Raw genomic sequence first — 286,351 nt, 5'->3', positions numbered from 1 at the left:
TGTATAGGCTGGTTACAAGTTGAAAAGGGAGAAAGGGCAAGCTGGGGAGCCTGATGGCCCAATAGGGTGATCTACACCCAGTAATACGGCAGAGGGTCTGCTGCCCCTGGAACTCATGCTATAGGTCTAGTCAGCCTAGGCAAGAATATGCCACTGATTGTAAGGGGTTAGTCAGTTGAATGACATTTAAAAAAAAATAAAGAAAAATAGTTTTCATTTTTAAAACGGTTCTTGTTTTGCATAATATAATGTTTTCAGCAGCAGCATAATAGCCATTTGTATGTTCTCCGGCTCTACTACCTTAAACGGTTCTACCAAACACCCTGGCAACTCTGCCTGTTGCTGAACAACGACTTGATCCTCATCACCCAGCAAGACATCCTTATTAATGCAAGTCTATGGAGGAACAGAATTCATTAGCATCACATGAAGAATTGGCTCAGTGTGGTGATTGAGCAGGGAAAGGCACCTAAAATATCACAACTAAAAGCGATAGGAGCCTTCAGCTCTGCAGATAAAGGAAAGCAGGTCTCTGTGCAGGAGGTCTGGGGTGCGTATTTAGCATGAAAATATCACTGGATTGCTTTTTTATAGGAAGAGCGCTTAGCATGCTACAGACGTGGCATTTTACATTTAGATTTTTTTCCCTCTATGTAACACACCTACATCTTACCAACCAACTATATTGTAATGTACATATTAAGAGGATGATGTTGGAAATTGTATATATTTATCAATATATATATATTTTTAGGGTTTTTTTAACAGTATTTTTTATTCTTTCTGGTGAGTGTACATATCCTTAAAATTCTATCTTCAACAGTTGTATCTTATGTAAATAAATTCTGGTTGAAATTCAGAAAATAAGAGAGCTTGAAATACGGAATTTCAAGAGTAGTTTGTGACCCTACTTACAAAAGCAATGAAGACATGGATGAAAAGCAATGAACTCCCAACTACCATGGATCCTGCTTTTCTTAGCTCCATTCCTATCAGAATGTTCCTACTACAATTCTATAACTCGACAAGCAGTCTTATACAGTGAAGGAAAATAAATATTTGATGCCCTGCTGATTTTTTATGTTTGCCCACTGACAAAGACATGATCAGTCTATAATTTTAATGGTAGGTTTATTTGAGACAGAATAACAACAAAAAATCCAGAATAACGCATTTCGAATAAATTATAAATTGATTTGCATTTTATTCAGTGAAATAAGTATTTGACCCCTTTGCAAAATATGACTTAGTACCTGTGGAAAAACCCTTTTTGGCAATCAGACGTTTCTTGTAGTTGGCCTCTCAGGAGGGATTTTGTCCCACTCCTCTTTGCAGATCCTCTCCATGTCATTAAGATTTTGAGGCTGATGTTTGGCAACTTGAACATTCAGTTCCCTCCACAGATTTTCTATGGGATTAAGGTCTGGAGACTGGCTTGGCCACTCCTTTGTTGCCTTGGCCATGTGTTTTGGGTCATTGTCATGCTAGAATACCCATCCATGACCCATTTGCAATGCCCTGGCTGAGGGAAGGAGGTTCTCACCCATGGTACATGTCCTCATCCATCGTCCCTTTGATGCGGTGAAGTTGTCCTGTCCCCTTAGCTGAAAAACACCCCCAAAGAATAATGTTTCCACCTCCATGTTTGACCATGGGGACGGTGTTCTTGGGGTCATAGGCAGCATTCCTCCTCCGAACACGGTGAGTGGAGTTGATGCCAAATAGCTTGATTTTGGTCTCATCTCACCACAACACTTTTACCCAGTTCTCCTCTGAACCATTCAGATGTTCATTGGCAAACTTAAGACAGGTTTGTACATGTGCTTTCTTCAGCAGGGGGGCCTTGCGGGTGCTGCAGGATTTCAGCCCTTCCCGGCGTTGTTACCAGTCGTTTTCTTGGTGACTATGGCCCAGGTGCTTTGAGATCATTGACAAGATCCTCCCATGTAGTTTTGGGCATGATTCCTCACCGTTCTCAAGATCATTGAAGCTCCACAAGGTGAGATCTTGTATGGAGCCCCAGACTGAGGGAGATTGAGTTATTTTGTGTTTCTTACATTTGCGCATAATTGTACCGATTGTTGTCACCAAGCTGCTTGGTGATGGCCTTGTAGCCCATTCTAGCCATGTGTATGTCTACAATCGTGTCCCTGATATCCTTGGACAGCTTTGGTCCTGGCCACGGTGGAGAGTTTGGAATCTGAATGATTGCTTCTGAGGACAGGTGTCTTTTACACAGGTAACAGGCTGAGATTAGGAGCACTCCCTTTGAGAGTGCTCCTGATTTCAGCTCCTTACCTGTATAAAAGACACCTGGGAGCCAGACATGTTGATGATTGATAGGAGATCAAATACTTATTTCACTAAGTAAAATACAAATCAATGTATAACTTATTTGAAATGCGTTATTCTTGATTTTTTTGCATCATATCTCTTAAACATGGTGCTCTCAATCTCTTTCTTTTTCTATCTTTTCATAGCTACATTGATAATATAAAATGGTTTTAACTACGTATTTATATATTTGGGAAATAAATAATAGTCATTTAATGTTATAAATGTAGAAATAAAAAAATATATATTTTTATTATTTATATATCCGCATTAGGCTTCACCAGGGCCAGTAATCCTCTTCAGATTTTTAAGGTTACCCTTTTTGGTCCAGTTGTCTTTGGTTCTTTATTTTTCTTCCACTCGCTCAAGGAGATCTGTACTAGGCTTAATCTACTGTAGGTCATCATTCATTAGCAAAGGGCATAAAACTCCCAACAGAAAAAGGGAGAATTTCAATGTCTTCAGGTCACTTGAAACTTAACAGTATTCATTACAAGCATGAGTCACATTACTCACAATTATTAATAATATAATAATGCAAGAATGTTTTTCATAAATTACAAGTTGCAGAATAAAGATTCTATGTTTTTCTGTTAAATGCTTGTCCTTTATACTCACACAAGACGCAAACGATATCATTTAAGTGACAAGATTCAGATGGCCATTCGACCAGGGAAAGAAATGCGCCGGTTGCTACAAAAATTGCCAGGTTCAACTGGCTGGAAATGTAAAAAACATTCAACTTCTCTGAGAGATATATACATACTTGTAGCAGGAGCTGCCTTTCTATAAAACATTTTTTACCCCCACGTTTGTACAATGGAGGAGACTAAAGAGCACAGTTCATTACTGACTTGAGAGTAATTATTTCTGAGGACTTAAAGGTAAGCAGGCAATGAAATAAAATGTCAGAAAAAGCAAGCAGGGTGCTGGGTTATAAAGCTGGAGGCATTAGTAGCAAAAAAGAGAGAGAACAGCTTCCCGTTAGAAGTGGCAGAGGATAATACAGCAAGGGGATTTAAATATGCATTGGATAGGCATGAAGCTATCCCATATCTAAGACAAGATCAAGAACTGATTAAGATCTAAGTCTTCACAGCAGCAAAATGGGCAGACTAGATGAGCCGAATAGTTCTTATCTGCTGTCTTAGTCTATGTTTCTATGGATCTGCAAAGCTCTGAAGCCATGAGAATATGGTAGCCACAGTGAACCCAATTCCTTCTCAAAGAAGAACACCGCCTCACCAGCTGGAAGAAGAATCTACAATTTATATAGTATATACCTCTGCAGGCGCGTGTAAATTTCTGACATCTATGTAGCGAATGTATGGAGTGGCCTGTGTACTACTTTACTTATACAATATGTACAAACAATGAAAAAAAATGCTAAAATGCTGATTGTTGCCACTATATAAATGATAATAAAAAAAAAACAGCAACTGAGCAGTTTTACCAAGAAAAAAATAAATCCAATCAATAAGCAAGAGGGTTTACCATTATCCAGTCTATCCATGGTACGAACAAATAAGGAAGCTCTGAACCTGTTAAGTTAATCTACAACCCAGCAATAATACTGGGACACAGTAAAGCTTGGTGCCTTGTGGAAAAACATGTAGTAAATTCTCAGTTGTGTGCTTTGAAAAAGACCCCATGCACTTCATCATCAACATTTTAATAGTCATACACAAAAAAAGGCTTTAATACAGGAAAAATAATGTAATAACCAGAAATCTTTACAAAGTAAATACGAAGGAGTAACCCCCAAACGTGTGATCACTGAAAAGCAGCCATATTACTAAATCCACTTCTTCATTCGTCATTTCTATGCGCACGCACATACGCAGTACATGGCTGTGTGATATCAACTGTTGTTAAAGGCCTGGTAGCCCTCCTTCAGAAGATCTCGCCAAGCCTTAAGGAAACGTGCATTTTCGGAGCATTTAGTTGCTAGCTCTTCCACTTGGGATGAAATTACTGAAGTAGTCTCCAGAAGCTTGGTAAGTGAAAAGGCAGCCTAAACAAACGCAGAAAAGAAAGACTTAAAAGCAGTTTTATATATACCTTCTACTATTTCCATTAAAAAATTGCATTTTAGCTGAACGCTATTTCCAGAGGGCCTCCATAGGCAGGAGGGAACCCTAAATAAAGCGGAAGAAACCTGTTGCCTGACGCTTTGCCTTTCTACGCAGCTTCATTGAGGGGGGCTTTATTCTAACATCTGCTGATGGGGTAAAAATAGGAATGTGCTGAGGAGAATAGGGAAATACTAGCTTCATTTACTAGCCCACCACCACCTATAGGTACCCTATACAATTAATTTAAATGACATCTCATGTAAGCCCATGCAAACAGATATAAGGAAGTACGGTATATGATGGATTGACTGTAACAGTAGTCATACATTGTAAGCAGCAACCTAAACTGTTAAGTTCACTTTATTTGATATATAGCCCAGACTTTTGTGCACAATTAACTCTTTCCTCCCCTGTCACCAATACTATTTGCCAGATAAGCTCTCCCCGGGGTGGCACAGTTAGGAAGTGGAAAGCACATCACTTAGTGTATACTACCAGGCGTTTAAACACACTATTATATTTTGCCTCATTTAATCAAAAGGAATGCGTTGGTCATTTTAGGTTTGTATTTTAGATATAAAGCAATATCGGCAGATATCAGGGTCCCCCCTCATTCAAACACAGATACATGAAACCCTGGGAGCGGACAATATCCTTGTACATATAAGACAGTAAAGTACATAAGCTTCAATCCCCGGTGTCACCAAGGAAACAGCAGATATACTGCTTTTCCCTATTGGCCCCTTCTCACATCTTCGATCTGTAGCTCCAACTCCTCCCTCAGTTCCTGGGGGTCCGTTTCCTCTGTCCGGGGAGCTGCAGCCATGTCAGCCTCGTACGCTGTGAAAGACACAGATCGAAAAAGGCGCGGAATGGGTGGAGCCAAAATAACTTTATTAATAAATCCACAATATGAACATCGAACGGAACGTAAAAGAGATGGAAGGGATTTTTTTACTAGGTTTGACAGCTACTAGCCAATTGTCCGTGTTTCCACGTTTAGTTTGTTCCTGCTCCCAAGTTCTATATACTATGTCTAACGTGCTTCTCAGTGCTGAAAAAGTCACAACAGCAAATTGTCACTGGGAATGATGGTTTGAATGTTAAAAAGCAGCATGTGATGGGTGAGCATCATATACATGGTGTGCCCCCTCCATCATTGCAGTGTATGAGATTATATGGAGTGTAAACATGTGAAGACCATTGCATGGCATGCGTGTCCTCAGTTGACCTTATCGTAGCCGCCTCCAGGCCCCTGGAATTCAGACTGATCCGGCGTGTGTATGTTTGGCGGAGATGGTGTGTGCATAACATTGTCCTAAAATTAATACATATCACCCTCTGCAGTCAATAGGCTGCAAGTACAGCAGATGTTCTTTTTGGTTTAAATTTAGGGTAATGGCCGTATTCGGTTTGTTGTAGGTGTTCACAACATAAAAGCGATTAACCCCTGTGAACCGAAGCTGAAAGTTTACATCGGTATACATTAAGGTCCGACCCAGGGGAGCTTCTCATGCTTCCATAGCCTGGCAGTCAGATTTCGTCAACGTCTCCTCACCCACTGTATAATATACTCATACCTGGGAACTCTCTGGGTTTGGCCCGGAGACCCCGGGAGAAGCATCTGGAAGACTCCAGGTCATGAGAGCGGCGTTGTGACACACTCCATTCCCACTTAAACGTTGTTGTGTTCCGCAACGAAAGCCCACTGACATCAGCCAGACCACCTGTATCCAGCAAAGGGGCTACAGGTAATGGGAGCCATAAAGTTCCTAGGTATATTTATATTATACATGGCAAGCTTGATGCTTCAGGCAGGAGAAAACCACCAGTGTTGGCTAACACATGGGGCCCCTGGGCAACTGCTGGAATTTTCTGGTGGTGGTTTCCAGCTGCATTGAATAAGGGTTTAGGCTTCACCACTGTAAATGAGGAGTGTGTTGGTGTTTTGATGTGTATTAATGTGTGTCTGTGTTAGTGTCTGGGTATATGTGTGTGTTGGTGTTAGTGTCTTTGTGAGTTTCTGTGTGTTCGTTAGTGCGAGTGCCTGTGGGTGTGTTAGTGTGAATGAGTATGTGTTAGTGTCAGGGTGTGTGTTAGTGTCTGGGTACATGTTTATGTTAGTGTGCGCAAGTGTCTAAGTGTGTGTTAGTGTCTAGGTATGTGTTAGATTGTGTGTGCATGTTAGTGTGAGTGTTAGGCTATGTGTTAGTGTGAGTGTCGGTGTGAGTGTATAGAGGAGATTCCAATAAATGACTTCTGCCACCTTGTATTAGACACCAGTGTCATTGTAGGGGCATTTAAGCTCATCCTTTGCATGTTTTACATTTTCTGCAGCTGAACCTTGTCATCCTAAATCATGAAATACACTATTATGAATCATGAAATCATGAAATTACACTATTATAGCTGCGCTTACAATCTGACGTAAGTTATATATATATTTATATATATGTTTAAAATAAATAATTGCTCTTATATCCATGCACACAAGTTGGTCTGTTACTGTGAGTGTCTGTGTTGAGGTGTGTTTGTCAACAGTCAACCATTTTTTTTCTCCTTCTCGTCTTTCTGCGTCCTCTTTTCGTTCTTGTCTCTCCATCTCCACTTATCTGTCCTTTCTTTTATGTGCCTTGTTTCTCTTGTTTCTCTCCTTTTCTTTCTATTGTATCTCCCTTTCTTGTCTTACTTGTCTTCCATTTTTTTTAAAAGCCACAAACTGAGGAGCAACCCTTCAAAGACTGCCCAGAAATTGGCAACTATAGTGGCATCAGAGGTTAAAAATTACCTCTTATGTTATTTTGTGGCCCCCTGAGTGCCCCTCTCAGATTCACTGGTTGGAACTTGACAGTAAAATGTTACATAAAAAATATAATAAAAAGACAATGATCTAATCATCTTATAATAATTAGTATTACCAAATTGTTATTTAAATATGCAAACTATTTTCTTCTTCTCGTTGAATAAACTCATCTCTAACTCTCATCTAAAGTCTCATTGCACCAACACCTTGTGTTAAATAATAGATGCGGTTTCTGTAAATTCTGCAGTACCGAAGCGGTGACAGGTGGTGGCGCTGTGAGATACAGAACGCTATTTCTATGGGCGTTGCTTTAATGCGTTGTTAGGTGATTACATATGCTCGAGAGGAGACGCCCCAACAATGTTTTTCGATAGACTATCTTGCTTGCGTCTACATCTCTATGGTTATAGTTCTTCTTTCCATTCTAGGCAGACATTCAATAGTCACAAGACTACTTTTCCCATGTGGCTCCGCGCGTAGTCCCGGCGCATGCGCCTTGTGAATTGTAGAAGGTTATGTACGTCTGGGTAGTTGTGCGCAGCACTGAGATTAGTGTGAAGTGACAGGCATCTGTCTTGTAGAGGGACTGACCTCCGGTCTGTGCTCGCCATGCTACCTCTCTGCAAGTATACAGTGCAAGGTAAGTGCACTTTTTACAGCTGCTGTGGGTTCGACCTTTTGTATAATAGCAGCTGCGAAGATGTACCTATGTAATCTATGCATCCTTTTGCCATTGCTGTATTAAGGGTGTGTTATGCATTTGGTCTCCTTTGTGGATCATTTGTATGTAAAGATTTCTGTCTGTTATATAAGTGCATGATAAATATGGGATGTGTCCTTTGCTGGCAGTTACATGTATGTAGTAGCAGTAAGCATGTCACTGCCCCTGCTGGCCACATGTACAATCTAGGGTAAAGGTCATGCTTTAAAACATGTCTATCTGTGTTTGTGTAAGTAGATTTATTATCAGCTATGGTCCCAACATACTCTGCTTTGCATTTCACAGGCAATAAAGTAATCTTCCTCCTCTCTGTAACTTATTGATTTGTCTTTGGGCGTCACTGTATCTCTGTTGTGCTTATGTGCAACATTTTTCTTATAATATTATTAATAAATATCATTTTAAACAAACCGATACATTTAGGTAGAGAGGGCCCTGCTCTGAAGCTTACAATATAGAGCAGTTATTATTTTCTTCTATTTACCGTATATAGCGCCAACAATTTACGCAGCACTCCTTACAATACATATATTCAACAGGTATGACAAGATGAGAATTGACAGATTAAGACAAACTGGTAAATTAAGTACTACGACAGGTAAATAGGCTTAGGTAGAAGGTAAGGGAATTGCTTTGTAGCCCTGCAGATATATAATGAGCCCAAAAGTTTGACTTTCGTGGACATGGAACCATCTTATCAATTAGATGAAAATACATTACATTACATCTACAAGGCGACTGGACCGATATGTGTTGGTAAATTATTCAATTTTGTAGTGAAGAAGCGATATGGACACATTATTATATTTGAAATAAGCACTAATAATCTTTACTGACATAGTTTGTACTTTTAATGTAATTTGTTTCTTACATACAACTTTTGTTTTCCTATACATCAGCACATCACAGTTTGCATTATTTGACTCGGCTAAAGAAAGGCCTACCGACATTCTGTGTCAAGAGATGGTCTTCTTCCACCGTGCCTCGAATTACCACTCATTACTCCATCCACCCCCGCGACCAGGACAAAAGATGGGAAGGTAACCAGTGCTCACCACTGTTTCTCTAAGTGCAAATAAGTTTGGCGGAGAGACGTTAAAGGGACGCTCCAGCTAAGTGGTGCCTTTAAATGGTTGTGTGGTCCACAAGCAGGACTCTGCAAAATCGTTTCGCCCTTCCTCAGCTCCTTGGCTTGCAGGAGATGGCTTGGCAGAACACATGTCCTGCTGCCTGCACCCGTCTAGAATAGCCTGCAAAAGCACAGTATACTAGTATATATATTATTTTTATTTGTTAAGTGCTGACAAATTATGCACCACTGTACAATTTAAATGGGGAAGTTAAAACATACAATATATATATAGTACATTAGTGATGGTCTAACTATGTGACCACATCTCATCACCAGCTGATGGATGCATGAATCAGGTAGATAAATTAGGCAAGTTAATTTATTTTGGCATCAGGAAAGAACATGGGTCTGAAGTCCTAATTCAAATGAGAATGTCATGTCCAGTAATACTTGCATGATATGTTGCAGTGCTCCCTAGTAGTCCCGTAGTTTTAATTTTCTTCATCCTAAAGTACAAGAAAAGGGTTTTTCTGTCCTTTCTTTCTTTCGTAAATGTTGGTAACATGCATAAATTACTGTATAGCCTAATGCTCTGTTGTCCAACTTTTTTTTTGTGGTGTGTCCATGAAGAAGTGAGCATGGAAAGGTTTGCAGAGGAAGCTGATGTAGTGGTTGTAGGTGGAGGCCCTGCAGGCCTCTCTGCGGCTATTCGACTTAAGCAGCTCGCAGCTGAGAGCAACAAAGAGATTCGAGTGTGCCTGGTGGAAAAAGCGGCGCAGCTTGGGGGCCACATTCTGTCAGGAGCCTGCCTGGAACCCAGAGCCTTACACGAACTTTTCCCAGACTGGAAGGAGCGAGGGGTACGTATATGCTCTCACAATCCCAGTTCGTTTTAGGTATACTTTACTTTGTCATCAAAATATGGTGACTCCTCGTTCCTTTCCCAGAAATAATTATTTAAAGGTGAATGCCCACCAGGTTTTTTTTACTACCATTATGAGATCAAAAATACGTTTGAAAAAGCTTGCACTGTTTTTTTCTTTTCTAGATTTTGCAAAATGTTTAAAGCAGCTGCATATTAACCATTTGTATGTATTCTAGCCCAATCTACTAGACAAAGTAGCTCAAGAAGTGAAATATTTTTTCCCCATACATTTTCATGTGATACAAAAGAAGGTACCAATGTCATTAAAGAAAAAAGTATAAACGACAGCTCTGCTAAGGTTTATTTGCTTAACCCCTTAAGGACCAATGATGTACCTGGAACATCATGTCATTAAATAAGTTTAGAAATGTAATTGGCTGGCTTCATGGATGTCCTAAATGGGACATGGAGGACAGGATTACCAGCAAAATGCTACTTGTACTTATTGCCCTATAACTTGAAGAAGAAAAAACATAAAAACATTGGTTATATCTAAATTTAGGACAAATAGATTCTATTTAGCATTTTTTTTTAATTGGCTTTTGTAGATGAGTAAAACATTTTTTTTTTACATGAGAAACGGTGCTTTTTTTCAATTTCTCGGCATACTTAATCATTTATTGTGTAGGAAATAAGATATGATAAAAAAAAAATGGTAACTGAAGAAAGTCCCCTTTGTTCTGAACAAAAAAACAATATGTAACTTGGGTGGGTATACTAAACGTGAATGAAGAAAATGACAGCTAAACACGAGAACGGCAAAAATGTTAAATCAACCCACAGGGTACAAGAAAACAGCCTGATCCTTAATGGGTTAATATAATAGAGAGTGCGTTTAATGTTCTGGCAAAAAACACTACATTTCATCATCAGAGAAGTATTGTGTCTAATGGCACACGTGCACCAACAAGCAAATAACACAAGGACATCCCCTGTGTCACGTGGAGCTGACAGTTACACAACATTTATAAAAGCTTCCCACTACCTCGTTGTATCAGATCAGGTGACTGCGCTCCAGCAAACCCATTGCTTTTTGAGTCCTTATTCATTCTGAGGTTTACTTTGGGGTCCTTTCACATTTTTTTTTTTTACCAAGACACTTATTTGCAGGAAGAGCTAAACTATAATCTACCGCTTTGTGTAAATCATCGCTCAGCCATTCTAATTGAGTTCAGGCCAGACCACCAAACATCCAGTTCTCATTGTGCGTCACAGCCACTTACCTCTTTCTGGGGCGCAAGTGGCAGCAGATTAATAATAAGTCTAATTTAATTAATGGGCCTGGACAATTCTTTTTCTCAGTAATATGCTTTGAACTTTAGTATGTCTGTGAAATATATCAACAGACTTGAAGGTTGGGAGTATTAACAGGAAGCACACAGGGTTAATTTAACTGTAATAATTGAATAATCTGACCATGTTTTCCATTTCCTTCTTTGAGGACCACTATGCATATTTCAGTAAATTATACTTTTAATTATGTATTGGAAGAACTTTTTTTTTGTTTGTTTAATTTTATAAAATAGAATCAGATTGATTAAGGAGAACGGTTAATGGTAGCAACTTTCAAACTGCAGACGTAAAGAAACGATGACTTCTGCCAATTTTCTCGTAGGCAGCATTTTATTCACCTTGTGTAGAGATTTTGTATGTGAATCCTTCATTTCTAATCCTTCCTATTGATATTGGACATATTTAGCACTTAATGTGTTTTTTTTTATATTAGTTATTTGTTAAAAATGCTGGTGTGGGTATACATTAATAATACATTTATTTTTATATTTATTTTTATTTCAGGCACCTCTCCATACCCCTGTTACTGGAGACAGATTTGGAATATTAACCAAAAAATACAGAATACCTGTGCCTATTCTTCCAGGTATGACATCATTGTACGATGATGTTCATGTCTACGCAGTGAGTTTGGGTTATAGAGAAAGTAAAGCTTCATTAAGCAACTCACTGGCAGTTATTTCCTAAACTTCTGTTAGGAACAGAACCCTGCTAATTTCTTGCAAGTAATTTACATATACTGTGATTTATTTATTTATTTTTTATTTTAACACTTTTATGTAAGCCAGTCCTGGCAAATGTCTCCTGCAAGACTTGCAGAGCTGGTCCTACATAATGCATAGGTTTATTCACAAAATACTGGTATACTGGATGTCCTCGACAGAAGGGAAACTAAAATGTTATCAGTTTGGGAAAACTTCAAGAATATAAACTACGTTCGTAAGTGCTATATAAACATGAGAAACGTGGTGTTTTGGCTGAAGGCAGCTTGAAAGTGACAGTTGCTTACAGCGGCGCTCCATGTACTAAATGGTAACACACTGAAACATTATTAAAACCAGAACTATGGGAATCCTTCCTATAAATCTTAACTTTTATTGGTAAAATGTTAAATGTCAGGGTGTAATGTAGATTATTATTGGCTAAGCAGTTTTTATTTAATTGGGGAAAATATGGCAGGATACAAGGATGAATTCCTAGTCCTATCTGCTGTGCTTCAGTACCTAACTATTAAATAGATCTTGGCTCCCTGATTACTGTTTGCAGAGGGTGAGAAGGACCTACTATACAATCCTGTCTAGCCTGTTATCATTGATCATGGACCGCCAATCATCTTAATAAGCAAAAATAAAGTACGCCTGGCACGCGTTTCTACATAGTTCTATCTATAGTATCGTCAGGGTGTTCTCATACCTTATCCTAAAAAGCTTACTTTTTTGGCTGTTGGCTGCGTTGTAAACGGCACAAGCAAATCCACTTGAAACCATAGGAGTGATTGATGCTTTCTATAACCGTCTCAAAAACTGTGTTTATGTTTATCTTTCTTCTTCCGTCTTAAGTGGCCTTTTTTGGAACTTCTTGTTCCAGATAGTTATGAGTTATATTATGAGATAAATCTGTTTCTGTCCAACTACTTTCTGCATCTTGCAAACTTAGATGTCTGTCCTAAGTTGGTGTCCATTCCTGATTCCAGGTCTTCCAATGAATAATCATGGAAATTATATTGTGCGTCTTGGGCATCTTGTTAGTTGGCTCGGAGAACAGGCAGAAGCTCTTGGAGTGGAGATATACCCTGGATATGCTGCCGCAGAGGTGAGTGCCTACTAATGTAATATTACTAATACCTCTATGTATTGATGTATAAAAGAGAAACCTTCAATGAAACACAACCCGGAACATGTTTTTTTTTTATATAACTAACATGTATTAATTTTTTTCTAGGTACTATTTAATGAAGATGGCAGTGTTAAGGGCATTGCAACAAATGATGTAGGAATACATAAGGATGGTTCACCAAAGGTATGAAAGATAAATCAAGCACCCTACTGTGATCAGTAACTGTAATAATATTGTTAACTTCTGCAGAAAAAGGAAAACATATATATATATTTAACATACTCTCATGAGTATTTTTTTTAAATCAGAGTGGCGTGAAATCTTAAAATTATTTCAAAAAAATTATTTGCTAAAAATATTCAGCCTTCTCTCAAGTATATTGTGGCTTTTTATTCTATTTAAATTTTCATTATCTTTACATTAGTTTGTGATATCTTACTTACTTTGCAGTCAACCTTTGAACGGGGTCTGGAGCTGCATGCCAAAGTAACCATCTTTGGAGAGGGCTGCCATGGGCATCTTGCCAAACAGTTGTACAAGAAATTTAATCTCCGAGAGAACTGTGAACCACAGACTTACGCGATAGGACTAAAAGAGGTAACAGTCGTTTAACTTGGTTTCTTTCCCAAATCCTGTATTATATATGTGAGAAATCCACCTTGGGTCTTTGCCATTAGTGTGACTTTGATGTTAATTAACATTAATATACTAGTCCTGTCTGTTTTTCCCAGTAAACTTACGTTTCAGTTGGGTTAAATAGTCCAAAAACAATTACAACTAAAATAGCTAATAGTTTTAATAACTGTCTTTAACATATTTTTGCATGCTGAATTATGTCTGTTCTGCTTTATTTTTTTTGTAATTCTCTGCCAAATGGGCCAACATACAAAAAATGATTAGGTGGTGTTTTCCAAGCTGATTTTGATGTGTATTTTCCAGCTGTGGATTATTGACGAGAAGAAATGGAAACCAGGGTTGGTTGAACACACAGTGGGGTGGCCTTTGGATAGACACACCTATGGTGGATCTTTCCTCTATCACCTTAATGAGGGTGAACCTCTTGTGGCACTTGGCTTTGTGGTAAGTAATTGGAGCAGTGGATGTGGCTAATCAAGATTGTCCTCCAGCCAATTGGATATATATGTGTTTTTGAGATGTTATTTGTGTAACGAAGAAGGAGCCACATTTGTACCAGTAATCCTGGTTGCATATTATTAATAAAGACAGTAAGTTACTATTCAGTGAAATCAGTATTTTGTTGCCGTTGCAGGTCGGTCTGGATTATCAGAACCCATATGTGAACCCGTTTAGAGAATTTCAGAGATGGAAACATCATCCCAGTGTTGCACCTACGTTTGAGGGGGCAACCCGGATTGCATATGGAGCAAGAGCACTAAACGAAGGGGGATTTCAGGTAACCTCTTCCAATACAAAAGGTCCATCTTTTTTTAGTGGAAAGTGGGATCATACAATGAGCATTTTACTTGTTGTATCCACATACACAGATCAGTCTCTCTCTGGCTATGTTTAGATCCTTGCTTTGCCCCTTTTACAGATATTTGCACTCTAGCCTGTGCGGAAATGCTTGGTTCTTGAGCATTTACAAAACAAATTAAACTGGTTACCTCTTTACCCATGTACAGTAACAGTGATGAGAACTAACCATGTAATGTTGATGGTAAATTCATATTTCCACTCATTGAGAAAAGGTACTATGTACATTTGATGCAACTTCAGCACTCCAATTCCTTTTTGGCCACTAAACATTCATGAAGTCTGTGGCTAATTTGAGCTTTATGCCAAAGTTCCCCAAATGAGTCAAGGGTAAGGTAGGGAACAAGAAAATGTAAATCTATATTGTATATCACTAATTCACTCATCAGGCAATATATTACTTGTCACTGTTCTAAATTAAGACATTTTGTTTTATGTCCACATGTTGTCTTCATGTTTCCACTTTTAGTCCTTACCAAAGCTCACCTTCCCAGGTGGCTTATTAGTTGGCTGCAGTCCTGGCTTCATGAATGTACCCAAGATTAAAGGTACCCACACGGCTATGAAGAGTGGCATGCTCGCTGCAGAAGCCATCTTTAAACAGCTGACCGATGAGAACCTACAGTCAAGCACCCAAGGTAAAAATGTTTTGGGATTTTTTTTTAAAATTAGTGTATTCTAATGTCAGGTGTGTTTATTCTTTTTTGTTTCTTTAAAATCAGGAAGAATTAGGTTGTTTTTTTTTGGTTTTTGTTCGTCATTCAAAATCTCTAGATAAAAGTCCTATACGGGATCTGAAATAGCACGTTTAGAGATTATAATAAGTTTGTTGTGCTACTGCATACATGAATTTTTTTTTTCTTTCACCATTTTTGGTGAAAAAGTGTGTAGTTTTCTTCTTTTTTAAGTAATTGGTGTGTTAATGTGTTATTTATGGTTTCCCTAGGTCTTCATGTTCCAGAGTATGAAGAAAACTTGAAAAACTCGTGGGTGTGGAAGGAGCTCTATGGAGTGAGGAACATCAGACCTTCTTGTCATGGACCACTAGGATTATATGGTGGTATGTTTTACACTGGAATCTTCTATTGGATCTTCAGAGGAAAAGAGCCCTGGACACTAAAACATAAAGGTAAAACTAAGGGAGATGATTTGTTTTAAATAATACGTGTCTTGTACTATAAAATAGTCATGAATCATCCCCTATCAACATGACAGTTGAGTGTGCAATATAGCCCCACCAATGACTACTAAAGTACCTTCAATTTTAAAATGCTGTTTTGTTTTTCTTCTCTTTCCCAAGGTTTGGACAGTGATCAGTTGAAACCTGCAAAGGATTGCACGCCGATTGAGTATCCGAAGCCTGATGGAAAAATAAGTTTTGACCTTCTCTCTTCTGTGGCTCTTAGTGGAACTAACCATGAGCATGACCAGCCTCCACATCTAACACTACGGGATGACGGCATACCAGTGAACAGAAACCTAGCGATATATGACGGGCCAGAGCAGAGATTTTGTCCAGCAGGTGAGCAACAGAACACGATTGAATGTTAAGTAAAAAGGAGCCGTCTGCTCTTAACCATTTACTGTTATGTATGTGTTCCATGGTAATGACTATATTGGGTTCCTCATTGCTGTTGATTTGTCCAGGTAGCCTTTCCAAGAGTGGGTGTGGGAGAAGTAAGATAACAAGAAATTAATTAGATAATGCTAGTTCTGCCACCTATTATTGTCAGTCTCAGCTCTGCTTAACAGAATACTCACTAACCTTTTAAACTGAATAAATTCAATTAAAATACTCCGTTTTAAATATCATGACACACAATTGGTGGTTAGAACTATTTCAGTTGCATAGTTCATTAACTTATTATGTACTATTTGTTCTTATAAACTGTAAAATCAGGGCCTATGATGTCTCTAATAAGCCTTTTCCTTTCGTACTGTTTTAAAAATGCACAAGAGGTCATAGTTTATTCAACAATGGGAGAGTTGTAGTTCATGCATTTTAAGGTCCATACCCACTTCTGCAGGAGGGGCTTGGTTGCCCCTTATAATGTATAGTTGATCTGTGACAAATTCTTCTTATTGATTAAATTATGCAAACTCAGCAGATCTGCTAGTGTTGGCCCTTTGTAATAAATAGTGCAGAGGAAGACTAACCCCCAACTTTCCCTTTTGTGACTAACCTTCTGTATATTCTAAAACTAGAGGATCAGAGGCTTAGATGCTATTTTACTTTACAACTCGTGCTGGGAGTCCATCCCACCATCCTCTTAGTAAAGGTAATACAGTAAGGGAATTTAAACATGCATTGGATAGGCATATATTTATAGTTCTTATTTGGTGTCAGATTCTGTGTCAATGTAATTAAAAGGAGAAATTAATTCAGGGTAATGTTTCTTTTTGGGATTTTATTAAGGCTCAAGATCCATTTCAATGCAAAGAGGTGCTGTTGCCTGATTTCTGTTCTAATTCTTATGTAATGTAGATAAATTGTCCCTATCTGCTTGTTGCAGGAGTGTACGAGTATGTCCCTCTGGAATCAGGCGAGGGGTCACGGTTACAAATCAATGCTCAGAATTGTGTCCACTGCAAGACATGCGACATCAAGGATCCAAGTCAGAACATTAACTGGGTTGTCCCAGAAGGAGGAGGAGGTCCTGCCTACAACGGAATGTAAAGGGTGTATAAGCAGTATCTGCTTAACTGCATTTGATATTTGTCGGTGATTAAATGGTTCTTGAGAACTGGGAAAACTTAATTTTGAATGAACGTCAGACTGAATTTAAGGAGTTTCCCTGCTTGCGCACAGTTGTATTAATATACTAAGGGTGAATGTGCTTCTGATTTGGTTTGAAAATGATTGGGCTGCTTTTTACAACTGATCATTTTAAAGCAGTTTTTTTATGGTTCGATCACGGAGTCCTAAGAAGCAGGCATCGCCGTACACAATACGGTCTCATACAAAGCCTTAGAGATCTAAAGCCAGGGGACTTTTATATGCGCTAATTTTTTTTTTTTTTAAGAACTGTTAATGTTAAATACAGATTTTTTCAATGTTTTACTTTGATTCTGTCAGTTTATTCATAACTCAATTGCAGTATGTATGTTAACTAGAAGGTGCATGTCTTGGTTTTAAGTGCAAGAGGAGGCTGCCTTTAAAGCAGAGTAAAGCCTTGGGTTACCCTCGCTACTCTATAAGCTTTAGGATCTGTTGACAAAAGATGTTGTGAGAATTGTGACATTGAGGGTTCTACTGGAGCCATCCAAACTATTTTACACCTTCACATAAACCAACTTATTTGGACTGTAGCCAGAATTTGGATCACATGTATCTGAGGCTTGTTTCTCCCCACGGAGTGCCTACATCAACAGAAGCGTAGAGGGTCAGTTTTTTTTGTTGTTGTTTTAAATATACCTTCCTCCTGTACATTTTTTTGAACTCCTTATCTTAGAAGCTCTAATTGCTGAACTTCTTTAGTCTCCTGGAAGCTGCACAGTCAGGGAGGCATACTGAATAATTCAGATAAAGCTGCTTCTGGCCCTTATCAGCAGAGTATCTAATTTCTTCAGTTTCCAAGTAGCTTTTCACACCAACAGATGCATTTCCCTTGTAATCCAAGTACACCCTTAAAAAAATCTAGTTTCAAAATTACCTTCCCACACCTCATCAACTTTCAGCCTTCGCTGGGAAAAGGTAAAGTATAAAAACACTACACTTTGTTTCAATTTGGCAGTGTCTGAAAACCAATTTCAGTGCAAAACAATACACTTAAAGCATTAACAGTCTTTAATGGGTAGGACAGTAAAGATTTTCTTGCGTATACAAAAGAAATATGAGTAAGATATTACAGGTTTCCCTCAGGTGGAAATAAATCCAATTAACAATCGGACACCAAATAGCATTACCATCTCCAATGTTGCAGACATACAGAAAACTCAATGGACGGGGGGTGGATGACACAAAATAAAAGGCCACACTGCACATCACTCCTTTGCATAGTTCATGCTGTGCCAAGAACAAGAGAATTAAAAACCGTAAACACTGGGGGTAGAAGGCTGTATGAATTAAACCAAATGTGTTGGAGAACCGAGTTATTTTGGTTTGTTATCAGACAACTGAGGTCCTTGTAAATACTGTCTTCTGTACGTTTCAGGAATTGCATGCCTATTTTAACTTAAACAGGAGAATTTATGCAAACATTTTTGCATAGACTGCCTTCTCTTTTTCTTTCTGTTCTTTAATCCTGTGTTTAACCCGAAGGATTTCACTGCTGATCGCTGCAAGAAAAAAAGAAATGTTAAAGTCAACGTTACTTACTAACGTGGACAGTTCTGGTCATATTGGTGAAATAAGCAAGAATTGTGTGGCATCAAAAGTTTTAAATTAAAATACATTTACAGCCAATTGCTTCTACTTTGGTGCCAATACATCCATAGAGATGGAAAACCAGTTAGTTGAATATAAAAAATGTTCAATGAATGTGTGTATTCTCAAGGAGGATGAAGACACTTTTACAAGACAAGCAATGTAGTGGGAAACCCAGTACCTTTGTCATCAGGTGCTAAATTGTGAGCTTTTTTAAGGTCCTCCTGTAACACAAACAGAATAGGGCAAGTTAGAAAAAAGTATAGCTATAAAATTCAAGAAGCAATATAAACATCAAACTTACCAGTGCCTGTTCATAATCTTTCAAGCCTTGCCAGCCTTGAGCTCGTCTGTAAAGTGCCTTGGTATTGGATGGATCAATTTCCAGAGCCTATAGCAAAACAAAAATCTTTACTGTATTTTAAATAACATATCTAGGGGGGATGTATCACATTTCCAAACTTTTTTTTTTTTTTAAATAGAATATCCTAGAAAGAAAAAAATGAATACATGTTATATATAGCACTGCATGTTTCCCATTGTTCTAATAAACTTCATCTTCAGACCTGGAGGTCACTATTATTGGTAGTCATGTGATTTTATGAGGATCTCCCCCCACCCAGGCTCCACATTCAGACAGTTTAAAATGGAGAGTCACATGGTAAAACAATGATATATAACTGAGAATATTTAATTAAAATAGCCTCTTAAGTAAAAGGAGCACCAGATCTTACCTCATGGCAGCTCTCGATTGCAGCTCTGAAATCACATATCTTGAGTTTACATGCTGCAATGTTCAGGTTACAGCTCACAGCTATAGGATTCAACTTTAATATATTGTCATCGCCTGTCACGTCTTTGCAGCTTTCTACATATCTGTTAATAGGAAAAGGAGATATCATTAGCAATTTAGGGCTAGCGCACCAGGAACAACCAAAATGTAAAGCAGCATTTTCAGAACTTTTAGCATAACAAATTTATCTGAACTGCCTACAGCTTGTACTTTGTCAACATGAACGATCGTGTGGGAGATATTTAGTTTAAAAGTTCACCTCTTTGAAAGTGAGATACTTACTATAGACATATTGCTTTTTTTTTTTTTTGCAATAAACACAATCGTTTGTATTTTAGTGTTGTGAATGTAATTTAAGGCAGTCACATGTCTTAAGTCTTGTCCTATGGTAAATCCCCACCCAGGAGTGCCTTTTTGCTCTGTTGTGTAACAGTAGAAATAAAATACACATCAGACTGATCCCATCTGTGAAAGGCAGCCCAGAATAGAAATGAAGGCAAGCGAGAGAACAACCCGAGCCGTCCATTTCAGCTTTCACATGCTGTCAGTGAGGTTCCGGTCTCTAATGAAGGTGCTTTTCAATTTATGAACAACATTCCCAGTACTGTTGGTAGAACAATCTCTTCCCAGAAATATATATTTTTTAATAATTTGCCAAGGACACAAAAGCTGGCATTGATAAGTTGTTTCCATGGAAACTAACGTCAAACGTTTTTAAGAGACTATACATTTAGACGAAAGTATAAAATGCCACTTTTAGTTTATTTGCTTAACATGCATTTCTCTTTACACGTCTGTACCTTAGAGCCTTGTTGTACTTCTTGGTTGCCGTCTCCCAGTTTTGAGATTTAAATAAATTATTTCCAATATTCTTAACATCTTCAGCTATGGAGACAATTTTCTCGACCTGCCATTGGAGAGAGAACAGCACAAAGCATGGTTGAAACCGACTTGTAACTAAGCTCAGGAACCCAATAGTAGGCAGATGATATGATAGTTTAAACACCTTGACTTCATAAAATGATATGGTATGAAGGTCCATTCCAGCAAGAAGGACTAAGCTTGCCCTGCATAGTGCTTAGATAAAGCAATCTCACCAACTATGAATTATGTGAAACCAGCTCTGCCATACCTTACAGGAATTGACTGGATTTTATATCAAATGAACTACATCCTGATCTACAAGCGGTTCTGTTAGACATTATTATTACCAGATGTATGAACATTTAGATTGGCTATAACATTTACAACCCATAGATTTTTTCTATGACAGGTCAAATATTTTTAAAGTAATTTCTAGACTTGGGCACCTTCATCTTCTCCCTTTAATCATCAATGTTCTTCCTTTGTCCACATCTACGTAGGCATAAACCCACAACTTCCACCAAAATGGTGGCACCCGCAGCGCCGAAAGCAGCCACTGAGGGCAATATGGCGGCAGTGACATCCTCAGCCAATCTTCCAGGAGGAGCGGGAAGATGACATCACCACAAGCGACACCATTTTGGTGGAAGTTGCTGGGTTATGTCTGAGATGCGGACGAAGATTAAGAGAACATGAGAGCGAACGAGAGTGAGTGAATGAATGTGGGCACTAAGCAATTAAAACGCCCCTGAATGGGCAAGGAATTAAATTTGTTCCCTGTTCAAAAGTAATCTAGCACTTTAACCCCTTCGTGACAAAGGTTGATTTTACTTTTTGTACCCTTCGTGACAATGGCCGTTTTAACATTTCTGCGCTGCTCGTGTTTAGCTGTAATTTTCTTCTTTCCCGTTTACTGAACCCACACACATTATATATTGTTTTTTTCAGGACAAGAAGGGCTTTCTTTAGATGACATTGTTTTGATTGTATCATATTATTTACTATTAAAAAAAGTATAAAATATGGTGAAACATTTAGAAAAAAATGACTGTTTCTAACTTTTGGTTGAAAAATCTTTTACTCATCTATAAAAGGTAATGAAAAAAACTGCTAAATAGATTCTACTATTTGTCCTGAGTTTAGAAATACCCAATGTTTTTATGTTTTTTTGCTTTTTTCTACACATTATGGGGCAATAAGTACAGGTAGCGTTTTGCTATTTCAAAGCCATTTTTTCCGAATCTGGTAATTCTTCCCCCCATGTGCCATTTCGGGTATCTTTGAAGCCGGCCAATGCAATTTACCCCATCAAGTCATATATTTTTGAAAACTAGACAGCCCAGGGTATTCCAAATGCTAGTATTTTAACCCTTTCCAAGCACTATTTCTACCATCAGCCTTTGTCAAACTTTATGGTAGTAATTTGTTTGCATTTGTTTTTTCACACACATTTTACTTCAGGTATGAATAAACAGGTTCTGGTATATGTCACTATCATAAAACACCCCAATATGTGTTCAGCAACATCTCCTGAGTACAGCGATACCTCACATGAATGATTTTGCCTGGCTGTTTGGGGGCAAAGGGGCCACATTTGGGGCATGCACATTTTCAATGTTTAACTTTGGCGTTTGGCGATCAACTGCCCATGCCCTATTTGGTACATCTTTGAGCCGGGGCATTTCAGTATGCCCAATAAAGCCATATATTTTTAAAAACTAGACACCCCAGGGTATTTCAAATGCTAGTATTTTAACTCTTTCCATGCACCATATCTACCACCAGTATTTGTCAAACTTTGTGGTAGTCATTTTTTTGCATTTGTTTTGTCACACACATTTTACTTCAGGTATGAATTAAAAGGTTCTCGTATATGTCACTATCACAAAACACCCCAATATGTGTTCAGCAACATCTCCTGAGTACAGCGATACCTCACATGAATGATTTTGCCTGGCTGTTTGGGGGCAAAAGGGCCACATTTGGGACATGCGCATTTTTCAATGTTGAACTTTGGCATTTGGGGATCCACTGCCCATGCCCTATTTGGTACATCTTTGAGCCAGGCCATTTCAGTGTGCCCAATAAACCCATATATTTTTGAAAACTAGACACACCAGGGTATTTTAAATGTTGGTATTTTAACTCTTTGCATGCACACATTTTACCACCAGAATTTTTTCAAAGTTTGCAGTAGTATTCTTTTGTGTGTATTTTTCCCCCACACACCTATGTTATGTATGAATTTACAGCTCCTGGTATATGCCGCTGTCACACGACACCCCAATATGTGTTCAGCAACATCTCCTGAGTACAGTGATACCCCATATGCATGGGTTTGTCATTTTTGGGGGAACTAAAAGGCCACATTTGGTACGTGTGCATTTTTCTAATTGGAAATTAGATGTGTGGCCATCCTTCCCCCCGTGTTAACTGGGACCTTGTTGAACCCGGCCAATTCAATTTACCCCATCAAATCATACCTTTTTTAAAAGTAGACACCCCATGGGCATTTAATATGCCAGTATTTTAACTCTCTCCATACGAGAATTGTTTTAAGCTAATGTGCTAATTTTAGGACTTGCTCACAAAAATATATTTTTTATATATATATATATTTTATTTTTTTTGCTATTTTTTTTTCAACTTGAAGGTTCCCCTGATAGTGACATCAGTGGGAAATTATTTTTACATTTTACTGTTTTGTTTACTATTTTTTTCTAATTATTATTAATTTTATTTTATTTTTTAATTTATTTTTACTAATCACACTGTGATTAGAAAGCTGGGCTCCATTGACTTGCATGGTTGAATGCAGTACCTGTATTCAACCTGCAAGTGGAGCCAGAGTTCTCTAGAGGGTCTGAGACCGTCTAGCCAACTTTTTTAACTTTATTGTTTTTTTTTCCCGGGCCGCCGCCATCTTGCAGATGGCGAAGATCACCGGCAGTTGCGGCTGTGACTGCTCTCCGGAGCGGTCACAGTCCACCCAAAGGTAAGTGTTTGGTGTCGCTGGATGCCTCCTGATCGAGGCATTCCAGCGACACCATTTAAGTTTAGGAGGTGATCGTTGATCGCCTCCTAAACGCTTTTAAAACGGGCGTCCGCCGCCATACAATGTATGGCGGTTGTTGACGCCCCGGGGAGGGGCCAGACATGGCCCCTGGTGCCGATCGTGGCGTTGCTGAATGCCTCGAGGTCGAGGCATTACAGCAACGCCGTTTGGGTGCAGAAAGCGAACGTAGATCGCTTTCTGCACCCGTTTAAAGACGTGCCGGTTCTGGCACGTCATTTGTCATAATCGACTTTTTTTTCGTGCCATGCCAGAACCGGCAATTGTCATCAAGGGGTTAAATATATTTAGTAGAAATACTGTGTGCATGTTAAAATATTTTGTAATAAGCGATTGTCATGCAAAATGCCTATGTTTAAGGGTTAACAGGTACATAAATACCAGAAGTAACTTCCTGCCATAAATGGTATGTGGAAACCAGGCCAGAATCTATCAAAAGCCTCCTTATGTATTTTTTGAAACCTTGAACAGAATTAGGTGGTGGCAGCAAATAGGGTTTTGGGGTCATGGGGCAAACAGGTTTGGTGTTAAGGTGTAGTAAAGACTGAGCCTGCGGGCTGGTTTATCACTCGCCCTTTCATGCTCACATACCCGTCATGTTGAGAGCTGGCAGGTAATGGCTCCTGCAGCATCTGAGGCAGATAGGTATTTAAATTGCAGGAGGGAAAATTTAGCTGGAGCTGGGAATTGAAATCCCCTTTCATTTATACTTACATCATTTAATTCTACATCTGAGTCCTCTGGGAAGTCAGGATGAACATCGCCGGATCCATCTAATGGTGGTATCACCCAATCATCCCCCTCTTTCAGTTCCCCACAGTCTGCAATCACACACGGCTGCAAAATGAAAAGTTCAATGGTATTGAATACTCAGAATTAAATGTACAGTACATACCATGTGTTTCTGGTAAACTAAAGACACCGACTGTCTCCATGCATGAATACCCATGTTTAAAATACCTGGCTTTTGAAATCATGCACATTTTATGTATCTTAAATATTATTTTGTGTCTGAATTTTTTTTTAGATAACAATATACAAATGCTTCATAGCAATAAAGGCTATGTTCAAAAGTTTAACCTCTTTAAATAAATTCAAAACACAATGGATTCAATGGATACAATACACAAATCAACAGAAGAGAAAAAAAAAAAAAATTGCATCATATTGGAAAGTGTGAAAAGCAGCCATAGAGCACTTGAGGAGGTTGTGTTATGACGAATTTTTTCAAACATAAGAGAGAATCTGTAGTGAATCAATCCTGCAATAGAAGAACTGCTACATTAACTTACCTTGACAGGTTTTTCTCCCTTCGCTTCAATGTTTTCCAACATTTTAACAATGCCAAAGCCTTTCAGAACCTGGCCAAACACCACATGCTTCCCATCCAAATGAGGGGTAGGCACAGTCGTGATGAAGAATTGTGAGCCATTGGTATTTGGACCAGCATTGGCCATACTAAGCAAAAATTCCCTGTCATGCTGCAACAGATAAAAACAAAAAATACATAAACACAACCTTATCTTATGCTTGGTATTTAGTCAAATCAATTGGACAAAAAATGTTCTGTGAAGCAAATATCACCTTTCTAATAAATCCCACCAGGACTTCACCCAAATATATTTATCATATTTTAAAGCCTCAAGGTATCATTTGTGGCTTGTCAGAGTGGATGTGTTTAAAGCAATGATCCAACATAAAATAAATAACCGTGTTGGCTTGGGGGACACTGTGGGCAGAGGTCAGCTTAGAGCCTGTGCGCATGTGCAAGAGTGAGCCTATCAGTTTCTGACAATAGAGAACAGTCAGGTCATGGAGGACGGAGACTGCAGTAGATGACCTGTTAGGGACCAAATTCTGCCCATTCAATGTTTATTAAACCCTTCCAGTACAAAATTATTAGGCCCTTTATTAACATTAAACCAACATATATGTCTGTTTCGAAACAAGTTACCTTATAATGAAAGCTTTCATCTTCAAATTTCTCTCCGTATATACTTTCGCCACCGGTTCCATCTTGGTTTGAGAAATCTCCTCCTTGGATCATGAATTTCTTGATGACTAGGAAAAAACAAATAACGTTAATCTAACACTTAAAAATTCTAATTATGATCAGAGTGTGTATGTAAGAGACAAAGGAAACGTAGTAATTTAGAAATAACCAATACATTTCTAAACCGGAAAAAGTCCAAAATTGAACTTACTTCTATGAAAAGGGCATCCTTTTAAATGAAGAGGTTTTCCAGTTGTCGGTCCCAATCCTTTCTCTCCAGTACACAGGGCCCGGAAATTCTCTGCAGTCTTTGGAACAATATCAGCAAACAATTCCACAACGACACGGCCAACTGAAAAGGACAAATAGATTTTCACAGGAAAGCTAACCAGAAGAGCCACTGAGTCATGACAGGTGATGTTTTAAATTAACAAAAAAAACATCTATGAAAATGCCCTTTTACTTTAACAAAAAAGGAGTGGCTGTGTGTCATTGTATCAGTGTATACTGATGCATTATTTTGAATGGTTCCTTTAACACACCATGATTTCCTTTTGTTTGCTTTTCCCACCAAAACAAGGTAGCCAGGGGGGAGGGCTTTCTTTTAAATCATTGAAGGCGATAAAGATATAATTAGCGGCATGAAAAAAAGGGAAACCAGGAAAATGTGTGATTGTGGCCCTGCATCCCCACCACTATTTGTAGTGAATTTACCCTTCCTGATGCCCCACAGGATGCTATTACAACAGTTGCAGGAGGACTACATTCATTCATAACTTTTAGAACATATCTTGCTACTTATTCAAACATACATCCCTTCTCAATGTACTAAGTGGGACATTCATTCACATATACTGCATCAGTACCCTTCCATGTAGTGATGCGCCCATTCATCAGCGCGGGTGTGTGAATTCAATTCAGCTTCCTTTCAATCAATTCTACCCGCTCAAGACATTATACACACTGGGACACAATTTAGCACGAGTAGTATCGTCACCTAAATAAACTACTTGCTCTCACAGCGAGGAACGCTGCCATACTCCCGTGGCTGGCATTACCCGCCATTGGCAATGCGCTCATTCTTCTCTAGCCTGTTCTACCTCCCTCTGTACCCCAACAGACCTGCCTACCACTCACCATGTTCTCCTCCCACCTCCACGTCGATAAACACCCTGGGGTTAGCAGGGTTGGAAGGCCTGTTCGCTGGGCTTGGGTTAGACATGTTTATTTCTTCACGCACACAACTAAGCAGCGAATACCACCGGCGTTTCAGCTCCCGAGCACACTTCCGATGCGGACAGGGCGGGACTTCCGGTTGGACATTTCGCCCATTTCGGAAGGCTTGGTACTCTAGCTGCTGCAACCGCCGCACTTCTTCTAACACAATTCAGTTTGGTTAGCGGATGCGCTGTACAGTTCCAACGCTACCCAATCAATACATTGTTCGCGGTTACATTTTCTTGGAGTAACAGCAGAGCCACCATGTTTGTTTCGGGCAAGATACATTTTTGCTGTATGGCGTGGTTCTGTTACAAAGCTGAGGTAAATGTGTGCAGTTTAGCGAACGGTATGCAGGGTTTCTTTCCGGGAGCAGTTTCACCGAGCACCTCTGTGAAAGACATTTATTGATACATGTGTGTTTAGCATAGTTTTCCAGTTTTGCTAGAATCAGTTAAAAGCAGTGGTTATTTAGTAAAAAAAAAAACAACCTGCGGCGCCTAGATAAGTTTTAGTACGCACATGCGCAGGAGCTCTTCACCTCTTGTGTCTTGTTGAGTAGGATGGACACCTCCACAGCCACCTGATGTTCTGAAGGGCTGCCCAGTTATCACTTTGGATGGATATGTTAGTGTAGAGCAGCCCCTGACCATCATCATACCCCAAACATCCTTATTCATTCCAATACCCAACCACAATCGTTATCCCCCAACCACCATATTAGTATTTCTTCTGACCATGAACACCCTCTATCTTCATAACTTCTCATTTCTATACCCATTCTTAATACCCTTCCCTTAGTATGCCTCCTTCATATTAATGTGCAATTCAACAAAATGTTTAATGAATTAATTCATACAATTTACCCAGAAACCACAGGGCCCAATTGGTTGATGCCAGAGGAGGCCTCTGCAGGCGGCCAGTAGAGTCACTCGCACGGCCCTTTAACTCCTGACAGCGGAACTTGGCCCGGGGAGACCATGGTATCCACGCTCCAAGAGTTAAAGGTCCGTACAAGCGACTCTATTGGAGTCGCTTTAGCTCTTGGAGTGGGGAGACCACTGGTCTCCTCCGGCCAAGTTGCGGCACCAGGATTTTAAAACTATGTACAAGCAACTCTATTGATCGCCAGCAGGGGGCTTGTCTTGTCTGCCGTCAACCAAGTACAACTGCAACGGGCAAATATTAGTGGAATACGAAGATTTATTTCTTGAAGCAGAGTTGGCCGAGGCCCGAGTCTACTAATTATGTCCTGTCTACCCGTTGTACAGTGCTGCAGAATATGATGGTGCTATATAAAACATACAATAATACACAGCTTGCCTTTGCCATCTTTACACTTACACGTTAACACACTTAGGCATAGATTCTCTTAGCATACATGCATACTCTCTCTGGCACCTCCTTACCTCACCTGCAGCTTTCTCTCTATCCACCTCTTTAAAGCTGCCCTCCCTGCACGCCATGGGCCCGCGGCTTTCGTCTCGGTCGCTCGCACACTGTAGCAACTCCATGGTTATAACCCCCCTCCCCCTCCAGCAGAGGTGGCCAATCTAGAAATGTCCCAGTGTACTAGAAGGCCAGTCTGGCCCTGGTTCCCAGTAGGGTGACATCAGATATTTGTTCCAGGGTACATTTACATTTCATGTGTTGCTGATTAAGATATGTAACGTACTGCATTGGAGTACATAGGGTATATAAATTCACAGAGTAGGCCCCTTCATCTAGAGATGCTTATTGAACAAATTCATCCCACATTGCAGCAGGGATTTAAGTGTGCCCCTGCTATATATATTTCTATTAGTGGCTCCGGTTAATGAGACAAGTTAGTCACGGTATCAGATACAGAAGGAAATCAGTTAGTAATAGGTTGCATACTTTAGGGCGACGCTTTACATTTGCTGGGCACACATATGTGTCCTGGAAAACTATAGCTGATGTGCTTAAAGGGATAGTCATGCAATTTTATATTTAGTGGTGAATTCCCACTGTTCTATTTTGTTTTTCTTCTTTTGGTTTAGTTATGTGGCATTAAAGGTATAGTTGCCGCCCCCCCCCATCCCAGAACATGCCAGTCTTCCACTAAGGATGTTTTACAGTATTTGCAATTCATTGTCATCATTGACAGCAAAGCATGTTTTTTTCTTTGTCTTGCATTTTTCCTGTTAAATGTTTTATTTTTATGTTTTATGGCAGTCTTCGATATTTGGCTCCCAAAAGAAAGGGGAATGGTTCTCAGAAAAAAATTATCTGAAAAGACTTAGGGTGCTATTGTGGTCAAGAATACTTCCCATACAGCCATATTATTGTAAGTAAATGGAGAACCAAGGTTGCCTGACTTATACTTATATTATCAGGCATTGATTATATGCCAAAAAGTTTTACTACAGTGTAGAGCAGGTCAAATTTGTTGGGTGGACATGGAAATCTTTAAGATGCTACATCCAGATTAAATGAACTACTGTGGCTCCCCAAAACATTTTTGGCCACCAGTCCATTTTGTCTTAGATACCTAGTTGACCTTGTTAGAGATGTGGGGAAAATGGCCAGAAATCCTCCCAGCCTACACAGATTTCAAAAAGTAACTTTGTAAAAACACTCAATAGCTTGCATGTAATTAAAGAGATGGTATGAGTTAGGGGTATCCAAAGTTGGAGACCTTTTCAAAACCAATACCTTCCTCTTGTTTGAGAGGGTTAAAGATAGAAGGTAAATTCCTATCAAAAACAAATTCAATATCTAAGAATTCAACACTGTTTGTTGCAACACATTGACCTCTTATGGGACAGCAATCAAACCTCTTCAATAATAGCGGTTCTAAGTAAACTCACTGGTGATACTCAGCATGGCTATTTCCTATGGTAACTAGCTAAGACCCCAAAGGTGACACTTCTTAGCGTCTTTCCAGACAATATATATATATATTACTGTTGGTATCTAAAATAGCAATTGTCAGTTGACTGATCCAGAGCCCATTGCTTCACAAAAAATGGATATTATTTTCAACATAAAACAAATGGAATTGTTGACTCATTCAGTAACTAACACTGTACCAGCCTATGAGAAAGCGTGTATCACTTGGTTGTTAGCCCAGCCTAGAGTCTTATTGGTTCAAGCTTTATTCAGCAGGGAGGGACCATTCCAGTTGGAGATATCTGTTGCTGAAGAGTAAGATAAAGGAATTTATTCTCACACAGACACCCAGAATATCTCTGTTTAGGGATTTGTTTACTCATGTTATATCCTGGCTCCTTATGCTTGTGCTTTTTCTGTGTGCCCTTATGTAGCAGAACGAAAACTATTCTATATCTTTGTTTAATACTTCAATATGTAAGTTGTGCATAATTGTGTCACCTGATGTATCTATTTGTAAGCACCATGAGATTTGTATCTTTTTCTGTATTTTCTTTTGACTTAAATACAAATAAAAACAAAGTACCAAACTTTTGGTATGAGTTTCCCTGATCCTTAAGGCAGGCACAGTAATGGGTTTATTTGTGGTTAAGTTGTAATATGAGTGGGCAGCTCAGTCATTTGGCAGTGCTGGCCCCTCATAATGCCTTGAGAAGTTAAGTAGTGTTTGATTATTTATCACATTGCAAATATATACACTGATCAACCGTAACGTTATGACCACATTATGGCAGGTAAAGTGAATACCGCTGATAATCTTGTTATCATGGCACCTGTCAGTGGGTGGGATATATAAGGTGGTAAGTGAACATTTCGTGCTCCAAGCTGATGTGTTTGAAGCAGGAAAAATGGGCAAGCGTAAGGATCTAAGCAACTTTGACAAGGGCCAAATTTTGACCGGGTCAGACCATCTCCAAAACTGCAGCTCTTGTGTGGGATTATTCTCTGTCTTCAATGGTCAGTACCTATCGAAGGAAAAGGAAAAGTGGTGAACTCGCCACAGGGTCATGGGAGGCCAAGGCTCATTGATGCACGTGGGGCAAAAGCTGTCCAGTCTGATGAAATCCAACAGACGAGCTACTGTAGCTCAAACTGCTGAAAAAGTTAATGCTGGTTCTGATAGAAAGGTGTCAGAACACACAGTGCATCGCAGTTTGTTGGGTATGGGGCTTCGTAGCCGCAGACCAGTAAAGGTGCCCATGCTGATCCCTGTCCACTGCTGAAAGCACCTACAATGGGCACATGAGCATGATAACTGGACCACGGAGCAGTGGAAGAGGGTCGCCTGGTCCGATGAATCTCATTTTTTGTTACATCACGTGGATGGCCGGGTGCGTCTGCGTCTCTTAACTGGAGAACACATTGCACTAGGATGCGTCCACGGAGGCTCCACCTTGCAACTTACAGGACTTGAAAGATCTGCTGCTAACATCTTGGTGCCAGATATCACAGCACACCTTCAGAGGTCTAGTGGAGGCCATGCCTTGAGGGGTCCGGGCTGTTTTGGTGGCAAAAGGGGGACCTACACAATTTTAGGCAGGTGGTTATAATTGTATGGCTAATCGGTGTATTGCAGCAATGGGCAGCTCTAACTGATAAACAACTGCTGTACATAAGTAAACACTGCTTTTCCTGATCTAGTATATCAGAGTAAGTAACAGTTTGGCTGCAATACAAAGAGGTGGTTTTGTTGCAATCTGGTTTCTGCAATAAATAATACTTGTAACAAGAAATAGTATAATCATCGCCTTGTTTTATTTTAAATCAAGTTCTAGTCAGCACTGTGAGATCTTATTTCACACTTTTAAATCACAGTAACCCTGAATAAAAATAGATAACATAGTGATCCTCATTTCTAGTACAAACATTTTCATGATCTGGGACTTTATGCAGTCGAGAAAGCAAGTAATACTCAAACTAGCGGCTTCGATAACAAAAATAAACATAAAATATTTGAAGGTAACAACGTAATCATAACTGGAATCTGTCAGGTGTCACAACCCCGGGTCCTGGCACTGATGGGCAGGCAGCTGCCCTCAGATGTCGGGTATCAAGGACCTCATGGTCGGGTGTCTGTCAGCCGACACTGGGGACAGGAGGATCTGTCTGGGGGTCCCGAGGTGCGGGAGGTTCTGGCTGCAACGGGACTAGAGCTGGTGCCGGATTCAAAAACCCGGAAATGCTTTGCTCTGGCACCCTGTTGTGGTCTTGTACTGCGTATTGTAGCCTGTGTTCCTGATCTCCGTATTATTGACCCTTTGCCTGCCCTTTGACTACTCTTTTGCCTGGTGATTTTGTACTTCTGCCTGTTCTCTACATGTACCAGTTTGGCTTGTATGACTACCCGCTACGTGTACCGACCTGGCTGTCCTGGCTATCCTGTTAGTTTTAACCCCTGCTTTGTTGAGTTACCAGTTGTGTATTCTGTCCTGAGCTGGCACCTGAACCTTGCTATATCTACTCAGTACCAATCCTTACCTGCTTGCATGAAGGCCTCCTTGCTGTTGGGATCCTCTAAGTACTGATTTACTCCTGCCAAGAGCTTCCATGTCCTGCTTATAGGAGTAGAAAGTGGGTGTGGGTGTGACAAGGGGCAAGCCTATATGCGGCGGTTGAAGGCACCAACCTGGATCCCCAGGGAAAAAAATCAGTTACTGCCGGGGTGTGGTAAGGGGGCTGCTGTAGGCAGGGCCGGCCCTACAATGGAGCCGACTGGGGCAATTGCCCCAGGCGGCACTTTAGAAGGGGCGGCACTTTGCCGCTCCAAGCGGTTTTTTTTGGTTGTTTGTTTTGAAGCGGAGGAGAGAGAGAGGGGCGCCGAGTAGTTTTCGCTTACCCGCTCGCCGCCCCTCTCTCTCTCCTCTGCGGCGAGTCTCCCTGTTCAGTCTCAGTGCCGGCTTGTAATGATGAGCGCCGGAAGTGGCGTCAATTTCCGGCGCTCAGCATCACAAACCGGCACCGTGGCAGAGCAGGGAGACTCGCCGGCAGGACTCTTTAGAGGTAAGTACCGGGGGGGGGGATAATGGCGTCAGCGAAGTTTAAAATGCCGCCGACGCCGGCGGGGGTTCGTCATTTTAAACTTCGCCCCAGGCGGCGTTAAGTCTTCGGCCGGCCCTGGCTGTAGGTGCATGGCACCTGGGCTCTCGGTAGCTAGTGTGCTCAGTAGGGTCATGTAGCATGTGAACCCAAAGTAGTAGGGAGGCAGAGACTCGGCAGCTTCTATGTGAGCTGCAGTGCAATCAGGTAAAAGGGAAAGGAGGTGTGTGTGTGTATAGTGTTAGAGTCAGTGCATGTTAGTGTAAATTGTTGGATAGAGTATGCATGTGTATAAGATTGTGGTGTTAGTGTGTATGCACATGAGCACACAGTGTTAGCATGTGTGTTACTGGAAGGTGTTTGTAACCATGTGATATTAGCATGTGTGTCTATTACTGTATTATGTTAGAATTGGTGATAGAGATGTTAATGTATGTTGTTACATGAATGAGTGTGTTATTAGGAAGGTGCCCAAGAAATACAGTTCCCATGTGCTACTACCCCTCGGCCCGTTCTTGCTCACATAAGGTGGGGTGATGAGTGAAGCTATGGGTGGGGCAGTGGAATGGACATGGGGCAGGTTGGTGGGAGGGGCATAAGGTCCCAGGTTTAAGCCTGTGCTTGGCCCCAAGATTTTTGATGAGGGCTCCAGTATGATAATTTATTTTTGAGGAAACATCTAATTATGCTAAACAGTGCGGTTTAAGGCTTTTATTTTACACAAATTTTAATTTTACACAATCAAGTGATAATTTCAAAATTAGACAGTATATGAATGTTTTAACCTTAAAAACAAAATGCAGAACTAATGATAAGAAAGTTATCACAGATAATCTTCATATGCTGTTTCTCTGTGCAGCTACCAACTACACGGTATAATGTGGAGAATATTCGCTGCATATGATTGAACATGAAAGAAATATCATTGGAGAAAACCACTTCACAAAAGCGAGAGTTGAAACATTTCAACTCATAGATTTGAGTATAGGTTGTGAGTGGCTTTGCAGAGTTTCCCCAGGATAAGCCCAATAAACTGTATAATTAAATCAGCATTGTCCTTCATGCAGGGAAAACTCACTAGGTTTTACTCATGACCAAGAGACGTCGCATTATAGTTTGTATGATGATGTGCATTAAAATCATTGATAATTTATAGCCATTTAGAAACGGCAAACAAAGGAAAGCCCCCACTAAATCTTAATTTAATACATTTTTTTATAGGGACTGACCTGGGTTGTCCCTGTCAGTCTCCCATAAATCACTCCTGTAATGCTGGAACATAGGTCATATTACATGAAGCTCTTGGGTCCTCTGAGGTAAGAGCAATGACAAGGTTCTCAAGCAGCCACCTCCAAAAATGCATGGGGCTGTTTTCTATGGTTGTCCTGGATTCATAGTTTAGCTCGAAATAGGGCAATGAAAGTATAGAGATCACCTGTCATAACTAACTTACAAATAAATACATTACTAATACTAAATCTGAATACAATCTTATTATGGTCAACTGACCTGGGATATCCCGTCAATCTACTCTGACAGCCAACTTATCTCTGTGAATAAACGTCATTATCAGATATACTTCAGTTTATCTTTTTTATATTCAACATTATTAAAGATTAAGTAGCGAAACATTCAATACCGATCGCTATTGGTAATTCTAGTCCACAAATCCATAAATGTCTCTTTATTGAATTAATATTCAGGAAACTGTTATAAATAGTCTCTGTCCTACAATGTTGTTCTCTTCCCTGAAAATAGCTGGTGCTGCAATGTTCTAACGTACAGCGCTTTCACATCACAAGGTAAACAGATCCAAGTGACAAAATACTGTTTGTATGTGTAATAAGATTACGAACAAATCACTGGGCAAACAGCAAGCAAAAAGTAAATAATTATCAAAGTAACGGTAATACAAAAACCCTAGTGGATTGATAACTTCAGGAAATCCAACTCAGAGTTTTCTTTGAAGGTCTTGAATAGTTTATTATGGTTATTATTTCTGTATAGTTAAAATATAATTTTTATGATGGCAATACTTTTTACTTGAAATATATTTTTGTCGCTCTTGGGGTGCATCTACCACAGGCTGAGGAACCCTGCTGTACTATATGAACCCCAAACACAAGTTTGAATTCTTCACCGAATAAGGTAGAGATGAGTTTGATGCACAATGAAGCTTATCATCTTAAGGCAATGAAGCCTTAATGAAGTTTTCATCAGGCGCCTCGTCTCCTACCTGCTGTCCACTTCTACTGCTGCCTGGCGCCCCGTTGCACGCTTCAAAGCATTGCGGAGGCCTTCACGTACAACGAACAGGCCTTGGTCCCATGAGTCCCGAGTAGCTGAGCAGATGAATGGACAGGTGAACCTTCTGCTATTGACCAGCCAACTTTGTTTGAGGGTCTCACAGGTGCTACAGGGGAGTGGTAATTCCTAGCAGCCCTATATAAACCCATTACAGCCTTCAGTCAGTGCTCAGTTGTCTGATGCCCTTGCTCCAGCTTTGCTGCAGTCTGTTGCTTAACCCTCGCTCTCCTGAGGACTCAACTCCTTACAGTTTTTCTAAATCAGATGTATTTAATTAGCAGTAGTAATAGAATGTTATAGGTTATTAGCTCTTTATTACGAGTAAATGTACTCTGGTTCAGTGGGAACTCGCAGGCATGAAGAGGTGAGGTTACATGAGTCAAATAATTTGTATTACATTTTTTTTTTATATATTTGACACTCCATGTTTCCATTATTGAATGATTGACGGGGCAGATGGTGTGAGTTTATGATGTGTCTATCTTACTTGTGGGTTTCAGGGAATTTTGATAGGGAATGTATAGATATGTATTTTAAAAGATCCATTATTGTATAATTGAACACGGAGATGATGTGTGTTTTAGACCTGCTCATCTTACATGTGACAAAGGCTAAGGCATCCAGCATTTCAGGGAATGTTATAGGTAATGCATGGGTATGTATTTCCAAACATTTCCCAGCTGTGCATGAGGGGACACAATTATGCTACTCAGCAGATTTGAAAGGCCTTTTAAAACCTCTCACGTTTTTGATGGCAACAGCTTTAAATCCTTGATGCATTAGCTCCCTTTCTTGTCCTGATTAAGGACATTATCCTTTTTTAAACTGTTCTTTCATAACCTTCCCTTCTAGCTAACATGTGACAGCTGGATCCATGTGCTCTGTGGTTTTCTTGGCTTTCTTCCACTTCATACATTCAGCCCAAATGCTGGAGTTACTCCATACATCACAGCATCTGACAGCTGATTTATAAAGAGAAATGGGAGCTAGTTGGGATATATATGCACCAGAGAATGTAAAAAGCTCAATCGATATCCTAAAGATTCAGCTGGTTGCAAGCAATATTAAATCCAAGAAAGTGATTACAGCATAGTATAGCAGAAACAGAGGCCTCAGTACAGAATTTCCTCAAGGCATTTGACGTAAACTGCACCATGGTGCTAAAACCCACCAGTGGGATGAAAAAGCAAGTACATTATTATTTCCTTTTTCTTAGAAATATGTAACTTCTGGATAGCCAGCTGCCAACCATTGTGTCAGAGGCTGGTGTGAACTTAGCATAGTCAATGTCTACAGCATGGCTCTTGTATTGTTATTGTGAAAGCATGGACCTTTAATTGATATTTGTTATACTAACGTAGATTTGTGGCACTTTTTTGATCTGACTTTTTTCTATTACAATCAATTTTCAAATCCTGCCCAGAACATGAGTAGTGGTTACTAGGAGGGTGTACACGGGGGGTTACTTAAGGAGTAGAGAATGCAAAGAACTGTTAAAACAGTGCGTTTGTATTAAACATATTTTTAACATTACAATGTGGTTGTATTTTCCTGGGGTAAAAGGATGTGATTCTTTATGTACATTGAAGTATTAGGAATGCCAAATATTCTATAATGGCTAGAATCAAAGAGTTTTGTAGCACATACAATAAGAAACAATATAGTAACATTTTAAATTAATTATTTCAAGTGTTTTTAAAGATGTTGCTAAGCGCCATATACCTTTCTTCATATAAAAACCATACATAACTATTATGATTATTCTTTATTTTATTTTATTTTTACATTTGCCTTTGCAACTAAATAGTTATATAATCTTTCATGAACTTGCATTGGATTGCAAATTTACATAAATGCTTGATTGAGAAATTCTGTAGATTCCTCAATTTGAGAGAAACTTGTAGGACCATGAGCTTCCCACAAGTACAGAACTTTCAATAGGTCATAAGTGAAGCTCATCAGGGTACAAAGCTACAAGAGACCTTGGCGAGTTTCTCCTCCATGAAAGGCAATTTAGTTCTCCCTCAATAATTGGCAATAAAAAATCTAAATATTGAGCTTCTCACACATTATCTTATCTATCCAAATGCTTTTACAATGACAGTAACTGACCATATCCAATCATTTCTGTTAGAGTTTTTTCTTGTAATCTGATATTGCATTTAGCAGAAAACACCAATCTGGACCTTCTCAAGTCTAGAAGACATTTTTTCCCTAAGTAAATGACATTGGTGATGAGGTCAGTTTTACAGCCTCTAATCCCAGATGTATAGATGTCTGTTAAGATTGGTTTTTATTGCTGTGTCAGCAGCAAATCTGCTAATCGTTGGATTTGCTTCCTAGATGACAAGGGGAAAATAAGTCACGAGACAGGTTGCTCTTCGCAGCATCATCTAATGTTAAATGGCATAAAGGCGATTCAGTTTCTTTATAGTATACTGTATGTATATTCTTTAAATATACCACTGAAATATATAAAGAAATTGACGACCTACTACATCATTTCACATACATTTCTTATTTGAGAAGATTCATGTTGCAGCACAAATTGAATCTAATCTTTATAACATATTTCCACCAATCTTTCCTGGCTTTCTTAATTGTACGTTGTCTTGTGGCTTACCTTCCTGTACATGAAAGTAAATTAGCACATAGAACTGAAGTATCCAAATGAATGAGACACCCCAGTCATCATAACACGTGTGTCACTTTTAAACTAACTTAATGTTTTGCGGATTAATCAGAATCCCCTGTATGCACCCCCAACCATTTTCATTCCTGGAGATGTATTTAGCTGCATGCCTGCATACTCGCTGCCAGCCAGCTTCACCACTTTGCACCCAGCACCCAACACTTTGCACCCAGCACCTAACACTTTGCACCCTGCACCCAACACTCACTTTGCCCCTTGCCCCGGCACTTTTCACCCTGCACCCAGCACTTTGCACCCAGCACTTTGCACCCAGCACCCAACACTTTGCACCCTGCACCCAACACTTTGCACCCTGCACCCAGCACTTTGCACCCTGCACCCAGCACTTTGCACCCAGCACCCAGTCTCCCACTCTGCCCTGCACCCACACTCACACCCTGCCCTGCACCCACACTCACACTCTGCCCTGCACCCACACTCACACTCTGCCCTGCACCCACACTCACACTCTGCTCCGCACTCTGTACCCAGCACTTTGCACCCAACACTTTGCACCCAGCACCCAGTCTCCCACTCTGCCCTGCACCCACACTCACACTCTGCCCTCCACCCACACCCTGCCCTGCACCCACACTCTGCTCTGCACCCTGCCCTGCACCCACACCCTGCACCCAGTCCCCCACTCTGCCCTGCACCCACCCTCACACTCTGCCCTCCACCCCCACCTTGCACCCACACTCACAGCCTGCCCTGCACCCACACTCACACCCTGCACCCACACCCTGCACCCAGTCTCCCACTCTGCCCTGAACCCACACTCTGCCCTGCACCCAGCCCTGCACCCCCACTCTGTCCTGCACCCCCACTCTGCCCTGCACCCCCACTCACACTCTGCCCTGCACCCACACTCACACCCAGACCCAGACCTGCACCCAGTCTCCCACTCTGACACTCTCACACATAGACATTCACACATAGAGAATCACTTACCTCAGCTATGGACCCGTTCCACTTCCAAAGTTGAAAACTTTATTCGAACGGCAGACCAACATTGAAGCGCGTCACGTAGCTCAAAGAAGGCGGAGACTGCAGCGTGCGTAGCAGAAGCCAGGAAACGCTCGCAGAGGAGGTAAAACAAGCCGAGTTCTCCAACAACTAATCGATCACTCGATTAATCGATAACGGAAATCGTCGACAACGATTTCCGTTATCAATTATTATCGATTTTATCGATTCGTTGTTTCAGCCCTAGTGCGCATCATTAGACAACACTGATTTGAACTCTTGTCAACTAAGGAGGCATCTGTCAGGGTTGAACTGGCCTACCAGAATACCGGGAGATTTTCCATCAGGACACCCAACTAATTATACGTGTGTCCACGACCACCCACGAAGCACACACCTCTCTTTTATCGTGGGGTCACTTCTGCCAGTCAGCGCCGCAAGGGATATGACATCATACAGTCTACAATTTGACAACTTTGACCGTTGGTACTAAAAAGTATGAAGATCGCATTCACAACTACATATAGTGAAGACTTTGATAAGCTTTGTGATATTATAAGATCTAATTGGCATATCCTTATGCTGATACCGATTTAAAACAAGTTGTTGAACAGAGTTGTAGACAATCACGTACCCTTCAATATATCCTCTCACCAAATTTTTTATAGTGACATATCTCAAAATCATACTTGGCTTAGGGTAGTCGGTAATCACAAATGTGGACATAGAGTGCATGTTTTTTTGTCAGTATTTACATGTTTCATACACCTTTTGTTTATTAAGCACAGGAGAAAAGTATACCTAAAATAATACCATTTATTGGCTAACAGAGTTTAATTGCAAGCTTTTGAGACCAAGTTGTTAGGTCCCTTCCTCAGGCATTAATGAAGCTAAAACAGAATTATCTAAATACAAAAGCACAATTCACAGGTTAACAAAAGCTTAAAATAAACACAGAGGTATTGGGGAATTTGTTCAGCAGTAAATTAGCTGGACTAGCAGAGATCTAATAGACAGATAAGGTTCAGTCAGAGCATCTTTGGTCAGTTAACTCCCTGGTTAGAGGGGCCATAAAACCATTTGACAGATGCCACATTCATGAAGGTGTCAAATGTTCCCAGGAATAAGTTGTTTGTAGTTAATTCGAATTGTGAGAGGATTAATGGTTCGTAATGTTTATAATGGGAGATGAATTCTCTGTCTCTATTGAGGCCAGTGAGTAGGGTATTAAACCGGCAGATTAGTTTGACCTCCCATATTTTTCTCTCCCTCTGGGTGCAGAACGATCTTATCAGCGCTAACAGCTTCTCATCCTGAATGCTGTGTCCAGGCTGACATATATATATTTGTCAGTGGCATGATTTAGTGGGGGAACTTATTAGTGCCCCCCAGTTTAGACTGTGGTATCTTATGTGCCCCCTATATATTGTTCCTTTGAGAGTCGCCATTGAGAGTAATAATAAACTAGCAAAAGGTTGTTGTCCCCCAAATGTCAAATACAAAGGAGTAGGGGTAAAATGCGGTCAGGCAGACAAGAGGTCAAGGCGGGCTGAAGATAAGGAAGATTACCGAAGAGTCATTTGCAGGAACCCTTGGAACAAGTGCTGGGAGATACAGAACATCTGAGCATCAGATGTGAAAATGAGGGAAAGCCGCAAGGTTTCTGAATACTCCGTGTCACACGTGGAGTCTTTTCAGCTTGTGCCTGAGCTTGTCCACTCGGATGTGTATAATAGTCACGAAACCCATCGGACATTTAAGCTCTCTACATATGCGAGTGCTCTCTAAATATGTGTGTGTGTTTGTAAGCTCTTGTGTTTGTCATGGGCAGTGTATGTGTGTGTATGGGCAGGTGTGTGTAAGAGCAGTGTAGGTATTTGTGTGTATCTGTATATGTAAATGCAGAGTGGCTATTAGTGTGTATGTAATTGTATGTGTATGTTAGAAGAGTGTCTGTATGGATGTATGTACAAAGTGTTAGTAGGTATGCATATATGTTAGAGTGACTGTATATATGGTATGTACTTTCCCCCCCAGTAAAGAGACACTTAGGAGCTATGTTTTTTTATGCATGATACCATTTCTGTTTCAGGTTTAGTGAGTATACAGTTTCAAATCCACTTTACACATGGTTTACACAAAGTTACCCAAGATATCGCCCCATGGGCCCTTTTGATTTGGACACTGTCTGAATCTTTTCTTTTTCCAAGGATGTCCAGAGCAACATGCAAGAACAGCCTTAGGTAGCATTTGCACCGTGGATGAGCTTTGCCCTTGCACAAGTTATGCTCTTTCACCACACTGAATGGACACAATTGGATGTGGATACTAAGACCCAAATTTTCTTTAGGACATTGGATTTATTCTCTAAGAGCGTTGGCAGGAGATTTTGTAGAAGTGTTGTGTTTCAGTTTACTTAACTATACAGTATGAAGTGCCAATCCAAATGAGAATCATGTGGTGGAAGAGCTTGGCTGTCCCAGTGTTATGTATAGTTGAGTCAGCAATATTTCTTTAAAGTCTTCTTATGCATTAAATTATGAATTCTACAAGACAAACTGAGCCCTGTATGCTAAAGAATCTTGTTAGTATTAATACTCTATAATGATTAATAATGTGAGAGGGTTGAAACCACCTCTCCCTATTTAGTGAATAAAACATGTTGTAAAAATATTTACTGTGGACATCTCCTCTTTAATACAACTGGTAATATGGACTACCACTTACCTTAACATGTATTCATAGCTTTCTAGTAGCCTCTCTTCATAAATATTTTTGTTTTCTAGTGAAGGTTTGTAACATTTTCATTTTCCCCTTTCATTTGTTTGCTTACTCTGCAATATTCCAAGCCCTGATAATGTCTCTATTCTCTGTTTGCTCTGGACCTTTGAACCTGTTTGGAATTTCCCTATAAAGCAATATTCTATAATGTATCTTTGCTAATTACTTTAAATTGTGCTTGAGGAACACAGAGCATGTCCATTAAGTGACTACGCTGCGATAGACTAATACCTTTAATAATGCCATATCTGCTCTGTCGCACATGGGGATGAGCACTTATCTCCTTCTCTTATAGCCATTGTGTAAATTCTTCTCTTTCTAAGAAATCAACATAAAATGAGTTGACGGGTGTCATTAAATGGACTATATTTTGAAACTATTGCTACATTACGAATTGTAAAAATCTTTATTGCACTGCTTGGTGATGTAAAAATAGTTGAATGGATAACACAATGCTTGAGTGTCAGGAGACAGAAGGTTGCAGTTAGTGGTGTAAGTTCAGAGGAAGGTCTTGTTACCAGTGGTGTACATCTTAATATTTTTATAAGCGATAATACAAAAGATCCTAATAGTAAGGTATGTCTTTTAAAACATGAGAGAAAGGAAATTAGAAGTGTGGCAGCTGTAGTTCAATGTTGATGCAATTTGGACATAAAATTCCCAAGGCAAAATATAGCATTTGGGAAATTGGCCTGTCAGTGACAATAGACAAGAGGACATAATTTTTATAGACCCACTGAGGTTAATTTACATAAAGGGGGAAATTAAAGAGGAACATCCATCATAATTCCTTCTGTGGGCAGAGCCTAAGGTAAATTCTGGGTTCTTTGACCTCCAGTATTGACTTTGGGCAAATTTGGCAATTGTTTGTTGGCTTTTTTTTTTTAACAAAGCAATAGTTTTGTAAGTAATTCATACTTAAACTTTTACTGAAACTCCTATAATTATTATATTTTCCCTTACCTTAAAGTTTTCTCAATGATCTTCTTGTGCTCTTGAAGCTCATTTTTGAGACCTGGAAGCCTCCTGAATACCGGAACACTGGACTGATGACTTCACCCACTACATAGGGTGCAACCAGGCCCGGACTGGGACAAAAAATAGGCTCGGGCATTTAACCCCTTCGCGACCTTTGCCGGTTCAGGACCGTCATGACAAGAAGGTCACTAAATGACCTTTGACGGTCCTGAACCGTCATAAAATTAAATAAGCTTAGAAAGTGATCAACGATCACTTTCTTCGCTTAAACGGCGTTACTGTAATGCCTCGATGTCGAGGCATTCAGTAACGCCAAGATCGGCATCGGGGGCCATGTCTGGCCCCTCCCCGGGGCGTCAACAGCCGCCATACATTGTATGGCGGCGGACGCCCGTTTTAAAAGCGTTTAGGAGGCGATCACCGCAGCTGCCGGTGTTCTTCGCCATCAGCAAGATGGCGGCGGCCCGGGAAAAAAAACAATAAAGATGAAAGAGTTAGCTAGACGGTCTCCAGACCCTCTAGAGAACTCTGGCTCCACTTGCAGGTTGAATACAGGTACTGCATTCAACCAAGCAAGTCAATGGAACCCAGCTTTCTAATCACTATGTGATTAGTAAAATATTCAAAAAAAATAAAAAATAAATAAAAAATGGAAAAAAAAATAAAAAAAAATGTGCTAACATTTAAAAATAATTATGCAGTGATGTCACTAGATGAACCATCCAGTACATTGCAAAATGTGTAAAAAAAAAAAAAAAAAAAGTATTAAAAAAATAAAATAAAAAAATAAAGTTTATTATTTTGAGCAAGTGCTAAAATTTCTCAAAAATCTCAACAAAGAGTTAAAATAAAAGCACTTCAAATACCCAAGGGGTGTCTAATATATAAAAAAATGGCCGATGGGGTAAATTGGAGTGGCCAAGCTCAAAGATAGGGCATAGGTACAGACTGACCAAAATGGAGAAAAAAGCGCACTTCCCAAATGTGGCATTTTAAATCTCAAACAACCCGAAAAACCCATGCATGTCGGGTATCACTGCACTCAGGAGATGTTCCTGAACACATATTGGGGTGTTGTCTGACAGTGACATATACCAGAATCTGTATATCTATAACTAAAGTATAATTTGTGTGAAAAAAAAAAAAATTACTATTACAAAGTTTGACAAAGTGTAGTTCTATAATTGGTGCATGGAAAGGGTTAAAATAACAGCATTTGGAATACCCTGGGGTGTCTAGTTTTCAAAAATATATGGTTTGAATGGGTTAAATTGAGTTAACCCGCTTCAAAGATATTCCAAAGAGGAGATGGAGGCAGAATGACCAAGTGACCACCTGGATTACGCATGCCCCAAAAGTAGCCTTTTACCAGCCAAACAATCTGACAAACCCATGCATGTGGGGTATCGCTGTACTCAGGAGATGTTCCTGAACACATATTGGGGGGTTGTTTGACAGAGACATATACCAGGACCTGTATATCTATAACTAAAGTACAATTTGTGTGAAAAAAAAAAAAAAAAAATTACTATTACAAAGTTTGACAAAGTGTAGTTCTATAATTGGTGCATGGAAAGGGTTTAAATAACAGCATTTGGAATACCCTGGGGTGTCTAGTTTTCAAAAATATATGGTTTGAGGGGGTTAAATTGAGTTAACCCGCTTCAAAGATATTCCAAAGAGGAGATGGAGGCAGACTGACCAGATATGTTAAAAAAGATTTGGAAATCATAAAACGCTGCTTGTACTTATTGCCCTATAACTTACAAAAAACAGCAAAAAAACATTAAAACATTGGGTATTTCTAAACTCAGGACAAGTAGTAGAATCTATTTAGCTAGTTTTTTTACTTGCTTTTTTAGGTGAGTAAAAGATTTTTCAAATAAAAGTCATAAAATGTGTTTTTTTCAATTTTTCACCATGTTTTTTTATTTATTTTTTATAGTAAATAAGATGATACGATCAAAATAATGGTATCTGAAGAAAGCCCATCTTGTCCTGAAAAAAACAATATATAACTTATGTGGGTACACTAAATGGGTGAGGAGAAAATTACAGCTGAACACAAGCACCACAAAAGTCTCTAAACAGCCTCGGTCCCACAGGGTACAAAACGAAAAATGAGCCCGGTCCTTAAGGGGTTAAGCCTGAGCAGCCCATATTTATTTATTTATTTATTGTTAAAGCCCACCCGTACCATCTTTGCATTTAATCATTCACACAAATCATTAACACATTCATTAATGCAGTCTCACAAATCATTCAAGCAATTCATCCTCACATGAATTCATTAATTGTCATACGCATTCACACAATTCATCCACACATTTATTCATTCATTCTCATACGCATTCATACTACCCCCTTTTCACTATGTAACCCCCTTCCCCACTTCTCAATATGTACCGCCTCTATCTATCCCCTCTCCCCCTTTCTCACTATCTAACCCCCCCTCTGCCCCTTCTCACTGCACCCCCCTCCTTCACCCTACTTACCTTGTTGCTGGAGCAAGCAGCAACTGCGACCGCGCCTGTGCCAGGGCAGGATTGACTTAGGGGCTGATGGAGCTGCAGCTCCAGGCCCCCACCTTAAAATAGGTCCAGTCAGGACTGGACTGACTGGTCCTATATGGCCGCATTAAAGCAGAGCCCCTTAAGCCCACCGCAACTACCCCCTCCTAACTATCTACCCTCTCCCTCTTTGAAGTTCACTTACCTTTCAGGAGTCCTGTGGTAGGGGTGCAAGGCCTCTGCCTCCCAGCTCTGCCACTGTATGGAACAGTATAGAGTGATGGGAGTTATGATGTACTTTTAGAGCATAATTAGATCATGAAAAAGACATTGGAAATGGTACAGCATAACACCCATCACTCTCACACACTTATCAATCCACACGTATACCAATCCACACATATATACCAATCCACACTTACCAATCCACACATATATACCAATCCACACATATACACCAATCCACACGTATACACCAATCCACACATATACACCAATCCACACATATACACCAATCCACACACATATACCAATCCACACATATATACCAATCCTCACATATATACCAATCCACACATATATACCAATCCACTCTCACTGAATGTTTTCCTACCTTTTCTCTTTTCTCCTTACAGCTCCTTTTCCTCCTCTTCGCTCAGTTCTTCTGTCTTCTTCCGGTTGAGAGGGCACGGACAGCGGTGGGCGGGGCTTCAGTGTTGTGCGCCGGGATCTGACAACAAACCCCGGCGCACAGCAGCTGTTACTGCGCAGATCACAAGGGAGCGGTATCGGAGGTCTTTAACAGACCTCCGGCTCCCTTGAGTGATTTTAAGCTGGGTTGAACCCGGCTTAAAATCACTCAAGGGAACCGGAGGTCTGTTAAAGACCTACGATACCGCTCCCTTGCGAGCCTGCTCCTCCAGCGGCGTACATTACTGTCCGTCTCTGGAGGGGTGCCGGGTGCCGCAAGTTGGCACCCCCTGATGAGCGGCACCCGGTGCGGACCGCCGCCCCCTGGAGTGTGGCGCCCTGCTCTAAGAGGCCGGGAAGCCCCCACCAGACCAGGGGGTCTGCGGCCGCACAGGGTTTAAATTAAAACATCGGGGTTTTTTTTCAACTTTATTTAACATCCTCCATGTTAAATAAAGTTAAAAAAAACTTTATTTAACATGGAGGATGTTAAATAAAGTTAAAAAAACCCCCGATGTTTTAATTTAAACCCTTTGCGGCCGCAGACCCGTAAGGCCCGCCTTGGCGGGGACTTCCCGGCCCCTTAGAGTGGCAGATCCGGTCGCAGTTGCGGCGGGCTTAAGGGGCAGGTGCCCCTTATGCCCTGCGTTAATGCGGCCGTAGGTAGGGTAGGGGCCTGGAGCTGCAGCTCCATCAGCCCCTAAGTCAATGCGGCCCTGCCGTGGCCCGGCCCAGTCCGGGCCTGGGTGCAACGCAATCATTAAAGTACAGATGCCCCAAATGGTGACTTATGATTTGGTAATATGCAGCTTCGCCAGTTTCTAGTACCATTCTTTGGATTCAAGACTTGAAACTTTTTAATAAAACCAGCATTAATTTTTCAGCAACTTGAGCTGCAGTAGCTCATCTGTTGGATTTGACCACACGAGCATCAATGAGCCATGGCCGCCCTTGACCCTGTTGCTGGTTCACCACTTTTCCTTCTTTGGACCACTTTTGATAGATACTGAACAGTGCAGACTGGGAACACCCCACAAGAGCTGCAGTTTTGGAGACGCTCTGACCCAGTCATTTACCCATCACAATGTGTTGAAATATTCACTTGCTGCTCAATATATCCCACTGACAGGTGCCATGATAACACGATTATCAGCGTTACTCACCTGTCACTGGTCATAATGTTACAGCTCATTGGTGTATTTTACTCCTTGTTAATACTGGATTATATGTATGAATATGCTTCGAAATGTGTCGGTAATACACTAAATGCACTTTAAAGGGTTAGTAACAATGGAAACCCAAGCAGCAATATCATTGTGACCAGGCACCAATGCCCAATATGAATGTGTAAGCGCCTGGGGGCTGTATGCCGTGTCATATCTTTAAGCGGCCATGTTGGTCCTTCTGGTATCGATATGGTGCAAACAGAATTCCCATCCTCCTAAATAGATCACGTGTGAAGGGAGCCTCCTTGCCTGCGGCTGCCACCGAAACGTCACCGTTTCATTAATGGGCTGGCATCACGTGACCGGACCTCTCCATCGGCATGGGGAGGGGGTGACTCCTGGACAGACGTCGCCCTCGGCTGGGCCGGTCCTTGGAAAGAAGCCTCTCAGGCCCCGCCTCCTCGTGTCTTCGCAGAGAAAGGATCGCTGACTGGGCCGTTTCCTCCCATCCCTCTCCGGTCACATGAGTCTCAAATAAAATCCCTCTGCACACTACAAGCATGGCGGACAGGGCTGTATCAGTTGGAGGGTTCTCCCCGGCCCCGGGAGTGGTGTTGCATGCACACCTAAGACCGTGTTAAGAGAGGGTGGGCCACGGAGACGAGTATGTGTGACTATCATGGCCCAAACCCTCTTACAGAAGCTGTTCAGTAAAAGAAGCAGCTCTGCATCTCTCGTTAATGGAGCCAAGGAAGGACCTGCTTTCAGGTGAGCAGAACACAGGCTGTGCGGGATTATATAAATATATATATATATATATGTGTGTGTGTGTATCTCTATATATCATATACATACATTATATTATATATATATATATATATATATATATATATATATATATATATTTTATATACACACACATGCGCACACTATATGTATACTATTTGCCTCCATATTGCTTCTCATGGATGCTGGGGTATAACAACTGCTAGAAAATAACATTGGGTATTGATCCAAAAAAGTGCTGTCCAACTCTTTAATGATGTGGCTCACATACCATTCTGAGCCACAGCATGGGGGATGGGCTGTTTTATAGGAGACCCTATGATGTCAGCCTGTTTATATTATATTCTTTCATATGGCATCGGCGGATTCCTTGGTGCTATTATAGTGACACAGAGAAAATTGACAGTATACACAATTGGCAAGAACATTAAAAATGGGCAAGAACGCTGACACATTGAAAACTACAGGTACAGAAGAAGAAGGCCCTGCTCCTGTCATACCATCTACTCAAAACCATACAATTTCTACCTCGCCAATTATTCAGGAAGCCAGCAGGTTGTTGTCGAACCGATTACAATGTGGCAAACCAACTGAAGTTGGAGCTGTCATTCTAATAATGAATTTGAAATTTGATAGTTGTGTTCTAGTACATTGCAACCTTAATTGTAATGGATTTAGCAGTGATTGAAGCCACCAAATGTTCCTGTAACCTGTGCTAAACACAGAGGTGTCTTAAGATAAGTGGTGAGCAGAGGCTGGCTGTCAACTTTAATCTCTTGGCCAAGCAGCCAAGTGTCCCTGTAATTTAGCTGGTGCAAAAACTACCTTCAGTGCGCTTGTGCCTTAGGGACTGTGCAGGACGTGTTCTGTGATGGTGGAAATATTACATAAAGCAGGACTGCGTTTTATCTTGATGCCCTTATTGATGAAGGTATGTAGGGTTAAGGAGCAAGGCAGGTAGGATAGAGATCAAGTCTCCATTTGCCCCAACTTTAATGCTTTGGAGATGAGACTGTGTGATTTGGTACAAAATTTACCAACAGTAAAGAAACAGTTGATCACCCTAGGTGTTTCGTTATACACTTATGGTGAGCATGAGCCTGTTTTTATTAAAGTCCTGGGATTTATTTAAAATACTGCATTCATAAGTTATAATTTCATTCAGTGTTTATACCGGTGCCATCTGTTACTGAACTACTAAAACATGACTGAAAGTAAAGGGGTTGTAAGCCAAAAACAGCTGGAGAGTTGCCCGGTTGGGTTGTCCTACCATATGTCGTGTGTGGTAGGAGCGAGTGACTGTGCGCTTAGTGCTGAGATACTTTATTACTATGCCAAGATAAAGTAAAGATACCTTTGCTCTGCTAAGGGCTTAGGGAATCCCAGGAGCCAGGGAGATAATTCAAGTTTGTTTATATAGAACTCTCAAACTGTGAAAGATTCAACCGATATTCTCTTTTAAGAAAATTAATGGCGGATGCATCAAGTGATATATATATATATATATATATATATATATATATATATATATATATATATATATATATATATATATATATATATCTATATATCTCTCTTGATGCATGCGCCATTAATTTTAATTAATATATTAATATATATGTTGCTTTTTAATACCATAATGGCTATTTACCCTAATCAATATCTCTTTAATCTAAACCAACACAAAATTACATGTCAACAATATGTTATACTGAACATGAGCAAAAAAAACTTGCCGTCGTACCTTTCCCATAACTTGGGGAGGATGCCCTTATTGTCAAAGCCAGGGCCTCTTCTTTGGATGTCATGCATTTAGCAAGCTTGTTGCCCTCTGCTTTCTGCCTCCATGTGCTCCACCACATATCCAGCCCTGCACATTGTGCATGCGCACATGATTTGATGAGACATGCGGCCATAGTCTCATGACCTGTATAAATTATAAATAAGTACATAGGAAATATATTTTGAAATAGTGTTTCTAATAGAAATCTTATTTTTCTCCAGTGTTTATTTTCCTTATTTTGCACAGAATCAATATTTAGAACCTTTTTCTCATATAAAGCTCATAGCAAATCTACTACATTTTAATTTATTTTAGCTTTTCCATTATTATTTCAAAACCCTTTTATTTAAAGCCAAATAATGAGTTCTTTCCGAAAGGTTAACATTTTTGTTTGGGGGTGCATTCACTAAACTGGGAATTTGTAGGTAAGCTGAATTTTATAGGCCTATTCACTAAACTGTGGGTTGACACAAGTTGCTTTCAAATCTTGGGGTTTATAAACGGCTTTCAAGAACCCTTTCCAAGTTAGTTATGCATTTGGCAGGGTCAGCTCTGCCCTTTTTAAAGAGTCGGGGTCTCGGGGGGGGGGGGCACATCTTCTCAAGGACCTTCTATGTGACAATTCTGCATTTCCTGAAGAATTATGGACAGGGCAAACACATGATTCGTTATTTCTGGGAAAGGTTGGGCATTCAACAGTACCAAGTAATAATGCTTAATTTAGTTATGAATGGTTCATATTCGGCAGAGATAATGAAGCCGCACTTTGAAATGTTTTGTGTTTGTCAAATTCTCTGCCCCAGCTACGTGATGTGTTGCGTGTAGAAAAGTCTGACAGCCTTAATCATTAAACAGGTTCTTTGCTATTTATTTTCTCAAAGCTGGTCACAAATCACCCAACATTGCATCACAAAAAATCTTTTTGCTGCTTTTTTGCAAAATTTCCGTTTCATTTGTTTTTTGTAGAACTTAACACTTTTCACTAGATTGAAGATCTATTCAGAACGTCACTTGTGTTGTTATTTTTTAATATTTATTTGATGGGTTTAGTTTTTCTTCTTTTAATTGTCCCTACCGCTGTGCCACATAGTGTAATGGCACATTATGAATACTTTTAAGTGTCCGATGACGGGTCAGTCTATGAATTATCATGAGTTGAGGCAATGAGCAGATGTTGCAGAGTGGAAAGGATGTTGCATAATGCAAAGAACACGGCAGTCCCTGGGGATGAAGATAAGATTGTGTCCCTGGAGATCAGGAAACTCTGGGGCAACTGGAATGTTCCCATACATGCTGTAAGTGGTGGTTGGTGTGGGCAACATGTGTTTATTCCGTATTTTCTATTGTATTAAAAAGATACTGAGGGCACCAGTTTGTATGTATTTAAGCCATGCAGTAGAGTTCTATAATATGCTTTAGAATTATAAGAGCAGGATCAATTTTGGCCACAAGGGGGTGCTGGGATTTTTGCAAAAGAAAACAAATGAAATCACGCACAAGCACCCTCTGCCTTGATGCCCCACGCTGTACTGTAGCGCAAGGCTGATGATGTATGCCAGTACATGGATTTGTTCAATAGGCTAACATGAATGAGGTTCATGTTAGCCTTAACCCTCTTGGGCATGGAGTTCACTAGAGCTTCACAGGTTGCCACTGGAGTCCTCTTCCACTCCTCCATGATGACATCACGGAGCTGGTGGATGTTAGAGGCCTTGTGCTCCCCCACCTTCCATTTGAGGATGCCCCACAGATGCTCAATAGGGTTTAGGTCTGGAGTTGTTTGTTGGCCGGTCCATCACCTTTACCGTTGGCTTCTTTAGCAAGGCAGTGGTCGTCTTAGAGGTATGTTTACGGCCCAGTCTCCAAAGGGAGGGGATCATGCTCTGCTTCAGTATGTCACAGTACACGTTGGCATTCATGGTTCTCTCAATGAACTGTAGCTCCCCAGTGCCGGCAGCACTCATGCAGGCCCAGACCATGACACTCCCACCACCATGCTTGACTGTAGGCAAGACACACTTGTCTTTGTACTGCTCACCTGGTTGTTGACACACATGTTTGACACCATCTGAACCAAATAAGTTTATCTTGGTCTCATCAGATCCTCAGTTCTTTGCCATGAGGTGCCATTTTGAACTTCCATTGACCAGTATGAGAACGATAACACCAAATTTAACACACCTGCTCCCCATTCACATCTGAGACCATGTAACACTAACGAGTCACATGACACCGGGGAGGGGAAATGGCTAATTGGGCCCAATTTGGACATTTCCACTTAGGGGTGTACTCACTTTTGTTGCCAAGGTTTAGACATTCATGGCTGTGTTGCGTTATTTTGAGTGGACAGCAAATTTACACGGGTATACAGGCTGTACACTCGCTACTTTACATTGTAGCAGAGTGTCATTTCTTCAGTGTTGTCACATGAAAAGATATAATAGAATATTTACAAAAATGTGAGGGGTGTACTCACTTTCGTGAGATACTGTATATCTAAAATATTTTAGATTTAAAAAAAAAAAAATAATTATCCGACATTACTGAAATCCCTGTCATATTCCCAACTCTACAATATGTATTTTAATAAATAACTTGTTAATTGTTGAGGCTTCATGGGGTGGGTCCCTTGTTGGGGACTTCAGATCTAATGTTTTATTTATTTTTCAAGATAGAAACTCCTTTCCTCCCGAAAGCGTGACTCATTTTTATGTACTGTAACTGCTATACTTAGTAATTCCGCTTTGGCCTTAAAGTCACCCAGATCACATGCAGGGCTGTTGTGGCATCCTCCCAGATTATGCCATTTCCCTGGCACACTGTAGCCACATCCAGTTTGTTTATTGACATTGCCCTTCTGTATTGCCTTTAGTAAAAAGGGGAAACCAAAACATTGCTTATTAAGGTCAAGTTAATGGCACAGAATAGCGTTTAAGCATTATACTGATAGATAAGGTGGATAGACTTGGTGCCTATCCAGCAGTTTGACCTTTGGACACAAAAACATCACATGGTGTGGCTGATTGTGTATGATTGCAGCTTTTGATTTCAGAGCATTTGTTGAAATATATGACAATCATTCAACAAACCAATCACAGAAAATATTTGAATGCTACAAATTAAAATTTTGATGATATATATATTTTTTTATATACATAGTAAACCTCTGTAATACCATCATTCCTCCAGCAAATATGGCCGATACGGAATTGTGCTAATCTCGGCTGTATGTAAATATAAACATGCCGTTCAAGTCACATGTGCCTATTGTCTTTCATCAAAACAGTACGGTTTCTGTACTACGTGTCCAGATACCTCATTACATACACATAACTGTAATAATATAATTCTTCATAAATGTGTCGCTTATGTTTGCATCCGCACACACCTTCATGTGAGACGGTGCCGATGGATGATGTTAAAATACATACATGCAATGAATGACCCATCTCCAAATTGATTAAATGTATCCAAAAAGACAACCCAGGCAGTATATATCCTCTTCGCCCAACCTTCTTTAACCATCTTCACGGGAAGGAGGGGGGAGAGTGCAGGGCAAGTGCTTTAACTTTCTGTTGTTCACTTGTTTTAGTGAATTGTAAGGGTGGCTAACAGCTTCCAGTCTGTGAGGTTATATTATAATATTGGTTAGTTGCCGGCGCAGACCCTTGTAGAGAAGTGGTCCATGCCCCTCCAAAGGGGATTTTCTTTCATCTTTAACCCACAGGTGAACACATAAATAAACATTTAGACATTGTTTACTGACATCTTCAGGTGAAAAAAATGTTTAAATGCATGCATATAAGAAGTTTTATCTCTCAATGGTGAAATAGAATCTTGGCTCTAAAGCACATAGCTTGACAGCCTTTGTGTGAATTGACCGCATATAGCTTACTGTTTAAATGCAAGCAAGACATGTGCTTTGACTTGTCACGTGAGTCTCTTTCACATGACAGCCATCAAGTGAAGTGGCCAATGTTTAAACAACCTTGCATCAGAGGGTGGCTCCTTTACTCCAACCCTGCCTTTTCCCAGTCCAACCATATGGCTGGGTCTTGTGACTAGTTAACAGCTTGAGGTAGTGACTGTTGCTGGAGATGAGGCAAGCAATGTAGCAGCAGAGTACCTGTCAGAATATGATCCGCTTGCCTGGAAAATGTAAAGAATGAATACACTGTTTTCCGCCTGCTTCTGGACAGCTTCATAAAATCTTTTTCAAGGAATAATAGTTTTTTTTTCTCCTGGACATCTGGGTTGCATATCAGACACAATAATGTGTGGGGGTACAAAAAGGGCAAGTGGCTTTTTTGGATGCTCATCAAAAAGCAGTCAAAGAGTTTTACACACAAGCGAGTGTAAAGGCTGGAGCGGTGGGAATGGCAGAGATAAGCACAATACTGGATCTTCAGGTGTTCACCAAAGGTAGGGGAAATTATTAATTGAATATTTTTTTTTTTTTACATTTTTTTTTTTATCTTGCATTTTATACAACATTTGCACCATTGTATTAAATTGTGGCCTCAGTGTTCCTGTCCAAACATCATATCACCTCAGCGAGAGGTTACTGATTGTTCACCTCTTAGACCCAGTTGAAATTTTTACAAAGCACATACTTTTTATATGGTTTATAATTCTATATTATCCACTTAGGTCTTAACACTGCCTCCTACCTCACGCTTGCCTCTCATCAGGTGTAATCCTTAATATCTTTACCCCCGACATCACCTCAACTGTTTTTTCATTTTCTTTGTAATTTTATACATGATAAAGTGTCATATGGGCAGGAAAAACAGTGTTTTGCTGAGACTCCAAGGTTCTTCATGTGGAGCTTTACAAGCGTGCCCTGCTTTTAGCTCCAAAAATCCTTTTGCTGAACTGAGCTCATCTGAGTGACCTCCATAGGTCTCAGTGCACGTGAGTGTGAAATGTGCTCCAGTTCTGCAGTATATTGACATCCATAGTGTAAAGTGTTTGAGTTTGTTATACTGTAGTAATTATGATACATTAACACTGTAGCTTGTCTTGTAGCTCTTGTACACTTAGAGGTATTGTTAAAGGTGATATAATGGGGATGGAGACCAAGGTAGGAACATCATTGTTTTAAGGATGCTGTGTATTAGCCATTTGCTTCCTTGCTGCGTTATCTTGTGACAAAGGAAATGTATGGCGGAACAGACTTCATTACAATTGCCACAAAGAATCGGCACAGTGTGGTGTTTGAGATGGGGAAAGTCATCTGAATAATCACATGAGTGATGGCAATGGCAGCCGCCAGGTCTGCAGCAATACGAGAGGGAACCTGTTTTTGGTGAATGCTGTCCCGCATTACTGTATACGCTGCTGTATTGTATCCAGAAGGAGAAAGATATTTTCTTCCTATGCGACTTCCCCTTTAAATATATTTAAATGGCGTTAAAAACCTCCCTTGAGTTTTTTAAGCCTTGCTTTGGGCTCTAGCACGAGGTCATATCCCAAATAAACTGGCAAACTTGCTTTTTGGCCAGTTGACCCCTGGTGCAGTCTCGTTTGCGTGTACTTTGTGTGTACAGGTATTGATCGGGTAGCGGATTAGCAAATGTTAGCCTAAATAGAAGCATGTTTGCGAAAAAAAAAAAAAAAAAAGACCTTAAACACAGTTGCTTTATTTAGCAGTGAAAACTAGTATTTGAAAGGGTGGCTTACCTTATTTCAACGTAAAATCATGGGCCGCAGCTGAAGAAAAAACTCTGAAAGTTGTTCAAAACTGAACACAAGCTGTTATGAACTGTTGAGATGGATATGGATATAGACAGACTCTCAGAGAGGGGGTTTTACAGGATTTAGCAGGGCATATAGGTTTAAGTTAGGACGTCAGGAGGCAAAGTGTTTTGATTCACAATATTTACTGGTTATTTCGTTAAATCTTCCTCCTAACATCCTGAAATTTAACAACCCTCCTTTTGAAGCTTTGAATGGTTTCATTTGAGAAGTGTCCCAATCGACTCCAGTGGTGCTGGTGCCGAGACCGCCTTCCCCAATTTATCCAAAGATGGAATACACGAGTCTACCTGCCTTCCCGGTGCCTTCCCGGAAAAAGGATCCATCGCAAAACTAAACGAGCCGTTATCTGCGAATCTTTGAACGTTATAATCTTGAAATTGTGGATAAGGAATGCCTACAGATCAGTTTGTTTCGAATGTTCTTTTATCAATACTTGTGAGCGATGATCTCTGTAACGGTGTAGCCCACGCTGCCTATAGTCACGTGGCTAGTGATTGACTAGTCTCTGAATCATGCTTGCACTGGTACAATTTAACAGTTTGATATTATTGTATTGTATCAAAGTCTGGCAGACTTGTTTGGATGTTAATTTTGCTTGCTCTGTATCGCTTGAGGGCATACAAAAGGATTTTGTTCTTAGTACCAAGGCAAGTTCCCCTACCTTGGCTGATGACTTTATATGTAGTGTTTCCCCCGGTAGTATGTCCTTATGTAGAATAAAATGATTCATGTTTAACCCCTTAATGACATGTACAGGCTCAAAATGCATTGTTTTCAATGGGTTTAGGTACCGGCCATTGTCCTTAAGGGGTTAAATAGCCTGGAGCTCCCTGACTAAAGCCATTGATGATGAAGATTCACCTGTGGTGGAGGATGATTCCTCTAGATGATGGAGGAAGAGTCTGGCAGCCCAGCCTCTGTGTGCTGAAAGAGGTGAACGCAGGGTAACACGGAGATCGTGTATTGTGAGCAGCACCCTACACAATGCAGGGTAGAAGTGCAGCTGTTAGCCTGCTCAGCAGGTTTTGGCATGAGGGCGAGAGGGGCCAGCCCTAATCATCTGATAGTCTTGTGCTTTGGAATAGGTTCCAAAATGAGGTGAGAACAGTCCCTGTAACTACAGTCAGGAGTAGGCAATGCAGCATTTTAGGAGGCTGTACAGAAGGGGATGGAAGTCATGCTGCCCAAGGAGAGGTATTTCATAGATGCCCCCCACACACACACACAAACTTTTTTTATTTTATGGCTTGCCTTCTAAACAAATAATTGGGGTATCAAGTTTTCTATGGACCATTTTCTACATGGTGGCCGCTAAAGCCTTCCTGCTGAATATCCGGTTCTGATGCGAACGTGGCCTTGCTTTAGGTTCTGTGCACATGCGCGTTCTCTGTTGGATAGAGCACCTGCTCATTTTATTTTATTAACTCTTCCTACTAGCCGGGCTCATGCTGCATTATTGCAGTGCTCAAAAAGTTAAGGGCACATCAGCCAATATTTTATTTTATAATATTCCCATTGGGAATTAATATTTTTACTCTGCTTACATTAAAAATAAGTAAAGATATGTGAATCTTAGATGTTCCATATAGTCTTGTGTTAAGTAGTGGCAGAAAGGAGTTAAAACTAGAAGGCATCCTGACTGCAATAAACTCTTTTATTATCTTTATCTTTCAAACTGTCTTACATAAAGATAAAGTGTAGTAATATTTTTCAATTCTGATGAACTTTGAGTTGAGAATGTTTGTGGGATAGTGACGTCTCCAAAACATAATATTATTATTCTGCCAGAAGGGCAACCTTATTGACTGATGGACAAACTCAGCCTCTGATATTCTGGATACAGGGATGGTTAAGGTCTGGTATCTTTCTAATTTGTAAACAATGCTAAGTGATCGTGGCGAACTCCCATTTTTTCACACCGAGCATGATATTACCCCCCCCCCATATTACTATTACTGGGGCATAAAGCACAAATGTAAAATTCTATCTTCTGTGACCTGGATCTCTCCAGACCCTGTGTTATCCTCCTCCACAACATAGAACAAGAAGTCTAACTGAATGGCTCGCTTATCTCAGGATTGTTTATATCTGTCAAAATGTACAATGTTTAGAATTGCTATGGGGCACGTTGATATGTTCTATAGCCACAGACATTCCAGACTGCAAGAATAACATTTCACTGTTATACAGGGAAGGGCTCTGAGGTCTATTAACTAAAGGGGGAGTTTACTGGAGAGTTGTACATTATACAGGTTCCAACCACAATGAGTGTCTGCCGCTGAAGGAGGTTTGCCGTCTTCCATAATGTATAGTGATGAAAGAGTAAGATTTGTTCTCCTTACCTGTTATACAGGGCCAGCTGGAAAAGCCTGCTGCTGTGGACCCTTCCGACTGGTAAAGCGAAGGAGCAGAAACTCTCCTGAAAACGCTCCCTTTTTAGTAAATAATCTTCTGTTACAGAAGAAAAATGCTTACCAGAGATGGACCCTTTTATAACTGAATTCCGAAACCACAGCTACCCTGGCAACTCCCATTGGGGCTAGAAGAGGGACAAGGAACTTTGTAAAATTGTACAAAAATGATTGCTAATTATGAGATGCACGTCCTGTGATGCCCGCTTAGTGACGCCACGCAACTTCACTCCAACACCAAAACCAGTGTAGCTGCCTTGATAGGAAAATACCTCCCTGTATAAGGTGGCATAGCCACCGGTGGTCTAATGTGGTTCTTCATGTAGGTGCCACGCTTTGACCAGGTTCTCCCTCTTTTCTGTGATCTCCAGGTGGCCTTCTTCTGAGTTCGACTTGAATTGCATTCGCTTAATTGTTTACCAGGACTGTGAAAGAAGGGGCAGACAAGTCTTATTTGATTCCAAGACAGTCCGTGAAATAAAAAATGAAACGGCACAGGTAAGCTCATGCAGTTTTCAACTGGCTGCTGCTTTGTACTGTGAGCGACAACCTTTTTGTCTATTTGCTGGTTTTGCCAAAAGAATATGGCTATGTCTTCTGTTCAAATCCATGATGACATCAGTGATGTCAATTTTAAAAACGGTCCTGTGCAGCAAGGCTTACTAAGACAAGTGTTTTTTTTGTGTTTTTTTTTTTTTATCTTAATACTACATTATTATTAACTATTAATAATAGAAACGATGGTGCCACAAGACAAGCAAATAAGTGAAGAATCAGTGATTTTGCTTTCCATGTAAAATGTGCTGATCTTCTTAAAAGGTAAATATTCTGACTCTGGAATGTCTCTGTGAGAAATGATTCATATAGCGCTGATACTCTTTCATTCAGACGTTATGACTCAGTGTACCGAGGGTGCGTGAGTGTGCGTGTGTACACAGAGGGCAGTGGTATCACATGATTACACGAGCCGTGGCCAACAAGCAATTCATGCCGTGTCACACTGATCATCTGCTAGAGATCCTAAGTAGCTCAGGCCATTTAATATTAATGCCTTCCTGACTTTCAGCCCCTGTGCTAAGGTCGTGTCACGCTGGCAGGTCTGGAGTAGTAGGTTTAACCCTTTGCATTGCAATTAGTGCCCTTACCTCACACAAAAGAGGCTGCAGCAGCTGCCCTCCTCCTCCATGGGCCAATTGTTCTTTCCAATGGCTTCTTGAAGCTGCCAGTGTCAGGAAAGTGCTGCCACAGAAATCAATGGGGGTACTTTCAACACATGCGCATGGCCGGAACAGACCCCCACCGACGGCCTTCTCTGTTCCAGCGCTGGAGCTGACTGGAGGGACTGCTGGGTGATGTTCGGTCAAACGCATCTCAGTGCATAAGGGTTATCTTGCCCATGCGTCTACAAAAGCTTAGAGAAACCACACAGCTTATCGTATGTATTAATGTGTCCTGTAAACAAAGAGATGAACGTTAAAAATACAAAGTAGTTGGCGTTCTAAGGAAGCAACAAGTATCAACTTTTTAGAGCTTAGAATTGTAATTGAATGATCCTGTCTATTTTTTAATAATTGTCGCGTTCCATCGGGCTGCGTGTATTTGGCTGGACAGCGGTTAAAGTGCGCTGTCAGTACTTGGCCGCAGCTCAGGAGAACCTGCACGTTTTAATGGTTTTGTTTTGTTTCTCTCACTGTTGTGGCAAGCACATGATTGTCGCGTGTAACTTTTTAACTGCCTAGTGACATTCACACGAGAGATTAAATGACTGGAGTGTGAATACTGAGAAAACACGAAAGCTTTTTTTCTTTTTTATAAAATAGTTTTTCTCTGGCCAGGAATTTTATTATAGGAATCATGTTTTTTTTTTTTCTTTTTCTTTTCTTTTCCTGTATGAATTGTCTACATTTCAAATAACGCAATATAATAAAGAATGTAATGAATTGTATAAACAGATTAAATGCTTTTGGCTGGATTTGCTGTATACAAAATGTTAAAATGTAGTGACTACTTATGGATTTATATAGCACCACCATATTCCGCTGCGCTGTGCAACGGGTAAACGGGACATAACGAGTGCATCATCATGCCCTGCTCAAACATACAAGCAGTCATACGTATATCATACAGAGTTTGTGTGTGTAATATGCTTAAACATTTAACTATGTGCTTAAGAAACCAGGTGAGGATGGGAAATCATGTCCAACCAGCAGCAGCGGGACCTGCACCATCTCATCCCGTCGCACCGTATCAGGGTGTCCTCAGCCACCCAGGGATCCACTCCCAAGATACCAGGTGAGAGCATGCGCAGGCGCACATGCTTAGTTGTATACTTTACAGGCTGCGGGGTCCTCTATTACATTAGTGGTTTTACCACGTGAGGTGCGCATCCCTGCAGTACTGAATATGACTGCGAACATGTACAGATGGGTTCATCAGAATCCCCATTGTGCATTTGCTCTTAGTGCCTTTGTTTTTTGGAGGGGGGCAGATAAATAATGCATATTTTAGGTGCTTATGGAATATTTTAATATGCATTCTTTGTTTGTGTGGCTCTATTAGACGCTAGACTGCCTTTTTTTAATACATGGCATATTTTAGAATAAAAGAGCACTTACTGTTTCTTTTGTTGAGAATAGTTGTCCCAACATGCAGTTCATCCAACTCCTTTCCTAATTGGCTGGCCTGTTAATACTTTTTTGAAGCTTTGGTGGTAATCGTAGCCCGCTCACATCTATGCAATTTCTGCCTTTGGATGAGATGTATTCCAAAGCGATGTATAAAGATGGTGATAGAACATTTGTTTTTAATAAGAAGTTATCTTGCTATAGTGATAATGATAATGTGTGTATCTGCCCCAGCCGGTGTTGGTTATTACTGACTGTCATAAATATAATGTACAGCATCTGTCTCGGTAAATGCTGTGTGCACTAGCCCCCTCTGCTGGTTAGGAGATAGCAGTGAAGCTCAAAGGGGAAGAGAATGAAGTGTCATAGGCAGAAAACATTATATTATCATCTTTTATTTATATATGGTGCCAACAGTTTACGCAGCGCTTAATACAACACATATATTTAAGGGGTATGACAACACAGTAGGGACACAATATGTATATAGGTTGAACTTGATGGCCTTTGGTCTTTTTTCAACCTTATGAACTATGTTACAAGACGAGAATTTTCAGACTAAGACAAACCGATACATTAGGTGGAGACAGCCCTGCTCTCAAGCTTACATTGTAACGTATCTGGTTCTTTGCAGTACACAAAGCCGGCATCTGACGTGAACATGTTGGGGGAGATGATGTTTGGCTCCGTGGCAATGAGTTATAAGGGCTCCACTTTGAAAATCCACTTTATACGGTAAGTTAAAACAAGTCTATTTTGTATCTAGATAAAATCTGGCCGCTGCAGTAACATTATAATGGTATTATGGGCTTTCTAACATATGTAAATCATTTAATTGTTGAACATATGCATTTGAAATATTTAAAAATATTACGTTGTGAAATGGAGATGATCTTAATTAGCGTGGTGGGTGTTATTGGTTTATGTACTCTTCACCGTATGGCAGTGGCATTTTTTATTTGTTTTTTTTTTTTAACATGTTAATTTAAATACCAAACTAGAAACCTGGATTTGATGTCAGATAAGAACAGTTTGGCCCATCTAATCTGCTCAATTCCTGATATAAAGGCTCACACCTGAATGGGTCCTTGGTTATGTCTGAGAGCTGTCAGTGATGTGTGAGGGATGCATAGAGAACACTTTTATTGGTCTGGAAATGTATCAATTTACTTATCTTCCAAGACCAATCAAATGTGTAATCATTAGGATATCTTCCCTAAATTCCATGTGCTATGATCTCGTTGGTGTGAGCAGACCAGATCTTCCTGGGGATTGTTCTACAGGACCGCAGGACAATCCGTTTCCAGATATCTGCTGACGGGATTTACCTTCAATGTGGGGATCAGGACCCTTTACTTATTGTAAATATGTGTTTGTTTCTCCAGTTGCCCCCCTCAGCTGATGATCAGTAAAGTGTTTTCTGCCAAAGTTGGAAGTTTCAGTGGGAGCACAAACACGTAAGATTTTGAAAAATGTGCATGTTCCTTTGTGACAAGCAGCGCGTGTGCGGTTGGAAGATATTTAACGTCTGTTTAGATTGTTATAGTTTGACTCAGTCCTTGGGGTTTTTTTGTGTTTACTGATTTTTAGTTCTTCTGCTTTAGTTTGCAGGACAGCCTCGAGAACATAAATTCAGATGCCAGTACAGCAAAACTTGGCACGAGTCTGAGTGGTCAGGTATCTGATCAAAGTGGATCTAACCTAGGTATGAAACCATTTTATTTTTATTTCCGCCGATCTATTTGTCTCAATTTACCTGTATCAGTTCAAGCTGGAATGGGCTGACGTACAGACGCTGTTAAAAAGTAGTTGTACTCGCGGCTTCTATATGAAAGAGAGATTTGCTTTAGTGGGTTCTCTGCGTAACATTGTGTATGATTCACAAGCGACTCGATCACCACGCTGTCCAGCAATCCATGACTTTGCGCTATGCTAAGCTGCTGAAATAGATGAACATCTGGCTCTGGTATATATTAATCTGTTACACAGTTCGTTCCATTGATACTTATTAGGCACTCTTGATTATAAACTATATCTTATATTTCTAAGCCTGCTTCTTTATTCTTGGCTACATTCACACTCTCATGCATCGCCAATAATTTTGCTAGACAGTTGATACTTTTTTTTTTTCTCCTTCGCAACGTTCTCGATCATCAAGTGGTTCCGTATCCATCTACATGGTGTATATTTTAGTTTACTTTGTGGGCCTCATTTTTTACATTTCTCATGCAATGATTGGTGACTCCATTACTCTGGATTAGTAAAGCCGTCTGTTCACTTGCTCACTAATTTCTGGCACATGTCACAGCAGCCCCTAACGAATGTTATGTGGATCTACATGCCAAGATATTTATCCCCAATCAGATACACTGACACGGCTTTAATAATTTACTTTAAAAGTTTTTGTTTCTTTTTTGCTTTTTATGTTTTGGTTTGTTTTCGTTTCACCATTTTTGCTTCCGCTTCCTGTTTTAGGTGTTTTACAGATGTGCGGTAGCAAACTGCTGCCTGGCATGTTTGACGCCCGTCCTCTCCGGCTCATCCGGAGTGCCTCTTTCTTTGCAGGTGTGTGGAATGCAAGACACAATAAGACTCTCAAAAACCCTCCATGGCCTTGCTGCGAACCGCAAATTCAAACCGTGATTTCCTTTCACAATTATAGGGTCTTGTAGTGCCTTAAATTGAGCCGTTTCACAATGACATTTGAACTTGACGATAATCCATGTAAACTGCCTGTAAATCGTGTTAACATGTTAACGCACCATATGTCATCTTTTTTATTTTTTTAAGAAAGCTGTCAGCCAGCATATTTTGAGGCTTTGGTCGCCATGTTTACTCATTTAAACCTTTCCCCATTTACTGAGTTACATGCTGACGAGTCATTTTTACCTCTTCTGTTGCAAGCTTAGTAACATTAGCGCACGTTTCTTTAAAAAACGTATTGCAAGATATCTTAATGCCATAAAGAATGTGTAAATACATGTTAACACATGGGCAGTTTTTATAGTAACTTATGTCTAGATGTACGGAGTGCCATAACACAATTTGGGTGATGCGTGTAACCTCCTGATTGAAAATTGGAGGTTTGGGCATAGCTAATAGGATAAAACAGGTATTTTTTACTAATAGTATTTTTTATTTTGTGATTAAGGCACTATTGCTGCCGCTCAGATGTAGACTTTTGCATATTGCTTTGTGCTCTGGCCACCGCTTACAAATTCCTTGCATGATGGACATAACATAATTGCTGATGACTACTAACCTGGCTGATGAACACATTGGTGAAGAGTTTGCTGTATAAGGAATTATTGAGTGGAAATGTAATTGTTCTTCACTCTCGGGTTTTTGAGCAAGATCCTCAAATCACTGCCAACCTCATGCTAGGTGAAATCGTATGTTTCTGTTTATGCTCTGCTCATCTGTGTCTTTTTTCCATCTCCCTTGTCTAGCCCACAGCACACCTGTGGACATGCCCAGCAGAGGACAGAATGAAGATAAGGATAGTGGCATCGCTCGATCAGGTATGCCTATCTTACCTGTCTTAAGGTTTATTTAGCTTATAAACAGTTTTTCATAGCCGTAGTCGTCTTCTCTTTAGTCCCACAGCTGTCACTATAATTAGACCTGCACTAATGAAATGTTTAGTTCGTTTTTCTTCTATGGAAATGTGAGGATCCTCACACATTCATGAGCTAACGGTACCAATTTAATGCACATCTAATTGCATTTTCCCACTTTTTCTCTTTTCTTGTCAGCTTCTCTGAGTAGCCTACTCATAACCCCACTGCCATCGCCAAGCTCATCATTTTCAAGCAACTGTGCCAGCAGCTATCAGCGACGCTGGCTGAGAAGTCAGACCACTAGTTTAGAGAATGGGGTTATCCCTAGGTGGTAAGTGTCATTTCATGGTTCAAGTGCCCCTTTCTATTATGTTTGGGAGAATAGATCCAGGGTATTGGATATAAAGGATTGCTTGATGCTAGGGATCCAAGTCTTGTTTTACCACAAGGCATTATGGTAAAGAGTGAAGGCTGGGGCTGATTGTGGCTCATTAAAGATATTCTTTACCCCCCATGCCATCTAAACTATGTATCAGTTTTGTCTCCCACTGTATTGTTTACAATAATACGTATTCATTCATGAATTTGGAAATTTTGTTGTGGAACTCAGAAAGGTCATTAAAAACACTGGTTTTTGGCGGCACTTATATTGTACAAGGACAATGTCTTGTCGCAAAGTAATCAGCTCAGAAAGTTGTGATACCACAATTCTGAGCTCCCGCTTGGCAACAATAGCGAGTTTGGTTTTATTCTGCCCCACCCCCCTTTTTTTTTTTTTTTTTTTTTTTTTAAGCATTTGTGGACCTTCCATTTTTCCTGCAGGCCAACAGAAGAAACCTTTAGCATGGCAGATGAAAATTACACATCCAACCCAGCAATGATCGGAAGGAAGAAGATTGCGGTCAGCATCCTCTTCTCCCTGTCTGAATGTGATGAAGCCCAGAAGAGTTTTCAGGATTTCTTTTTTTCCCATTTCCCTCTGTTTGAGTCACACATGAATAAACTAAAGGCTGCTATAGAAAAGGTACCGGGACAAACCTTTGTCTAGATGGAGAAAAAAATAGTATCTATCTATAAAAATAGTAAACCTATGTTTCATAGGCATGTCAGTTTACAGTAGCACCAAGTATACAATTATGATGACTTGTTTCATCACTTATTTTTCAATGCATCTTTGCTGTGCATTTATTCTGTTTAACAGTTGTCATGAGTGCAGTTGCTAAAAATGTCATTGATATTTCTAACTGGTTCCTGTTAATGTAAAATTACGGTTTTATTTACTGTAAACAATTTATTATTGAATGACAAAAACACTGAAATGTTCACTTACATATCTAATTTCTTTTAGGCCATGATATCCTGCAGAAAAATCACCGAATCAAGTCTGCGGGTCCAGGTTTATCTTAGCCAGGTCATGGATGCACTGGGGCACTTTAGGTAAGTTATAATGCATGACCTAACTACTTCTTCTTCCAGATACATTTCCAGGTTATTAACGAAATTAGAGCTATGATTGCTAATTTCCATAGGACGTTTTAGGTAATGGCCCAGACCTGAGATTCTAGGATGTAACCCTCTGTATTATTGTTTTCTGTTTTTCCTCCATGTGTTAACATCTGTTTTAAACAGGGAGACTATCTGGAACCTGTACTATGTTCCACGCATTGCGGAACCGGTGTGGCTTACTATGATGTCCAGCACTTGTGAAAAAAGCCAACTGTGCCACAATTTTCTAAGAGAGTTCACCTCGCTTATTGATCAGCTTAATAAGAATCAGTAAGTCAAGCTAATTGCGTTACATATTATTGTAGGCAATGCGTGTTCAGTTATCTAAAACCCATCTGTGTGTTCCAGGTTCTTTGCAGCATTAATCACTGCTGTATTAACTTACCACTTGGCATGGGTACCCACCGTGATGCCAAATGACCATCCTCCAATCAAATCCTTCTCTGAAAAGCACACGTCACAGTCTGTGAGCCTGCTGGCCAAGTCACACCCATACAACCCGCTCTGGGCACAGCTTGGTGAGTGTATTACTGCAGGCTTTTTCAATGTAATAAACCCCTTTGTAAAATATATAAATACTGAAGACTGTTAGTCGTGTAATAGATATCAATTCTAACTAATCTTCATTTCTTCAAATCCCAAATTAAGATGACATACAATATAAAAAAAATCAAAGTAATGTTTTGTAAAATAATAAAACACGTTCATATTGTACTGTACAACTGGCCAGATTAATTTGGGTGTTTTTTTATTATTATAAATAGTTTTTTCTTTTTTTTTTTTATCCCCTCAGGAGACTTATATGGGGCAATTGGCTCTCCAGTCAGAATGACTAGAACAGTTGTGGTTGGCAAACGAAAGGATTTAGTCCAGCGCATCCTTTATGTTCTCACTTACTTCATCCGGTGCTCAGAGCTGCAAGAGAACAACCTGGTGAGGAGTGCGGGCCCAGAAAAAGGTGAACCGATGGAGAATGGCAGTAAGATCATAACCTGTCTTGAAAAGGGAGAGGTGGAAGACTCTGAGTACGTCATTGTAACTGTAAACAATGAGCCTGCTCTGATGTCCCCTTCTTTACCCAATAACATATCTACAACATCTGCCCCAAATAGTAAAGTGGAGTTGCTACCTACTAAAAATGTTTTGAATAAGTTAAATACAGGAGAAAACCTGGCTGTTGGCTCCTGTAAAGAGCAGCCCTTTATGGCTAAGGAAGCCAAGCTCGAAATTCTGACCCCAGTGTCCAGAGCACCAGGCAGTAGATTTGAAGATGTTGCCGTTCCGGATTGTTTGCCTCCACTGGAAAAGGATGGTCGCCATGAATTCAATGATGAGAAGCAATTGTGTAAAGAAGTTAAACTGTCAGACTGGGCAAAGGAATTGCTGTGCATGCAAACAGATAATCCGATTCATCCTCCAGATAAGGTCATCTTCAAAATGGGCTGCTCACCTTCATCAGACTATGAGATGGACAGTGGCAGGGAGCAGCCAGGGGTAAAACCAGAAGCACTTCCCAGACAGGCAGACAAAGCTAAGCATCCCACCACAAAATGTTCTGCCAGCACTCAAACAAGAACTACCACTGAAAAAAGGCACAGCATCTCTTCTCAAATCTCCTCCTCTGAGGGTGGCTCCAGTATTTTTGATGAATATTTTGTAGAAGGGAATGGCATTGAGACAAATACAGTAGAAACCCTTCCTTCACAAATAGTATTGTCCGATAAATGTTTTGTTTCAAGCTGTGTAACATCTGCAGTAAAAGCAACCAGTGAAGAACTAAGAACTTGCAAAGATGTCATTCATAATGCTGATAATACAGAGACTGCTGTGTACTCCTCCAGAGATGTCCCCTGTGGGGATTTAGGGAGAAGGATTGGGGTTAGGGAAGGAGACATTCCACGGAACAGGAGCTGCGACAGTGCTCTCGGGAACAGCGATGAAGAGGGAAGCAACCCTTCAGACAGTCAAGGCCACATTGGCCAATATCCTGAAATGGAGCTTCCACTACCCAGGTATGGGACGTGAAATAGAACATAGCGTCTCTAGGTTTTGGGTATTGTGGAGTTTATATAAAAATGTATAAGAATATTATCCAAATAATTAGTAGAACAGGAACTTTTCTCAATAGCGATGTTCAGGTACCCAAAACTAACTCTGATCTAATGTGTAGGTGGGAAATTTTCTGTAAAAAAAAAAAAAAAAATTAAATGGAAGTATCTATTGCTTGCAGAGAAGGGCAATTATGTAAACGTGTAACTAAACCATTAACTGCTCAGCAGTAATTGATATGCAGAATGTTTCTTGAATATCACCAGAAATTACAGTGTCTGGGTATTTTTTATTATTATTTATTATTATTATTAAATTTGCTGCAGTTTACCTGGCAATTAAAATTGAATAACTTGTATAGGGGACATCTGATTAACTCTAATCTTGTACAGTCCAGTTTGACATTCATCAACATAAAGCTGAATTTAGACACAAAAATTTTTTCATTTAGGTCTGACATCGTCGGCACTCCAAGTCTGAAACACTTTGGAAAGTCGCTCTTTGGTGGTTACTGTCCCACATACATGCCTGATCTAGTGCTGCACGGGATAAGCAATTGTGAGAAGCTGAAGCAGTGTCTGTCCTCTGACCTGGCACACTCAACACATGTATGTCAATCCATACCGTAAAATTGTTTGGTTTTTGATGGCGAGAACTGAAAATGTTCCCGATCCTACGTAATGTTACTGGTACTGTCGTGCCTATGTGTTAATGCATTTTCTTTTATTCATCCTTTATATGTGGATTTCACAGTGATGATACACAACATACTGTACATATAATGTAGTTCCTATGTGACTACTCTGGGCATCGTTTTGCCAAAATCAGACACACTTGGTGGCACAAAGAAAATTAACCCATTTGTTACCAGCAAATTTTAAATTGATCTTTGCACATAAAAATAGTCCTTGTATTTTTGTTGATTTCCTCTTACATTGGCCAACATCAGAGTTGTAATATATATTTTTATTTTCCTTTGTTACATTGGTCGCCTTTGTCAATATGTCTACTTGCCTTCACATTCCTAGCACCCGGTGTTGGATGAGCCCTTGGCGGAAGCGGTTTGCGTTGTTGCAGACACGGATAAATGGAGTGTGCAAATAGTCAGCAGCCAAAAAATGACGCTGGACAATACAAAGCTAGGCACAGATGTGTTGGTGTCCAGTCAAGTCTGCAGTCTGCTTCAATCTATTTCCCAGCTTTATAAGCTCAGAACACCTCCTGTTTTTGTAAGTAATTACCCGCTGTTATTACTGCATTAGGCATTTTTTAAGGGGAGATTGGTATGATTTATTTATATTTTTAAATAAAACTGTTATATTTATGTGTAATGCCCAGTGTGTTAACTACACATTTTTTTGCTGATAGTTTTTTTTATTTTAGTTTTGATCTATGCGTTTCATTTTTTTTTTTTCTCATTGAAGTACAACATAGTTTTTACCATAATATTATCTTCTATTCTTTAACAGTGTGTGATGCACCTAGAGGACAAGCTGCAAGAGTTATATTTGAAAAGTAAAATGTTGTCCGAATACTTGAGAGGGAACACAAGAGTCCACGTAAAGGAACTTGGAGTTGTTTTAGGGTAAGTGGTTTTCTAGACGTTGGGTACAACTGTTCTTCTGCGCTCATGGCATCAGACCTGGTTCACATTTTTGTAGTTTTAAATGTATTCTTTCTAAAAATTCTGCTAGGCATACAAAGCAGGACTGTGACTAGGGCAGCCATAACTACCACATTCTTGTAAAGATTAGAGTGAAGTAGAAATGTGGGGGGGGGAAAGTCAACAATTCATCAGCCCTAATGCCCATCTGGTCATCTTGCGTTGTTTGTGTGTTACAAGTTTCATTTTGTTGGCATCTTGTTTCGCTTTTTTATATTGCATGGCTGGGCATTTTGATCTGTACCTAATAGGAGGATCATTCCTTGTTCTCTATTTCAGCATTGGATCCAATGATTTACCTCTGCTGGCTGCTGTGGCAAGCACTCATTCTCCACATGTTGCGCAAATACTTTTATAAGCTGAATTTTGCAAATGGTCATTCCTGAAGAAGAAGAGAGCCATTCCGGATAATTTGGAGGCATGCTCTCGAAAGCTGGACTGAGATAAGCGAGAAGTGATGATGCCATCTCTTCTTCTAGAGACTGATGTTTACATGGAGTAAAAGGCGTTACAGATCTTCCTGTAGCCTTGGTGTTGCTTCACTGGGATGTATTTACAAAGTGGGAAGGGGGACTCGATAACACTAGAACAGTAATTATTTTTTTTTGTATAAGTCTGGTTTGGCTGGCCAAAATCTGTGATTGTATAACCTGGCTGTTGTTGGAGTTGTATATAATATTTGAGGGATGCATAATGATCGGCGCATGCAATGTACTTTTTGTTGTTTGGAATGACTTTGTATGAATTCTGCTTTCTCCACACCATTAGGTCCGTCATTTGTATATTAAATGTCCCCAACACTTCTATGCACAGATATAACTTTCTCTGATGTGGTTTAAAAAGTTATCCTTGAGTTAGTTATGCTAATAGGGTAAAGAGGGATTAAAATATCGCACTGCCGCATGGAGATCGCTAGAGGAAAATGTCTATTAGTTTGCTGGTTTACTTAAGATCAGTGTTCTTGTCTAGTGAATGTGACACTCTTATCTACCAACCAATGTGGGGAGTAAACCTAATTATTCATAATAAACAAAAAACAGCTGGAGGACGAGCTGAAGTACTTGTTAATGGATGCAGACTACTGTAGGTATATGTATGGAAAGTTGCTTAATGGATAGAACATGAGTGTCCACAGTTAATTGATTGATCCTTAGCTGCCTCCACCAGATTATCATTTATTTTATTGCATTTTAACCATTCCCATCATATCAAAATTACATTTAAAACCGCAGATATTATAATCTTGCCACTTGTAATTTTGTGGCTTTTGGCTGCCTCGCTGGACATCTGCTGATAACTTTGCCCTTATCAGAAAAAGCTTCCGTTAAATAGAATACAATGAGGTTAGGAGCCAGACGTGCAAATCTGGTATCTAGCTGACTATTTTTTACTAGACGCCCACAGAGATATAAAATGGCACAAAGTCAGATCTAAAATCTAAGACCCATGGTTGATCTTAATTATAGCTGTTTTTTTCACGCGGGAAGAACTATGAAGGCCCTGGATACATACAGGATTGTTAAATCCAAGCGTTACTGGATTTTATCTCCCCATATTAACTATACATTTGTCATTAACTATACATGTTACCTATAGGCTGTCCTCTTAGCAATGCCTAGCTACATTACGATAAAGGCTTCTTCTTGCATCTGGTTTGAAGTGAATATGCTGAAATGTTTTGGAAGCCTAATACCTTTTGAACATTTTCACAAATCTGTTTTTGACATATTGCATCTTTTCTGTTTACTACATTTAACATGAATTTATTTCCAAAACGCTTTGCATTAAGGAATACCACCGGATTCTCTTCAGGGTAACCAACTCCAGCTGTTGAACCACAAGTAGCTCGCTGGGCCGGGGTCATACCGCTGTCTTCACAACTAAAGAGCTACAGGTCGGCTACCCTGATCCACTCAATGATATGATGGTTATTGTAATGTTTCATGTTACAGATGCATTTATTTAAAAACTATAGCAGTCTCTGCCACACTAAGTAACGTTAATGAAGTGTCTTGGTTCCATTTTATCAGTAAAAGCCAGTTGATGGAAATTAGTTATAATTTTACTTGATAAACAGTCTTGTAGAATGGCTTTCCTGAAGCATGTTTTCTAAAGTTACGTTTAGTACGGTTACAATCTTGCCATGACAATCCTGTTAGTCTGATGTCTTAAATCACTTCATCAAGTTCACTTTCTGAAATCAGATGTTTGCTGTTTACAAGAATCTATTTTCTTTCTGCCAGAAAACTGAAGGTTCATTTCTGTAGCCTACCTTTCATGTGTTCCATACTGCATTGTAACTTCATACAACTGGTTTACTGTCATTTTATCCTTTTGTAGTATCTATCACTTGTAGAGAAACTGCACTTTTTGCCTGTAGCAAACTCATGTTCGTACAGCAACAAAAGTTTTCACACACGCTTTTATACACGTTGAACGTTGGCTCTGTAGGTTGACATGGGAGAACATTGACAGCTTGTTTATTCTCCATGTTGCCCTCATCATGGTTGATCATTGTAATTTAAAAGGGCTTCTGAACTAACATGATTTTGGTCGCTGATCTTGTCAACTTCAAAAGCCAAATCCTCCAAAACCCTGCGCAATATTGTTTTTCTCCCACCACTCGATCTACAACAGTAGCCTTTTTACCTGAAATTACTAGGAGCTCGACAGGTAAGTGAGTCCCTGGGAACTACACTCCGCCTAACTCATGGACTCCATGTCCCAGATTATTTCAAAAGATGTTCAACTTGGGTAGACCTTTTGGACGGACTCGTTTCTCTAAGCCAGGAAGAGTTTGTGCACAAAGCCCAAACTTCATGCGATGACTACAAATTAAGGGAAAAATAATAAAAAGGCTAAAGTGCAAAATAATGTCAAGTAGTCCCTGCAGGAAATCACCCAAAATACTGCAAAGCTACATGTTTTCAGCTTACATGATTACCCGACATCATTTCATTACTACATGCAAGCTAGGTTTTAGTTTACTTTCTTTCCTTCTCCTGTAGTGTTTTATGTAATGTCTTGTAATATATATATTTTTTATAACATTCCCAAAAATTCATCTGTATTTCCCCAGTAGAAATTGTGTTGAAGGGAAGATCTACAGGGAAATACACTTTTAGCATTTAATATCTAAGCTTTTTTTAATACTTCATGAGACCATTAAACTTAAATAGATCTTGGCCACTGTTTTGACTTCAAATTACTACCTCATCAAAAATGATAGTGGCTTTAAATGTTGTCTGGTGATTGTTTAATAACCCTGATTTCTTCATTACTGCATGATAGCCCAGAACATGGTATAACATCAAATAGTGTTGCCTAACTTAAAGTATATTGGGGGAGGAAAATTGTGTTTTTTGAATATTCCAGTAGCAACTGTTTACCAGCCGTTTTCTTAACATTATTTGGTTTTTTTTTTTTTGTATTTTTATAATCTACCTTGAAGTTCTAATTTAACTTTAATATGGTGTGGAACAAGGCTTTCCTAGCCACATTGTGACGTTTAGTTAACCCTAGGACTAAACTTTAAAAATGAAAGGTCAGTGTAACTGTTTCTGCTGTCATTTTGTTATAGAGAATATAAAAAAAATCATCAGCCTTTTAATTTATGATTTTTTTTTTTTTAAACCAATATATAGGCTGCTCGTTTTGTTCTTTTCTCTTGTTGAGGGGTATATGATGTTGGCAGTGGGCAAAGCCATAGGTATAGTATAGAATGAGAGTTTTTTTTAATTGTGATCTTGTGAAAGGCTTGGACGTTTCAGGTCTGTGTGTTTTAAAAGTTGTGCGTGTCAACAAACTTCACTTTAAGAAAAGTGCTGTGCGTGGGATGTAACTGCATTCCTTCTCTTAAATTAAATCGGCACCAATTTCTTCTTGAAAGGCTGTCTTCAATTTGAGAATATTTTAAATGTGCTGTATAATTTTCAATACTTTAATGTGGAAATTGGTGCAATAAACATGTTTTAATATATTCAATGTGCTTTTTTATTTCCTTACATCATTACATTTAATTAAATTTTATTAGTGTAGAACAGATTAACCGGCGCAGAAGGCCCTGCTCTTGCACACTTAGAAAACCTTTGGCATTCGATGTGTTAAATGGCCGTGCTGTTTTATGTGCACTTATATAATTACTTTGATACCTTTTTCCATTTAAGGTAATTTAGTTAATAGTGGAGATTTACCGTATTTGCTCGATTATAAGACGACCCTGATTATAAGACGACCCCCCAAAATCTGAATATTAACTTAGGGAAAAAAGAAAAAGCCTGAATATAAGATGACCCTAAAGGAAAAAAGTTTTACCAGTAAATGTTAATTCATGTAAACTATTTTTTTTAATAAAAGCTATGATTGAGAAAAATATTTTTTTTTGTTTTTATTTCTTGTATTTTCCAACCTGTCCCCCAGTTACGCACATCTGCCCCCAGGCTTGCCACACCAATATGGCACTGTGGCCCATGATATGCCTTTTAACCCTCTATATGCCACTGTGCCACATGGTATGCCCTTTGACCCCCTATGTGCCACTCTGCCTCCAGAAATGCCTTATACCCCTATATCCCATTCTGGCATTTAGGGGGTTAAAATGCATATTATGGGGCAGAGTGGCATATAGGGAGGTATAAGGCATTCCAGGAGGCAGAGTGGCATTAAGGGAGTTAAAAGGCATTATATAGAGCACTCTGCCTCCAGAAATGCCTTATACCCCTATATGCCACTCTGGCATTTAGGGGGTTAAAAGGCATATTATGGGGCAGAGTGGCATATAGGGAGGTATAAGGCATTTCAGGAGGCAGAGTGCACTATTAAATGCCCCCTTAACGCCACTCTGCCTCCTGAAATGCCTTATACCTCCCTATATGCCACTCTGCCCCATAATATGCCTTTTAACCCCCTAAGTGCCAGAGTGGCATATAGGGGTGTAAGGCATTCCAGAAATGCCCTACACACACACACACACACACACACACTTACTTACTTACTTACCGGTGCTTCCAATTTCCTGCTGTATTGCCGGGGCAGCGGGTTGACGTCTCATTCCGCGACAGGAGGATCCAGGTCCCCTGCAGCGGTGCGGGGGATCTGGATCTTAGTCTCCTAATCAGACCTCTATTTGAGGTCTGATTAGAAGACGACCCCGATTATAAGACGAGGGGTATTTTTCAGAGCATTTGCTCTGAAAAAAACCTCGTCTTATAATCGAGCAAATACGGTATATTGTATCATACTTCTATAATGGTTTTATAAGGTTTACGGTGATCAGTATTGCCCAGCTTTGCGGGGCCTCATAGTCCCTCTAGAACAGGCATGTCCAAAGTCCGGCCCGAGGGCCAATTGCGGCCCGCGTTCCGGACTGATAAGGCCCCACAGATAAGTTGCCCAAATATAGAGCGTTTTTTTTCTATTAAAGGCAGAGTGATTTAACACCTGTTTAGATTTGTCATCCAAGTCACAAAATGAAAAGTATGCCGTTTTCAATAAACTTTGCATAAAATAGTTAATTTGCATTTAATTTTAATGGTTCAAAGAATGTCAGGCAAAATGGTCGGCCCTCGCATGTTCACTTCATCAAATCTGGCACTCTTCGAAAAAAGTTTGGACATGCCTGCTCTACAGGCTATCACCCCCAATAGTGGCCCTGCATAGTGGGGAAGAAGTATATTCTAAAGTTATAAAGAGCAACATAGTCTTAGGTGATAAACTTAGTCACGGACTCAGACAAACCATGGAGCGTGGGTTTATTGGAGAGAAGTTTAGGCAAAATCTGTTCTGGTAGGCAGTAGTTAATGTCTTCTGCTGGAGGTCCTGATTGAATTCCAAGGTCTCTCCAGGTTGTGAAAGACAGGGAATTTACAAGTTCTAAATCATAATAGGGTTTTCCTACAACTTTGGTACCAAATTCTGCCTGCATATTCAGCAAAGGAGGATATTATACGTATGACTATATATTAGTTGTGTTTCCTTTAATGAACCACTCCAGCGCATGCGCCACATTCCAGAACCCCATATAATGAAGTCAAGTCATAATCCATAAACATTTACTATAAACTACCACAGTGTAAAGGTGCAGAATTTTCCTGATGGATATAAGTATAGTCGGTGCCTCGATCTGTGCTGTCTGTAGTGTATTCAGACCACCTATATTACCAAGGTAGCTAAATTTGAGAAGGTGATGAAGAAGATGAGCCACATTTCTTGAATGATGACCTTGGATGTTATTCCATCCAAGATTCTCTTCTACTATTCATTGGCGGCTTCCACGTGGTGTCCCTGAAAAGAAGGATAAACCACATATGAAGGTTAACACATCGCAGCAGCAAAATGGATGCATTGGTGGAAAATTCACTATGAAGAATGTACTGTCAGCAATGGTGTTTGAAAGTTACTGTTTACCGCTCCAACTATCATAGAATATAATATGTCACTACAGTGTTTGTAGGATTAGCAGTAAAGGTACAAACTCATGACATGGTTACAATGGACTGGTGCATACTTGCATCTTCCATTGCAAGCACTAATAAGGATACTTTTTTTTTTATTATTATTATTGGGGTGGCACTACCTGGTGCTGTAGTGTGAGGGAATAGGTGATGTCTCTCTAATACTACATATCTGTTTATGTTGCTCTATCTCCAAGTCCCTCTGTATTAGGGAATGAGGGCACTAGGCACTCATAGCCAGTGACATATGCCCAGATCATATGGCATGTGGTACTTTTATTTTTGTTCTATTCACGCAGGATGAGAATTTTTAATGATGAAATATCTACCTGCCGGTCTAAAGCGTTCCACAGCTGATGTACATAGGTTGCTTTGCTTCCTCAACGAAGCCCAAGGACCTTTGCTGTAACAATAATTATCATATTTCTCATGGTTCCACGCAAGGGAAACTCGTTCTCCAAATCCTTGTGCATCAAGAATATGTGGCAGAGGGGACCTTAGACCAAGAGAAAACAAAATATTACACAAATAAACACTGGTAGGATTACAGGAGGTTTTATATGGTTTTTAGTTAGATAAAGCACTTTACATCCTAACCTTTCAAAATGAACCATGTGTATAAACAATATGGACCTGACTAAATCAAGTTGTATTCAGAAAATATACTCTTTATTGTTACATCATTAAGGTTTAGTCGGATCATTGAATCGGGCCCAGTAATTCTAGGGCCAGGATTACCATTGTCCTCAATCAAATGTTCCCTCTTCACAAGGAGCACTTACTGCGTGCAAATAATATGTAAAAAACTGAAGATCCTTTTTTTGCAACCATATTTTTTGGACAATTTGATGCTTCAGCCTTTCCAGTGTAGATCTAAGGCTGACTGAGCAAGTGGTTTGACATGGCATCCGTTCGGAAGATGGACTAAGATGTATCCATAGTGGGGAGCCTGCATGGCTCACGCTATGGCCGGCTATCCCACGTCTACCCCACTTCCTTTTTTTGTGTGTCCTGTGTATGAATAAATAGTTTTAAGTATAGGCTTAATCGTGCAGCTCAGCTGTCTTGTCTTTCTATGCTACCTCTGGACATACAGCAGATGGCACTAAAAACCTCACAGGTGAGAAAGCTTTCTCTTCTTCTTCCTAATATCGTTTATTAAAAAGTGCTTTGCTATCACATCCCGTCTGCCCGCAAGTGATTTTTTTATTCCACCCAAACACCTTGCATTTGTTCCCATGCACAAGAAAAAAAAGGTAAAAACTATTTGCTAAAGCAATCTAGGAGTTCATTTAACCCAAACTCTTTTACTAATACAGTTAAAAGAACACTTTCGGTGGAATGGAGTTTTTTTTTAGCATCAGTTTGATTGTGTTGCCAAGTGTTGAAAGTATTAGCTTAACTCCAAGTGCCTTTGTTATTTAGGACGACATATTTAGGAAGACATAAACAAGTGATAATAAAGATAACACTCCATGTACCCAGACGTGTTACTTGGAATAAATTCCCTTAACATGGGCATTAACCTCATTCCTGGTGTAATCATTTGTGAGCGATTGTATAGATAATGTGAATGTATGGTGTAGATGACAAATGCGTTAATGATCTATAAGCAATGCCGAACTACTCTACATAACTGAAAAACAAGTTTTTGAATTAATATTAATGGATTCCCTCTTAGCTGGGATGTTACACTTGATTGCAGGAAATTATACGTGGTGTAATGTAAGAATAAAGCAAATGGTAAATGTTAAAATTGTACATCTAATATATGTAGAAAGTGTGTAAAATCTTGCAGGCTTGAGACACTACTAATAAATCCATACAGTAACAATTTTTTGAAACTGGAGGGTTGGTGACAACCTTATTTCCAAGTGTTTTTTTCAGGAACTTATATAATAAATATTTAAAAATAAATTCGAGTGAATATGTTTACCAAAAACATGCATTATCGAGATCGGTGCAAATAGCTTTATTGGGATATCTTCCCAATTACACATTGGACGAGACCTCTTTATAATCACTAGAGTGAGCTGACACACACTCCACTCCACTCACCATGGGTTTTGATACCTATGGGTTATCTTATCTTCACAAGCTTTGCGGAATTCCCCGATCTGTAAATATAGAACAATAAAGGTCACGTTCTAATTACCATCACAGCGCCAGGGAGTTATTCATTTTTAAATAAGCAAAAAAACAACAATTATTTTACTGTTTATTGTGACTATTGTTTAGCCCAGGGGTGTCCAAGCTGTGGCCCTCCAGCTGCTGCAGGACTGCATCTCCCATAATGCTAAGGGGCTGGCTGAGGAGTATGGGAGATGTAGTCCTGCAGCAGCTGGAGGGCCGCAGCTTGGACACCCCTGGTTTAGCCCATCAAATTCAAAAGGAACACATCACACTAACAGAACCATATACATCTATTGTTATTGGACATTGTTACATTACATTTATATAGCGCCAGCAGATTCCATAGTTCTCTTACAATAAAGCATAATACAATATTTAACAAAAACAATTTAAAATGATAATAACATTAACAAGATTAAAAAATATTGGTACAGAAGGAGACGAGGACCCTGCTCTTGTGGCCTTACATGAATCATAGCGAATACAAGAACAGTAACTTCTTCCTACAAGTAGTAGCTTCTTCCATGCTATGGTCTAGAGACTTAAGGCACGACAGCAGTGGATGTTTTATTAATATACTCTTCGTAATAGTATGGGTTCATTGCTAAATCCTGTCCTGTTAGTGTGCCTTGGGGACTGGCTATAGATGAATGATCTCCAATGCTAACATATTCATTCTGTGTAGTCTTCCACTAATTTCCCATCATTTAAACTCTAGTGATTAATGCATTTACAATTTATTTTAGTATTTTTGCTCAGGAAAAAGTTACTTATTTTTTTGGGGAGCAGATTTCATGTGATGGTTTGAAATCTGTCTGACCCACAGTATATACTCGATCCCAGTTATGAGAACAGCACAATACAACAATATTTTCACATTTATTTGTAGTTCCATCCATCTACTATATTAATGATGAAATCCCCTGTGGTGTTTTGTAAAAACGCCAGTCCTCCTTTGAGAACATTTTGCTAGGCAATGCTAGGAAACCTGCTTGGGAGAACAATAATATAAAAATGGGAGCGTTTTCCTGCCACTGATTGGCTTCTTCAACCAGTGGCAAATTTCACTCGACCACATCGGAGGTGGGGAGCTGTAAGCTGTTTCTGTTTTTTAAGTTTGAAGAATGCATGTTAAAATACTCACAGATTACTGACATTAAACTGTCTCTTCTAAAGGTTTGAAAACTCTAAGTTGTATGGACAGGGACCTAGCGTTCTAACGGTTTCATTTCAGAACCTTTTTAATCCTAGGAAGGGTTAACGCAAGTGTTTGCTATGCCGATGACCGAAAATCATTGAAGGACAAAGAATTTAGTTCTCAATTAAAATGAGCAAACCAAGCCTGACAAATTGATGCCTTCTCCGGCGTAATCATCTCCATGAGAGAAGATCTCCTTCTTTTTATTCTACATCATCCCTTTTGCCGAACTGGTGGAGCAGAATAGGGAAACCTTGACAAGATTGTACTTGTCCAGATAAAAACACAATTATAACAGACTTCACAACAGTAACCAAAGTAATAGAGTTAAAGTGCAAATATTGGTTCCCAAGAAAACACAGAACATGAGCTTTCTCTAAAAGACATTTTTTTTTTGAACCATGGGAGTTTATGTACACAAAGTCATTTTGGTGCCAAGTTTATTGAGAGATTTTATCACCACTTCAAGCCATAAAACGTCTCTGGACCATAACATTGGTGATAGGGCCAGTTGTAAACTTTGTATGTAACCCTGGCATTAATTCAGGTAAAAGCCATTTGGACCATATAGTCTGCCTGTTTTCCAACTTGCTGTGAGAACCTCAAACATTATTTGGTCCTTGGCCTATGTTCAGGCTGGCATTATGCCATGTTAATGGTTAAACGCACTCTCTGTATTAAGTTCTACTACATCTGCCTCTTGTAAGCTTGCCCACTTGGCCCTCTTTACAGAGTGCATTGATTTGTCTTAGCCTATCAGTTCTTCAGTTCTAGTTTCTATTTAATAAATAATAATGATGAATTTGTATCTTTGTCTGTATATGCTTGTCTGTCCAGGTATGTTTGTGTGTGTGGCAGGTATGTTAGTGTACGTGGATATTTTAGTTTGTAAACGTGTGTGTCTGGGTATGTAAGTGAAAGTGTGTGTGTGTGTGTGTCTGCGTGTGCTAGTGTGTCTATGTGGGTATTTTAGTGTGTGAACAAGTGTATTTGTGTATGTTAGCATGTGTGTCTGGATATGTTAGTGTGTTTATCTGGGTATGTTAGTAAGTGTGTGTCTGGGTATGCTAGTATGTGTGTTGTCTGGTTGTGTTAGTTTGAGTATCTGGGTTTGTTTATGTGGGTGTCTGTGTGTGGGTGTATGTTAATGCTGAGTGTCTAGTTGTGTTGGTGTGAGTGTCTGTGTGTCTGTGTTATTGCAGAGCGCCTGTGTGTGTATCCGTCCGAATGTGTGTTTGTGAACTGCTTTGGCATTTTGGCCAAATTAACCCTATATGCATTACACAGCTAAAAGGCCACATTTTCTTTCAAAGAAAAATGAATGCATCCGACATACACATACATTCAGTGGCCCGCTGCTGAAAAGTCTTGGACACCCCTGTTTTAGGCAATGGACAGGTGGTCCCTGCATATTCATTTGAAAAAGACTTCACTCTGCCACTTTCTGCTTTCCCTTTGTGGAATTATTTAAATGTTTCAATTATATCCCTTCTCTATCTTCCTTCCAAACTATATATATTAAAACTCACACATATTTCTTAACATTCTCTTTTCTCAAGGCAAACATTCCTAATTATTAATAATGTAAAATAGCTTGCAAATGTCTATGTATTTCCCAATGCCTAGAAAATGTGAGCTGTCTTTTTACAAGGGTTCTTTCATAGCTATTCTGTCATACTATTTGAAGAACAAAATTCAAGATGACCCTTGAAGTGATGAGTGTATATTAGTTACATAATGTTTTAGCTACTGGACCCATAAGCTGATGTTGAAACCTTGTGGGGGAGAGAGGTTGGAATGGGAATGGGAATACTTCTTAGGAATATCCAAGTGCATTCAATCTACTGTAATATGTCTCATTTTTCTTTCATTACCTTACATAAACCACAATCAAGCCTGATTTCAACGAAATCAATTCATCACATATAATACAGACAAGCAAAAGCTTTAGATTTTCTGTTTGGTTTTATGATTGTAAATTAGTCAATTAGTCTATGAGCACCTTAGAAATGTTCTCTTATTCAATATTCTGTCTGCATCTGTTAAAGATCTGAGTATTCCCGTTCTTTGTGAAGTATATTTTCCTAAATGCGGTATAAACAACAATTTCCACCAGCCTGGTCACTGGATTGGTGACGATTGTAAACAAGAAATTGTAAATGTGCATCATTTCATTGATTAAAGGGCTATGGAGACTCAACTACATTTATTTATCAAAATTACTTACGGTTTCTGTTTTTTATATTCGGTTTGATTGTTTTACAAATATTTAGTTAATTTTATGTTAGGGAAGCTGCGATCTGCGTATGAATATGGCACAAGTAACATTATCAAGTCAATTATAAATATTGCTCAAATGTTCTCTTTTCTCTTCACTTTATATCTAATAACAGAACTATTATATTATATAATATCTTTATTTACATATACACCAGTGCATTGTGCTGTATGGAAGCTGATGTAGGCATTCTTTATACACTGGAGTTACAAAATTCGGTCTCAACTCCTCCCCCATTTGCCTTTCCTAGAAACAGGAAGCATTCATCAGTACACTTCTTGCACATGCTTAGGAAAACGCAAGTTCTAATCAAATGCTATCTCAACACTGATGATCTTTTAGCATTTGACTGAGGGTTCGGTGACTTATGTTGGAGTGCTGCCCAGCATGGACTAAACGTTTATATACTAATGCTTCCTGGTTCGGTAGAGACAGACAATAACTATCATCACTGCTTGTTCCAATTTGCAAACAGTAAAATAAATTTAAATCTATGCATTAAAAAAATAAAAAGAGAATTTTGGGGACTGGACTGTTCCTTTAACAACAAACATCAGGATCGTGTAGATCTTGAGAACAGGAAGGTAAAATGTTTCCCCTCCCCGTGATATACACATAAGATGAATTTCTAATTCTAATTCTAATCTGTATTATTATATAGCTTTTTAGAACAGTAGACACAGCTATTAAATAGGATTTAGGAAAAAGGATAAATCCTTCCAAAAAGTATGATTCTCTCCAGGGAGTTTTTACAACCAGATTATTTTAGGCTATCACTTTGTTTATTAGTCCTGGGAATATGGATAGTGTGATTGCCTCAACATTGGCTACCTGTGATAACAGAAGAGAAAAGTCCAATACAACTGGCCAGAGGTGTCTTATCCTTTCACAAAGGTGATCTAGAGCCAAAGTATTTTACACAATTAATGTAATGTATTGTCTGCTACAAATTGCTGTGTGCCTACGTCATTCAAATGGTTACTCGCACAATTTCATGTTAACAAAGTGTCTGGCTGGAACAAGAACGGCAGTAAACAGATAAGAGAAACAGCAGGTTTTATTTGTGTAAGAAACTGGGGCGAAAGAAATGCCAGCTATTGCTATGTCATTTATTGTACAGGTTTGTAAACCATCGTATTATCATTATTACTATTATCAGCAAGACAGATTTGGCAGATATTTTCTTTCTCTCACCTATGATGTTTTTTTTTTTGTCGGGCAGTTTACTTTTCTGCTTTTATAAAAGCAGGTAAATAGTGTGTTTTGTGTATAATGTAATACACACTGCTGTTGCTTGGTTATGTTTTTAAATAGGTCTGGTGCAGCGTAGGTAATTTGTATTGATACAAGGTGCTATAGTAATATTATGTGACAATTATTACCTAGCACAACCTCAAGCTGAAATAATTGACTTTCATCGATTCATCATACTGAAAAGCAGCTTCTCATTTTTTATGTCTTATTTCCCTGGTTGTGTTCTCCTAATACTGAAACGGGCAGCATACTCAAGTACACTATACACTATGTCCCTCTAACTTGGGAAACAATCACCCACAGACAACTAAAAGTTCTCTAATATGAAATAAAAAGCAAGTTATAATGAAAGTATGAAAAAATATAAAAATAAAAAAAGTTAAAATCAAAAGTATTAAATAAGAATAGAAAACAGCTATTGATGCACTGTGCTTCTGCTGATGTTGCTTCCAATGAGTGACAGGCGATTATTACCCGCTATACCTTTTAGTCCTCATTAGGAGTCCTCTATGAGTGCACACGGTCTACCTCTTCATAGCTCTGTCGTTGTAGTACCTTTTGGCTGTTCCACTTCACAATAACAGCACTTACAGTGGACCTGGGCAGATCTAGCAGGGCAGAACTTTCAGAAATTAACTTGTGGCAAAGGTGGCATCCTATGACAGCGTTATGTTTAAAGTCACTGAGCTCTTCAGTGTGACCCATTCTACTGACAATGTACGTAATATGTCTATGTGTTTGATTGTACACACCTGTTAGCAATGGGCATGGCTGGAAAACTCAATAATTTGGAAGGGTGTCCACATACTTTTGGTTATATAGTGTGATTCACTTTACTAATCACGGCATTGAACGGCAGCAGCTGGAGCCTCCATGTAACACACAGGAGATCTTATTAGTTGCAGATAAACCCATCTGCTGCATGCCAAATAGCAGAACTTTTGGGAAAGGGGTATCTGCAAAATCAGGCATTTGCAAATGGGGCATCACAAAAATTTCAAGGGACCTCTCAGCTATCATACGGATTAAAGTGTGAATGATGGCTCACTTTAAATCCAACACTTGTATCAGAAATTACTGACATGTTGACAAAGGGGTTCTAAAGTCCTAAAATAATTTTAAATCCTCTCCTCAGTAAATGAATAATGTATTTGGTGTTTGTGTGTACTCTATGCTTGGCTAATTTACTTGAGTTTCTTTCCTGCTTCTTATTCTCCTGCTGTCCTCATGAAAGTGAATGATGACACTTAGTAACTTTATAGTCTGGAAATGCAAGTACTAATAAATGCAGTGGTCTTGTATAGACTTTTCAGCAGATGCTGTTTAGTGGATGCATCAATATCTGTTTATGACACCATGGTAGCACAGTGACGTCTCCAGGTCCAGGCTTACTAGGACTTGGGTAGCAGGTCTAGGGGGGCAGCAGTCTCCCTGCTGCAAAACTGGGGTGCAATCACAAAACATTTTAAATCAGAGTTACTGTTTTTTTATAACAAGGCACAGTACCTTTTTTTTACCATGTATCGTATATTGTTCTAACATAATTCAGCAACAATGTAGTCCAGATATCACGGGATGTTTTCAACACTCAGCATTGCCATAGACAAGCTTCAATTGTAGGTATACACATACTTATCGTATCACAATGTATAAATGCAAGATACTTTGGTCTACTGTAGCAAACAGTTTAACATGTTTCTTGTTTATTAGACAAAAGAACAAAACTATAATCTTTAACATAAATGAGTCTTGAAATTTCCTTTACAGAAGAATTGCACACCTTTTGCTGTTTCTTCTTCATACTCAACATAGCCCTCCCCAAGTCTCCAAAGTGATATCTCTGGAGATGAGTGGAGATCATTCTCAGGTGAAATTCAAATAATTATGAACAAGGTTGGGCCATACCAAACCTATTAAGCATTACCAAGAATAACATGTTTAAACTAGACAATGGATATACATGTGCAGTTTCTCATGATACTATGTTTACAATCTCATTTACTTTAATGACAGTCTGGCAAGGCCTGTGTTTGAAGGACATCACTGTCTTTCCCAAGAAATCCATGTGCGCTCCATGCCAGCCTTGGACCTTACTCAACAAATGACACATGATGAGCAAGCCAGGAAGCCAAAGCCATTCAACGCTGAGAGAAACTGAGAAACTCAATTATCAACCTCTTAGCTATGACCCGTGTCTGTAGTTTCAGGGGTTGACTTTTAACATGGCATGTTCTGTGCGTCCACCTTGGATCACAAGGACAGCTTAAACCCACATCATATCTGAATAACTAAATCACAATCAAAATCGTTTTGAATACAATTCCCAAATCCTTCCACTTGCAAAGGAGTGAGCCTTTCATGCCCAAGAAATATACTGCTCATTTTATTTCACACAAATGGCTAATTTACATCTAGCTTCTTTCATGTCAAAATAAGTTAGTGGATAATAAAAAGCACAATGTCAGGGAATAAGAAAACATAATAATGTTGCATAATGAGTACTATAATAAAAAGCAGGAGTGTGAGGGAGACAATAAACTATATGCAAAGTATTAAAGTAGTTTTTTGTGTTTTCTTTTTTTTACCTGTGAAAAGCATCCTCTGACCTTTAGCAGGTATCCGGTAGGAAGGGAAGGATGTGGAGGGCCTGCATTGCTGCCTTTGATTCATGGTATTCCTCTGGGCTGCCAAATAGCATGAGGTATATGTGCTTGAATGAGCTAATGTGACACCTATAGCCTGATCACCTGGCAGACACAGTGCATTGTTATAGTAATCTAACCTGCTTGCCACTTGGCCAAACAATATATCCCGAGCAACCAAGTATCCAAGACAACAAAGGCTGCAGGACTGGGCTGAAAAGCAACCTGTTAAGACAGCCCAAGGCTGCACTTCTGCAGTGGCATATATATATATATATATATATATATATATATAGTATCTCACAAAAGTGAGTACACCCTCATATTTTTGTAAATATCTTATTATATCTTTTCATGTGACAACACTGAAGAAATGACACTAAGTTACAATGTAAAGTAGTGAGTGTACAGCCTGTATAACAGTGTAAATTTGCTGTCCCCCTCAAAATAACTCAACACACAGCCTAAACCTTGGCAACAAAAGTGAGTACACCCCTAAGTGGAAATGTCCAAACTGGGCCCAAAATGTCAATATTTTGTGTGGCCACCAATCTTTTTACAGCACTGCCGTAACCCTCTTGGCCATGGAGTTCACCAGAGCTTCACAGGTTGCCACTGGAGACCTCTTCCACTCCTCGATGACAACATCACAGAGCTGGTGGATGTTAGAGACCTTGCGCTCTCCCACGTTCCGTTTGAGGATGCCCCACAGACGCTCAATCGGGTTTACGACTGGAGACATGCTTGGCCGGTCCATCACTTTTACCCTCAGCTTCTTTAGCCAGGCAGTGGTCATCTTGGAGGTGTGTTTGGGGTCATTATCATGTTGGAATACTGCCCTGCGGCCCAGTCTCTGAAGGGAGGGGATCATGCTCTGGTTCAGTATGTCACAGTACATGTTGGTATTCAGGGTTCCCTTAATGAACTGTAGCTCCCCAGTGCTGGCAGCACTCACGCAGGCCCAGACCATGACTTCCCACCAGCATGCTTGGCTGTGTCTTTGTACTCCTCACCTGGTTGTCGTCACACATGCTTGACACCATGTGAACCAAATAAGTTTATCTTGGTCTCATCGGACCACAGGACATGGTTCCAGTAATCCATGTCCTTAATCTGATTGTCTTCAGCAAACTGTTTGTGGGCTTTCTTGTGCATCATCTTTAGAACAGGCTTCCTTTTGATGACTGCCATGCAGACCAATTTGATGTAGTGTGCGGCGTATGGTCTGAGCACTGACAGGCTGACTCCCCACCCCTTCAACCTCTGCAGCAATGCTGGCAGCACTCATACATCTATTTCCCAAAGACAACCTCTGGATATGACACTGAGCACGTGCACTCAACTTCTTTGGTCAACCATGGCGAGGCCTGTTCTCAGTGGAACCTGTCCTGTGAAACCGCTGTATGGTCTTGCCCACCGCGCAGCAGCTCAGTTTCAGGGTCTTGGCAATCTTCTTATAGCCTAGGCCATCTTTTTGTAGAGAAACAATTCTTTTTTTTCAGATCCTCAGAGAGTTCTTTGCCATGAGATCTTGTCCAGTGACCAGTATGAGAGAGTGAGAGCGATAACACCAAATTTAACACACCTGAGACCTTGTAACACTAACGAGTCACATGACATCGGGGAGGGAAAATGGATAATTTGGCCCAGTTTGGACATTAATGGCTGTGAGTCGCGGCTGGACAAAAAAACAGGGTGGTGTTTCAATTGGGGGGCACTCGGAGGGGCACAGCATGCTGTAGGAGTGCCATGGCCCCCTCTGCCCCCCCTGCCGACGCCACTGAAGTAGGGAACAGGGCACACAGCAGCCAATACAAAGGGTTCACAACAAGGTGCAAACCATTCATATGCCTCAAGAATAGAAAGGCCAAATTAGACTTTGCCAAAAAACATCTAAAAAGGCCAGCCCAGTTCTGGAACAGCATTTGTCTGGACAGGTAAAACGAAGAGCAATCCAAGTTCTCTGTAAAACACAGTGGAGGCAGTGTGATGGCATGGGTATGCATGGCTTCAAATGGCGCTGGGTCAGATACAGCCTAATTTAGTGAAGTAAATCGGATGGCGCTTCACTTTACAGATGGACAATGACCCAAAACCTACTGCAAAAGCAACCCAGGTGTTTTTTAATAGAAAGAAGTGGAATATTCTGCAATGGCCGAGTCAATCACCTGATCTCAACTCAACCAAGCATGCCGAAGACAACCGAAGACAGCTGCTGTAAAGGCCTGGCAAAGCATCACAAAGGAGGAAACTCAGCAATGTCCATGCGTCATTGCCTGCAAAGTATTCTCGACAAAATGAACATTTTATTTATAATCGTGTTGATTGGTGAAAATGGTTGCAATTCCTAAAAATTGTTTGATACAATATTATGGTTTCCCCCTTGAACTAAAGTTGAAAGTCTTCACTTCACTTGCATCTTGGTTGTTTCATTTCAAATCCATCGTGTTGCCATAAAGAGCAGAAATTATGAAAATGGCATATTATGTATTTAATATTCCAAATATAATGTATTTCTTTGGCTATGTTAGTATGCGTGTGTGTCTGGGTATGTAAGTATGTGAACATATGTATTTGGGTATGTTAGTATGTTTGTGTCTGGTTGTCTTACTTTGAGTATCTGGATATATTGTGAGTGGGTATCTGGGTATGCATGTTAATTTGTGTGCATGTGTGTTAGTGTCTAGATATGTGTGTCTGGTTGTGTGTTAGCATGAATGCCTCTCCCAAGATCAGCCCCTGGCTCAGCAGTGAAGCCTCACGTGCCACAATGAAGCAGTGAGACACAGCCCCCACGCTCTCAACACAGTACCTCAGCGAGGTAAGTGATGGGGAAAAACGGGGGGAGATATCTAGTGAGACTGATATAGACTGATATAGTGAGCTGAGAGATACTAAGAAAACAGAGAGATAAACAGAAAGATATAGTGGAGAGATAATGAAGAGAATGAAAGGGGAGAAATTGAGAGAATGGGGAGATAATGAGAAGAAGAGAGATGGGAAGAATGTGAGAGAATGAGAATTAGAAATGGAGAAAAGTTGCAGAACAAACAAAGAAGGGAAGGGATAATGAATAAGGGGAGAGACGAGGAGGAGAGATGTGCACAAAGAGAGGACATAAAGTGAAAGAAGATGTAGAGAGGAATAGAGGAGAGATAAAGAGAAACAAGAGAAATTAGATAATGCGAGATGGGAAAAATTAGTTAATGAGAAAGGGGACAGATAAAGAGACATGAGAGGAGAGATGAAGAAAAAGAGGAGAGCTAATGAGAAATAGAGGATAAAAGAAAAGGGGTAGAGATTAAAGGGAAAGGGATGTTAGAAGAATAAAGAGAGAAAGAGGAGGAGAGAAAAAGAGAAAGATGAGAGAAAAACTGAAAGGTGAGAAAGGGAAAAGGGGTGAGGTAAAGAGAAAGAGTAGGAGAAATAAAGAGATAGAAGAGAGAGAAAGGGGAAAAATAAAGAGAAAGAGGAGCGATAGAAGAGATTAATAGAAGGGGGAAAGATAAAGATAAGGAGAAAGGGGAGAGATAAAGAAAGATTGTTGGAGATCTGGGTGCTGGGGCAAGACCTATGTCCTGCAGCACATCATACGATGCTTAATGGCGAGTTGAGAATGCTACTGTATCTCTTAATAAAGAGCGAAACCGGGGGGGGGAGGGTTTGCCTTCTTTTGGATCAACAGCAACAAATTAACAGATATAGGAAAGGCTGAACTTGATGGATGCATGTCTTTTTTTTCAGCCTATATAACTATCTAACTATCTAATGCTGTCCTTGCTCAGTAAAGTACAAATCTGATGTTTTGGGCATCTTTTTAGTGTGTAGACTTATTGATAAAGTGATCATATATACTTTGTGATTGTACCCAACAAATAAGCTTACGCCGCAAATGTTGTGCTTGAGAATAATTTAGGGAAGCTTGGTTGGATGCTGCTCCTTTTAATGTACGTGTCTGGAAATAAGCAGTCATTGGGTTTTATGTTGCCTTTGAGTTCCCGTTAAACTTCCCCTTTTCCAGCTGTTAATACCATTAAAGGTGAACATTATGAAACTAAACCATCTAAACTTGGTATACCACACTGCCTTTATTAGATTGGCTTATTGTACATAAACATCAAGTGAGGTTTCCCAACCATGGCATCTGAAGAGCGGAATATTAAAAGCTTAATTGTAACTGGTAAACAAACCGAATGGCAGTGAAGTCAGGGGATAACTATAGACGGCATCTGTCGCTGTCATCCTAAGGCAGACACAAGCCCTTTTTTGACATTTTGCACTAAATCTCACAGATAATTAGAATACTCCTGAATAAAATATCAACATAATCCCTTCAGTGGACTGAAACTATGAATATTTAGTAGACTTGTGCAAATTCGCAAATTCAAAGTCACAAAAACGAGGCCAGACCCCCCCCCCACAAAATGGATGAAAATGAAGCAAAAAATGATGTCCTCTCCTCTGATCCTCCAATCGGGGGAGAAGGTGTTACCAAAAGGGCCACTATTTTGGAAGAAGTTCACCTTCTGTGCCACGTTATGTCCATGGAGTTGTGGAAGGAGATAGAAGAGAGGAGATAAAAGAGAAGATGAAAGAGAGAAGATAGAATTGAGAAGATGAAGAACTAGAAGATGCGGAATGAGAAGTGGAAGGGGAAGCAGGAGTGGTCTGTAGAGAAGGTAGGGTCACATTAACTGAGCATGAGAGGGAATGAACAAGAATGAGAGTGTCAGAAAGTGAGTGAATGTGGGCAACAGGAAATAAATTTAGTTAATAAATTAAAATCACCCCTCCCCCCATTTGGGCAAAGAATGTAATGGGCCAAAAAGAACCAAAAAAATGTGTTTAAACCTTTTTTGGACCATATGCACATCTAATATTTAGCCTGTAACATGACTTGGGAAGTTTATGTGTTCATGAGAACAGCCTTATTGATTCGTATAGGTCTTTATTTTGGTCCATTTTTTGTTGAGATGGGTAAATTATAAAGTAATGCAGGAATATGTGTTGTGGCATCAGATAATGATAAATGATTTATAGCTTTTTTCTGTAATTTTTCATATATCCCCCATGCTGTGTCTCCTGTTTGTGTGCATAGCCCAGCAGGATTATTGCAGCATCCTCAATCAAGTAGAAAAGAACATGCAGAAAGTGGAGGGTGAAATTGTGATGGTGACAGAGCACAGAAAGCTTGATCGCACTTGGATGAGAAAAGGTCACATTGTCATCATGGCAACAAAGGATACATATTTTGTGAAGATAAGCTGGGAGGATATTTTTTTAAACTTTGGTTAGTTACTCTTTTCACTTAAGCCATCATAAATTAAAACAACAAGGAGGAGCCTAGCAGTAGGGGATATCATGGAGTATCTATACCACATGATGTATGACTTATGACTGGAAGGGATAGACAGGGCCTTGATACTACAGGCTGGACTGGTTAGTACAGGCAGTTATCCCAAGCTTGACAGGATAGCCTTCAGGTAGAACACTTGGCAGGATAGCCTTTTGGCAGGGCTCTTAGCAGAATAGCCTTTAGGCACAATGCTTGGCTGGATAGGCATCAGGCAGGGCTTTTGGTTGGATAGCCCTTGGGCAGGGTGCTTGATCAGATAACCCTTAGGCTGGGCACTTGGCTGGAAGCCCGCAGACAGGGCACTGGAAATAGCAACAGATCGGAGGCCAGAGTCTTGGCTTTATCGTATGCAGTGCTATAACACGTGCGGCACATTTTGAAGTTACTTACCTATCGATCAAAGTATAGTCTTTATTAGTCGTTTAACCTCTTCTTTACTAAGGGTGTTTTGTGTACAAAACATGAGACTTTTTCAGCTTTCTTGCTTTTTACTTAACTAGGATTCTCCATAAAATAATGAAAAAAAACCCTTTTTTCCTCCTAATATTTTACGATGAAAATGTTCCTCAAACTAGTTTAGTTGATCAAAATATGACAAAATACGTTAATGTAAGTGTCTTGATTTTGAAAACACCCAACATGTGAAGGTGTTTTTTTTTCCAAGGGACACAAAATGCAACACGCCCTTTCCTTTTTCCATACTTGATTTTTTTTTTAAATTTTGTTTTGTGAGGCCTATGTCTCATTTGGGACTGTTTAGCAGCCCACATCTCAAAATACCCCCACAATCTAGGGCAGCTCCACCAGCAGTTACCCCTCTGTGGACTGCAGCTCCGATTCAATAAAAGGCGCTGCATGCCTTTAACAAACAGAGTGCGGGGATATGATGTCATTATATTCCGGCAAACGTGTCTTTAAGGCGCCTTTAAATGAAGTCTTTGGAGGCTGTATTGAGCTGGCACAGCCTCTTTAGCATAAATAGGCCGGTTGGGGGGAATCAAAGATCTCTGTTGTAACCGGACCATTGTGTGGCAGGATCCGGGGGTTTGATTGCTCCAGAGGGCGATCTGCCCCCTCTTTTGTAACATGGCTTGGGCATAGTCAGTCTACTGAACAGTGAAGAAAACATTTCTATTACTGTCCCAATGCCTGAAAATTAGGGCAGTATTCAGTTATTTATAGTGGGTTCCATGAATAAAATATACAGTATCATTTGGATATTACCGTATTTGATAATTGTAGCAAGATGTTTCATGGATTTGAATCCGGTATTTGTTTTCTTTCCTCTTTGAAATATATTGAGTATCATGCACATAGTCTGTTTGATCAGTAGGTGCCAGTATTGAGTAACAGTTTATTTGTTGTCAAGTCCTGTTCTTCCTGTTGAATGTGTAGTGCATTTACTTATTTAGGTAGTTTATTTAGTTGCATTGTATTTCATTAAATTAAGAAAGCCAGCTGCCCAGGACCCAACCATAATGGGGGCCCAGGGTGGCTGCTGCTTGGACACAGACAATTGGTAAATGTGCTGCAGAAGTAGGTGGACACCCTCTTAATTATTGAGTGATTCAGTCACACAGATGCAAGCATTCAATTTATAAGTTCATATTATAACAAGTATATAACATTGCACAAAAACTGTCTGTCTTCTGTAGCATCAGTCACTGCAGAGCTCCAAACAGCTCCTGGAAGCAACATAAGCACAAGCACTGTGCGCCGGGAACTTCATGAAATGGGTTTCCATGGCTGAGCAGCTTCACACAAGCCTAAGATCACAATGCGCAATGGGAGGCTTCAGCTGGAGTTGTGTAAAGCACACCGCCACTTGACTCTGGAGCAATGAATCATGCTTCATTATCTGGAAGTCTGATGAATGACTCTAGGTTTGCCGGATGCCAGCCAAAAGCTATTTACCAGAATATTTAGCGCCTACCGTAAAGTTTGGTGGAGGATGGATAACGGTCTAGGGCTGTTTTTAGGGTTTGAGCTAGGCCTCTAAGTTCCAGTGAAGGGTAATGTTGAATAGTACAGCATACAAAGACATTTTACACAATTGTATGCTTGCAACTATGTGGCCCCAGTTTGGGGAAGTCTGTTTCCTATTCCAGCATGACTGTGGCCCAGTACACAAAGCAAGGTCAATAAAGATATGGTTTGATGAGACTGGTGTGGAGGCACTCAAGTGGCCTGCACGGAGCCCTGACCTCAACACCATTGAAAACCTTTGGGGTAAATTGCGATTGTGAGCTAGTCCACATACGCCTTGTGAAATCTTGAGGAAAGCCTTATCAGAAGAGTGGAGGCTGTTATCGCTGCCAAGGGAAGGAGAGGTGGCAAGTCTTATGTCCATATACTTTTGGTCATATTGTATATTTACCATCTTTTGTGTGGCAACAGCCTTGTTCTGGTGGCTACAAAACATATAAGCATAGCTTGTCAGAGAATACTCATGCTTCATTCTAGATATTTGCCAAACCTGAGAACTGCTTTTCTTTTCCATAAATCATTCAGAGCCACAGTACAGTTTATGCTTGTTAATTAACACAACAGCAATAGTAGGTAAAGAAAACAAAACAAAATCCTTGCTCTTCAGTAAGTACAAATTATGCACAGGTTGTAAACCTGAGCTTTAATACTGCAGTCTCCCCCTGGTACTCTTAAAGGGCTTTGCAGATTTTAGGAAACATCTGATACAGATATTGAACTGTTACTCTGTTAGATGATTTAATGATAAATTACCCATCTAACACATTCTAGAGTGTATCTAACCAGAAAAACAATGTAGTATGATTATTTTCTGCTCATGGTCCTGAAACATGCTTTTAACTCCAAACAATACAGTCTGTCCTGAATATATGGTGAAAGAAAACTTGGCAAGCAAAGCCAGCCCTGATCAACCACTGAACCTGTGACAGGGTCATGAGTGCCCAAGGCTCTTTGATGCACATGAGGGGCGAAGGCTGGCCTGTGTGGTCAAATCCAACAGACGAGCTACTGTTTCTCAAATTGCTGAAACAGTTAATGCTGGTTCTGATAGAAAGGTGTCAGAACACAAAGTGCATCGCAGTTCCTTGCATATGGGGCTGAGTAGCCGCAGACCAGTCAGGTTGGCCATGATAGTCCTTGTCCACTGCCGAAAGTGCCTGCAATGGGAACATGAGCATAAGAACTGGACCACCGAGCAATGGAAGAAGGTGGCGGATCGCTCAAATCCTTTTGTTTACCCATTTTGCCTGCTTCTAACACATCAACTTTGAGGACAGGAAATGTTCACTTGTTGCCTGATATATCCCACCCACTGACAGGTGCCATGATAACAAGATTATCAGTGTTATTCACTTCACCTGTCAGTGGTCATTATGTTATGGCTGATGTATGTATGTATATACACACCAAAGGCTAGCATTTCACAACCATCTGCCACTGGATGCTAAATATGAAATGCATAAATAAACAACCTTCTAGTAATTCAGTTTCTTTCGTATTCCCAAAAAAGTTTAGCAATCATTTTATAGCTGAGCCTGTTGTAATTGTTGAAAGCATTTTCATTGCACCATTCATATTATTCTTGCCTAAATTTTCTGTATATTTCTAGTAATTTCAGAAGTATGAAATTAGTGATGTGCATTCCTTATAAGACTGTCCATGACACTAGTTCAGAGAAATACATCTATGTTGTTCTTGGACATTACCTAATAGTAACGTAAAGTCGTATAAAATCAGCTAACTGATCCATGAAAGCCATTTGAATGGCTAGGAAAGATTTATGGAGGTTCTCTCACAGTGTAAAATTCCCTTCAGTATCATTGCATGAAAGACACAGAGTGTCCTTTCCACAAGAGTAGCATTAAAATTCCATTAGTCAGTGGTCTCCTGCTTCTTCTATCCTACGGAGAAAAAAACCTTAAATTTCAATGTGAGTGATTACGGTATTTCCTTGTATATAAGCTTCCTTTTACATACCAAAGTAAAGATTGTTTCGTATATGGTATCAGCAACATAACAATTATGTTTGATAACTAAAATGTCATAAACATAATTGGTATTTTAAAAGTAATAAAAAATATCTTATTGCGTTATCACTACATGGAGTCTGTTCCATGCGTCTTCTGCCAGGATTTTGAACAGCTTGGAGAGACTGAGCTAAGAAAATGAAAGCAGGTTAGTTAAGAAAAAATGTTCCTATTCGCGGAAAAGCTTGCTTTTGAACTATTTTGCAATAATTTTGTATACGGAAATAATGTAACACAAAAAGGGAAAGGTTTTAGATTACATTTTAACCTGTTGCGTGTGCTGGTCTGACCTGTGCTAGGTTTGTCATTCTGTAATATAGGTTTAATGCTTAAATATTCTCTAGTAGTGTAACATAAGTTACAATAACACAAGCACACACAAGATGTGCTGGTACAGAAAAGGGTGATACGATGTAATCTTCATCTAAGTTACAAACTTGCACAATTTGCTTTAATTAATATCACACAAATTATTACATTGTTCTTGTCCATATTGAATACACCATTCAAACATTCACAGTGTGGGTTGGAAAAAGTATGTGAACCCCAAGGCTAATCACTTAAACAAAAACTAATTGGAGTCAGGATCTTGCAAACCTACTACTTTGACATAAAAAACACAAACATTTTGCGTCTGCTATCCTCAAAAAAGCTGTTTGTGAACCATGCCTCATTAAAAAGAAATATCAGAAATGTATTTGCATAAAGCTGGAAAGGCTTACAGAGTAATTTCAAAGAGTTTACATATTCAACGGTCCACAGTTAAACCCGCTTTTTATAAATGGAGACAGTTTAGGACTGTGGGTGCCCAGCCAAGAGGACTCCAAAGGCTCATCTTTGGAACCGGTTAACATCTCTGTTCATGGCTTTACCATACACAAAACATAGAACAGGCATGAAATCCACGGTAGGACACGAAGTTTACTCAACGATAAAAACATTTCTGCTTGTCAAAGTTTGTCAAAGAGCACGTTGACACTCCACAACGCTACTGGGAAAATGTTTTTTTGACTGATGAAACTAAGATGGAATTGTTCAGAAGGACATGCAGCACTATGTATGATGTAAAAAGGGCACCACATCCCCCCATGAAAACATCATTCCGATGGTAAAGTAGGTGGAGGGAGCATCATGATTTGGGCTTGCTGCCTCATGCCCTGGACAGTTTATCGAGTGTTATACAGGACACTGTCAAAGCTGAAGCTCAGCAGAAATTGGGTGATGCAGCAAGACGATGACTCCAAACATCAAAGTAATTTTGCTACAAAATGTTTAAAAAAAAAAAAAAAAAAAGAAGAAGAAGAAAAACTGCATTTTGCAGTTGCCCAGTCAGAGCCCAGATAGAGATGCCATGGAATGACCTGTTCACACCAGACATCCTAAGAACATGTCTGAGCTTAAGCAGTTCTGTAAGGAAGAATGGTCTAAAATCCCTCCTGAGCATTGTGCAGGTCTGATCCACAGCGACTGGAAGAGTTTGTTTGAGGTTATTATTACCAAAGGAGGATCGACATGTTATTCAATCCAAGGGTTCACTTACTTTTTCCACCAGCACTGTGAATGTTTAATGCTTGTGTTCAATAAAGACAATTAAATATTATCATTGTTTGGGTGTTATTACCTTAAGCACACTGTGTTTGTCTATATCTGTAATTTAGATGTAGATAAGATCATATTTTCTGAACATTAAATCAGAACCAGGTAATTCCAAAAGGTTCATTTTCTTGCCACTGTATATTCGAGAAGAGAATGTACATATCAGGAGAGTGCTAACGTGAGCTACTCTGATTTGAACATTTCAGGCTGTTACCAGAGGTTTTTTTTAGCCTTGTTGTATTTATCTATTTCCAGTAAACCATGTGCATATCTATTAGCTGCAGAATGGTGAACCAGTGCATTACGTAAGTATTGCTGCTGCTTAGACAAAGGTTAACACAAAAAGAGAGGTTGGAATGCAGCACTCAGCAGTGAAATATTGCATATTATCATACCACGCCTGTGTGAAATAAACTCACCTTATCATTTGAAGTGCTGAGCCTCTGCTTCTTTATTTTAGACAAAGGTTAAGACTTTAAAATCATTTTACAATCACTGTTTAAATTTTTTTGATGTGCCATTTTCTTTTCTTTCTGATCCTTTAATAATCACCTGAGACGAGAGGATGAATTTATTCTACTACAAACAAACTTGAAGTGTGCAGCAGAGGTGAGAAGACAGGGTCTTCTCGATGATCTCCTGCAAACACACTCTATGTCCAGGCACCAATGAATCAACTTTCCATTTTCTGTTCTATTAAATAGCCCTATCCACTTGCTGCCTGATAGGATGATTTGAACCCTAAACACTAAGGCACTAAACAGGCGTCTCATATTAATTGCTGGCAATTTGGATTTACCTTTAAAACATATTTAGTTGCGTGATTTGTTTATAACTACTGCCAAAATGCAAGATGTGATTCTGAAATTCCCATTGTTTAGTGGCAGCAACAGCTTCTTAAAACATTATTCCCAATGCATTTTTGCAGGTAACATTCATATCTGCAAGTGAAGAATAGTATATATATATATATATATATATATATATATATATATACACACACACACAAATAATGCATTCTTATTACCCAGTAAATACAATATCCTAATTATTTATTTAAAAGATGGCAGGTATGTGCCTTATACTCACTAAAAAAGCATTTGCTGAATATAAATGTTTTACAAATCATTATACAATAGTTCCAAAGAGATTTATGCATTGGGAACCCCACATTTTCACAATGTCTTTTCTGATACTCTCCTTATACACCCAGAGAGATGGAGATCCATGTATTCACTGTTCAGTCCTTTCTAATGATACTTTGTTGTATTGATTTTGATTTTCAAGCATTCTATGGTGTCCTCTAATTAGCCAAGCCTGTTATTTGGCTTATGTCATAGACTGAGTTATGTTAAGCCATGTCCTCTTATGGGACCACTTCTCATCACAGATGGACCACTCACACGATAACACACTTAAAGGTCAGATTTCATTTAGCAGGAGCTTTGTCTCTGCACACAGAAAAGGATTTACAGAATAGCTAACATTTACCAATGTTATAATCATCAGTATGTGTTACAAGCGTCCAGTGTTGTATCGTTAAAACAGTCATGTCATGTTTTGCACAAAATGTAAAATGAGACTCGTCTGGCCTCCTTACATAATGTCACTGAGCATCCATTCTGATTTCACTGGTCCAATGTTAGTCTGTCTAGCAGGTTAGAGTGCCAAAGGCAGACATGATCCAGTGTAGGGATGCTACATGTAGAGGGGGCTTGGGCAGACATGTATGTTGGTCTATAACCAAAATATATTTTACTTGCAGCTCCTCATATACCCACATGTGATATCTAAAGTAACACTATCATTCTATTATTATTATTACTATTATTATTAACATCATCTTGTTTCATTTATATAGAGCAAATAGATTATATAGCTCTGTACAAAGCAAAAGTGACATATTTACACAAAGACAAGAGTTTTACAGAAATACAGATATGATTGCCCCATTAAGAAAATTGTCACCAGGTTTTGTAAAATCATTAAAAACTAATGTAATCATTGGGTGAAGTCATGACATTACACCATTTCGTATTAAGTGGTATTAATAAACTCTTGCCTTTTATTAAACAAATACATTAATCTTCATTATAGGCTGACTAGTTGGCCCCTTAAACTGAAGATGCCTATAAAAAATGTATCATGCAGACACCATTGAAGTTAATTTACCCATAAATAGAGCCAGTTTTTCATTCAAATATGATAAATTGTATGAAGGCAGCAATACCAAATATTATACAGCACTACACCATACAATAAAAACATTTGAGCAAAATTATAACCATAATATTTTTTACAAAGATTTTGTCAACGTTGTGACATTTTAGCTATTGATCTGCTTCAAATACATTACATGTGTGTCCTTTTCTGCTCTAAATCAATAACTGGCTCCAGCACAAATACTAAGAAGCAGACATGCAGAAGAACCAGCCAAGCCAGTCTGGAGGATCTATAGTTCTCATCCACTAATGAGTGAAACTGCCCATCGCTCAATGAACAGCTGAGCACTGTGCGCACCCACAAGCACCTCCATAAGGGACCTGCAGATGGTTATTGTGGTCCCAAAATAGCTAAAATGACACGAGTTTCCGATCTATGCATAAAGTGACTCAGCTTTTTTCTGCATTATCCTGAAATAAGGCTTAACTTTATATACATTATGTTCAACTAACTAATCCCTAAGAGACATGTTTGTGTTTTGTCATTGTTTTCAATTTCTAGTGATTATGGGTACTGAGTGTCTTTGTGTGTGAGTTATTATTCTTTAATCACTTGCATTATAATATGCCTTCCCCAAATCTCTTTGTTCAGGGCACCTAGAAATCTAAAGGCCGCCCTGGGTTAGGGATTAGTCATGGCTGGTTTATATTACCGATGCCCCTTTGTGCTCTGAAGGTGTTTTAGGCAGGGTATAGGCAGAAATTGGGCATGTTATATGTAAAAAGTGCATTCTAAAAAGAGAAACAATTTTGTTTGAGCTGGCGTGGTTGGAAGTTTGTTTAGGAGACAGGGCTTTACAAAGACATTATGTGAGTTTTTGACCTATGGGTAGCTATTTATCTAACTAAGACATTTACGAGAAGAACACTGTGTTATATTTACAAAATTTAGAAACATATTTTCTGTACACATTATTATGAATCTTAGAGCTATGGGATACTGATATACTTATACCCAGTAAACATCTCAGCTCATGGAAAGAAGGAAATAAAGGGAAGAAAAGTGGACAAATGTGTCCCCTAAACCAGGACACTCCGGGCACTCCTAGTATGTATGCTATGTGTTGGGTTTTTTTTCACAGAACCTGGTTTAGCTAGGATTTTCAAGATTTAGGCAGTTTAAGAAGAACTAGCAAGTATTTGCCAAATAAGGTTTCTTTGTGAGCTAGGCTTTATTTGTATGCGTTTTCCTTTAATCAATAAAAAACACCAGTGCCATTAAGAACAGCTTTCTTTCCTATAGAAGACTATACTTATCGAAAAATGGTGACTCTAAACCTATGTTACAAACTAACGGTCATTCTTAATGCTGGGATTATGCATCTTTCACCCTCCTAGCTGTTGTTGGAATACAAGCCCCATCACTCTCCGGAAGTCACGTGAAAGGTTAACATGTTTACAAGTGTGACAGTATCAGTGTGCATGAGAACTACTGGGCTATATGGAAATAGCTATTATAATCATCACACATAAAGCATTTACATGGTGTGGCGTGCACAAATACACCAATAAAAGAGGATGCCTACGACCTCTGAAAAAAAGCTGTTAAAGGCAGAAGCCTAGTGCACTTTGTCAGGTATCCATCCCTTACATTAGACACTAATACTAATCATTTCTGGAGTAACATAGACAAAATGAGATATGTACTCTTGTTAAGTGTTCTACGTACACTTCTGCATATAGGGACTGTTTATCACTGAGCCTATACATAGTAAACCACAGTTGGCTGGGCATGCATTGCCATAAGAACTACAATTCCTCCTAAGACTGATTAACTAAGAGAAGATAAGTATCCTGGTCACAAGACAGCTATCTAAACCCCTGTGTGCTGACAGATTAATAAAGCATGAAAAGGCCATCTAGATATACTTCAGTTAAATAACTAGCAGCTGTGTGCTCTGACGGGGTCCTAGAAACTGGTTGGATCACATTGCCAAATCTGAAGCTGTTTATTATTTCAAATAGCAGTTATAGGAAATGTTCCAGTGTATCTGATCCATTATCTAGCTGCATGAATTAGGCTTTACACATAACACTTCCTTCCTAATGATATGGAACAGACATGATCAGAACTTTCACTGCGCTGTGCAGCATCTCTAGATCCTACATTACTCTGTGGGATCTCTGCACTCAGAAGTGGAAAGTCCCCTTGTCTAATATTTTAGTATAACGCCCCAATAAAACAACACTGTAAGCGGTTCTCCTACATTTTTGAAATGTCATACATTAGGACCAATCACCTGTGGTGTTCTAAAAGGCTTCCAATTTCATTTTCCTTCTAGCATTAAACAGCATAATATTACAGTCACAGGTCACTAAATGCAAAACCTACACACAGTAAGCACTCTGTTTAAGTAACTTCAATGGCACCTAACACTTAAGATTCAATAATTATAACCTGGGCACATTTTTCATTATATATAACAAATTACCATAAATCTGTAATTAAATAAGTAGTACAACACTGTAAGCCTGCAAATAATTGCAACAGTGGCGTCAAACTGTAACCACCTCCTAAGCAAGCATTGACATGCATTGGAGTTGCATTTTAGATGAAAATAGGCTTGGGTGGTATTTACATCAACTTTTTTATATTGTCCATATAGGATCGTTATGACCGTAAATGCATACATACGTGAAGGAAAGCACACTCTTTGGTACTAGCTTATTTTCATGTTTAGCCAAGGTCTGGATGAAAATCTAAGAGGCCCTTTATGCTATTTTGCATTCCATGTATTTGATCTACACTTTGGAGAGCTGACATAATATATGGATATCAGTATTTGTAGTCCTGCAGCCTTTACAAGTAAGACTGGTGTATGAGATATAACTGTAAATGGGTGTAAATGTGCTGTCATTCCTCTAATCTTCCCAAAGTGATGTTGTCGCTACTGTGGGTACTGAGTTAGGTGGGAGTCTCTGAAATGGGGCAGATGCTTTGCTGCAGCCTTAGCTCTGCCTACAAGGTTCAATAGGTCAATAGAATAGGACTGGCAGATGAGAGGTCTGGGAACTGGCAGGCAGCAGCAGGAGTCTGAGATGAAAATAAAGGTCATACACAGAAGGGACCACGGCATGTACAGAAGAGGTAAAGTCCAGGCCAAAGATGAATACCAGGTAAACCGGAGACCAAAACAGGGTACTGATCAGCACAGCAGAAGGAAAGTCAAAGTTCAAGTAAATATCCAAAATAAGCCATTCCTAAATGAGGTACCAACGAACACAGCAATGGGTCAGGAACCAGTCAAATAATAACAAAACTGCAACCAGGAACTTGAACAAGAATGACTAGAGACATGGGAAGACAGAAGTTTTGGCTACAACAGAGCCTCATGTTGAAGGAGAATAATCCCCATGCTCAGGGTCGCTGGCTCTAATCCAAGGGTTCCTGACAAGTATTGGATGACTGGTTCCAATTTAGTCAGGTAGGTTGTTGTTGATACTGTGCGGTTACGTAGCTTCAAAATATCTGGCTTACAGCACAGATAGTCTGAAGTTGTTTTGAATGCTTCTTCCTTCTCTTGTGAATACTAAAAAAATGTTTTTTTTATTTTTATTTTACAGGTTCTAAGTCAAATAAGGTAAATTCAAGATCTGTCAAGTCATATCTGTAGGATTGCTAAATCTCCTTCCCATCATTTGGAACATTAGATTATGTGGCAACTAGTGTTTCAATAGCATGGACAAGCCCTATTTTAATTCAAACCAGAAGGTGGCCACACACACTCAGTTAAAAGATTTCACTGAAATAGGAGTCAGTAAGCTAAATCGGGCACATCTGTCTCTTTAAAAACGATGGACCTTTGGGTAGCTGTCTTCTTGGTCAAGAATCAAACTAGAATGTCAACAACGCATGGATGAAATCTTGAAGAATACTGAAGGAGACCTGGAAAAATATTGGCGCCAACATGGCAAACCTAGCAGAAGGTATAGTTTACACATATACATTAGTTTAAGGTGTTTATAAAGCCACTCCAGAGGCAGAACAAAATCAAGGAAACAATTTTAATCCAAAAAAATATAAGGGCACTTTGCTCAATAGAGAACTGACAACTATATAATTCATGGTATAGTAGTCCTGCTGTTATCTACCTCTATTATCTTTTAAGTTTGTCTTTATGTTGTTTTATACTCATTAGGCAAACAGTTATTATGGCCCATATAAGAGTGTACATTATGCATTAGGCACATGGATTGAATCTCTTCGGTAGTTTTTATTACACTGCTGTGCACTTGTGAACTCTCATGAAATGACATGATGCAATCTGTAATTGAAAACCATGCAAAGATAAGCGAGCATTAGTAGCCTAAATCGTTGAACTCTAAGACCTAATTTATTCTATTAATAGGGATATTAACCTAACAACACACACTTTCCATTTAATGCTCTTTAATAGGCACACTGGATTGGACTGAATGATATTAAAGCAGACGTAGCAAGTCAGTTTGTGTAAGAAGGAAGATTATTTCTGGAAAATTATAATATATATAGTACCTGTAGGTAATTGAAATGTGAATTTATGGGTTTGATAAATTACATGTTATAAATGGCCAATCCTAATTGGTTTGCCTAGTAAGAGTGACTGTAGCCCTGCATAACAGAGTTTTGTCTTTGGTCTATTATTATTATTATTATTAATTGTTTTAAATAGCGCCATTAAAATCCATAGCGCTGTACAATGGGTAGACAGGACATAACAAGTAGTATGTAACATCACAAATTGACTTACAGAGACAACAGGTGAGGAGGGCCCTGCTAAAACGAGTTTACAATCTATTAGATTTGCATTCGGACAAATTTTGTTTCCCGCCCTTTTGATTTGGATTACAATTGGAGGGCCTTTTACATTCAGAAAATGAAATTCGTTGTCACTCTCTCATGCGCTCTCATACTCACCCACACGTTCTCTTACACTTTCATTCAGTCTCTCTCAGAATGTCTCCCTACCTTCTCCGCCGATAGCTTCTGTGTTCCGCAAAAGGGCGGTGCCATGGGGACAGCCTCTTACCCATGCCCGGGGGCTCTGCCCTTTTGCAGAAGTTTACCAGGATGCTATGTCCAGTTGTTCACAGAAAAGCGGGCAAAATAAGAAGACATTTGGAGCAGCGGAAGTGGACAGCAGGGATGGAAGGTAGACATTCAGGAAGAGTGTGAGAGAGAGTGAATGCAAGTGAGCGTGTGAAAGAGCAAGAGAGAGTGAATGAGGGAAAAAACAGTGGAATTCAAACAAAAATTCAGAACTCAACAGAGACTTTTATGACATCACATCCTAAATAAATAGACATTAATATGTAGTTAGTCCCCCTCTGCAGCTATAACAGCTTCCAGTTTTCCACGTACGTTTAAGTAACTGTGCTAGTGTGTGTTTCATACTGTTGGTGTCTGTGTGAGTATATTACTGTGTGTGTAAGTATGTTAGCGTATGTGTGTTTAAGTATGCTGGCATGGGTGTATGTATGTTGTGTGTGCAAGTATGCTACTGTGTGCATGTCAGTATGTGTGTAAGTATGTTAGTATGAGTGCTAAAGTATGTTATTGTGTGTTTTTAGGTATGTTACTGTGTGTGTATAAATATGTTACAGTGTGTAAGTACGTTAATGTGTTACTGTGTGTATAAGTATGTTACAGTATGTGTTAGTATATTGGAGGAGCTTGGGGGGGGCATTTTTGTAATGCCACTGCCCCTGGGCCAGCCTACCCCAAGGGGTATAAGTCTTTGAAAAGTTTTAGATTCATTTCATTACTTTCATTATTTGATTTGACACACAAGGAGAAATAATGAGGTAAAAAATTATATATTTTTTGTTTTTGTATTCTTATTTATATATCATGTAATCAGATGTACAGTTTACCTTAAAATAGGCACCTATGAATAATATGATATGTCCTGAAAAATATACAGCGTCCTCTAGGACGTGAGAAAAAAAAATCCCTATCCTCTGCACTCATATGCATTATGCATGGTCTACACATCCCTTTTGGCAGGGGTTGGCCCTTCAAAATGCATTGTGAGTTTAAACACACCACAACCTGCCAAACTCACATTTTACTGAAGAAAACCTTCCGCATCCACAGTGGCGGTCATCCTACTGTAAACATGCCCTCTCCTCAAACCTGCTACCTCCTTCAGCACATGCAACAGTGATATTCAGAAACCAGATTTACAGAAGCATGCATCAGAGATATCAGCCCAAGCATGTACGAAGCTGACTGATGGAATGTTAGGGGATCTGATAACTCGTTTTTGAATCCCATCCCTTAACACATGGACAATTACCCCCTGCACTGCTAGTAAACTAGCGAGATTGTATACATACATAATATGTATAATATAATAATATTTGATAAAAAGAAACATTACATGTATGACATTTATTATTTCGGTCTTCATTACATTTTATTTATACAGCGCCAACAGGTTCCGTAGGCCCTATTACAAAAACCAAAGAGAATACAAAACTACCAATGTCACTAAAGTTGACTATAAATGATATTAACAATAACTTGAACACAGGTTAAGACATACTGATATAGAGGGAGAATAGGGCCTGGTCTTCTGAGCCTAAAACCTATTTAGCAGTTGAGGGGGAATGGGTGTGCGCTGATTCTCTGCTGCGTTTATTGTTCATTTGGGCAGTATCCCAAAGTCTCTGTTCATATGCTTGCTAGCTGTGCCCTTCACTATTTGTTTTCTTATTATCTTTTATTTCTATAGCGCCAACAATTTACGCAGCGCTTAATTCAACACATATATTCAAGGGGTATGACAGGACGAGAATTGACAGACTAAGACAAACCGATACATTAGGTGGAGAGAGCCCTGCTCACAATATGAGATAATTAATGAAATACGTCACAATTAAATGGATGTTCTGCATCTTAGAAATACTTATTCTGCACCTCATGATTGTTATTAAAATATGCAATAAAATTCAGCAGACATGCCCCATGTTCATACATATCATTAATACGGCCAATTAGCACTTAATGAATCTAATCAAACAAATGGATTTATTGATAGAAGAAAATGTGATGTGACACACTGTAATGGTTACATCCCATGGCTTAGAAGGGTTAATCAGCTTGTCTTAGGACATAGAAAAGGACAAGCAATGTGTTTAGGGAGACAGTAACCAGTTCTGACAAGACTAGAGTGCACTGCGTTTGTTGGGGGAAGGGATGGATTATGATGTAAAAAATAAGATTATAGGCGTCGAATACGTGTCACTTTGCTGATGCAAACAGGCTTTTGTCACTTTATAGCATGAGGGTATTATGAACATTACAAATTTAGTGCACAATTAAATTAAAGCTAAAAATACTTGATGGTGTCTAATCAGTTTAGTCACATAAAAATACAATAGTAAACAAGGCAATTGTTAGCATTAGAGCAGACCTTTTGCAATATTAAAAGGAAGGTTTTTATCAGAACTGAATAACAAAGCAACTTGAGAAATAGAAACAAATCTAACAGTATAATAGCAAAAATGGAAATGTACACAATTGTATATGTGTATTGAAAGATGAGGGTGTACAGAGTAGTAGGGTTGGCAACATTTAAGCCAGGAGGGAGGTCCAGCAAAATGACCCATTAGCCTAACACGAGTATAACACAAGTCCTGACTACAATAATGAGAGCATAGAAAGAATCCAGTTGTGCAGTAAAAGATGCCAAGACTACTTAGCCCAGACACCCAGCATCTGTATGTGGAAATTTAAGTAATATACATTGCCCAAAATGTTCAAAACAGAGCACCCAAGGGAGCTATTGCCTTCCTGACCGTTCTTCCCAGCCCTCCCCTGATCAGGAGCCACAATCTACTATAGCACTATTTTAAAGGGCATCTTAAGTAGCTATTCTATTACTTTTTGGTCATTCTAAAAAATACACTTTAAGAACTGAAGTATTCTATTGCTGCATGCATAGATCGCTTTAAATCAGGCAAGACTGAGCCTAACTATGTATACAAGTGTGTGCGACAAGAGGCTTCGTGTTTGATGCTCATTCTCTTCCTCAACTCTCATGGTAATTTGCCAGACTTACTAAGGTGGAAAGCTGTAGAATTTTAAATTCCAAATGACTCCATTTTGCCCATACAAGATCTTGGTAAGGAGGCTCCAAGGATTAATAGTTAAGTTTTCAATATCCAACCCTTTGTCTTCATTAGTCTATAGAGAATAAATAGTTCTTATACATGAGAACCCTGCCATGCATCAGTACATTTAATATGGCTATTGTTCACATATGACAGGGCCATCCTTTGTATATGGCCTTGTGCTCCCACCTGTCCTGCTCGCAGATGAGGTGGTAAGTTTGAATACTGAAGATAAAGGCACCTTATGAAGTAAGGGGGAGCAGTGAAGGGGGGAGGAAGGGTTTTAAAGGGAGGGCTGTTAGAGGGGGAAAGGGAGAGCTAAGAATGAGGTGGAACTGTGAGAGTAGGAGAGCTGAGGAAGAGAACTGTGAAAGGAGGAAAAGCTGTGAGTGGGAGGGAGAGCTGAGAGAAGGAAAGCAGGGAGGGTGAGAACTGTGGGAGAGCTGTGAGAGGGGTAGAGGAAGTGTGTATATACTGTATATGTGTAGGTACATGGTGTTACAGTGTATGTATGTGCACATGTATTAGTGCATGGTGTTATGTTGTGTGTGAGCATATGGTGTTAGAGTATGTGTGTGTTACTGAATGGTGTTAATGGGTTAGTGGATTGTGTGTGTGTTAGTGAATGGTATGTGTGTGTCAGCATATGGTGTTAGAGTGTGTTCACGGTGTTAACATATATGTATGAGTCAGCACATGATGTGTCAGGAGTGAGTCTAGAGTTTGTGCAGCCTGAGTGAGGGGAAGAGGAGGGAGAATGTGTGTATATGTGTCAGTGTGTTAGTGTATGGTGTTAGAGTGAGTGGGTCTTAGAGCAACTGAGGTCACTAATTTGTAGGGAGTGTATTTCTGCAGGCAGCCCATCACACAAGTGCAGTGGCGACTCTAGAAACAATATATAGGGGGGGCACACAAGATACCACAGTCAAACTGGGGGGGCATTAATAATTTCCACCAATAAATCATACCACTGAAAACACACACACACACACACACACACACACACACATATATATATATATATATATATATATATATATATATATATATATATATATATATATATATATATATTGCCAAAAGTAATGTGCTATGGAATGATACTTTTGTTATTGGACAATACAATACTTGATCATTCAACATGGGAAGCCTGAAGCCACAATTTAGTATGACTAATCCTTGAAATCCTTTAAACAACACAATACCTTAACTTTTCCACTAAATGATTTCAGGGCCTAATATTAGTCCCTGCTGCCGATATATATATAAATATATATATAAATATTAGACCCTGCTGCCGATAGCAGGTATAGATCTACACATTAACATACAAACCCAGCTTTGCATGTATAGATCAATTGAAATTCACTTGTGATCTCAGCACTGAAGGTATATATCAAATAAACAGAATCAGGCATTCAAATCCTGTATTTGCAGGTATACAATAATAATATATGAAATGTAGCATTGCAGGTATAGATCAAATTAATACATGGAAACAGCATTGCAGGTATTAATCAACTGAACAAGACATACAAACCTTGTATTTGCAGGTATACATAAATAATGTATGGAAACACAGCATAGCAGATATGGATCTACAGAATAACACAGAAACCCAGCTTTGCAGGTACAGATCAATTGGAATTCACATAAAAACCCGACATTAAAGGTATATTTAAAACCCCCTAAATTACAGGGATAGATCACAGGTTGCACACCCCAACCACACTGCCCACATAGAACCTGGCCAGCACCCAGATAACACACATAAGATTTGCCATCTTTGTCCCATATACACCCTGCCTGTGCCATCTCGGTCCCCAAGGCTCAAACATCCTGCTAGTGCCATCTTTGCCCTTCCACAATTATACATCTATGATACACACAATCACATTAACTCATGCTCTCCCTCATTCAGACAAATCATCCACATATTAACTCATGCTCTCCCTCATTCAGACAATTCATCCATTTTAAGAAACTACACCCCTTGGAGCTTCAAATGAGGGGCTAAATGTATTTCTAGGACAAAAGTTGAGTGCACAAATAATGATGGAATATGTTGCTTTGGCTTGAAAATATGTTTTTTCTAACCATAACGACATGTTCATTTGTGTCTTGCGCACTCCAGGTTTGTACTAGAAACACATGCAGCCCCTCATTTGATGCGTCAAGGGGTGTAGTTTTTGCAAATGTGTACTTTTTGTGCCATAATTTAACTTCCTACGTGAGCTGTAATGCCAAGTCAAGGCTTCAACCCTAATTACTGATCATTCACACGCCTTTCATATCTCCATTCACTCACAGAAGCACACGCCATTCTTTCCATACATTTACTCACAGTAGCACACACCATTCTTTCCCCTTACAATTCCAAAGAAATGATGGTAAAGGGAGAAAAAAAAATCACTTTTACAGCAAAAATATGTTTTGCAGTAAAAATGCAAGGCGCTCCAGGGGTGATATGGTTACTCACGTACCGCACAGGCTAAATGGCTGATTTTAATAATATTTGCAGTTCATCAGGATTTCAAAAATTGCCTCCCTCTACCGTTGGCTAAATTTAACCCCATGATCAAAGGGATCATAGGATTAAAAATTAGTATCGGCCATTTTTAAAAAGGGAATGTGACTTTTTATAGCTATATGATCGCTGTGGTAACATTGGCTACCACAGTGATCATTTAGCTAGAATATTTAAACTTTTTATTTTTTTTTAAAAGTTAAACTACTTTATTTTTAAATAATTTAATTTGGGGGTCTCTAGGCAATTTTGATCTTTTTTTATCTGCCTTTAGAGACCCCCAAATCATTTTTTTTTACATTTTTATTTTTTTTAACTTAATATTTTTATTGTTTTTTTTACAATCTATATACCGTTGGAAAGGTGAGGCGATTACCTTTCCAACGGTATATGTTGGGGGTATGTAGCTGCTTAGATGCATGAGATACAGGCATCTAAGCAGCATGCCCCCATACCGCTTTAACTGACAATTGTCAGTTATTAATAAAGTTGCGCGGTGACGTCATCGCGTCATTGCGCGAGACGTCACCGGGCAGATCGGGTGGCCCCGGTGATGCCCTTCAGTGTGAGGGGCAGATCGCCGGGGTAGGTGGTGATGGAGGTCCACAGACCTCCATCAAGGTAAGATAGTGCTAGTGACGGCATGGTGCCGTCGTTAGCACCTGACTGGGACTGCTAGCGACGGCACCATGCTGTCGTTAGCAGTCAAGGACTGTCCTGGGTGGTTAAAAATTCGGCGGGGGGGCAACAGGGGGGGCAAGGAATAACCTAGGGGGGGCAATTGCCCCCCCTTGCCCCCCTGTAGCGACGCCACTGCACAAGTGGCATTACTTGTGTTAAGATGATAAGAGGAGAAGCCACAATCATTAAAGTAAATTGAAAAGCAGCTGGGTAAAGACTTAGGGAATATTTCTTACATTTTAATCTTAGCCAGCTTTATTTTAAATGCAGTATATTAATACAATATTTATTGCCGTCTCCATCTTAAAAACATTGCCTGCATCCGTCCCTTCCTAACACAGCATGCCACTAAGGCTCTCGTCCATGCTCCTGCCTTGATTGCTGTAACTCTGTCTTAGCCGGTCTCCCTCTTACTCGTCTCACCCCTCTACAAACCACCATGAATGCTGCTGCCGGACTTGTCTTCCTCTCCCATCGCTTCCCTAACACCTCTCCCCTCTGTCAGTCTCTTCACTGGCTGCCTGTGTGCTTCAGGATACCATTCAAAATCCTTACTCTTACTTTGAAAGTATTTCACAGCAGTTCCCCTTCCTACATCTCCTCACTCATCTCTAAATATACTCCTAACCGGTCTCTCTGCTCATCCAAGGATCTCCTTCTATCCTCTCCCTTGATTTCTTGCACGCTTACAAGATTTCTCCAGGGCTGCCCCTATCCTCTGGAATGCCCTCCCCCGGCCTATCCGCCTTTCTCCGTGCCTTTATTGCTTCAAAAAATCCACTTCTTTAAGGATGCTTACAACATTGCACATTAACGCCCTCCCATATTCCTTTAGCTCACCTTTCCTAGTCCCTCTACTGCAAAACTTTTACTAGTGTGGCTGGTCCATTTCTAATGATGGCACTTTTACCTATTGTGTAAATACACCCTAAATCCCTCTCGATTGTAAACTCATTTGAGCAGGGCCCTCCTCACCTGTTGTCTCTGAAAGTCAAATTGTTATGTTACTTACTACTTGTTGTGTCCTGTCCACCCATTGTACAGCGCTACGGAATTTGATGGCGCTATATAAAACAATAAATAATAATAATGATAATTAAATAATTTCTACTATTACATGCATATACACGGAAGGGAATCACAGGAGAGGTAGGTAATTATTATTACTGGGATTAATCCCACATCTTTTTGGAACCTAGCAGTATTCCTTGTTGCTGGGAATTCAGTATAAGAAAAAAACAGGCTGCCACATAGTTTTTTCTCACAGCTGATACATGATGTTGCCAATGGGATGGCTCATAAAAATCTAGTCGTCCTGAGTCCTGACCCCCCCCCCCAAGGACTGCCCTGGTCCAACGATTGCTTTTCATAAATACTACAATTAATTCTACTATTTTTTCTTTGTAATTTGGGGAATCTTACTGAAGAAATAATTAATAATAAAATCCCTGGTTCTGAGGGTAGAGGAAGAGACTGTAATTAACAGGAAGGGATAACGCTTGATTGATCACTACAGACGATCATTAGTCTTTAGCAACTACAGCACAACTCATGTACACTACAAGTAGCAAAACTTGTTTTGTTTGCTCTTTCTTTTTTACCTTGTTGCTTTTGTTGTTCAATCCAGAAGTAACCAAAAGCTTGTTGTTTGAGGAATGTTGCTCTATGTGTCTACATGTCTACATTGTACATTCTAAAGAATACTGATACCAATACTTACCAGTGTGCTCTCTGGAAACTGCTATATTTTCTCTTGAAAATCAATAAAAAATGTTTATCACACAGGATTCTGTAACTTTGTAGATTACGCTATTCTTCAGCAATATCACATTATTCTATTCTTACTATTCTACACAATTCGTTTTGGATATAAGTTTTATGAGCAAAGCCAGAAACTCCACTGCCCAAACCAAGTTGAATGGACAGTAACAGGGAAGCACATATTTATTCAGTAGACTTACAAGGATCGAAGATCTCTAATGACTCTGTGTTATGACTTCCCAGAGCTGAACCAAGATGGCAGTCCACATTTTTGAGTTTTGTTTTTAAAGAAATGTAATTTTGGCCAGTACACTTTAATATCTACCTCATCTTTTATGTGCTATAATAACAGAATGGTACTTGCATAAGAAGATTATCCACAACGAAGGACCCTTGAGACACAGGGATTATGGAGTGGGTTGCGGTTCAACTCTTTCAGAGGTTATGTCTGGGGTGTGGCTGGGGCATGGCCAGAGAGTTTGGCCATGGGTGTGCCATTACTAGTGAAAGTAAAAGTGTTTGCTTTACTAGAGAGAAACATCAAGCTTAACATCAAGACAGACAAGAAAAGGGAGAAGAGATAAAAGAGAGAGGAGATAAAATTGAGAAAGAGAAAAGGGAGAGGTGAGATGCATGGGAGAGAAACAAAAGGGGGGGTAAAGAGAGAGGAGAGATGAGAAAGGAGAGACTAGAGAAAAGAGAAATGACAGGAGGGAGAATGAAGAATAGAGATGAGTAAATAGAGAAAGTGAAGGAAAGAGAAATGAGAGGAGAAAAAAGACAGGTGAACAGAAGAAAGAAAAAGAGAGAAAGAAGGAAAGGGAAGAGTAAAAAGAGAGGCGAGGCAAAAGCAGAGGGGATAAGAGCAAAGAGGGAGGGAAGAACAGCAGAAGAGAAGTGGATAATGAAAGGAAAACCATTTACTGCAGCATTAGCAAACTAGAAACTACAGTGCTGTGAAAAAGTATTCGCCCCCTTCCTGATTTCTTCTTTTTCAGATCATCCAACAAATTGTTACAAAAGTTTGGTAAAACAGTTTACCAAAAACTATATCACCCACGTGAAAAGGTAATAACCCCCCTTGTGCAATCATGCATTTGTGATAACTGCCAATGAGTCTTTTACGTCACTTCTTCTTGGAAGAATTGTTGAAATTCAGTCACACTGAAGGGGTTTCCAAGCATGAAATGCCTTTTTAAGGTCATGGCACAGCATCTTAATTGGACTCAAGTCAGGATTTTAAATGATGGCCGAATATTCTGCAGAAGAAAATTCAGGAGCATTTTTAATTCAGGAATGAAAATTGTTGTTCATTCCCACATTCACTCACTTTCTCACGCTCTCTAAATGTTTCCCTACCTTCTCTGTCAAGCCTTTCCGCTTCTTCTTCTATCTTTTATCTTCTCTCTTCTCCTCTGTCTTCACTGTATCTTCATCCTCATCTTCACGGACATAACCCAGCACGAACTTATGCCAAAATGGCGGCACTCGCAGGGAGGTCCACTCCCTCATTCTCCAATCTGGGGAGAGGATGTCACCGAACCCGCCATCATTTTGCCCTAATTTAAACTTGGGGCAATATGGTGGCGCTTGCAGCAAAGTCCTCCCCCCTGATCCTTCAACAGGCTTTTCGGGGGTACAATATTTGTAACGTTATCATGTTGCGCAGGTTCATGATGGTCTGTTAGTTACTACTACCAGTCATATAATTTTATTATTAATGGGTAAATCTCTCCCCTGAGCCAACACAGGCAGGCAATGGGGATGTGGTAAGGAGGTACTGGGGTGGGAGAGGGGAAAGGTGGGGAGGATAAGTCCTGCAGACTCCCCATTCATGGCCCTCTCCAGCCCTCCAAGCCCATGCCCCTATCCAGCCCTCCCCGCTCATGCTCCCTCTCCAGCCCTCCCCGCTCATGCCCCCTCTCCAGCCCTCCCCGCTCATGCCCCCTCTCCAGCCCTCCCCGCTCATGCCCCATCTCCTCCACCTCCTCTCACTAACACAACAGCCGGTTGTACCCTTGTGCGAGCTGCAGGCGGCAGCAGAGAGCCGGCAAGGATCCGTGTAAGGAGCACAGGAAGAGGAAGGAAGAGGAGGACTGCACGTCTTACTTCCACACCCTCTTCCTGCCCTGTGATGCTGTTGGTGTGTGCCCCTCTCACCATGGCTGCAGCCGGGAGACCCCACTGTGTGTGTACGGGGGGTAGCTGCCCGCACTGCTCTCTATGAAGACCCGCAACTACCTGTGCGTTTCTATACACTCGCGTTACCGGCCGGCACGGAGCCCCCGGGTTGGGGCTTTCTGACAGTGGCTACTCCTAGCCTGACACAATAAAGCGGGGAGGACTTCTTCAGTGGCAGGAGCTGCCGTCCGCTGACCGTTCGGGGCACCAGCTATACGGGCTGAGGGGTAGAAGCCCACCTCGCCAGACCCCCGGGCTCTGGACTTACAGCAGCATCTTATAGGATCTGACTTGAAGTCGGGAATATGGCGTCCTACGTGGATAACAGTTTCAGACAGGCTGTGATGAAGCCCCCGGCTGATAGAAGCCCCCAGGTAAGGGTGCACAGTGTGTCCCGGTGTATATCGTGTCTCTTCCACGGAGTTTGTATGCGGCGTAATGGGGGAAGATCTCCACGTATTTATTAATCATAATATAGCGTTACTGGTGCTGGGGGGTAAAATAAGTGCTGCAGGGGGCAATGCAAGGGACCCCCGAGCCCACAACCCTGTATTATGTGGGCTTCTGGCCGGCACGATGGATATGATATACCCGGCATCAGCAGTTGCCCATGCAGTCAGTCAGTCTGTGTGTTATTGTGTCTGCAGTTTGGTTTTTGCCCCCCACTCATTGATACCCTGCCCCCTACTCATTGATACCCATCCCCCACAGTACCTGTGTGTGTTTTTTCTTTGCTGATGACTTCATGCTTCTGGAATGAAATCTTAACCCCTTCACTGACACTGGCATACATTACCATTTTAATTGGCTATATAAATCATTTCAGTGCCCAGCACTGATTTATTCCTCCCCACTCTTTAGAAGGCAATAGTTTTAGGACTACAGCTGGGAGCGCACATTCTTTTCCAACTCTTACTGATTCTTAACATTCTTAATAACAAGAGTTTTTTTCCTCTGTTTTTGTGAAGAGACGTTAGCGCTATAAGTGCTATTCATCAATAGCGAGGTCCCAGACGGGGATTTGCTCTACTGAAGGGGCACATTGTCCGGTGCAGTTCATTGTGTCTGCGTCTGTTTTGTGTGCCCGCCTGTGTGTTGTTTCCCCGTCCGCGTGTTGTGTGTACTTAATATACAAGGTTTGGCGATCAGTATTGTACAGCGAGAGCCCGATAGACATGATGGGTATGGTGGATCTATTTAAGGAATGTCTGACCCTCCAGGAGTGACCTCATATGACAGATTGTACCTTCTGTTGCTAATGACATTTCAGTATCTACTTTGCGGTACTTGCATGCTATCAGGTGTCACAAGGACACCGGTTGTATCCAGCACCCTTCTTGTTTGTTTCATAACAAGCGCTTGAGCTGGTTACAGCCTCGCTTTTATTCATAAAAAGAAATAGTCCGTCTCGCAGCTTTTTTTTTTTTCTTTTCGGTGAATCATTTGTCACGCCCATGATGCAATGAAAAGACACTCTGTTTCCTATCCTAAGGGCCTGTCTGTGAATTATACCTCAAACCATGGCCCGGATTAGAAACAATTCATACATGTTACTGGTTAAAAAATAACGTCAAAATAACCCGAATAGGATTATTTCGGAGAACATAGACAATGGAGACAAAAACATGATTTCCCTCTCCTGTCTTCTTTCCTTACGTTTTACATATGTTAACGCCAGTGTGCGGTCTCCATTCAGTACCTTCCTTAAAGTGTGGAGTTAACCACTGATGAGTTGTGTGTTTCACTGTAGATCCTATTCATAAAACGTATAGACGAGGCGTTATGTGCTGCCTATCTCTACATGCTAACACCAGACATATAAAACCAGTTCATTCTACGTGACACGCAAACATATATTCCAATGTTGTGAGTAGCCCACATGCATGACATTGTATAAGGTGTGACAGCAGAAGTTCATGTGTCTCTTCTGCTCATTGTCCACAACTAATGGAAGATAATATTCAATGACTGACCAGGTAAAACATGGCGCCGTGATGGCAGTGCTGTATGAGGTTTGCAAACTACGACTATTAAAGTATTTCGAGATGTCGGATCAGTCTTGTGCGCACACAGTTGGTGTCTTCTCTGGTTTGGTGGGATTTGTATACAGCAGGACATACACAAGTGCTGTTTTTGTGTGTTGGAGAGCTTGAAATGAAGCCGTCTTCCTTGTAGTGTCTTTCCATAATTATACAACTACTGATTGAGGAATACTCTGAGCAGGCGGCTGGGGGTTCAATCTGTAAATAGGACTGACTTCAACTGCTTCCCCCAACCAACGTGTGTTAAATGGACAATTTAAGGTCTTGTATAGTGTGCTCTGCAACGTATTCTAATGAATCTGTCATTATTTGGAGACTAGTCGCCATGAAAGGCACTTTGTACCTTGTGGATGCTCTTAATGTTTTAATGCTTGCCTGTTATTGGTTACATCATATGTTCATCCTAGTAAATTTGGCTATAGTTTAGACATTTGCTTTTCTGGCACGAATATGTATTAAAGAATTGAAATGGTCTGCTCTGATGAATACTTGGCCTATGGAGCTAACATTCTTAACTAGCGCTGGAACCCCTTTGGTTGCCCGAGGAATATGTAACGATTGCATTCCTCTTTGGATCTATCAAAGAGTTAAGTAGATTAGCAAACACTTGTGGCCTTTGTGTAGCCCCTGGCGTCCTGATGTGGATTTCAGGAGTCGGTGTAATTGTTTTGCCGCGGCTGTCAAAGGTATCTCTATACATAGCTTTTCAGATCTAATCCTGATGTATGTACAGGAGGGCTCAGTCACTCGGGGCAAGCTTCTGAGGTGAAACTCCCAAATGTATTAAGTAAAGAGGTTCCTTCAATGAATTCTCCTTGTGAAAGAGTAGCTTGTTCTTTAGCTTCTTTGTTTGGCGTAAACGTGGCCTGGAGCTGGTTGCTCTCGTTCCCCGGGGGAGAGAAACGGTTATGTGCCAGTGATTCAGTGTTCCTGCTCTCCATGGTGTGCAGCTGCAGGGAGAATGACTACCTTTTAGTTTCAGGGTATATGTGATGAAGCTACGTTACCCTAATGTAATATAGTACATATGTTTCTGGAAGGTACCAACCTTAGCAGCAAGTGAAATGCCCCTGCTGTTTGTTCCCCGTTTACCCCTAGACCTGCTTCTTATTCGTAACCCTCTGATTTGTGTTATCCGTGTTTCCACTTGTGGATTAGAGTGATGAGTGGAGCCCGTCAGCTGCTGGGGGATTGCCCACCCACCACAAGCGTGACACATTTCCCGAATATTCGGGTGAAGCGTGGTAAAGTATTACCTTTTCATATAATTTGCATAGTGATGGAGGTGACACGTGAAATACTAGATTTCTTATGTAGCCCCTCAGGACGAGGGGACAAAGCTGCAAAAAGGTCAACTTAGAGCCAGTGTGGCCGAGTTATGTCTTTCTAGCTTTTGTGGAACTATAACTCCCGTGTTGTAAACAGAAACATAATGTGCCTGTTTCTTGTTGAGCATCCAGTTCCAGCTGGGCTCTGCCGTCCTGGCCGTTGGCTATCTATGAACCAGAATAATCAGTCTCTCCCACTAACCGTGAACATTAATATAACGCCGCATAAAGGCTTCTTTGATGGGGTCCTGTCAAGGATGCTTCCAGTAATCTTAAGATTGGCAGAAAATGCTATTTCTTGACAATTTAGACATTCACTGGCCAGTGCCCGTCTTATTTCTGTCCCTGATCCTTAGAAAGCTTGTCATTTAATCACGACAGACTTCTGAGAAGTTTACTTCATAGGGGACACCCTTTGATTCCCAGAGTCCTCTGCCCATCATAGAGTTTTGTAAATCCAGTTTTTGGTAGACCTGGACATCTTCCGCATGTATTGGTTAATAGGGGGATCAACGAAGGACATGATTCTATTAAACCTCGCTGTTTATATACTGTTGTGTCAAGCTCATTGGTACAGCTGTGGAGTCAGTCTTTGCTTATTTTTCTTTCCTTTTTTTGCTGACATCTTAATACTCCGTCAAGAAGACTGAGGCAAAGAAGTGCTTTAGCTAAATTTGTTTTTTCAGAAATGTGTTGCTGTGAAAGTATTTTCAAAAAGTCCCTTTAACAAACTACTGAGACAATGTTTCACGTGCCGAATCTTTAAGATAAACATTGTGCCATCTACTTTATTTGGAATTAATTTGAATATGAATGGCTTTAATATGATTTCAAGTTTGATGGCATCATGTGTGCAATTGTGCTATTGTAGTTATTACCTCCAAGAATAGTTTGCCATATATTCCTTTAGATTAAAGAAGCTGCCCCCCCCGGTATCTTGGAATTTTGTTTATTTATAAACAACCAGCACAATGATTTGTGTTATAGAATGGAAAGCATCTTAAAATTAAGTAGGTTGATGAAGGCCCTACCGAAGTAGGTTTTGGGTCTATTCACTTCATCTGACGTCGAGAACCCACCTACTTCTGCTCCTGGGGGTTTTAGGGGGTTAAGTTTAAATCAAATAGAAATAAAAATACAAAGACAGCCAATAGCTTTTATACTGGCCAAACGTCCGTGTTTAGGTAGCATCCGTGTGATTGGCGGCTAGTGCTACGGAACATGCGCAGGAAGTATGCTTCCTCATTTCAGAAGAGGCAGCCGGGGAGGAAGAACATGGTAGATGTCTCATTTTCTTACTTGAATAGCTGAAGTATGCCTCTTATTGAGCAGAGGTGTGGCAAACACCACAGTGAATAGATTGCTTCAGAGGTGTTCTCAGTATTCCCAAGTTATCGTTGGTAAGACTGAGCTCATTATACCGAGATTAAAAGAGAATGCCAGACGTAACAACCGCATAGCTTTCTTCAGAGTCACCGAGAAACTGTACAGTCATACCTTGATCAGAGTCTGCTTGTCTACTTACGCATGCTTGTATTGAATTTACTAGTGCAAGCAAAGTATGTGCAACGCTTTACAATGAAACTTTAATTTGTTAATGATTGCGATCAACACAGGATGTTTGTGAAAGAAGTACGAGATTCATCCTACGCAGCTTACAATACAATTCGAAGATCTCTTTCTAAGAGAAGCAGCGGGTGGCTTTAATTCCTTCCGGCCACCTCATTGATGGTGTTATTTACACCCATTGTACTGGCATGTTCAGCGGTACTGTGCAGTAGTCGGCATTCTTGCAAGCCCTTAGAGAATTACGATAGCCATTTCACAATTTAGAAAGCTGCGCACTTGTTGCGAAAGCTGAAATATGGACAGAGCGTGTCCAGGAATGTTATCTGATTGACAGAGGATATGGTGGCTCATATAAAGGAAGAGGTAACAATACATCTGGAATGAGGAGAGCTATAAATACTCATGTCCTGTACTTGGTCATCTAAAAAACATTCCACCGCCTCACCACCAGTACATGCCTCTGATTAATGCAACCATCCAAAATCAGCTAAGAGAACTGATCCAACAATGCCAAAAATGGCAAATTTAGTACTTTAATATACATGTTCTAGGAGCAGTTTCATGAGACGTGGTGCAACAATGAATGGTCTTCAGAGGAAGTCCTAATTTATGCAGTGATCAGACACTTTGACATACCAATTCCCCCCCACACACCCACCCATGTCAAGGCCTCCTAAATAATTAAAAATAAATGGATACATTTTACGTAAGCATATATTTTGAATTATCACATATGTAGAACTACTTTTGGGGGCCACAACATGGCTCTCAGCCATGGCAATAAGGGTTATGGGAGTCCACCAAAGTGGGTGCACCACTTGTGTTACAATTCTTTAGTATAATTCTAGCATTTAACTCCCACACAAAGGGTTAATGTGGTAACCTCTGCATTTAATGTAATCTTTGCTGTGGTCGTGTAGCATTGTGATGATTCGACTCCAGCACAGTCAACATTTCCTGAGCGAGGAGTGGCTTGGCCTGGGTTTTCATGTTGTAATTGTAGGTGTCAGTGAGTTCTTTTTTTTCACAGTTTCCGTTCCGATCTGTAGTTATCTCTGACAACGTACTCTGTGGTTGAGCTTTAAGTTTAGATGAGCTTTGTATATTGGGTGGAATAGATTGCTGTAACATTGGATATGATGTCAGGCTAAGTCAGCTTTATTCTTTTTTGTCTCATTCTCTTTTTCATTCATTTACATTTAGATCCATAACTGCTGCATGTTATTTCAATAATAATATATTGAAATGCCAGTGGCCTGCTTCAGAGGCATTTAGGTGACGTAATGACTAAAACTATAAGTATTTATAAACTGTATCTAACAAATTTCAGAAATACAAAAATAACAAAGTATTTTATTTACAAATCTCAGGCTACATGAATTTCTGTGATATGCTCATCAAATGTTCTGAGCTCCTGCAAAATAGAATAATAAGGGATTCTGCTCCTCAGAGACGCTGTCCCACAGGAACTTTGCGATAGGAGATTGTAAAGTGGTTGTTTTGCAATCTTTTCTCCTCTGTTTTATAGAGACAGGTTCTTTCATTTTTTTTTTGCTTGTTCCCTGAAATGTGTGTTCATCCTCCTGAAGACTCTTCCTCGGTGCTGTCAGTGCACTGAAATCCGATCAGGAGCCAGCAGGGAAACCGGACACTCGTCCTTCTGTCACTCCTTTACACATAGTGCTCGCAGTCTGAAAAGCTGGACGGCCACCACCAGTGAACAGTAATTCAGTAATAAAACATTAAAAAAAACATATTTGGTATATTTTCCCACATATAGACAATACAGCTTGAAGATGCCCAAAGTGAGTAATCCATAATAACTGTTCACTCTTCATGGTAGGAGGTCATGTTGGAACTCATCGAAAAAAAATCTAGAATCGTAGGAAAAATACATTTTATGTGACCGTAATGTGTTTATCATATATTTTCTTTAAATTCTCTTGTTAAAGGCTATTCTAAGATGACTCAAGTCTCCATCTGTACTGTTCTCTGAAGTGTAGAAAAATATATATTTTTTTCTCTCTCCAAGACATCTAGAAACAGTTTTTGTTACTCATAAGCTGCAGAAGATGGAAATAAACAAGTTTCATTTTAGTAATTCCCTCCTATAAATGGTCCCACATGTGTGTTAGTGGTCTGTGTACAAGTACATTATCTATCCATCTAGATACCTAGATCTACACTACCTTTGCTTGTTTTTAAAAGAAAAGCACATTTTGGATTAGAAATACAAAGTACCGTGTAATCCAAGTTCAAATTTAAAAGGCTAATTCATCATTAGAAAACTCTTTTGCAATTATGTTACACAGCTAGAAATGTTCCCAAATTTTTGAACCGTATTGTGTGTGGATATATAGAATATATACACGTATAGTTCATTCGGTAGCATTTTAGAGAGACGCAGACCCCATGGGACTATATGTAGAAGATGTTCTGACCTTAGTAATGGTAAGTGGGGAAAGAAGCCGGTGTTACATCTTTGTCGTCCGTTGCTGTTGTAAGCGCCGTGTATTACTTCCTATGGGACTAGTCATGCTTCTGGAATGCCTTGTGCAACATATTGACAGGGAAACGAGTTCTATCTCTGTTTCAATTCTGTTCAACAGATGGCTTACAGATGTTGTATTCAAAATTTCTATATTTAAGATATTTAGGTACAGAAAGCTTTGTTTTGTTCCCGTTTAACACCCATGTTGACCCTCTGGGCGTATAGATTCGTTATCTTCCAGATTACTCTTTTAATGTATAAATAGATACTTTTTCAGCGTAATACGAACACCAATCCCACCGCGGTACCGCTATTGTTATATGTTGGTGTGTTTGGTCTTGAACCCCTGCTTCCTCCGTTACTGAGCTGTTTCTATGAATGCGGTATTCGCATTCCTTGGCATGGAGCTGTGGGAAATGATTGCCAAATCACGCCTGACAGCACAACACTTTGGAGTAGACGGCTTCTTTTTGTGTGCCTCCAATAGAGCAGGAGGTGGCTCGGTTAATAATTAAACCTTGGGACTATAAAAATTAAATACCAGCTATAGGATGGAAGCTAAGGACAGCGGTATAATAAGAATTAAACCGTTATGTTGTTATTGGCTCAGGATAAACATAGAATGTAAGCGTGTGTTTATATATTCATATGTGAGTCCTGCTCCTTTAATTGTTTGGCATTGTGTTTTGGAGGGTGTTCCGTTTTTAAAAGCACCAGGCAAATGCTAATAAGTGCGCCGGTATAACAGTGGGTAGGGAATCGCAAATTCACACACCTTGTGTCTGCTGGCGGGATTTATCTCTGGATTGTACTTTGCAGGGGATGTTTACAAACCTGAGCTGTAAACCAAACTTGTAAAGTTACGCACAGGATTACAGGCTGTAATAAACTCTGCTTCTTAATAGTCACCAATTAATAAGTTGGTAAATACAATGTGCCTTTCAGCAACTATTACAACTTTTTTTTTTGTAATTTTTTTTATCGCTTTTGTGCTCATGCAGTCGAATTTAGGCTTTTGGTTAATGTGTCCTTTTGTTTGTTTATTCGCTTATTCTGCTGCTTTGTGCCTCTTTTCACATCTTATGCCATCATATGATGCTGTGTTTTGTCTGTGTTTGGTGTCCATTGAAGATATATAATTGTGTGCCGTGTACAGGTATAGAAATCTCTGATTCTTTAAGTTCTTACCCAAATGGTTCTTGTGCCCTGCCTTCAATAAGTAAATGTTTCTTCAAACCATATTCTGGTATAGCACGTGAACAGATGAGTTGCACCGACTACCGTTTTCATTTTGTCTTTGGGAACGTTACTGTCTGTGGGAGTCATCTTATTAAAGCAGAAACAGCTGTAGGATTATTAGAAGCTTGTGTTTTTATCCTGCGTTTTTATTTTTTTGACCCTTTTTTGGGGGGAGTACGAATGTATCAAGTAACTTAAACAGGAACTTCTGTTTTAAATCAGGTGCCACATGATTTTATAAACCTACGAGTACTTCACTGGTGCCATTGAAAGAAGAAACCCAATTTATTGAGTAGTGTGGGTAGCCCCTGTAATTTGCCATTTGGTCTGAATAAGACAAGTCTGGAGGAGTCTTGCTTTCATGAGCTCTCCCTTAAACCCAGCGTTTATTTGGACTGGAATATGTACACAGGTTGGAATGTTTATTAACTAAACATGTAGGGTTTTGATACCTTATTCTTTTTCCTAGCTGGGAATGAAACTCTCTCCCAGTTTGGAATAATATAGCACATTTTTCCTTTCACTCCCTACTATTTTGGTACATGGACAGTTTATTAGCGGGTACTTTGGAAGCACTTGTCATACCAGCTGCAGGGTAATAGGTTAGAGAAACACATTCCTAATATTTTTCCCAAATAACTGGGTGAAACTGAACATTCTGCACTATGATTAGTTGGCTTTTTTGTTAATGTTATAAATCTTCCTAATTTTGTGCTCTTTCCTTTGATCGTTCATGGAAATAACAAGAATAACTTGTAGGTACTTAATGTTAGCCTGTCCTTGTCTAGCTTCTTTCGCATTGGGCCTGAAAACATACAGCTTTTTATAGTCTGGCCCGGATTAACTAGTTGTTAGCTGAATATTTTAGTTCAGCAGCCGTTGGCTCTCCAGCTATAGTGGACTTACAGTTGCCAAAAAGAAGCCCAAAAGACACTCTGAAGTAACACAAATATAGAAAGAAGGGTTTAATCACTAGACAGAGTTTGCAAAGGTGCCAGACATTTCAGCACCCTTACACTTCATTATGAATTTATCCTGCAATGGAAGCTTGGATAGCCTTGTATAATGCATATGCTATATAGACAAAAGTTCTTGATCACATCACTGATTGGACTATGCTTTATACATGACCAGCTCAATGCCTTTTGCTTAAGAAGCTTACAAGGGCTGTCCCTGGATGGTGGTGGCAGGGAGCTGAAATGCTCTTTCCTGAAAATTCTCTAGCATGTACACCAACTGTTCAGGTGGAGCTTGGCTTTAGAGTATGGTGAGGTGGCCATGCAGGAGCTAACTCTTTTTTAGCTCCTTTGGTTCAGGCAATCCGAGGTTTTCCCCAACCAACCCATGAACCCCGCTGCCTGCGCAAATGTGACAGTGCTCAAAAATAAGGGTTGTCGTGTAGAAAACAGGAAGATATTCTCGGCATCATGGGTTCTATGATATACACAGCTGCCAGCTAGCTATGTTTTGGCTTTGTGGGTGTAGATCCTAGTTATTCTGAGGATTGTATCACTCTCAAGTAAAGTAATTGTTCTCTGTAAAGTGTAATATTTAGGTTGTTGATGTGATTTGTAATAAGTTGTAATAAGGATGTGAACAAACATTCCTGAGATGAGAAGAATTTCCTGCCTTTAGATATATACGTACTCATTTCTCCATAGTGTGTGGAGTAAGAGACGTGTATATGCATTAACAATTAAAGGATTGTCCTACAGAAAACAGATATGCTTGGCATTGTGGGTCATGATACACATAGTTTCTAGCTGGCTGTGTTATGCTGGCAAAACTCTCCTGCGGAACTTTTCTTCCAACTCTCCATTTAGTGAATCGACCCCATTATGTCCTGTTGTGCAGCAATTCAAAATATGATGGCTCTGTATGAATCTATAAATAATCACACCATGTTCTAGCCGTGTACTAATACTATTGCATAGTCACGTTGGCTCTCAAGTGGAATGATATTTTTTGTAAAGTCTGTGTTCTAATGCTGGACAAATGTCATGAGTCGTTTTATTTTTACTTGGGCTATTGATATGGGGGGGGGGGGGGTGAGGTAGTCACTGCATTTTTTTTTATTATAGGATTTTTCTTGCGTTTCCTACGTACTACTAATAGCCTATTGCTCAATTCTGACAAATGCTTGGTGTTTCTTTCTGATTTCTTATTTCTTTTTATATATATATATATATATATATATATATACTGTATATGTATATGTGTGTGTGTGTGTGTTTTGTTTTTTTAACGGAAAGTTCTAAACTTTTGTTTTTTGGGCGGGGGGACCACTAACACTTATTCCTCCCAGAACCCTTAAAGGCCATGTGATCACCACATTTTTGTAAAATATAGAGTTCTGGAATTATCAGAATTATTTATCTGGCATTGTTTTTTTTTTATAGTAAAACAAGGCCGAGGGTTTATTAAAACGGAACTGTAAGTTTCCATTTTAGGTATTTTTTACATGTAGGCCGTCTCATTCACTACATGGTGGGAATTCGAATGGTTTGTGAACTGGCATGCGTTCCTCCGAGGCTATGAGTCTTTTCTTTAATCATCGTGGTTGTCTGTTCTTCTGCAGTGATTGGCACTTTTCTTTTGGTAACGAGGCTGTCTTGACGTGAAGCAGAATGTTTTCCAGGTGAAGGTTATATATCTGGAACCAGGCTCACATTTTTTCCAGGACCGGGGAAAAGGCAGCTGTCTACACAGCAGATTTGTTTTTGAAAAGCAATAATAAACTTGCTAGTTCAGTACTTTTGCGTGCCTATGGTGTAAATATTAATTTCTAACATGCATTCGTTTTTGACAATCGTGCAAAGTTCAGCTCCTGTCAAGTGTGGCAATTAATGGGAACGCTGCGTAAGGCAGTTTTGCTCTACAGCTTCTCTGTTTTTCCTTTGTGGTAACTTGAAATGTTCCTTCTTTCATTTGTGTTTGGTTTTAGGATGGTATCATCATGAAACTTGGCTTGATGAGCTGGTTCTGGAAGGGGAAGTGGTAGCAGAGATTTTCCTACATTCTGTGTGGTGTTGAGTATTATAATGGACTCCTTTGTTCTAGATTATCATGGGGCATTAGCTTTCTTCTATGTGCACAGCACTGACTTATTTATAATATGACCTGCTTGGTTGTTTTTTTTTATTTTTAGACCTTCATTAGTTGAGTTGTTTGGGGTGGGGGTGATCTTGGAAACTCTTGAAAAGATTTTTGTGTTGCCGCTGAAGACCTCATTGAATGGGATAGTCTTATGTAGAGAAAAAGTTTCTCTTTTAGCATCAAATCCAGTGCTGTGAATAATAATGCAGGTTGTCATCGATAAAAACCTGGTTTTATCTCATTCTGTCCCAATAAACTTTCTTTATCTGCAGACCCAGACGCCACCGTTTTTGCCAGTAGTGTGAATCTTAATGGTAGTGCTAATAGAGTCTGCTTTTATAGCCTTTTATTAGACAGAGTGTCTGGGTGGGTGACTGAGACCAAGCCATTCTATCATTCATCACAGGTGGTATGGTAATGAGTGTTTCTCTAGTAGAGTAATCGCTATGTAGCAGTCTGAAAACATATATTACACAAAAACCGTTTTACAAAATAATACGTCACAATATTATGTTCTTACCAGTGTTTGTATTAAAGTGGAGGATAAAACAATAACTTGGTGTTCAAAGGATGCAAATCGCATGCTGTTTTTCAGTAAATAACCATGAAAACTATACTAAATGGTAGGAGACAAACATCAAGTCTATGTTCATAAATAAGTAGAGTTGAGAGTGTAAGTGACAATTTGGATGGACCGATGTACATTGCTGGGAAGTGATCCTATTATCTAGGCTGTGCTTTTAACCTGGAAAATATTTTCTGGAAGATCGGGAATTCAGAGGGCATATAGTTTCAGTTATTATGAAGAACAAAGAACTTTTATGGGGAAAATGAAGCATATTATAGGAACATCTGTTGTGCCGCTCTGTACAGCGAGTTAACTGTTCACGACAAAGCTTTTGTAATAATGCGACATAATTCAGTTATAAGATTTTGATTAATTTCTCCTCCTAATGGAACCTAAGTGATGTTTAAATGAACTCATGCTGAACACTAGATACGTTTTATGTTCCTGGAAACAACAATTCATCTATGAATTAAGTGGCGGCATAAGAATTAAAACCAAAGATTTTAATCACTTTAAATGGAGAACTTTCTCCGTTTGAAATTGTCTGGATAGCTGCCATGTTTTAATCAACAACTTGATACGGGTCTTGATACGTACTATAAATCATGACATTGTGAATATTGTTCAAGATAAATAGATTTTTACCGTTAAAAATTAACTTGTCGACAAAAACAAAACAAATTTACATGAAAAATATCTGCATTAGAAAATAAATATCACTGGTACATTGTAGTGTTCATATGTTTATGCAGGTAAAGTGGTCCCTGTCACCTAGAATTAGTCCGTATTATTTTGAAACATTTTGTAGCTTTTCCATAACGTTTTCAGACAGTTGCATAGTAGCCATTTGTATGTGTTCTAGCTCTGTTATCTTTACCCAATACTAAACAAATACCCGGACCACTGCATGTGGTACACTATTAATAGAATGACATGATCTTAATCACCTAGCCAGACACACTGAATAGTAGAAGTCTGGAGCAAATTACTCTATTAGCACAAAGAATCAGCTCAGTGCGGTGTTTAGCCGAGAAAGTCACCCAAATTTTCACATGACAACAAAGGCAGCCTCCTCCTCTGCAAATAACAGGAGTTTATTGCAGATGAATGAGATACAGACAATCCATTACTGTATACAGCACTGTATTTTATCCTTTTAACAATGACACGGTTATATGAATGGGGACGGACACTGACGAGGGGCCTGCTCGCTAAAACTTACATGGGGGATTAATCAATGAAGCAAAAGAAAATGATCCATTACTGCAGGCTGGAGAATCCCATGAGCCGGCTAGCTATAGCACTTAAAATGTTATGTTTGGACCAGTTATTGATCTTCAAAAAGGCATTTGTTTTCTGGCCCTATAATCAGGCTCACTAAATTCTTTATTTCTGCCAATCCGTTGTAATGGTTTATTCCTGTACAGATCTCCATTAGCAGATCTGTTCCAACTAGTTTGTTAAATTTAACAACAGTATGATTATTTTTATTGGAAACATTCTTAGTCCTTCGAATATCAAAACCCTAATTTGAGATTTCCCATCATCCATTTGTTTTTCTCTCAGAATGATTAAGCGTAGCCTGTTCTTCACGTGATGCAAAATGCGCACACAGACCGGTTAAAATTGTCACAGGGACAAAAAAAAAGCCCTTTCCGTGTTCCGGGAGGCCAATAATACACGCGCTTTTGTTTTATTTCCAGGATGTTTTAAATGGTTAAATTGTGTGTGTTATGCTTATTGTTACATGTTTATTTGACGTGTTAAACTGGCTTTAAAAATACTTTTCCCCTCCTCTCATTGGAATGTATTTTGACCGCCCTGTCCGTGTTTCTCATCGGGTGTGCCGTGCATATTTTAGACTCGCGTGACGGTGGTCGAGACCCAATTAAAACAATGGTGTGATACATTTAAATAGCAATTAAAAGGGCAGGAAACCGGCCAGCGACCTTGTGCTGATCAACTGCTCTGTAAACCTTAAGTACACATCTGTCTTTTTTTTCTTTTACTTATATTCTATTCCTCTGCTCCTACCTGCCGATAGGGGGCATGTGATCAGATGGACCAAGGTTTTAAGAGATTGCCAGGCCATTGCAAATAGGTACTGCGTCTGAACGATTATACGTAAGAAGAAGTAGCTACTGTAGGGACCCTCCAGGAATATCTCGTAGATGCACTAAAACCCTGTGCTGCCCAGCCCAATATGTTTTTGCTGAATCAATCCAAGTGCTAGATGTTGGCTACCTCTGTAGTCTACATTGGCAAGAGACCATCCCCCAATATATTTAATGTAATAAACCGATTTGGGCAAAATAACTTATTGCATGCTTTAAATCAAATGGCCACCAAAAGAATTCAGTCCAATGGTATATCTGGATGTATGCTGTTTTTTTTTAAATTAATTTTAATTGTTGCTTTGAATGTTGTCTACACTACCCTTTTCTCAATAACAAATCTGGGTGTCAGTATATTAACAAGGAAGACATATTTGAAATGGAAAGCTAAATAAGGTAGAAAGCCGCACCAAGCATGGAGTATTGAATAGCGCCTTTGAAAAGTTGCCAGCGTAAGCTTGTGTATAATAAGGTTAGTGCCTTATTTGCAGTATTCCTTTCTAATGCACATATTTATATATAGCCTCTCTATAACAGGATCTGCTCATTTGCTCTGACTCTAAGCATTTGTATCTCCCGTAGAAACGCCTGAAGACGCTGCCCATGTATAATTGAAGTATGCTAGAATATTTATTATGTGGTCTGCATGCAGGCTTTCAGCCGATTAGCGGTGGGAGCCAGCCAGGCATTATTGAGTGGTGTGGGGTTCCCATTTTTATTTCATCTACTTTCGTATCGCATTGAGATAACTTTGTTTCTTTATTCCCACATCCGCCGGATTTAATTTCTGGCATTTTAGGATCTTTGACACTAATGTTCAGTTATAAAATCTTTCTGGACGTTCGGTGGAACGCATTTGTGAGCGATGCTTACCAATGTATATAAATCTCCTGTTTTTGTAGGCAACACGTTTAAATTACTTATTTAGCCATATTTTGCTGAAAACTAAAACTGTTTCAGCTCGGGTATTCACTAAACCATATGTCTACTGGATCTACCAGGTTTAAAGCCGCTTGCCATTTCAGCGACACGGAGAGCTACTGAATTCAGATGGTGGTGTCTGCTTCCGAAGTGAAATTGGAGTCACTATTTACATGAACGCAGCAAGTATTGAGTGAGAATAAGGAGGAGTATTTGCCGTGTGCGGAGAATAAGATCAGTTGCAGTCCATGGGCTTCAGGTTCTGCTCGAGTGCCATAACGCATGTCCCTGTTCACCGCATTGCAGTGTATTATGTTTTGGCCGTGTTCTTCTGTGTGGTTTTATCTTGGTTATGAGAATGGCCTTTCTTCCCTTCAAAGCCACAATGTTTTGCTGTTCCTTGGCCGCCGTCTTTGTGTCTATTCCCAGCGAGTCGGAATAGTGAGTGGATGTGAGTCTCCTATGAGCGTATCCTGTTGACTTATGAGAATGTATCCTGTGGCTGTCTACTCCCGAAATAAACTCAGCAGTTTAATGCTGGAATTCAGAAGCCCAATAAACAGGAAGAATAATTAAAAACATTTTCAAAGTTCATAACTTGCATCTTTTCCCAAGCTTCCTTTTGTGAGGAATGCATTTTAAACATTTGTTGGAATTCACAGGTGACCTATTGGCCGTTTCCTATTGACTTTGTCATCATCCCTGCCGGCGGTGTTCTTTTAACCCTTTGGCTACTGGAATGGCACACAACACCTTTGCTTTGAAATGTTTTGTACACCCCTGTAGCATTGAGACCATTGTAAGTGAATGAATATTTGCAGGCGTTTTGTAGGGGAGTGGAGAATTCAGCAGTTTGTGTATGACAAGATGTGCATGCAGCAGACATTGGGAAATATCAGTAATCAGCTGGGTCCGGTGCCTGAGGTTTTGCCAGTGTGTTACCTCTTCCGGGGTCTGTATAACTGTTCTTACATTTCATGGCAGGTGCTTATGTGTGACCTTCTTACCACCCCAGAAATGAAGCCGTCTGCTAAACTTGAAATACATTTCCCTGCCTCTGGTAGTTTTTACACCCGTCAGTCTTCTGCTGTCGGTGACAGTTTGCTAAATGTTGTATCTGTTGCGTTGGAGCCGTATACTTGTTGTTACTAGGATCAGCTATGTGACTGATCACACTGTTATGGCTTGAGCTGTCGCGCATATTTAAAAGTTGTAGAACTGTAAAACTGTGTATATGTGTCCAATGAGACGTTTACTCCTAAACCGCCTCTGGCACCTTTTGGCTATGCCTTGGGAGAAGCCATCCTAAATTCTTTTTCTTGGGACTTGTCTTGATTATTCCTCCTCATTATATTGTTTTTCTACTTTAGTTTCGGCAGCTCTTTGGTGAAAGCTGATTGGCTGTCCTTTTGTAATGGTGAGCAGAGGGGTAAAGAGATGTCAGGAAATTGATTATATTCTTCTTCAAAGGATCTCTGATTTGAATATTTCCTCAAATATTTGCTATTCCCTTTTACCTGTAGTTATTATAAAACAAGTTATGCTTAACACTGTGAGAGTTTCCTTTTACATGTTTTCCCTTTTGGTGTCTGTGTATCCAAAGAACCCTGAAACCTGTATGCACTGTAAATATATATTTTGCTTTGTCTCACATTTTGGTTCAAGGAAACGTTTCCAAGGGACGGTGCCGTGTCACCAGCAGGAAGGCCATAATATAAATAATGCTATGGCATAATGGCACTGTCCACTTCCTTTACCGGGTGTAAGTATGCTGGAGTCAAGGAGAAGCAGGTTGGAGGCCACACTCTGAACTCTACTATTTTATAGCCTGATCTAGAATCAGCCGGTTAACGCTAAAATAAAGAAACACTGTTATCACCATCTTCATGTTCTGCTTTAAGACTCTTCAGTAAATACTTTTAGGTGGTTAATAAAATGCACTTATGTAAATAGTCCCACAAATATGGGTGTGTTATTAGTTCTGAATACCTTCACTGATCAAAGCGGTCTATTGATACCACGTATGTGTTTCTTTTTTAATAGCCTCAGACCTATGTGATGACTTTAATGCAGCTTACTGAATAAACCTACGGATAGCTGGCCAGCGAACTGTTTTTATGGTTTATCGTTTCTTCTATCTTTTATATAGTTCAGTCTTATTGCAATAGTGGTTGTTTCAGAAGAAATGCTTCCAGTAAAGTTGTACGGTATTTTCTGGCATTACCTGGTTCCTGTTACAGAACATTTTAAGACCTCAGATGTCTCTTGTTCAGCTTCCATCCTCTGAGACCCCTAAAGCTTATGTGACTCTACTTTTATGTTGACTTAATAAAAAGTATCAACATTAACGAAAAACTCCATCTTCTGATGGACCAGAGCGGTTGTATCCATTCTTCCACCTCAAAAAGTTTGAGGTTCCAGGGCTCCAGGACTGAACTATTGACTTTCTTACTTTATGTTCTTGCCGTCATCATTCCAGGAGTGAGGAGGGGGGAAAACCGTCTGCATGATGTCATTGCTTTTAGATCTGCTTCCATTATTATTCCATTGTTCTAATATTATTCCCAGGACTCAAAACAAGAAAACACCAACTAGGTGGGTCTCCTAAAATAAATAACAGAATGCCTTTTCATATCTTGGCATTTTTATATGAAATGTCTCCTTGTCTTATACTTCTCGATGCCTTGGCAGCCGGGCTATTTTCCTGACATATCATGGGGTAGTTCTTGTATTCTTTGATCTTTGCTAAGCTATTGCTGGTCTGTGCCACATGCTCAGGATAACTTTAGCATGTGACTGTAACAATAACATGCTCAGCGGGGATTACTTTGGTTAATAAACAAGCTCACAAAGCACGCAAACAAAACAAAAATGCACAATGCGTTCATGGCATGTGGTACAGTGTTTTGAGCTGTGTATTGGTATGTCTAGGTATTTGCATGTACACAGGGCAGATATATAATGGCTAAATCAGAGAGTATTACATCACAAACTAAAGCCTTAGGATGGGCCAATGAACTTATTAATAAAGGAGGTCATTTGGAACTGTGGTCCAGCGGCAACAGGTCTGCTCTGGCTTCCCTGTTCTAGAATGATTATACACATTTTATTTCCTACACAGAGTGCTCATGTGTTTGTTTGCCAATAGTTAGTAGCCATGAAAATGAGATTTTGGCTTAGAATTTGTAAGCTGATCTTCTGTGGGAATGCTACATACTCTTACAATGATGATGAAAGTAAGCCGAACAATAGGATCATAACTCTAAATCTTCTATTGTATTTTCTTCCTATTCTTTTATGTTTCTGGGTAAACCAATCAAATGGTTTAATAGGCTGAATAAGTTAATTGGATTATATTTTTCCTGCTTACAGTTCTTTGCTGTTTGTTTTTGTTCTTGTTCTTGACTGGTGAACAGGGTGGCACGTTTAATCTCTGCTCCCCACGTTCCCAGCGCAACCAGTATGAATTCTCCGGTGTCGCTACAGTGATTGCACCATTTCGCTATGGATTGTCTTCACATGCATAAGACCACCGCGATTTTGGTGTTATTTATATTGAAATAAACCGTTTAGGATTTCATTTATATAATATATAAATTAAATGCAAAACCAAAGCCGGTTTCTGCTACTAGCGCACCATACCCTTTCAACGTACCAGTTCTCTCTCTTTGTGGAGATGTAATTAAACATTCCCCTAGGAAGCATAAATGGGTCATACATTGTCATGATTACAGTCATTTCTGCGCAAGGTTTGAGTCTTAATGAGTTATGAGGATTATGGTTTTTAACGCATCGTTCAGAGGAGGTGGAACGGCTACTTTTAAACAATTTGGAAAAGCCTCTGGCCTTTTAGTATAGAGATTGCGCTGCTGTGTTACCGTAAGACGTTCTCTAAGAATAAGAAGCATTATTTCTGCTGTCGAGCCCACACGCTGGTTAATGTTGCCATGTTTATCTGTGGTCAAGCTGATCTTTTCAGTGCGTGATTGTTGAGGTTAGAATGTATTTAGCAAACTGCTCTTTAAAACCCCTGGCGGTGGATGGGAGCTGCCGGCTCACTTTTGCATTTAGCAATCCTGGTGCCAGCCATTTATATTTTCCCTGGTGTCTCCATGGAGACCGTCGGCCTCCTAATCATATTCCTCCTTTTGGTATCGGGGCCCTGAATATTATTGCATGCCAAGGTTGCCTTTTTTTCAGTTTCTGGCATTTCATAAACTAGAAAACAGAAATCAAAGCCAGAACTAAAAGCTTTCCTGCTCTGAGACAATGCTCTCATTTATACAGAGCTCCCCCTTAACCTAAATCTTCCCAGAAAGACGCGTGTAATGTATCATGTACAAAAATCACTTGTAATAAAGAGCAAATACAACAATTTAAAGGCAATTCTTAATCTTGAAAATTACCCAGAAGTTTTTCTGAATATGTTAACTTGGTCGATTCTCTCACTGTTTTGGTTCGTCAGATTGTAAGCTTGTGAGCAAAGTTGTCAAAACCTGGCCTATAGCTTATCACTTAAATTCCTTAGTTCCCCTGTCGGGGTCTCTCCCACGAAAAAAAGCATCCCTATATAAATGTCTTTAATGACTTATAGCCACGTAATATTATTACTTTTAATCCGGAGCAGGTCAGTCAACCAGTAAAATGGTGCGAAGGCCCTTGTCTCATTGTAGTCCTTTCGCGTTATTTTATGAAGTTACTGAATCTTATAACTTTTATAAATAATTAAAATAGCTTATAGAGAAGAAAAACGATGTGGAAGCGAGGCATGGAAAGCCACCTAGATTGCTATATAGTGTTAAATGAAACATTTTTTTCCTCCCACATAGTTGTGTAGAAGGGAAATAGAACAAAATGCTGGCTACAGATCAAAGCAGGAAGGTCTTGGGGGGTTTTAATGTCAATAACAGGTACTTTCTGAAACTAGGCCTTTTGTACCTGCGAGCACGTAAGGCGTGTTATGAAATGTGGTTTTCGCATCAATAAGGATTCTCAGTTAGAGACACGGATTTATTGTATTTTAAGTGGTATAAAATTCGTTCCAGTGCCCTGGCTAGATTATATATTGTGTTCTGTGAGCATTTTCCCCCTTTTCGAGTTATTTCTAAGTATTTCAATGAAATTTCAAAAAATTATTTTGAACACAGATATGCTGTTCTTTGAATAATGAACACGTGAGAATTCATGGCAAACATTGTTTCCCCCTCCACAAGAAGGCAGCCATTATTAACACACTATTTCAGTCTTACTACTATGGTGGGGGTTTAAAAGAAATTGCAAAAACATAGGCAGGGATTCTGGACATGGTTTACAATAATCTTTTTAGCAACAAATTAGTAGGATGGATGCAGGAATGCTGGCTTTTCTTTAACAAGGACCCCATTCTCTGAATGGCCCGGTGTTCAATTGAGATTAGTCCCTGTGTTGGCTGTACGGTGCCACAAAAAGGGTCAAAGTCTTACACTTAAAGGTTCAGTTCCACTTCAGTAATCAAAAAAAAGTCTGTATGGTTTCCTTTATCACAGACACTTTTTAAGAAGTCTTTTGTTCTGTCATGCAGCTTTTATGTCGCATGAGATGACAATTACATTTTTATTTCTAGTAAGTGGTTGTGTGTTTATCAGTACTAGGGATGGTGTTTCTAATGCTGTTTGGTTACAGAGGTCTTAAATTCAGTTAGTGGAACAGCACCTTATGTAAGCATCAATAATGGAAAATAAATCAAAACCCTGTATATTAAGTTTCTCTATATGTATACTCAACTGGTCAATAAAAATGGTCAATGGATCCCCTGAGCTCTATTACTCCGTATAATAATTAGTCCCGCGCATGTCCCTCTTCTACCACTCTAGGTAAACGCGTTGTAAGCTTTGTGTGTTTAAACCCTACCATCAGTTTTGAATAAAAGCGTAAAGACGGTGTTCTTAAGACACGATATATCCGGTAATGTTCATGTTGCCTGTTTTGTCATCAAACTACGCAGTTTCCAGAAGCCAGTGCAAATGTTATCTCCGAGGTGGTCCTGTTCGGCTTGCTACTTGTATTATTTAGCAGCACTCTTCCATGAACCAGATTTCTATTTGAATGTCTTGTGCTGAATACTGTGCAGGGGCATCTGAAAACAGGTTAAATAAACATTCATTCTCTTTTGTATAATTATATTTATTATTACTGCTTGATAGTTTATTGTAGTATTTCTCACAAATGATTTTGAGGGCATTTGTTTTATTATATAATATAGACATGGACTGCCAGGTCCCAACACCCTTTTGGCTTTCTCCTAGCACTGTGCCAAGCTAACGTTCTCCTTTTGAAGGCATTATTAGATGTCTGACACGTTATTCCTGGTGCACACTCCTGGAGCAAATACCTCAGGTCCATAACTTCATGCCTAGGGGCAAGAGGGACACGAGGGACACTTGTGAATGACCGTAGCATACCACCCAGGGGCTGCAGATATGCTCACTGTTACATCATGCAGACTGGCCATTCATAAAGTTTTGTCTACCTTTCTCGAGACCCAGTGTCTGCATGTCTACGGCCTAATGGAAAGCAGAACTAAGCAAAGGCAGTTGGCAGTGGCAGGACTTGCCTGTAATTGGAACCATCTGTCTAAAAAGTGGTCACTTGCAATGTATTCAATCCTTTTTGCAAAACATGTATTTATGTTTTTTTATTTCTAATTTTAAGATGCGTATTTGTAAAACAAATCTGATTGTCCGATAGATCTGTGTTGTCCTCTCATATTAAAGCGACACTCTTGCCTTATTGTGATGTTAAATCATTCTTAATAATAAGGGTCCCCCAGGTGCCTCTGCTGAAGGCAGGAAGCATACTGTGGTATGCTTATTGCACATGCTCGGTAGAACTCATCCTAGTCACAGAGAGTAGCAACAGCCAATCATGTGTGTGCTGTCTGAACACTGATGTTTTGCTATCATGGATGTGATTTGCTTCTACAGTGGGGATGCTAATTATTATTATTATTATTATTATTATTATTATTTATTTTATATAGCGCCATCAAATTCCGTAGGGCTGTACAATGAATGCTAATGAACATGTGCAAGAATTGTACATACTAATTATTTCTTTTTTAGTAGAGACACCCAAGAGAAATCTCAATTTCTAAACAAAGAATCCGCACTCCAATAAAATGCATCATAGTATGCAAAACGGACATCAACATAACTTAAAAATAAAATCTTAGGGAGTAGACTGTTCCTTTAAACGATGGTAATATGCTCTTATTCTACTTACTATGAGCGTTGTTGTTGTTTGAGTTATGTGGGAACCTGCTGCAGATTAAAGGGGGTCCCAGTGCTTACATATGCTTTTCACTGATCTCACAAACTCTGCCGTCATTTCATGAATCGTAATACGCCGAACGGTAAAAGCTGTCAATCATTACAAAAGATTTTACAAAAAGCAAATATATTATATTTTGTATTATAATTTCCTCGGGAGAGTTGACCATGTCTGCGGCCAGCTTGGCATCACTGAAGCTGTAGTTAGGTGATACCCGGTGACCTAAAGGCTGACTTTCTTTGTTCAGCATAAGTATTTAGCTCTCAAAGATAAAAGTACTGTTGATAAAATACCAAAACAGAGTTGCTTGGTTTTGCCCAGTATTGACAGCAGAAGCTGACTGCTCTCCTTACTGAGGATTGCCTCTCTGTTCCTTGGATGTGGGCCAGTTCTGGACTTCTTTATGCAATGACACAGATTGACACCCTTCTTTTAGTTAGAAGCAGTCAGTCTTAGGTGTGCTGTTGGCTGCATCCTAAATAGAATAGGAGACTCTGGCTTTGGCACATAAGGCTAAACATTTAATTATGATGATCACTGTAATTGTTCTATTTCCCAGTAATCAGGCATTTTGGTAACATAAAATTCTGCAGTCAATTTTAACTGTCAGAATGCACTAGTCATGCTTAGTCTTATTTATTTATTTGTCTATCTGTACATGGAAGAACAAAATGGTTCATATCTTCCTTTCACGATATTCATTTGGAGATCAGTTAATCCAGGAGGCACCGGAAACACTGTTGTATATGTTGTTTGCGGCTGTGGTATGCTGCTTTCTTGTACCAATACAATAATGCACCGATGAGCCATAACATTATGACCACTGACAGGTGAAGTGAATAACGCGTATAATCTTGTTATCGTAGTACCTGTCAGTGGGTGGGATATGTTAGGCAGCAAGTGAACTTTTTGTCCTCACAGTTGACGTGTTAGAAGCTGGAAAAATGGGTAAGCGTAAGGATCTGAGCCACTTTGACAAGGGCCAAATTGTGATGGCTAGAGTCCGAGCATCTCCAAAACGGCAGCTCTTGTGGGGTGTTCACGGCCTGCAGTGGTCAGGGCTGTTTTGGCGGCAAAAAGAGGACCTATACAATATTAGACAGGTGGTCATAATGTTATGGCTAATCAGTGTGTAATGGAGTGTATTGATCAGTAAATCGCTTAACATGGTATAAGAATGATTTAGGCATTCTGGATTTATGACGGATTGTATGGGCTATTTTAGACATTTTATGGAATATCTCAACCATCAAATATTGAATCAGTTGAGCGCCATTAAAACTTGTGCTCCTTGATTGCCAGTATGGTGTTTATCACTTCATAGGATTTGCTTTACAGCCAGAATGCAAAGATGTGCTCTTACACCGTAGGGCCACGGAATAGCTGGAATATGTGATGTAGCGTCTCAATACGCGTAATGCTTGCTTCCATAATTGTGTTGTTACACTTCCTTGTCAGCTTTCATGGTTGTGTTAATTTGCGTGTCCAGGCTGTCGTTCCATTTTCATGGTCTGTTATATCGGTCGTTTATTTTACTAGAATATGTTTTCACCCAACAATTTTGTAGCACTCAGCTTCACTCTGTGTACATTTATATCCTGAGTTTATTAGCAAAAGTTGTAATTAATTAGCCATCCGTAGCATCCTCCCCCAGCGTTTGACAGGAAGATTGGATCTGATGCTCTGTGATTTAAATGTCTCTAGTTATGTGCCAGCACAAGATGTTGTCTTTGGCAATAATGTTCATGGCCAACCTTTCTTGACCCAACACTCCCACACAGGCATTGTGAATGTGTTTGAGGGGGGGGGGCAGATATCAGTGAATTGGAAGGTTTATTTGTTCTGTCAGACAGCAGGCTGTATGTTAACCTTTAAATACCAATGGAATGTGTTCCCATTGGTGCATTGCAGAAAGGGTTAAAAGAGGTCAACTAGTTAACAGAATGATTTCAGGATTGTGTTTAATTTGAATCAAAATACTGAAGCTATTCATAAATACAGGAGAGGCACATATACTGTGTGTGTGTGTGTATGAATGTATATGTGTATATATAATAATATATAAAATATAAAAAAAGGATTATAATATAATCCTTTTTTTTTTATTGGACTAACATTCCATTTAAGGACGAGTTTTCAAGAGTATAATTTCTACGCTCTAAAGCTTGTCCTTTAAAAAATAATTTTATATTTCTGTGCTCATTCCTTTTGTCCTATATATATATATATTTATATATATATATATTTATATATATTTATATATATATATATTTATATATTTATATATATATATATATATATATATATATAATTTTTTTTTTTTAGGAACACCAGCTTTCAGTTCTATAAAACAGTTATCATCCAAATGCACTCCTAAGAAGTTGTTTTTTAATTCTTTCAGAATGTTTTATATACATTTTAGCTCACTGACTATTTCTTACTTTGAGTGACTAAAATGTAGTGTGCTTCTTGATTTGCGATAGACATTTGTATTCAGATGCAGTGTGTATGTGCGCCTTTTGGATATATCAAACATTGTGGGGAGGAAAAACTCTGGGAAGCGCTACCATAAAACTGCTGAACTTTCTATAACAATTAAGCAAATCACTGATCACATAAATAGCAAGAACAAAAGAGTTTACATGAGAACAATGCTGTGTTTCCATCTGTTACAGTAAACTCCCAAAGCAAAGCATCTTCTTACGTGTAGTTTTATAAAATGTATAGTCAGAAACTCCAGCAGGAGGCTACAACCGTCTTTGAATTACACGTCTAATTTTTTCCATGTGGTTTTACTTTCTTTACTATTCCTTTTTGTGGATGGGGCAGACAGATTAGTTTGCGCCGTTGCTCGGCTGTGCAAAGAAAATATTTCCAGTTTAAGCCGTAATGGGTTGAATTCCCGTTTTACTCCTGGCCACTCTGTGTATGAATATTTTAATCAGAAATGAAACATTTATGGTGTAGCTTGCCCTACAAAAATGGTACCTAGAGTCTGAAGTGAAGCATGAACGTGTTCCCTTCTAATGAAATGCTGATGCTGCCGTTGCCAGTGGTTTGCTAAAATGAGAGTGACTGCAAATTCAGAAGTAAGCTATAATTGTTTTTCATTTTTATTTGTAGGTAGACTGTAAAACAAATATATAGCCCGTGATTCTCCGTGCTCTGTTGACCGGCTGGCAGTCACCATTTTTCTTTTTTTTGCCCCAATGACATGGGTGCAGAAGGTTAATCAGCACTTGCCTATTAAAGGTATTTTAACTAACCAGCAGCTTGTCCTTTTAATCATAGGTCAGATGCAAAATCGTTAAATACCTTTCCCATCACCTCCTGACATACTTGTGTATGAACTAGATAGTTGCCTATTAAGGTTTATCATCTGTAAGCTACCTTGGACACGCTTTACAAATTGCTAATGTTTTTATTGGTGAAGGTGGCTGCTCTTCCTCGTAATGATCGGTCATCCATGCTTATGATGTACAGGTGATCATCTTCAGATGAAGCGAGCAGCACCGGAGAGCCTCAAAGCCAGAGTAAATCCAATTCAGAATCATTGCATTTCTTTGTGAAAATATAAATTAAGTTTAAATTAATGTCTTGCCATCACAATTATTTGGCTTTGTGAGTGGGTTAAAAGCAATTAGAGGAGCTTGCTTGGTCCATTGAGAGATGTACATTGGCTAAAGTGAGTGATGTTTGACACAATTCCTATGATGGATACCATGTACTATGCTTCAATTCAGGAATTTAGTAGTTTCAGGTGGCCTGAATTAGTTCCAATGAACCTGGTAACCAAATTTACTTATCAGAGCCAGATAGGATACGAAGATAGAGTCGAGAAATTGTTAGATCCCGATTAAATAAGAAATATTTTGAGGGAATCTAAACGGGCAAAATTAATAATTGCTATCTACATTCTTTTCTCTAGTAGAAACGTGTGACGGTTAAGATGAGCGCTGTACAGAGGTATCCGATGTGATGTGAATTTAGTATGGACACAATGAACTGGCACACCACCACAACCACATCCTACTCCAAAATGGAAACAGCTGCATCCTTCTGGTGCATGTGAAAAGCCTCCCTATTGTTCAGGCCACGTTATTGGTAGGCTGAGAAAATCCAGCTCCCACACATCATGGGAACATTGAAGAGGTCCTCTACCATTCAGCAGGCAAAGACTTTGAGGAAGTACCTAAATTAGCAAAGCAGGCTGAAGGTCATGCTTTGTCTGACAAGAATAAAGCCTCCTCTTTGCACTGGAACTTTTAAGCACCTGATCGATTTTCCTTTGCACCCTCCTTTGTGTTATGGATTGAACATTTTTATCTGGAGTAGCTTTTTGCTTAAAGGTACACATTAGCCATTGTATGTGCCTTTTTGCATGAAAAATAATAGAATCACTCACTCCACTCAAACCATTGGCATAGCAGGAGATACTCTTTGGCAACCATATTATTATTATTTATTGTTTTATATAGCGCTATCAAATTCCGTAGCGCTGTACAATGGGTGGACAGGACACAACAAGTAGTATGTAACATAAATTGACTTACAGAGACAACAGGTGAGGAGGGCGCTGCTCAAACGAGCTTACATATCTCCTCTACAAATCACCGCCATCAGCCAACTCCAGCGCCGGCTTGTGCAAGAGATCTAGGGTGTCTTATAATGACCCCCACTCACATGAACAGAAAGTACCTCCATTGACTTTATTAAGTGTATAGCGTATACAGTAAAGGGGGGGTATTATGGGGGTTCACTCATCATGTATTTATGGCTTGTTAGAGGTCAATTTGCATAGCCCAATGTAATTTTTACCTTGTTGGTTTACAAAAGGTTAAGAAGAGAGCAAAGCAAAAGGCTCTAACGATTGGGTGTCCCTATCCACTACACTACTACTCCTCAATTACACGTATGGAAACATTTAACATGTAGTAATTAAGCCACTCTATGAATAGCTATCTGTTACGTCGGCGAGATGCCCACGTTTTCTTATTTTGTGTTTACACTGGTAACACTTTATTTTTTGTTTTTATTGGAGATTTTGAATTTCTTATTCTGTTAACATAGATTTAGATCAATAAAGATAAATCATAATCTGCTACATTAAGAGTTTTAGAGATTGAGATTATGGATTGACCCAGATCCTTCCCCAGTCCTGAGTCAAGGTACTATTGAAATCACAGGAGTTGAGTCACAAATTTACCTTTAATAACCAATGTAGAGTATTAACCATTAACGGTAAGACTTTTAATCAACTTTTGTTATTGCTGTACAAGTTAGTGTTCACAATGATGTTCTACTTGCTGAATATCACTATTGTTTCAAAAGAAAAAATGCTAATAAATTCTAGCGCATATTAACAGGTTTTAGTGGGTGGATTTTAAACCGTGTTTATGTATAGCAAGAAATTTCATAGCGTGAATTCCAAAGTGACAACTATTAATCTTGGAAACTACTTAGACTTTGGAATGGTTGAAATATGGTGCTTTTCTGTCACCAAGTTCCGGTATGTTATGGATGTGCGCGACGATTGGCTTTTCTTTTATTTATTTTATTCAGCAAGTTATTTTGCACAAAAAGTACCTTGTTCAACCAGCTTTTCACAGGATGGGCCTGTCCCGTGCCTTTTTACATTATCGGACTGAAAAGGCTGCTTTCTTTGATATGGTGAATGGGAGACGACGTGGGGACAAAGGGAAGGACAATAAAATGGCAGCTGCTACATTGTGAGAGATTGAGAGCCCGACTCATTTGTATTGTCTAAATTGATGCAACAGATTTGCAGCTTTTGTTTTCATTTACCATAAGGATCTTTACCCTACTATAAAAAACACACATGTATTGTGTGCGGACCCTTTTCACACTTGCGCTTGGTAGAGAAATGAATTTGGATGAGGAAATAGTGAAGTTACACCAAAATAACATTTATTGAAGAATTACCAGTCTGCGGGGATGGCTCTAGATTTCAAAGGACTCTGGGGAAGCTTCACAAAAAATCTTTAAAAAAGTCTAGTTTTTAGTTTTTTGTTTGTTTTTTTTAAATAGAATATTGTCCTACTGGTGGCCTATGGCTTGGGGGATTGATGCGGTCCAGAGCCTGCCCAGTAAGCTCAAACCTTCATATCATTAATTTACAAAAAACAAGTCCATTCCTCTAGGATTCTGGACTCCTCGGCTGTAAACCAACACAGAGAATTATTTCAGTTGTCATTCGATTGTGTCATTATGAAATCTGTTCCGCTTAAAATCAATGAACATACCCTAAATGAATTTTCCTCAAGACAGGGAGAAAATATGACATCATGCTTTCTGAGAAATTAGCTCATTATGCCGACATACAAAAAGAAAGTACACAGTGGTTAATCCGTATGGGCAGATTGGATATGGAGGGACTTTTTTGGGCTCTCGCGCAATGCATATTGTACTGATATTAAGGTGCTTCGTGCATACTTGCTGATTCACTAGTGTGCTGGAGGGCCGGGGGCTGCGGCGTGAGCCTGACGCGTGGGTTACGGCCGTGGAGCTGGGAAACGACTGGGTTTCACCCAGAGTCTAATACTGAGATGCTGCTTCCCAGGGCTCTGTTTTAGATTGGGGAGCGGTGTTCGGTCACACACCATGCCAAGACTTTGCCTCCTCATTGCCTGGCTAATGCTAGCCCTATCCCCATGTGGCCCAGCACTCTTATGGCCGTCACCCCGCTCCTGCCTCCCATAAAGAGCAGGAGCCCTGCACACGTTATCATTGAAAGCGCCTTGCGATTCCTATTGATCTGCGAGCATTTCGTTCTCTGTTAATTCATTAGGTCGTTTTATCAGCTGGTGCCACCACCGGGACATGCCGTTTCCCTCCTTTCCTTTCCTTTCTCCTGATATTTCTAATTTCCCTGCACTGCGTATATTCTATAACATAGACCACTATATCCGTGCATATGTCTTAGCAGTGATTATGACGAACGTGGCATTTAAAAAAGAATTTAAGCATGGAAGCATATGATTGATGACGAGCATCTATTTTTTTATAATAAACACAAATATATCTCGAATTAGACAAATGAAAACAATAATAATGCGACTTGGGGATAACAGCGTCCTTTTGAGAACAAACGTGAGCTGTTTTAGCCGTGCCCCATAAAGCACGGAGCGCTGATGTTAATAATGAGCTTTAAAAATAGACAATGATGCGCATCGTTAAATTCCAGGGTTTTATCTTTAAAGTACAAGCGAGTTCAATTATTACATTTTAGTGAAAAGCAATAACATTCCTTTAAAATGCTTAACTTTAAAGAACATCTGCCGCTTAACCTAAATCCTATGTTTTACGTGTTAAGTAAAGCCATGAAGCTGTGTTTACACTTAATCAGAATACACGTATTAAAAAAGCAAACGTGTATATGCAGTAGAGGAACTTTCTTTCCTGTATGGCTTTCTTCTCGTTGTCTGCTCTCTCGTTGCTGATTGTCGTTTGTTGGTTTAAGCAGGAGATGGGGGATAACTCTAGAACAGAAATCGATAAGACAGATTCAGATCTCCTCTTTCTTGAGGGGTGTATTCAAACTAAACAGGTTTTATTCGCTAAAGAAAGGTGTTGGCAAGGAAGTTTGCAGGTGACCCTGCATAAAGCATATTGAAATCAACGAGACTAATTGAACATCAACCCGCTGCATTCTTGCTGAAGAACTTGGCAAGATGGCTCCTCTAATGCTCTGTGTTCAAAGTAACTCCCTTGCAAACTGTCTTTCCACCTCCCACTTTTGTGAATAAGCCCCATAACTGAGAAAATCACAAAGAATGAATGAATGAATGAATAAATGAATGATGTGTGTGTATGGAAAAGTTTAGCAGCGTTATGTATGTTGTGCTTGGTATTATGTGTGGTAATGGTTTATTAACCAAAGATGGTCCCTTCACCATCAGATGAAATATTTCCCCTCATTGGCCAGTGCAGAAGCTCCAGACAGATTGTCCAGTTTGGGCTTCTGCTCAACCGATATTATTATATTTTATTTATATGGCAAAAACAATTTACTCCCTGCTTTAGAAATTACAGACTAAGACCAAGAGTTACATTCGATAAAAGAAGCCTCTACCTATTCTTGGAAATTCTTTCACCGGTTGAATCCTGGAAGAAAATGGAAAGCTGGACTCAAGGCTCCGAACTCTTTCTTTTGGGAATGCTCTAATAATGGCATTTAAATGTTTCTATACAAACACTGTGACATGGGAACATCTCTTCTTTAAGGGTTGCTAGGTATTGCCAGACATGTAAAGCTCGCTAGAATATTAGAATTAGTAAATAAGAGATTTTCTAAGATACAAGTTTTTTCCCCATTGCTGTGTTTGGCGTGTCATTTTAATAATAATAATAATAATTGCCCCAGTGCTATCATGTTTTTATTGATTTGTTTCTTTTTGTCATCTTAGCTACCCCAGACGCCTAAGTTAATTTTATTAAGGTGGGACAGTGACACCAACGTAATGTCTTCCAAGATGGAGGACAAACTTCAGTGACGCATAAAACTATATAAAGACTCCTAATTCTATGTACTTGAAAGTTGGTTTAATAGTAAGCCGGATCAGAGCTTTCCTGTAAAGTCGGTGTCTGTGAATGTGCTGGCCGGTGGTCCCGAGGCACTCGGAATGTGTGTCCCGGGAATACGCTGCTGCTGCATAGCGGTTTTCTCAGATAAGATTGGTATGTACATGCTCCCGGGTTTAACACAAGCACAAAAACACAATCCTATGCCAAGATTTTTGAAGGCATTTTCGAGAAATATAGCTTAATATAGCTCAAAGTTCCTTCCAGCAAGTCAACTTTTCTTCCTTTCCGTTAAATCTAAATGTTGAAATAGAAACCACAGCTTGTAAGTTTGCACTAGCATTATGCCACCTGTATAATTCAATAGAGTATCATATAGATTCATCATATAGATCAAGAAGAAAAAAAAAGGCCATCACTCCTGTTTCGTTTTATGCCTGCGCTCCACTCAAATTGCTTCGTTTTAAATTGCCTTACAGCGGATGAGTTGCGCTTAGGTAAAATATTTGTGTAATCGGCTGTCGTTTAATCCCCCAAAGGCTTTTGCGCTCCGTTTCTCTGTGATTCTGTTGCTGTCGAGCTCGAATGGCTGTGAATAATGCATTTTAAGTCAATAAAGCAATTAGACCGAGCATAGTCTAAATAACGGCGATAACCCACCCTAAACCGTTTCCCCAGTGCGCCCGCTCACTCCGTACATGATGATGGCCATCGCACGGGCTTTCTCAAGTGTGTGTGTGTGTGTGTGTGTGTGTGTGTATGTATGTGTATATATATATATATATATATATATATATATATATATACATATATATATGTATATGTATGACTAAATAATACATGCACAATCTGCTTGGTTAAAGCGTGAGCTTTCCTTTTTCTAAAAATATACATATATTTTGTGCGCCAGATGAGAGTTCCTTCTCCTTTAGTTTCATCCGAGTCATGCCCTTTACTAAGAAACCACATCTTCAGCGCCATGTATCGTGCTAAAATTAGAAGAATGTGATGGGCATGTTTCACAATGTTTTTAGTTCCTACATAAAAAAAAAATGCATATAAAACAAAACAAAAACCTCATATTAGGCCACACGACTAAAAATATGTATGTTGCTATTTGTTGCTTAAGAAACATATTTTTGACCTGCTAGGGTAGAGGTTTTATCTTCCGGGCTCGTCTCAGGAGGAGGAAAAGTCTTCCGGTTACTTTTACCTATAACATGAACATTTTAACTAAAAGTAACCGCAGCACTTTTCCTCCTCGCTTCTTATCACTCGTTTCGCTAAAAGCTGGGCGCATGCCCCCGGCCCACCTGGATTTCCCTTCAGCAGCAACGACCCGAGGATGTTTGAGATAAAATGATAGGAGGTATATCTGAGAAAACGAGAGGGGAGAGATGAACGAAAATTAGATTAAATGAATTTGGCTATAAATAGCAGGGACTGGAGAAAAATGAAGGTACGTCGTCTTTTCTCACCTTTTGCAGGTAGGAATATAGATGTCCTCTTCGCTTCTGTAGAAGACTTCTCAGAGTTTACCGGCCATCTGGCAAATCTGATGGGATTATAGCTCCGAACACCCGGGCTGCGTGAGGCCGGTGCTTTTTAGCAGCGCCTCGAGGGATGGAATTTACCAATTAAGTTAATTCAGGATGTGCACTTATTATATTTGATTATGCTTTGCTGTATTACGATTCATCGGAATCCTTTCAGGAGAATTGATGAATAAGAATGAGTTACTGTTTTGTATGATTCATGGCTTTCTAATAGTTACAAGAGGTCTATAATTGTGTATCATGTATATATATCATATATATATATATATATAAGAAAACTTCATGAACGCTTTTAATAATTAATGCATTGAGATATATATATATATATATATATTTATATGATATTTATTATCACTATTGGATGCTGTATAGGTAGTAGCTGTGAGTTAATACTTTAAATCGTTAAAATTGCCCTAAATGCCAATTTAGTTAAGTATATTATACTCTGTTTGCCAGGTTATTCATATTATATTTTTATAGTATGTGGAAATTCCACTGATTTTTTTTGCTTGGAAACATTTTTTGAAACTTTGACACCTTTTAATCTACCTCTGACACTTGTTCAGCTTTTATGTTTTGGATCAATCAATCTATCTATATTTATATATCCATCTATCCACTATATATTGATAAACCCAATTTATTGTGTGCAGATTTACGCTTTGACCTTCTTTTCTCTGTGTGTTATGTGTGCACAAGACAAACAAGATGGCAGCTGGTGCTTAGTATCGCATATCCTGTGATGTCATCGTGACGCTGTTTATTGTTTCAATTGAACACCGGGTACTGTTCAGCAAAGCTAATATAGCTGGTGGTTCAGTTACGTTTACTTCGATGGGTTCTTTCCTTCTTCCCTTGAAATTTGATCTATGTGTGTGTGTATACATGTATGTAATAAAATCACACCAACATGTATATATATATATGTGCGTGTATATATATATATAATCTCTTATGGGGTTCACCTTGTATATGATCTTCCTTTCTACGTTTGACTTGGTAAACTGGCTTTATCCACAGGTGAGACTCGAAAACTCAAAGACGGCTATGAGATCATCTTTCCAGCGATGGAAATTTTTTGAGCATGTTACGTTTACTTGACTTTTGACTTTCTTCTCTATAAGTCATTTACTGACAAGTACAATTTCCAATATTTCCACTGAAACCAGTAACCCGAACTTTCCCCAACTGAATTATTCGCCGTGGAAAACTTTGCAGTGGGAAGTGGAATGTGGTTTTGCGTTTAGTGCGGTGAGATTTTTCTTCTGTGCTTAAAGGAGCGCTCTGACCCTTTCTTCATGTTTGATGCCTGTTCGAGTTGCTTTGGCACGGACTCTGTTGTATTCTGCTGCATAGTTATTGGATTTATTCTCTCATCAAACTCCTCCCCCAGCTGCCTCTGCTGAAAGCGCGGAGCATACTGTAATATGCTTTTTTTTTTTTTTAATTTATTTAGTACTTTAATATGCATTTTTTACCTAACTCCCCCCTCCCCCGCTGAAGATTCTGCAGCTCCAGAGCAGCATTGTACTGCCCCTTCTATCCTCAACCATTTACACCACTGGCGGAGAGTACCTGTGCATGCGCATTGCAGAACAGGAGATGATTCTCATTCAATGCATGTAGCTGCGGAGGTGAGCAGGTATAAGGTTAAGGCTCCTATGTTTTTTTGGTTGACATCTAGAACCCTATAATTTGTCAACCCCTGCACTAGAGTACATACGATGGCTGAATTGCACCTTTAAATGAGACAGACGTCTCCTATTCTAACCCCAAATAGAATAAGGTTATATGCTCCAATTTGCATGCAGTAAAATGTGCTGGAGTCCGTGGAGTGTAGATTTTGTTTTGGAAATGGTAGAAGCACTCGTGTGTGTGTACGTACGTGTGTGTGTGTGTGTGTACGTGTGTGTGTGTGTGTACGTACGTGTGTGTGTGTACGTACACGCATGTATGCATGCGCACACACACACACTGTGTTGGTTAATATTATAATTCACTCATTCTGATGTCTGAAGTACTGGTATTTGCAAGAAGCTTTTAATATATATTTCTGCATCCATTTTTATCATTATAATTAGGACCATAGGTTGGCTTCCCATTGGTCGAGGGGCTGCACGCATCCAGTCCTGGTGGTGTTGGTTTATTTACATTCTAACACTTAAGAATAATTGATGCTGCTGGAGAAAAACCCCAGACCTCTTTGTACGTAAGTTAGCTACTCGTATGCAGAATCTTAATGCTTCTGATCGCAGTGCTTCAAGCAGGTGCCCTGTCTATAAGGAATACTCATCTTAGATGTTGTTCTCTATATACAACAATAGTTAATCCGGAAATGCTTAAACTGTACAAAAGCTCAAAGCAGCTAATTGCTAAAATGTGTTATCAGAGCTGCCGCTTAAAACGCTCCACCGTATCACACCTTGACCTCGGCGTAATCGAGCTTTATACATAGGAGACCCGTTACAAGCGGCTGGCGGAGAGTAGTAATATGTAGATGAAGTGGTTGCTCTTTGTTCCTGCAAATGCACGACACGCAGGCTCTGTATGCAGCTGCATTCGCACGCCGCTGGCCAGCAGGCGATGTCTCTGCCACCTAGTGCTGAAAGCAGGCAGCTTTTTTTTTTCTTTTTATTCTTTCTCTATAGAGCTAGAGTGTCTTGCTGAGTTGAGACCCCTGCCAGTGAGCTTGAATGGTGGGGTTTTGATGGGCCCAATCGTGATTTCACAATCTAAGTAAATCGTCTGGCTAGTTGAAACAAAAATCATATAATCCCTTAAATCCTCCGTAGAATCCTCTTTCTGACTCTTCATATGTGTGACATTTTCCAATGCTTTCTTCTTTGTTCACCAAATGTTGGCTTTAAAAATCTCAAGACTTTCAGCTCGGAGAGTTCACTCTGTCAAGAACTTCAGGGATTTCTCATCTGGGGGTCTCACTCTTGGGGTCTCTACCAAATACTGAAGTTGAGCAGGCGTTGAGGCCTGTGATCAGTTGGGAATGGCTCCAAGTAAATCAATGAACAAACAGTTCAGTCAAGGCGTGCAAAGTAATTGAGGTTTTTCACACGCGTTAGTGTTGCTGTCCCACCTACTCTACTAAATTTGACACTTTTCTAACCCAATGCAACATTAGAAGCATTATTCCTAGGACCTAGTTAAATGCCCGTAAAACATTTTGCTGGGATCACTTGTCATGCAACACAAGCAAGAAACTGGAAAGGCTTCTAAAGGGCTTTTGTGTTTTAATGTAATTAAACCTGGAGAGGAACAAATACAATGACAGGTCTGCTAAGCGTTCTAAAGAGAACAATCAGTATTTTGTCTACGCAGAACAGCACCTTTAAACCTATCATAGAAAAACATATTTGCCACTACTGGATTATTTTGAGGCCATGTGAAATGTGTAAGATTTTAGCGAGATTTTAAGATCTTTATTTTTTTTAAATAAACATATGATATTCTTTTGAATTGTCCGGTGCCTTAAAGATGTTAAACGTTAAATTCAGCGCAGTCTTGGTGTTCCGCTTGGTCTCTGCTGCATGAGGGAGAGCGTTTTCTGTTTTTATATTTATATATTGGGATCCTATTTATGAATATTATGACTATTGATCTGGCTTATTTATTATTTGTTTTATATAGCACTGTCATATTGCGCAATGCTGTACAATGGGTGAACTGGACATAAGTCATATATAACATAACAATATAACTTACACAAACAGAGGAGGAGGCATGTATTAGGAAAGATTGAAATGATCTATAGGTGTCCTCGCTTCTATAATTACTTTATTATAATGCAATGTATTTTTTAGAGGGCAGTGGCCTGCAGGCATTGTGTGCCCAAGCATTTTGCTTGCACAGCCTTTTGTAGAGGAGACAAAACCCGCAGAATGTGGTTACACCACACGTTCTCCGTGTACGGAAGTGAAACCCCTGCGTGTTCGTGGTACCCGCAAAGCATGCGGTTGTTCTAAGAATCAATGAAGAAGTGGGGAAGAACGGCTTCTTTATTTCTCCTACTGCTATCACATGGTCACGATTAATGAAATGTTGCTTGCATGCTACAAACATATGACTTTTAACCTAAGAAATGGCAACAACACACCTCTTCCTCAAAACAGTTCTCCTTTATATATAAGCCTTATTGCTGTGTTTTTAAAGAGGACACTTAGATCCTTTTTCACGTTATTAAAGATCACTTAATGTCAGTGTACGGGAATACGAGATGGGCCAAATAGTTCCGATCTGCAGTCAAGTTCCTCAATGTATATACATTTCTAAGAAACGGTTTAACATAGCAAGATCAGCTATTTCTTTTAAAATGTCACGAGATAAAACCTAAGCTCGGATCCCATAGCTGTGTCCAGTAGAACCAAGATGCAAGAATACTTACTGCTAGTCAGTAGATCAACTTTTTGTATAAGAGGCAGAAAGAGCTAAGCGCACCTAACATGTATACAACAATTAAAACACGGCATCTCGTATAAAAAGACGCCATTAACCAAAGGGGTAATAAAAAAAAAAAAACCCTACCACACATGTTAAATAGTGTTTTTATGTGAGGTTGTAAAATGGATACAATCACTTATTTGGCATGGAAAGGGTCAGTACCAGTCACTCCGCTCACACCTCTGGTGGTATGGAAAGGGTTAATACTTTCTTTATTTTTTTTTTGGCTTGCTTTCTGTGTTTTGCTTTAGCCATGTAGGATTACCTTGGAGAGGAAGTCATATACATCGTCCGGGGACCTGTTTCCTTGGTGAGACGATCGTCACTGTCCTTGGAGGACAAGAGACACTTTGTATGTTTCTCTAGATCGCTCGTTTGTTTTAACGGGAGAATGATGCAAACCTACGGGTTTCTTTGCTCATCCTGCGGCGTAGAATTGACCAAACAATTAGTTAGGATGAAGGATCTTTAATTTCCCTAGATACATTTTCATTCTAAAACCTAATGTTTTTGTTCCATTTGCCCAGGTACAGTGATTACCCTTCTCATATGTTTAACCCCTTAATGACAAAGCCCGTACATGTACGGGCTCAAAATGCATTGCTTTCAATGGGTTGAGGGACGGCCCATTGTCCTTAAGGTGTTAAAATGGCTTATTAAGTAAATAAATACTCCTACATCAAAGTGGTTCTGTTACTTTAAGGAGCGGAAGAAGTCTACCGGGATGAAACATGTATTTTCCCAATTGGCAGACTGTTAACAAGGATCCCAAACTAGAAGGAATTTTACTTAAAAGGATGAATTAGAATTTCGATATAGATTAAAGTGCTGAAAGTCGCATTACTAGAACTGGTCTATTATTATTACTGCATGGTTTTTAAAGCATTTTCCCCAATACGCAGAAGGAGGAAAAATTATTTGGCAGATTTCTTCAAACGAGAAATGTGTTGCATGGCATCTGCACGTGAGCCGGTGCCAGAAACGCGCTGCTCGGTAACGTCCATGAAATCTATTTGCCCGTTTAAAACAGCAGACGTTCCGTTTTGTATTAACAGCAGGGTGGCCGTGGAGTATTTGTGTCTAAGTGCCGCCAGGCTATATTAAGCAAATTGGCTGCTTCGGGTATCTCTGCAAAACCAATTTACAGGAAAGAGGGATGCAGTTACTAAACGGTTCATTTAACAGGGTTCGCTATACATTATGTCCTGTTGTGCTCTTCAAAGAGGACTGATTTTGCCTTAAAAAAATTCATTGTAAATTGGGAAGAGTTCTAAAAATAAATTAAATACATTTAAAAAAAAATAATAATGGGTATAGACGGTGGGCTGAGGACAAAGAAAACGCATAAGCATCCAGTCTCATTTAGGTCCTCCCAGTCCTACCCCTGTCTCTACTAGACACATGCCATGCACTTCTCCCTTTGCATTCAATGCGTTTGCCAACTGGGGGGGGGTTTATGGGGGTGAGAAGGTGAGCCTCATTTTGTACCTTCTGCTGACCAGAATGCAAGCAAATAAATGTTTCACAAAATAGTATTATACATTGTGTGAGTATTTGCAGGTCCATGGCATACCATTAACCGATTAAGTGCCTGCTTAGGGGGCCCAATGGTGTAAAGGCCCCTTTGAGTATGAAGGAGAAGTAGTAAGTGTGATATTAGCATATCATATCTCATAAAGAATTGTGAAATTGTGATTGTGTGTTCCTTAGTTTATACATAGTTATTTTATTGTTACTTGTGGGGAAAATATATAATATCTTTTATAAAGTTTTATTTTTGCTTACACATTAGCCAGTAAAATGGTAAATGTGTAATACAAAGGCGTTTCCCTTCTAAAGGGGTGTTTTTATTTTTATTATTATTATGAAGTAAATGACCAGTGCTATCTATCATAGAGTTTCCTAACTTTTTTCAGTAGCTATTGTGGAGAGCACGATTCTTAGCCTTCATGTTTGCATTGAATGTCTCTGACACCGGAAGAGTCCCTCTAAAAGCTATGGAGTCTTTATGTATTACAGCAACGAGGCAGAAACTGTTAGCATTTTGATTTTAGTTTTCTTTTGTAGACACTGCAGGCCCCTATTTCTTCAATTAGAAAGTGCCCCAGAATAAAAGGAATATTTTACTTAGTAAAAAATATCCCTGGCACTGGAATAATGTTTTTAGATAGTCTTATTAGTTGTCCCTCAAGGTGGGTTAATTACATGCCCTTCAAATTGGGAGATAAAAAAATGCCCCCCTTGTATTTTCTTTCCCCATTTTTGGTGTCTGATATCGGTTGGATTTAATGTAATAAATATGAATACCTCTAGCATGCAATTACTAGCTTGAAAAAGGAGAGCAACAAAGGAATTCCAATTTTCTTTGACGTGAAAAGTAGCAGACTGCCATCTTGTGGTCATGTGGTGCAAGTACTACTTTCTACTATTGCTTCTTGCAGTGTTTTGTTTTATCTTTCATGAGTCTTTTGGATAGTTTTTTTTTTAAATCTCTTTTCAAAGCAGTTTGCTGTCCGTGACAGCCTCGGTAGAGATGAATGCATATTGCATCATGAGTACTTAATCACTCATTAAAAACTAGGGGGGATATTCAGCATTTGAGGCAGTAGCTGTTGCTGCCATATTCCTCCGTGGTCTGATAATTCTTTCCACAACACATGCAACGTTTATCTGGAGTGTCCCATTGTAGGCAAATCTTACCCTGTTGCATTGAAAAATAAATGCTGCAGATATGAAAATAAATGCTGCAGATACCGTTCATACAGGTAGATGAATACTGATCATGGGACCCTTCATAAATCATGTTAATTAATAATATACATGTTAACTGAATCGCTCTTCAATAAATATAACTTTGAGAGATTTTTCTAACGTCGGTGATCTCCACCCTGTGGATTTTTGTAATGTTTTTGCTCAGTGAAATATGCGGTGACATGTAGAATCTTTCTGAAAACGAGTTATTACAGTAGAGGATTTTTAGAGTATAAATGACACATTTGTATGGAATCTTTTTACAAAATACCCCCATGTGGGACATCACTCATCCTATCCTTAGGTGTGGGTTCCCAGTTTGCTCTCGGATATCCTTTTGTCAATTTGGAAGGACACCGGGTTGTTGGCCTGGTGTGACCTGTATACAGATGCAGTCACTAATAGGGCCCCAGCATGCCCCCCAGTATTGCTTTATGCAGCGCCGGTGTACAATATGTCAATATATTGGGCCTGCAGTTATCTGCTTTATAAATTGTGCAGATATGACTATTTTTGGTGTAGAAGCTGTGTTCTCCTACTTCACGATTTCTCATTTTCCCAGTAATGAGACTGGTGACTGCAGGACTCTGCTGGAAGCATTGGATTAGTCAATAAACCCAGAGTTTCTATCCCGGCGGGGGGCCTTCCCGTTTGCTTTCTGTATTGAAGACCACCCAGTGATAGCAGCAGGAGGGTTCATGGAAAAACCCTAAAGGTCTGGAGAACCAGGTTCTCTCTTCCCCGGTCTCTCGAAATCCCGTGGTTCTTCTCCAAGTAATGAATCTTCTAATTCTGCTTAACAACTGGTCGATCAGTTGCCTTTTGCTGCAGAGATTGTGTTGAAACTGCTCATCACGATGGGGTAATATCTGGTGAACGTTGCAAATACTGTCATAGACAGACGGCACACTTTATGAACAATGGAAATAACTGACTGACTCCAAGACAAGATTGAGTTCTTCCGTGTGACATTTTGCCATTGACGCTCGTCAATCATGTTACCAATACACAGTTGTATGGCGGTAACAAATGTATATGTTGTCTTGCTACCCTGAGAATGATTGCCACATTTCAGTTAGTTTTATCAAGCAATTGCTTTAGTTTATTTGCCTCCTGAAGCATCCAGACAGACATAGGGGATTATATATCACTTGGCTGTCATGATGCACAGTGGTCCCCATAGCAAACTCTTGTGGTCTAGCTGGCGGTGTCTTCTTCTTCCAGTAACGGCTATGCGGTTAGATGACAGCCGTTTTCTCTTCACTCTTTCGTGTGTTCCTGTGTCTGCCGGATGGTGTCCCTTTAGAGCGCGCAGACTGCATGGCTGAGTGAGTGTAATCGCGTTAGAGCTCACTGCTGGATTCTGGATTGCGTAATCCTGCCAGGGTTGCCCGTAGCAACCTCGAAATGATTTTCTAGGATAGCGAAGTCATTCAGGGCAATATCGGGCTGCGATTTGTCTTTTCTGTTTCAGCAAGGAGATGCTGCTTTAATAAAAATAAAACCGGCCTTGCCCATAAAAATGTCCGAGTAGCGAGTTTTTATCTTTTATTTCTGGCAGGATAATCGTTTTGATCTTTGAATTATGCGTGTGGGGAAAAGAGCAGGTGCGATACTTTTAATAGCGGTTGCCATGAGGAGACGCCTTTCAGGACCTGAGGCTGTATTTGAATGCTAACTATGCGTTTCATTTGGATCTCCCCTCCGCTCGGCTGTCATATCTCACAAGCCTCTTCAGGTTTTTAATGTCTCTATTCCGCTGAAGTCACCCAGGCTGCAGACAGACACTTCATTTTATATAAATTCCAGAATTCATCAGGAAAATACATCTGTTATACATTTATTGGGAACAATACTTGGGATTATTGAAGAATTCACTTTAATGAATTTAAATATTATTTAAATTAATTTCTGCACATATTGTGGTGTTGTTTGTAAATTTTGCGCAGCACTTTATTTCTTTGTTTTGAATACTTGGGATTTTATTGCACCCAGGATCACCGGTATCCCTTTTCATCTCCTTTAGATTGTAAACTCCTGTAACCAGAGTATCTATAATTTGCTGTTTTATTGATTGCGCACACACGTAGTAGATCCCTTAAAGGCTTTGGTTGGTGAGCCAAATGCCCCAGAAACAAGGGGATCCACATTGCAAGAGTCCAAACTTTGTAACAGTTGGAGGTGGATCGGCTTTGGTCTATGCTTCCTCTCTTGCAAGCAATTAGTCTCGAGCCAGCGATGCTCCGTGTAGGTTTCACAGTGTTAATACAGTGATGGAATGTAAGTATAGGGCAGAAATCAATTAATTTGCTAGGGATCTAGAAGCCAGCTAAAAAATGTAGGAGCCGGGTTACACCCCTCCCCAATGATACTAATTAACATACTAACATATGTACAAAAACATTAACATACTTGCACATACACACGTGCTAACTCTCACAGTAACATGCTTGCGTACGCACAGATACTAACACACTCATTTTTTTATCCCTTTACCTTTGCTGGCTCAGGACAGCTCTTTGCTGTGTGTTCCCTCTGCTTGTGTCTGAACGCTGGGAAATTACGTAAAAAAAATTAAATAATAATAAAAAATACATATATATATATATATATATATATATACACTCAGCGGTGCTGCCTTTGGGGACCCCCGCTGGATGCTAAGGTGCACATTGTACTTTCATACAGTTAACCCATAGGTGCCAGGAACTGATTTATTGTCGCCCTGGCGCCTGAGGTTTGTCCTGGTATAGGAGATGGTAAAAAAGCAATCCTGAGCATAGGACAAAATGATTAACCGGGCAAAGTGTTGGGGTTTTTTTTTTTTTGTAGAAAACCAAATGGTCAAACATTGCTGTCAAATTCTGTGCTTGTGTGTTGATTTATTGTGATAATTTCTAGCACTTTTTAAGAAGAATCTAAAAATCAGTGACCTTACCGGCTGGTCCTTTTGAGATGCCTGTGACACGCAGCAGACTATTTTTCTCTAGCAAGTTAAAAATATATAGACGTGAAAACCCTCCCCACAAATGCCTGATGATCTAATGATCTATCTTTACGTTTAAGAATACCCCAGACTGCTTGTCCTATTTTAATTGTAACGTTGATGCTGTGTATGACAATGTATTGAGTCATGCTGATGTGCAATATTTCCAAAGCCGCGATTCTTCATTTTCTATTCGTCTTTACAAGTCTCAGGAGGGGTATTGCCATTTTTGACCTGTGTCTTAGTGACGATTGCGATGCCTCCCCTTGCTGTTCTGTTGAAGTTGAAGACTGTTTCTCTAGAGAAATGTTCGTATTTAAGCTTTTTGACAGTCGGGCCTGTGTGTATAATTTCCCTTCTTCTTCCTTAGCTAAATAGCTAAGGATTCTTGTATTATAATCTATCCTTGTAAGCATGTGTGACTGCAGAGTGCTCGGATATTTACCCACCGACCACAGCCAAGCCACGTATCGCCACATAATACAAAATGCGTTGTGCTTTGATTAATATTGAAATGAAACCTTAAGGCTCTTCGACTGCTTCTTGTAGATGTTAAGGGACACTTTAATGCATATGATAATGGAGGAGCCCATTTAAAATGTACATAGTGGCCCCTTACAGGATGCCCCCATGTGCCCTTTTACCTACCCCCAGGTATGAAATCTAACATTGAACCTGTGGCCAATGACATGTTGCAGTTTAGTGAAAGTCCCAGTGGGGGATAGGAGTGACATGTCATGACAATATTATAGTAAATGATCATCGTGTGATTGTAGACTGTGCCACGTGTGACAATATTTCTTTCTTTTGACAGGATCTGGAGATTGTGTATTCGTATCTTCATGGAATGGAAGCTCTGTCTAATCTTAGAGAGCACCAGTTAAGGTATGGTACCTTCTACTATTTTAATGTTTCTTTAGTTTGTAGCTCCACTCTGAAATCATTTCTAAATCATTGATTATTAAAGCATTACGGTCATCACACTCTTCTCTTTGGAACGCCATAGTATTCATATAAGCTTTGTTGATGAGCGCCTTCCCTTTGCTGTCATGGGCACAGAAGGGGCAAGTTTAGGATCATTGCTGTACCCATCTACAAAGGGAAATGCAGTGCTGGTCAAGGTAGTCATCCTTCTATTGCCATGTGTGTAAGCATGCGCTCCACCACAGTGCTCCCAACTGGCTGATATAAAGAGGCAACGGCTGAGTAACTAGCCAGCATTTTGTATCTATGGGACTGCGGGGATATGCCTACTTCTTCTTCTTTTCTTTATTGTTATGATTGGTGCAAGAAACTGAGTGCGTTTCAATTGCTATGTGAGTAAAAAAGAGACCGCATTTCAATAAGAAACCCAACATCTGCCGGCTGACATCGCTCAGCTGGCAGCAGCAGTGAGTTCCCCTCTCCATGCCATCGGCACCCTGGCACTGCTGGACTAGCCGCTTTGTCACACTAAAACAAGCAACAGCAGGTTGAGTATAATTTAAGAAATAGACCTCTAAAGAAATCATAAAAGTCTGGCAAGACTGTGTGCCTCAGGGTTCTTTTGGGACGCGCTTCCTTTAAGTATTCATTTGCTACTTATTATATAGACATGCGGTTTGCCTTGTAATTCAGCATCATACGTGCACCAGCAGTTATCTGTCCCTCCAAGGTTTGGATTTTAACAGCTTATTGCCGTCTCGTTTCTGCACTTTTTTTTCTTCTATTACTATTTCTGCAACTCTCTGCTTTTTAAAGCCCCCTCTTTAAGAAAATGTTGTAGGCCACCCAAAAAAGCATACCATCTCTGTTATTTTGGTGAATGGAACCGAAGTGTCGTAGATGTGACAAAGCAGCGAGCTCTTGTCAAAAACATCACTTTTTTGATGCAAAGAACATTTTTCTCAGGGGCTAACCTTTTGTTCGCAGCCGAATCTTTTCAGACTTCACCTGGATCGTTGACAGTTCAGAGCGCTCTATATCCTAAATGTCCGTCTTTGCCTGGGCATCCATCAGACAGCACTGACACAAGAATAATTATGCCTTCCATTGGTAGGGTAATCTTGTGTGCTGTTAATACACCATGGATTTTTTTCTGTCCTGCTTTTGGTATGCAGGATATTTGCCCTTCCCGCCAGTAGTGCCCCACATGGACTTCCAGAAAGGTCTGTGGCCCATGAATTGTGGGACTATGTTGCCTCCAGATGCCATCTGGTACAAACCTTGATCTATCTGTTATGGTGGCACCTCACTCCAGTAGTCTTCTAGACTCTAGAGTGTCATTTTGGGTCTCTATTGTATGGTAGCCCAGGTTGTGACATTTGGTACCATAGCATCATCAATTTTATGTACAGGAAGACAAGCCTAATTAAATGGTGCTTTTTGTGTGTACCCAAGAGTTTTCTTGATGTGTTTTGCTACTTTTGTGTTTCTCTCCAGATAATCCCATCAATTTTTCCCATCAATAATTTTTCCCATTTTATTTTTTTTTTTTTTATGTGAATCCCCTCACCTTCGAGGTTCATCCATGGGACCCCAATTATTTAAGGTGGCATTTGCACAGGGAGAGTTTTTTCCCCTTGCATGTTAATGATTAGGCTCAAAATAACGCAAGATATGAAGCTTTTCTCAGCTTTTCTTTTGATGCGTTTTTTCTGTAATTAAACTGAAAAGAACAGAAAGCAATTGGGTTGGCTAGGACACCAAATTACATATAATCAGCGAGTGCAATTAAAGGCAGTGTGTGGGTTGCATGAGTCATTTGGCAGGTTCCATTTTATTTTGTTACCTGGCACAGTTTTCAGCTCGTAAGTTTATATTAATTTGATTCCGCTTTCTTTGCTAACATCCTATAATCGTTTTAACACCAAGTAATTTTATGGAGGTTGTGTAATCTCTAACTTGATGTTAGTAGTTCTTCTTATGTTTGTATAGCTGGGGTATGTGCATAGCCAATATGAGCCAACGAGGTGTAGAGACTTGTGGGTAGAGTAACACTATTTTCACAGTTGACAAGGGTGACAACATAGTATGAACAAGAGTAAGTCCATGGATACATCCAATACCCCCACCAAACACTATAAACTAAAATATCGCCAGGTCGTATGCTATACACCAATGGCATGCTGTAGGAAGCACACCAACCACACCTGATGGGATCATACTACTTCACAGCCACCCCACAAGATAAACCAATCCTTTACATGTCCAGGGCTGAATATCTTCCATAACTAAACTAACCGTTACAAAAAGTATAAGAATGAGTAGTAGTACATTGACCCCGTGACTATATAAACATCAAAGATGTACAATCTAGACTGTGAACTCTTCCTTTAATGGATAAACCATTGAGGATATATAGAATTATATATATACAGAAATAAACCACTGTGTAAAATTTATGAACACAATTTAAATAGCCTTTGCCATCTGGGATTATCAGTATGTGTCATGCGTACCTCTCAAGTGGTCCTTAATCTCCCCGTCCCTCTTTCCTTATGTCCATCTTTTCTACTGTCTCAGAATGTTTGGAGTGTATTATCACAGTGTTCTACCGCCCTAAAACCAACAGCACAGGAAAAAGGAGCTGTTTTACCAACTAACTTGATGATCTGTCTGTTACAGATTGATGTGTGAAACTGTCCGATACGAACGACATGAAGCTAATGAAGTCTTGTACTAGTAAGTGTTTGTTTTTTTTCTCCCTTTAATTGACATTTTGATTTTTTTCTTGCATATAATAAGCCGTCAGGCTTTCATGTTGGCGTTGAAATTGCTTGTCAGAATGTTTTTTCTGTGTCCTTTAGTAAGCGCAGGCAGCACATTCTTAGCATGCCTTCTGTAATATACAGTTCTTCTGAAGGAGCTGCTTATCTGGGACTACATCTACCCTCTAGTGATGTGCGGTGTACTTCTTTATAAAAGGGGGAGCCGTCATATTTTTTATTACGTTAAACTCCGTATGATATATTAAAGATTTGAATGCACTTGAGTGTTAATATGAAAAGTGCTTCTGTCACTTAGTAATAGGCCGTATGTTAGAGCTGCCATCCAATTTGATTTTAAATTGCCGTGCGTCATACTTCTGATAAAGGTGTGATAGTAGCACGCCCGGGTTATACATGCCTAAGGGTTTGTCTGGCTAATGGTTAGGACCAGATGTTTGCCCCCCCCCCTCTTACAGGTTATAGAGGTATAGTCCAGGAAGTGCGTCCCAGCATCCTGTTCCATTATTATTAATAACAGTAGATTGCTTTTCAGAGCTTTGTTCAATTATTATCCGCGACTTTTCATTGTTACTTGTAACAAGAAGCAAGATTATGAAATAGTCATGACTTGTCATTTTATTGTGCAGGTGTCAATATAGAATGTTCAGAGCCAAATAATAAAATATATATATATATTTTATTCTGATCACATTTTCTAAACCATGTCCAGTGGCTGTCGATAAGTTGCCCTTATCTTTATCGTGCAGGATTCTGATAACGCTGCAGCTTCTGGTACAGGATTTTGATGAAATATTTAAGGCTGTATGAACGGGCTTCAGTAGATATGAGTGAGAGCAGGAATTATGGTGGGTGTATAAAAGAGAGGTGCATTCTGTGATTTAAGTGAAGTATCATGCCTGTCATACAGACGTTAGTGAAAAAAGCAACGTACAGGTTTGGATGAACCTGCTGTATGAATGCTTGGCATCTGTAAATAGCTTCCCATTAAAAGGCTTGCTTAGCGTGTAATGGTAGAATACTAGATACACATAATAGAGAACAAAGGGAACTTAACTTCATATCCATAGACAGTATATCATTATTCCATGCTTAATGAATGATGATGTCATAAGACATTGGATCGGAGCCTGACCTTTTAGCAGGATAGGTGTATTGAAGGAGAAAGAAATGTTCAGAATCTGAAACTAGAGGGTTTAGGAGACTTTGATGTAATGTAAGGAAGTTTTACTTTCAGTGGGTGGTAGATAAATGGAACAGCCTGTCATCAGAAGGGGTAGAGGCTAATACAGTGAGGGAGGTTAAACATGCATGGGATAGACATAAAGGTACACTGATACAAGACGACTGATGGGAAAAATGGGCAAACTAGATGAGCCAAATGCTTCTTATCTGCTGTTAAATTATATGTATAGAATATGTATCTTACACATTCACAAGTGCTCTTGTGTTCTTATATAGCACTAGAGCATATAATCTGTTGCAGATATCCACGTCCATCTTTGTGGCCAGCCCTGGAGCGAGTGTGAAGGGCCAGAAATGGACTACAGTAGCATACCTTGCTTTTTCTGTAAATATGAATTCAGAATGTAGAAGTAAAGAATTTTACGTACTATTTAATGGCATTTATTAAAGGAAAATCATAAGGGACTCTAATTGGCTACCTTGTCTGGAGCGTAGAAGGAGCAAGGCTATTTTCATCCTGCTGGGTTATTCTTTTTCTCGGATTTGGGAACCGAAGGCTAGAACTACTGCTTGGTGTAAATACATTCTCTAGGTTACTAAAGTCATTTGTTTTAGCCGCTTCTTGTCTCTCAGAATTGACAACTTGCTCTTTTCTAGTTGGGCTTTAGCGTGTTAAGATTTATTCAAAGGGTTAATCGTACCTCTCCTGTGATCACACTGCAGTGCAATCATGCATCATATACTGCTGTCTGTGTAATTTATTGCATTGGTCTTCAAATATCCCCAACAGGGCAGGTTTTCTGTTTCTTAGGATCTCAAGTGGCCTTTTTCATTAGCCCCGGTCTGATGACAGACTTTGTTTAACCCACCTGTGCTCATGCAAGGTAAAGCCGGAAAACTGTATCGTTAAGAGACCTTGAAAACCGGCCCTAAGGGGTTGTGTGTTAAACTGTCGCAATCTCAGGAGAAGTGTCAGCATTTTTTTCTACCGATACAACTTCTAAAGCACATCTTGTTTTCTTTATATGTGCTAGAAATCAGGTCTGTGAATAAAACGGTACACAATCGCATCATAAAATGTACATAATATATGTGTACTTGTTATATTGTTGCATGTGTATCTCAATTAGCTGCCGCACCCTATTCAGGGTTGTGGAATATGATGGCGCTATATAAAACAACAACTGATGATACTAGTAAGTTGCCATATCTCATCTGTATGTGCAAACACTTCTTTTGTTCTTGTTGCTAATATCTTAAGGGACGCGTAGTGTATGGCATTTGAAAAGGGCCATTGTTAGACGTATTGGTTAATTTGAAGAAATAGTTGAATGTTCTTTTCACGTAATTATGTTTGCATCTTATATATAAACTTTTCCCCCCACTTTCGTTCTTAAGAAGGTTAAGTTCAGTGCAGATTTGTCAACCCATTATCCACTGGAGCCAAAAAATAATAGTAATAACAATAAAAAGTCAAAAAGATTAAACAAGACTCTTGTAGAATTTATAGTAACGCTAGAATTGGGGCACGTGATTCAGCGTGCAGGAAAGGGGAAGTGTCAGCATACTAACTGTCAGGCGGACCTCTTTGTTCTCCTTGACAGTCCAAAAGCATTTGTGAAAGTCATCCAGCAGGATATTTAATAATGTATAAGACTGCCGCAGAAGGACTGTGCTCTATTGCTTTCTGACTCTCCCTGAAGGTGTATTATACCTTCTATTAAGCTGGCTGCTGGCAAAGTTCTACTGGCCTAATGCCAGCTCTGCACTGCAGTAAATCAGAACTTGTTGTTTACTGATCTACCAGGGACCATAGTTCCAGTGAAGAGTGGTTAGCGTCTGCTGGTACGCCAAATAAACCCAGGCTTCCAGTAGAAATGGTAGAGCTTATTATAGTGAAGGGGTGTTAAGCACACATGAGATGGGAATGAGGTTGAGGACCAATGTCCAACACAAGTTTGAGGTTCTACAACAGGCAAAGAACTTGGCTTACTAGATGGTTCTACAGCAGGCAAAGAACTTGGCTTACTAGATGGTTCTTATGTGCATCCACATTTTATATGACTAAAATACTGAATGATGTGTTAGTGCTCTATATATCTTATGTTACACTTCATTTAAAGATGACTCTGAAAAAGCTTACATGATGAGAGACCATAAGTTCAAATGTCTTGTTAGGGTAACATCACTTAGTGTCCACTAGGTGGAGAAACAAACTTAGATGTCAGGGACTGGTCCCTCAAACTTATTGTGAGGGTGCTATCAACAAATTGTTTGCACAGCCATGTAGTATATCTTGAACACCTTGTGCTGATTTCTAGCAGTTTGTTGCCTCCAAATGAAATATGGTCTTTGTTTTTTGTGCCCAGTTAAATTTGTCACATTGCAGTTTTATCTAAATTGTTTACACATTCTTGCAATTATCATGTATTTTGTTCTGTCTTTTTTTCCAGCCCCGATGATATTGGTACCTGCTGGTATATTCTTTTGTCTGGTTCTGTATTCATTAAAGAGTCCATGTTTCTTCCAAGGAGCAGGTAGGTCATTGTCTTCTATTATCTATTGTATTACCTTTAAATGGTTATCATTAGATACAGTAGATTGTAAGCTTGAAAGAGCAGGGTATTTTTCTCATTATGTAACACTGTGTCTTTATGTGTGTACATGTCATTGTTAACTTTGTGTGTTGTCAGTTCTAATATGATTCATTTTCACTATCCTCTACTGTAATAATGCTACAGAATGCTACAGTTGTCTTTCTATAATATGTATTATCATGATGGGTCCAGTAAACTGATTCACTTTTCTTATCACACAACATATGCACATAATCCCTAATAGTCCTTGGAATGTTTCAACAAGGCCAGGGCTGCGGTGTTTACTGGCCTAAGCCAACAGGTCCAGGGGAGGTCGCTGGTGGCAGCCAGGCAAACCCAGGGGTGTAGCCCTTTTGGTTTTCCAACTGGCATGGTTATGGCGCTCATCAAGGAGGACAGTGGCTGAAGAGGTAGCGAGTGGAGGGTGGCTGGGGCCATGCCTTGAGTCAGTCCAACGTAGCCCCCAACAAAATACATCACTGGTCCAGGGTGTGTTTACAGTTGATGGTTTACAACAACTTGACTAAAACGGTGGGTGGGGATGATAATTAATATGGTTAACTGGGGTTAAACTGTAAAACGGGGTGAAAGGAGCAGCGTCACATCCTATACAGGGTACCAAGCCCCTAGGAAATGATGTGATCTCACCTGCCAGTCCACTGATGTGAATTTTATGGGGGTTTTCTTTATCTAAAATTGGACTTACACCTCTTATGACAGCAGATCATCACGTGTAGTTTATAAAATACTCCATATGACGGTTTTATAGTCTTTGTTAGTACGGTATTATTCATTTAATCTTGCATCTACGCACGCGGTTACAATCTACCTGGTTCTGTTCCTTGTGTAGCTAGGAAAGCCTGCAGTTTGATTGATGAAGCGTATGCTCCACATATAGTATTAGCAGTCAGGAGGTACCTTGAATAAATTCATTGCCACAAGATAAATATTTTATGGAAAGCTTCTTAATCACTTTACAGAGAAAATGTTTCCGAACACAGACTAGATGAAGTGAATTGTCTCTTTCGCTGCAATATTAGCTCAGTCATTTCTGTGTCAGGTGTAGCAAGTTGCCTGTTTTGTGTGCTTGGATGCTATGTAGATATATATATATATATTTATTAGATATACTCTATCACACACACACTTTACCTTTCAAAATTCTGTCCATTACGTGAAATGGATCAGAAATACAGCGCAGATGTTGTTAATGTTGTAAATGACTATTGTAGCTGGAAACAGATGAAATATCTTCATAGGCATGCAGAGGCCCTTTATCAGCAGCCATCATTCATGTGTTCCAATGGCACGTTGCTATTCCAAGTTTTAGTGTGCAACCTTGTAGGCAGTTGTAAAAAAAATAAAAGATGTAAAGTTAGAATGCTTTTAAAAGCAGACATGTTAATAGTTTATTTTTATCACGTAACCTAAAACCATAATCGTATGCAAAAGCTAGAAATGTAGAAAAAGATATGCTGATGCTAGCAAATCCAAACGGTAAGAGTCCCCCATTTACAATGGAAACGTACATCACTAAGCAGACTGCACTTTGCTCTAGTGGGGCTGATATAATATCTATACTTTCTATACCTCATTGAAGCTACATTATTGCTTCAGTCAGGTAATCCCAATATATTCAGGGATGTGTGTGGCACATACGCTGCAGACTGTAAAATAAATGGGGTGGCAGCAGGTCAGTAGTCCGTAATTTAGAGGTGGACTTTAATGGCAGACATTTGAGTTATAAATCTCTCAAACACTGCATGTGGAAAGAGATGAATAGAGGCACAGCGGGACATCCCTAGTTCCCAGGAGCACTAAACTGTCTGAAGCCAAGCTTTCTAAAGATCTGAAGAACACTAGTGCAGTGCAGAAGAGAATTTGAGTGAGTGCTAGAAGAAGACTTTAAGATCACACATGAGAAAAGGTCAGTAAACAGAGGAGTCCTCAGTAGAGTATCTCGACTGAAGTGTGTGATGTTTTCTGTGGCGATGGGAAGGGAAATTGAACGTTTGATTGTGGTGAGTACTATGCAGATTTGAAAAGTAAACGTGAGAAGCTCTGAGATTGAGAAGGCATGTGAGCTTTCACAGACCTCCCTACGCTCACAATTTATTGTGCTGCAGAGAACTGAAAATCATTATGAAAGTTTAAAAGTAATTCACTAAAGGGAGAATTGTCAGGAGACTTTGCGGGAGAGCTGTGGTTTAACGCTCTCACTTCACTATTCGTTATGAAGGGCCACCAGTAGCTGGTTTCTCCACCAAGAAGTGCTGAGCTGGCCCGGTATAATGTATAATTCAGTGGGTAAAGAGACTGAAGCAATCTCTCTGATTTAACAATACATTATTTTCAGAAGCTCACTGGCTTTGGCTCCTCAGGTTATAGTAAAGTAACCTCATCCAAAGGTAACATTTAACAAAAACTAGAGACATTTGATATGTGTAATAAGTGCAATAAAATCATGCAAAGCAACATATGATCAAAGTAGAATTTTGCAATACACAGGTGATCTTAACGTAAAGTAAGGAAGAGTTTTAAGTTCATATTTTGCTGTACTTGTGACATTCCATTTCTAAATATATGACTGATAAATTTAAAAGAAAAGATGGGTTAACTCATGACATGGCTAGGAGGAGCAATTCCCCATTAAAGCCTCCTGTTCACTGGGTGATGTGTGGGTGATTTAATAAAGTACCTTCACGCTATGTGGTATCTCACCTCCTGATTTTTAATACGGAGGTGGAAGTACGGTGGTTCTCACTGCTTCTTTCTAACATCTCAATTCACTGGATCCTCCTTCCTTTTGTTTTGTCCCTAACAATGCATGTTAATAGTTACTAATTCCCTAAATACACTTTATTAGGCTAAACGTAGTGGCCAAATCAGTAATGTCTTTTCATGACTTGATGGTACTGTCCCCTTAATCTTCCAAACGGACAACACATGTTTGCTGTGTCCTTCAAAACAGTGGCGTATTATTAGCTGACTAGTTGTTGTTCCTCTAACGCGTTAGATCATAACAGGATGTTTGGCTGTGAATATTTATACAGTGTCTATAGATATTAGATGATTCATTGGCATAAACATACTCTAAAATCAAGATGGTGATTTTGTTATTTATTTTGTGCCTTTTTTATAAAACTAATTTTATCCACCACAAAAGAGAAAAAACACAAAATATTTAACAGGAAAATAGAGGTTGTCATAAGTCACTGATAATAAAGGCTTTAGTGAACGAACTGTAAAAAAGCGCAACATGTAAGACTACAGTGAGGGAATTTAAACATGCGTGAGATATCCTGAATCTAAGACAAGACCAAGGACTGAATAAGGTCGGAATGGCTTTATCTGGAAAGATCATTTCTTATCTGCCATCAACGTCTATGTTGCTGTTACCTCACAGGCTTCCTAAATATCTATGATAAAGGTTCTTCTCTTTCCCTGACCGCAGTTTGTCTCGGAGTTTGGCCAAGCTCTGACACAGATGGTCAGGCCTCTTTTTTTTTTTTTTTCTTGCGGGTGCCTCGCCAGAGTATAACCTGATTGCATTTACTTGCACTCAGGGGGTTAAGTATTGACATGTCATTCATGGCTTCAGTAGCATTTGGAACATTTTAGGGCATTTGACCTTGGAAGTAGAGATAGAAACCAACCATAAATACCCTTCTTTGCTCTTGAAGCACTACCACATAAATGGGAATTGATAATGAGCAGCTGTCAGGCAGCAGTTGAGCTCACGAATGTGGTATGCAGTAGCCGTGTACGTACAGCTTGTGCATCTCACATCCAGTCAAGAAGCCTTTGGCCCGCTGCGACAGGAAATTGGCCGAAACCGAAGACCTTTCATACAGTACAAGGGAAAAGAGTGAAAAACATCATTCTTAGTTGCTCTTGCAGTTAAGGTGTTGTTGAAGTGCACGCAGTTGGTTCAGGAAATAGGTGCCACTGATGGCTAATGACAATTTATTTTGAGGGAACAGGAGACTGGTCCAGCCAATGGTAATTCAGTGTGAGGGAGTGGGAACCCTCTGATTTGAACGCTCCCAGTTTGCACAAATTAAAGAAATTGAGGTAACAAGCCCACAACGACCTTACCATCGGCCTCCCCTGTGAAGTTGCAGTCAATTGTTTGTCAAGTTGTTGTCACTGTTGAATGATCGTTGGTGAAGCCAAAAGGACATGTAACAATATCAAAGTGCTATCCTATACAGCACACTTGGATCAATCAGCAAGTAGAAGCTGCATCACAGCACACGGTCAATGCCAAGAACAAAATGCAGCTCCCAGACACTGAGGAGACTTGTGAGAGCGGCCAAGACTCACTTTGAACCACAGAGATCAGTGGCTGGGAGAGGAGTGATAGCACAGTCCACTATAGTCCAGTGAACCATATTAAGAGCTCTGCCTAGCAGTGGCTTTAATTCTGGCACCAATGGCTAGTGATTGATCTGAGGATCTCTCATTTTTTTCCCGCTCTCTCATCTGTGTTGATGACACGCTGTTTGTCTTTGCAATCAGAAACGTACTACCTCTGGCATTGCCCTAAGCCTGAGCCAATTTAACCTGCAGCCACCGTCCTTACTACAGCGTACCAAGATATGATGTCACAGCATGGCCCTCCGTGTCTTAAAGGCATACAGCTCAGTCTATGGAGAACCCTGTCGGCTCGGCACTGTCCTTCACAGTGTAAATGGGACAGTTAGGGAGATGAGGCCTAGACCAGAATATTTTGCTGGTTGCGCTACTGATATAGAAAAATGATATAGAAAAATGTGTTCCTATCAACCCGTTATTCTTCCTTTTTGTTAATGCCTCTTATTGCTAAACTTTAACAGTTTGTAAAGTTGCAGAGTTGTTCAGTAAGTGGCTGTTTATGATCTGCATTTATAGGCATGCAAGTTACAGCGCAGAAGTCATTCGAGGAGTTATAAAGTGTCGTGAAAATATGCTGAATGCTTAATTTTATACATTGTGGCAATCAGATGAGAGGCACGTTGGAAAAGTCTGATTGGATGTTTTTTCTTTTGCGTAGCCGGACAGGAAGGAAGATGACCCTTCAATGGAAAGGTTTGCGAACTCTGGGACAGCACGCTTAAGAATGCTGATCCCAAGACGTTCTGGAACGTGGCAGCAGTAGTTTTGGTGTCTTATTGCAAAACCCTACAATGCACATAGATGAACAGTCACTTCCAACTATATATATACAACAGTGATCATTTTGGAAAACCTTTATTATAAAATATTCATTTTGGCAATGATGTGTGTGTTTTTCCCCTATGTGGTTATAACTCTTGTGCCTTCAAGGAAAAGGGTCATTTTAAATATCTCAAAAGTCGTTGGGGACCGTTGTGTTATACAGATTATAATGGTGTAGTTCCAGGGTATTTCTCAAAATAGTCTTATGTTAGGGACAACAGAAGACCGAATTACAAAGAAAGGATGTGTACAGGATTTATATTAACACAAACAGCCATATGGATAGGATTCATACTAGCCTTGTGGGCTAAATCTTGTATCTTTCCCTCTGCATTATAACTTTTACAGAATTGCCATGTATCGGAATATTCTAAATTACAGGATATGTTAAACTCAAATGATGACATCTTTATCGTACACCAGAGGGCAGTAGCATTGTATGTACTGTCACTTTAAGAAACTAATTAAAGCAAACCATTAATAAATGTAAGTGTTAAACAGCTGGTGTTTGGAGAAGAATGTCTTTGGAGATTGTTGTTATCAGCAACCATTAATATAAGCACTTTATAATGTCAACACATCCACTTGCCATATGATTGCATTGATGTAAAGCAGCAGATTGGGCCACTGTTTAAACATACATGTACAGCCCTCTACATAGTCTCACAAACTATTACATATACACCCGCAGACGTACTGTGCTCCTTATTTCTATGGTTCATACGCACATTCTGCATGCAAATGCTGGACAGAATTGATCGTTTGAAATTCTCTGTATTTTCACCCTTCCTGTACAAAACACACACTCACACATACACACTCTAACACTCTTATGTCAAGAGAGCTGGAAAATGGCATCAGTAAATGAGCAGCCAATAAAGGGCTTCATAGCCTACATCCAAGGGTCAATGATATCTCTAAAGGCCTGGCATCCATTGCCATACCCAAGGCCTCTAGGGCAATTAAGGCCCATTCCATGTTGCGTGCATTATGCGTGGCCATCTTCTCTGTGTCATACAAGCAGCTCTGGTGGTGGCTGCCATAATATGTAGTTATGTATAAAAGAAAAAATGACTGCACTCAACTCCCAGGAAGCTGGGTGCTAGCAGGGAAAAAAGGGACAGGATAAACCCTCTTGAAGCACACAAAGAAAAGGAAACGTTGCTTTTTTTTTTTTTTTTGCTTTCTTTAAAAAAAAAAACCAGTATCTTAAAGATTGGAAGCTGTTTGGAGTGCTGGGATTCCTTTTCTTTGATAATATGTAGTTATGTGAATGAAATTTTTCGTCTTGCCTTAACGGACAGGTTAGGTCGGGGCGGACTGGCAGGTTTTGCCCGGCCAGTGTGGGGCACACTGCAGGGCCCTGGGTGCTGCTGCAGAGACTACCTGCTGCGCTGCGTTGTCTGATTGTAGGGTGATGGGGTCTCTTGCTGGGATGTGTCGGTGTCACCTTTTGTAAGCCTTTGTAACCACCTTGCAGAGGGTGTCCAGCAGCATTTCCCAGCATTCCTGGGATACAGAGATTCCTCCAGCGCCGGTCCCACTGCTGATGAACAAGTTTACATTCCAGGCCTGAGAAGTGACATTCCGGAGCTGGCTGACGTGCAGAGGAGGAATGTGCGATCGGAGGCCCTGAACAAGGGGGCATTGGTGACGGCGGATACAGTAGCTGCGCTTCTGTGCTACACCCGCCGGTCTCCTCTATGGGAACCCAGCAACGCCCTCCTCGCCGTGGGGATGCGGGGACGCTTCACCAGCTCAGTGATCAGCAGCCGGCCGTGTGGCTTTAAATCTTACCGGTTACCTGCTCGCTCAGCGCCGGGGGATCGCTGCTCTTTGAGGGATTTGCATTAATTTGCCTTTTAACCCCTTATGCTCCGGGCTGCAGTGTTTGCACGAATGAGAGGACTTTGAATGGGGCGCCCAAGTAATAGCGGACTGCGTGGGGGCTGCTGATCTGATGCTGCAGGAATGATCTTCTGCTCAAGACTTTCTATCCCCAAGGAACGCAGGGGTTTTATTACTTTAATAAAACTGAAGAACTGATTTTTATTCCCACTACATCGGCAGATCCCAGCCACAGGTGAGTACACTGCCGGGCTGGGCTTACTTGCCCAGGAAATCATATTGCTATATTCCATATATAATATATATATATATATATATATATATATATATATATATATAATGGAATAATATATATATAATATACTATAAAATTCTAGCACTAAAACAGACCTATTTTAAGATGGTTAATATATATATATAATATACATATATATAATTATTAATTTAATTATTTTACTAATAATTTAAAAGCCATGCATTAAGTGTAGTGGATGAGGTCCTCTGCCTTGGGCTAGGCATGATCTTGTTAGAAATGCATGTTTCTTCTGCCTGGCATTATGTGGATTGAGACTGGAAGTGAGAGGGGGAAGGGCTGCCTGAGAGTACTTGAAGGCCAGACTGCCACTGTCTCCTAATCACAGGCTCTCCTGCTAGTAAAATCAGACATGCTGGAAATCAATGCTTGTTAACCTAACTACTTCCCAAAGCCCCTGACATTGGGCTTTATTCACTAAAGGTAGAGTTGGAAGGAGAGATGCGGGTTGAGCTCCTTCACTTGACTATTCATTATGAAGGGCAAACACTGAGCCGTCCCTGTGTAAGGCATATTGGGCATGGAGAAATCATATGTATTTTTTAAAGGGCCAAGCTCTTGCTGCAGCAAATGCCCACTGGGGTTGGCCCCGTATAAACTGTAGTGAAATTATTGAGTTCAAACACTAAAATCTCCCTGCAACCCCAGAAGAGACCTAGCTAGTCTCCAAAGCTTGCAATCTGTTATATATATCAGTTAGCCAGTAAAGGTATTCTCTCTTTTTACAGCTAATACGGTACAAAGCTATACCTTTAACAGTAATCACGTTATTGGGTTTTTATCCCCATGTTCTCACGGCATAAATCCTACAGAACAGTCTGAAGTCTGCCAATTCTTTCCCTTACGCTGGATGCACACAGTATATATATTTTATTTAGGTTAGATTGTTAATAATTTCCTGGCCAATTTTAAGGGGAATTCACACCAGTTTATCCCTAGTTTATATATAAAGTCATTGTATGTGTCCAAGCTGTGTAATGTGAGCACAATCATACTGCCTTGTGGTAAACAGTAGAATGGCTCAGTCTCAATCACCCAGCCTTATAATAGATACAATGAAATCCTTTCCTTTCATTAGTCAGACACACTTAAAATATGAGCTCGGTTTGGTGTTTGAGATGGGAATGTCTGCCAAAATACCAGCAGCTCTGCAGATAACGGGAGTTTATTGGAACAAAATGAAACAAACCTAGTTTCTGTCGATGTGCACCCGCATCACTGTATTTTTCGATGGGACTTCACCTTTAATTTTTTTGATTTTTGAGACGGATTTCAGCAGTCAGTAACATGATCTTTGCGATGGCTGATCCTTATCCTCGGCAGAAAGCCTCCATCCGGTTATCTGCTTTTTCTTGAATATCCACTTTCCGACTTGTAACTAAATCTCATTTACAATTCAGAACATAAAAGTGGGATTACTTGGCTACCTCTGACCACACGGGAATAGTACACCTTTAACCATCTTTTTGTAGGCCAACAAATAGGATTGTAATTAATGGACGGTTATTTAGTTTTAGGTATTTGATTGTATTGGTGAATGAAGTCTCCGCTGTATTGTTCTTATGTAAAAACCCATTACCTCGTTTAAACAGCGATTGGGGAAAAGCAGAGGGATCTGAGACGTCTCCCTTCCCCAATCAAACCACACGCCATCAATGCTTTCATTCTTAACCTCTTCTCGAAGCCATTAATATCTGAACGAGTAAAAGAGATAACGCTCTTGCTATTCATTGTTAATGATCTGAGATATTCAAGGCAGCTGCGCAAAGAACAAGCATTGATTTTCTCAAGTGAAAAAGAAGTCATTGTCCGTAAGTAAGGTATAGCTGCGACACGCGAACTTAATTCTGCAAATAAAACGTGGCTAGGATCCCCCCTTTCATGGTTCTAGATCCTGAGCTGGACCCACCAAACCCATTTGAATTTGCCACTGCTGGATATTGACTTACCGATTAGAATAGAATTAGTTTCAGAATGGGTGGCTTTGGGATCCGCGTGGTGCCTGGATTGATGTTCTGTTTGTTTACCCGGCGTTTGGAGAAATAAATAAGTTAATGGGGCTCTAAGCATTAATTGGTTTACTTTGAAGACTCTTACTAAGTGCTGCTGAAGGATATAGTGGGATTTGGGCCTCAAAGTCTTCCCTTTGGCACCAAGAATGTCAAGGACTCCACATACTTAGTATTGGGAAATCGTACCACCAAACGTCCGAAAATGCCTTTTTGAAGCGTGCGCACCGTATGCTCAGCGTGATCCAATGGACGGAAAATGATCCCGACTGCTGTTTGGATAAAGGACAGACGCTTGGAGGTGATGCATTAAGGTACTGCAAGTGCCGAAAAGATTTATACATTAATGCAATCAGCTTTGCAAATTTGAACCCTGTCGTCGTGATTGCGGCTCGTTTTTAAGTAACCTTGATTGAACAGTTCAGCCTGAAACGAACTCCAATCCACATCAATAGAACGTGTTATTGTGAAATGGGGCATTTTGTAGGCTTTATTATTCTGTATCGATTATTTAAGGTCTGCATTGATTAAAATGCGTTGTTTTCATGCAAAATGGACTGTTAAACAAAAAATGGAGGACTAGACCTTAAAGGACGACAGTAAAGCGGAGTAATTGAATTTTGGTTGTAGCTTTGTGCCCCTTTGGAAAAAGATGTACAGATGCCCATCGTGCATCTTCACTATGATAAGTATAGGATTCACCTTGTTTAAAGTTCTACAGGAAGTCCATATAGGTAGATGCTGCTTGCAAACAGGTGTGGACAAAGGCTGGTAGATGCACACTAGAATTAAGACACCTATATAATGAAGATCATGCATGACCATTTATAACGAGCATATTCAATAAATGTAACCGATTTTTGGAGTCCATGCTTTGGTCCTGATCCCTGGTTTTGTTTGCTGGCCAGTGGTGTTTCTTTCCAGTCTGCTAGAGACATCAGAACGTTGTGGGTGTTGGGATCATGGGAACAGAATGCTGACTATACCTGCGTGCTTTCATTTTGCATAAGTAAAGGCATTGCTTTATCTCCCATCGGAATCCTTTGACGTTGCTGGCTCCGCTGCAGCAGTTGCCCAAGGGCACCATGAGACAATCTTGGTGGGGCCGAGTAGTGTGGGCAGCTTCAAAAACACTGTGCGCTTTGTTAAGTAAAATCTTAGAGGCTTTGTGTAAATAATTTGTCTGCAAGTCCCGTCAGCTGATTTTCATGATCCGTTTCTATTTGCGGGCGATTCTGCAAGTGGCAAATAGACCTCAAATATCTGCAGCGCTGTAAATATTATTTTATGAAGATAGCAATCCTTAAATGTATTACTAGGATAAACATAAAATCCTCAATGAGATCTTCTGTTTACAGGCCAATAGTAAACATTTCACTTTGTTGCTGTAAACAGTTTATGTAGGCTGTATTTCAGGTAATACAAATTAATTCCTATAATCGTGTGAAAGTATAACTTTGTAACCCTTTATTAACTTGTTTGTAATTTTCAGTTAAATACTATGAGAATTACTAAAACTTACTGGCAGGAGCTGGGGGAAATGTTCACCCACCGCCAAAAAACAGACAAAGTATGGTTCCCCACAGAACAAACGTTGCTTCCGCATTTGTATATATCATGAGCGGTGCGATGTAATATGTAATCTGGAATCTAAATGGAGCAGTTACTAGTTCATATAAGGCAATCATATCAAGCCATCTAGAGTAGAGAACAAAGATGGCTGCCGTGTGAGTGCTACCATCTCGTCATTGCAATTGCTTCTTTTCCCAAAAATGTTCGCTTGTATAGTAATCGGGATATTGCAAGCAACATCTAAGGTCAAAGGTAGTAAAACAGTGCAGTGGAACACGGAAGGCGTGCTAAAGTTTGTCAAGTGATGGATGGTTTTCAGCGCTTGGTTCAGTTGTGCCAATAACTCAAACGTGACATGTCTGCTTTAAGGTGAAAGCTGGTCATCCCGGTATAGGGCCATGTCTACTCACAGTGCATCTAAATTTGGTATGCTGCCTAAGATCGTTGGGCAGCTTAATCTGGCTCTGGGCATTTCATGCTGAATATTTTGAATCAAATATAATATGATTGTTAAAGTCGGACCAAAGTCAATGACACATTTAGTAGTCCGAGGACAGTTGATTTTGATGTAATTTTTGCAAGCCTTATTATTTGGCCTCTTTTATAAAACAAAAGCAACTCACTGATATTATCAGTTAAACTATCCGAGTTCTCTCGAGATTCCATTAACACATCGATTACTAATGGACAAATGTTTTTCATTGGACAGGAGAGTCCTTATAGTGAGGAGCCACTTATAGACGCCCGCGTCACTCGGGGATAGATGGATGAATGCCCTTGGCATCTAATGTTGAAAAGAGACAGTTTAATTTGGGCCATTCTTTTTGCTGACAGGTCAAATACTTGCCCTTTGACCTTTCCAGTTTAAGCTGAGCCCCTACCCTTTCACTGCTGGGTATTATGGCTTTCTCTTTTTATCTTTAACTTGTGAAAGCTTCCAGTCTTCGGCTACTGTATTCACTATTCCTTTGCAGCTTTGGGGCTACTACAAGTATATTTTCGTGAGGTTGAGTTGAATTCATTAGTCCGTATAATACCCTTACATTTTCCATGTGGTGGATGCCTGTCTCAGTACTTACGAAGTACTTTAATATGCATTCATGTTCGGCGAGGCCATTTGGGACAGTAGACTCTCTTTAACAAGGCTTTCTGGATATCTATATAGGCTGCTGATGCCTACGTTTGTATTTTGGTCTCCTTGTACCGAGTGAACAGTAGCTTTTCCTTGATGGAAGGTGTGCAGGAAAGAGCCGAAAAGGAACAGATGATAATTGCTGCGCTAATCCTGTATTTGGAAATGAAGCAAGTAATCTTTCCTTGTTCCTTTGTCTCTTCCCCTCCCATTTTAGTTTGGCTTTGATAATTAAAGCCATAATCCTCTGGTTGGAGAACAATGCGAAGCGATGGGGACTGTTGTTTTTAAGGCCTTTGTTTGGCTTGGGTCTGAGTCTTCCGTCTGTGAGAGGGCCGGTTGTGTAACCTCGTCCTTTAAACCATTTTGGAAAATGGCATTTTTGTCGGAACCTCTGTAGAGAAGGACTTCACAGGTAACCTGCGTCCTCGTTACTGTACATGTTTCTGCGTTAGCTGGTTTGGCATTTGGGGGGCATTGGTTTTGGCTAGAGGTTGTACTCTGTTTGTGTAGATGTAGTGTTCACTGTTTGGAGCGTCTGTCTCCGCTCCACATCCTGCTCGTCTAGGAGTGTCCATATCCTACTTGGCACTAACAAGTCTCCTTCCTCTGAAGCGCGTGAAGAGGCTGCTGATGTAGCAACCAAGTCTTGCGAAGAGACCTCTAGGGTAGAAAGAGCCGCTTCGCTTCATAAAAGTTTTGAGCGTAATGTCGGACCCTGGAGAAGCTTTAGTTGGAAGGGTTGCGCAGACATCTCACAAGTTGAAAGCGAGTATTTATGAAGGGCAAATCATTAGTTTGTCAGAATCGGGTCAAGGAGACTTCCTATCATGTTTGTGCGCTGCACTGAAAAAAGGTATTCTCATGCATATTTCAATATTATTATATCTTTCCGGAGCCTTCACTCTATTTTTAACATATGGATGAAGTTTTGCCTGTTGTCATTACGTTAAAAGGAAGATCCCCATTGTTTTACAAATGCGCACTATTAACACTTTGTTAACTCGTAATATTTTATCTCTGATTCATAATTTTCAAGTATTTTTGGAATCTGGTACTACTGCTAATGGCAGACTTTAATTTAGTTTGTCCCTTTTTGGAGCTAATTTACCATCAGACAAAACACAGATTGCCGGATGTGATCAGCTTGTGGGGCTGAAGGTGCAGCATCTTATTGATATCTCCAGCTTCTGGGGAAAAAAATGCATGTTTCATTGTGGGTCAAATATGTTATTTTTGTTTCATTTATTAGGAATTGGCAAAGGCCTGCCACTGAAGCAAACCCTTGTACATGATCACAGATCAATAACAACAGTTATATTTAGTATTGCAATGTACCAAGGTGACACGACCATATAGATACTGGCACCAAACGGGGGCGGGGGGGCACATGGAGAATTTAGTAGCTGGCCGAGCATACGCCGGCAGTAAAAATACAACCCTGCCGCTTTAAATCGACTCATTTACGCTGCTTAACGGCACCGCGCACCCTGATAATTTATCAGTGGCAGAAACACATAGGTGTTATAGGGACATGGCAAAGTAACGGTTAACAGTACCGTCTGGGCAGTAGCTCCACATACAACTGCAGTGTTTGTGACTTGGGCTGAACTTTTTTTTAACCTCGTCACTGTAGCTAGAGGCACGATGTCCGCTGTTATGACATTTCCCGATGTGGGATTCGTTTGTTAGTAACTCTTACTAGGTTCCGCTAATGCCTGGATCTCCGGGTAACAGCCTCCGCAGACGGCACCGGCTAAACCGTAACATCTTGCATTATACTCGATTTATTGCACATCACCACTTAGCACTGTTGTTAGCCCAGATAAGGCTGTTTAAAGGTTATGTATCTATTAGATTTCATTTTAAATGGCAGTCTGTATTTGTTGATTTAGGATTATTGTTACTTTTTATCATTACGTGATTTGGATAGTTTTGAACCCCATTTCATTATTTATACAGCGTTTTGGAAGCGCCAGCAGAAAGCTATTAGCATTCAATGTTAAGTGCTGCTTGCTTTTACCTTTCATATGTTTCACCCCATGGACAGCGCTGACCTAATTTATCATGCTAAATATGTTTTTGATCCAGTAATCAGCTTTCCTTGCTAATCTGAGGCTGTCCTCTGCCCAACATAATGGGCAGACCTCAGTAAATCTTATGTATGCCATTGTGTACTTTTAATCACACTCTGTTGATTAGCGGAGCCATTTATTCTAGCGACACTAAATTTAGCTCTGTCTGTTACGCGGCATCATCTCCAAACACCATCAATCAGCGTGAAAACGGAGTGCTATTCCCGGGACTCGTACACCTGAGTGGGTGTGATAGGAGCATCTGACAGCCTGAGCCCGCAGCCGTGTATCACGCGCACGCTCCTTCATCGGCCTTACACCCAAAAGACACTAGTGCTGAAAGATATCTTTCACTAAACCATAGGAATACTCTATGAATAGGTCCTGTTAGATTATACCTTTATAGAATACACTCACACACCCTCGCAAGTGAAGAATATATATCTATATACACACACCTTCCCTCAGTTATTGCTGTTTTCTTATCAATCATAGATCATATTTTTACCCTCTGAATATTAATTGAATTCTCTATGTATAAAAAGTGATTCTGGTGCAGAGTGGCCAGAAGTGGGCTTACTGATCTGGCAACCTATGGGTTGTCTCCGATCACCTCGAATACTATTAATATTATTTTGCTATGCTGAATTGGCTGACTTTCTACTGTAAGCATTCATTGGAATATATGTTTGTGCAATCATGACAATATGAATGAATTTACAAACATTTTCTGGTATGAGTAGGTTTGTAAGAATTTCGAGATGCTTTCTAATGGCCCACACAGTTGGCATCGCTTCAGACGGCGCATAACTTAAAATTGGCGGTGAATTGAGTCACGTTGTCCTGGTATTGCTACTAATATTTAATCATCTCCAAACCAGAGAGATCTCAATGTATTCTTCCTGGTGAAACACCAAATAAAGCTGGGTCCTGCTTTTATTTCACCTGGAATGTTTTAATGTACACCTTTATAGATTGTTTTACATTTTTTTTTAGTTTCTTTGTTTTAATTTGTAGAGCTGCGAAGCAATCACAGCATCTGGGTGTCCTAAGCTGGTTGGGACCTTTTTTCATGGGTTTTGGAGTTGATCCAGTGCAGACATGCATATCTTGTCATAAAACACATACATCGGCGTATCCATTTTTAACCCCTTCTTTTCACTTGCTATGATATCATATCAAGTACAAAATTGCATTTTTTTTTTGAGACATTCCAATTATGAAAAACATCTTTGTTTTTATTTCCGCTGAAATCTGGTATTTTTCCAGTGAGACCCAGAGTTTAAAGAACAAACATCTGCCCACAAAATATTCTCTGGGAATAATTTCTTTAAGCACCGGGATGCTTACAGAACGCCGGTCTCGGAGCATGTGAACCAGAAACCCTAATTGCTAGGATGAGTTTGTTTTTTTGGAAACACTTTCTTCACTTGTTCTGGGCTATTTATTACCAAAACATATGCTTTTAATTGTCCGAGAAGAGATTAAGTCCTAAGTGAGGTTTCTTAAAGTCCTGATTTTACTTTCAGTAAAGGCTGTATTTGTTTGGTGTTTCCGCAGCTTTGGAAAGCGGTCTGCAGGAAGCTTCAGGCGTGGCTGTGAATGCATTGTGTTGGAGCCCTCCGAAATGATCGTGGTAAGTTTAGATTGTGTTCTTATCAGGATTAACATAAGCTCATTTTCTTTTAAATAAGTCTTCGTTAAAAAAAAAATGCAACGTCTAATTCTTTGTATGAGAAGCCCTTTGAAAAGGCATTTTGTAAAAAAAAATATATATAAATATATATAATGTATATGTGTTCCTTGAGTTTGTTCACAAAATCCTGGCTTCCTTCCTTGGCACAAAACACTTGCATTGCCTGGTGTTGCATGTTGAGTAAGGTCCATAAATCAGGCGAGAAGACTATTTCTTCATCATATTCAGCAATTAACATCCTGGTGCCACTGGTATACATTCCAATGCAACAAGTAATGCGGATCTTGCTTAAGGCTAATGCTGCATTGCAGGAAGCGTATTTATTTTATTTTTTTTACAATGTGTCTAAAGGAAGATGGACAGTTTTTGAATACAATGGGGTTACACGTAAAAAGTAATTCAATTGCAAACAAAATGTATTTAAACTAACATCCAGTTGGATATCAAAACATGAGGCTAGACCCCAAGCTCCCACAAGAGTGTCCTTCGCATATCCTGCGTAGTACATAACCGTTTCTCTGGAATTTGGCCCCGCTTCCTCCTACAACCCCCAGTCCACTTCCAGCAACTTAGTCATGGTTCCAAACGAGAGCGAGGAATCTGGTAGAGCTGCCTTGTCCTGCACATGTGGAATAGTCTTCCAGAAAACCTCAAATGTCTTCCTGTTTAGGATCTCTCTATATTAAGTGTCTAAATGCCACAGCTGTAATGGTTAATGTCCAGAAGTGGTGCAATCACCAAGAGAATGTGGCAATTGTCTGATCTGCTCCACTTTTACCAATATGTAACAAATTACTCATTATGTGTACTGCCCAATGCATAAGGAGCCCTATTTTACAATATAATATCAGCTCATTGCTGTCAGTGTGTAAATGCATGCACACTCCTGAAAAAGAATCACCAGCAAGCAGAAGGAAATACTAGTGCGGATGTACATGTTTAACAGAAAATATTTCGGGTAAAACATTGGCTCTATGCATTTGCTAACAATTTGATTTATACATGCAGAGATCAGCTATAAAGCGTTGCACTGATATTACATGTTTTTGTTTTTTTACTACTATATCCTATCGCGTACGAGTTATTTATTGCCCACAAAAGTACATCAAAGAATGTTTAGTATTTGTTTCAGTCATGTACATCATGAGGATGATAGTTGACCTCTTCTGTCTTCTGCCACCCCTTTCCTTTTGTAGGTGGACTATATGGATGAAAATGAAGAGTATTTTCAACGCCAAGCTTCTCACCGGCAGTCTCGCAGAAGGTTCCGGAAAATCAACCAGAAAGGAGAGAGACAAACAATTATTGATACCGTGGACCCCTATCCGGTTGGCAAACCACCTTTGCCAAGAGGCTACCATACGGTGAGCAGAATTTTCATAGTAAAGTGGCTTCTGTATGCATTGGATATGTCTAAAAACACTATAGGGCAACAACACCTATACTATTAGACTATGACAAATGCTGTGATTGTCTGTAGCGAAGCAGTCCAACAAGTGGTTGGGTAGAAGTCATACAGTCCAATACTTTATGGTAGAACACAGTGAAAGGAATCTTAAGGTACTCAAGGGACATACTCTTGGCTCTCATTTCACTAATCTGACTTCTGCATTAGGAGACCTGGTGGTGTTCATTGGGAATTTGTTTGCAAGCACATTCCTCGTCCATTAATATCCTTCTACAAATGAGTGGGTTTAAATAGGTTATGGGTTCTTTCAGTATTTGTGCGTGCTTAGTCAGTATTATCCTTGGACCAAGTTTGACAAGGCCATAAAGACCCAATATGAGATTGATGAGGGATAGGTGGCATAAAGTCTGAGTGGCAGATTATACCCGTTTAGAAAAAGTCACATGTATGCTGCCTGTCTCAACGGTCTGAAATATATGTATATACCAAATCACAAAAAAAGGCAATTTATGAGGTCACCTGCAGTAGCATTACAAAAATGTGTTCCTCCTGGCGCTTTGTCAAAACTGGCAGTGGGCTTCTGTTACTTAGGGCTTGCCCAGCCCTCAGACTCCTTACTTTAGCCTTCATAGTTCTTCTGTCACTTTCCCCAGAATTGTACATTTTATAAATGTATTCCCCAAATAAGTTAAATATATACACTACCGTTCAAGAGTTTGGGGTCACATAGAAATGTATAATTGAATATATTAATAGCCATACAGAAGACCATCATCCTGAGCCATCACTCCTTCGTTTAAACGGCACGTTGTGCTAGCCAGTTCAAGTTTATTTTTAAAAGGCTAATTGATCATCTGAAAACCCCCTTGAAATTATGTTTTACCATGAAGACAGCTAAGTGACCCCAAACTTTTGAACTGCAGCATAACTTGCACATCCATCTAAACTTGTTGTACTCGGTATTCACCACCGATATGTTTTAGCTTTTCTGAAGTTGTTGATTGGCGTTTATTGCTTCATGCAGCCTTTGTAAGGATGGGGTGGGGAAAATTCACAGATCTCCAGGAGAAGTGATTTGATGCAATAGTTCAAAGTGACTGACAAACAGAAATCACGCACTTTATTACATTTATACGCATATGCTAAAAGCTGTGATGGCGCTAGTTCCCTTTTATAGATTCAAACTATCATTAGTCCTCGGCAAATCGCTTCCTTGTGTAGCCAGGGCGTAAGCTGTACATCCTGCATTAAGATCTGCCAAGCTTAGCCTACAGCTTACACCAAATTCTGCCCCTTGTTTACATTGCAATGGGGTTGGGAGGGGGTTTGGGATTCCCAAAGCCTGCAGAGGCATGGTACTGATGGGAAGTGATATCTCGCAACAGGACGCTGCAGCTGGACGAGAACCTGCCATTCCATAAAACAGAATTATTCTGTTGCTGCATTTCCAGAAACTCTTTATAGTTCTTATACTCAACAGGATTAAACCAAAAGGAATAATCGCTCATTTTGCATTTGTTGCTGTATAGTAGGTTGCTTTTCCTGAAAAAGGTAAAATATATATTATTTGTATGCACATCAAACAGCCTCTTCGTTGTCTTCATCAGGGATAGGCAAAGTTTATGTACGAGGACACCAGTGTCCGTGAAGCTCCATAGGACAACATTGAATAGTCCACCACAGACCCCAGTGAATGTCCACCATGAGAAATGGTGTTGCCTACCTCTGGTCTTCATTGTTCTTGTTTTTTTTTTTTTTTTTTTTTTTAAAGTAGCAATGACACAATTAGTGTGTGTATGAGTGGTTATTGGGCTAAATCCTGAGAAAAGTTTAATCTGAATAAGGCACAGAATCATTGTTAATATAATAATGCAATTTGGTACGTGAAGTAGCCTTGTTGTTGCTATACATAAATACATAATTTGCTTCATCACATAATACAGCTTTACCTGAACAGTAATCTCTTTAAATCGTAGGTGTGTGCTCAAACAAATTACCTAAAAATCCCATGTTAATTAGCACTGCACAAAGTGTTTAAAGTCATTACCGAAATGTAGCAAGTTCTTTTTACATTTTAGCAATAGTCATCAATCATTCAAAGTACCTTATATACCTAGCCCCCTAGCAACGTCATAGGGGTGTAAGTTTTATTTTACATGCTACACACACATTCGCGCACACACACACATTCACGCAGACACATTCGCACACACACACATTCGCACACACACACACATTCGCACACACACACACATTCGCACACACACACACATGCATCACTTATTCTATTTGTGTTCTTCACTCCTTTTAGCATAAATCCATTCCGCTCCATTTCACTCTATAAACCCTGCGTACTTGTATTTGATGATAAGAGATGTGTATAAGGCTTGCTTTTTGCCTTAGTACTTACTAAACCCCAGCCTAGATTATTATTTCATTTTTTTTATATACCGTCTTAGTAAAGAACAACTGAAAATAAGCAGATTTTAGCAGCATTGTGGGGTTGCAAAAGGTCATTTATATCAGTTTACCAACACTGACTACTGAGCCTGACGGCAAATAGTTCTAATACCCCTCCAAATGTCTCTGTCCCAAATTCCTCGGTGTGTTAGTGTTTAATTTTTCCAAATGGGTGGGTACTTGGCTTTTATTAAACAGGCATTCAGTTTTAAGAAAATCACTTGCTTCTGATAGAAATCAACAAGTTATTTAATTTTTACATTTTTTTTGCCCTTCCAATTTAAAAAATATGCTGATTGGCCGGGACATGTGCTGACAGCGCCAACGTGCGCCTCTTCCTCCAATCGTGTTTAGGAAGTAGAGCGCATGATCTTCCTCTTTTCAGTCTCCCCCGTCTATCGATATAGAGTTGCTACCTGCTGATGTAGTGAGTTTCTGCCTGATCCCAACAGCTTGTAACCTGTAAGATATAAAGTGTCCAAGGACATTGTTAAAGTAAAAGAAATGTTTAAGAAAAAAAAAGCTTAACTATTTAGTTGCTCTTCTGGATCACATTTACGTTCCAGGCATATTGGCTATTGGTGCACCCGTTCTTCCATAGAGCTTATAAAAAAATATTGCGGGTGGGCCTAAGATGGAAATGGCCAAATCATGGATGAAAATGGGTGTATCAGGATCATAAAATGTCATGAGTAAAGTAATGTGAACCCCTGTACCCTATCACCCCTAAACACGGGCTCTGTCGACAAATGCCAAGTCTGGCATAGGGAGAATCCAGCCCTGCTTACAGCTCGTCGGCCGAGTCTTGTAGAATGGATTACCGCTAATGACGTCATTTGCGTAGCTTCGTCTTAAGTGGGGTTATGCAGCTGCCATAGTGAAGCGCTTTATCTTTAACTACCTGCTGAGCCACCCAGTCTGTCTCCCATTCAAATGAGTTTGAGTTCATGAACATGTCGTGGAAAGTGCGTTCGCCTTTTTAATCCTTTTTCAGTGGAATCGATTTGTTTATTCAGGTGTTTAGTAAGCGAGCGCCCAAGTTATTTTAATATTTGTACATTATCTGCTTCTTCCTCATACACATAAACATTACACGTTTACCTCCAGACTTCACCTCTGGTTAGTGCCGACAGCTTATTAGTTCCTTGTCTCGCTAGTAAAGTGGGAGAATAGAGTTTTAATAGATTTGATGTGGCGGAGAGCTGTGTACGTGACGGATGTGCTTTAGTTGTATGTGTATATGGTTGCATGTTTTACATGCACAGTGCGTGGCTGAAAGTTTTATTCTCTCTGTATGTAGACACATTTTCTACATGCTTCTGTGGTTAGTGGTTATTTGTGACCAAGGCAGTAAAATATTGGTAATTATATCATAAAACAGCCTATTCTTAATAACTTCAGTCTCATTCATCTGTCTTTTGGAATAATTATGTCTGTCTTGGTTTTATGTTTACAGATAACTTATCGGTGTACGTATGTGTACGTGTGCGTGTGTGTAAAAATATATATTACATATGCAAGCACTGCTTTGTCCATTCAGTACTACTAAATTTGAGGTTTGTGGTTTGTTGCCCCTTTATTTTCTTTGGGGTGAAATTGCGCTTGTTCTTTTAACATCTAACAAGAGAACCAAATTCTAAAACCCCGTTAAGTTTATCTGTATAACGAAAGCCTCTCCTGCCATTTAAAAATCTAAATATATTTATCGGATGCTGTGGCAAGGTAAGTTTTATCCTTGTTACCCTTGATATCACAAAGACTTTTTTCTGCTTGTTGCATTGTAAAATGTTTTATGCCATTGGTGAAAATGATATAACTGCTGAGATAACCCCAGAAGGGCCGTCTGCCTGGACATGCTGGGAGTTGTGGTTGTGTATACTTACCACGCTGAAACAGGGCAAGCTGCGGCTCTGTTTGATGGATCTGTAGTTTTTCCGGCATTTACATGAGAATGAGCCGAGCAGGTACAGAGCTTCTCGTTTCCATAGGCATGTCAGCATTGTGGCCATGTTGATGAGATATTTAATATCATGCCTGGTAATCCCCATCTTTTCCTTTCCTCCTCTCTGGCATTCATTTCATTCTGGCTCACAGGAATGCACTAAACCTCAGGTATTGTAACCATTAAATGTCATGTGTCTGTGCCGTCTCTTTAAGCCTAGTCTATAGTGAGTGTTTTTCAGTGTTGTGTTTGTGCTGTGACTTTCTGATTTACCCTTTTTGGGAGACGGGTCAATGTCTTGATGATTTCGCCGCCCATTATTTGCACTTTACCTTAGTAAATGCACATCTCTCATTAAAAACCAATTGATTCTTCGGAAACCTTGCCTTTAGGCCTTCATGGATTTCTCTGGCTAGTTTTCAACGGAGAATAGATTGTTTCTGAACAAGCGATATAAAATACCGTATGTACTGTGTGCATCAGGCAGCTTTTTATTATTTTTTTTATATTCGTTTGTTTCAGATAGTCCCCCTTCTGCTGTCTCCGATTAAGAAATATAAATAACGCCTCGTTTGCTGTTCGTACTTTCCTCTGTAAAATGTCAGGTATCATCATAGTAGCAGAAATGTTTTTTTTTTTTATTTCAATTATTTATATGAGAGCAAAGGTATCTGCAAGAAAGCCGACTAAATGTAAGCTCTGGCTTATCTGGTTTGCCCATAAGAACTTATTATCCTGGGGGGCAAAGACATGGCTACTATTATCCCTGCATATCTCAGTGTGTGGCCCCTCTGGCTGCTCTGGCCCCTCTGGCTGCTTTGGCCCAGGGCAGGTGCCTCTTGTCCTGTGAGAAAGACATCCCTGATGTGGACTACCATGATGTCTGTCCAAAACATAAAAACTTTGTGACCCTTCACAAACTTTGCCCATAATGTTGCTTGGAATGAAACGTTTTAGCCTTATTTTCAAGATTCTCAGTCCGTAGATACACAGAACAGCACAGAAGATTTTACTTTCCAACCTAAGATGCTTACCTCGATTTACAGGGTAAGCAAAACAAATGGCCATCTTCATCTCCTTGAAGGGTTAGTTTAATGTCCATACAGCCTACGCAAAGGTGATTGCATATCAAAGTACTTTATTTAGCATTTATGTCTGTTAAAAGAAAATGCTGAACGGCCCCTTCTCTGCCCGCCTTCTCGTCGGTTTTGAATGGTGGTAAGTTGCCAATCACTGGCAAGAATGCCCTGCCATTGGTTGTCATTTGGAGTAGTGTCTGCCCTGGATCTATTTTGTGAGCCAGCTGGTTGGCTGTGAGCATCTGTGCATGCGTAATTCTGTGCAACTGAACACTTGGGAGTGGGGGGGGTGCTAATGCATGTAGGTGGATTATCAAATGATAAATATGACATGCGAGGGTGGTAGGTAAGTGGAAGAGCTGTCCAACAGAAGTGGTAAAGGTTAATACAGTGAGGGGTTTTATACATGCATATGGCTGTCCTGAATCTAACATGAATCCAAGGACTGATAAGAGTCTGCAGGAGGGGAAACGGGCACAATACAATGAATTTGTGATTGGTAATTTACATGGTACATATTCCTTCCTTATTCCTAAATAACAGAAGGCGATTCTTGTTTGTAGAAAATGTATTATTGAGTTTGCAGATACTAAAAACAATTTGTCATATTGAAAAATGCTATTATTTTTAACCTCCGTTTGAAATATTTTTCTACGTTAATGAATGTAAAAAAGACGGAATTAAAGACTGTTCCAATCATCGTTGGATCTCTTCCTCCCTTATCCGAGCGGCTTGGCTTTAACGCAGTTACTTGTACAGATCACTTGGCTGCAGTGAATTGCCGCTCTGTGCCGCCTGGATGGGTGGAGTAGAATGGATGGGACAGGTTGCCATGACAACACTATTACAGACCTTTGAAAAATTCCCCAAAATCAAGTAATATCACATATCCATCAGCTGAGAGTATTCTGATAGTTTGTATGCAGACACACATACTCAGTGATTCTGGGATAAGTGATGGCCACTGTAAGAATTCACATACCACTCATCTGACCATTACCTTTAGAAAGGGTATGATGTCATATCGTAGCCCCCTTAATATTTTCTAACTCATTCCAGTGTGGGGGTATCTGATGGTAGATCAGATGTCCAACTCTAACTTCCCACCCCACCCATCCATGATGGGCGCTTGTAGTTGGTTGAGAGCAGCCAAACCCCTAGTGTACCCAGCACTACTGCTTTGCATGTCCGATTATGCAATAAGATGTTTTGCAGCATATTTTAAAGTGAACTTTTAAATTGGCCTTTTGAATAAGTTGTGTTATTCAGAGGGCATTAGAATAAATAAAAAAAAAAAACTTATTTCAGGAAATCTGATTTAAAAGTCTTGGTTCCCTCCCAGGTAATAAAAGATACGGAGCTCCCCACTAAAAATAGAACAGTGTTGTCAATCTATTCTCACCCCTGCAACATTGCATTGCAAGGCAGATGCTTTTTACGATATATCTATATATATATATATATATATATATATATATATATATATATATAGCAATCTTGGATAGAAACAGAGAGCGCAGTGCTTTATAACGCAGACATCACATCTTGGATGGTGTTATGATGTAATCCTCTTATTGCCCCAGCCAAACCGACAGTATATATTGGCATATAATATTTAGTCTGCCGGTAATGAGTTAGCAAGGCCTGTGAATAGTGTGCGGCACAGGTTTCAGCCGCTGCCGCTTGAAATCTATTTTTATAGGTTGCATCATCCCTACTGCAGAACACAGGAGTCTACAGGGATTCACTGTTCTTTTTACTTGTCTTTGGAAAGAAAGGTTCTTTTGATGTCATAATTGATACCTATGGATTTTTCTTTTTTTAATATTAAAATGAAGAAATGATTGAAAGCAGCTAAATTATTAATTATTGTAGCATTTTTCTAAGACCTGTATTAAAACAGTGTGTGTGTGAGTGTTGGGGAACCACGATATTTGTTTTCTCCCAAATAAGATGTATACAAAACCTTTATATATTCATTTTTTCTATCAGTAATACGTTTATCCTTTTCATTTTATAATCAGCAGTCATTAGTCCCTAAATGTCATAGTCTTTGCAGAGGTGTTAGTTTTTTTAGTTATCCCGATAGTTGTAACATCCTTTCGTGGTTTTTTTCATGCAAATGAACCAAAAACCATCCAGACAAATGTTTTTGGTTCCTTTTGGTCCATTTCCTGCCAGTTCGTTTCTGACAAAAATGAGAGACAAAATTCTTTCTGACGCCCACATTTACTCTCACATTCTCTCTGACACTCGCTTTCTCGCACTCACATGCTCATTCTCTTGGATGTCTCACTACTTTCTGTGCCGGCCGCTTCCGTGTCTCACGGCTCCACCATTTTGGAAGAAGTTCACACAAAATTATCATAGCCCAAAATGGCAGGGCTTCTGGTGACTTCCTCTCCCCAATCCTCCAATCGGGAGAGGACATCTCAGGAAGCTCTACTTTTTTGGTGGGAGTTTATACAGGGTTACTTTAGGGCAATATGACTGACGTCCTCTACCCTGACCCTCCAATGGAGATTGATGATGTCGCTGGAAGCTCCACTATTTTGGGTGGTTATGTCCGCAGAGATGGGGATGAAGAGAGAAAAGCGAATACGAAAGCACGTCTTATTTTTTTCAAGGGGTTGTTATACAACAAAGTATTACAGCGTTATTGTTGCTCTCAAAGAACCAGTTGAACCATCAAAGACAAACACATCTTGTAAAAGTAACGTAGACACCTTTCCAATGTGTATTGTGCACCTCTCTGGGGGACTGGTTGGGTTTGTGTACAATGTGTATTGTGCACCTCTCTGGGGGACTGGTTGGGTTTGTGTACAATGTGTATTGTGCACCTCTCTGGGGGACTGGTTGGGTTTGTGTACAATGTGTATTGTGCACCTCTCTTGGACTGGTTGGGTTTGTGTACAGTGTGCATTGTGCACCTCTCTGGGACTGGTTGGGTTTGTGTACAATGTGTATTGTGCACCTCTCTGGGACTTGTTGGGTTTGTGTACAATGTGTATTGTGCACCTCTCTGGGACTGGTTGGGTTTGTGTACAATGTGTATTGTGCACCTCTCTGGGACTGGTTGGGTTTGTGTACAATGTGTGTTGTGCACCTTTCTGGGACTGGTTGGGTTTGTGTAGAATGTGTGTTGTGCACCTCTCTGGGACTGGTTGGGTTTGTGTACAATGTGTATTGTGTACCTCTCTGGGACTTGTTGGGTTTGTGTACAATGTGTATTGTGCACCTCTCTGGGACTGGTTGGGTTTGTGTACAATGTGTGTTGTGCACCTTTCTGGGACTGGTTGGGTTTGTGTACAATGTGTATTGTGCACCTCTCTGGGACTGGTTGGGTTTGTGTACAATGTGTATTGTGTACCTCTCTGGGACTTGTTGGGTTTGTGTACAATGTGTATTGTGCACCTCTCTGGGACTGGTTGGGTTTGTGTACAATGTGTGTTGTGCACCTCTCTGGGACTGGTTGGGTTTGTGTACAATGTGTGTTGTGCACCTCTCTGGGACTGGTTGGGTTTGTGTACAATGTGTGTTGTTCACCTCTCTGGGACTGGTTGGGTTTGTGTACAATGTGTGTTGTGCACCTCTCTGGGACTGGTTGGGTTTGTGTACAATGTGTGTTGTGCGCCTCTCTGGGACGCATTGGGCTCATCACAGAGGCTTAGATGTAATTTAAGCAAGTGTTGCTTTACTTAGACAGTGTAGATAAGTGAAACAGCCTTCCAGCAAAAGTAGTAGCGGTTAATACAGCGGGGGGAATGTAAACGTACCAGGGGCCAGGCATATGGCTATCCTGAATCTAAGAAGAGACCAAGGACTGATTAAGGTTGGATAGTGACAACAATTTTATACTGTATATGACCATTCTAATACTTCAAATGGCATGAGTAACTTATTTCTTTTCCCATTTAAAAAAAAATAAAGTATCTATTGAGGAATGAAAAACTATAGTCATGCAATTAAGTTTTTAGTAGATTGTCATTTATGTGGGAGTATAGTATCTTCATTGTAGTTTGTCTGTCAATAGTGTCATTCGGGTGCAGCTAGGATTAGCCCAAAATAATAGTGCATTATATGAACTGTAGAGAGGATGTTTAATCAGCACGTCTCTATTAAGAGAGTACCATAAGTGTGAGGATCATATTCAACAACACGCTACTTGTAAAATGTGTGCATTGTCATTGATATTAGTGCATCCCTCGAATAATCGATTCCTGTTACCTGTAGCGTTGAGCTAAAAAAAAAACACAACTAAAAAAACAATGGTTATCAGGTCGGATTAAAATCGATGATTAAAAAAATAAAAAATCTAATTTATTTCAATGAAATGCTTTGGGAAGAAAATCTATCTAAAGATAGTTTTCTATTTCCGATACAATATAGTTCAAAGGCTATTCAGCATGAAATAGTGCTAAATTATATTATAAACTGTACTAATCTGACAGATTGTTAATCTAAAAATGAAATCTTCATCTGGTTGCAAATATTAAAGATTATAAACTACCATCAAGAATGAGTCTTTACTTTTAAAAATCATGACTTCAATCGAGTCTTACTGACTAGTGGTTTAAATTGACTCGATTTAAATCAAATCCACCCTGGTTGTTATTCACTAGTGTTTTGCTGCCCGTGATTATGTCAGCAGGTGTCGGCTGGGCCATGTATCGTGTGTGATTGTTAACCACTTTCAATTTTCTTCCTCAACGTGCACCTTAACATCTCCAAAGAGAATTCTCCTTATGCGAGTGTTTTCCATTGGTGACTGCACACAAACCAGCAATACAGAAGAGTGCAAAATGCAAAAAGCATAAAAAATTCCTGATGTCAAATCTACATTTTTGTTTTCATCAGTGACTGTCTCATGTTACGTCATCTTTTTGTGTCCTGAAATATAAAACATCCACTGAAATGCGGTAAAGGCTCCTGCGTGTAAGGATTTATTCAGGGCACAAACTATGTTCCTTGTACATGTGACCAGAGGCATATTCTTGCCTAGGCCGGTATGTCCAGGGGATGGCGATAGTCCCCCTGGTACAAAACAGGGAGGCAGATTGCCCCCTTGAACGATGAAGCCATTGTCCTGCTGTACAATGCTGTCCTCAACCAGCCTATTTACGCCATGGAGGCTCGGCACAGCCTCCACAGAATACCTTCAAAGGCTCTGCGTGCCTTAAACACATGGGATGCCAGGATATGACAACATGCGTTTCTTAAAAGCATGCAGCCCCATTTATTGTATTTTGGATGCCAACCATGGAGGGGTAGCTGGGTCCACTCAATGTGAATGTCTCTGCTTGCGACCAGCAGTTTGCATGTAAGTCGAACATTCATCTTGTTGCCTTCACTATGCATAATGGAAGGAGAATAACAGCGATCTGGCCCCGCATAATGGCTAGATAAATCAACCACCTTCCAAGCCATCTCTTCACATTACCAGTTCTTCGGGGCAGTTCGTTATAACGCATAGTGAACGTAAACTCGCATTCGGTTGCGTATATACCTCTTAACTATTTCCCTACTAATGTATATTCATAGTCTTATACATCTTTCCATGATGTTTTTCTTATAGCAAGTATTTCTTTGTCAACTTAGAACCTGAAGGGTTCTTCTTTGGTCTGTGATGATGGTTTAATTTTCTCCCATCCAAGTGCTATTTTGGTTTTAGTCTTTGATTCCCTTACGCATTTCAGTTCTTGCTCTAGGCATTTGTGGATCTCTTCCCTTGTTTGCTCTAGCCTCGTATGTATAGAATGAATGTCTTTATCCTCTGAGGATAGATGTCTGCATCGTTTTTGGTAAACTCGTGTGCAGGTAAAATCCACAAAATCAGCATGTGGCACGTGAAAATGCTCAAAATACAAACTGCAAATACCAATGAATTCTACAAGAACTGTAATTGTTATTAAATTAATGGATCTTTTATAAACTGTGTTTTGTAAATGTTCCAAATTTTTTTAGTATGGATCAACAAAATCCCCAGTCCACATTTGGGAACACGTTGCTTTTCAAGCAGACGAAGGTCAGTGTAGGGTATTATTATTCAGTGTATTGTTTAAACTGGATGCTTGCAGTTTTATTTCTTTTGGGTTCTTAAGATGCTGTAAATACGTGCGGAAAGTGTTCCCATTGATATCAGTGGGTGAGCTTTCCTGCCATTGATTGGCTGCTGAGACAAGGGTTGTCAGACCATGGAGGAGGAGGAGGACAGCAGCAGGTAATTACCTTATTTTTTTTTTTTTGGAAGAATGCTTTAATATGCGTTCTTGCTTAACGGTACTGTAAGGGACTGTAAACAGTCCCTTTAACTGCAAGCTATAGTTGCTCGAAAGAGGCCAGAATAATGAACACAGATTGGCAGAGATAGAGAAGCATTTCTGCTGCTCTTTCTCCGCGAATCTATCTGCACTATTCTGTCCTCTCAACGCCAAAGGGCGGAGCCACGAGTACAGCCTCTTCCCTGTTCCTCCAATTGGAGAGGATGTGCCCGGAGACTCGGCACTTTTTTAGGAGTTCACCAGGAGGCCAGGTTTATGGAGAAGCAGATGAAAAAAGAAGCGAAGCAAGGAGACAGGGACAGTATGGGTACATTGGGCAAGAGAGAGGGTGAATGCACCTGTGAGAGAACGTGAATGAGGGTGACAACGGATTTTGTTTCCGAATGTAAACAACCCTCTGAATTTTGTCCAAACCAAAAGGGCAGGAAGCTAAATTTGTTGTCCAAAATTAGTTTTTTGGTCTATTTGCACTAAGTATAATAATTATTTTTGCTTGAGCCAGCTTGTCTCCCCGCTGTTTCAGCCTGTATTGAACAGACTGCACTTTGACAGACAAGCTGTGACTTTGTGACGAGTGGATGACCTTCACCAACAGTCTAGGAAAGTGCTTGTGAGATTGTTCCTCCCGCAGATATAGTTTATTCTAACGATGGAATTTTTGGAACTCTGCAGATTGCACTTGGGTTATTTCAAAACTATGAAAACCAACTTTCTATCTGAGAGAGTCCTACTTTCTGTCTATTGAGCTGGTAGAATGGTTTAAATCAGTCGCAGACAACCGGTCACTCTGCATATTGTCAAAAAACAATTCTCCAAGTCCCCCTGTTTTATATGACTCGGCCTATCTGAATAAACAAAATAATGTTGCTCTGGCAGCCTGCCTTTTTACTTGAAGAACCATCTCTCTACACTGAGATGATTGACACCTGTTAGGAAACCGGGGGAGGGGGGCAGTCATTGTGTTTTTAGTATCATGATGGACTTCAGTGACATGCCTCAGGGGTTTATTGTTTGTTTGACGACTGGCTTTCAATCTGGATGTTGCTACATCTTAAATATTCGAACATTTTACTTGATATCAGTGACAATTTTTTTAGAGATTGAGATCCATGCAGACCTGGTCGTGTTATTCCTTACATTTTGCTTGTATTGTTATCTGCCCTCTCTTTGAAGTCTGAGAGAGATGAAATTGATCTTTGTTTTCATCACACGCCAAGGTCAGGAAGTAATTGCAGCCTATGTAAAATTCATTGAGCTGTGTTTGACATTATGGTGGGGAAAAAACTTACATCATTTCCATTTTAGTTATAGAAGCAGGTGTAGGCTGCTTTAAGCACAGACGGTACCGTGTGAAGATTGTGCTATTTCAGGGACATCTTTTAAGATAGTAGACTCATATATATATATATATATATATATATATATATACACATATATCATGGGGCGTGAAGCTTTAGCTGTAAAATACTAAAGCACTAATTGATATTTCAAATGTCACACGCCGGCAAATGGGGCTCTACAAATAATCCTGGACTTTGGTTCCCATCCCCCAGTCAGAACTTCCATACCCCCAGCCTTTCACATACTCAGATGGTAATGAGAGTTGTAGTCAGACAATAACTCAGTCAGCTATTGTACTCTATAATAATGGGAGAAGGCTTATTGAGTGTGACAAAAGCCCTAGTCAAACAGAAACTGGAGATCTGCTCTTGGCAGCCCCTAGATTTGGAAATATTTCTAATACGTTATTTCATTTTTTTTTGTTATGATACCATATTTTGCAAACCTTGTAGAAAAATAAATATCCTGTGTATCCCCTTTCTGCCACCATTCTTCTTCATGTGTTCTTTTAGCGCCAACTAGCAATGTGCTTTTATTGTGGATATGTTTGACCTAGTTTGCATTTTATTGCCTTTCCTAAAAAAAAATATATAACATCTGAGTGAAATGCATCTGCATATATTCATACCCTATACAACCTCTACTTTTCACAACTGATTAAGCAATTTCTCCCGTATTTCACATGCAGTTTGGGATAAATAACGTATGAGTGACGGTGTTTGTGCATTTACTTAAAAAATTAATAGATATATTAAATATGGCATGTAGATGAGCAAGCGCCCTCTTTCTAGGAGAAGAGGAGTACCTGACCTATTAATGATAAATGATCATATGGGGTGGCCGCGCATAGTGCAGCAGAAGAAACCCTTCTTATTGAGAAGGGATGAAGGCTACGGCGTCCATGTTTTCCACTGGAATACCCGTAAAGCTTTGTGGCTGACATATTGTAGGTTGGACCGGTTTGGCTAGTGCCTTTTCGTGATGGCCGCTGGTATTTGAGAACTACTTGTATCTGTTTTGCCCGTTTTGGGGCCTCTAAATGTAACGGGCAGGTCGATCACAAATCTGTTTGTCTTTGAAATTACAATTACAAGGAATCGGAACGGCTTCCTGAGGGGATTGGGAAAGGAAAAAGATTTCCTGCCATCAGCAAATAGTTTTTGGTTGCGCGCCACCCTCCCGTTTCCTTCCCTATATACCAACAAAACCCCTAAGCGTTCAGTATATGCGTTTGAACCCGTTAGGACTATTCACGATTTTTGTGTATGTTCTCTAGATTGTAAGCTCTTTTGAGCAGGGCTCTCCTCACCTGTTGCTTCTGTAAGTCAAATTGTATCGATATATATATTACTTGTCTACCTGTTGTACAGCACTATGGAATAAGATGGCGCTATATAAAACAATAAATAATTAGTATCCCAAAGCTTGGCTTCTGTTAATACATTCAGATAATATGGATGCCACCTGTTGCATCCTATTTGTGTGAAAAGGAAGTCATAGCCTAGCCATAGACCAGGATACTGGTGAGGAAAGCAGCAGTGACAGGGTGTGATGGCTTCTAACAGACATATCCGGATAATACATTCAACAATTGTCGTTTTGCGCCTTTATTTGAGACATTTTCTCGGGAATTCTAAATCCCCTCAGAACGCGGCGCTTTATCCTACGGTGCACACCTAGCTGCTTTTTAGCATCCTCTTTCGAGTGGCGGCTTTATGAGGCATCACCACCTCCTATAAAGCCTTTGAAATGACAGGGACACCGGGGCAGGCACATTAAGAGCTGTGGCACTCCGCTTTCATGCTTGGCAGCATTAATTGTAATTAAGTAGGAGGCCCCGATTTAGCTGCATTCGCCCCCCCCCCCCCCCCAAAAAAAAAAAATCCAAATGCGGTAAGAGCGGAACACCTTGCAAATGTCTCGGCGTGTCCGGCACCCGCTGCTGAGGTAAAATAAGCCCGCTCTGCAGCCATGATGTAATGGAGGATTTTATTTTGTGGGTCTGTGGGAGTGAGTCAGAGAGGTGACATAAGCAAGGTAAGAGATTAACCTTTTCGCTGCTGAAGGGCATGCACGGCTTGTGTGCTGTGGCAATGCAGTGTCATAGCATGGGTGTGCCATAGCGAAGGCATGCGGCGGGCTGGCAGCAGCAGCAGCAGCCCCTTTTTATTTGGAGCGTTTGTCACCCAGGTCTCCCCGTATCGTTACTTTGACTTCATTGGAACGGCCGGAATCCCCTCCTTCACGGACTGTCCATTTTTTTTTTTACCTTAACGCTGGAAAGAGTTAAGAATGTGAGGGGGCGATCCTGGAGGAATGTGCCTTTCATGTGAGTTGAATATTTCAGAATATGAGGAGAGAGAAGACTAGAGGGCTCGGTCTGCTTACTGTTACGTCCGTAGCCCCGCGCACCCCGTGTCTCCGCACGTTAGGAGGCACACTGCAGTCACTTGGTTTTTCGGCAGGAAGCAGCAATGCCGTTCCCTTCCTAAGAGGAATTTATTTCTTATTTAGAAAAGGAAGCCTTCTCGCTGCCCAGGAAATGGCTTTCCTTGTGCGTTGCTATGCCAACTGCCTGCAGCCATGGTCCTCCAAAGTAAGCACAATAATGTCATTATATTGGCGTATTAGCGAGGAGGGGGTTATCGTGTGTATGTGTCTGTGTTTTTGTGCGGTAAGGAAGGTTTCGGGACGTGATAATCTAATGTGAGAGGGATGGACATCATGAAATGAAACGTCCATCAATGTCACACGGCCGTGATTAATTGCGCAAACTTGGTTAGTTTAGCGTAGCTGGGATGTGCTGGTCACTGCTCGGTCTGCATCGTTAGCGTCCATGGAGGAGGTTCTTATCCACACACTGCCCGAGCCCCCCACCCCCTTTTCCCACACACACACACACGCACTGTCCCACATTCATACACACACAGTCATGCATGCACACTCACACACACTGTCACACATACATACACACTTGCTGTCACACATACATGCGTGTCGCCCCGAGAGCTGTGTCCGAACACCTGCATGTGGAATCGGATTGGCTGCCTTCTCAGCGCTGCCTCCCACTCCGACTAATCCAATACAGTATTAAAGCCTTTTTGGAGAAGACTCTCTGTGGGCGGTCAGCCATTTTAGATTTTTTTTCCCACCCCTATCCCCCCCCGTCACTTCCAATCTCCCCCCACCTCGTCTCTTTTTTTTTTTTTTTTCTCTTTTCCTGCTATTCTTCAGTTTGTGGTCGAGCTCCGATAGAATGCTGGCTGTTGTGGGGTTTCGGTAGTCGCTGTGCATGCTGACATGTAAAACATGGAGACAGATGCCGCTGCAAGGACCGCTTTACTGCATTCCACGCTCCGAGCCTTTTCGCTGCTCTCCATCGGCTGGATGTAGCACCTTCTCTCGGGTGTTCTTGAGATATTTTTCCTCCCCTGCGTGTCTGTGGATGTGATCTCGCTGTCCTTCAGAAATGCACACATGATGCTCACGATCACTCCAGCTTCTGTTGCCTCATTATGAAACCTCTTGCTTTCTCATCCAGCCATGGAGTTATGGGGCAGCAGGAAAAGCATTCTGTGAGTATTCATATAGGTTCTATCATTCATTCTATTATATCATTCATATCAGATCTATCTATTATTCTATTATCATTATATTACATCATTAATTCCATTATATCGTTTATATCAGATCTATCATTCATATCAGATCTATCATTCATTATATTATGAGTTCTGCTGGAATTCCTCTAATGCATCTCTGCTTCCAACAAGTTGTGGAGTAAAGGGCAGTGAAGTGACACAATTTCCATTTGTGCTTTTTAGTCTTTGCTGTGATACTTGGCTCTTGTGATCTGCTAATGGTATCTGCCGGTACGTGTTGCATGTCAGCATTTGGCGTATTTAATTCATTTTGGAAACATTACTTTTTAAATGCAGAAAATGTTATAGCTCTTTAGGGACAAAATGATTGTAATTGTTTGTGAAGATAAGAAATACAGAAAATTGTCTCAGAGCTACAGTTTAAATGTCTAATGGAATGATGTCATACATTTTTATTTTGTCATGGGTTCAAGTCCTGTTTAAAAAAAAAAAAAAAAAAGAGCGAGAGATTTTTTTTCTTCCCCGATGCTGCTAATTGTGGGTTTCTATGGCGATGAGAGGAAAATCACAGAGCTTGCAGAGAAGTGGCACCTTCTACATGCATCTGCCTCACTTAACCTTTTAATTGCCATATACATTATTTTCAGTGCTGCAGGCATTTAACCTGGGTGTTTGCCATCAACTGCCAGAGGACAGCTGATTAAATAGATCATGGCTCCTGGCTGCAAAGGGGTTAATTAGATTGTTCTCTTGCGTTATAATTGATCCCATGAGTCAGCTCCACATTTGTCACACAATAATCCCCATTTGCAGCCACGTTTTGTTAGAAACACGGACATAAGCAAGTCGTCAAAACGCAAACCTGATCGGCCCAAACGCATTAAACCGGTTGGTTGGCAACGTAGCTCGTTGAATATAGGGAGCCGACATTTAGATTTGGCTTCATTCACGCTCCACAGACGCCGGCCTTTTACTGAGTATACTTTACTAACGGCAGAGCCATGTGGCTGTATGATATAAACGCGTAGTATACACGTGTGTATTGTGTGCGTTTTTATATCGCTTCAGGCCCATTGCTTTGTCAATATCCGTTTGTTTGGATTTCACCTTTAAATGTCTAAATATTCCACAGGGAAATACGCCTTCAAACCAATACTTGTCACTATCCGCTCTGTTGTAGAGCAGTGTTATGGCGGCTGATGCTCCGTGTTGAAGATGTGGTGATGTCTGTCCTGCTTCTCTCCTTTTTGAGGGGTTTACATGGTTACCTAGACAGATTGATCCCACCCCAAGTCACATTATGAACCCCGCTTGCTGGGAAGACAGGCAGGTACAGGGGGTCTATACTTTGTGTAAGTACCCGGCTCCTTCGGGCTTAAGGCTAGTAAAGGGCTCGTAAAACAATGCCGAATCCTGGCCTTGAAGATCTGGGATCCGATGCAGACGTGCCGGTTCCTAAACACAGCGGCCCTTTCTTTTCTAGTTATGATAATGCCACCTGCTGCTTCTCGCTTGGAGATGAGATTCTGGTTGCTAAGGAGGTAGTGTTGCCGAGGCAGGTGTGATACCGGCACCCCGTCGCAAAGTGCGGTCGTTCTAAAGCCACGCAGAAAAATAGTGTTTAGAGTATGTTAAATATATTATGCGCCTTATTTTATTCTCGTTGGTAGCATAAGAACCAGATACGTACTGCTGGAGAAGGGAATTAGGTTTATTGCCACAGAGATGTGCTTTCAACTTCTTGACTTCATCATGAGCTGTTGCTGCAGGCAGACTTGGCTTGCCCTGTATAATGCATAGTTAAATTGTACTGGTCTCTCCAAAGTCTTGTCACCCATTAAGTTATGCATTATACCGGGGCAGCTAAGCTTTGAAACATGGTCATCCCTCATCACTAACGACTCTTGTTATAAAAATATTCTTTAAGAAAAACTGTATTTCAATGAAATTTGAAATGAGGCATCACGTATAAAACATTTTGTTACAAAGAAATGGCCCTTTTCGTACCAATAAACGCTTCTGGAGTGTGTAAAGGTATCGGTAACTTTTGGAGGGGACTTCCTTCTCTTAGTGAAAGCCGAGTATGTATAATTCCTTAAAAACCAAATACCGCTCTTTGTTTTATTAGGTAGAAGAATTCACTTCAGGTTAAGGTTTTGGATGCTACCTGGAGCAGCTCTCCCAGGGGGCCAGTTTTGTTAAAAATATTGATCTGTACGTTGTGTGTTTTTGCTGCCATTATCGCAAATGGATCCACGGCCACCTCTAACATGCTATATGGAGCGCGCAAACAAACCAGATCCTGGAACAACTCCGGCGAAACCCCAGTCCTGGGCACATCGACATTAAAACGCTCTCTTATGTCCCGCTGGCTGGAGAGTCGTAGACTCGCTGACATTAGGGGCTCTCTGTGTGTGAGGGGCCACCCCAGCTGATCAGCCGCCTGTAATAATCCACCAAGTATAAAGAATATACCAGATATAGGCCTCATTTATCGGTAAATATCCAGAATGCACAATTGGTGTCAGGCCGTATGCTTCTTCCTCTGTGTATTAATAAATCGCGGTTAGACCTTGCCCCGGGTGGTGTATTGGTTGTAGTCTGGGGGTGGGGGGGATTTCTTCTGTGTGCATGTTTGTGGGCAGTGGTGAAGTAGTGGGGGGTACGGGTTTTGGATAACTTGGCATTGCTGGGATTATTGGACCTGCGGGGTTTGAAACGCAGGGCACTTGATTTTATTCTTATTTCTAGAATTTTTAGTCTTTTTGAGTCTTGCAGGAATTTCATTGGGCGTATACATTGCGTTTTGCGTGTGTAAATCTAACAGGGACCGTAATTAAACCCCTTCAGTCCCAGGTTTTTTTTGTACCTTTAGTCCCGTAGCAATTATGCCGTTTTTGCAGTACGTCGGTTCAGCGATTATTCTCTTTTCCTGTAAATAGTGTACCCATGTAAACTATATATTGTTTTTTCAAGAAGAGAGAGGGTTTTTTTTCAATACGCTGAGAAATCTAGTAAAAACTAGTGACATTTTTTGAAAAAACCCAATTTTAAAAAAAAATATATTTTACCCTCTGAATCCTCACAAAATTAGGTAAAGTGGCGGGAAATCTCCTCCAAATTTATCAACTCAGGTGTCCTGATTTCAAAAATACCTAATTTATATAGAATTTCCATACAAGTAACATTTGTGTATATCCGTCCTTTTACCGTAATCTTTATTTATACAGCAAGCGGATCTTTGGAGTGCTGGTTAAAGTGTACGTGACCTTTTATTATAGATTTCTCTAATATCAGACGGCAGCCATAGCCTCGGCAGGGAAAACTCGCCAAGCGTTCAGCCATCGATGGAAGGAATATTCTCACGCTGACATTAGCTTACAAACATAAAAAATGGTAACTTAGAAATTAGTTTTTGCTTTTTATCTGCTGTCTGGGCGATATCAAGAGCAGGATGACTTGCGGGCAGGAGTTTTTGCACATCCCTGCTTGAGCACAGGTTATTCAGTCAGAATGATTAGCTCGCTACTGAAGTGCTTTGGCAAACTGAATTTTTGGACACCAGATACATCTCCTGGTATTGATCAGACTTTAAACATGGTCTTTATCTACATGAAATTGGAACTCCAATCCCGTATGTTTCCGCATCTCATATTCAGCTTTTCTAATTTATTGCATGACCAAACGTCTTTGTTTAAGAGGATTTTTACGGCCGTATCATTGTGTGTGTCGTTACCCGCTTTGCGAATGATATACAGCCCTGACGGTGTTTTGGATGATGACTGTTTTAGCTGGGGAAATAGCCCCTTTCAGCTGGTACCGGAACGCTGCCTGCCTCGTTGCCTAGCAACACATTAAAGTTCTTACAACCGCTGACAAGTTACAGTGAGAATTAAGTGGGACAAATTAAATGGGGATTGCTTGTACATCCGCAACAAGGGAACTTGTGAGCACTGTTTAATTCCCATCCTGTTCACGTCAGCCGTTTTTACCGTTAATGTGTAGAGAATCACACCACCTTTGATCAAAAGAAGTATTTTCTATACATAAATTCATCTAATTATGTGTCAAACAAAATGATTTGTCTCTTTTTTGCGTTGGATGGGGGGCAGCGGTTTTGATCTCAGGGTAATAGGGCTGAATTACATTTTCTCAAGTGCTCCTTCTGAGCGGCGCACGAGGTGAGCGGCCCTTCATTTCCATACAACGTAAAGCCTCCGCATCGCTAATATTCGCTTTTCAAAGCCAGACATTTCCAATATTAGCGGACGTTGGGGCCTAATTAATCATTTTTTTTCTGTTCCCAAACGGCAGTAACAGGCAATCGCCGGCACGCCAATTGCTGTCAACTACAATTCCGGTTATGCTAGTGGTGGCGTTGAACACAGTGGAAATTAAACAAATGAAAGGCCGATTCCACACAGCATAAAATATATGGCAAGAGTTTGTTCTCTTATTGTTCAGGACAAAATCCCACTTTGATATTTTTGTTAACCTTTTCTTTTTATTGCATTGCAGTGTACTAAAGCATTATCTGTAGTACATGCTCATGAACATCATTACATGCAGAACTATCACAGGGGGGCAATGATTAAAAAATGGGGGAATGGTCTCCTGTGGATAACGCCCCAGCTTTAATGCTTCAGCAGCTCAATAGGTTAACAATATCATTGAAAGTCAGGGAGAGAGACCCTGTCCGGAGTCTCGGTCTACAGAACCTGTTAAAAGGCATGTCATGGGGCACAGTGGCATATAGGGGGTATAAGGCATTTCTGCAGGCAGAGTGGCATATAGGAGGGTATAAGGCATATCAGGGGGGCAGAGTGGCATATAGGGGGTATAAGGCATGTCTGGGGGCAGATGTGCATAACTGGGGTGGCAGGTTGGCAGATAAAAGGAAATAAATTTTTTTTCTCAATCATAGCTTTTATTAAATATGAGAGAATAGTCTACATGAATTAATATTTACTAGTAAAACTTTTTTACTTTATTCAGGCTTTTTCTTTTTTTCCTAAATTAATATTCAGATTTTGGGGGGTCGTGTTATAATCGAGCAAATACGGTATTCTCCACTAATTTATGCATGTCTCACATATTCAGCTGAAACTTTGCCCTGTATTTATTAATCCATGATCACAGCCCCCAACCAACTTATCAGGTAAGTCCTGTAAGTATTCCCGGCTCATACAGGGGAATCCGTTTCAGTATACACCCCCTGCAATATGTACCTAGCTTTCATCACGATGTACACTGCAGCCGTGACATTAGCTAAAAGAATAATTCTGCCACTGCTCAGCATAGCGATAAGTAATATCGTCCATATCGTGGAGGACGCAGAGGCTTCTATTACATGGAATGGATTACTCATAGACGCTATGTGTCTGAATTGTAAGTTGAGACAAAGGGATATTTTGCAGCTTTAGGATTTACAAGCATTCTTTTCATGCTTACATCAGGCAACAATAGTTTAAAATGTCCTTTAGCAGTTAATCTTCCACAGGGAAGCAAGCCGGATAGAGGTATTATGTATAACACTTGGAAGACTTGCTTTAAATTCACTATAATACATGCCACCAGGGCTGTGAAGGTATTGCCCCCGAATGAAGCAGGCTGTGTTATTGTATCATTCACCATCGGAGGGCTGCCGTTGCGTGTTCATACCCTACACATGCTTTACAATGTTCCTTAAGCCACCCGGGACTCTGCTAATCATTAACCCACAATTAGAGGCATTGTTGAAATAATTACTATGTGACTGGTGTCAGGCATAGAGAAATGTTCATTTAAGATGGCCAACCATAACATTTTGTCTTGCCCTCATCTACTTCCTTGCTTTGGGTGGTGGGATTCTGTCATATGAGATGCAGCTACTGACTGAGAGCGCGCGTTTCCGCAGAATGAATGGAGACTCGATGCAGTAATGGAAATGTTTATTTCAGGAAGGATTTCCAGCTATGTAAGACACATTGAACACACGGTAACTTGGACATAAACCCCACTCATTCATTACACCACCCCGCTCATTCATTACACAACCCCGCTCATTCATTACACAACCCTGACATTTAACACGTCCAAACCATATTGGTCAGTGGGATTTATTTTTTGTTGAGAAGGCGCTGGCTATTGATTTATTGTGAGCAGACTTTATTTTGGCTTTCGTTCATTTTTGTTTAAAGAGGTGAGCGCTGTTTAGACCTTTGAGCCGAGGCTGTTGGTGGTGGTTAATCATGGAGATCAAGCGCTTGAGGTCACCGATGAGATCTGGAGCAACCGGAATGTCCTTTTTTTAAATCTCATTCTAAAAAAAGAAATGGATACATCACTGAGCTTTGTTATTTTACCAACACTTTGTGTCAAGTGTTGACAGATATTTCTGTGTAGGAGCCACAGAAGCAAATCTCTCTTTTTCAATATTGTCTGTGATAATACGCAGACTTGTCAACTTGAAAACATAGCGTGGCGATACACTGGGTGAAAATGTAAGTGTGTGTGTTAGAATGTGCGTGTGGTTTTGGAGAGGGTCCAGAATATATGGTCCTATGACAGTTTCCAGTGATCTGTCTCTGCTGGAAGCCCTGCTTGGCACAAGCTCCCGGCGAGAGGGAAAGCAGGGCGGAATGTTTAATTACTGTCTGTGACTGTATCCAGCTTCAAATAAAAAAAGGAAATCTAGTTATTGCTTCTTTGATGTGAAAGCGGACAGCATCCCGGCTTCAGGGCCGCCGTCCGTGTTCGCAATTTAGGATGTGGTAGATTTTACCAAACGTTCAAATAAATATCATCTTTGAATAGTTCTCGGTAGAATCCTTGAAACCGTTCAAGATAGGAGAAGAAAAGAAAAAATCATTTTGGGTCCGAAACCCTTTTGTGTCCACGCGTTCTTGGGCCAGTAGGCTTTGCCGTATCGGGTAAACCAATCCTGCGTGTCTAGAGATGTAAAGTTACTTTCTGGGGTATTAAAGCAAATTAATGGCACCTTAATTTTACATGGCAGCAACAACTTGACCTTTGGAGAAGAAATGTATAAGCTGCTTCTAGTTGTAGACATAAAGAATTTTGGGACAAGATACACAAGTTTCATAAGTTTTCACAGTGAGGATACAGTACGCTGGAATCAAGGTTAACAGAAGGAAAACCGGTAAAATAGAGGTGATTCTTCACGGATCCCTGAATTAAAATAGAATGGATGCGATGTGGTACATTAAAAGTCCTTCTAACCTGGCCCTCGGTCCCCTGTCTACCAGCAGCAATGTTAACGTTAAGATCTACATAAATCCACCTCGACCAAATTCTCAAATCGCTCAGAACAGCAAAATAACAAGCCTCCGTACCGCTCATTAATGTTCCAAAGATGCATTGCATCTTGGTTCGTTTGCTTCTATTATAACTAAATATATGCATTATCCGGTTCCAACACCGCTTGGGCAAATCAGGAGTGAACATTCCAAGCAGTGGGGTCCGCGGGGCTTTTGGGAGAGGGATCTGCAGCCCCCAATTCAATCATCCCACCAAAGAAATGATAGGAGGTGGTTCCCATAGGAGACATTCTGGTCTGAAGGCTGCCGGGTTACAACCCTGTCTGCTTCATGTTTCATGCTGTGTGATCATATTCCTGGTCGCACGATAAAGAATACTTCCCGGGGCTTCGTAACATTACATAGGAACAATTTTCCGGGGAATCATTGACATTGTCTTTAAAGCTTTCAATAAATACTCAAATTAAGACAAATTGATGCTATTGGATTCCCATTCACGTCAGAGTGCCGGTGACCATGGATGTTAACAAGGTGCAGGGTGTAGGGGTCAAGGGTTGATTGATTTTTTCATAACACGCATACAGGGGTTTCACCTCCCCACTTCATGTCAGCTTCCCATCAACAGTACCATTCACAAAAACCCTGTGTCCTAGTGTTTCTGCGTGTGTATGTGAATGTCTATGTACAGTATGATGTGTATATACACTATATGTCACCTGATGTAAATAACATGGAGAAAGGCATCGCTGTCTTATTACTGTTTGGCAGTATTTGCAGTGAAGGAAGAATACTTGAGCTCGGGAAATTGATCAGTTTTTGCTGGCTCTGCCACAGGCTGCCACTGATCTCTGCTTCCAAGAATATACATTTTAAGCCATATATCAAATACAATCGAAGAAGAAATAAAAAGACAAACTAGACAGTTTTAACTAATAGCTTTGGCTAATGTATAGGTTTGGCGTGAATATATATTGTTAGAATTGTTGGGGCTATATAAATAAAATATATTATACCTGCCATTTAATATTATTGCGCACCATATCGGGCACTCTATGTATTTGTTTCAATGCGACTGTTTTTGTCTCTCCGTTAAAATGTAACGAGTGATAGTACATTAATGTCTTGTCTTTTCAATAAACAGTACATATGTTTTATTACAAGAAACACTTTCCTTAGTTTTCACACCTCGCAAGACTACTGACCCATCACTCTGAATGATGCCTATTAATAAGATCAATGGAGATGAGTTTGTTACATGTAATTACGTGTATTGACTGCTGCTCTTAAATCACTGAACCCTGGAAATGATGCGTTCTTTAGTGTCTTGCTTCCTTAGACGTTAATGAATATGCACCGTTTCGCATGATATATGGCTATCATGCCTACATGTCCTTTAAGTGTCTGATTCCTTTCTAATTGCCTCACGCCGTTCTTATAGAACATTAAGCCCGTAGTGAATTGAAATGGGAAATATATCTTGCTTAGAGTAGCGACATGGATGATGCATCACATACATGTGGGATAAATGAATGCTTTTTGTAGGAAGATACAGAAAAATAAGAAGGAACGTGACAGAGGCTAAATGGCTACATTGCAGCGAGGATTCCCTTCTCCGGTAGGCATTTGGGTTTAGTAGCTCCGCATCATCTCAGGAAGTATTATGGGAACTGCTGCATAAATTGGTGGCGCTGTATAGATAAAAGTTAATAATAATGTTAGAAACCCACTTTATACGTATATCATGGGAACAGCCTTCTTACGATTATTCCTCCTGTTTACGTTCATTTCTCCTTGGTGTCGGCCTTTGTAGAGGGGGCTGAAGAGGGCAGTAAGGGCAGTAAATGTATTAAAAGAAGTTTTACCACATATCTGTAAAATACTTTCAACCAAGTATCCCCAAAATAAATGATTTTGCAGACAAAAATAGTTTGGGAGTTACACTATGTGACTAACTAATTCTAGACACGGCAAAGCCATAGTTTGCCTGTTTTATCTAGTATTTTATGAGGATGGAAACTTTGGATTAAGAAAGTGAGCAAGATATAAATGCACCGATAGGCGTTATTAAATAGGCAGATTACAGGTCTATGTTCCTGTTATTTGATAGCGTTACGTATTCACATTCTGAAATGGTTTCGTTGTTGTTGTTACTAATTGCTGTTTATGGAAGCACAATGCTGATGTCCTTTCCAGGGTATATGGACACATGGTGCTATTTGGAACCGGGCCATTGTTCAGATGTGTCACACAAACATTGACAGATAAGATCCCACCAACCCTTTGTTTCCTCCGCCATTATCAAAGCTGCTCTCCACCGGGACGGAGTCCTGCTTAGTTTTGGACAACCTTTGTTCCTTTAACCTTTAGTAAATATTTACCAGGCAATAAAGCTGTTTTCGCTCTACTTTTCTCACAACTCAGTCGTATTCATTGTGATTTCAAAGCCAGCTCGGCAGGCGGTTACCCTCTTCACCCCCTCGCAACTCTATATGAGTGTGAGAATGAATCGCTAGGAGATCTGAAATCGCTCTTTGTGTGTCACACTAAATGTCTTTTGCATATACTTTTGGATGTGCCTGACAATCTTCTAGCCGGCGTCCTGTGAATCGTTTGGAGTTCCTCTTGTGAAATTGAAGCTGCTATGAGAAGCAAGCTTCACAACGGACGCCCCATCTTTTACCCATGTTCTGGGGAGACATTCCTGTCTACAGGTGTCCGTTATCATTGCCGCATTATGGTGGGGAGTTATCACTGTGTTACACACACAACTGCCCCTGGTGCGAACCGTGGCCATCGGCTTCTCTTCTAGAGCCCCTAGGAATGGTCTTTACTAACAGGGTCTCATGGGTTTCCTCACTCCCATTGAACTCCTTGCCGCTTTATGTCTTCATTACAGTTGCATACCAGTTGTTATCTTTATTGTCTAGAGTATGTTGTGATATTCAGTACAAGAACACGGCATTTGACTTAGATTCATGTTGTTGAGATATGTTGGTGATGTCCATTGCCTGGGCCGTATTACACGTACTTCACACTTTGCCTGTAATGTATGTATAATGCATGAGTTCCAAGGTAAGGTTACGCCATATTATAAATGAGTATTATGTTCCAGATCGGGCAGATGGAGCATATTGGGGTTGTAGGCTTGGAGTCTCGTTCCAGATGCCATGCTGTAAGCGACACAGACAGTGAAGCTTCTTGTAACGTTTCAGGCACACGCTGTACTCATAGTACCGGACGGAGAGGGAGCTCTGCCAGCCCGATGAAGTCATCTGATCGAAGCGACTGGTTTCCAACGTTCAGCTGCAATCTGTTTTACAATAAATTCTTTAAAAAAAAAATACTCGAGGAACGTAGTTTGTTTAAAGATTACCTTTTGTGTTAAGGGCTTGAAACATCACGGCTAGAAATAGTAACGGTGCCGCTTGCTTTGGAAAATATACAAGCCGAGCAAATTGGCCGAGTGTCAGTCACGTTGTGATTAATTTGTAGAACAGGCTCCAGGCGAGATGTATTACTCTGTAAAAGCCAATAAACAACACAACAGTGTCTCTCGACACACTTCTAGCGTCCCATTAAAATGATGCCACCAAGAAACTCTGCCTCCTTTGGCCGCCTTCTCATCTCAGTTTCACTGCAAGCGCTGAGCACATTACGTCCTCGCCTGCCTAAATGTAACGCACTCCCTGTGTCCTGTTTATCCATTGTCCAGCCTTCTGAAATATGATGGTGCACTATAAATCAAGAAAGATATGTGTGTGTATGTATGTATGTATGTGTGTGTATACGTGTTAAATAACGGGCATGAACTTGAATATTGACTGAGTTTTAGTATCTGTCCCTGTACACGATTTCTTCGGAATACATTCTCAATGTGCCGTTTTCTCGTTCGTTTCTCTGAATGCAGCTGTTGGGTTTTTGTGTCTGCGCGCTTTCTAGTGAATTCCGAGCAGGTGGAGAGGGCTCTAGCCGGGAAGGGAAAGGGGAGAGGCGGCTCCGCATGGTGAATACTCCCTGATTATAGTCTTCTGACACGTTTCATGGAGCCTTTCACTGCCTCTATTATTACAAGAGCGGCTCATGCCTATAAACCGAGAGGGAAGTTTGTAATTGCCAGTGATTGCATTCTGCATAATTAAGCACATAAAGATTTCTTTCCATTGAGATATTGCCTGCCCGGTGGAAGGATAATATACTTGCGTATAAGGGAACCATTGTATTGTATAAGGAATGGCTCTTTTTGGTTATTAACACAGCAAAGTGTAAAGGTTTTTTTATTAGTATTATTATTATAATTATTATGAAGAACCCCATGGGGAAAAAAAACAAAACCATAGCCCCAAATTCTGCTATTACCTGCATTGAAATGGCAAAATATGTTGAGTGCAAACAACGATACTTTTAATCATTTTAATATTTGTGCTGTCGATGCACCATCAATGGTTAGATTATTTAATGCAGTTGGTGATGCATGTGAGAACAGCCTCCATTTTGCTTTTGCTCTAATACTTTTGCTTCTGTTGATTGAATGTTAAATATTTATTTAATGCTGGTAATCGTGCGAGCTGTACGGTTGATGTAGATGGAGTACTAGCGGCCGGGGTATGTGCCGTCACTAACGTTTCCCGCTCTTTTCTTCCTCTAGCTCCCTGCTGATTTTACCAAGCTGCACATTACCGACAGTCTACATCCACAGGTGACCCAGGTGTCTTCCAGCCATTCGGGATGTAGCATCACCAGTGATTCCGGGAGCAGCAGCCTGTCTGATATCTACCAGGTACGCTGACATAACCACCACAATTTTTATATATATATATATATATATATATATACACTCAGTCCCACTAAACATGCCTGACTGGTTAGATGGGCCATGAAATTCCATCCATCACGTAAGGGATAGTCATTATGTAAATTTGAGAACATTTAAAATGTTTCTTTACATTTGCTGACAAATACAGACAGTTGCTATTTTCTCTTAGGTTTTTGCCATGGGATACAATTCTGTAAAGCAAAATAGGGAGGTTGCATCGTTATTCCTGTGTAAATGATGTTCGCTCATTAGCATAAAATACATGCATGTATTGGCGAGCCAACTCAAGTTTTCAGCCTCTTCAATTTGTTGTGTAATAAATAAAATAAGAGGTACAAAACTGATCGTATTTGCTATCTTCATAAAAACACTTTTTTCTTGAATATCATTTCTAACTGGGATATTTTGTGAATAAAATAATTTTGTTGGCTGGGGTTTTGAATAAATTACCCTGGTCTGTGGTTTGTATCTGAGCTCACCTTTCATTTTCTCTAAACTGGTATATAGAATGGGTTCCAACCCTGAGAGCTGGCAAACGTCTAAAAGCAATGGCTGTGCATTACCCAAGGCCCATTAACACTCTTGGCTCTCAATACGAGACCCTGCTCCTTTGCGCATGTTCTTTTCACATATTGTTGTTCTTGTACCTGCGGTGGTCATGTTCAGCCCTGCATGATGTTCGCAGGGAAACGGTTGTTTGATTAAAGCATTAGTAGTCGGTGAAATGAAATGTATATTATTTTGCTACCTATTATTTTAAGCTTCGGCCTTTTTTTGGTTTAAAGGCCAGCTCCTATCTATTTTATAGCGACCTTGACTGCGTTCTTACTTGTTAGAACATTATCTAGAGGTGATCTGAATGGCTTCACGTGTGAGAAGGTTACTCTGTCTCGCAGCATTGTGTGAATCCCAAGTACTGATTGAGTTATGGGTCTAGAAAAGCAATTGCTGTTTCAAGGGCCGCTATCAGACCGATGCAGCCGCTGCAAAGTGTTAAGTGCCATGTGTGCATAATTCATGTGTAGCTATTTATGTCAGGCTTCAGTTGTATCGTGGCGTGTATTGACTTGGAAGGTGTTGAAGAAAGAGTTACATGAACGACAGACAATTTTCTCTGCATATCCCATCTGCACACACAGATGTAACCCTTAAAAGCCCCACATAGTTTTCCATAGATTCATTTTATAGTAACAATTTCACTCAAATTATCAACCATTTAAACTTTTACCTTGGTGGTAATGATGTGGCCTTGAACCATGTCCTGCTGCCCTTAGTGGAACCAAACTACAGCGCCATGCGGAGTAGATGTAGCTGGTAGTTTAGCACATTTGGCTTATACTGTTGCTTAATATTTTGAAATTGTTCAATGGTAGCACTTTCCTGGGTTTTGACTAGGACAGTGTTGAGGGTAATGGCTTGTTATGTCTCGGTTGCAAGGTGTAGCTAATCTTATAGGCTGCAACACATGGTAGGAAGTGGGGGCAACGAGGGCTACCATCACCACCTCCACAACCCCCTCGCCCCAGGGCCTGGGAATCAACTCTGATCCATGGAGTCTCTAAGCCAGACCAAGACAGTACCCATGCATGGCTAATTGTTGTATAAGAAAACTTTATTTATAAATCAATTATCAACCATTAACAGCCAGCCGTTTCACAGATAAACACACACACACACACATATATATATATATATATAATCCAAATTTAACGTGAAAACATTTAACTCTGATTTAATTCTCCTTGTTTGGAATGGTGGCATTTTAATACCATATGTCTGTTGTAGGCACCAATATATATTCTTGTATGTATACCAGAGAGATCTAAAACTGAGTTCTGATGACATTTCTGCTGTTTTTGCCATTCAGTGAAATGAACACTTGTAAAAATAACAAAATACCTTGATATATCTTTAGGGTCTAACAAGATTTTCAATCAAGCCGCTAAATTGCCAACTGATCAGCCACATAACATAATTGCCCCTTGATAGACATTACTGCCACATTTTTGGCTTCAGGGGTATGCATCTTAATTTGCATTAATGACCATTTATAGTCTTCTTATGATTAATAGTAAAAAAAACATTTAATTAAAATGGATTAGTGCATTTTAACAGAATATCCTCATGCATATTCAACATAGTATAAATAAACCAGCTAGCCATGACTTATCATGAGGAGTATGGGGGGGGGGCTGTCTTCTCAAAAAAAATCCCACTTTCACAGCCTGCAAATCACCGGGAAGTGCGATTCCCCACGTCTAATGAGCGTGTTGATTAAATACGAATCTTGATGAGTTTTTGCATTTTGGTGACGTTACCTTGGATATTGCCACAAGATATAAAGGCATTGGGCAAAGGACAGCGGTTTGTAGTGAAAATAGCATCACAGACCGATCTTTATTTGAATAAATCATGAAACTGGATCTTCAGATGCCTCCCAGCATTGATCTCATAATAGAACTCTTTAAATATTCATTTTGCTGCTAAATTTTGTATGTCTAGCATTTTGCTTGGAAGAAGCGCTCATTAAGGACGAGACACGCTTGTTTGGTTAAAGAAGTGAAAGGGTATGACCATTTATAGAATCCAGCGTAGGGCAATAGGTGCCCCCGAAGCTGTAATGATTTAGATAGTGTAAAGATGAGCGAGATCAATCAGATTAATGTATGTCATAAATAACGGTTGGACATTATAGTTGCCATTGTAAGTGAGTGGCCGCTTCCAGTTTATTCTAGTTACTAAACTTATGGTTTAAATTCTTGCTACCAATCTAACCTTTTCTTTTCAAGACACGCATCCTCTATTTAACGTTTCTCTCCCTTTTGGCTCTTGTCTGGAGACCACAGTATAAACCTTTTCATTTTGGCTGTGTGGAGAAAGTGAGTATAGCCTGGCTCATCTTTAGAAGCGAGCTCTAGCGTAGCAGAAGATGAGCTGGAACCAGAACCTGGGTTAGCGTCTGTGTAACGGCACGTGGGCTAAGCCCCCCACTCAGCAAAAAATGCAAAGGGAGTTGATTGGGGTATCTCAACTGGATGGTGATTTTTTATTTTTAGATCTTTCCATTAAAATTGGACATCATTTTTGTAAATTATAAAGATAATGTTTATTATAGATCAGATTTGTTTTGAAGAACAATACAATCCACGGTTTGTATTTAATTTAAGATGGCTATAAACATACCCATATTTTCCCGTATTACTTCATGTACATTTGTTTATAGCGCTCTAGCAGGTGTACTACGCGCTTTACGGTTTACGTTCTAATAAAAGGAAAGGCAGAATAAATGCGGTCGTATAAGAAGTACAGCGGGCTGCAGACCTTTCGATTGGGGTGCGATGGCTATAATTTGTCTGCGGGGTATTTGCATAAAATGGTCCTTTTTCATAAAAGTACACAGCGTTGCTGATCTGCAGTAAGTCCATTAAATGTGTTGCACTTTTCCGGGTGACATATGAAAACCGTATTAGAATGGACTGTTTAAGACAGATGCTTCCAATCTCCGAATACAGCAGCTGCAGTCCACATGTTCGCTGTTCATATTTGTCTTTAACTTGGGATTCTTGGGAGCCTGCTCTGGAATTATTAGAATTCTTCAGGAAAGAGGCCTTTATGAAAGCGCGAGTGTCCCCAATCAATGCTCCTTATATTCTATATAAATAATAAATAATAGAAATGCTGACTCAGGCTCAGGAAATGCTGACCTACTTTCTCAAGGAGTAAACCCGTGACCTGTTTTCGAATTCACCTTTTGGATTATTCCACCCCAAGGCTTGGCTGCCGCTGGATACACGGTAGCAACCGATGGCAGCTGCTTACTCTCTGTGGCAGCCAAGGAAAGACTACATTACTGCAGGCAAATTGAATGTCGGTTCATTATGTCCCCAGCAGGAGCGTTGTCACACTCATCTGTTTCCCGGAATATTCCGATAAGGAATTCTGATTTCATTAACTCTTCCACTGCTGGGTGGGCCTGTAGCGTGAAGGAAAGGGCAATACATTGGTTTGCATCAGTGTTGAAGGGATTCTTAGTTGGTGCCTTTTGTTTGTAAAGAAAGCTATATTTAATGTAATATTGCTAGAAGAAAAGTGTTTGGTGTAATTGGAGCCCTAAGGAGAGGAAAGGGACCTCATTCCGTTTGCTTTCACAGTCTCCCTCGCTCCCAGGTTAGCATTTTTCATGCACACAATGAATCAGTCTTCTCCGTGTCACGCGCAGCATAGCACAGCGTAGGACGGGAGAAAGCCCGTCGGTCTCAGAAGATTTGTTTGCCCTCGAATCGGTTCCCCCTCGGTGGCCGTGGGGCTTTGTGATAATCTTCCAGGACCTGGGACTAAATTCAAGGTCGGTCACACAGGTAGATCAAACTTGACTACGGAAGCCGTGTAGCGAGCCGAGCTCGGGAAACCGAAATTCAGGATTGTCGGGTTGTACACGGGAGCAATAGAATGCCCTGAGAGCAGGGTGTAGCGGTTCTCTGATGGTTTACATAGGGAAAGTAAGAAAAAGGTGGCAATTTCAAAATTGAAATGAACGGAGCTGGCAGGAGCCTTTCCTGTCAGCACGGGTAAGTAAGACTCAAACTTAGAATAAACAAGGAATGTCCAGTGTATAATGTTTACGTAACAGGTTTTAGATTTAGCACAAATGCACTTCTCTGCACTTTATCCATCAATTGTACAAATTGTATGTGCCTGTGCGTGTGTATATATTAAATAAGGAGAGCAAGGAGACCTACACATACGGGGAGAACAGATTGAATGTACCATTTCCTTTGCCTTTTTTCCAAAAGCTCACTGATTAGAGTACACTGATTTTTATATGTTCTTTTATGTTGTTAAGGCCACAGAAAGTGAGCCCGGAGATATGGACCTAAGTGGGCTGCCAGAGACCGCTGTGGACTCAGAAGATGATGACGATGAAGAGGATATTGAGAGGGCTTCGGACCCCTTGATGAGCAGAGACATTGTCAGAGACTGCTTGGAGAAGGACCCGATAGACAGGACAGACGATGACATTGGTAAAAAAAATAAAAAATAAATAAGTTACGCGACTGTGGGTAATATATATATCATGTCAGCTGACAAACATCATTCTGATTAAAATCTGGGGATTAGTGAGATTATAGTGTGTCATTTATACAGTTAAACGCATTAAAAAAACACACAAGATTCATGCGATATGGATGGTTTATTGTTATAGTATGAATTCCCAGTTGATAAGTATATTAAACAGATAAAAATCTGTTATGACCCAATGAAGCCAAATGCATATGTCTTATTCCCCACCCTTACTTTGTACATTTTTAAACGTGTTTCATTTATTCCTCACGTTCGTTCTTTGTGTGCTCTGTTAGCTGGAGTGGGACCCTAAAAAATTCAAACAGGCAGTGCTATTTCTGCTGAGCAATTAAATGTTCTCTCCATGAGGTTCTTTTAACGGAAGTGTCTTCAGTAAAACAGAGCTGGCACTGTAGGGATAAATGTGGACCGCGCTTAGAAACGTGAATTTGACTGCAATGAGATGTGTGTTTACGCAGTTAGCATTGTGGTTGTTTTTTTATACAGAATATTGAGTCTGATGTAGTCCAATCAGCATTTTGATTCGCATATGATCCAATTTGTTGTGTTTTTCTACAGAACAACTCCTGGAATTCATGCACCAGCTGCCTGCTTTTGCCAACATGACCATGTCAGTGAGACGCGAGCTTTGTGCGGTCATGGTGTTCGCTGTGGTGGAGCGAGCCGGAACCGTTGTGCTCAACGATGGCGAGGAGGTCAGTGAACAGTCTAGATTTGGTTGGGCACAACATTGTGTGTAAATCCTTTCTGTCCTAGAGAAAGACCGGTGTGAATCCAGTTGCCTTTACTGATACTTTTCTCCTTCTGTCTCCTTGGGTCTTTGTCCCATTCAGCTCATGTCTTCATGGTTTCTTTCTAATTCCTGGTTTCTTTCTAATACTCGTGTCTCATACGCCCAACTTCCCCAGCCTATAGCCTATATGAAATGGCAAAATCCAGATTGCCTGCTTTGTCTGCCTTTTCACTTTGAATGCCTATCCAAATTAGGGCTGCAACTAACGATTATTTTCATAATCGATTAGTTGGCCGATTATTTTGTCGATTAATCGGATAAAAAAAATTAATGTACATGTTTCATTTATTTAAAATAATTTAATAAACAAACGATGTTAAATACAAACAGCAGAATAAAAAAAAAAAACTTTGATAAAATGCATTTCTTGTCTTTATTTCCCAACCAGCCCCCCCAATTTATGCACATTTGAGCCCAGGCTTGCCATGCTGCCTCCCAGATATACCACTCCACGCTGCCTCCCACATATAACACTCCACGCTGCCTCCCACATATAACACTCCACGCTGCCTCCCACATATAACACTCCACGCTGCCTCCCACATATAACACTCCACGCTGCCTCCCACATATAACACTCCACGCTGCCTCCCACATATGCCACTCCACGCTGCCTCCCACATATGCCACTCCACGCTGCCTCCCACATATGCCACTCCACGCTGCCTCCCACATATGCCATTCCACGCTGCCTCCCACATATGCCACTCCACGCTGCCTCCCACATATAACACTCCACGCTGCCTCCCACATATACCACTCCACGCTGCCACCCACATATTCCACTCCACGCTGCCTCCCACATATACCACTCCACGCTGCCTCCCACATATTCCACTCCACGCTGCCTCCCACATATTCCACTCCACGCTGCCTCCCACATATTCCACTCCACGCTGCCTCCCACATATTCCACTCCACGCTGCCTCCCACATATGCCACTCCACGCTGCCTCCCACATATGCCACTCCACGCTGCCTCCCACATATGCCACTCCACGCTGCCTCCCACATATGCCACTCCACGCTGCCTCCCACATATTCCACTCCACGCTGCCTCCCACATATGCCACTCCACGCTGCCTCCCACATATTCCACTCCACGCTGCCTCCCACATATTCCACTCCACGCTGCCTCCCACATATGCCACTCCACGCTGCCTCCCACATATGCCACTCCACGCTGCCTCCCACATATGCCACTCCACGCTGCCTCCCACATATTCCACTCCACGCTGCCTCCCACATATTCCACTCCACGCTGCCTCCCACATATTCCACTCCACGCTGCCTCCTACATATTCCACGCCACGCTGCCTCCCACATATGCCACTCCGCGCTGCCTCCCACATATGCCACTCCGCGCTGCCTCCCACAGGAAGGGGCGGGGCCAGTTGTCACAGTGATTACAGGGAGGGACTGGTAAGTAGGAGCTGCTGCTGTGAGTCAGACTAAACGGATTATATAATGAGGGGTATTTTCAGAGCGTTTGCTCTGAAAAAACCCTCATTTTATAATCGATAATAATCGATTCAACTAATTGATAATGAAATTCGTTGGCAACGAATTTCATTATCGATTATTATCGATTTTATCGATTAGTTGTTGCAGCCCTAATCCAAATCCACTCCTTAAATAACGAAGTAGCCAAGTTCAGGGGCTGACAGATTTACACATTTAGGAGTCAGCAAAAAAAATGTAGGAGACAGTTTTCTTTGCCCCCAATCGTGTTTTATATATTTGTGTGTGTGTGTATGTATGTATATATATATATATATATATATATATATATATATATATATATATATAAAATACACACACATGGGCCCATCTTCTCCATTGGTTTATCTTTCTACTGGCCCCTGTGTAGGTACATACAGAGCGCAGTTCATCCAGACACGTTACGTATAGATACATGGATGATCTGTACTCTACAGTATGTCTGTATGTACACACGGGACCATGTGAAATATGAACTAAATGAGAAGGCAGGTAACATATAGGAAAATGAAATATATATATATATATATATATATATATATATATATATATATAATGTAAATATGTAAAAGCAGTCCTTACAGGCGACGAGGCCTGATACACAGGTACTGGGTACCTCCCAGGCGACCTGGCAGCGGGAATTGTCAAACATTGGCCCAGTTAACAGTAAATTAAGTCCAAACTAATTTTTGCAAAGAAAGTGATGAGTGGATGGTGAAACATTCAGATTGTGGCACATTTATTCCTTATAAGCAATAATATTTACAATAAGACACACGGGGTAACGCAGAACGTCGTTGAATTGTTTTCAAACAGCTTTCACGGTTTTTTTTATTTTGAAACAGAGGCAGTTGCCAGTACTTTTTGAAAATAAGTGAACCAAGGCTTCATGCATTGCCATGAGCTTGTATTACGTGACTGCTCTGTGTGTAACGTTAGGGTCACAATCAGCTCTTTGTTTAGTCATTCTGATGTGTCTAGCAAGATGTTCATTTGTTTTTCTCTGCGTTTTTGGCCTTGTAGCTCGACTCCTGGTCAGTTATTTTGAACGGCTCTGTAGAAGTGACATACCCGGAGGGGAGAGCAGAAATGCTTTGCATGGGGAATTGCTTTGGCGTCTCTCCAACCATGGAGAAGGAACACATGAAGGGAGTGATGAGAACCAAAGTGGACGACTGCCAGGTATGTAGGTGAAACACAGACACAAGCTGCCAGTATAGTTGCAGCACATCATACGATGCTTAATGGCGAGTTGAGAATGCTACTGTATCACTTAATGCTGTCCTTGCTCAGTAAATGTACAAATCCAATCTTGTGGGGATCTCGTTATTGTTTAAACGTATTGATAAAATGTTCTTATGTACTGTGTGATTATACCCAACACGGCATATGCTGCAAATGTTGTGCTTGAGAAGAATTTAAGGACATTTAGTAGGATGCCGCTCCTTTTAATGTACGTGTCTGGAAATAAGCAGTCATTGGGTTTTATGTTGCCTTCGAGTTCCGGTTAAGCTTCCCCTTTTCCATCTGTTAATGCCACAAGGTGAATATTATGAAACTAAACCATCTAAACTTGGTATACCACACTGCCTTAATTAGATTGGCTTATTGTACATAAACATCAAGTGAGGTTTCCCAACCATGGCATCTGAAGAGCGGAATATTAAAAGCTTCATTGTAACTGGTAAACAAACCGAATGGCTGTGAAGTCAGGGGATAACTATAGACGGCATCTGTCGCTGTCATCCGAAGGCAGACACAAGCCCTTTTTTTGACATTTTGCACTAAGTCTCACGGGTAGCTGAAATACTCTGAATAAAATATCTGCAGAACCTTTTCGGTGCACTGAAACTATGAATATTGCGCCTGTAACATGACTTGGTTAATGCATTTGTGAGAACAGATGCATCAGAACAGACCTATTGATTCTTACGTATTTTGGTCAATTTTTTGTTGAAATGGGTAAATTATAACGTAATGCAGGATTATATGTTTAAGGCTTTTTTTCCTGCTAATTTTTCATATATCCCCCATGCTGCTTCTCCAGTTTGTGTGCATAGCCCAGCAGGATTACTGCCGCATCCTCAATCAAGTGGAAAAGAACATGCAGAAAGTGGAGGAGGAGGGTGAAATTGTGATGGTGAAAGAGCACCGAGAGCTGGATCGCACTGGGACAAGAAAAGGTCACATTGTCATCAAGGTAACGGAGGATAAATGCTTTGAGAAGATTAATTGGGAAGATATTTTTTAAAGTTTGGTTATTTACTCTATTCACTCAAGCCGTTATAAATTATGGCAACCTGATCTATAAATAGTCTCTTAGGGACCATGCAATCTGTTAATTCATTGTATGTAACCTTTAGAGTGTATGTGTTACTTTTTTCTTATTTCTATTGACTCAACATATTTTTTAATTGGAGTAAACATTTGCATCGCATTTGTTTCTTGACAGGGGACATCAGAACGTCTAACAATGCATCTGGTGGAAGAACATTCTGTGGTTGACCCTACCTACATTGAAGATTTCCTCTTAACCTATAGGACATTCTTGTCAAGCCCCATGGACGTTGGAAAAAAATTGTTGGAGTGGTTTAATGACCCTAGCCTCAGGGACAAGGTTAGGAACTTGAAGGTTCTTTCTTGTAGCAGGCTGTGATCCCGAATCCAGTAACTAAACAGAGGAATAACAAAAAAAAAAAAACTATCACTTGGATGGGGCCCTATTCGATTGTAGCGTTTCATTTGTCTCCAGGACGTCAAGCAGTCAGTAATGATCCACAGGCTAAATGAGTCTGGACCTCCAAGCAAAATCTTCACTTGTAACAATTTAACGTGAAGATACCCACCTTATAAGTAATTGTAGCTCCCAGAAAAGCTTTAAACTTTTTATTTATGAATACCTTTTAAGGTATTGTGTTTCTGTTTGGGTTTTTCCTTTCCGTGTGTAAGTAGAGGCTTAGCTTCCCAGAAATCTTCACACGTTTCATAAGATGTAAGACTTTAATGGCATACCTGCTGTGGAAGTCAAGCTGGCGGGAGCATTGTTAGATTTTGAATGCTTGTTAAAAAGAGAAAAATGCTGAGTTGCTAATTAGAAAGTAGAATGTTTTACTTTAATTATCTCTCTTCATTTAATAAAGTCCCACTCCCAAAACCAGTGTAAAGGGGCCCTGCAACTATCATATGCACTAAAGTGAATGTGATGGTTGGGTTATCCCTTTAAAATAACTTCTCCGATTGAAGCCTAGGCACCTGGAGTAATAGATAAGAAAACCCATAACTCTAGTTTTACAGTTTGAGCAAAGTTAAGAAAATGTCATTTTGTGCTTGCAGGTTACACGTGTGGTGCTGCTGTGGGTGAATAATCACTTTAATGACTTTGAAGGTGACCTCGCAATGACTCGTTTTTTAGAGGAATTTGAGAACAACTTGGAACGAGAGGTAATAAGTCTTCTACTAATAATAGTTGCTTACTAGTTATATATAACCATTCCCATGGGTGTATTAAACTTGTATGATTTTTCTGCTGTTTTCTGTTACACATCTAAGTCCATAGAGAGTGTTACCTTTTACAGAACGCCCCAGGATCACTGTAGAATGACATAGCTCATGCCTTCATTTTTGTAATGTTTTAGGTTTTAGGTGTCCATTAAATTTTAATGATGTGGTACAAGCAAGGCCATTACATAATTGCCTGGGTAATGTTCTACTCCTTGTATTTACCTTTAAGTACTTTATACTGCTCAGTGTTATTCTGACGGTTTGTAAAGGAACGCTGTAGTCCCTGAAATTTCCCTTTTTTAATGTCATTTTTCAAATGTAAAATTAGCTCCATTATGTAATTACTATGCAATAAAGGTTGGAGTTCTCTAAATATTGCATATCTCAATGAAGTGGAAGCAAATGAAGTGCACATTTTTTAGTACTTACCATTCCTATTGTATAAAGGATGAGTAATTATCTTATAAATGACAGGAATGTCTTTTTTTGTTGTTTTGCTTTCTTAGAAAATGGGTGGACACCTGAGATTATTAAATATTGCATGCGCGGCCAAAGCAAAGCGGAGATTGATAACACTCACAAAGCCATCCCGGGAAGCCCCCTTGCCGTTCACCCTACTGGGAGGGTCAGACAAAGGTTTTGGCATCTTTGTAGACAGCGTGGATCCTGGAAGCAAAGCTATGGAGGCTGGCTTAAAGAGAGGGGATCAGGTATGCCAAACATGGAGTTCTTTGCTATTTATAGCTAACAAAGGAACGTTCAATAATTCATGGCAATTAAATTTCTGACCGTGGTGATTTCTGCACATTAAAGGTTTGGGGGAAGCTATGGGCAACATCTTTTCTTCAAGAGGAAAAATTTCATGAGTGTTTATTAATCGCAACGTGCCGTTTGCCTTCTCTTTTTAGATACTGGAGGTGAATGGGCAAAACTTTGAAAACATTCAGCTTCCCAAGGCGATGGAAATCTTGAAGAACAATACTCATTTGTCTATCACTGTGAAAACCAATTTATTTGGTGAGATGGCTTGTTCTTACTTTGCATTGCTCTGTGTGTTCCTGGACAGACTTGTTCTTGATGTGGAATTCCGCTGATGCTCTGCTAAGCCTTGATGCTTTTCCTTTAGCAAAGGCATCCTAGTTCTGCAATGCATCGAGGACAACCTGCTTGCTGTCCGGTCGTCTCCTCAAGGAGAAAGGGTGTTAAGAAAAATGGTTTATACATAAGCTACAACAACACTTAGAGTTTACAGTATTGGCTGCTGGGAAGGCTTCAGGGTTTATTCACTAAACAGTGAGAGGTGGTCAAACATTTCATCTTTGTGACTAAACCATTCATGTGGTTAGTCCTGCCAGGTTTCTCTGGCAAGAAGTTCTGGTTGGCCCTATATAATGTAGATACAAGACAGGGAACTGATTTGATGTTACATCATGCCGGGTTAGTTTAGCCTTATGCATAGTCAATAACGCAAAGTGTTTCAGCTCGATTGCACTCTATTTTAGTGAATAAACTACAAGAGGAAACCACTTGCTGACCTGGATAACCCCACTGACCATGACTACCAGTTGCCTCAGGCTTTGTTTTTCTGTCCCCTAAATTCCTAATGTGATTATTTTTGATGGTATTCACCATTGGTGATCTGAATACCTATATTGCAAAACTTCATAACATAATCATTCCTTTTTACTTTTTTGATAGTATTTAAAGAGCTCCTGTCCAGGATGCTGGAAGAAAAAAGAAATAGTGCCCCTCACTTGCCTAAAATTGGTGACATCAAAAAGGCTAGTCGCTATTCTATCCCAGATCTTGCCGTTGATGTGGAACAAGTTATCGGATTGGAGAAAGTGAGCAAGAAAGGCAAAGCTAATACCGTTGGAGGAAGAAACAAGTTGAAAAAGATTCTCGATAAGACGCGGATTAGTATCTTGCCTCAGAAGCCTTACAAGTAAGAGGAGGGTTATTGTCATAATGTGCGCTGCAAAGTGGAGAAAAGATCCGTGTCGGTTTTAAGTGCCGATTGTCAAAAGAATGGCACCTTGTAATGGATAAAATTGCACCTTTACACCGTGCTAGCCAAATTGCTTGTAAATATATCTGTGAAATTGTTTTTGTTCGTAGGTTGCTAACGACAGTGTGTCACAGCATGTTCAGCAATGTGTATAAATATCATTGTGTATACTACCTCAGGTGTGTGAATGACAGGCCCACAACAATTTACACAGCGCTTCTCACCATACATATTCATGCTAATATTCACGTTACACTGATTCATTGGGTAAAGAGGACCTCGCTACGATGGTTCCATTCAGTGATGAAAAATATCTACAAGACAGTAATTCCCTCTGAAAGAAGACGTCGCGACTTCCTACAATAGTTCTCGTTTGTAAAGCGCATGCATTTTGGGTGCGGGGAGCGCATTGCATGTAAACAACATTGTGCTAAATTATATTACGCGGCCACACGGGTGCGGGCAGTGACTGGATTTCCAAGACAATGGAGACATTATGTAGAGATATTATCATGTAGCTCATGAGCCAGTAAATTGAGTTTGTTGGTATTTTGTCCGTATTTCTGTTGTGTCCAGGCCAAAAATACATTTATCTGCCTGTGTGGTTATTCGTTTTATGTTGTTGGAAACAATTAACAGTAATAATAGCCATGTTTCCAGCATTTTTATTTTATTTGCACAGTCATCATCATCATCATAGCTTGATGTGTTGCTTTTCTTTGCAATTTACCCCTTTTATTTTTGACACAATGAAGACAACTGGTTTGAGGGAGATTCTGCAACTATGTGGTCTCATCCCATGCAGGGGTCCTGCCCAACTTAATCAAAAAATATGCTAAACGATGAATTCCAAATTTATGATGCTGTGCTGCATAGCATGCTTTTTATGGCACTAATTTGTAATTCATTGTTTATCCTATTTTGTTAATAGGTTGGGCAAGAGGGTGTTTAATTACAGAGGGGAACACACCCTTCCACGGTTGCGTGCTGCTTCTTGTCTCAAAGCAATAAAATAAGCAAATTGTGATCCGGAGGCCCTTTCGGGATCGCATCTATAGAATGCTTTTCAAAGGGTCCGAGGCCTGCCTTTCCTGTGAACGGAACTGAGCTACTCCCTCTCACATATTATTCCCAGACAACAAAGGTTCTGCTTGGAGATTTCTACACACGGTTTCCTCACATGTTGTTTAAGGACATTTATTTCTTTGGAAAATCTATTTTATTTTAATAACATTGCTGCAGATATCCATAGAAGTTTTTTCCCCTGACAGCAAATCGGCACCTCTAACTACTTAAGCTAGGTTGCATTGAAATGCCAAGGGTCCAAAATAATATTCAGAAAGGACCATTTGGACTGATGAAAGTAAGATTGTACTGTATGGAAAGATCATCCCAACATTAAAGTATGGCGGTAGGAGCATCATGAATTGGGGCTGCTTTGCTGCCTCTGGGCCTGGACAGCTTGTTATCATCAGAGGGACAATTATTTCCCAAGTTTATCGAGGTATAATACAGGATAATGTCAGAGTAGTTTACAACCATCTAAGTAAATCTACTACAGAGTGACTTACAAAAAATGGGTTGACCTCAAGAGAACAGATCACACCAGACATCCTCAGAATATGAATATGCAAGTTTCAGGAGTTCTGTAAAGAAAGAATGGTCTAAAACTCCTCCTGAACATTGTTCTGGTCTGATCTGCAGCGCTTGTTTGAGGTTAGTAGGTCGGACCAGTTATCAAATCCAAGGGTTCACTTGCTTTTTCACCAGCACTGTGAATGTTTCATGGTGTGTTCGTTAGTCTATACTTGTGACTTAAATGTAGGTCAGATCACATTTTATTAACAATGCAGAAAACCTGGTAATTCCAAAGAGCTCATTGACTTTTTCTTGCCACTGTATAAATGGGGGGAAATTAATGTGGTTTTCATTAATAGCAAAGATACGCCGTGTAGTGCTTTTGTCCTGATCGCTGATGTTAGATGGGGGGGAAATGTTGCACTTAACATGATTTCTGGCTTCCTGAGCAATTTAGTGTCAGATGTAGCTACATTTACCTCTAAAGTTCACTGACATTTCAGTTGTGATGGCGGCGTAGAGCGGGTGTCTCACCTCCCACACACTCGCAGGCATTGCTGAGAGCCAAACCAGCTCTGCCTTCATCTGGGTAGGTCAAGTGTCTGTGTGTGTGATTTTCTTTGATGCGCAGGTGGTCCAAGACTTAATGCCAAACTCATTAGATGGCAAGCTTTGGGAATCACTACCGCAGGGGTCTGGGTGGGTACAACTTGTAGTCCGATAACAGGAAGCAATCCAAAATATTTTACTTAGGCTCCATGGTGGGTCATTTAACATGTTGGCTGGAAGGTGAGAAATGTCTCGCCAGGTTTTGTGCTGAATGATTTTTAGCCTTTTTAGAAATGTTATATATTTATCCCCTTTTTGAATAAATCATTACATTCTGCTTTGAAATCAGTTTGCAGTATGATGAGTTGCCCCGGACCATTATACGCACCCTGGTCCTCTAGGTCATACATTGTTGCGCTAAACATTGACGGCTTTGTGCTGTTCGCAGTGACATTGGAATTGGCCAATCTCAAGATGACAGCATTGTCGGACTCCGACAGACGAAGCACATGCCGGCTACGCTGCCCGTCAGTGGAACGCTGTCATCCAGCAATCCTGACTTACTGCAGTCCCACCATCGCATCCTGGACTTCAGCACCACCCCAGGTGAGACCCAACTCCCCGTGTGTCGCTGCCTGCACTTTCACTCAGTTCTGTTCACTTTATCACTGGGAAGTGACATTCCCGACGAGTTGTTGTTGCTGATCTGTTTTCATTAACAGTCACTGATTGCACGACTTGTCTTCCAAACAGCTGCTAACTTAAGCCTGTGTTTATTTTTCCACTTTTCAGGCTATTTTTGGAGCACCTAATGATAAGCCGCATGTGCCGTTAAAGGTGTTTTTGTTTTGCAGCTATGTTTGGTTATTAACACAGTAAGAATGAAACTTAACTGTAACAACACTATTCCAAACCATCACCCATATTTAAGTTATGTTAAGAGTGGATCGTGCCATCTATTAGATTATCAGATTGAGTGGCTGTTTTGAGTTAAAACACCACTATTTTGAGATGCCAAGCAGTATTAGTGACAGGCATTTAAAGCTAATGCTGGTTTTTTGAACTCCATTCTTTAAAGACTCCGTAGGATAAAAAAAATTCTGTGGTGCCCCCAATAATTGATTACGGGTGAATAACAGCAATTCTGCGTCTATGGCAACACTACTGCCTTGATGATCAAGATTGACACACCAGCAGAAAAATAAATGCTTTGGGATTTACTTAACCCATCCCACAAAGCTAAATCATCAATGTCTATTTATCCTGAAAATTTTGTGAACTTAAGAATGAAATTGAGCTATAAAATAAAGTTTACAACTATACTGCTGAGAGAAATAGCTAATCTATATGATTTGATTTAAAAATGAGCTAAGAGTTCCACTTTAAAAGCTAACACATAAAAAATGACTGGCTCAACAGCACCACTGTGTGGTATCCCTCCCAACCCTCACTAAATAAATTCATTTCATTTAATATGCAGAATATATAGCAACTGTGTGTGTGTGTGTGTGTGTGTGTGTGTGTGTGTGTGTGTGTGTGTGTATATATATAATCATATGTTTCATGCTGTATCTGAGACCCTTTATAAAGTCTAGGTTATAGCCTGATACATTGATGTAATTTGTGAATAAAGATTGGATTTGTTTCCTGACTTGGAATTCCTGTTAAATTTCTTGGACTTTTGTATATCGGCTGAACAGCACCAGCATTACCAGCGGATTATCTTGTATTAATAGAGGCTGAGTGCGTGACCGTATATATTAATATTTTATGGAGTTTCTTACGTTAATAATGATTTTCCAGAATCTAAGTTCCGCTGGTCCTTTGTATTTTATAACATAACTAAAATATTGAGATGTACTGTGATGTAACATGCTACATCTGCTAGTGGAAGAAGAATGACACTTACAAAAATAATAAAAAAAATACAAACCCTTGGAAGACGATCTTAAACGGTGCCCAGAAAATAAATCCGGCTTCCATGGACAGCTTTAAGCTAACTGGTATAACTCTTGTATTGAATGGTTTAATGTTCTCATGTATTCACTGGAATGGACTTGTTTATCTTGTAGATCTACCTGACCAGGTGCTGAGGGTTTTCAAAGCAGACCAGCAGAGCCGTTATATCATGATAAGCAAGGATACTACAGCCAAGGAGGTGGTCATTCAGGCCATCAGAGAGTTTGCACTAACCGCAGTCCCTGACGCGTACTCATTGTGTGAGGTGTCCGTCACTCCGGAAGGAGTCATCAAGCAGAGGCGGCTGCCCGATCAGCTCTCTAAACTGGCAGACCGAATACATCTCAGTGGCAGGTATTGTCACCACTAACAGAGGTCCTTTTAATAAGTAGAAACAATGTATTAATCTAACTGTATTTTTACATACGGCAGTTTAATCTTTAACAAAGTGTTACCTGCCCCAAAACACAAGCTATTTTCTTCTGCATTCTTTTTCTAATTCATATATCAGCACTCGCCAATGTCCCATGGAGTCCAGCAGCCCACCCAGGCCTTGATAACACAAACATAGAATCCTAAATCCATCTGTATTTAAGAAGCCAATCTAATGTTCTCAATCATGCTTTTATCCTTTACGTTGTTGTAAACGTATCACGCCAATCATCCTCTCTTCTCTGGTGTTCTCCTTGGCAGGTAGCTGTATTGTAGTAGTAATTGTATCGCTATAGAGGGACTGAGTGCTCTAGGTGCCGCCATAACCTTCATATAATGAGTGCTTAGACATTCTGTGAGGGGAGCAATCTTAGAAAACGAAAAAGACCTTAAGAATAACGACACTACAGACACAATGGCTAAATTACATTGATTGACATTGTTGATAGCCTACTCAATGTTTCCTTGAAAATACCTTTGATGATAGTATTGTAGGGTCTGCCCATCTAGTCTGGCCCGATTTAGATTCATGATAGCTTCATGCCTGTCCCATGCATGTTTAAATTGCCGTACTGTATCAGCCTCTACCACTAATGAATGTTATTTGTAGAAAGCAAGTAATTGAGCTTCCCAATTTGGAGTTTCCTTTTTTAATTATTATCATCTTTTGGGTTTGTTTGGGGTGAGATGGAAACAATTCTTGACATTACAGTAACATTTGTTACAGATATTACCTGAAAAATAATATGGAAACTGAAACTCTGTGCTCAGACGAAGATGCCCAGGACCTCTTACGAGAGAGCCAGATTTCACTGCTGCAGCTGAGTACCATTGAAGTGGCAACGCAGCTCTCCATGAGGAACTTTGAGCTGTTTCGTAACATCGAACCGACAGAATATATCGATGACCTATTTAAACTGAAATCAAAAACAGGCTGCGCCAATCTGAAAAGCTTCGAAGACGTCATAAACCAGGAGACCTTCTGGGTGGCCTCAGAAATCCTCCGAGAAACCAACCAGATAAAACGGATGAAGATCATCAAGCATTTCATCAAAATAGCTCTGCATTGCAGAGAGTGCAAAAACTTCAACTCTATGTTTGCAATTATAAGGTAAATTGGATAGAAACCAACATTCTTCTTATAGTTATCTTACCCGTTCTGCAACCATATCAAAGTCTGCACCGGAATCCACACTATGAGATTGATCTTTAGTGCTGGGTAGCAGAACTTTGGAATATTAGCTTTTATTAAGGAAAAATCTAAGTATTAGAAGAGGTGATTAGTAACTTCACTTATTGCTTTCTCTTCAATTATATTGTCAAGCAATTTAAAATGCTTCATTCTTTATCACAAACAGCAGATGGGAATGGCATATATTTCTTTACAGGAAACACAATCTATCCATCTGCTTTAATCTAGTACTTAATGTTCCACTTTATAGCAACACTTTCATTTAATTCATCATGTGTTCATTTTTTATGATAATGATCATAGTAGATCATTTTTAACGATATGTTTTTTTCCAGTGGCTTAAATTTGGCACCCGTGTCAAGGCTCAGAACAACATGGGATAAGCTTCCTAGCAAGTATGAGAAGCTTTTCCAAGATCTCCAGGACCTCTTTGATCCTTCCAGGAACATGGCTAAATATCGCAATGTGCTTAACAGCCAGAATCTCCAGCCCCCTATCATTCCGCTCTTTCCTGTTATCAAGAAGGACCTTACCTTCTTACATGAGGGTTAGTAAAAAGACTGCTTATGAAGCGTTGTTTTTGTTATTTGTTGTAAGAATTCCGTAACATTGGGATTTCCACCTGTCCCACCAGGCAATGACTCCAAAGTGGACGGTTTAGTAAACTTCGAGAAGCTTAGGATGATTGCTAAAGAAATCCGTCACGTTGGCCGCATGGCTTCAGTGAATATGGATCCTGCTCTTATGTTCAGAACAAGGTGCGTTTATCCCCCCCCTTATTTTTATCATTGTTTTTTTAGAAGCAGAATGCAGTCTGCAGCATTGCATGATTTTTGAAGTAGATTGCTGGGTTGTTTTTTTTTTGTTTTTTTTACTTATAATTATGCACTTTTTTTAATTAATATGTAATGCATGGCATATCTGCTATGACATCATGTACACGACAAAGGGTAGATGATCTGCTGTTTCTGGACTTAATCTTCTATTACCCCCTTGCTAGCTGTTTGTATCACCAGGTACCACCTGAAAATGTCACTTCTCTACCAGCCCTGATTGCTCACGCATGGCTGTTTACTTTAACAAGTGTTCATAAAAATTATATTTACTAATTTTGCACATTTGTATATAAAAATGACACACATTACTGTGTACTAGGCAACAGCTCCTTATTCTTCATGTAGCTACCGAATGGAAATTTAGAGCAGTGCGTGTCACAGGACCCTCAGCCCAATATTAAGCAGCCGGGTGGCTGAAAACATAAAACACCCATCTTCTATATATACAATCCCTTCGTAGAGCCCTGTGTGCTTTATTTCTGTCCTGTCAGTCTGAAGCGTGCATTTACAAATGCCTTGTCAAAACACTAAAACATTGCTTAAGGCGTAGCTGGCACCAAATATAAACTCAACCAAGTATTTAAAAAATAAACTGCCCGCTTACTTAATATTTAACATTTAGCTGGAACATATGGCTGTTTTTAAGATATCTGCTATTAAAAATGATGAATACCAGCATGTAGTTCATCTCACCATGACTGGTTGGGTGTCCAACTTTGTGTAACATGTTTGGTGACAGAAACAGGAAATAACAGGTGAGCTAAAAATCTATCATAGCAAATACCTTAAAAGCTGCCATGTGATGTAATAAAGTATGTGGGCATTTCATTCTTTCGGGTTGATTGCACTTGTTTCTGGTGACGGGATCACGTTCACGCTGCTTTTTGCCTGATTTGCAGAATGTCTTTGATAGGAATATTGTAGCGTTGCCGTGTCCTGTGACGTTGTGTTGTGACTGCTAGTGCTTCTCATTGTGTGGACTTCTGGTATAGCTTGTCCTGAGGTCTGGTCCTTTCTTTCTGAGCTTGTGATCTTTCTTTCTCCCACTCTCTCTCTGTCTCTCTCTATACCCATGCTTCTGTCTTCATGGCTCTCACTTACAGGAAGAAGAAGTGGAGGAGTCTGGGGTAAGTTGGTTGGTAACCACGTTAGCTTCTGCCGCATTTCTCCATTCCACCCATTTGCATTTTTTTTCCTTTCTGTTGCTCTTGGCTTTTTGCTCCCTTTTTAACCCTCTTGCCGGGCAGACAACCCATGCCGTTATAATAAATCCATGCTAGAAACCTTCATAATAACGCTTATGACAAAATGCTGTGAATATATCTATTATACCTTGGTAATAGACGCACAAGAACAGAGAAGAAACACCATTAGCTTTTGAAATAAGGCATAGTTATTAATATGGAGCATACAATGCTTCTGTTTTCAAAACTACAAGGAAAATGGTGTGAAATATCATGAAAGCTGACGTTATTCCGATTGTCTGTTAGCCCTCATTCATAACTGATAATGGATCCATTTCTTTTGTTTCTCCCACAAACAAACATGTTGCATGATCAGCTTAGGTCTTTCCATTTACTAACTTGGCTATCCTACTTACAAAACAATATGACGTTTCTGGCTTTATCGGGTCTGCTAGGACGCATAGACGATTTTTGGCCATGGCAGTCATACCATTCAGGTTCTGCTGCTTAAGCTTCTTCCATGGGAATTTTAGTTAACTTCTTTGGGAAATATCATTTTCAGGTTTTCTCAATATTATTCTAATTGTATTACAATGCGGACACATGCAGGTTCCAAAAGACTTTTTTAATGTTCGGATGTACTAGGTCACCGCACTGTTTTGCTGTGAGAATTCCTCATGAGCTCCGCAGTGGTTTGAAAACTTCTCTAAAGAAAAGGATTTCCATAGTTGCCACTCATCCACATTGTTAGCTTACTGGAATGAGGGTTTTTGAGCATAAAATGTCTTTTATAGGAACCATGCATAATGGAATTTTTTAACTACACAGTCCTTAAGAGTTTTTTGGTTGCTGTATCTTTAATTTTGTTCTTGCTGTTCTGATTTCTTGTTTGCTTTCTTTTTAGATCTCTTAGCCAAGGCAGTACTAATGCAGCAGTACTTGATGTAGCGCAGACTGGCGGACACAAGAAGCGGGTACGCCGTAGCTCTTTCCTAAATGCCAAGAAGCTGTACGAAGACGCTCAGATGGCTCGCAAAGTCAAACAATATCTGGCTGATTTGGTTCTTGAAATGGATGAGGAGAACCTGCAGACACTTTCTCTTCAGTGTGAGCCTGCAACAAACACATGTAAGCACTTTGTACTACACGGAAGACTATTTCTTTTGTGTTTTGAGGTTTATAAAAGTTTAATAGGATCCATTACAGTCCTGCGCATTTTCTTTGTTGTATTTATCGTACCACTCTCTGGACTACACAGGTGCCTCGTAAGATTTTTAAAAAATACTTATCTCTACAATTTATGTATTGAGAAAATTGTTTGTTCTTCAGTGCCAAAAACACCATGTGACAAGAGATCAGGGAAGGCAGACACATCACCAGTAGCACCGCGGGCAGCCACACAGCAGAAGCAGCAGCAACCTCCACCCAAGGTGAACCAGGCATTGCAGGTGCCGGCCGTGTCCTTGTACCCTTCACGAAAGAAAGTGCCAGTCAAGGATTTGCCACCTTTTGGTAAGTTCAAATCAAGTTTTGCTGGTTGAAGTCTGTTGGATCACAGTTTTATGCATTTGCATAAAAAAACAACTTTCATTGGACATTTGATTGTATATTTATATTGAATTGATTGTGTTTGTCTTGACATAGGAATCAACTCACCGCAGGCGTTAAAGAAAATTCTTTCTTTATCGGAAGAAGGAAGTTTGGAAAGACACAGGAAGCCAGCAGATGACTCAATATCAAATGCCTCGTCACAACTTTCTTCACCGCCAACCTCGCCACAGAGCTCTCCAAGAAAAGGTGCAATGCAGAGACTGAAGGAACAAAGAAACATATTAACTACTTGGTTTTAGTAGCAGGCTTAGATCTGTAGTGCTCACAGGTGTATATGTTTTTCCGAATTTATTTTATTTTTTTTATCTTCAGCTACTCCTCGCCATCAATCCTAAATTGGCAAAATTGCTCTTATGCAAAGGCAGTTATTTGCAGTCTGATTTGGCCTTATTTACAAAACAGTTAAAACATGAAACACTTAATTTTGCCCTAATGTTACTCATGCTTCATATAGACGCCCTTTGCTTTGCTTCAGGACTTTGTGGCAGGCTGTGATAGTTAGTTTGAACTTATTCCATATTAATGGTGTTAACCCTCCAAGGGATGGTACGATGCAGTTGGTTTATATGTGTTTGCTTCTAAATACAGTTTTATATATTTTCTTTTATTCTTTGTAGGTTATACTCTGGCAGCAAGTGGCACAGTTGACAATTTCTCGGATTCTGGACACAGTGAAATCTCCTCTCGTTCCAGCATAGTCAGTAATTCTTCCTTTGATTGTGTTCACCTACATGACGATCGGAGACAGAGGCATTCATTGAGCATTGTGGAAACTAACCTTGGTGTTGGGAGGACTGACCGCAGAGCCGTCCTAGAAGCAGATCACCAGTGCTGCATAGGGTAGGCGCATGGACCTTCTTGCAACTGGACCTTTATGTGTAAATGTGCATGTCCCTCCTCATCCATCCTTCACAATGTAGAACAAATTATGTGACAAAGTTTCATTTCTGAACACCTGCTGATCACCTTTCTGTGCAGTACAATACACGACGTTAGCTTTTATTTCCATTTTACTCGCCGACTAGAGATTAACAACATTTATTGTAGGCTTACATTTTGTGCACAATTTTGACAATTATCCATTATTGTTCTAGCTCCTATGCACCTTTATCGGACACCAGAGGTTTGTACGCTGGTGCAATGGTTCTCTCCTCTCCCAGCATGGAAGAGCTGTCTCAGGATCAGGGCGATAGAGCGTCCCTGGATGCAGCTGATAGCGGCCGTGGCAGTTGGACCTCTTGCTCAAGTGGATCTCATGACAATATACAAACTATACCGCATCAGAGAAGTTGGGAGACGCTCCCTTTTGGTCATGTTCACTTTGACCACAGTGCCGACGGAGCAGGATTTTGGGCCTCAGGCAGTCATCCGGACCAGAGTATTTTTCCCGATCATAGCACAAAGTACAGCAGACACAGCCAGGGAAGAGAAGCATTAGAACAAGCACAGTCCAGAGCAAGCTGGGCATCATCCACAGGATACTGGGGAGAAGACACCGAAGGAGACACTGGCACTATCAAGAGAAGGGGTGGAAAAGATGTCACCCTTGATGCTGACACCAGCAGTATAACATCTGTGACTTCAGATGAATCCAAGGGGGTGGCTATACCCTCGCATATTACTGTAACCTCCAGCTCTGCAAAGGGTCTGATTGGTAAGAGATGTTTGAAATATGTTTTTATTTTGTGAATTGACAGCTTCTCAATCTTTGATATAAATTGTTTAAACTGATATGTTTGTGTATATGTATGTATGTATGTATATGTATACATTCAGTATTCAGTATTGGCGTTCACCAAATAACCTAATAACACAGTGTGATATACTGTACCTATTATACCTGGTGTTTTTTTTTATTTAGTTTCTTTTTCTTTTGTGACAATAATTGTCTCTTATGGTAGTGTATTGTGTTACCACAGCAAGAAAAGATGGTCGATACCGGGAGCCCCCACCAACACCTCCAGGCTATGTGGGAATTCCCATCGCTGACTTTGCAGAAGGACATGCACCACTTTCCAGGAAGCCTCCAGACTACAACGTGGCATTACAGCGTTCCAGAATGATGGCTCGGAGGAGTGAAAGTGAAGGAGCCCCAGCAACCTCTCCACCATCTCACAGTCAGCCTTGCACGAGGCCAGTGAATAAACCCCAGTGGCATAAACCAAACGAGACGGACCCACGATTAGCAGTGTACCAGACACAAGGGGTTCCAGCAAAGGACGATGGTAAATACCAGGAGCAATAATTCTAATAGTATTTTGTCAGTTATATTACATACCGAAATTGTAAGAAAGTTATAAATCACTTACCAATAAGCCTCACATTGCATACATCTGCTCTATCTCATTTATAATCAACAAAAAAGTTTGAGAAACAAGATAAACAATAATGCCTTCCCTACAAGATCCAAACTCACGCATTCACTCATTTTAGTACCATCTAAAAGTTTAGAGAGATTCACAATGGAAGAGAATGTCCTTTATTACAATAATTTAGTTTTTAAACATATATTAATTATTTCCAACAATAGGGCACTTTCTTGCTTTCCACACTGTTCTGCCTGAATGAAATTATATCAAAGAAAAAAATGGCTATTTGCTGTACTATGGGATGAGTTTGATTAGCTTTCTTTATATAATTTGTTTTAATATGAAGCTTTTTTGTTAAGGTTCTGAATATTATTATAAAACTCAAAAATATTAGTATTCATTGTTTTTACGAATTTCCCATTTATAACCATTTTTTTCCTTCTTCTCTCCAGCAGATGATGAGCAAGTATCTGCGGTGTAGGAATCCGAGCTCTTCCTGTTCCAGGCTGAGCCACCTTAAATGGAGAGCACAAGAGGATGCCCCCTACAACAGGAGTTTGTGGACCTTCTGCCTCCTTCTCTGCCTTAAAGCAGCAACAGACATCTTCTACCCTCCTCGCCTCTCTCCCTGGCATGTGAAATACTGTGAAGAAATCACCCTGGCACTTTTTATACCCTCTTCCTCAAACTGTGTTGCTTGAAATCCACAGTGCAGCGACCCTGATCTGATGGTGGCTGGCTGACACCTCGCACAGTATCATTCCAGACTTTTCCAAACATCACATCAGCCATGATATCTGCTGGTTGCACCACTTCATGCCTGGAAGGGTGTTTTTAGCTTCTTTTTAATCATATCCCTAGCATTTGTCCATCACTTGATTACATTTGGGCAAGCTAGTCGCGTGCTTCAATTTTAACATCAGCCGTGAATCATCTCATCAGCACGGTTATTATTAGTTTTGTCTGTTTACAATGTTGTTTAAGTTACAATCCAAACCAGTTAGTGTGGGAGGCCTTGTAGTGTTGTAGGTACCTCCTGCAGTTAAATAAATAAAAATTCTGAGTACAGAGAGCTTGTGTGTTACATCAGGATAAATACAGTGTTATTTCACAACTAAGTTATGATAATTATTTTTTTTATGTTTATAGAGATTTTTAATTGAGAAATGAACTGGATAACATTGAAATGATGGCAGCTTTGGGACACTTAAATAATTCTACTCTGTTAATGCCGACTAAATTACTCGTCATTCCCCACAAAACAAAAACCCAACAAACCCTCGGCCACCATTGACATTTTGTTTAGGCCATCGCTTTGGACGCGACATATTTCTGGAAATACAGACTGTTCTTTGCTGTTGTGTGGACACTGCACTTGTAGAGAAGGCCAATGTGTAGCATTCACCTGCTCACAGCTGCTACGTATCACTTTCAGGACTGTCCCTACCATTTGCACAGACTCCGGATAAGTGAAGGCTGCCGATCCGAGTAAAACTCCTGCGTGAGGAATTTGTGGTCTTGGATTTTTGTGCTTTTTTGTGTTATAATTATTTTTTATTTCCATTGGCGTTCAGCTGATCATATTGATCAGTGGGTAACTCACACATATATATATATTATGTATATATATACAACTTTAAGAAAAAAAGAAAATAAGAAAGCAAAATGCAGTGGTTTTTCACTGTGAAAAACAATGTCAGTGCTTTATTTAATTATACTCTCTATCCAGTTATCATAGCTTTTGTCTATCTTGCTTATATATCACATTGTCAATTATGCCTATGTAATTTTTCATGTAATACGCATTATATGCCAGCTTTATTATGTAGGCAATGGACCTCGTGCATATAGGCAGACAGACGTTCGGCTCGATCACACATTGCACAAACGTTCTAAGCATTATGTAACTGTAGGATATAGGACTGCTAATATCACTTCGCTCTGTGATGTCCAGTGCAGAATGTACAACTAACTGGTGATTTTCTCATACTTTTGATACTACTTGTACCTGTATGTCTTTTAGAAAGACATTGGTAGAGTCTGTATCCCTTTTGTATTTTTAATACAATAATTGTACATATTGGTTATATTTTTGTTGAAAATGTTAGAAATGTACTATGTTAATGCTTCTACCTCCAGTTTGTATGAAGCTGGAGTACAAATAAATATGACAAGCTATTTGATGGTACAGTCATACTCATACTTTTGAATGACAACACATCCGTCCAAAAACTGTTATGGCAAGGCAGCCTGATTATCCAAAATGGCATACACCGTAAAGATGGCCATACAGCCAATCTGGTTCACCTGCAGAGAGCTCCCAGGAACACTGAGCATGACATCACTTATATGACATCACTTATGGTTACAATAGTTTAGGGCATGACCTTCTTAACTTGTTGAAGTTGGCCTTAATATTTAGCATTTTGGTGAAGCCACTATTGGTTTGCTGCTGTTATGGTTATTGGCCAACACTCCCTTACATGAATATTCAGCACAAGCTCTGTATAATTAGTTATCACCAATTCCAGAAAATTGTCTTTTCTAGTTGGTGTCTCTACTAATTGTGACATAAAGCAGTTGTTTCATTTGTTTCCCTTTGCTGAACTGCTTGGCTCGGTATTCCAGTCAGTAAAATCTCTCATGAATAAATCGTGACCCATATATGCCGTTGTTTAAGTTTTGCGATAAAGGTTGATGTTCCCCATATGTAGAGAGGTAAAGAGAAATATACTTTCTACAGGGATAAATCACACATTGATAACACCTACTAATCAAAGTTAATACATTTATTTCCTCCTGCCTTCTAGGTGGGGATAGCCCTGAAAATAGTTAATGGGACGTACTGGTCCTGTAAACATTAAACCTTTATAGGCCTTAAGGCGGGCAATACCTATCCTAAAATGCCAATCTCTTTAGGCAGATCTGTGGCATTGTTTTTAATCCTGTTTGATGTTTGGAACCAGGTCAAACCTTACATTAAAAGCAATTGCTTGGGTATATTACCTTTGTCTCACAAAATGACATTTTTGCAATTAGTATGAGCCACCTATATATTCAGGTGTTTCAATCAAACCAATTTGCCCCCGGTGTATAAAACTAAGCACCTAGACATGCAGTCTGCATTTACAAACATTTGTGAATAAAGTGGGTTATGAAGAGCTCAGTAAATTCAAGTGTGGTACTGTGATAGGATGCCACCTTTGCGATAAGTCAGTTCGTGAAATTCCATCCCAACTAGATATTCCACGATCCACTATAAGTGGTATTATTGGAAAGTGGAAGCGTTTAGGAACAGCAGCAAGACCACGTAAAGTCACTGAGCGCTAAGGTGCATGGTGTGGAAAAGTCGCCAGCGTTTTACTGATTCCATAACTGAAGAGTTCCAAACTTCCAATGGCATTGATAGCAGCACAAAAACTGCAGTGGGAGCTTCATGGAATGGGTTTCCATGGCCAAGCAGCTGCCTGCAAGCCTCACATCACCAAGTTAAATGCAGGCGTCAAATGTTGGTGCTATATAAATAAAAGATAATATAACAGAGACTGGCCTTCTTGTCCAACATCAGTGCAACTACATATTAATGCAATGTCATGAAAGACCCTGTTGGTGTAATGGTCAAGTGTCCCGATACTTTTGTCCGTATGGTGACCTGAGACTAGCCACAATATCTTACAAATTTGAATTGATGGAACTCCTCCAAGACTGTGATGGACTGAGTAGAGTATGGAAAAACAGAACATTTCTTACAGCCTTGTAGTGTAATACTCTTGACTCAAATACACTTCTTGGCATGGTTACCAATTACTTTTAGGGAAAACCCCTATACTCCTTCCTTTCTAAACCTTTCAAGGGAAAGGGTTAATTCCTGAACTTGATGGACAAACACCCCTGATAGCTTTAGAGCAGTAGAGACCCCACGCTGTTTATAATCTATGATATTTGAAGTGAATTCATTTTTTCTCTCTTACCATACTGATTTTATTGAGTTTAATTATTAAAAGTTGTGTAAGTAACGTTGTTATGCTTTGCAATGCCCTTGCCTATCCCACACCGAAGAAGATGATAATTTCCTCGGATTGAGTGATCTGAGTGATAGGGAATTTATTGGTAACATATGCTATATGATGTGTGTGTATATACATATACATATACATATATATATATATATATATTATATATATAGGCCACTAAGTACATGCAATTAGATCCCTGTCTGCTTAGGGGCGGAAGAGAAGAGGATACTACAAGCAATGTCAACAAAATATTCTTTGACTTCACACAACTCACATGTATAGAAATGTTGGCCAATTAGCGCACCTCAATGTAAAATATTTGTTCACAGAGTACTTTAATATGCATTTCCTTTAGCAGGTATGTCTCAGAAATATTTACTCCCAAGTCCATCATTTGTGTTGTCTAGTGTAATGCAGCTATTGGCTTATCCATTCAATTATTTTAACATCCAAGCAAGTGTTAAACACTATTAACTCAACTATTTCTCTTTTTTAACTGAGAAAACTTAACAGAAGTAATTATTTAGGCAGTCCCCTAGACCTTTATCCGTGTCTCACATCTGAGGGTACCGGGTCTGGCAGAAGTCTCAGTGTAGGTACAGGTTCACAATCAGAATCCTATGTGGGGCAGGTAGGTGTAGGTACACCTGGATGCAGATGGCAGATGTCTGCTGGGGGGTTAGCTTCCTTCCTAGGCACTATCGACAGGAACCGGCAGACAGACTGGCAGATGAGGTCAGGTAAGCCAAGTTCATCCACAAATCAATAATTGGGGTACACTGGGACAAGACAGAGGCATAAACTGAGAACAGTCCAAGGTCAATAACTAGATGATCATCAAGTTAAACGGTGTGCCAAATCAGGAGACCGGAGCATAAACACAGTCCAGTGGAAAGAGATCAGAAAACAGAATACACCGATCAAGCTGTAGGTCAAGGAAATGCAACCCTTCAGCACTTTACTTGCCTGATGGGTCTCAGGTGTGTCACCAACCAGTGATAAACTGGACAGGGGCGTAGGGGAGACAGGAATACCAGCAACCACAGAGCCTTCTGGTGGTGAGACTGGTAGGTCCGTGGTCTGCCATGCTAAGGCTTGTGATTCCTGACACTTTATATAACTCCCTTTATTTGTCTTTAGTGTAAATATTCCTTGTTCGCAATTTCTCATTTCACATCTTGGCACATCTCGTGTTTCACCTTCTTAAGGGTAGCTTTGTAGATTATATCATGTTCCTCATTCTAAGTCTGCTTATATGTCTTAAATGCTACCTTCTACTTCAAAATATTCGCCACTTCTGCAGAATGCAATAGTTTCCTTTTTCTTTTAGTATTACTGAGAAGTTTAATGCAATGTCCTCCTTTCAGAAGAACATCTCTTTAATAATTCCATTTCTCTTGGACTCCATCTAAAGAAGTAAACGACCATGAGAGGCTAACCTAATTGTTTTTCCATTTTTAAAAAAAATTACTTTTAATGTGCTGCAACTCAACCTCTACACGCTGGAGCTAAAATATCCATGCTAACAATCATACATACATACTAACAAACATTCCTGCCCCCGCTTACCTTTCACCGCTTCTTGAGCTTTTTGTCCGGCCGCAGGGGCCGCACTGGGCCCCCTAGAGGCACGAGCCCCGTCACAGCTGCGACTCCTGTAGTTGCATCAGTGCAACTGCCTGTTTTTTCAGTCTACATCCTGGAAATGAATGCACCTGTAAGGATAACCTCATCTGTAATTTACATCTTAGTTACTTTCTCAGCTAGCAGATAATGAAATGCAAACCATTTTGTGTCCAAATTCCGGTTACCCAACCTGTCTGCGGGCTTTCCTCCATACCTTGATTACACGTTTTGGCCCTACTTGGAGGGAAAGTGACCAAGCTTGTTTCCTTATGATGTATTAATAAAATATAATAATAATGTATTGTGAAACTGATGTGTTATTAATGATTTAATTAATTCGGAAAACTTTGTGAACACATTTATTACAGTTACAAGGAAGCAGTAGGTGGTAGTCTAAGGTGACATTTAAACACAAAGGAGACCAATTAAGTCTTTACCTGAAGGTGTACAATAAGTTACATTACATTTCATTTTACTTGCAGAAGATTGAGTTGTGATGTTAAAAATGAGAGGTGAAAACAACATCAAAATTGATAATAAAATTAACACGCATGACAGCATCCTCGTACGAAGAAGAGAACCCTCGCCATTGAAGGGTTACAATGTAAGGAGGGTGTGTGGGGAATGAGGATCTGATTATAGTAAAGGTCATGTGGATAGTCAGTGGCGTTGAGATCTCAAATGCGGGGAGAGCTGCTAGTTTCTTGCAGAATGTAGGCTATGCGGGTGAGGGAGTACGATGATTGTATGCTTCTCTCAACAAGTTGGGTTTTTATCTTGGGAGACCAGCACAGTTTTTGTAGTCTTGATATTGTTAGGTGACACAGATTACACTTTAGTGAAACCAAAAGCATCCCACTGGGTATATTGGGTATCCAATGTCTGACCTGCTTCAGCTGCTATTAAATGGTCCACAATTACTTGATACAATGAATGAGTCATCCTAATCAACTTCTGCAATGGCACAACCTTTAGGCTAGGTTTCCACTTGGGTTTTTGTCCGGCGTTTTTTTCTTGATGAAAAACGCCAGGAAAACTGCCAAGAAAACTGCCACTGCATTTACCTGCGTTTTGGCGTTTTTTCTGCAGTTTTTTCTGGCGTTTTAGCCTTTCTGTGGAAATTGCTTTTTTTGACCTTAGGCAGTTTTTCCAGCCTTTACAAGTTAGAAGTTTCACCCAGCTAAAAGGGATTAGGATAAATGGCAAGTATCTGCCCTCTCCTGATGTCATTTACTTGGTAGACCCTTTTGTCTCTTTTCTGTGGTTTGTAAGGCATGCTTTATTCCGAATGTCTGCTCCTCTGGGAAGATTGGCCCCAAATGATGGTGCAAATTGTTTGCTGTTGCTTTTGGCACGCAGGATCCAGTCGCGTATGTTTGTTTGTAATGGCATGTTTGTTCCAAATGGTGTAAAATTCAATATGAACCAGTCCAGGACTTTGTTTTGTGTGAAACTGTTTGTTTTCAGCCTATTTCTCGTAGGACACACAGATACTGGGTCCATCCTCTGCATTGTAACTGTGGAAAAAACGCCATAAAAAACGCCAAGGCAATAAACCCACATGGCTTTTTCATGGCGTTTTTTCTCTCCCATAGACTTCTATTGGAGAAAAAAAGCCAAGATTTCTTGCAAAAAACGCCAGAGTGTCAACATGCTGCAGTTTTGAAAAACTGCCACAGAGCCCAAAAAAGCAGAAAAACGCCAAAGAGGACTGAAAAAACGCCAAACAGAAAAACGCCAAGTGGAAATGGCATTTTGCGATTTCCTATTGAATTACAGCTAACATCTGGCTGCATGCGTTTTTCACAAAAAAACGCCAGGTGGCGCTATTGGCGTTTTTATAGGCGTTTTTAGCTAAAAAAACCCAAGTGGAAACCTAGCCTTATTCTGTCAATAAATACAGTGAAAAGGCATCAGTGTGCGCGGCATCCAGTCATTCTGTAGCAGTTGTTGTGATAAATGCAAGATGCCGGTATTTGTGTTCTGCTGCATATACATAATTGAAAATAGGTTGTTATAAGCATAACTAATAAGCATGATACAATACCATGTTACGCATTGCTTTTGAATGCTATTGCATTGATCCTTAATGAATTATTTTCTTTCTTAGTTGGTTATTCACTTTTATCTCCCGCACATAAAACTAGTATTATTGGCACACTTGTTTGTTCTAACATCATGTAAACAACGCCTGGTTAAAAGAATTTAACTATATGATTCTTTAAAAAAATATATATTGAAATAAAAAGAAAACGGATAAAAAGGGATATCTACACCCTAACTGTTTTATACTATTTGCTGTGTCTATATTTTGTCTTTCAAAGATATCTTGCTCAAGAATCTACCAAAGATACAGACATATATACATATATACAAAGGTTCTGTAATATTTTTTGTAATAGATTTGTACCAAGCGCACTTTTTCACTTTTATATGTATTATTTGTTGCATTATAAACAAAAGAGAGACTCTGGGGACATCTAGTGTTTGTTAATTGCTACTACAATATTTCTAGTACTTATTTAGGCTGATAGTAATAAGAATGCTATTTTTTGTTAACAATCATGTGTAAAGGCCATCAGATCTAAGAAAAATCAAGCGTTTACATATGAACTTTTCACATTTAGAATGAGTGAACATTGGCCCACAAACAAGAGTCACTTTAGTGAAACATAGAGGCATGGTTGCATCTTTTTAAGGCCCACTCCCATTTAGTATGTTAAGCAAATAGATCTTAATAAATCTAATACATTCTTCTACAGTCCAAGGAGACACGGGAAACCTTCAGAAACCTTTCAATTTCTGCAGCAACAGACTATTAGTGTCTGTGACCGATCAGCAGTCAGCTACATGGAGCAGGCATCCAATATAACTGCTCACTACCATGGTCACAACGATGCCATGCAAAGTCTTAAATCACCAGCATGCTACCAACTTGTCTAATCTGAAGGTTCAGTGCTGTAACATCTAAAATGAACCAAATCTTAATAAAAGCAACATAAAATAATAATAAAACATAATACATTTGCATAAAATATTTGCATATTTTTTTTATAGTGATGAGCTTTTTGGACCACAACTCCTACCATGTTCAGCCAGCATGGGGCCGAACGTGGGGACTGCGTCTCAGCTACCCTGCACGAGGAAGCACCGGAACCCCGCTAACGATAACACACACCTTTGGGGTTATCAATGAGACCTAAGCCTCTGATGGAACAGATTTTGCTTCTGCATGTGGCTCCATGAAACATAAACTATTCTTATTGTATAATATGTTATTTTATGGAGAGTCAAACAATTTTTAACACTGGATACGAAAACTGTCTTCTTCATTGTCTTCATTATCTTATCATAAAGGGAGTCTCCATGATCCTATACATTTTAGTGGGTACCTTTTTGGCAAATGCATGGGGGAACCCTGCCATATGCATTTGCCCTTTCACCCTCGCCCAGCTATTTTGGCCAAACACATCTCCCTGCGTGTGATATACTTACCTCCAGTCTGCCCCAGTGTTTTCTTGGTGAACACTGTGGACGGGGGTTAGTTAAGACCTCTGCTTACAATGAGTGCTTTCCTGCCCCTCACTGGCTGCTTCAAGAATCATTGGACCCTGGAGGAGGGCAACTGCAGCTTCCAGCTCAGGGAAGTATTTTTTTTTTTCATTTTGAAGAATGCATATTAAGGTACACAGAGTATTTCAATACACATTCTTCTTTAATGGGGGTGTCAGGGACTTTAATGTCCACATCCCTTTTACCTTTTTTAATGAACATGTAGAGGTAGCGATAGTCTTAAGATCTGTATCTAAATCCAGTGGTGGCCAGTTGTATATCTGAACACCAAATTCACATTTCTCAGATCCATGAACTCTTGGTGACAATATCATTGTTAAATATAGTAGAAGACACCATCCCATCCAAGATTACAATCATAAGTTTCTCTAATAGTCACCAGAAGTAATTACTATTAAATACCTGATTCCTGTATAACCATGGATAAATTTAATATAATCACCATTATTGCTAAAGCTCCAGACTGGTAATTAAAGATTATACAGAGTTTCTTTATAACTGAATTAATCCCTTATTCATGTTCCAAGATAATGTGCAAAAATTCCCTATAAAGTGACAAGAACAGAAGGACCCTTTATCACGGATACATAGCTAACCCAGTCTCCGTTTTATCCTCACAATCTGCTGAATTATATCAGGCCCACTTATGCTGGCTGTATTAGTATCATGGGACAGAAGCAGTTGGCTGTTATCATAATTACAGATTTAATATGTCAAGGAATCGTTTGAAACCTGTTTCAAATATTTTCAGTTCAACTCGACTGACACAGCAGCATATATGCCAAAGTAATAAAAATTAAAATCAATGTCCTTTGGGAAAAAACCAAACCAATATAATTTAATGTTACACAATTACAAAGATCTGTTAATGCTTCAGGAAAATGATGGCATTTCAGGGTTTTCCCTAAAATAACATTATCTGCAATCTGCTTACAAGAGCTACAAGGAGGTTTCTAGGTTGTGAAGCACTAAGTGAATTTGTCATTTATATTCAGATTTTGTATTTAGGTTGCCATGGCTGAAAATATGAACTCATGCTATTCCTGCTCAATGGATCACACCATTTCTTAAAACTACGGGAACTTTATGATATATACTTAATTTGATAGTATCGGAATAAGTGTAGTTTTGAACCACAATTGATTTCTATAAAAATAACAGAATGACGACTTTTATTTCCTTAAAACGAATCAGCAATTTTACCAGCTGAAGAGGATCACCCTCAAATTTAAATGTCTATTTAGAAACATAGAAAGTGATGCCAGATAAGAACCAGTAGGCCCATCCAGTCTGAGCTAAGTGGGTCATGCCGCTTGCGATACAAAGTGGTGGGCTTCACCAGTTTGTGGTACGCATTAAATTACTGCTCTTCCTGTATTAAAGTGAGGTATTTAAAAGTGGGGACTATTTTTTTCTTGTCCGTTGAGATATATAAAAATATAATTAAGATGACATTAATTTCTACAATGTAGAATGGGTATATTGAACATGGAATAAACAACACCAATTAGGTTTAATTTACATTTTTTCACATCATCTGTCTGCAATGTAGCTTTTTTTTGTACCTTTGTGGGTGTATATATATATACCGTATTGGCTCGGATATAGGCCGCCCCCGTATATAGGCCGCACCCTAAAAGTTTGGTGCTTTTTTAAAGAAAAAGTTTTTTTCTTTAAAAAGCACCAAAAAAAAAAAAAAACATTCTGCCACTCTGTCTCCCCCCCCGAGATATGCTACCACTGTCCTCCCCCCCGAGATATGCTACCACTGTCCTCCCCCCCGAGATATGCTGCCACTGTCCTCCTCCCCCCCCGAGATATGCTGCCACTGTCCTCCCTCCCCGAGATACGCTATCACTGTCCTCCCTCCCCGAGATATGCTACCACTGTCCTCCCTCCCCGAGATATGCTGCCACTGTCCTCCCTCCCCGAGATACGCTATCACTGTCCTCCCTCCCCGAGATATACTGCCACTGTCCTCCCTCCCCGAGATATGCTGCCACTGTCCTCCCTCCCCGAGGTATGCTGCCACTGTCCTCCCTCCCCGAGATATGCTGCCACTGTCCTCCTCCCCCCGAGATGCTACCACTGTCCTCCTCCTCCTCCCCCCCCCGACTTACCGGAGCAGACTCCCGGGTGTCTTGCGGGGCCGGCGGGGGGCATCTACGCAATACGCGTATACAACCGGAAGTTGTATACGCGTATTGCGTAGATGTCCCCCGCCGGCGCCCCGCAAGACACCCGGGAGTCTGCTCCGGTAAGTCTTGGGGGCAGAGGTAAAACGCATCGTGTGGCCGGTCACCGGCTGCGGCGATGCGGGTAAACAACCCGGAGGCTGTTTACCCGCATCGCTGCAGCCGGTGACCGTCCACACGATGCGCTTAGACAACCTCCCGTGCCGGCACCCCCCCCCGTGGAAAGTGCTTGCAGGGGAGGCTGTCTGAGGACATCCGAGAGTAGGATGCAGGTCCCCTGCACCGTTGCGGGGGATCTGTATCCTAACCCCGCTGCCTGCCCGGCGCCCGGGACTGCATGTCCCGGGCGTCGGGCACTAGACCCCGAATATAGGCCGCACCCCCACTTTAAAGTCTTAAAGTGGGGGAAAAAAGTGCGGCCTATATTCGAGCCAATACGGTATATATATATATATATATGAGGCTCCTGACACTAGTACACCACAACTCACTGTATAACGATGTGAGTTGGTGAGTTGTGGTGTACCACTGTCAGGAGCCTCATATATATATATATATATATATATATATATATATAGACAGTGATGCAGCATGACTCCTATCATTATGCAGTGATCCAGACACAGATGGTGGTAAAGCATAACTTCCACCACCATACACTCTTGCCCACTTTTACTCATGTTTTCTCACACTCTCACTATCTCACTTTTATGCTCTCACTATCACACACTCACTTTTATGCTCTCTCACATTCGTACTTATGCTTGGTCATGCTTTCTCACACTCTCACTCACGCCCCTTTACACTCACACTCACTCTCATTCTTTCACTCTCTCACACACTCTTACTCATGCTTTCTCACATTTTCTTTCACACTCTCACGTACTTTCACTCTTAATCATTTGCCCTTTCTCTTTCAATATCTCTCTACCTTCTTCTCTGACCACTTTGCGTCTCTGTTTGTTTTCTCGCAGCTCTTTTGTTGTCTTGCCTCTTTCTTCTGTCTCCTTTCTACATCCGTTTTCTCTACACTTGTGAGCAAGCCCGTTTCTCTCTCCCGTGCTACCCTCAAAAATAAATGCTTTGCATTGCCATTTTACCTATGCTGGTATCAGCTTCAAAGCAATGATTACCAGCTGTGCAGGAAGAATACCGGTCGGCTAGCAACTCTACCAGCCATCACACCTCACACCCATCTTCTATTTCCCACTCTTATACTCTTTTCCTTTGTTTTTGTTCTGACTCTCTGCTCTTCTGTCTCTTTTTTCTCACCATCATATATTTACTTTTTCTTTTTTTTGTTTTTTCTTTTCATCTCTCTCTTTCTGTCTTTTTTCATTTCTTCCTCTTTCTTGTTCCCTTTCTTTGTTTCTTTTTTTATTCTCTCCTCCTCTTACCTCTTTCTTCCTCTCCTTCTTGGTTTACCACTTTCTTCTCTTTCTTTCTTTCTTTCTTTCTTCCTTCATTAATTACTTTTATTTGCACAGGTATACCATTCAAGTGAAAAGCAGCTAGAATCACATAATAGATGTCAATTTTGGATATGACTAATTAAACAATCATTAATTCCTCTGAAAAATCACTAAATTCTGCAAATGTCATGTAGTTTCCTGTGGTAGAAAAATTCTTGTGAATGTCCCATGTCTTTTACTAAACACAGAAGGGCACCTAAGTCCTTCAACTGCAAACGTTGCCATGTTATATATTAAAGAAACACACATACATATAAAGAAGCTGTACATATACAGCTGCTGAGTATAAAGTGCTGATACTAGACTTCCAGATAAAAATATTATCACGTATAAGATCACAAGTAAAAGTATTAATGCTAGTAGCCATATTACGACAAGTCAAATGCCCACGTTCCAAGGAAATATTTTTTATATTCTTTGAAATTCATGAAAGTCCTTAGCATAAGAACACAATACTAAATAAGGAGTTAAATATACACAGCCCTGATGAAGATACAGGCATCTTAAAAGGGAAAAGATACTCATGATTTTTTTAACGGGAAAACAGAAAAAGCTATGTGCAAAATCATAGGAATTTGGTATGGTTCAATCAGATACCAAATATACCTCAAATTAATAAATTATATAATACAAAAACTCAATCACAGTTAAATTCATCATATCCTAACTACAACCACAGATTGTGTAGATTTAATAATACTAATTAATGCAAATTATCTTTCCAATATCAAACAGAGTCAGCTTAATACATTATATGTAATTTCCAACACGATTAATAAACATTAATTCATTAGATAAAACATGATTAAAGGATTAAAGGGATTTTCTGAGAGGAGGGAGATCAAAAATTAATGAGAACCAATCTACAAAAAACATGTTGTTTTATATTATTTTTGTTATATCTGTATTGATATTATCATAAGTGTAATTGCTCTCAAGCCTTAGTATAGTCTTGTATTTTATACAACAATAAAAAAATATGTACTAAAAAAGCAAGGAAGGTATTTTTCTTGGAGAAAGACCCAGTTTAGGTCCCACTGAAGATGGACAAACTGAAAGGGGTAAGACTCATTGACGTTTTTAAAAATCAGCTTTTCATACACCAATACCAGACCCACTTTTTAAATGCTTGTCTGAGTTTAGGTATAGTTTATGTATAGATATTGTCTTGTTACAACTATATGTTCTTGATATTTCTGGTAAAATGCAAGTCTGAATTTTTTTTTATACAGTACAACATATTAAGTATTTTATAATAATCTAAGTATAATAATATTTTTTTTAGGCATTTAAGGCATTGTGTGTAAAAATGACCTTTTAAATTACCCTGGGCCAGAGTGGGCACCTTCTGGCCCAGGGGCTACTTGAAGCCAAGTGTGTCCATTGGCCTCTTGTGCCCCCCCCATTAACTCACATTGAACTGGTGCACAAATTTACACACTCACGCTAACACACTCACACCCACATCGTGCCTTGCTCAAATGAGTTAACAATCTAGAGATTATGATATTGATAAATACATAACATTTGTTGGTTTATTAAAATTGTTATGATCCTTATATAATGAACCGTGCAAAAAATATGACCTTTAAATTAATAGTTTTTTTGTTACTCAATTAATCCTTAGGGTCTAGCCCCTTTTCATAACCCTTTTGTTTCAAATTCTTCTTTCTTTGTCTACTTATTCTTGGTATCAGCTCAGTTGACTAGGCCTCCTTGAGCGCTCCCTCAAAAAGACAGAGCCTCCTTGCACAGCCTCTCACACAAATGGATGAAAGGGGAGAAGTTGTCCACACAGTACACGCCATGACCCTGCCCATTTGCAGAAGTACCCCAAGATGCCAAAATATTGCAGATGGATTAACGGAGAAAGAGAAGCATTTGTGCAACCTCTCTTTCTCCACAAATCTGTTTGCATTATTCTGTATCATGAGGCCTGGTCAATGGAGCTGATATTGGACAGGAGTGGACAAAAAAGGAAGACAAAAGGAGAAGAGTCAAAGAGAAGAAGCAGAGCTGCGGCAAAGGAGACGACGATGCAGAAGTGGTCAGTGGAGAAGGTAGGACGACATTGAGAGAGTGAGACTGAGAGAGCATGAGTAAAAGTGAGATAGCATGAGCATGTGAGAGAGTGTAGGAATGAAAATTATGATTATAGGCGAAAGGAGTTATGCTGTACTACTGTCAATGTTTAGCTCAATATATAGTGATGACCGCTAAGGTGTAACGCCATCAGTGCTTGGTTCAGTATATAGTCATGGGAGTTATGATGTACCACTTTCAACGTCTGGCTCAGTATATATGCTGCACCACCTTTTGTGTCTGGCTTGCCATATGATTATAGGAGTTATTCTGTACCACTGTCTGTGTCTGGCTCACTATATAATAATGGGAGTTGTGATGTATCACTGTTAGGTTCGATATATATTAATGAGAGTAATGCTGTACCATTGTCAGTGTCTTGTTTGCTATATAATGATCAGATGTTGCACCACTGACATTGTCTGTCTCAATATGTAATTATGGGAATTATGCTCTACAACTGTGTCTGGCTAAATATATAGCAGTGGGATTTACGCTGTACCACATATATCAGGCTCAGTATGTGCTTACGCTTACTATTAGACTTGTGCATTCGTCTTCGGGCAAACATGAAAACGAACACGTTTGCGTTTGCGTGTTTGTTCCGAAGACATGAAGAAGAGACGATAGCGGCGGAAAAACGTAGGCGAAGACGAAGACACACAACACGAAGAATCTTCATGAACGTCTTCGTCTACTAATCTCCCTAGTCCCTTCCTCATCTAGCCTACCTTATCTTCTCGGCATCGCAGGAGTTGACGGAAGTGGAAGTCCGTAGGTTCGCCGTCAGGGGTTACAGGGCAGTGCGAGTGAGTCTATTGGTCGCCTGCAGGGACCTCCTCTGGCATCAACCAATACTTACTATGGCTAACTGATGATGGCAATGCATAATGTATAGGGCATTATGCACATGTGTGCTTGTTTTTCTAGCATTGTATATGGTTCTAGTCTTCAGTTAAGACCTATGCTGCGGTGGGCCTAATAGTTTATGTATGTGACAATGCATTTCCCACACATTTTTATAGGCTTGTTTTTAATGACTTATTCTGCATTTAGCAACCAAACAATATCTTTTAGACATGACATTGAATAGCATACCCCAACTGGTTCTAAACAAATTTGAAAATGTATTTCTAATTTTATTTTGAAAGATATTTCCTTTCTGGGTCTTGATTATTCCACAACCACTGGGAAAATGATTTGTACATTAATGATCAAAACCATATACATGTGATTTGTTTTTTTAATCAACAGAGCAGCGCAGAATGATAAAATACTTAATAGTGACATTACTTCTATGTTGCAAATGTGAATATAATTCAACGCGTCCCCAGCTCAAGCTTATCTGAGTTTCAAATAAAACTGTTTGACTTTAATCAAAACGTCTAAAACGGTCTCTTTATTTCTATATCCCTATTGCCATATTAAAAAAATGTGTTCATTATGATGTTAACTGCTTTTCAAGAGAGAGTGAATAATTATACCGTAGTGTATGTTAGACATCTGTGAACGAGGGGGTTTGTTGCTTTTGTGAAATTTTTTAAAATTTGAATTTATTAGTAGTATTTTAAAGTCTTGTGTGAACATAAAGAAGTGTGACAATAGAAATATGTCTTTGGGTTTGAAATCATAAGGATTCATCCATCAACACGCCTGCATTTTGTGTTAGATTATCAAGCAGATGGTTTGGAATAAAGAAAGTAAGAAAGTTATTTGTGTGGACACCGGAGAATTAATGCCACTCTTGATATTCTGTAAGTGGACTCTTGGAGGCATGACACTAAACTTGCTGAGAAGATTATATTTTATGATGTCTTTGAGCCTAAGCTAATATGTAAAACAGTATAAATCTCCTGGAAATGTAATTACATTTTGAATAACCTTCCAAACTGTTCCCCAGAAGGAAGCATCATTAAAGGGAGTCAAGGTATACATTTCACTGATGTGTGCTCCCCGCTGACCCAAACAGAAGACGGTTTTGATATGCTGTCTATTCTTCAGTCAAAAGGTGAAGCTGCAAGAATGATAAGGAAGCAATTTTCCTTTACAGATTGTCTCGTATAGTGATTTGGAATAATTTTAACAAAACAGAGTTATAATTACCACAGCTAAGTAGGTATATGTAAGGTGACTATTACGCATTTTACAAAAATTATGTTAACAACCAGGAGAGATGGGCAAGTAGGTCATAGCACATAGTGTCCAGAGGGATGGTGCTGGAACCAACATCCAGAAGGGCCTTGTGTAGTGTTTAGGCTCTGGCTAGAGCTCTTCTACCTGGGCACTGGGTTTGTTTTAGCTCTGACCTAAGCTCCTTTACCTCTGGGGAGGTAATTCTCTTGTGGCTCCAGATAGTACGCCTCTACCTCTGGCAAACCCAGGTATCTCATTCAATTTTACAAAACAATGAGTCTTAAAGTGGAAGTCGTATATTGATTCATAGAGCTTCTAGGTACATGAGAGAATAAACATTCTTGTAAGTAGCCATACTGCCTATCATAGACAATGGTTGTGTTAAAGCAGCATTCTAGTAACTTTATCATTCTGCTAACATCCTTTGTGATTTTTTATGTTTGCTCTTACATCACATAATAGAAAAGGGAGGTGTTTTCTAAATATTAAATTGCATGCAAAACCCCATTGTAAAACACAAATAACAACCTGGTACTGGTACCTGGGAAAAACTTTTAGCAGTTGAATTAGCTTAGAAAATAAAACATAAAATCTTAAATACACCATTAACTATAGTAAAATGCCACAATATCTCCAGTGTATGATAAACACATCATAAACTACAATGTATGATTTCAGTTTTCACAAACCATTTATCACTGAAGTTTTTTATTCAATCATTCATTCATAAACTTCAGTTAAACAAAGAATGTATTCCTGTCCTGGGAATAGGCATTTGTCACAATAAATGTTCCTGTTTGAATATTTATCGTACTTGTTACTTTGAAATCATGATATTAATATATACATTATTGGGAAACTACGGGCCAAATCTCATTAGAGTGATTTTGTGGTTATGCAAACTGGCTGTTGGAGGCATGGGCACTACTGTTCTATAATATTTTAAAACATTATAGAGCTGCTCACTCCAAGAAAACTTAATCTATGTATAATTACTATGTATTGAAAAGGTACTTGCAATTCTTCAAATATATAATAATAATATGAAGTATTATTAAATATACATATGAAAAGGTATTCTAATAAATATAAGGATTAATTCATGTAACTTGATTGTCTGTGCCAAATAATTGAATCTCCTACATCATTTCATAGCGAAAAACAGCATATATATATATAAAATATACTGTATATGCAAATTCAAGGGTAACATGATGAAAGCATCATAATATCTCTGTTAATCACCAACAGAAAAAGGTCACCAAAAAGAACCATGATCAGTCCAACAAAACCCCTACAGATCCCTAAACTTGAACAGATGTATTGGTGCAAAAAGAGAGTAAAAGAAAAATCACATAATCCAGCTGTAAAAAGAAACATCCATAAGGGGGTGCTAATTCATTCATCAGTTATTGATAGTTTATTCATAATTCTGTTCCAAGATAGATTCAATAGGTAATTCATAAATCCTCCTGCATTGACAATTTCAGCAGTACCGCAGTTGTACATCGTGGTATGTCTTCTGTTTTTTGACCGGTCCCGCATGCCATATCTCCAATAATCAAACTCTAAAGTTAATTTCAATATGGAGCGTCTATGTTTGTGTGGAGTATTTATTACATATAGGAATGGCAAAGGTCTCGGCTCGGGGAATGTCTTCAACTCGGTATTTCACGGAAGTCAAGAATAATAAAATTTCGGGAAAAGCACAATGAGAAAAAATGATTTATCTTGCTTGTGGATATTAACACGATGCTTCCCTGGAGAAGAGAGACTGCGTGCTTTGGACTACAGCATCCTTTGTTGGCTCACTGCTACCGCTCTATAAGTAAAGCATTATAGTTAACATGATTTCATGCATTTTAGATGCTTATGAACACAACCTAGTGCTTATGAACACAACCTAGTGCTAGTATTCATAATACTGTCCCTTTAAACATTCTACATGCTTTCCAAATTTTTTCAGTTTTGCTAATTTTTCTCTGCCAAACACAGTAAGTGTACAATTAGTAGCCTGTACTAAACATTTCAACTCCCCGATATCACTGTGCATTATGAGCTTCTTCTGCAAGTCATGTTTGATCATACCTGGGAACTTTTGGGCTCTGGCTACCCGGAGCCTACCCTTGCGGAACGCGGCCAGGACTGCCCGCTGACGACAGTGGGTAGTCATCCTGATGTCGGTGGGCGGTGCCACTGACGTCGGCCCAGAGGATTTGAGTGTTGACCTGGAGAAGCAGCACTTCTACTGGAGTTCTCCGGGCTAAACCTGGAGAGTTCCCAGGTATGTGTATGAAACATAATCAATAGGTGGAAATTTCTTTAAAGTCATCTCACTAACCTATTTATACATTATGCCGGGCCAGCTTAGGCCTTTTTCCATGAGAAGGCCTTCTTATTTCAAAGTAATAATGTTCATCTGAGCATCCAAAATCTAAAACTAATTATATGTCTGTTTCCAACATTAACTGCCCACTGTACAATGTTAAGAAATTAAGCCTTAGCAAATCTATGATTTTATTCTTTCTTCTAAAGATTTGCTCTCAGAAACTTTAAAGATTTCTCAATTTTATGACAACTACCTATCAGCCTGAAGTGCCTCCACTTTGTCTCCTACTCAATCCTATTTGGGACTAGCCCCATCCCGATACACAGCTAGCCTCACCCATACAGCCAACTAGCACTGGTGCTCATGAAGAGGGAGATCTCTGGTTAGTAGACTTGTTGGCACTGTCCAACTCTTCGTGTTCGTCTTCGTTGGGAAAAAAATCTTCGTGTTCCATGAATATTCACCCCTTCCTGTGCTTGATTCGGGCGAATAATTGTGTACATTCTTTGTGTTAGTTTTTTTTCTTCGTTTTTTGTAGAAGGGGTTAATACAGGGTTAACGCAGTACGTATTACGCAGCAGCTTTGGCGCCAGGATTCTAAAGGTCCATACGAGCAACTCTATTGGTCGCCGGCAGGGGCCTCCTCTGCCATCAACCAATGAAGTGCTTCTTATCTTCATTAATCTGGATAAATAAGCAAAGATTGAGCGACTGTACATACAAAGGCTTCTAATTGACAGGTAGACACAATCTCCAGCAACCTGTGCTGTGTTCTTCAGAACACGCTACTAGAGCTATACTTGTTTTTATTACTTCTACTGAAGGACACAGAGAAAGAGGAAACGTACACCACATTTATATTGTAGTGGAAGTAATGATGTCTTAAGTTATACATTTAGTCTGATCTCAATTGCCAAATGCAAACAGTTTTAGTCAGCTTGTGCTTTTCATTTTAATTGGCATGCTGAGCAAACCATTTATTATCCCCAGTGTGACTGTCTCTGTTTTTTAAACATATCAAAGTTCCTATTATAAAGATAAAGTAGAGCAAGTGATGAATCTCTTTGATAGAGTTCCCATCTTAAATCACCAAATGACAGCTAATGATAGCAGAGGCTTACAAAGCGACTATGAAGAGGAGGACAATTAGGGAATGCAAAGGCCCACTTTGTCAGACATTGTCAGGCATTGACTCCTCCAAAGTTCTGATCTGTTAATTAGCATGTATATAGCTACTAGTTAGCATGTAGTCTTAATATCTGTATACTACTAATGATGTGCTTTACCCGTAAAATGCTGGATTCATATTCTGAGCACTAATGTAAATATACATAATGGGGCCTCGCTGGTAAATGTTTTGGCAACACATTTATTGAACTCAATCAAGTATTAGTATGTATATATATATGTAATTCCTCAGATGATTTCAGTGATTGCTGCTGTCACTGACTCGCCTGGCTCAGGATTGGTGATGAGTTGCTGCTGTTGCTGCGCCTACTTTGCCTATAGGTGGCGCCGGCCCTGATCGCAGAGATGACATTTCACAAACTGACTGACTGATTGATTGGTAAGGTGGCATCCTATAACAGTACCATGCATGAATTCACGGAGCTCTACCCCCTCCCTCCCTCCTCACTATCTACCCCCTCCCTCCCACTATCTACCCCCTCCATCCTCACTATCTAACCCCTCCCTCCTCACTATCTACCCCTCTCTCCCCTCCCTCCCTCCCCACTATCTACCCCCCTCCCCCTACTATCTACCCCCCTCTATCTACCCTCTCCCCCTATGCAGTTAAAAGTTTTGGACTTACCATCCAGAAGTCCTGCGGTTGGAGCACGAAGACTCCGTCTTCCTGCTCTGCCACTGCTTCCTGCTCTGCCGCTGCTTCCTGCTCTGCCGCTGTGCTGCTTCACTGCTGAGCGCCGAAATATGAAGTCATATTTCGGCGCTCAGCATAACATGCCGGCACCACGATGGAGTTAGAGGCCTCCGTGTAAAAAAAAAAAAAAAAAAGTGACGAGGCTGCCGGGGATCCGGGACATGTGGTCACCCTAGCCCGTAGCACCCCCCTGACGAGCGGCACCCGGGGCGGACCGCCCCCCGCCCCCCGCCCCCCGCTAGGTACGCTACTGCCCAGCACTGTTACAGTCAGAAGAACAATTTATAAACACATACTATAACAAACTGGTGCAAAAGAGAGGAGGGCCCTGCTCTTGCGAGCTTACAATCTAGTCGGTGGTTGAGGGGGAATTGAGACAATAGGAGAGGACTGCTTGGATGGGGATGAGTTGATCTGGTTCCAATGATATGTTGAAGCTGTTGATTGTTCAGATGGCTTGATTATGATAGTTGGGAGTACTGGGAAGAATGATGTACGCTTCCCTGAACAGGTGGGTTTTCAGAGAGGTTTTGAAAGTTGTGTATGAGGCAGAAAGTCTGAACGGAACGGGGAAGGGAATGCCACAGGAGGGGTGCGGCACGGGTGATCTAACAACACTGACTGTGTATAGGCATCTAGTTACCCTTTACAATGTATATGTGTTGCTAAAAAGGTATCCTTTGCTGTTTTGGGCCTCTAGCCGGCAGCTACTCATTGATGCTCAGGCACCTTGTGGTAGTCACTTTGAAACTGACCTCAGGATGCATCAGAAAATCTTGAAACTGGCTGAATGCAACAGAAAGGAGCCATGCTCTATATGACCTAGGGCTGTGTATAGATTGTCTCCATATAGCCTACCTCTGGGTGTATTCAGAATGAGGGCTTACCAGAGAAGTGCCCCAACTGCACCCATTACTCACCTCCACAATGCTGTTTTCTCTGCAGAGTGTCAGGATGACATCCCAGATATAAATTAGCAACTTGTAGTTCTACCTATTGTATTTTTCCAAGTCTTGCTTTGTGAAATTATTAGTAAATTATATTGTGGTGTAGAAACATCAAAGGACAAATCTGCAGTGAAATCCATAGGTGTGAAAATGAGCAACAATCTATTGTTTGTTCTACTGTTAAATACATATTAAATATATATATATACGGTATATATATATATGGGAAATAATATGTAAACCTATAACGCAATATAAACAGTCACTATTTTTTGTCTTGCCTGTAATATTATAGGATGTCCAGCAGGGTGCACTCAAACATAAAATGAGACCTTTCAAGCAGGACCAATCATAAACAGATCACAAAGCAACTTCATTACTAGTCCACACAGAACACACTGTAGCTTATTTGCCTAAATGTCAATTTTACATTTGGCGACTGCAAATTCCGCAGATCCCAGAGTTTATTGTTAAACCTATCTTTTCTGCTTTTGCATAATTTACAGAGATTTTAATACTTCTCCGTCTCTCCCCACACCATTAGGTTAATGAATGGCTGACACCTTGACCTGGCAGAGTGTATGCTTTAGCATATCAGACAGAGGCCTGCCCTTTGGCCTTAGGCCAAACACATACAGGAATTTGCCTTAGAGCCTCCTATGTTTTATAATCCTCTAGCTAAAGACAAAGCATCAAGCAGCTGCACCGCTGATTCTGTAATGAAATGAGGGGAAAAAAGTGCAGTGGTAGGAGACAGCAGGTAACGCATAGAAGTTACTGTGCAAATGGAAACTCAGCTTGAGAATCTGATTTTAAAAGCCGCTTGAGGAAAGAGATTAAAAATGGTGTCTCACTTCTTGTCTGTCAACAGCCGAGATAAAAACGTGTCTCTGCAAATTCACAAAGTATCAGCTGGGTCATATACCCTCATTGCAGATTTATTAAGGGTTTATGCAAAAGCCAAAGGAAATCGAGCCTTGTAATCTAATATTATATGTTTTATTTTAGCTACTGGCAACAAAAAAAAGCTTTTTCTAATAAGTTATTGCTGAAAATTCTAGCTAGAGTGCCTGTAAATGTACAGAGTGAGTGCAGGAATGCGAACACTCACTTATCCTCCTTTCATCCCTACATTGGCGAGTGACCACCATTAGAACAACTGTTAACAAGACAATTATTGTAATACAAACTGCATGCGGTTTAGGAGAATCCTAGGGTGCCATACAGTGAAATGTTTAGCTTTCATTGTGGGGTAAATGACAGAAAACAATCCTATAAACTGACTGGGGAAGTATGAAGATGATAGGAACAATTATATTAAGGTACAATTGTAGATGTGTAATGCTGACACGATGCTGAAGACAAATGAGAGAATAATGACCTGAATGAATAAAATGCGTAAAATGAAGAAGTGAAGACAGCTATTACAGGGCCAGGAATATAAAAAAACGTAATGAGCAGAAGGGAATAAAAAAAGGATGGGAGATGAAGCACAGGATGGGATGAAAACATTATGGCATGAGACAATGAAAAGAGAAAAATACAGCTAAAGGAACAGTTTGATGGTGACTCCTATCCTGAACCCATCTACATGAGGAGCACGTAGGGACACCAGTTGTTGCTGACTTACATGACAGCCACAAGATAAGCAACTAGTGGTTTAAAGTGGCCACATTTCACTGAAAGCAGGGAGCAGTTTGTGTGTATTTTACACCATAATGTAAATTATTTAAAATTCTATCATAGGTTATCATATCCTTCCACACCATAAAAAATCATATCTTTTGCTGGCCCAATCCTTTGTTTTTTGTACTTAAATTAGTATAAATAAATGGTTGTACATATAGACGATGTTGGCTTGAGCTGGCCTGGCTTTTGAAGAGAGGAGGCGTACAAGCCTCAAGCTCAGCACCACCAGCTCAGTTTTTGAATTACATTGGCTCACTCACAAATATAGTGTCTTGCTAAAGTATTCACCCCCCTTGGAATTTTTCCTATTTTGTTGTACTGCAACCCGGGATTAAAATGGATTTTTATATGGACTTCATGTAATTGATATATACAAAATAGTCCACATTGGTGAAGAAAATCATGAAAAAGAAAAAACATGAAAAAGTGGTGCTCTCTCTCTCTCTCTCTCTCTCTCTCTCTCTCTCTCTCATATTTTGCATCTTCAAAGTGGTAGGCATGTTGTGTAAATTAAATGATAAAAACCCCAACAAATCCATTTTAATTCCAGGTTGTAATGCAACTAAATAGGAAAAAATGCCAAGGGGGGTGAAAGCTTTTGCAAAGAATTATAGCATGTAAAATATAGCCTTTTCTAACTCGTGATATATTATCAGAACATTTGGTAAATATTTTTATTTACATGTATTATATCAATACTTAAGTGAAACTCCTTGACAAACCTTTCAAACTGTATGTTTCCTTTATACCTAGAGCTCAGTGTATCTCATTGTCCTCAGTGTAACATTTGCTCTTTCATTAGTAATTTTTCAGCTTTTGATGAAAAGGCCAACCTCTGAAGTTAGCATTCAATTGCCTTTTGCAATGTAGTATTTTTTAATCCCTCCAAATTTAGCCAATCTTAGTCGACGGCCTTGAAGATCATTCTAATATTTTTATGAACTCCCTCGCTGTGTGTTTCTAATGGCTACAGCCTCCTAGTAATAGTCCATCTACTCCCACAGACATTTCTTTATTACAGTCAATTTCAAATGCTGCTTCCAGTACAATCCACCTTTAATCCTAGGAGTTTACCATCTAGTGTTATATTTGGAAACAAACAATACTATATGAGATAGGCGAATTGGTGTCAGTGGTTCACACTGATTCTTGATGAATACTGAGTAAGAATTCCAAAGGGGTCGACAGATCACTGCATGAAAGGGTCATGGATAGCGAATGCAAAGGTGAAACCCTGCATTTAGGAGTTATGTATCAGCAGGTGATATTAAGCGGATACCAATGGCATAAGTCAAATGCTTAAAGAATAGAAAACTTTAGTTTACACTTATGTTAGCATTGGGCACCACTGAACAAGCTTCTACAGAGTGAAAATAGATATATCACTGCTAACATCCACTATTTCTCAAAATGTCTGAGTAAAGAAAAAACTTCAAGCAGTTTTTTTTAACCAAAGTGATCGAGAATTTGATATGTACCCAACTGAGTAAAATCCGTAGTGTCTCATACATGGCTTTAAAACAGTGGCTAGCGAAAGCATGTAAGTGTTACTGCACTCAGCACTTTGCCCTACCAGTGTTGATTTATTAACATAGCCCATGGTGTAACTGGGCTACCTGAATCATTTATAATGAATCATGGGTAATGAAGTTGTCAATTGAAAATGCATATTTCTTGACATTTCTTGAGCTCGTTGGTAGTTTCTTATACATCTGTTAATTAAAGAGGGACCTCTCTGGAATTTTGTCTATTACATCTAAAAGAGGAGGGAAGTTTAAATACTGGGAAAAACAATCGCTGACTATGGTGGGGAGGGAATTTTAAGAAATCAGTTGGGTCTGAAATAAGAGAAACAAACAAAGGTATAATGAAATAAGTATAAGTAACTGGATTAAGTAAGATTGTGGGGAATGGGGAGGCGTATGACATTAATGTCATAGTAGTGTTTAGTAACGGCATGTTATACAGGTTGGTTGATGGCAGCACCACATTAACAATAATAATCATATTAATTGTGTTGACTTATTTCAATACAAATACATGTACAACATATTACAAATTACAAATATTATCTCAGTTTATTTTCAGTAAATAATAAAAAATTTACAAAAATGATGCTGGATGTTTATGGACACAACTTGTAGAGGAATTGTCTTGTGAGGGGTAGTAAATATCTCTTTTATCTGCAAGGAAACACTTGTAATGGGTTTTGGGATTAAGTGAGTTCCATTAACCAAGACAATTTAGACGGCAAATTCTCAACAATGAAAATATGATCGTGAAAGGAAGGCATCATTTACTGCACAAAACCAGACTGTGTGACATACTCTGTGCATTCCCAATAACACTTATAAGCGTCTACTTCCATTTGTTCTGCTAATTATTGACTTTCGGAGGGACAGGGAGGCAGGAGTGAAAAGCCAAAGTTGATGAATTTTTTCTCTCTGGCTGTCCCCAGCAGCATTAATATTATTGAATGATCTGTGTGGCTTATTATTCACTATGAGCTGTTTGGAGATTCATACGTTCTTTCTGTACAGCTCGTTTCAAAATGATTGATTCAAAAGCTGTAATTGTTAGAGGGCTGTGAAGGGAGGTAATATGAGCCAGATGGTTGGCTGATGAAATTGATTCAAATGTTGCACAAAAAATTGGGCAAATGCATTGATTTCTCTTGATTGGCAGCTTCCCTATATGCCCTGGGAATTGTGATACACTGGGCAGTGCTGTTCCAGAAAGATTCTATAATAAACATCATTTCTGAGATGTGAAACTCAAGTTTCATTCTGGTGTATTTGCATAAATTGAATACAGCCTGTGGATTTTATGTATGGAATTATTCACAAGAGTTAAAACTGCTCAGAAAGCTAATTGTTTCAACACACATAGCACTGCAAACGTATGATCGTGGTTTCACAATGCATACCTTAGTTCCTTGCACACAAAGTCTTTGCGGCATATTTTCACTTACTAACATCTGTTTCTCAAATCTCAAAATATGCCCTTTTAAAAAGTAGATATTCTCCCAGAATGCTTGTCATAAATTTCAATTGCTATTATCACATTGGATGTTAAAAAATATTCCAGACCATATCTAAAATTTACCAGATGGCTTTGCAACATCAGAGACCATACATCTAAGTTGGCATTCCCTACACTCCATAGTAATTTGCAACTGAATATCATTTACAGGATTCTTTAATTCTAACTGTCAGTATCTATTTATATGTCTGTGAATGTTTTCATGATCATCTATAAATCACCTTTTAAGTTTGAAAAATGTGTTTGCATTGATTCTTCACCAAGCTTCATTTTTTAATTAAAAATGAAGCATTTGAGTGAAACAAACACTCTTGTACTGTGACTATGTTATCGTTTACTATACTATCCTTATAGTACTATACTATAATTCCCTTCCTGAAATATTTTAAAATCTTAGGCTTCTATGTCTAGGTACCCAAAAAACTATTTTGGTTTTACAGTGGGGCAAAAAAGTATTTAGTCAGCCACCAATTGTGCAAGTTCTCCCACTTAAAAAGATGAGAGAGGCCTGTAATTTTCACCATAGGTACACTTCAACTATGAGAGACAGAATGGGGGGAAATAATACAGGAAATCACATTGTAGGATTTCTAATGAATTCATTGGTAAATTCCTCGGTAAAATAAGTATTTGGTCACCTACAAACAAGCAAGATATCTGGCTCTCACAGACCTGTAGCATCTTCTTTAAGAGTCTCCTCTGTCCTCCACTCGTTACCTGTATTAATGGCACCTGTTTGAACTTGTTATCAGTATAAAAGACACCTGTCCACAACCTCAAACAGTCACACTCCAAACTCCACTATGGCCAAGACCAAAGAGCTGTTGAAGGACACCAGAAACAAAATAGTAGATCTGCACCAGGCTGGGAAGACTGAATCTGCAATAGGCAAGCAGCTTGGTGTGAAGAAACTGTGGGAGCAATTATTCGAAAATGGAAGACATACAGGGCCACTGATAATCCCCCTGGATCTGGGGCTCCACGCAAAATGATCACAAGAACGGTGAGCAAAAATCCCAGAACCACACGGGGGGACCTAGTGAATGACCTGCAGAGAGCTGGGACCAAAGTAACAAAGGCTACCATCAGTAACACACTACGCCGCCAGGGACTCAAATCATGCAGTGCCAGATGTGTCCCCCTGCTTAAGCCAATACATGTCTGGTCCCGTCTGAAGTTTGCTAGAGAGCATTTGGATGATCCAGAAGAGGATTGGGCGAATGTCATATGGTCAGATGAAACCAAGGTAGAACTTTTTGGTAGAAACTCAACTCGTCGTGTTTGGAGGAGAAAGAACGCTGAGTTGCATCCAAAGAACACCATACCTACGGAGAAGCATGGGGGTGGAAACATCATGCTTTGGGGCTGTTTTTCTGCAAAGGGACCAGGACGACTGATCCGTGTAAAGGGAAGAATGAATGGGGCCATGTATCGTGAGATTTTGAGTGAAACCCTCCTTCCATCAGCAAGGGCATTGAAGATGAAATGTGGCTGGGTCTTTCAGCATGACAATGATCCTAAACACACCGCCCGGGCCACGAAGGAGTGGCTTCGTAAGAAGCATTTCAAGGTCCTGGAGTGGCCTAGCCAGTCTCCAGATCTCAACCCCATAGAAAACCTTTGGAGGGAGTTGAAAGTCTGTGTAGCCCAGCGACAGCCCCAAAACATCACTGCTCTAGAGGAGATCTGCATGGAGGAATGGTCCAAAATACCAGCAACACTGTGTGAAAACCTTGTGAAGACTTACAGAAAACGTTTGACCTCTGTCATTGCCAACAAAGGGTATATAACAAAGTAGTGATATGAACTTTTGTTACTGACCAAATACTTACACTGCACATCACCCAAAGAACACCATACCCACAGTGAAGCATGGTGGTGGCGGTTTTTCTTCAGCTGGAATCGGGGCCTTAATCAGGATGGAGGGAACTATGAACAGTTCCAGATACCAGGCAAAACCTTCAGGCGTCCATTAGGAAGCTAAAGATCAAGAGGAAGTTAAAGATCAAGAGGAAGTTCACCTTTCAGCACGACAACAACCCAAAGCACACACCCAAATCCACAAAAGCATGGCTTCACCAGAAGAAGATTAACGTTTTGGAATGGCCCAGCCAGAACCCAGACCTGAATCCAACTGAATATCTGTGAGGTGATATGAAGAGGGCGGTGCACAGGAGATATGTTCGCAATCTGACAGATTTAGAGTGCAAAGAAGAGTGGGCATATATTGCCACGTCAAGATGTGCCATGCTAATAGACTCCCACCCAAAAAGACTGATTGCAGTAATAAAAGCAAAAGGTGCTTCAACAAAGTGTTAGTTTAAGGGTGTGAACACCTATGCAACCAGGTTATTGTGAGTTTTTTTTAATTTTTTTTCTCCTCAAAGCTTTCAGCTGGTTTTGCAATTGAATTGTTCACGTTATAGGTCACATTAAAGGTGGAAAAGTTCTGACATGATTTATCGTTGTCTCATTCTTTAAAATCACAAGAGCTTGGCATTTAAACAGGGGTGTGTAGACTTTTTATATCCACTGTACTGTATTCATATAAAAGCCTTCACTGTGGGAACGGTCATTCATGCTGGGTAGCAATAAAGGTGAAGTGCACTATGATTGGACCTTTGCAAATACCCCATCCTTTGTGACCAAGAATTCACACCAAGGCTTTGCTTAGTATTGTTGTGTGCAATAAGGACAGGGGCTACTGGATAATATTGTCTAATCATTGTCCAATCATATTGTGTGCAATGGAGGAAGGGACTATGTGATTATTTTATGTGTGATGTGGAAAGAGGCTGCACAATCATGTGTACAATGAGGTAAGCTGCTGTTGGAACATGTGTGATGAGGAAAGGGACTGCTGGGTAGTGTTGTGTGCTTGGGAGGTTTTATGCAGTGCGGACAAAGGCCGCCAGATAATGTTGTGTGCAGGGAGGAGACTGGCTGCTGGATAGTGTGGAGTATATGTACATAAGAAGGGCTGCCTGTAATGCTGTGTACCAGAGGAGGTGTTGCCATGCAGTGTAGTGTGTGGCGAAGGGGCCACTGGATAGTGAAATGTGCAGAGGAGGGAATCAAAAAAGTTTAAAGAGAAATGAGAGAGAGAAGATGGAGAGATGGACAATGCGGAAATAAAGAGGAGAAAAGAATGATAGTGGGGAAAGAAAGACAAGGGAGTACAAAAGGCGGAATATTGCCTGCAATCTTTTGATCACTTTGAGAAAACAATAATTTTGAGAAAATGGTTAAACATAACTATTGATAAGGTAAGTATAATCCTGTTCTAAAATATGAAACTAAACTGTAGAAGTCTGAGAAATGTTAACTACAGGATGGCCAAGAGAACAAGGAGAGCATTGTAAAGCAGAAGAGGAAAAGAACATACACATGAAGCTAAATGAGAACCACTGCAGCTACATAAGATATGGCAAATGCCTGGAACTTTATACTTTTGTGAACCAGTAAAACAGTTAAAGACTTTCTCAGTAAAGTAAAGGGATAACATCTTCAATGACTCTAATAATTGGTGTTACTGTCCTCATCACATTGGCTAAATGCCATAAATGCCACTGTGTACAACAAAAAAGCTATGGTAATTGTATTTATATTGGAGAAGTAATACAACAGATATTATGTAATGGATAATGATAATATATATATATTTAATGATAATACAGATACAAATCTACCGTTCTTAAACGCATAGCCTCTCATATACAGAATGAGAGGGGAGAAACTACTGGCGGCGCACCATCTTTTTTTTGAATATGTAGCATGCTTCTACTAGAAAGCTTGTCTTTATATAACAGGCCATACTTGTGTACTTGTAGCAGTATTATGGTGTCCATGTTTTTTGTTTACATATTGGATATTTACATTGAAACTAGATGCAAGTGATTTGTAATTTAAAGGTGCACAATGATTTTTCAGGTACTGCAAGCTCAATATCATTCACTTTTCCTAAATATTTTCCAGATACAGTTCATTGGGTAAATGATTTAGGTTGATTTTGAATCACAAAGGTCAAAGTGGCAGTATTCATAAGAGTTCTTGATCCAGAGATAGACCACCCAAAGGGATGTTGTGGATATGTAACTGCTCTAGGACCACTTTGCTGGTACTACTACTATTGTCCTATACTACTCTGTACTACTCTATTGTCTCAGATGTCACCTTGCTCTGGATTTGATTTAACTGCTCCCTTGTGTCCTGCTGTTACCCTCAGTGATGGTCACGTACCAATGCTATCAATATCAGTGGCACATTTGTAAGAATGGAATGGAACAACAGATTTTCTCTTCCCAATAATAAATGATTATGACAGCTGTCAAAGTTGCCTGTTCCATAGCCACCGTAGTTTACTAGTTGCCAAAACATCCTCCCACTACATTGCTCGTGTCTTTCATACAATGGATCAACATTTCTGTTGAATACCTCTACTGCTTTCCAGCAACGTGATAGCTTTGTGCAATAGAATTGATATATTTTTTCCTTAGCATATTTTGTCTATTTGCATGTATATTTTATACACCTAAAGTATTTAATTATAGTTTATTTTTCCACCTATCCAACATGGTAATCAGTATTCTGAAGGCAGCAGGAAATGTAATTTAATTACAGTTTGATGAGCTGAGATCTACAGAAGAAAACTTTCAAATTAACACTTCCATATAATGTGTGAAACACACAAAAAAAGACAATTTAAACTGAATAAACATGAGAAACTATTTTGTTAAAAGATACACTTTAGTCTGGGTTCCTCATACAACAGCTTTTTTTTTTCTTCAATATATGAAGTCAGAGGGCACCATATTAAGTTGTGAGAAATGTGAGTTTGCAGTGAATGGCATATTTTTTGTAACAAAAAAGGAAATTTAGTTACAAAAGACTAGATGCTGCATAAACAATAACTTGGCATCTTCTTTCTAGTACTGCATATGCTGTATATGGGGAAAAAAGCACAATACAATCTGGAAAAGATGAATTTGTCTTCAATATTGCTGTATACTTACTACATTTTCAGAAGCAAAAGCCTACAGGCTGTTTTTTGTCCACCAAACTGTTTTTTGAGTTTTTTGTCCACCAAATTCCAAAGGATAGTTTGTACCTATGCTAGTTAACAGCTATGGCTCATCCACAAAAGATTTGCTATTATTTTAGGCCATCTGGAATTTATGTACGGTACTCACCACAATCAATGCTGGTGGCAACACATGAAAAAAGGGTACATGCTAATTGTAACCCTAATTGTACTTTTTTTGTAAAAGACGTGGTAGCTACTGACTACTTCTGAATGAGGATTGTTTCTGAGTTTTCCTTTAATATTACATAGAAATTATTCTGTAAGATTTATGCTTTTCATTTGCATTAACAATAAGCCTGAAGCATCTGCAAACCTATTTACAGAACAAATTTAGTATCTCACAGGGGAAAAATATTCATTGTTTGACCCATGATGGGATACTTTAACTGCAAGCCTGTGACAAAAATATAATGGCCGAAAAAGGTCAAATTCATGAAAGTTGCTCTTATCGAGAATTGAGCAAAAGAAACAAAATTTTAATTACATAAATAAAAAAACTTTTCCAGCCCCAAATTGGAGTTCATTGTCATGGAAACCAATGCATTTTATCACATGCAAATGAGTACATGCATTCTTTAGTTACTGGATATAGAAAATTAGTCTTTCGACTCATTTTCCTCCTCCCAGTGGCTGTCTTGACTGAAAGTGCTTTACTCTTCCTGCACATGCTCTGTAGTGCTCCTATTGAAATCAATGGGAGTAGCAGCAGCTATTTGGAAAGCCCAGCTATCTCTGATTGCTCCGCTCCTATTCACTTTAATGTAAGCACTATGGAGCATGTGCAGGCAGCTTAAACACTTCTTGTTTTCAGCAGAAACAACAGCATAACTCTATGCAAAATTCATTCCAATAGGTATTATTTTTTTAAAAGAATGAGGACTAGAGTGGCAAAAGCGAGAGAATGAGCTGGCTTGTTAAAGAAATAGAATGAGTTATGTTTTTATGATGCATGTCCCAGATAGTCGAAATGTCATTCAAATGGATGAGCTTGCGAAGGTGCTGGTTCCTTTGCAGGGGCTGGCTGTTACAATGTGTTCTCAAATATAAGCTTGTATACAAGTCTGGATGTGAATATGAGCAATACAGTTTTGTTAGATTCACTCTTTACTCCCCATGACTTAACAGAATTATAAGTGAGCAGGAATTTTTATTTCTGCTAATCGCTATATTTAGGTAGCAATGAAAGAAAATGTTTCAATGCATTACATATGAAATAATAAATAAAAGGTATTTGAGCTTGGATGTTAATTGAATGGATGAGGCAAAGGTTGAGTGATGATTGTAGTTAATGGGGAATATTCAGAGGAATACCTTGTTATTATTAATGGAGTACCTCTGGGATTGGTACTGGAATCCATTTTTTTGGCAATATTACAAAAGGTCTCAAAGGTAAGGTATATCTTTGAGACTGCGACAGTTGCAGTTCAAAGTGGATAAATGTGAAATAATGCACCTGGGATGTAAACAATCCAAGGAAACGGCAAAACAACATATATTATTGGGGATATTGTGCTGTTAGCAACAACAGAGTACAGAGAAGAAAGAGATGGATGTGATAGAAACATAAAGGGGTTTAACAAAGTACAGAAGGGAAGTAATGATACTCTAAAACTAGAGAGTCATGGGTTTAGATGTAATGTAAGGAAGTAGGCATATAGCTATCCTAAAAACAAGACCAATGATGAAATGATGGGTGGACTTGATGGGCTGAATCATATCTGGCACCAAATTAATAATTATAAAGAATGGAACATTGAGGAAAAATAAGCTGGAGTGATGCTACATTGTATACTATGAATATGGTGTCCCACTAAAAGACTATCACTAATATCTATAGATAATCTTCTCTGAGACCAATACAATAGTATCCATTTTAATGCAAGTAATATAAAATAAAAATACAAGATAACTTGCAACAAAACAAAATGTTTCATTTGGACCTCATTGAAAAAAGGAATTCCAAATATACAGCTTATATCTCGAAGAGTTGGGGAACTGCCAAATATATTTTTTCTGTCCATGGACACAATAAGATGTTCAGGCTTTATGTAATCTAGAGGCATAATATCTTTACAAGACACACAGAGGGAAGCCTTTGCATCTGTCAGATTGGATCAAAATTTTACACAGCAGAAATAAAACAAGAGATAGAAAAATCATAACAGCTTGATAACATATTTGTAGAAATAGTAAAAGGTTCTGCGATAGTCCTCATCAGATATAATCTTTTTCATTGTTCTATTCTTTAATAGCCTACTATAGATTCCACTTCGATCCCAAGTGTTCATTCAACACTTATTAACGAGGTTACAAACAATGTCAAATTACAAATCTGAACAGTATTTAGTGGCTATGATTTTCTGGTCCAAACAGAAATGCCCTCCAGGCATCCTTACATTGCCAGATGTGTCATGGGAGTTTATGAGAAAGAAAACAGAATGTTCAGCAGAAGTATGTATTGATTATGAAAATGTGGAGCTGTCTAGGAGCTAAGCTATAGCACCCACCAGTTGCAAATCAGATAAAATACTCAATGTAAGTTTATCTAAATAATGTTTGAGACAGGGCTTTATCTTGACCTTGGCCTAGGGTGGCACTTTACTGTCATAGTTACCATCTCTCACAATAGGTCTTCAGACAGAACTGAGCTCCTTAGAACAAGAAGTACAGCTTCCCGTAGCTTCTGTTGGTTGAGCTGATGCCGGCTAAGCAGGAGGTGTGGTATACCAGAAACATTCCAAAAACATTTGCTGCCATGTGATTGGCTGATTAACTATTTGTGTTAACAAGCAATTAAAAAGGTGTACCTAATAAAGTGGCCAGTGAGTGTATACTGTATATAAACTATATATACTATATATATATATATATATTGTGCATATAGAACATAAGTGCAATACAAATGTTATGAGGCAAATTCTCATGAGGCGAATATACAATATATATTCATGATTTTCAGGCTGTGTGAGTTATCATGTCATAAATCATTTATAATGTATCAATAAGAGACTATTTCAAAACTTCTCTCCATGAAAAGGCAAACATACACACCAACTTAAAGTAGTGGATATGATGTACAAATACATTTCACTGTTTTATTTCCATCTTTGTGCGCTTACCATGAAAATGGAATATAACCTAACAGAATCTGCAAATTATTTCGTAGTATGACAGTGATAGGCAGTTTTGTAGTAGGATACATATTTGGTGGGTACATTTTTATTTAACTTAGGCAGTGGGAGAATCATATATATGTTAAAGCAACTTTAACATATACTCCTGTCCCTGTAAAGAATGTTATAGAAGTCTGGTTCTGAAAATATGTAGGGGATGTTTTCATTGCAAGGTAAACATATTTCTTGCATTTACAGGTGTAAAATTTGACTGCTTCTCCGTAGACAATGGGACAGGGGCATGACCCCACAGTAAACTTCTGCAAAGTGGCAGAGTTTCTGGGCACATCCTCTCCAAAGATTGCAGGAGACAAGGGCGGATCCAGAGCCTGACCTCGGGAGTAGTACTCATACTAACACACACCCAGACACTCGCAGTAACGCATGCACCCAGACACACAGACCAACACAACTAGACACTTTGCACGAACGCACGCATTCAGAAACTCGGCACTAACACACCCATACATTTGACACTCAAATGAATACAACCAGACAAAGACACATGTTCACACACTAAAATACCCACATGCACTCACAATAACATACCCAAAGACACATGTTCACACATTCGCATGCCCAAACACACATGCTTACCTATCCAAAAAACATGCTCACACAATAAAAAACCCAGACACATACTAACATACACACAGTAACATACCTAGGCACACTTTCACTAGCAAAGACACATGTTTACACACTGGCATACCCAGATATACATGCTAACATACCCAGACACCCATTGTAACATATCCAAAGACACATGTTCACATACTAAGAGACCCAGACACACATGCATATACTAACATACATACCCAGACACACTTTCACTAGCAAAGACACATGTTTACACACTGGCATACCCAGATATACATGCTAACATACCCAGACACCCATTCTAAAATACCCAAAGTCACATGTTCACATACTAAGATACCCAGACACACATGCATATACTAACATACATACCCAGACACACAGTAATATAGAGACACACACTAAAATACCCTGGCAGACACACACATACATAGCCAGACACACACACACAGCCAGGCACACACTAACATGCATACCCAGACAGAAACTAACATACATGCAGCTCACTTACCTGCAAAGCTTCAGCTTATGCTTGATGCAACTCGCACTGTGAGCTGCAGCGCTACCCCTGCGGGGTCATGCAACATTGTGCGACCCCGTCTCCTCCTGGAAGTTAAGGAGATAAAAAGGTAAATCCAAATGTCAGGACTTACCTCCCAGTGTTAGGATCCACTCTCTGCTGCCTGAAACCTGGCTGTATCATACAGGTGGTTGTTCCATCTGCTTCCTCTAGTGGCCACCCTCCTCCCTCTGGAGTGCTCTGGAGCTCATTATCCGGTACAGCTGCGCCTCATTGACTGAGTATAGCCCTGCCTTTATAAGACCTGCCCTGCCCTTCAGTCAGGGCCTTGGCATTGACGTTGAAGTACTGCTTTGCTCAGAGCCACTTGCTGTACCTGAGTTTGTTCCTGAACCCGTGCCCGTTCCTGCCTGAGCCTGTGCCCGTTCCTGCCTGAGCCTGTGCCCGTTCCTGCCTGAGCCTGTGCCCGTTCCTGTCTGAACCTGTGCCCGTTCCTGCCTGAGCCTGTGTCCGTTCCCGTACCCGTGCCTGAGCCGGTACTCCTGCATGATCCAGCATCTGAGCTTAAGCCTGTACCCGTGCATGATCCAGTACACGTGCCTGGCCCGGTCGTACTCCGTTCTCGTCCGCCCTGCCAGTGGGCCTCCGTTCTCGTACCTGTGCCTGAGCCGGTACCTGTGCATGATCCAGTACCTGAGCTTAAGCCTGTACCCGTGCATGAATCTGTACACGTGCCTGGCCCGGTAGTACTCCGTTCTCGTCCGCCCTGCCAGTGGGCCTCGCCTGTGCCTGAACCTGTGCCTGAACCTGAATCTGTACCTACCCGTCTCACTGCCTCAGCTCCCGAGCCTGTACCTGCCTCAGCTCCCGTTTCTCTGCCTCAGCTCCCGAGTCTGTACCTGCCTCAGTTCCTGTCTCTCTGCAGTTCCAGTCCTGCTACTCTGTCTGTACCAATCTCGGTGTCACCATGAATAAAGGGGTACAGAGAGAGTCCCCCGTATCCCCTGCACATGGACTCCTACCAGAGCTGCTCGCCCGGGTCCTGACACCCAGAGCATGCCTCAGTATCTAGATGGCGGAAATTGTCCTGTTGCCCCCACTGGATCCGGCCATGCGAGGAGGGGGTGTGCCTGGAAGCTCCGCCATTTTGCAGAAGTTCATCTGGAGGTTACTTCAGGTAAAAGGGTGCCTCTGCTTCGATCCTGCAATTGATAGATAGATAGATAGATAGATAGAATCAATATGTAAATGAATGATTGAATGATTAGAATATTCAATTTTCGTTCTGTAACCACATAAGTAGATAAAAGCAAACATGAATTCATAGAGTCACATTATTATTAATAGGAAAACCAGATTAACAAGATTAAATTGTATCCTCTTATTTGCTAAATGGCTTTCAGGTACATTTATCTGTGTTAATAAAATTGGTATCGAACACTATTTGTTTTTTGTTGAGTAAAAGCAAAAATAAAGAAAAATATGAGTTTTAAAATCTTTTGAAATATGCTGGTTTTCAGTTTGTTACAAATAAAAAGAGTACTTTATTTGAAACAGCTATTATATAATACCAAATCCACTTCACTTTTCTTACAGTTATCTAAAAGAATAAATACTTTTGCGCATCAGACATGATGATCTCTCCTCCTTTCTTGTTAAAAGATTGGCAAAGGTCATATAAAGTCAGTAACACAGAGAAATAAAAAGGGATTCGGCTAGCATGAAAAACATAGACGGACTTACATCACTATGGCTAAGACGGTGGCTAATTGCTGTTAGGCTGCTGGAGTTACTACAAACAAATAAAAACACACTCAATGCTCCATGTAGAGGGTCTCAAACAGTAGACCCTGCCCTGCCAAGCTTTTGCAGAGCCTACAATAATTATTTGGACATTAAGTACAGTGCATTAACATTAATATTTGCAGAATTTGAGCTATAAAACAACTATACCAATATGCTGCTTTTTACATTTAATACTAAAGTTGATTATCAACTTGTATATAAGAATTAGCACATTTTGATCCAATTAAAAAAAAAGAGTTGCAATCTATAGCTAGCTGGTTATTTTGAAATGTTATTGTATTGTTGTTTCAATTTATTTAGTTGTTAGTGAATATGCATCACATTATATACTTCTCTGTATAACAGGCGTGCAGAGACCATGATGATTTTGCTTCAGTGTGGATGCAGTTACAGGGAATGAGGTGCACTGCTAAAGTAATTATTCCCCGCTTCTAGAAAAGACAGGGTACTCCACCAATCCAGGCTTGGCTGAGTTGGATCTCCTATATGGAGGAACTTGTCTGGACCTCAAGAGGTAGGGGCTATTTGAATGACCGTAGGTGGTTCTGGTGGAAGGAACTTACGTCTTCTCCAGACTTCCCCATACTACTGCATATGACGGGTGTTCAACATTGAAACTGTGATAGGGATCACTTGGGAAGATATTTTATGCCCTGAGGTTTTATCTTTTACATTTTCTTATTTGCATACAACACACATTTACACTGTGAACGATGCAGCACGCGTCCTTTTTTCGCTTTTTTTTTGTTGATTTTTACTTTTCATACCATATTTTTCTTCGCACATGTATAACTTGACCATCTCTGTTTTGTTGTGCAATTCTCACTTGAAAATATGTATGCCGATATCTCTTTAGTTACACTGTACATTTTATATACCGTACTGTATTAATGAATATGTGACTTATTTACCTATGTACTGTTTACTCATATTCCCTGTATGTAATTTCACCTGCATGTGATTGTTATAGACATCCACTGGATGTATGCTTGTATATAAAAATATCGCTATATACCCATTGCACACACACACTGTACTTGGATGACATTTTATGCTGTATTGTCAATAAACGGAGATTGTATTCAGGGAATGAGGTACACTGAATATGCTTTGCAAAGGTGTGCCTCATCTGCAATATATTACATAAAGTCTAACCTAAGATTTCAGCTCAATTTTGAAGGTGAAACTCTTCAACAATAGTGTGTGGTTATGTATCGTCCCCTTGCAATTTTAAATGTAATTTCACTGCTGTGAACATAATTAACTAAAGGGAAAATGTGAAAAGAATTGACTACTTCTCCATCTGTGGGCTGCTGTAATCAGATAAAAACATTATGGTCATCGTGAGTATAATATTTTGAGTGTCCACAGAGACATTCCATCATTTCTTCCTGTTCACTGATAAACATGATAAAGAAAGGGTATATATGTCAGCAAGGAAGAACTTGCAAAAGAGGGTGCTGGAGCCATAATAGTCATAGGTCTGTCATATTCATATTAATTTCACCCATTCATAGTAAAATGTCAAACAGAAGCGAAAAAAATGTTGGACATAAATAACAAATATACACTTATCAGAAATTGTGTGGAATAGAACCATTTTAATATTAAAATGAAATAGAGACCCAGCCCTGCCCTTCTCATATAGCCCAAGAACTCTACTGAACCTTGATCTTAAAATGTTAACATCCATTGTAGCAAATACTGTAGCTTTTCTCCCACAAACAATACATCCAGCACAAAAGGGCAAGACATATGTACAGCCATCGCAGCAATGTGTATTAAGTCGCCGTATAGGATTTTGTTGAGTCTAGATGCTGAGGGTGCCTTTGACAAAGTGGCATGATCTTAATTAATATGTATTTTTTTAAAAAACAGTTCGATGGAGCACATTTTCTGAGATTGTTCCAGAAACTATACTCAAATCCTGACACGAGAATAAGTGCCAATGATTCAAGGGAGGTAACAAAGGAAAGGGGAGCACATCAAGGATGTCCCTTAGCACCCTTACTTTTTAACATAGGCATTGATACTCTCCTGCAGGGTCAATGCAACTCTGAGTACTTTAGGGTCATACATTTTAGTATCAAAGAGATTCAAATTTCAGCATTTGCTGACATTTTACTACTACTTATCGATGAGCAAAGGGTCACACTCCCATGAGTGCTGGAGTTACTAAACAGATGGGGCCCAATAGTGGGATATAAGGTCCTATACTGGATCATAGCAGATGACCACCTGATCCTGGTGCTGAAATTAAAAGGAGTGCTTCTAGACTGCATTTGGAGTTGTATGACTTGGAAATTTACTGAACTTTGGTAAAAAAGCTCAGAATTTTTCGTCCGACGTTCGTGGATCCACATTTACTTACACTCTCATTCTTGTTCACTCTCTCTCTCACACCTTCTCTAAATGTTTCCTTTCCTTCTCTGCTGACCACTTCTGCATCTTCTCTGCTTCTGCATCTTCTTCTGCATCTTGTAACGGATTGGCATGGATTGGCTGGAGGCAATGACAGAAAAGAAAAGAAAGACAGGAGAGTTTTCCCAGAGGTGGCAAACCTTTATTAATACAATGGAACCAGAGGTAAAAACACTAGAACAGAAAACTTTCAAACTTATTTCTTGGTATTGTAAAGAAGAAATAAGAAGTGAGCATCCACATACCTAATAACAGTTCGGGGAAAGAACAGGCATGGGGCAACAAGGCGGCTTACTTTAAAACACTTGAAAAGTGAAAAATTCAACTCAGCTTCACAGTGATCCACACACGTTTTCACAGATGTGTCTTTTTATACTGTACTGTTTTAAAGTAAGCCTAAATATTGGGGGCCAATAAATGATACATTTTTTTACGGTGTTACGTTATGTCTGTTTCTCTTATAATTCCATTCTGACAGTTATTTGCTCGACTATCATTCGATGGCTCTACATTAAAGGTCCTGCAGTGTTCCTATATATATTTGTTTTATAAGAATATATATTTTATTTATGTACAACGCTTTTTATTACTTAAGTGTGACATTTTTCTGTGTTGTTTCTGGGGTTAAAAGAACAGTTGCTGCGCTTTTACGCTGTTAACACATTAATTTGTTTCTCTTCGATAAGGGAGAAATTAAAATTCAACATTGCTGCTGTGCAGTACAATTACAGGGCTGTCCGGTTTTACCATCACAAACACAAAGCCTCTGACCCCATGTTGTAACCCAATAAAAAAATACAAATAAAAAGCAACTGCGTCATCTGTTCTCGACACTATTCACAATCTTTATTTGTGTCTTACATCTTGTACACTGCACACAAATACACGTTAGTCGTATTGACATGTCATAGCCTCCTTTGTGGTATTATTCTTAACCTGGTGAATCATATTGAATCTGATAAGATTGTGGAACCTGGCTGTGAACGACAATTGATTTATGTAATTAACAGTGAAATCAGTAGGTTTCAGATGTCGAAGAAAACAAAATTAAAGGAGACAGAATTCAATAAGCAGATTAAATTTTCTACCTTGTATGCTTTACTATCAATTCCAATTAGATGATAGTTAAACATTATTGAAACGCTTAACCCCTTGTCCTTATGTGCATGGTAAAGGCAATGGGCCATTACTAAACATTGAAAATACACTTAAAACAATGTAAACTGTGCCTCTAGTATAAGGAAAGCAGCTCCAAATCTCCTAGTGCCCCACAACTAGAACCAATAATAACAAAAAATAAACTGTGAAATGGTGCATTAACCCAGACCTATTCAAAACCTGCCTCAAAAAATAATATATACAGTCCTCAATCGTAGCGGTCAGAACAGCCACTGCAAGAGATTTTGCCACTCACAAGATGGTGGCGTGTCCTTTAAAAAATAAAAAGCTTCTCTTCGGACCCTCCTGAGAACGTTGGCTCCCCTTGCAGGTTGAATACAGTTACTGCATTCAACCATGCAAGTCAATGGAGCCCAGCTTTCTAATCACAAAGTAAATAAAAAAATATGGAGAAAAAATTGTTAAATTAAAAAAATATGGAGAAAAAATTGTTAAATTAAAAAAAATGGTAACATGTAAAAATAATTCTTCACTGATGTCACCATCAGGGGAACCTTCCAGTTCCAAAAAATAAAAAAAAAAATAATAAAAAATATATTGTGGGGAAACAAACGTAAAAAAAATTACTACCACAAAGTTTGATAGACTGGTGGTAGAATGAGTGCATGGAAAAAGTTAAAATACTAGCATTTCAAATACCCTGGGGTATCTAGTCTTCAAAAATATAGGGTTTGACGGGGTAAATTGCATTGGCCGCCTTCAAATATGTTCCAAATAGCACATGGGGGCAGAATTACCAGATTTGGAAAAAATGGTTTTGAAATAGCAAAACGTCACTTGTAATGATTGCCCCATAATGTACAGAAAAAAGCAATGTCCTTTTTTACTCACATTTTCACCATATTTTATACTTTTTTATGGTAAATGATAAGATACAATCAAAATAATGACATCTAAAGAAAGCCATTCTTGTCCTGAAAACAACAATATATAACACGTGTGGGATCAGTAAATTAGAAAGAAGAAAATTACAGCTAAGCACCGCAGAAATGTTAAAGCAGCCATTGTCACAAAGGGTACAAAAAATAAAATCAGCCATTGTCACAAAGGGGTTAATGTGTATACTTCAACCTTTTTTGGTAGGATATGAGAATGCTCAACACAACACCCCTTCTGTTGTCCAGTTTTCACTCCACTGGCTGCTTGAAATCAATGGGAGTGATTTTTGTGTATAACAATCAGGTCCTTGATAGACACTCCCCAGAACTTTTGCTAAGCCAAGGCTGGAGCTGCCTGAAGGTTAGTAGACCACGTGGGCACAGGCAGCAGTAGATGTGAAACACATCTCCTGCATTTCAAGTAGCTGGGTGGGGGCTAGAAAAGAGGCAAATGCGTATGGCGGGATAATGTAATGACTCTCGTATGGGAGCACTGGTTAGGGATGACTGGATGAACTAGTGTCGAAGTACAGACAAGGGTGAGGCAGAAAACGAAGTCAGGACAGTCCGAAGGGACTGGGTAGGCAGCAAACAATCAACAAACGGGTAAACAGACAGAGCTCAGGGCTTGCAGAGTTCATGCGATAAATGAGTAAACGGGCCAGGATCAGGGCAAGGCAGCAGGCAAAGGAGAATCAGGAGCAAGCCGATGTCGATAATCAGGAATAGTTGAGAGGCAAGCCAGAGGTCAGAACTGGGGAATCCACACAGCAGAGCTTAAGCAAGGGAATGGGAACAGAGGAACAGAGGAAGACACTGGGTGAGCACATAGATTGGAGAACAATCAAGCACTGAGGTCTGAGAGAGGAGGGTTTATATAGTGAGTGCTGACTGTGAGTTACTGAACAACCCCTTAGCCCAACCCTCTTCATCTCTTGTGATTAATTGGTGCAGAGGGAACCTCCTTCCTCTGGGATCAGACTCCTTTCAGGTGTTTTGGGTACCTTGACATGCCCCCTGGCTGTGTTTACATACTACCGCGATCCAAATGCCTCGAAAATGGGCCGCACGAATCACGTGAGTCCGGGGATGGGGCCTAGTATGGCCTTGCGTGACGCTCTGGCGGCAAACCAAGGCTCTGGAGGGCGTGGTACAAGGTAAGGGACCCCTGTGGTGGCGGCATAGATGTAGCAGTATCAACACGTCTGCAGTATTTAATTGAATATTGCCACAATAGTTAAAATTTGTCAATGTATTTAATTCCAGCAAAGGAAAAACAAATCAACACAATCTCAACTAATTTCATATTTTCTTTATTCTTGATGAATGTTATCTTGGTGCTATTGGCTATTGTTAAACAAGGTTTAACATATTTGAATGCCATTAAACAAACTATTGTTCATTGAGGGCATTTAATTGACGCAGAGTATGTCAATTGTCATTAGATTTACTTATGATTAAAATGGGTTCAGGGAGCTTTAATAATGTATGTATTAAAGAAAGGGAGCAAAAACAATTTTAGGAAAAGCAGTAATTATGGAGCGGCTATTTTTTTCTTAAACTGTAAAATATTGGAACAGTGCTTCAAAGGAAAATGAATGTGCTGTAGATAGTGCCAGCTTCTGCAGCTGTTGCCAGCTCAGGATATAGTCCAGACATCATTCAAACACAAAGCACAGCTTCATAAACAGAAGAAAACGATTTTGTTCATCAAAAGCACCAAATCAAATAAAAATGCATTTTCTTCCAACATCCATCTACAAAATAAAGAATTGGTAGAAAATAAAAAGTGCAACCTTGCACTGAAAAGTAATCAGTTATTTGACTTTGTTCTGCATACATAATTGTGCTGCATAAATATTTGTGGACAACCTTCATGAGTGAAAGGTTTACCATTGATTATATTTCATTTGAAGATAAAAACCAAACAATTCCAGGATAAAGAACTTGGGAGATTTTTTTTCCCTTTTCTAAACGTGTTAGATGGAAATGCTTAGACAAAACTGCAGTGAACCCTGAAGCTTTATATGACAATATGCAAAGGCAATCAAAGACATGCCATGCCTAGGGTAATCTGAGCACTCCACTGCCCACAGCAACTGCCCCCTGCCCTCAGCATGCATGCCAGTATAAAGAGGGAGTTGAAGCCCTTATTAGACCTGTGATGTCATCACTGACCATGCCCCTACCTCCTATACCAGTGATGGGCAACCTTTTTGGCGTGGTGTGTCAAAAATCGGCAAAAAATCGAGCATAACTCGCGTGGTGTGTCACTTCGACAAAAAAACATAATTTTGCGCAATTTATAGTTTAAACTACAAAAATGTATAATTGCAATATATAATTGTATTTAATAAACCAAAAACAAATTATTTAACATACCTGCTTAGTAACTACTTACCTTTCAGGAGTCCTGCGGTGGGGGTGCAAGGCCTCTGCCTCCCAGCTCTGCCACTGTATGGAACAGTATAGAGTGATGGGAGTTATGATGTACTTTAGAGCATAATTATATAATGAAAAATACATTGGAAATGGTACAGCATAACACCCATCACTCTCACACACTTACCAATCCACATTTACCAATCCACACGCATACCAATCCACACACATACCAATCCACACGCATACCAATCCACACACATACACCACACACATACACCAATCCACACACACATACCAATCCACACACACATACCAATCCACACACATACACCAATCCACACACATACACCAATCCACACACATACACCAATCCACACACATACCAATCCACACACATACACCAATCCACACACACACATACCAATCTACACACACATACCAATCCACACACACACACCAATCCACACACATACACCAATCCACACACATACCAATCCACACACATACACCAATCCACACACATATACTAATCCACACACACATACCAATCCACACACACATACCAATCCACACACACATACCAATCCACACACATATACTAATCCACACATGCATACCAATCCACACACATATACTAATCCATACACATACCAATCCACACGCATACCAATCCACACATATATACCAATCCACACACATACCAATCCACACATACCAATCTACACATACCAATCCACACACATACCAATCCACACACATACCAATCCACACGCATACCAATCCACACGCATACCAATCCACACGCATACCAATCCACACACATACACCACTCACACACATACACCAATCCACACACACATACCAATCCACACACACATACCAATCCACACACATATACTAATCCACACACATACCAATCAACACACATACACCAATCCACACACATACACCAATCCACACACACACCAATCCACACACACATACCAATCCACACACACACCAATCCACACACATACACCAATCCACACACATACACCAATCCACACACATACACCAATCCACACACATACCAATCCACACACATACCAATCCACACACACACCAATCCACACACACACCAATCCACACACACATACCAAGCCACACACATATACCAATCCACACACATACACCAATCCACACACATACCAATCCACACACATACCAATCCACACACACATACCAATCCACACACACATACCAATCCACACACACATACCAATCCACACACACATACACCAATCCACACACACATACACCAATCCACACACATACACCAATCCACACACATATACACCAATCCACACACACATACCAATCCACACACACACCAATCCACACACATACACCAATCCACACACATACACCAATCCACACACATACACCAATCCACACACATACCAATCCACACACATACCAATCCACACACACACCAATCCACACACACACCAATCCACACACACATACCAAGCCACACACATATACCAATCCACACACATACACCAATCCACACACATACCAATCCACACACATACCAATCCACACACACATACCAATCCACACACACATACCAATCCACACACACATACCAATCCACACACACATACACCAATCCACACACACATACACCAATCCACACACATACACCAATCCACACACATACACCAATCCACTCTCACTGTATGCTTTCCTACCTTTCCTCTTTTCTCCTTACAGCTCCTTTTCCTGCTCTTCGCTCCTCTTCTTCTTCAGTTCTTCTTCCGAGGGCACGGGGTTCAGAGGGCACGGACAGCGGTGGGCGCGGCTTCCGGCGCACAACAGCTGTTGCCGCGCGGATCGCAAGGGAGGGGTATCGGAGGTCTTTAACAGACCTCCGGCTCCCTTGAGTGATTTTAAGCCGGGTTCAAGGGAGATCCTTGAACCGGCTTAAAATCACTCAAGGGAGCCGGTGGTCTGTTAAAGACCTCCGATACCGCTCCCTTGCGAGCCTGCTCCTCCACCGCCCCGCCAGGTACGCTACTGCACGTCCCGCCCCCCCCTTTTTTGGGGGGGTGACACGCGCAGGATTTCCTGCGATTCATCCTCGGCTCCTGCACGGCCGCCGAGGATGAAAGAATCTGTGCTGGAGGAACGGGTCCTCCAGCACAGATTCTTTCATCCTCGGCGGCCGTGCAGGAGCCGAGGATGAATCGCAGGAAATGCTGCGCGTGTCACCCCAAATGGCTACGCGTGTCACCACTGACACGCGTGTCATAGGTTCGCCATCACTGTCCTATACTCATGGCTATGCTCAGCTGAAGGCAAAATGGACAGAGATGACAAGTGACAAAGATAGTTAGTCTACTTACGACGCTAAGAGGTGCCCTGAACTGTAAAACCAAGAATAGACAGGGTGTGAGATCCTGATAGACACCACAACTTGCTGAAAATAATGGAGAAGCTCAGGACAGAGAGTTCTTTCTGCTTATAAGACTGTATGATCAACTTCACACGGTGGGCTCGAGGCTCCTAAAAAAAGTTTGAGTAAGGCTCCATTATCATTAAAGATAGTTCTGTGAATTGATGCATTTTGTTTAAGCATCTGTCCATTTGGTTATTTATAGTGATTGTTGATTTTTAGCAGATTTTTGTTAGGTTGACAATGTTTACTTTATAAGTGCAATCTTGCAAGGGTTGCATTTGAAGAATATTAAAATATGTGTACTACAATGATAATACTGATGACCTTATTATTTATTGTTTTATATAGCACCATCAAATTCCATAGCGCTTATGTTTCCACTGTTAAGGCATTAATGGATGGGAACTTTCTAAATCAGGTACATCTCTTTCTAGGGTCGCACAAAGCCACCGCATTTTTTTAGTATACAGTTACTAGTGCCAGTGTATCCCTATTAACAGAAGTTAAAATCAAAATATTGATATATCTTACCCCAGAACTCAATGTTAGCAAGTAGTGCAAGCATTGCAAGGGCAATGATATCAGTGAAGATATCTAGAGATCGCCATATATCTTCCCAAATAAGGTGATCTGTCAACATAATATATATAAATATAAAATGAAGTGTTTATAATGGTGGTACATTTGTTTCTATATTGTTGTCATAGCAACAGCTCTAATGTGCCTATCTGATACTTTGTTTTGATTGGATTCTGTAAACATAGTTACAGAGCCGGCCTTAGGCGTTGTGGCGCCCTGTGTGGACTACTTCTCTGGCGCCCCCCCTCACTACCCCCCCTCTGCCCCTTCAAACTATCCCCCCTCTGCCCCTTCAAACTACCCCCCCCTCTACCCTCTATCACTTTCATTTTGCAATCTTTATATGCATGACATTATGAGCAATCAAGGCCCCTGGGAATTAGCGTAGCTGAATGGACAGGGCACCTCCCATTATTTATACAAATAAAAAGCAAAGAATAAGAGATTGTGCTGGTGTTAAGGAAGGGAAGTTGGGCTCAATCCTTCACTGACCTCTGATATGGTATGGTCAATGACCTTGGACGTCCCCACCAAGGTTAAGGTCAGTTGGTGGTTAGCATGATTTGGGGCTGCGGGGTAAGCTGTCAATATTGTGGGGCGAAGGGGAGGTGAGTATACTTTGGTATATGTTTTATATTTGTAATGTATTATTAATGTTTTGTTTCAGTTGTTGTTTTAAGTTTTAGGCTAACACAGTGCATATTTATGTTGTTTAACAAAGCTGCAGCCTGTTATATATCAAAGAAAGTTGTTGTGTGGTAATTGGTGGGTTTCTGGTTATGGGGGGGGGGTTAACAGGTAGGTTAATTTGAGTTCACCACAGTCCCCATTACCTTCATACATGTCCAGAATTTTTTTAGGATTTTATGAATGATGAACACACCAATAAAAACTCTAGGGATCCCATAGAACTTAATTATTTTACTGTTTGAAATTTGTGACACATCAGTGAATGTATACCTAAAAAGTACCTAGCAGCTTATATATATCACATGTATTCTTACTTTGTATGCTGCGTGTGTGCCTCAAACAAACCTTGAGTCCTGCTCCTTGACTTCTTTCTCTCTGTGGACTTTCAATAAAGTTGATATATACAAAGGAGATCATAAAACAGCCTCTGCTTTAAACTACCTTTTTAAGATGTTCTCTTTATTTCTGTCCTCTCTTTGTTAAACAAAATTTAGCCTTTCTACTGCATAAAAAGATTTATAAAAATGAATACAGCTCTAAACCTATGTGGTTTTTTTAAAATTATTTCCTTATATATTGGACATGCATCACTACAAAGTCATAAAGGGCCTATATAATGAAGTAGTGTTTTGGTTTATACTCATAACAAATGCCCTAGTGTTGTAGAATATATCATGGCTTATGAATGATCTCTTTGTATGTATGTATGTATGAATGATGTTTTTGAATTTAAATGTACATTGCACATCATTAGACTTCATTCACTAAACTAAGGGGGCTTGCAAGTTGGCAAAACATGCACATTTGCATCACTAACATTCAACACTCTAATTGGCATTAGCCTGCAGCAGAATACGAATGCAAGTTGATGTACAGTGCTGTGAAAATGTATTAGCCTCCTTCCGGATTTCTTCTATTTTTGCTTATCTGTCTCATTTAAATGTGTCAGATCATCCAACTAATTTTAGTATAAGAGAAGACAACGTGAGCAAGCATAAAATGCAGCTTTTAGATGCATCTAATTTATTAAAGGTAAAGAGTTAATCAAAACATATCAACCATGTGAAAAAGTAATTGCCCCTGACTAAACCTAAAAACTTCTTGTGCCACCCTTGGTGGCAACAATTGCAACCAAACATTTGCGATATCTGGAGATTTACTTTTTACATTGCTGTGAAGGAATTTGGGTCCACTCTTCTTTGCAGAATTTTTTTAACCAGGCCACATTGGAGTGTTTTGCATGATCATGCGACTGCATCACAATCAAATTCAAGTCAGAACTTTGACTAGGCCAATCTAAAATCTTCATTTTGTTTCCTTTGAGCCATTAAGAGGTGTACTTGCTTATGTGCTGTGGAACATTATCCTGCTGCATAACCAACTGCGCGTGAGCTTTAGGTCACAAACTGATGGCCGGACATTCCCTTTCCCACGGGGGGAGTCCCGGCAAGGGAGATTGTTAAAGCACATCGTGCAGACGTGCCAGCAGCGGAGGTTGTTTACGCTCGCATCACCGCAGCTGGTGAACGTCTGCACGATGTACGTTAACAATGTTGCTTGCCGGCACTTCCCACGGCGGGACCGGAAGTTGTATACATGTACTGCGTAGATGTCCCCCGCCGACCCTGCAAGATCCCGGGGAGTCTGCACTGGTAAGTCGGGAGGGGGGAACATCTTGGGGGCAGAGTGGCAGCATATCTCGGGGGGCACATCTTGGTGGCAGAGTGGCAGCATATCTAGGGGGGCACATCTTGGTGGCAGAGTGACAGCATATCTCGGGGGGACAGAGTGGCAGCATATCTCGGGGGTGGGCAGAGTGGCAGCATGTCTCGGGGGGTAGGCAGAGTGGCAGCATATCTATTCCATTGTGTTTGTTTTTTAGGGTGCGGCCTATATTCGGGTGCGGCCTATAATCGAGCCAATACGGTATATTCTTATTGTGGAATTCTGTGTTAGCTTTATGCTAGATGTAAGAGGACCATGTCTTCCAAAAAGTTCCACTTTTGCTTATCATCATGATCCCAAAAATCTTGGGAGTCAACACAATGTTTTTTTGGCAAATGTGAGACAAGCTTTTGTGTTATTTTTAGTCAGCAGTGGTTTTCGCTTTGTATCCATTCTTGCAATCTCTTTTTTATTTTGGAATCCTGAACAATGACTGAGACAAGTGGGGTCTGCAGTTCTTTACATGTTAGTCTGGGTTCTTTTGTGAACTCTTTGAGTCATCATGCTCTTGGAGGAATTTTGGTGAATAATAGCTCTCACCATGCTTTACTTGAGTCCTAGATCCCTAGAAATGGCTTTGTAACCCTTTCCAGACTGATAGATGTCAATTACTTTGTTTCTCTTCTGTTCTTAAAAATTATTTAGTTTGCAGCATGTGGTGCTTTTTGACACCTTTTAGCCTACTTCACTTTGCAAGGCAGGTTCTAATTAATTAATGTTTAAATTAGGATTAGCAGTAATCACGCCTGGGTGTGTCTAGTGAAACTAAACCCAATTATCCATCACATTTGGTTGATTTAGTAACAAAGGTGCCAATTAATTCACATGAGGCTAGGTAGAGTTGAATTTTTCCTTCTACAGTTGTGCTCAAAAGTTTGCATACACTGGCAGAAATTGTGAAATGTTGGCATTGATTTTGAAAATATGACTGATCATGAGGCTAGTGATCATATGAAGTCATGTATTATCACATAGTTGTTTGGCTCCTTTTTAAATCATAACAGATATGGCACTGATCAAAAGTTTACATACCCTTGACTGTTTGTCCTTGTTACAGACACACAAGGTGACATACACAGGTTAAAATTGCAATTAAAAGTTAATTCCTCATGTGGCTTTCTAAATTGCAATTAGTGTCTGTTTAAAAATAATCAAATAGTTTGTTAGCTCTCATATGGATGCACTGAGTAGGCTAGAAACTGAGCCATGGGGAGCAGAGAAGAACTGTCAAATAATGGAAAATAATATAAAAAGATATTCAGAGTCTTGAAAATAGCAGTCAGTACTGTTCAATCACTTACTAAGAAGTGAAAACAACTGCCAGAAGAATTGTTCGGGATACAATGAAAAACCCACAGGTAACCTCAGGAGAAATACAGGCTGCTCTGGAAAAAGTGCAATACGACATTACTTGAACAAAAATAAGCTGCTTGGTCGAGTT

The 286,351-nt window shown here is 39.9% G+C and overlaps 5 protein-coding genes and 1 long non-coding RNA gene across 13 annotated transcripts; 3 read left to right on the top strand and 3 right to left on the bottom strand.

Moving 5' to 3' along the window:
• Nucleotides 1–3,990: 3,990 nt before the first annotated feature.
• Nucleotides 3,991–5,277, bottom strand: C1H4orf46 (chromosome 1 C4orf46 homolog). Its single transcript, XM_053460233.1, has 2 exons — nucleotides 5,161–5,277; nucleotides 3,991–4,348 (listed from the first exon to the last, which is right to left on the bottom strand). Exons 1-2 carry the CDS (start codon nucleotides 5,233–5,235, stop codon nucleotides 4,196–4,198), a joined length of 228 nt encoding a protein of 75 aa, XP_053316208.1. The 5' UTR covers nucleotides 5,236–5,277; the 3' UTR covers nucleotides 3,991–4,195.
• Nucleotides 5,278–7,710: 2,433 nt separating this feature from the next.
• On the top strand, nucleotides 7,711–17,390 carry ETFDH (electron transfer flavoprotein dehydrogenase). Its single transcript, XM_053460209.1, has 13 exons — nucleotides 7,711–7,852; nucleotides 8,833–8,973; nucleotides 9,636–9,865; nucleotides 11,728–11,809; nucleotides 12,917–13,035; nucleotides 13,165–13,242; nucleotides 13,510–13,656; nucleotides 13,999–14,139; nucleotides 14,330–14,473; nucleotides 15,023–15,191; nucleotides 15,500–15,682; nucleotides 15,854–16,075; nucleotides 17,067–17,390. Exons 1-13 carry the CDS (start codon nucleotides 7,822–7,824, stop codon nucleotides 17,228–17,230), a joined length of 1,851 nt encoding a protein of 616 aa, XP_053316184.1. The 5' UTR covers nucleotides 7,711–7,821; the 3' UTR covers nucleotides 17,231–17,390.
• Nucleotides 17,391–18,322: 932 nt separating this feature from the next.
• PPID (peptidylprolyl isomerase D) lies at nucleotides 18,323–26,937 on the bottom strand. Its single transcript, XM_053460220.1, has 10 exons — nucleotides 26,780–26,937; nucleotides 25,854–25,994; nucleotides 25,604–25,710; nucleotides 24,942–25,130; nucleotides 24,364–24,486; nucleotides 20,513–20,619; nucleotides 19,654–19,795; nucleotides 19,224–19,310; nucleotides 19,101–19,143; nucleotides 18,323–18,831 (listed from the first exon to the last, which is right to left on the bottom strand). The coding sequence occupies exons 1-10, from the start codon at nucleotides 26,862–26,864 to the stop codon at nucleotides 18,743–18,745; spliced, it is 1,113 nt and encodes a 370-aa protein (XP_053316195.1). The 5' UTR covers nucleotides 26,865–26,937; the 3' UTR covers nucleotides 18,323–18,742.
• A 26,580-nt stretch (nucleotides 26,938–53,517) lies between these two features.
• FNIP2 (folliculin interacting protein 2) lies at nucleotides 53,518–69,860 on the top strand. 2 transcript variants are annotated; one of them, XM_053460186.1, is made up of 18 exons: nucleotides 53,518–53,890; nucleotides 58,011–58,137; nucleotides 59,812–59,931; nucleotides 60,898–60,998; nucleotides 61,649–61,720; nucleotides 61,868–61,968; nucleotides 62,739–62,828; nucleotides 63,713–63,784; nucleotides 64,019–64,154; nucleotides 64,646–64,847; nucleotides 65,172–65,260; nucleotides 65,453–65,599; nucleotides 65,678–65,847; nucleotides 66,123–67,341; nucleotides 67,830–67,986; nucleotides 68,407–68,607; nucleotides 68,848–68,963; nucleotides 69,321–69,860. In XM_053460186.1, exons 1-18 carry the CDS (start codon nucleotides 53,742–53,744, stop codon nucleotides 69,397–69,399), a joined length of 3,348 nt encoding a protein of 1,115 aa, XP_053316161.1. In that variant the 5' UTR covers nucleotides 53,518–53,741; the 3' UTR covers nucleotides 69,400–69,860. The 2 variants fall into 2 exon arrangements, with proteins under 2 accessions (XP_053316161.1, XP_053316153.1); XM_053460178.1 differs by lacking the exons at nucleotides 53,518–53,890; nucleotides 58,011–58,137; nucleotides 62,739–62,828 and having other exon boundaries at nucleotides 59,832–59,931.
• Nucleotides 69,861–75,267: 5,407 nt separating this feature from the next.
• Nucleotides 75,268–77,612, bottom strand: LOC128483918 (uncharacterized). The gene is made up of 3 exons (XR_008351124.1): nucleotides 77,552–77,612; nucleotides 75,823–75,989; nucleotides 75,268–75,323 (listed from the first exon to the last, which is right to left on the bottom strand). It is a non-coding gene; the product is annotated as an uncharacterized LOC128483918 (long non-coding RNA).
• A 35,784-nt stretch (nucleotides 77,613–113,396) lies between these two features.
• On the top strand, nucleotides 113,397–236,633 carry RAPGEF2 (Rap guanine nucleotide exchange factor 2). 7 transcript variants are annotated; one of them, XM_053460146.1, is made up of 29 exons: nucleotides 113,397–113,806; nucleotides 157,209–157,279; nucleotides 160,001–160,057; nucleotides 163,740–163,823; nucleotides 179,592–179,667; nucleotides 180,924–181,091; nucleotides 209,745–209,876; nucleotides 214,756–214,933; nucleotides 215,553–215,689; nucleotides 218,310–218,468; nucleotides 219,334–219,486; nucleotides 219,739–219,903; nucleotides 220,620–220,727; nucleotides 221,294–221,497; nucleotides 221,696–221,804; nucleotides 222,486–222,732; nucleotides 225,371–225,528; nucleotides 226,995–227,235; nucleotides 228,041–228,424; nucleotides 228,841–229,052; nucleotides 229,140–229,263; nucleotides 230,445–230,468; nucleotides 231,430–231,653; nucleotides 231,855–232,037; nucleotides 232,170–232,322; nucleotides 232,754–232,976; nucleotides 233,231–233,790; nucleotides 234,056–234,361; nucleotides 234,901–236,633. In XM_053460146.1, exons 1-29 carry the CDS (start codon nucleotides 113,738–113,740, stop codon nucleotides 234,924–234,926), a joined length of 4,935 nt encoding a protein of 1,644 aa, XP_053316121.1. In that variant the 5' UTR covers nucleotides 113,397–113,737; the 3' UTR covers nucleotides 234,927–236,633. The 7 variants fall into 7 exon arrangements, with proteins under 7 accessions (XP_053316121.1, XP_053316113.1, XP_053316105.1 ...); XM_053460138.1 differs by having other exon boundaries at nucleotides 234,898–236,633; XM_053460130.1 differs by having other exon boundaries at nucleotides 234,038–234,361.
• The last annotated feature ends 49,718 nt before the right edge of the window (nucleotides 236,634–286,351 follow it).

The sequence above is a fragment of the Spea bombifrons genome, chromosome 1, assembly GCF_027358695.1.
Source record: "Spea bombifrons isolate aSpeBom1 chromosome 1, aSpeBom1.2.pri, whole genome shotgun sequence".
NCBI classification, from domain to species: Eukaryota; Metazoa; Chordata; class Amphibia; order Anura; family Pelobatidae; genus Spea; species Spea bombifrons.
The sequence above is the reverse complement of the archived record's forward strand: the minus strand, read 5'-3'. Positions and strand labels throughout refer to the sequence as shown.

Bases quoted from the DNA above. Each gene is read 5' to 3' on its own strand.
- C1H4orf46 (XM_053460233.1), bottom strand. From the start codon at position 5,235: ATGGCTGCAGCTCCCCGGACAGAGGAAACGGACCCCCAGGAACTGAGG. The intron at 4,349-5,160 runs GTGAGAAGGGGC...GCGTTTGTTTAG, and splicing joins TGGAGCTACAGATCGAAGAT to GCTGCCTTTTCACTTACCAA.
- ETFDH (XM_053460209.1), top strand. From the start codon at position 7,822: ATGCTACCTCTCTGCAAGTATACAGTGCAAG. The intron at 7,853-8,832 runs GTAAGTGCACTT...CCTATACATCAG, and splicing joins CTGCAAGTATACAGTGCAAG to CACATCACAGTTTGCATTAT. The intron at 13,243-13,509 runs GTATGAAAGATA...CTTACTTTGCAG, and splicing joins ATAAGGATGGTTCACCAAAG to TCAACCTTTGAACGGGGTCT.
- PPID (XM_053460220.1), bottom strand. From the start codon at position 26,864: ATGTCTAACCCAAGCCCAGCGAACAGGCCTTCCAACCCTGCTAACCCC. The intron at 25,131-25,603 runs GTAACTTGTTTC...TATCTGTTGCAG, and splicing joins ATGAAAGCTTTCATTATAAG to CATGACAGGGAATTTTTGCT. The intron at 19,311-19,653 runs GTAAGATCTGGT...GTTTTGCTATAG, and splicing joins CAATCGAGAGCTGCCATGAG to GCTCTGGAAATTGATCCATC.
- FNIP2 (XM_053460186.1), top strand. From the start codon at position 53,742: ATGTGTGGGGGTACAAAAAGGGCAAGTGGCTTTTTTGGATGCTCATCA. The intron at 58,138-59,811 runs GTAAGCTCATGC...TATGTGCTTAAG, and splicing joins TAAAAAATGAAACGGCACAG to AAACCAGGTGAGGATGGGAA. The intron at 68,608-68,847 runs GTAAGTAATTAC...ATTCTTTAACAG, and splicing joins TCAGAACACCTCCTGTTTTT to TGTGTGATGCACCTAGAGGA.
- RAPGEF2 (XM_053460124.1), top strand. From the start codon at position 113,738: ATGGCGTCCTACGTGGATAACAGTTTCAGACAGGCTGTGATGAAGCCC. The intron at 230,469-231,429 runs GTAAGTTGGTTG...CTTTCTTTTTAG, and splicing joins AAGAAGTGGAGGAGTCTGGG to ATCTCTTAGCCAAGGCAGTA. The intron at 231,654-231,854 runs GTAAGCACTTTG...TTTGTTCTTCAG, and splicing joins TGAGCCTGCAACAAACACAT to TGCCAAAAACACCATGTGAC.